Source organism: Chrysemys picta, chromosome 11 (genome assembly GCF_011386835.1).
Source record: "Chrysemys picta bellii isolate R12L10 chromosome 11, ASM1138683v2, whole genome shotgun sequence".
Lineage (NCBI taxonomy): Eukaryota > Metazoa > Chordata > Testudines > Emydidae > Chrysemys > Chrysemys picta.
Window position 1 is genome coordinate 8355943 of NC_088801.1, and position 237636 is coordinate 8593578.

Sequence of the window (237636 nt, forward strand, 5' to 3'; positions counted from 1 at the left end):
TGTACATGTAATTGGACTAAAAAACATTCTGTGCAATTTCAGGGTGAAGAAATTCATTATGATCTGGGAAAGAAGACACTATAGAAACTAGTTACAAACTGCAATTGAATATTCCTTTATCAGTATACAGAGGATAACTAGTGCCCAGAATTTGAGGCCGAGAGTAGCTGCAAAAGTGCAGAATTCAGGAACTGGAAGTTCCTAAACAGAATATGTCTATAAAGGGAACTAAGGAAACGCTCAGAAAGCTAGAAATTAGTACAGAATAGACTCCGTTGTGTCCTGCTTTGGTTACAGGACTTTGAGCTAATCTTTTCACGAAGCGTGTGTTAAGCTGGGGCGTTTGATAGGCGCACATGACATGGTTCATTGCAAGACTACATAGCTTGATCTGAAACTTTGTAACCTTATCTGATGACTTGTAATTTCAATTATTAAAATTAAAGTTTAAGATACAGAATTGCTAATGGATTTTTGTTTTTAGTAACAAAGTCCATTCATAAGTTACAGAACATGAACTTTGAAATCTCTGCTGACAGGGGCTATGAAGGTGCCTATTACCTCAGTTGTCCTTTCTCATAGCCAAAACTTTAAAAAGTCAATCTCCCAACTTCACAAATAATACACCTTTGCTCCCAGAAGAACATCACAGAGAGCAAGTGAATTCTCCAGGTGCTGAAATCCTCCCAGTTCCATGTGGGGCAAGTATCCCAGAGGGAAGTGGGTTTATGTAAAGGAAGGGTGCCAGTCCCTGATATAGCGGTGAAGATACTATATATAGAATGTTATATAATATACTAAAAGATAGCTGCTTAATACTTGGCAAAGAGCCAGTCAGGGAGGGTAACTTTTTGATTGGATGGTGGTGATGAATGTTAGGGAATTGGTTATGGTTCAACAAATTCTTAAAATTAACCCCCGTCCCCCTGAAACAAAACCAAAACACTTCCAAAAATTATTTGAAATCATAGAGTAAGATTGCATAAAACTCAATGTAACTGCATGACACTTGCACTCTTATCCCATGTGCTTTTACTGTTTTTGTTATATTCATCAGTTCTGTTTTGTTTAGGTGCCAATCCTGCAAACACTTCTACACAGAGTTAATTTCATGCACAAGTGCTCTTATTGAACTAAATGAGATTACTCATATACTTAAAGTTAAGCGCGTATGTGCTTGCAGAATCAAGTTCTTAAATTTTTCCATTGTGGAGGCCAGTCTGTCGTGGTCCGTCCCTCCTGCTACCATTCTGGCATCAGATTCAACCCTCACCTTTGCCTCGCGGGGGGTGAGCTTACTCTCTTGAGTTAGGGCGAGGAGTTTGGCTATTTGGGAGGGCCTTGTAGTAGAGCTGCTACTCCTCTGGATGGAGGAGAGCCAGTTTGATGTTGTTCAGGCACCTGATAAGGATGCCCTAGGAAGGCTTCCGTTGGAACTTTACAGGATATGTGCCAATGGGTGTAAGCCCTGAGGCCGACCCACTGGAGGGATTAGATCTCCTGGTTGGCCTGGGAACACTGGGGAGTCCCCCAGGAGGAGCTGGAACCTGTTGAGAAGGAAAAGGAGGTCTGGTCCTCCCTACTCTCCATGCTGTTGCTGTAACCCTCACCAGGAAACTCTTTGGGACAGAGATGGTGTCTGTCCCAAAGGGGGTTATACAGTATTTGGGGGGGGGGGGGGGAGGAGGCAGTAATGCAGTGCCTTGAATAACAGGTCTCCAGTCTTTTGTGGGGTCTTGGGGTATTGTGGTAATGTAAATAATAAAGTACAATAACACATTCTAATCAGTTACAAAGTACTCTACATTGTGTCCAAAATGCAAGAGTTCTTCTAGTCACACAAATGTAAGGTTATGAAGATGGAATTAATTTGTGTAAATTATTGTCAGGCTTTATTTACTGGTTTTAGAGTGGCAGCCGTGTTAGTCTGTATCAGCAAAAACAACGAGGAGTCCTTGTAGCACCTTAGAGACTAACACGTTTATTTGGGCATAAGCTTTCCCGCAGGCTAAAACCCACTTCATCAGATGCCTGGAGTGGAAAATACAGTAAGCAGTATATATATCACAGCACATGAAAAGATGGGAGTTGCCTTACCAAGTGGGGAGTCAGTGCTAACAAGGCCAAGTCGATGAAGGTGGAAGTGGCCTATTCTCAACAAGTACAGTACCCTCTCAAAAACATGTGCTAAATGTAGAACCGAAGTTCGCTGTAACTGTATCTGCCACTAGGTGGCGCCCAGCTCCCTGACACAGACACAACCCCCGCCTTGCAGGAAGTTCTCAACGTGCTCCATTGAAGCGTCAAAGCGCTGAAGCAAGAGGCGAGGTCTTATTCTGACTGACAGCTCAGGGAGCCAGTTCTTGTCAACGTCACAGTCGGACTGGGCTGGGTTGAGCGTTGACTCAGCCAATCAAAATTGTTGGATTGTTCCCGCCCCGGCCTAGTTTTGCCGGCCCCTTTCGCCCTGCCCCACCAATCCCTGAGCAGACAACGGGGAGTAGGCGGGATGCGTACGAGCAGGCCGGCGGCTCCCGCTTGCTCCACTTTCAGTTCTCGCGAGATCTCGTCCCCCCCCTTCGCTGGGTGACTGCGCAGCCGCCATGTTGGTTGCTATGCTGCCTGTGTGAGGAGGAGGGAGGGAGGCCCTGAGGGAAAGAGGCTGCGGTTCCCCCCTTCTCCAGGCAGCGCTCCACTCACGTCGGCAGAGAGCCTGCTGCCTCCGCCCTCTCCTCCGGTTCACCCCCCCCGGAGGAGACCCCCCCTCACTGAGTGTACGGGGGGGTCCTGTGCCCCTTCCCGTGGGGTCCCCTGTGCTAGTGCCGCCCCCCAGCGGTTGTAGGCGGGGGGCAGAGGAGTGTCCGAAAGGGGGGGGAGGGTTCGCCGCCTTCTCTCCGGCCCAGTCGCCGCAGTACGATGTGGTCCCCGCCGCTGCGGCTGGGAGCGGGGCGGCTGCTGCTGCTGCCCGTGCGGCGGCTGCTGCGGGGGAACTGAAGGCAGCGAGCGCGCCTGTGCGCGCGAGGGGGGTCGCGGGGCGGCAGCGGCGAGCCGAGCCCGCGGGCCTCTCCTCAGCGCCCCGCTCGCCTTATCGGGAAGGACGCGGCTGTTATGTGAAGGTGAGAGAAGCGCGGGGCGCGCAGGGCGCCGAGACCAGAGGCTGTGGCCGTGTGCGCGGCGGGTCGCGCTGGCGGCGGCGCTAGTGCGGGGTGTAGAAGGGGCCAGGCGTTTGCCTTCTCCAGCCCACCCTCTGCAGCCCCCTGTAACATCCCATATACGGAGCTGTTAATGGAAAGCAGCTCTCCTGAGAGCCCCCGCCAGGGTGGGTGGTTCCGCGCCCCCCCACCCTCCCGCACCTGCCCAAAAGATTTCGGAAGAAGGCTGGAAAAAAAAGCCCCCAAACACCCCATGGGTTCAAAAACACCGTTCAGAAGAAAGGGGGGTGGTGAGGATGGCTGGGGCGTATGTTTTCTAGGGATCCAGCAGTATAGGAAACTCCTCACATTTCTGAAACAAGGCATTCTTATATGGGGAATGGATTTAATATGGAAGTATAAGATTGTCATGATTCCTAGGTGCATGGGTGAGAGCCCGTGGGTTTCTTTGGACAGGGAACATAGGTTTGAGGGCAGTCTTTTCATTCTTACAGTACGTTTTTTTAGTGTCTCCTTCAACCAGAAAGCTTGTATAATCGCCTACATCTTATATACAAGGGGGGCTTTTACTGTACCTGGTGATGGGTAACTCATGAACTCATTGCACTACCATCTGGAAAAGGAAGAAGGCTGTTTTTTTTTTTTTTTTTTTTTCAAAACAAGGCTTTTGTTAAAACTAGCTAGCTGCCGGTTTACATGAAATATTCTAGTTGCTTAAGCAAATGTAAATATATATGTGATCAAATGTTGTGCCACTGTTCCTACAGTATGAATAATAGATGATTTAAAGAGCCTAAAACAAAATGCACATATCAAAATGCTTGTATCCCTGATGATTTTTAGTGCATGTAAAAAATTCTGTAGAGGACGCTTTTAAGGTAGACATTGATGGCTAAGCCACAGTAGCACATGCATTTTGTCAGTTTGGATATTTCTCGTGCTTAAACTAAGCTCTGGTATGAATGGTAGTGAGGGTTTATTGCATGTGTGTTTTTTGACTACTGTATTGATATTGGTAAAGAAATGCTTTGTAATGCAAGGAGTGCCCACATACAGCCAGATGTCTGTGAGCTCATTACACCTTAAATGTGTTGTAATGATACATGAATGTAAATTTAAATTAAATTTTATAAAACAATTTTCTTGTAAGATATTTGCATTGTGCCAAAGCTTTTCCAGTTTGCTGCCTAAACATTTTGTGAGTACCTTATTTTTGACAATATTTCTTGCTTCATTGACCTCAAAAGTTATTTTTTCCACTCCCTGTTTTTTTTTTTCATAGCATAAATCTCAAATTTGTTATGTTTCACCGTCAAACTGATAGGTCAGTCCTTGGAGAGGGTACACACACATAAATATACACACACAATCTCTGGAATGTTTGTGGTTTATAATCTCAGAAATGCAACTTTGTTTACAAGAAGATGTGATTTTGAAGATCAATTTTAAACATTTAACTTGAACTTTTAGAAAGGCATAACAAAATAGGACAGAATGTGTAAAAATATCTCTTTACTATCTTTAATTTTCCAGTTTCCTAGTATTTTTTTTCAGGATTTTTTTCTTGTCTTTTGTCATCTATTTAGCCTTCTTAAAGCTGTTGCAGAAATTGAAACCTCCGTGAAGCTTCTTCAAAAGCATAAATGTGCTGGTGTTTTGCTTTCTCGTGTCTCATTCCATATGTGCTTAGATTCTGGTTTGTTTGTGATTTAGGTTCATAATGAATTTAGATACCAGAATAAATCTTATTTCTTTTACCAGTTAGCTAGCTCCACAAAATATATTCATTGCTTTAAAGTTGTGTTTACAGTCAGCTTAAATGAGGAATTAGAAGGGTAAGACAGTATTGATTGAACGCCCTTGCTAAAAATACTTTCAGGGTTGGGTGTACTTAAAATGTTGCCACACGAAAGTTAATATGAACTGCCTTCTGTAACAAGTTTATAGTTTATTATTGTTAGAGGCTATATTTGTAAAACAAAAATAAATGAAAACAAAACCCTAGCATGTTAAAAGTACTGTAATGTGTTAATTGCTGTTTTCAGTGAATGAGCTCTCTAATATGGGATAGAGGCATTATTTATTAACTGTTAAAATGTCACTTTAATTAGCATGGTGGTGTTAAATATATGGCAATTGTACGCCTCCCCAAGTACTGTATGTTTGTTCTGATTCTACAATGACCTCTGTGCAGGCGAGGGCTCCACCTACGTAAAAGTAACATTGCAGCATTTAGGGCAGGGGCGGGCAAACTTTTTGGCCTGAGGGCCACATTGGGTTTCCAAAATTATATGGAGGGCTGATTAAGCAAGGCTGTGCCTCCCCAAAGAGACAGGCATGGCCTGGCCCCTGCCCCCTATCCGACTCCCCTCGCCTCTCGCCCTCTGACAGCCCCCCCCGCCCCCCGGGACTCCTGCCCCATCCAACCTTCCCATTCCCTGTCCCCTGATGGCCCCCCCAGGACCCCTGTCCCATCCACCCCTCCCTGTCCCCTGACTGCCTCCAACCCCCCCGCCCTCCATCCAACCCCTCCTCTCATTCCTGACTGCCCCTCCCTGCCCCATCCAGCCACCCCTTCTCCCTGACCGCCCCCGGAACCCCTGCCCGCTCCCTGCCGCCCCATCCAACCCTCCCTCCTTCCTGACTACCCCCCCAGACCCCTGCCCCATTCAACCCCCCTGTTCCTCGCCCTCTGACCCCCCCCCCCAACTCCCCTGCCCTCTATCCAACCTTCCCTTCCCTCTTACCGCTGCCTGGAGCGCTGGTGACGCTACAGCCATGCCGCCCAGAGCACCAGGACAAGCATCCGCGCCGCCCGGCTCGAGCCAGCCACCATGCACCTCACAGCACCGGGTCAGGCTGTGGCTCTGCAGCTGCACTGCCTGGCAAGAGCTCGCAGCCCTGCCGCCCAGAGCATTGCACAGTGGAGAGGCCGGGGGCTAGCCTCCCGGGCCGGGCAGGAGGGTTCCGCGGGCCGGATTTGGCCCGCGGACTGTAGTTTGCCCACCTCTGATTTAGGGCCTTAATGTTCATTCTAGAAATACTGGGTCATTATTTATTGTGAGCACTTGCTACAAGTGAATGATCATGGTTAACACCTGTGCCTGCTTAGAGTCTCATTGACTTCCATGCCTGTGTGTCTGGAGTTGTAGGGCTGGGGCTAAAAACAAAAGCTTGAGGTGTGTTAAAGATTAAGTGCACTGATTATTTACTTTTTGAAAAACTATATTTTAGCCACTGATGATTTTTGTTGCTTAAATCAGTCATTCTCTACCAGGGGTATGCAGAGGTGTTCCAGGGTGCACATCAACTCATCTAGATATTATTTGCCTAGTTTTACAACTGGCTTAATAAAAAGCACTAGCGAAGTCAGTACAAACTGACAAAAGATTTCATACAGACAATGACTTTATACTGCTCTATATACTATACACTGAAATGTAAGTACACTATTTATATTCCAGTTGATTTATTTTATAATGACAGTAAAAACTGTTTTATCTGGCATGTTGGGAGAATGGGGGCTGCCGATAAGTGAAAAATGCCTGTTAACTAAGAGGAAGGGAGTTTGGGTGTGGGAGGAGGTGCAGGGCTGGGGGATTGGGGTGTAGGAGGGGGTGCAGGGCGTGGGCTCTGGGAGGGAGTTTGGGTGCGGGAGTGGGCTCGGAGCAGAGGGTTGGGGCACAGGAGTGGGCTCAGGGTGCTGAATCCGGGGGGCACTCACCTCAGGCGGCTCCCCGCAAGCGGCAACCTGTCCCGGCTGCTCCTAGGCAGAGGTGCGGCAGGAGGCTCTGCACGCTGCCTCGAGCGCTGGCTCTGCAGCTGGGGGAGTGGCGCCTGTGAGCAGAGGTAGCATGCAGAGCTGCCTGCCGTGCTCTGCCTAGGAGCAGCCGGGACAGGTCGCCGCTTGCGTGGAGCCGCCTGAGGTGAACTGCCCCTGGATCCGGCACTCCACACCCTCTCCCATACCCCTACCCCGAGCCCCCTCCCGCACCCAAACTCCCTCCTAGAGGCCGCGCGCTGCACCCCATCCCATGTGCCGCACCCCGTCCCACGCCCCAGCTACCTGCCGGCCCACGCCAACTGGACTATAAACCAGACTTCCAATGAATATCAGAAATGCCGGTTTATAGAGCTTTCTGGTTGGTGAAGTGCCGGATAAAACAGCTTTTACTGTATGTGGTAAAAATGAGAAAGTAAGCAATTTTTCAGTAGTAGTGTGCTGTGATTCTTTTGTATTCTTGTGTCTGATTTTGCAAGTCGTTTTTAAGTGAGGTGAAACCTGAGGGTATGCAAGACAAATCAGACTCCTGAAAGGGGTACAGTAGTTTGGAAAGGTTGAGAACCACTGGCTTAAATTACAGCTGTGCCCAAAAGTCCTAATCAAGGTTTGGACAGCCTATTGTTAGATTCTGACAGTGTTGGTGGGTTGTCTTGGAAATGTGTTAATTAAAATATCAGAGAACCAATATCTATTTAGAGTATGAACACAGTTTTACTGAATAATTCTGTAGTTCGGAGAGTCTGTGTTTAAGTTCCCTGCACGGCTGCGCAGCAGACTGTTTAGTGCTGCATAGGCGCTCAGGTAACCCGCCGGGGGAGGGGCACCCTTCCCCCAGCCCCCATCTGCCACAGCTGGGGCGCCCCTCTCCTGGCCTGAACTCTGCTGCAGCCGGGGCGCCTGGGGTGGCAAGGCCAGAGCGGCCCGGACCTAGCCACGGCCGGATCGGACCCAGGCATGGCTGAAGCAGCTCTCCCCTGGCCCGGACCTCTTGAGGCTGGGGAAGGGGTGCCTATCCTGCAGCTCCAGCCTCAGAGCTGCCCTGACAGGGAGAGGAGCCTCTCCCCCACAGCCCAGGTGGTGCTGTGGAGAGAGAGAGAGTTAGGGGGAGTCCTCTCTCCCAGTCATACGCCTGGAGCCCCCTCCTGCACTCCAAACCCCAGAGCCCGCACCCCCAGCCAGAGCCTTACACCCCTGCACCCCAACCCTCGGCCCAGCCCTGAGCCCCCTCCCACACTCCGAATTCCTCCTCCCCACCCCCATGAATTTTATGTGCATCAATATGAAGATGATGTGTCACACATCACCTCCATATTGGTGCATATAACAAAATTCATTCCTCACATGAGTGGGAAAAATTAGAGGGAACACTGGTCTGCGTATCATTCATATGCTTAATTAATTAAAAAAGTAAATTCGTATATAAGCATTTTTTCAAAAAGTAAGTCAGTACAATAAGCTAAATATATTGGACTGGCGGACTTTCAAAACAAAAATCAAAGTTACGCTTGTACTTTTGAAACTGTTCATGCCACCACCCCATTAGGCAGGTGGTGTTTTGTATGATGGCACTTTCTTCTAGAAGGCTTTTTGCTTGAAGTCCTGTGATATGAACAGAGCAGGTGAGAAGTAAAGTAGGATGGTATTTTAAACCAATGGGTGTGGTAGACCAAGACTAATGGAGAGCTTAAATTACTTTTGATAGCTGGTATGGGTAAAGATACTAAGTGAATGTTTTGTTTAGTTTGAGTTAAAACCTGATAAAAAATAAGTAGTGGTCAAAAGCACCCTTTTTCTTCGGTTATAAAGGCCACTATTAGAGTACTGCTTAATACTGATAAGTAAAATAAGCTGTTATTTTGGTTTATTTTGTCTGTAATTCAGAAAGCTTCTAGCAATTGGCTTCTGAGGTGCACTGTATCTCTATTCTCTCCCCATCCCACCCCCTGTCTAAATTTGATGCAAGATCACATGTATCCCATGCCTTCACATCCTGCATCCATCTCATTTCCACCCGTACCAATTATAAAAATTGTTGAACAAGAGAATCTTTCACCATATGCTCATGACTGCTTTCTTCATATACCACTTTCACTCTCATGCTATCACTGTTCAGAAAGCGATGAAAGGCTCCATCCAGTACTCGTGAGTTTTTTCACTCTGCTTCTATTTGCAATGTTGTGAAAGTGGTATGTACGGGACTAGTACAATGCAATTGTCTGCAGTGGTGGAGGGAAACTGAAGGTGGAGAGAAGAGGTTGTTAAGATTATTGGGGTGAACAGGTGGGAGAAGACAAAACCAAAGAAGGAGATGGTCTAGTGGTCTAGCGCAGTATTTCCCAAATGGTGGGTCTTGACCTATCAGTGGGTCACAGGGAGATTCTAGATGGATTGCCACATCCAGGGCTGGATTAACCCATCACTGGGCCCTGGCCTGGGCAAACATGCACTATTCCTGGCCACTGTGGGTGGAGTTTTGGGGCAGAGGGAGGACTGGAGAGCAAGCCCACCCGGCAGCAGCCATTCTTGTTCTACAGGATTAAGCCTGGCTCCCTGCTCTGGTGATGGAACCAGGGGTACAGCATCACTTAAATTTGGCCTGGCCACCCCCAATTGATGCTGCGACCCCATGCTCTAGGTTGCAATGCCACTCAAATTTGGTTCAATTGTCAGAGAGGGAGCTTCCCATAATACCTGGAGTGGGAAGCCAGTTCCACAGAACAGGAGCTGCCACTGCGGGGTCATTTTCCAACCCCTTCCTCTCAGGCCTTCCCTCTGCATTGTGCGTGGATTAGGGTTGCAGGGCTGGGGCAGAGAGAACATATCATAACATAACAGAGAGAATGGTGGGTCATTTAAAAAAAAAAAGACAAAGTGGTGTGGGTGGGTTGACTTAATAAAAAAGTTTGGCAACCACTGGTTTAGCAGTAGTATATCTGGTTCCTTTCTCTCGGAGCCAGCTGTGGATGGAATACTCCTTTGGGAATGAGGGCGATGTCTCCTCCCCCACCCCCAGTGACCTCCACCTTGCCCAGACTAAAGTAGTAGCACAGTAATAGTTTTAACCTAGCTTTAAAAAAAAAAAAATTAAAAAAAAGTTTTGACACTTAGCTGAAATCCCAGCATGTATCATTCTGAGATGACATATTGAGAGGACATCTTCAGCAAACCATACAGTGCCAGTAAGAATTCAGAGCCTAGTCTTCCTCCCTTCTTCTTTTAGAGGGGGAAAAAAAAGGCAGCCATGTATGTATTATGTGCCACTTAGAGCCTAATTAATGGAATTATTGAGCATTTTTTTGAGTTTAGCATAAGTTTTTAATTTTACATGAATTGCAAAGATAACACAATTCTGACAGATTCTGTGGTCATATCCTATGTTGGTATATGTTAAGGGCTATTATAAAGGTGACGTTATAAATTGTTCTCCATGAATTGGATTAATCTGCAGCAAGGGAGATCTAGGTAAGGTATTAGGGGGAAAACTTTCTAACTATAAGGATAGTTAAGCACTGGAATAGATTTCCAAGGGAGGTTGTGAAATCCTCGTCTTTAGAGGCTTTTAAGAACAGGTTAGATAAACATCTGTCAAAAATGATCTAGGTAGACTTGGTCCTGCCTCAGGTCAGGGGGCTGGATTAGATGACCTCTCAAGGTCCCTTCCAGCCCTACATTTCTATAATTCTATCGTGGTCAGGAGAATGAGTCATACAGATTTAGGTTAAGAAAAAAAGAGGCTTGTTTAGGGATCTGTACTATAGTACAATAAAATCTTCTGTAATGACTTTTCACAGTGTCCCTTCTAGGTTTTTGCAAAAAACGGTAAGCCATTCAAATCGCTGCTAAGGGCAGGTCTACACTTAAAACGCTGCAGCGGCTCAGCTGTGCCACTCCAGCACTTCAATGAAGATGCTGCTATACCGACAGGAGAGTTTCTCCCATCGGGGTAGTTAATCTACCTCTGCAAGAGGCAGTAGTTGTGTCGATGGGGGAAGCCCTCCCATTGATGTAGCACGCTGTATACCCGGGCTTAGGTCGGAATAACTGTGTTCAGTGGTGTGGCTTTTTCACGCCCCATAGCGGTATAGTTATACAGACATAAGTTTATAGTGAAGACCTGGCCTAAAGCACATAAGAAAAGTTGTATAAAACAAGGTTCTTACTTCTATTGAAACTCGGATTAGATCCTCATCTGCATTCTAGTGGAAGAACTAGGGAGGTGAAACACTTGGACTCTTGTCCAAGGAAACTCTTTGTATTGTTCTGCAGTAACTCCGTTGATCAATTTTAAGAGCAGTATTTAATGGGAAATACAAGTGTACTCGGCTACAAATGGGCTGTGTGGTGTATGGCTTTAAAGATGGCAAGGTGTGTACCCATTCAACAATAAAATAAACTAACAACCTTTAATGATAAGTGTATGTGATCTGTAATGGAGAATGTTCTCTCAGAAATATTTTCACTTCTTGGGGAAAGTACAGTGAAGTGGAGCTGCAATTTGGGAGTTATCAGACCACATCTGAGGTTTGGGGGAGGGAAATCATAGTGCACTCCCCAGAGTGAATTTTGTGTTCCCCTCTCATTTTAGCCACTCCTTACCATTTTCAAGAAAGGCTACCTGGCAACATACTGATTGAATTATAGTGCTCGATCAAATACCAAGATTTTCAGATGAAACCAAGTTTATTATGGCTAAAGAATAGAGATGCCATTTTAAACACTTGGATTCCTTTAATTAGAATCTGTTCTAGACTAGAAAGACAGAAAAAATCTATTCCAGCCCTCTACCAATGCAGGATTTTTCTAAAAGTATTTTAGTCTGTGTTTTTTTTTTCATTTTAAATACCTCAAGTTGTAGATCTTTTAGTACAGTACTTTCTTTGGAAGATTTTTCCACAGTCTTAAAAGATCTCTTGGTCAGCTTGGTGATAGTCTTGTTAATTTACTATTCTGTTTGTTAATGAGAACATAAGAATGGCCATACTGGGTCTGACCAATGGTCCATCTAGCTCAGTGTCCTGTCTTCCAACAGTGGCCAATGCCATGTTCTTCAGAGGGAGTGAACAGTACACGTAATCATCAAGAGATCCTTCCCCTGTTGCCCATTCGCAGCTTTTGGCAAATAGAGACTGGGAACACTTCAGAGCATGGTTGTGCATCCCAGCCCATCCAGGCTAATAGCTGTTGATGGACCAATCCTCCATGAATTTATCTATCTCTTTTTTGAACCCTGTTATAGTCTTGGCCTTCAGAACATCCTCTGGCAAAGGGTTCCACAGATTGACTGTGCGTTGTGTGAAGAAATACTTTCTTTTGTCTGTTTTAAACGTGTTGCCTATTAATTTCGTTTGGTGACCTTTAGTTCTTGTGTTATGAGAAAATAAATAAATAACACCTCCTTATTTACTTTCTCCACACCAGTCATGACTTTATAGACCTCTATCATATCCCCCTTTAGTCGTCTCTTTTCCAAGCTGAAAAGTTCCAGTCTTATTAATCTCTCCTCATTATAGAAGCTGTTCCGTACCCCGAATCACTTTTGTTGCCCTTTTCTGTACCTTTTCCAATTCCAATATATCTTTTTAGAGATGGGGTGACTTGTTCTGCATGGAGTGTTCAAGATGTGGGTGTACCATGGATTTATATGGCGGCAATATATTTTCTGTTTTCTTATCCCTTTCCTAATGATTTCTGACATTCTATTCACTTTTTTGACTGCTGCTGCACATTGAGTGGATGATTTCAGAGAACTATCCACAATGACTCCAAGATCTTTCTTGAGTGGTAATAGCTAATTTAGACCCCATCATTTTATATGTATAGTTGGGATTATGTTTTCTAGCGTGCTTTACTTTGCATTTATCAACATTGAATTGCATCTTCCAATTTGTTGCCCAGTCACCCAGTTTGTGAGATCCTTTTGTAACTCTTTGGAGTCTGTTTGGGACTTAACTATCTTGAGTAATTTTATATCATCTGTAAATTTTGCCACCTCACTGTTTACCCCCTTTTCCAGATCATTTATGAATATGTTGAACAATATTGGTCCCAGTACAGACCCCTGGAGGACACCAGTATTTATCTGTCTCCATTCTGAAAACTGACCATTTATTCCTACCCTTTGTTTCCTATCTTTTAACCAGTTACTGATCCATGAGAGGACTTTTCCCTTTGGTGACTTTTAAGAGCCTTTGGTGAGGGATCTTGTCAAAGGCTTTCTGAAAATCTAAATACACTACATCCCCTGGATCCCCTCTTGTCCACATGCTTGTTGACCCCCTCAAAGAATTCTAGTAAATTGGTGAGGCATAATTTCCTTTTACAAAAACCATGTTGACTCTTCACCCCAAGAAATCATGTTCATCTGTGTATCTGATCATTCTGTTCTTTACTATAATTTCAAATAATTTGCCTGGTATTGAAGTTAGGCTTACCAGCTTGTAATTGCCGGGATCACCTCAAGAGCCTTTTAAAAAAATTGGCATCACATTAGCTATCCTCCAGTCAGCTGGTACAGAAGCTGATTTAAATGATTGGTTACGTACCACAATTAGTAGTTCTGCATTTTCACATTTGAGTTCCTTCAGAACTCTTGGGTGAATACCATCTGGTCCTTGTGACTTAAAATATTCTTTCCTTCCTAAATTTTCTGTTTTTAAATTTCATAATTCCTAGGTACATAAATGTACTACCGAAGATGCCCTTCTTCCTTAGTGTTTATACACTTCAAATATATGTGTGTATAAAGTTGCCATATTTCCCTGGTTTGGTCCCACTTTAGCCAAACTAAACATATTTATTTTTAATGTTTCATGTTAAATCTGTCATTCCAGCTCTACAAGTACACCATCAACTTTAAATGTATTCAGTTTCAAAAAGGGAGTTTTAGGGACTTATTCATACACATGAATCCCCTTGCCAGTTATTGTGGTTGTATAGTCTTTTTTCCTATTCTCTTCCCCCCCACCCCCAAAAAAGTTTCTTCTCTCTTGCTGTCTGCATAAATGGAAAATAACTATACAGGAGAAATACTGAAATTGACTATACACAAAGTGTATCCAAAGAGCAAAGTGAACAAAGAAGAAAAACATTTTTTCTGTGGTAGTAATCTTAAAGGATTCATGGAACTGTCTCACAGAAATAAGATTTTAAAAAGCAAACTGAATAAGATTCAGCAGGAGTTGAAACCAGGGCTTTTTGGTCCACAGCAGAGAACTCTACACTTGAGCTAAAGAAGTAGCTGGAAGCAATAGTAAGTTATTTTTTACATGGACTAGCCACCTCAGTGATGTTACAGTACATGTTGCCAGTGATTTATACAACTTTTTGCTTGACAGCAGAAGAAAGTTAAGAATCAGGATTCCTGGGTTTTAATACTGGAAGTCAAGTGTGGTCTAGTGGTTGCAGACAGCACATAGATTTGACACATTCACTCTGAAAGACGGTGTGGCTGACTAGGCGAGATTTGACTGCACCATGTTAGAAACCTGTGTTCTATCCTTAGCTCTCCAAGAAGTGACCTAGTTCAAAGTCTGTTATCACATCTGTAAAATGGTGGTAACGGTGCTTACCTGTCTCTTAAGGTGCGGGAATGAGGCTTTTTTTCAATAATAGTGCACAGAATTAACACCAGTTAGTGAAAGAGCTGAGACAAGAGCTAATGTTCTTTTGAGTCTCAACCCAGTGCTCCTTTTACTAGATGAAAGGCTATTCTGCTACCGCTACGCTTGTTGTTGTCCTGAAGCATGCCAAAGCTCCATGGGGCTGAGAGCTTCCTTGTTGTAAGTGAAATGTTCAGTGATTTTTAGCAGCGACTCTCACAGGCTCTACTGAGGATGTACAGATGGCATTTTTCAGTGTCTTATAGTATAGCCAAATATGGGTGGATTTCCTGCTCCAAAACATTGAAGCATCAAATCCTTTCAAAGAAACATTTTGGGGGTGGGAGGAGAAATAAGATTGGTAAAGCTATCTATTCTTCCCTAATCCGGTTCTCAGAAATGCCTGAACCATTTTTGCTGAAACTTTCCAAGAAAATTCAGCATTGTACAGAAAACAAGCATGGAAAATTCAAGTTCAAATGGTTAAAGTTTGGCAAAGTTGTAGGCAACTGAAAAGGAACATGACCTGCTGCTTACAAGCAGGGATGAATTGGTAGGGGAAGTAGAAGTGGGTGGCAATGTGAGCAGCAGTGACCATGAGATGGTTGAGTTTAAGATCCTCACAAAAGGAAGCAAGGAGAGTAGCAAAATACGACCCTGGACTTCAGAAAAGCAGACTTTGACTCCTTTAGGGATCTGATGGGCAGGATCCCCTGGGAGGCTAATATGAGGGGGAAAGGAATCCAGGAAAGCTGGCTGTATTTTACAGAAGCCTTATTGAGGGCACAGGAACAAACCATCCCAATGTGCAGAAAGAATAGCAAATATGGCAGGCGACCAGCTTGGCTTAACAATGAAATCTTCGGTGAGCTTAAACACAAAAAGGAAGCTTACCCGAAGTGGAAACTTGGACTGATGGAGGAGGAGTATAAAAATATTGCTCGAGCATGCAGAGGTGTAATCAGGAAGGCCAAAACACAACTGGAGTTGCAGCTAGCAAGGGATATGAAGGGTGACAAGAAGGGTTTCCTACAGGTATCTTAGCAACAAGAAGAAGGTCAGGGAAAGTGTGGGCCCTTTACTGAATGGGGGAGGCAACCTAGTGACAGATGATGTGGAAAAAGCTGAAATACTCAATGCTTTTTTTGCCTCGGTCTTCACAGGCAAGGTCAGCTCCCACACTGCTGTCCTGGGCAACACAATATGGGAAGGAGGTGAGCAGCCCTCAGTGGTGAACAGGTTAAGGACTATTTAGAAAAGCTGGACATGCACAAGTCCATGGGTCCAGATCTAATGCATCCGAGAGTGCTGATGTGATTGCAGAGCCATTGGCCATTATCTTTGAAAACTCATGGTGATTGGGGGGAGGTACCGGATGATTGGAAAAAGGCAAATATAGTGCCCTTCTTTAAAAAAGGGAAGGAGGTGAACCTGGGGAACTACAGACCGGTCAGCCTCACCTCAGTCCCTGGAAAAATCATGGAGCAGGTCCTCAAGGAATCCATTTTGAAGCACTTGGAGGAGAGGAAGGTGATCAGGAACAGTCAACATGGATTCACCAAGGGCAAGTCACGCCTGACCAACCTGATTGCCTTCAATGATGCGATAACTGGCTCTGTGGATATGGGGAAAGCAGTGGACGTGATACATCTTGACTTCAGCAAAGCTTTTGATATGGTCTCCCACAGCATTCTTGCCAGCAAGTTAAAAAAGTATTGATTGGATGAATGGACTATAAGGTGGATAGAAAGCTGGCTAGATTGTCTGACTCAACGGGTAGCCATCAACAGCTCGATGTCTAATTGGCAGCCGGTATCAAGCGGAGTGCCCCAGGGGTTAGTCCTGGGGCTGGTTTTGTTCAACATCTTCATTAATGATCTGGATGGTGGGATGGATTGCACCCTCAGCAAGTTCACAGATGACACTAAGCTGGGGGGAGAGGTAGATACACTGGAGGGTAGGGATAGGGTCCACAGTGACCTAGACAATTGGAGGATTGGGCCAAAAGAAATCCGATGAGGTTCAACAAGGACAAGTGCAGAGTCCTGCACTTAGGATGGAAGAATCCCATGCTCCACTACAGGCTGGGGACCGACTGGCTAATCAGCAATTCTGCAGAAAAGGACCAGGGGATTGCAGTGGACAAGAAGCTGGATATGAGTCAACAGTGTGCCCTTGTTGCCAAGAAGGCTAACGGCATATTGGGCTGCATTAATAGCATTGCTAGCAGATCGAGGCCTCTGTTCGGCACTGGTGAGGCCACCCCTGGAGTATTGTGTCCAGTTTTGGGCCCGCCACTACAGAAAAGATGTGGACAAATTGGAGAGAATCCAGCAGAGGGCAATGAAAATGATCAGGGTGCTGGGGCACATGACTTGCGACAAGAGGCTGAGGGACCTGGGCTTGTTTAGTTTGCAGAAGAGAAGAGTGATCGGGGATTTAATAGCAGCCTTCAATTACCTGAAGGGGGGTTCCAAAGAGGATGTTCTCAGTGGTGGCGGATGACAGAACAAGAAGCAATGGTCTCAAGTTGCAGTGGGGGAGGTCTAGGTTGGATATTAGGAAACACTATTTCACTAGGAGGGTGGTGAAACACTGGAATGGGTTACCTAGGAAGGTGGTGGAATCTCCATCCTTAGAGGTTTTTAAGGCCCAGCTTGACAAAGCCCTGCCTGGGATGATTTAGTTGGTGTTGGTCCTGCTTTGAGCAGGGGATTGGACTAGCTGACCTCCTGAGGTCTCTTCCAATCCTAATCTTCTATGAATTTATAATGGAAGGTGGAAGGCACCCTTAATTGCAAACATTGTTACCAGCTCCACCTATGCTGGACAGACTGCAGTTGTTCCCAAGTCTCTCCCTCCCACTGAATGTCTATATTTGGGATTAATCCTCAGATGTTGTTGGTAATTTTCCAGATTGAATCTTTTTTTATTTCATGGCTATATTTCCAATGTCACTTTGTATTTCTCTGTCCTCAGTGATGTTCTCAGCACCTCCTTCATGTTGTATTTGCATATGATACTGCTGTTTACTTCCTCTTTCAGATCATTAATAGAGATATTACAGAAGACCAGTACTATCAGTCAGTGTGGCATCCTAACAGACGCATATCTACAATCATTGTTCCATGTGATATATTCATTTACTGTCCCATTCACACAGGCATTAAGTTATATAATCCAGTGGTTCTCAACCAAGGGTCTGGGGCCCCCGGGGAGCCGTAGGCAGGTTTCAGGATGTCCGCCAAGCATGGCCAGCATTAGTCTGGCTTTCTGCCCAGGGCCCTAGCGAAAGTCCTGCCATGCAGGACTGCAAGGAATATTGCAGGGCCCCGAGACCTACCACCCGGGGCTGAAGCCTCAGCAACGTAGCTTTGTGGTGCCTCTGTGGCATGGGGCCCTGGGCAATTGTCCTGCTTGCTATCCCTTAATGCCAGCCATGGCTTTTTTATGCAGAAAACCAGTTGGCCATAGAGTTTTTATAGCATATTGGGGTTGGGGTGGGGAGGGGCGTGAGGGCTCAGAAAGAAAAAGGTTGAGAACCCCAGATATAATTCACCTTTTGAACTTGCCACACTGAACCAGGAAAATGTAACCTCATTGTTAGACAACTGAACTGTACTTGGAGCTTCCCTTGGAAAGCACTCACCATCAATTAGTGCAGAATGCAGGGGTTTCTCTCACATAGGTGAGCTGCCATGTGATTGACACCTGTGGTCTGTACTGATTACGTATATGCTTCAGAGAGCAATTCAGTGTTGTTGAGCCTATAAGGTCGTAATTGGTATGGGGCCTAGCTATGTGTGAGATCAACTGTTGCCCAAATCATCCATTTTAGACATTAAAATTGTAGGTTTTTGTATTGGCACGTAACAAGGTACTGCTCCTGCAGGCTCTAATGCTGTCTCAACACAACTTTGAGAAGGGCATAACCCCTTAAGGCTGAGTTTTGCATGGATAGTCTCCAGATGAAGCACATGAAGGAAAAGGGCATGTGATTGAGGAAAATGTTAGTTATTGGGGATTTAAAGCAGAATTATTGGTTCAGTCTAGGAGAAACTCGGGACTGGGAAAGACCTGGAATGAGGTTCTCCACAGAAATTGGCAGAAGGATAGTTGCCTGGGGAGCAGTGTAGCAGCCAAGGATCCAGAGTTGGAGACTGGCAGAGCTCTCTCTGCCTAAGTAGCCTGGAGCATGAGCCCAGAAGCAAGATTAGTGAGAATCTCTGATAAAAGGATGATTATAAATTCCAGGCAAAAGGCCAGAAAAGACCTGGGAAGCCCAGATCCAAGGATGAAGGGGGAATTGTTTTTGTTTAACCATACCAATAAACTAGACCCCATAAGGAGGGAGACTAGTTGAAACAGTTATGTGGCATCTTATGTGGCACAAACTCAGGCATGATGGGACATAACTGTTACAGGCAACCATCTCCATAGTATTTGAGTACTTGTTGGGTCACTTATTCTTGTGTTCTTGAATTAGATTTCCTGGGGCTGAGAAAAGGGATTTTTCAGTATGTGGCTCATGATCTTGGGGATATTGCCTCCTGTGGTCCACGGCCACCAGACACAGAAGTTGGTCAGTTTTAGGGCATGGTATAAGACATTAATTTGGCTATGCTTTTGATAGATTTATGGATGACATTAATAGATAGGGCAAGTGTTTGAGTAATTCTTAGTATGTAAGAGGATCTGTTGTTGGGCCTTTAAGTTTGAAGATTTATTTTGATTGTCATTTTATAAACAATTGTTTTTAATAAAGTAAGCTGTGGAGAATCTGAGCCATTGACTTATGCTCATGTGTGAGCGTTTTCTCCAAATGAGAGTTTTTGGAATACTGGATATTTTTTTTCCTATTCTTTGGCACCAAGGAAGACTGAATAGAGCACTAACTGTGCCAAGAGTCGGAAAATAAGGAAGTTACAGTTCAACACAATTTTTTCCTTCAACCACTAACCATCTGTTCTTACTTCCATGTCATCATAATTAGAAATATACCATAAAATCAAACACACAGTGCACCAAAGTTATAAGAAAATAGAAAAATAAATAAATCTTTGTTACTCTTGTACCCATCACCATCATATTTAGGCTCATGAATTCCATGAACCTCAAGAGTATGGGAATGAAATGATTAACTTAATGACTTCATCTTTCCGTGGAACTGAGTTCCCTCAACAAAGCCATTGAAGTAGAAGGCATCTCATCCTGTTTTGATGCCATTTATTGTTTCTTTGTCTGCGACAAACTTGGCACCAAGGCAACTACTAAGAAGTCATGAATTGAAAATTCAGCCTCTGCTAATGGCATAGTGGGAGGCCAAAGCATCTTTCACTAAGAAAATCTCAGTGCACCTTGTCCTTCCTGGTGCTAGGCTCTTCATTTACACCTGTAGTGCTGTCAGGGTTCTCCCCCCCCACACACTCTGAACTCTGGGCTACGGATGTGGGGACTGCATGAAAGACCCCCTACGCTTATATTCTACCAGCTTAGGTTAAAACTTCCCCAAGGCACAAATTCCTTTCCTTGTCCTTGGATGGTATTGCTGCCACCACCACCAAGTGATTTACACAAAAATTCAGGGAAGGGTCACTTGGAATCCCTATTCCCCCAAAATATCCCCCCAAGCCCCTTAACCCTCTTTCCTGGGGAGGCTTGAGAATAATATACCAACCAGTTGCCATGGTAGTGTGAGCACAGACCAGACCTTTTGTCTTCGGGACACTGAAATCAATCAGGTTCTTAAAAGAAGAACTTTATTCATAAAAAAGTCAGGATGGAAGGTAACTTTACAGGATAATAAAAAGATTTAAAACACAGAGGATTCCCCTCTGGGCTCAGCTGGACAGTTACAGGAAAATTCACAAGCCAAACAAAAGATAACCTAACACATTTCCTTGCCCTACTCTACAATTTCTGTGGTTTTAGATGGATTATTCTATTCCAGGTATATTTTCAGGAGATATTGGACCTGTTTGGCTTCTCCCTCTGTCCGGAGAGGGAACAACAAAAGAGAACAACAAACAAATCCTTCCCCCCCCCCAGATTTGAAAGTATCTTCTTTCCTCATTGGTCCTTCTGGTCAGGTGCCAACTAGGTTATTTGAACTGGGTAACCCCTCACAGATAAGGCAATCCAGTACCTCTGCCAAGGAGGGATTTTATGCTACTGCAGACGTGCATGCTACTGCATACATATCCTTCCCCCTATATTTATCCTTTTCCCCACCAGTGTTGAACATGGGGTGAAATTTTGAGATGCCTCAGGTTGCAGTGGCAACAGTATGTTAACGTTCGACTGTAATGCAGATGTTACCATAATTTAGCTGTCTGAATGCCTGAATAAATTAAGTACCTGGATAAAAAGCAGCTGGCTCAAGTTCAATCTGTATAAGACAGAAATCATGACTGGATAAAGGAAGTACTTTGAGGAACTGGCAGAAACTCTGACTTCATCTTCCTTTGAAAGCCACTGCTCTCTGATTTTTAAGTTAATATGCAGTTTCTAAATTGTCTGGACACATTACTGTCCCTAGACACCAGAATAGCAGCAATGATCAGAAAGTTACTATTTAGAATGATGCCCTTTCCTGCTTGATGTACACGCAGACATGGTGATCTGTGTCTTTGTCCTTCATCCCGGTTGGGCTATTAGAATATGTTCTACCTGTAACTCTTTGTTAAAGCTACACAGAAACCAGCTAATTTAACATGTACTAGTTCACTGGTCAGGTAATGCATGTTACTGAGTGTACCTTATGCTGGTACATTGTACGCTGTCTTCCCATCCACTTGTAGATCTGTTTAAAAAAAAATTGTGCTGATTTTTCAAGGCCTTAATGGGCCGAAACTTAATTATATCAAAAACCATCTCATTTCTTGTAACTCGCCTAAACCGCTGAGATCAGCAGAGTTGCTATTGTTGAGGTAGCCCAACTTGAGATGAAGGCACTGTACGCTGAGTTGGCAAGCCAGATAGTCTGTGATGATTGGCCATTTATTTCTATGGCCCTTAGCTCTCTACTGTTTCACTCCCTATCTTCAAAGGTGAAAATGAGCCTTTCTGTATTTGAGTTTTATGTAGCACCCTATAATTTTGCAATAAGGCAGAATTGCTAGTGATTTTCCACTGAAGATAAAAAATCTTAAAGTGAAATTAATGAAGGGATGAATGTAGTCCTATTGGGTGATATGTTTTTCTTAATTGTGTTTGTGGAGACTAAATAGAATGTTTGTGGATGTGTTATAAACTTGTAAGTAAATGCAAAAATAGCTCATTAACTCTACTGTATTAGCCTTTGATTTTATAGTATATTTCTATTTAGATGTAGGAGCAAGAGAAGATGATTAGTGCCTGAAGGCAAGAATTTTTATTTAGCTTATTTTTCAGATTTGTCTTAATATTAGGGTTATTGATTAATTGCAGTTAACTCACATGATTAATTAAAAAAAATAACTGTGATTTATAAAATTAATCACGATTAATCGCAGTTTTAATTGTACTGTTAGACAATAGAATGCCAATTGAAATTTATTAAATATTTTTGATATTTTTCTACATTTTCAAATGCATTGATTTCAATTGCAACACAGAATACAAAGTGTTCAGTGCTCACTTTATATTATTTTTATTACAAATATTTGCACTGTAAAAATGATAAACAAGAAATAGTATTTTTCAATTCACCTCATACAAGTACTGTAGTATAGTCTCTTTATCGTGCAACTTACAAATGTAGATTTTTTTTGTTACATGACTGCACTCAAAAACAAAACAATGTAAAACTTTAGAGCCTAGAAATCCACTCAGTCCTACTTCTTGTTCAGACAATTGTTAAGACAAACAAGTTTGTTTACATTTATGGGAGATACTGCTGACTGCTTCTTATTTACTATGACACCCGAAGGTGAGAACAGGCGTTCGCATGGCACTTTTGTAGCCGGAGTTGCAAGGTTTTTGCATGCCAGATATGCTACACATTCATATGCCCCTTCATGCTTCGGCCACCATTACAGAGAACATGCTTCCATGCTGATGACGCTCGTTTAAAAAAAAGTGCGTTAATTAAATTTGTGACTGAACTTCTTGGGGGAGAATTGTATGTCTCCTGCGCTTTTACCTGCATTCTGCTATATATTTCATGTTATTGCAGTCTTGGATGATGACTCAACACATGTTGTTCATTTTAAGAACACTTTCAATGCAGATTTGACAAAAGACAAAGAAGGTGAAGGTACCCATGTGAGATTGCTAAAAATAGCCACAGCACTCGATCCAAGGTTTAAGACTCTGAAGTGCCTTCCGGAATCTGAGGGGAACAAGGTGTGGAACATTCTTTCAGAAGTCTTAAAAGAGCAACACTCTGATGTGGAAACTACAGAACCCGAACCACCAAAAAAGAAAATCCATCTTCTGCTGATGGCATCTGACTCAGATGATGAAAGTGAATGTGCATTGGTCTGCATTGCTTTGGATTGTTATTGAGCAGAACCCCTCATTAACATGGACGCATGTCCTTTGGAATGGTGGTTGAAGCATGAAGGGACATATGAATCTTTAGCGCATCTGGCAAGTAAATATCTTGCAATGCCGGCTACAACAGTGCCTTGTGAACACCTGTTCTCACTTTCAGATGACATTGTAAACAAGAAGCGGGCAGCATTATCTCCTGCAAATGTAAACAAACTTGTTTATCTGAGTGACTAACTGAACAAGAAGTAGGACTGAGTGGACTTTTAGTCTCCAAAGTTTTACTTTTTTATTTTTGAATACAGGGTTTTTTTGTACATAATTCTACGTTTGTAAGTTCAACTTTCATGATAAAGAGATTGTATTACAGTACTTGTATGAGATGAACTGCTGGCTTTCCCCACCCTAAGTTCATTCTTACCACCAGTGATGGTACTGGAATGTCTCCTTGCTTCAGCAAGCGCTTACTTACCCTGTGGTTTTCTCTTAGTGTTGTAAATAGTTAAATAAGTAGTTCTTTTGTTTCTTAACAGTTAGTGTGTTAGTGTTGTAGATTAGCTAGTCCCCTCTGGGATTTAGCCCAGGGACAGGCCACCGAAATTGGACTTGGCAGCATCGGTGCAAAGTTCACCTCTGGCACCAGTCTCCCGGTGCTGATTTGAGTTCCAAGGAAGCTCTTGCAGTGAGGGCGTTCCCCGACCTCCCGTGAGGCAAAGGGAAAGTCTGGGGAGGAGAATAGACCCTTGCGGGATAGTAAGGCTACGTCTATACTTGCAGATGTAGAGTGCCGGGAGTTAAACCAGCCCTCAGAGACAGCAGCAGGGAAAGTGCTGATGTGTGTTCACACTGGGCTCCTTGTGATTGTGGAGCACGTCCACATTAGCAGCTCTTGCAACACCACAGAAAGCAGTGCATTGTGATAGCTATCCCAGTGTACAAGTGGCTGCAGCGTGCTTTGGAAAGGGTTTGCAATGCCTAATGGGGCAGGCACAGCATCACACGATACAGGTTTCCCAGTCCCATTGTTCCATGGGCATCCTACGAGATTGCCAGCTGCTTGTCAAATGAGGGGGTGGGGAGTGTGACAAGAAGTGTGTTGTGTGTATGTGGGGGGAGAGACGTGTTTTGGGGGGCAGAGTGTGTTAGCATGTTATCTTGTAAGTTCAGACAGCGGCAGGAGGAAGGGGGAAACCCGACATCAGTCCCTACCCCCTGCCTCTCTCTCACTCTCATGCATGCGAGCGCGCACAGACACCTGCCTCTGCTGCAGAGGCATTCCACAGTAATGGTTTGCTTTGTGTCCTGGAGCAGATAAGCATGCATGCTGTCAGAAACGGAGCTTTGAAAGGGGATATCCACATTCCTGCAGTCGAGTTCAAAACACTGACCAGAGTGGCCACTTGACTTCAGGGGATTATGGGACGTTTCCAGAGGACAATCGCAACACAGTAATGCAACACGTCATCCACCCTGACACCCCGGCGCTTCAGCCGGGGCGCAGAAAACTCTATGCTTCTCGTGGAGATGGATTACCAGGGGTGCCCCAGCCTCGGGGTCTGGGTGCTCTTAAGTGCCTTGCCAGTGTGGACACCTCACGAGTTAGGGAGCCCGGGGCTGATTTATGCGCTCTAACTTGCAAGTGTAGACAAAGCCTTAGTCTCCGGAGGCCAGCCAGGCACTTGCATCGCCAGCTAGGGCAACCAGCCTTCCTAGGGACCCACCGTCCACCCCAGGTAGTGGCAGAGGTCCCCAGCACCTGGAAGTCCTGTCCACGCCGGAGGCCTTCCAGGCTGCAAAAGACATTGTCTTTGCTGGTGTCCCCAATGCCCTGCCAAGACATGGTTGTCTCCTGGGGGAAGCCCAGCCCCACCACAAAAAGGGCAAGGGCTATAAGCGCCATCAAGGCCAATAATCGGATTCTGCCTCTGTCGGGCTCTTCCCGTTACCCTCAGGGTAATAAGCGGGCGTTTTGAGGGTGCGCCCCGAGGGCAACGTCCTAGTCTACAGACAAGATCCTACCCTCCTTCTGTTTTCCAACCACCTTTCTCCTTTCCTCCCCACTTGGACTGCAATAACGACAGACGGCTGGGTCTTCAGCACTGTGGCAGTGGGGTACACCCTACAGTTTATTTCTACCCTTCCTCCCATCTCCCTTCCCCGTCCCTCTTCAGGGACCCTTCTCACGAGCGGCTTCTTGCCCAAGAAGTGCAAGCTCTCTTGCAAGTCGGGGCCATAGAGGAAGTCCCCGTACATCAGAAAGGGAAAGGGTTTTATTCCCGATATTTTCTCATATCAAAGACCAAGGGCAGTCTATGTCCTATTTTCGACCTGCCTTGAAGTTTCACATGGTCTCCCTGGCCTCCATCATTCCTTCCCTGGATCCTGGTATGCCGCTTTCGATTTGAAGGATGCCTACTTTCATATATAAATATTCCACAGATACAGACCTTTTCTGTGTTTCAGTGGGGACCGCCCACTTCAGTTTGTGCATGTCAGTGGCGGCAGCTTATGTCAGATGTCCAGATTTACCCGTACCTTGACGACTGGCTGATCAAGGGCTGCTCCAGAATACAGGTCCAGCACAGTGTCACCGTGCTACAAGCTATGTGCCACGTTCTGGACCTGTTGATAAATGAACAAAAATCAGTGTTAATCCCGGTCCAAAGGATAGAGTTTATCGGAGTGGTACTTGACTTTACCCGAGCCAGGGGATTTCTGTCGCAGGACAATGTCAGATCTCATTGCCAGCGTCTCCACACACCCACTCACCAAGGCCTAGGTTTGCCTCAGGCTACTGGGTCACATGGCAGTGTGCACTTACGTCGTCTGCCATGCAAGGCTCAGACTGCAGCCCCTTTAACTGCCTAGCGACACTCTATTCCCCGTTCAGGGATCACCTGCACAAGGTCATCATGATCCCGCCGAAAGTGCTTATCTCTCTGCAGAGGTGGACTGACCCAAAGTGAGTGCTGGAAAGAGTACCGTTGGAGAGTCCACGACCCACAGTCTCCCTGATATCTGATGCCTCAGACCTCGGTTGGGGAGCACATCTTGGTATGCTGCGGACTTGGGACATGGTCTCCAGAGGAACTTGCACTGCATAAAAACGTCAGAGAGCTCAGGACCATCCGCCTGGCATGTCCGGTCTTTCTGACACACTTCTCCAGTCGAGTAGTACAGGCGTTGATGGACAATATGGCCTCAATGTTCTGTGTCAACAGGCAAGGGGGAGCGTACTTGTGGCTCAAATGTCCTTGGCGGCCTTCCTAGCAAACGTCCCTATCCAGGGCATCTGCAGGGCCGCGATGTGGTTTTCAGGTTTCAGAGTGGTAGCCGTGTTAGCCTGTATCAGCAAAAACAACAAGGAGTCATTGTGGCACCTTAGAGACTAACAAATTTATTTGGGCATAAGCTTTCATGGGCTAGAACCTACGTCATTAAAATATGGTTTTCAATACACACGTTCACGACGCATGACACCATCACCCAGCAAGCCAGAGATGACGCTGGATTTGGCAGAGCTGTGTTGTAGTCAACACATACATGAACTCCTATCCGCCTCCGATGGCACTGCTTGGGAGTCACCTACAATGGAATGGATATGAGCAAGCACTCGAAGAAAAGACAGCTACCTTTTTCATAACTGGTGTTCTTTGAGGTGTGTTGATCATGTCCATTCCATGACCCGCCCTCCTTCCCCACTGTTGGCGTTTCCGACAAGAAGAAACCTAGGGTGGGGGGCAGCCGTCAGCATCCCTTATACCGTGGCATACGCATGCCACTTCAGAGGGCGCCAGAGCCAGTCCCGTATGGATACTACTGAGGGGAAAACTTCCGGCACCGGTGCATGTGGCAAGCACACATGCCTACAATGGAATAGATCTGAGCACTACATCTCAAAGAATATCGTAATGGGTCTGGGGAAAATTCTTAATTTAATCTATTGTAGCAGTAGAATAACTGCATCTTTTGTGAAGTAATACTGTAACTGTCAGCACTGTAAATGTCTATTGCTTGTCTAAATTGTAGCAAAGTTGCAGGTTTTAATGGGGAGACAATTTCTTTTTCAGTGTAATATCTTGCAAGTACAATTTTCAGTCAGTCTTATGGAGCACTTTCATATCTGTAAGTCTTCCTATAATATGAAGATTGTACTTGGGTTTCCAACACACCGAAGTGCATTATTTATACCTTCTTTGTAATTTTCAAAATCCATGGATTTTGTGAAAAGCCTCTCAGAGAAGTTGCATGGTTTTAATAAGCCTCATATATCTTCTACTCTAATTATAAAAAAGACTGTATGTAATTATAGGTTGGGAAAAAAGCCGTGCTTATGCTGGTAACTAACAGTGAATATTTTAATTGCTTACAACTGTCTTGAGAGTTTGTAATCTTTTATTTAATTAATCTTTAGAATGAAATTCTCCTGTAGGAATTTGCTGCTATGGAGTGCATACATATTGTCCAATGTTAATTTTAGCATTGCTGGCTCTTCTGTCCATCTTTTTTTCTGTCTCTCCCTCCTTCCATGCCCCCTGTGGTAGATAAGTTGCTAAAGTGGAGTCCTGTTCTGAGGATATGTTTACACAGCAAAGAAAAACCTATGACTGGCCTGTGGGCCTATTTCATTGCTGTGTAGACTTCCTCTAACGCCCCGTGAGGTGGGAGAGTTCCAGAGCTTGGGCTCCAGCCTGAGATTGGAAGTCTACACAGTAATGAAACAGTCCTGCAGCCAAGTCGGCTGGCATGGGCCAGTCATGGGTTTTTCGTTGCTGTGTAGACATACCCAGCGAATGTGGCCTTGCACTCCATATGCTTTATGTAAAGATGCATATGAGCGTGAATATGATGTAACTGGAATATGCTTTATACAAAGGGTCTCTTGTAAGGTATCATAACAAAGGTTATAACCTACTGAATATATTCCTCCTATTTGTGCGCATGTATCATTCTTGTATCTGAAGCTAGAAATATGAAGTATAACTCTGAGGTCCTATTGTAATTATGCAAAGTGTGGGCCATTAATGGTGGTTTAGAATCTTGATGGCTTCCATTGACTAGGGCAATTGGTTGTAAATGGTTTATTTACATGCAAGTCTTCCTGTGTATGTGTGGGCCAACCCAGGAAGAATGGAGACTAGGGGTCTTACACTGACATGTAACCATCTCACCTGATAATGAAATGCATGTTAAATTTGGTACTTTTCCATTTAGAAGGAGGGGTGGGGACCCAGAGAGACAAAAGGTTCCTGCCTTGTGCCAAAGCTATAAACCTGGGGGAGCAGGACCAAGGGGCTGCCAGTCATGATAAAACCCCTGCTTACCACCTGAGACGTCTGCTGGAACTCACAAGGACTGTACCATGAAGCCTATCAAAGAAGGGCTTTGCTGATACACACTTCCAAAACCCACTCCCCTCCTCACTTAAGAGCCCCTTGACATCTCACTCCCCCAAACCATCACCCTCCCTAATCTTGTATTGCCCCCTCATCATCTCCAGACTTCAAGAAACACAAGAGAAGTGTTAGACAAGCAAGAGTTGAATAACTTAGTTTCTTTTAAGCAGTACAGCAAACTGGTTCCAGTTCCTCCTTGTTGCCTGGGCTAGGCTTGGAGAGAGTAAACACTTCCTCAGCCCCTCCCCCAGCCTTCCTGTGCTTTCTATCTATATCCCTGCAGTAATGACATTTAGCTCAGTGGTCTGATTTGTCTTGTGTATCCCAAGTTTCACCACACTTAAAAACTACTTTATAAAATTGGACATAAAAGTGTCACAGCACACTAATACTAAAAAAATTGCTTACTTTCTCAATTTTTACTATATAATTATAAAATAAATCGATTGGAATATAAACTTACATTTCAGTGTGATACTTCAGCTTGTTTTTAATTTGTGAGCCTTGTCTGAAGCCTGAGCCCTAGGTATCGGGGTTGTAGCATGTAATTTAGCTTTGCAGGGCCCCCTCTGGCGTAGGAACCTTGGGCAGTTGCCCTGCTTGCCACCCCCTAATGCTGGCCCTGCACTTTATGTCCTCCTAAACCCATGCTGTGACCCTCCTGGGAGCTGCAACCCCCAGATTGACTAACACTGATCTAGATGAGTTGAGTACCCCCTGGAACATCTCTTGGGTATACATATATCTGGTTGAGAACCACTGATGTAGCTAATACCTTTCCTCTCTACCTTAGTATGGAACTTGTATCAAAAAGCGTATCTCTATAATTTTCATAATTTTCCCACTGTTCACCTCTGTCAAAATATCAAAAGGATCTTCTCAGCAAAGCCAAGAAGTAAATTTGGAGTTTCTAGGCAAACACTCATCCCCACCCAAAAAAAGGAGGGAAAAAAAAGGGAGGGGGAGGACTACTTCAGGTACATGTACAAACTACTTGTTCTCCTTTTCTCATTTTTTTTATCCAAACTTCCCAGGTTAAAAAAAGAAAACCTGGGTTAAAATTTAGTATGTGAAATTTCAAGATGAGGGTTGAAAATCAGGCTTATAGTGTTAAACTAGCTTATGGCATGGCTACTGCCACTCTATAGCTACACCTTCCTGTTCAAAGTGTATTTTATAAATGCAATTCCCAGAGGAATATTGCAGTAAATTTATACAATGGCTGAGCATAGGATAAAGCAATACAGAAGATAGATGGAATGTTGGCCTATTCTGAAGATCCACAGTTTCCTTGCTCCCTTCTCTATTTATTTTGTTTATATTTCTGTAGTGCCCCAAATGTGCTAGGTGCTGTACAGACCATCAAAAGGCATGGTAGCTGCCCCAGAGAGTTTATAGTCTGCAGAGCTGAATATTTGCAGTTCCAATTGACTTCATTTGGAGTTACGAGGGCTCAGCATCTCTGAAAATCAAATACTAAAAGTCTTATCTGAAGCCTCTCTTCAGTTGTCTGCATTTGTTGGTACTCCTTTTTCCTCCTGATCTGGGCTTAACTTTTTCAGGTTAGAGAGCGCCTTGAGTGAAAGAGTAAGGTTCATACCATGAGGATCTTCCCATTCCTGTTCCCAGCTGTTTGATCCCAGAAAGGGTTACCCTGATAGGAGGACATGTGTGGTATCTCATGTTCAAACATTCAAGATGACCTTAGTGAGTAAAGAGTTGGAAAATGAGTAATAAACAGTATTTCAATTTTTCCTTCATCAGGCATCTGCAGAAAAGGTGTTACCTGCGTATCTTCCTCTCACTAAGTTGACTGAAACAGCAGGCATGGTGCTCCTGTTTAGCCTTGCTGTAAGTGCCCTGTCAAGGCTGCTTCCCCACTATGAACTTTAGGGTACAAATGTGGGGGCCTGCATGAAAACTTCTAAGCTTAACTACCAGCTTAGATCTGGTCCGCTGCCACCACTTCCAAAATGCTAATTCCCTTCCCTGGGTAGCCTTGAGAGACTTTTCACCAATTCCCTGGTGAATACAGATCCAAACCCCTTGGATCTTAAAACAAGCAGAAATTAACCATCTCCCTCCTTTCTCCCACCAACTCCTGGTGGATCAAGATCCAACCCCCTTGGATCTAAAAACAAGGAAAAAATCAATCAGGTTCTTAAAAAGAAGGCTTTTAATTAAAGAAAAAGGTAAAAATCATCTCTGTAAAATCAGGATGGAAAATAACTTTACATGGTAATCAAACTTAAAGAGCCCAGAGGAATCCCCTCTAGCCTTAGGTTCAAAGTTACAGCAAACAGAGATAAACACTCTAGCAAAAGGTACATTTACAAGTTGAGAAAACAAAGATAAAAACTAACACGCCTTGTCTGGCTGTTTACTTACAAGTTTGAAATATGAGAGACTTGTTCAGAAAGATTTGGAGAGCCTGGATTGATGTCTGGTCCCTCTCAGTCCCAAGAGCGAACAACCCCCAAAACAAAGAGCATAAACAAAAGCCTCCCCCCCACCAAGATTTGAAAATATCTTGTCCCCTTATTGGTCCTTTGGGTCAGATGTCAGTCGGGTTACCTGAGCTTCTTAACCCTTTATAGGTAAAAGGATTTTGGAGTCTCTGGCCAGGAGGGATTTTATAGTGTTGTACATAGGAGGGCTGTTACCCTTCCCTTTATAGTTATGACATGCCCATAAATTCTATAGACTGTGCACAGGCTTGCAGGAATTCTGAATGGCCATTCCTGAGGTGGACTCTGCAGTTTCCTATAGGGATGTAAATATCTGTTTAAAAAAGTAAACCGGTTAAATGATTAAAATTACGTTGTTTAACCGGTTAACCATTAACCAAGGTAGGCCCGGCCTGGGGTCCCACCGGGATGGCCTGGGGTCCTGCTGGGGCAGGGGTCTGTCTCGTCCCAGCTGGGGCATGGGGCCGTCGGGTTTAACGGGTAAGGTTGCTTAATCGGTGAGCCTAATGCTTACCGGTTAACCCCTTTTACATCCCTAGTTTCCTCACATTCTTAAACAAGTGGGCCTCTTCTTAAATGCAGTCTCCTTCTGGGACCTTTTTGACAGAGTGGTCAAGGGATGTTGTTGTCAGAAGACTTTTGATTTGGGAGGTGTAGAAACAGCCATGGCCATTTGTGTCCTATATTTCCAAAACTGCTTTCTCACTGCCTCATGTAAATTCACACTTGGACACAGGTTTTTGTTTAAGATCACTCACGGGAACATCATCAAGTGCCTTCTTGCTGTCAGTATTATCTAAATAAATTAATTACATTAGTAGTAATTTTATTCAGATTAATCAGTTTTGTTTAAGAGAAATAGTTATTAGGTTATCAATGTAATATATGTTAAAAATTAGGGAGGAAAAATTAACAAAGTGTTTTTTATTAATAGTGTCTTATAAGGATAATACAGTACGGAAAGGTGTTCACTGTTAATGTTCTGGTTTGCAATGTATAGTAAAGCAATTTTATGTGAGACTTATTACATTGGTAGGTCATCTAAACCATGGATTCCAGAGAGCATGTATTCCTGAAAAAGGAATAATGTTGCCCAGCTGGACTGCTGGAGCGGGACAAGCCCCGGATCCTGCTCCCTGCCGGGAGCTCGAGGGCCAGATTAAAACAGGCCGGACCTAAGAGTAAAACCACTACCGCACTGTTCAAATGGCCAGGAAGAGTCAGACCTCAAAATGTACCAACACTAAAATTTGGCCATGGAATATTGACTCAGTACACCGCTTCCTCGATATAACGCAACTCGATAGAACACAAATTCAGATATAACGCAGTAAAGTGGTGCTCCGGGCGGGCGGGGCTGCACACTCTGGTGGTCAAAGCAAGTTCAATATGACACGGTTTCACCTATAACGCGGTAAGATTTTTTTGGCTCTCGAGGACAGCGTTATATCGAGGTAGAGGTGTATATTCTGACAAGTCTGCAGTAATTGGATGGAAGTTTAAACTTCTAATTAGTCAATATGCTATTTCAAAAAAGGCTATAAATTAGATACATTTCTATTTTTGACAAATGTTTGATTTGCTACTTCTGAGTTCCCTGAGCTTTAATTTGTGAGTGATTTGTTGCCTTTATTAAGAATTATTTATATTTATTACTCCTTTTTGGATTGTCAGTATTGAGTTCTGTGGACAATAGCTTATTATGTGTGAAGTTTGGAGCTAACTAGAACTTGTACATATTTCAAGAGTCAAGAGGACCACCAACGGTTTAAAAGGACACAGTCAACTTGAAATCAATTAGCTTAATAAAAATTAAATTTGAGGAACAATTTTGGGTACTACTCCTGCTCCTGAATTCCCCTTCCAATTGTTGAGTTTACAGTGACTTTCCTGCTTTTAGAATGTTCTTTCTTTTTGATGTTGCTATATACAATATACACAAAAATAGGGAAATGACTAACTTGTAGAGGGCAAATAGTTCAACTTCATATACACAAGCTGCTTTCAGATGTACAAAATAAATGTAAACAACTTTTGTTTTGTTACAGCAGTCCTAAGTGTTACACAGTAACAGTTGAGAGAGGTGAGGTTTTTTGTGTGTGTGTGTCTCAGCGCGGAACCCTTGGGTCCTTGATCAGACCCAGTTTTGAAGTTTGATTAATTTCTCCCTGTCAATGAGGAGGGGGAGCCGAGGCAGTGATACATAGTATATAAGTCAGTTGCTAGGTGAGCAGGTGTGGCTAATGGGAGTTTTGGGGACTGTAAATGTGAATCCTGTGCTTGCAAGTAAATGGACTTGGTGAGTTGTGTGTTTGGTCGGTTTGTCTGGTTGTGTTACTTTGTGGCTGGGATTTTGGATCCCTGAACAGGCTGAGTAACAGGTCTGTTTTTTTTCATGCCTCTGTGAGGAGCATCTGGCTTGAGCCCTTAGATCTTTGTTCACATCCAGTGTCTGAAGTCTGAGTGATTGATTCCTCCCTGTCAGCAATAGGGTAATGCTAAGAATCAAGGTTTATTTACTAATCAGTTGTCAAAAAAGTGCATCTAACAGGGGAGTTTGGACAAGGGGGTGTGGTTCCTTTCATTTAGATATGGCTGTATGCCACATAGCAGGTATGGATGGTGAGAAAACAGCTGCTGCTACCTGTCTTGGATGTGCTGTTTTCCTTTCTGCCAAAGGACAGAAGACACTTCTGATGCATGGAACTGTGTGCTGTTTGGAAGCACAAATTTCAACACTGTAACATCCAAGAAAATAAAGACTTCTTGGACAACCAGATTGTGAAATGATTGCCACAGGTATCACAAAGGGAAGGATTGATGATGAATGAACTGGAGATAGTAGAAACCAAAAAAGCAAACTGGCGATTTGTGACCAAGAAGGGAGAAAGATCCAGGAGGCATTCAACCTGGCTAAGGGACTTGAATCATTATACAGTGCTCAATGAGTCAACTACAGAGGAATCTGTCTCTGGAGAAACAGAACAGAAAGCTGGAGGAGGTGTGTCCAGTGGCCATCCTGCCTGTTATGAAACAAGCAGGTACTGAGAGAGAGGATGTTCAGCCATCCCAAAGAAGACAAATAGTTGTCACTGGTGACTCCATATTAAGGAAAGGAAACAGAATTTATAAAGGACACAAAGATAACAGGTTAGTGTGCTGCCTCCTGGAGCAAAAATACAAAGTTTGATAGCAAGATTGGGTGAGATTATGAAATCATCTAGCAAATTTCCACTGGCAATGATACACATTGGAACACATGGTGTGACGTCACATGCAACTTCACAAACTATAGAAGATATTTAATGGATTTTGGAAGAGAACGGAAGAGGGAAGTCCTAGTCATATTCTCAGAGATCCTTCTGGCCCCATGAATGCCTGAAGTAAAAAAGGAAGAAAATACTGGAGGCAAACAGTTGGTTGTGTAACTGGTGTGAAGCTGCAGGTTTTGTTATTGTGGAACATTGAGCCACATTCCAGTGGGAGAGGTTGGCTGTATGAAGAGTATGGCTTGCATCTCACAGGTATGTGGCTAATCTTCATATCTGAAACCTAGCTGGAGTGGACAGCTAGCAACTCAGAGGAAGAGTTCTAAGAAGGCAAAAGTAGTTCAAACTCAGCGTGAACAAATAGAACCAGTGTGGCAAAGAATATGAAGAGAAAACATTTTTCAATAACTTATATACTGATGCTAAGAATAAGAAGCAAGTGAAGTTGGAAAAACTCATTTATAAGAAATTTGATATGATTGGCATTACTGAAAACTGGTGGGATGTATCGCATGATAGGAGTGTTAAAATCTGTTTATAACTTGCTTAGGAAAGATTAAATGGGTAAAGAGGTTTAGGGAGTGACACTCTAAATTAAAAATACGATTACCTGTTTTAGAATTGCTGATAACTCAGACCCACAGGATCCTGAATATGTATAGATCAGTGTGCTAACTAACATAACTAGAAGGGGCAAAGCGGGTGTCTGTGGGTTCTGTTAGAGACTATCAAATGAAACTGGAGAACAGGATGAGTTAATCCTTATGTACATGTCTGTAATGTGTGGAAAGAAAAATTGTTTTGTATCGGGCACGTCCATATCAGAAGCTTATGCTAGAAGTCCCAGCCAGCCAGATAGTAAAACATTATTAGAGTTTCTAAAAATTATATATTAATATTTTCTAACACACATGGTATTGCACCCAACACGAGAACTCCATTTTGGACCTAATGATGACTGATAACTATGAATGTAATCACTGGAAGTTTGTGGTTGCTTACGGACCAGTGATCATGACCTGGTTACATTTAATAGGGGCAGAGAACAGTCCCAACCTGCAATCTCTCTCTCTCTCTCTCTCTCACACACACACACTCTCTCTGCTTCAAAAAGGCTAATTTCCCAAAGCTGAGGAAAATTGTGAACTACATTGATTGGGAGGAAAAAACTTAAAGAAAAATGTGAATGAAAATTGGCAGTTCAAGAATAGTTTGTTAGATGGCCAAAAAGCAATTCAATTCAAGGCAGAGGGCAGCTTTGGCTAAAAGCCCTTTCTTGTTCAGTGGCAAAGTGAAGGCAGCAATTAGAAATAAAAAAAGCAATATACACTGGACTCCCGCTAGAACGTGGGGTTTTGGATCCATGCGCGGTCCCGCATTAACGCGGGGACCACGTTACCATGGATTCCAATTAAGGTAATTACATTTGGGATCCATGCGCGGTCCCGCGCTATAATCGAATTTGCGCTGTAAAGATGCGTGTTTTAGCGAGGGGCTGTTGTATAACAAATAGGAAAGGAGGAAATAAATCATCCCTAATTTATATTGATTGCTATGACCTATAGAAAATTGATGATAAAAGCTAAAGGCATCAGGGAAAAATCCAGGACTGGCAGGGTTAAGGATGATGAGTTTAAGAGTATTCGGAACAGAAGAAATTTTAACAATGGTATAGTTCCATTACTAAATAGAGCTGATAAAATTGTTAATGGACATGAAGAAAAAGTAGAAGTATTCAATAAATATTTGTGTTCTGTACTTGGAAAGAAGAAGCAGAATGATTAAATATTTTCTAGTCCATTAGGAGGATGTTAAACAATATATACTAAGGACGTTTTTAAATCGGTTGATCCCTGATAACTTGCACCCAGAAGAACGACAAAAATTATTCAAGGGCTGGAGAAAATGCCTTACAGTGAAAATGCCTTAAAGAATTCAATCTCTTTATCAAAAAGAAGATTGAGAGGTGACTTGATTACTGTATACTTACCTTCACAGGGAGAAAATATTAGATACAAAAAGGCTCTTTAATTTACCTGAGAAAGACCTAACAAGAAGCATTGGCTGGCAGCTGAAACAAGACAAATTCAAATGGGAAATAAAGAATGGATTTTTAACAGAGGGGGTGATTAACCGTTGGAACAACCTATCCTGGGAAGAGGTGGGTTCCCCATTTCTTGATGTCTTCAAATCAAGACTTGGATGCTTTCCTGGAAGATGTGTTTTAGCCATACACAGTTATTGGACTCAGTACAGGGGTAACCAGGTGAAATATAAGGGCCCATGTTACACAGGAGGTCAGACTAGATGATCTAATGGTCTCTTCTAGCCTTAGACTCTATGAATCTATGAAGAAATTTATGGGTATGGTAGTACAATAGCCTGTAGCTTGTTAGTTTCTGAGCACTTATTAACCTTGCATATGGTGTTTGATCATTCTTTACAATACCTTTTCTTTTAGTTGGTTTCACTTCTAACCCTCATTTTTTTTTTAATTATAGAATTTAACAACACTGTCATGTTTCTTTCATTCTTCAGTGAACACTGAACTTGCTACTGAATGTAACTGAGTCCAGGTGATTAAGGGACACATCCATTTGTGTCTTTCTCTTGCTGAACATCAACACCTGAGGCATTTGCAGAGAGTGTTCTTTCACACTAAAATAAAACTATTAAACAAAAGTAAGTTTAAGAAAGAAACAGAACAAGTATGCAAGTTGAATTTTTGCATGATGCGTCATTTGTGTTCAGCTCTGGATTATTCTTGGTTATCCACGTCTGCTAATGAAAATTCAGAAATTTTAATTTCAAAACTCAAAAATGTGACTCAGATGGTTCCACTCAATATGGCAGTTTTAGTAAAGGGGATACTAATTCATATTTTGACAGTTAAAAGAATTGAAAATCTACCTGATCTTCTTTAAATCCAGTTTACTGTTTGTATTAGGGCAAGAAAACCTGATCACCGACTACATATTTGGCGATAAGTAGCAGAACAGTCTGAAATGAAGAGCTATGCATAGTATACGAAATGTAGTTTTCTGCATGTTTTGAATTTCGTTCACTTTGGTATGGCATACTGTTTTTTTTTATTTTGATGGTAATATGTGTTTTCCCATTCTTCCAATTTAAGTCACAGATTTTAGTTTTTTTCCCCACGTTTGTATATTAGTGCTCATTACCATTGTGGCCAAGAGACTTTTCTTGATATCTTACATTTTATTTTTAAAGAGAATTTTTCAAACCATTGCCACATCTTCATTTGTGTATTTAGTTGTTTCTGTTGGAGGGTCTATGTTGGCATGTTAAAAAACATTGTGGCTTTTCTCACTATATTAATCATTCCTCATTGTTTCTGCTAATTTAATGTTGCTGAGACTTTTAAAATATTATGAGTGTATTTCAATCTATAAGAAGAAAGCATTTACATTCAGTATTACAGAATAACTCCTGTAGGTTTTAAAAATTAATTCTCTGTGTAAAACCCTGGTAATCAATGTAAGAAAAAAGTTTTTCTCTCAGTACTTGTTCACAAAATGAATGTCTTTTCAAATGTCAGTTCAATGTACAAGAGAACAAATAGATATAAAAAGGAAAGAAGTTTAAAATAATCTTGGTATGTGTGAAATATGTGTACAGTTAATTATTTTTATTCAGTTCAAATAGAAATGTTTGCAGTTTAGCAATTCATAAAATTAGCATACTTCTAAATTAGATGTGTACAAAGCCAGCAATATAAATAGATCTAGTGTAATTTAATAATAAAGAGAATAACCAATGACAGCATGTGTAGCTGTTGAGATCAGCACCCCATAGCTATTGGAAACACTCTCCCTTTGGCCTCTTATATGGCTACCAAAGAACCACACCCTGAGTAATAGTGGTATCTTTCACTGGTTGTGTACCCTATTACCTGTTAGCTTTCCTGGTGGAGATGTTTGGTTTTATTTTTAAAAAGTGGTTATTTTTTTTTTTTAAATTGGAGTTAAAAAAAAAAGTTGTTGGGGGAGGGGGAGATAATTTGTGTTCATTTTAATTTGCTTAAAATGACTTTACCAGCATTGGAGGCCTTTGTTTCCTAAGGGCTGACCTTTTAGGACTTACTTTAAATTTTCAAAGTCGTGCACGAGGATTTAGCCACTTAACTTGCTTGAATGACAGTGAAATTTTCATGGGTAAACCCTTGTGTGTATCACTTTGAGAATCTATCCTTTAGTGTCTTTACTGAAACCTTCCACTTCAGCCCTAGAAATGGCATCTGCTCGATGTAAATCCTTTGAAGTTAATGTGGCTTGGGCTTTAGCTACTCTGAACAGAACATAAACAACCATCCTGCTCTCCCTCCTCCTAATACTTCCATTCTACTACCAGCCAAATTTAAACTTGAACTTGGCTACGAGTATAATAAAAGCTTTTTCTTAATTTTGCCAGTTTCTCTCTCCAATTCAGACTGCTTTCAGTTAGTTGTATTAGCTTCAAAGGCTTCATACCACAGATGCCAGGCTAGGGCTAAAGCTGCCAATTTTGGCAAATACTCCTGGGCTTTAGGATCCTACGGCTTCTAACAGTGTTGATCTGAAAATGCTGATAGTGTTAATATCCAACCCAGGTTAGTTTTTCCCTAGCAACATAGTTTCTAAAATGTTTCCTTTTTTAAATTAATCAGAAATGAAGCTTGCATTGCTATGTGTGGCATAGTATGTTAGATGTGACTCCTTTAAATTCCCCTCAAAACATAACAAATTATAGGTTTTTCTCGTGTAGTAATAAACTAGCTATTTTTTGTCTTGGTCAAATATATATATTTATTTAAATATCTTAAATAGATTTGGAACAAACTGTTGTTTATACCTTCCCCCCCCCCGCCAGTATCGCACTTTACAACCTCTTCTAGTCAGAAGTGGAAAATAAGAGGTCAAATACATATGCTAGCCAGCTTCCTATGCTTTATTAACTTGTTCCTCTGTTCCAGCAGGTGCAGTTTGCCTGCTTCTACTCTTGAGTGTAACATTCTTATCATTAGACTTCTGGAAAAATTGTGAGTGAGTGTTACTGTAACCAGTTTCTCATTGTCCTTGAAAGACTATAGTTGTTACCTTGCTTTGTTTTGGGTACTAAACAGTTTCCTGTTTTACCCTAACTAGTTGAACATAATCATTTTCCTTTTGCCTATTGGGGTCTGAGCTCTTGTGACCATGAGGAGGGTGGGTTGTTTATTTGTCTGTTTTTGTTTTGTACTGCAATGCATAAAGAAACCCGTTTTTAGGGATAGGATGGATGAAGGGAGGTTGATGTAGTTATTCCTTGACACAGTGCAAAGGGAGGGCATGGGAAGGAAGTGGTGATTTTAGTTTTTCCTTTGATAAGCAGGATAACTAAAGGATTTCACTTTGGTTTTATTACCTGATACTCTGACTCATAGACTCCCAAGGCTAGAAGGGACCACCATGGTCATCTAGTCTGCACACTGCAAGCCACAGAACCTTGCCCGCCCACTCTTGTAATAGACACATAACCTCTGGCTGGGTTACTAAAGTCCTCAAATCATGATTTAAAGACTTCAAGTTACAGAGAATCCACCATTTACTCTAGTTTAAACCGGCAAGGGACCTATGCCCCATGCTGCAGAGGAAACCTCCCCCTCCGCCACCCCATCTCTGCCAATCTGATCTGGAGGAAAATTCCTTCCGAACCCCAAATATGGTGGTCAGTTGGACCCTGAGCATTTCGCCAAGACCCCAACATCGAGATGCCTGGCAAAGAATTGTCTGTAGTAACTCAGAGTCCTCCCCATCTTGTGTCCCATCACTGGCCATTGGGCGTATTTGCTACTACCAATGGCAGATTGGCTACATGCCATTGTAGGCAGTCTCATCATACCATTCCCTCCATTAATTTATCTAGCTCAGTCTTGAAACCAATTAGTTCTCTCTCCCCCCCCCTCCCCTCTTTGCCCCTTGGAAGCCTGTTTCAGAACTTCATTCCTCTGATGGTTAGAAACCTTTATCTAATTTCAAGCCTAAACTTGGTGAGGGCCAGTTTATATCCATTTATTCTTGTGTCAACATTGGCATTTAACTCAAATAACTCCTGGCCCTTCGTGGTGTTAATCCCTGATGTGTTTATAGAGAGCAATCATATATCCCCGCAGCCTTCATTTGGTTAGTTAGGCTAAACAAGTTAAGCTCGAGCCTCCTCTCATAAGCTAGGTTTTCCATTCCTCTGATCATCCTAGTATTCCTCCTCTGCACCTGTTCCAGTTTGACTTCATCTTTCTTAACCATGGGAGACCAGAATTACATACAGTATTCCAGATGAGGTCTCATCAGTGCCTTGTATAATGGTTATTTTTGAGGGAATTCTGCACCAAAAAAATAAAAATTCTGTGTACAATATTTTAAAATTCTGCATATCAAGTCATTTTCAATTATTTTGGTAATTTATTTCAAAATACCTGTCTGCAAGTATGTCTGTAACAATATAGACAATAAGATTCAGGAAATGTTTTTTGACAAATAGATTCCTTACTAGGCCAATTAGCGCATCTCTATGGCTCCACAGAGCAGGTGGCAATACTAATATTTCCATGTATGTCAAGCACAGAAGACTTTAAGGCAGTGGTGGGCAAACTGCGGCCTGCAGGCCGCACGCGGTCTGTCAGGGTAATCCTCTGGCGGGCCGTGAGACAGTTTGTTTACATTGACTGTCTGCAGACACGGCCACCCGCAGCTCCCAGTGGCCGCAGTTCGCCGTTCCCGGCCAGTGGGAGCTGCAGGAAGTGGCACGGGCTGCAGGGATATGCTGGTCACTGCTTCCCGCAGCTCCCATTGGCTGGGAACAGTGAACCGTGGCCACTGGGAGGTGCGGGTGGCCGTGCCTGCGGACGGGCCATGTAAACAAATTGTCTCACGGCCCACAGGTGGCCCACCCCTGCTTTAAGGGTATGTCTGCATGGTAAAGAAAAACCTGTGGGTGGCCCATGCCAGCTGATTTGGGCTCGTTGGGCTCAGGCTGTGGGGCTGTTTCATTGTTGTGCAGACTTCTGGGCTCAGATTAGAGCTGGAACCCTGGGACCCTTCCACCCAGCAGGGTCCCAGAGCCTGGGTTGCAGCCCCAGTCCAGAAGTCTGCACAGCAATGAAACAGCCCCACAGTCCCAGTACTGCGAGCTGGAATTGGCTGTCATAGCCAGCCATAAGATTTTCTTTGCTGTGTAGACCTACCCTAAAGGGCAGCACATCTTTTGGTGTGAAGTTAGGTTATGATCTGCCATAGTACTTAAATATGTGCCTAAAGTTTAGCACTTGAGTATCCCCATTGAAACTATTGCTTTGACAGTTTTGGGCCTTAGTGAGTGCCATGGCTAAGTAGTACTCAGCACGTGACTGTACAGTTGTTAGACTAGAGTTGAAATTGTTATAGACAATAGATTAGAAGGGCAGTTGTGATGGAGGCTCCAGCATGGCAGTGGGGAACGCAGGCCCCTAGCTGCACAGAGGTGGGGGATCACCCTGCAGTCCGCCCCTCTCCGCTGGAACATAGTCTTGGCAGTGAGGCTGCACCCGACCCTGACACAGCGCAAAACAAAATGTTTACATGCATCACCCATTGATACATATGGGAGTATCTAAAGAGAGAATTTGGTCCTAGTAATTTACTGAATTTGTAACTGTCTGTCAGGTCGTTTGGATAAAGAGTATCTCTTGCTGTGTTTGTATAGGGCCTATAACAATGTAACCCCAGTCTTAGTTGGCTTTCTAGGCATTACTAGAATACCCACAGTACTGCAGTATTTGGCGAAATAGTAGTGAATGATATTCAGCTGAAGCCAAATAGAGGATAGAGCAATAAAGGATAATCATTATAGGCAGAGCTGGCAGCAATGCCTGTAGTTAAGATTGACATACTTTTCATTGTAAGGTTTTTTTCTGTTGCTTATAACTTTGCCAAATGTAACTGTTAATGCTAAACTTTCCATGTTGGAAGTCTGCCTCATGTTGAATTTTTATGGGAAATTTCAGCAAAAATGCCCAGCCATTTCCAAGAACGAGGTTAGGAAAAAAGTTGCTTTGCTGATGTTAAGTTCTTACATCTGTTTCATTGAGAAGTTCTAGCATCTCTGTACTTTGACATGAAATTTGACAGGAGGGGTCACATTTGGGTCAGAGAGATGCCTCATTCTTTCACTGTGAAAAATCTATCCAAATTTGGCAGCATTCGTAAGCTTCTGGAAATTGCTATTTGCACATGCTTGGTAGAGTTATCTAAATTTTCCTAAAATTCAGAGTACATTAAGTGTGCTCCAGCCCAGGACTGCAGGTACTGAGCAGGACTCTTCCTGCGATTGCTTCTACTGGATGCTAGGGGAGGCTATACAATAGGGCACCAGAACTGAGAGCAGGACACTCTCACTGCTCCCCAGTTGATGCCCAGGCTGTGCTTAGGAAAAAAAGGAAGATACAGGTCTGTCTCATCTTACACTGGGGTTACGTTCCGCGGTCAGCGCGTAAAACGAAAACCGCGTATAGTCAAAATTACATTGAGTGTAATGGCGGGCGGAATCGTCCGCTCTACAGGAACAGTATTTAATTTTTTTTTTTTTTTTGCCGACCGCATAAAGCTGAATTCACGCATGTTAAATGCGCGTAAGAGGCGACAGACCTGTATGGAAAGAGGGCCAGGTGGGGTGGAACAGGAGCTGACTGTGTGATAAGAATAAAGGGAGACCGGCGTGAATGAGTCACAGAAGAGGGAAATGCGTGCAGGTTACTCCAGAGGAGTTACACTTTGCAGGTATGCCTCCTGACACCATGTGGGGAAGCCATCTTCAATGGGGTCAGCCTGCCTGTGGTCCCATTGGTAAGAATGGGAGGCAGCAATCAATTCTGCTAAGGTCAACATTACAGGTGTCAGTAATGCTGCCATTTCTCTGGAACTACCATCCAATTGAAAGTAATTGGAGATGTCAGCTATGTTGAAAAAGGGCAAAATTTGGAGTTTGCTTCTAATAATCTCTAGATGATAAGAAATTTTAAAAAATCTCCAAATATCGTGAGTTGGCAACTCTGTCTAGTGAACAACATGGGTTACGCTCTATATCTCAAGTTTACAAGATAATATTCAGATTTGCTTCATTTAAGAAAAGATCTTAGGTAGTGATAAAATGATACTTTAAAAATAGTAACGAATGTAATAAGGCCTCCCTTCCTTTTCCTCAGAGATCCCTTTTTTGACATTTTGATAGTACTGCTGTATTTGGTCAACAACCCAAGTTTCAGGTCTAGATATCTTTGACTTCTTTCTTGCACCATGTTTACATTTATTTCAAGATAGAAAGTGCTATAGAAGTGCAAGGTATTTATAGGGTTTCCAGTGACATGCACAATTGTTCACTAAGAACTAGATTGAAACAATGTGTTTAAAATGAATCTGATCCAAATATTTGGAGTCATTTCAGATAGCTGGATACATTTATTTTTGTGAGAGGTGAAACTTTTTCACAGTGTACTAAGGATGTTCACTTTAGTGTCCTGGATGTGGGAGGGTTGAACAGATACATCCTGTAAGTGAATAATTATAAAACACAGAATGAGAAATATGTTTAAAATTGGTGGCAAAGAGTGTGGTGTTAATGAAGTGACTCCTCAGCTACTTTTTGTATTACCTATAAACTGCACCAGCAAGGAAAAATTACCACATTGCTCAGATGTTGTGATCTGGGTTGCGGGGGGGAATCAGCCTCTGGCATTTTAAAACTGCTATGTTGCAGAGCTGTGGAGGCAAAATATTACTGTTGAATTTCTATCACGCTTTTTTCTGAGTATGTGTTTTCCTGTCATCATGCATCAGTTCAAGTTGCTGAGTATTGACATGTAATTAGAAAGAAATGTTCCTGATGCAGCTAGGGTTTCCTCTCAGTACTGCATGCTAATTTTGCATGTGGAAAAAAGACAGCGATGAAGTAGCTTTAGAACTGCTTAGCCAAAAATTGAAGATAGAGATGGGTTAAGTTGGAACTATAAAGTAAATATTACAGTAGTACTATATATGTTCTGATATACACTCTCTAGCTTTCTCTTTTGGGGTTCTGTTTTGTACTACAGAGTTTGAGAACTAACACCCACTACTACATTTTTAAACAATAAATATTAACACCTCACAAGTAATCATGTTTTTGAAAAATGTAGATGTTTTTAGAAATAAAATCAGTCGAGTTACTTTTGTTGGCTTTTTTTCCCCATTTTTTTAAATGGTTGGTGCTCTGTAGCATTTATATGAATATAGCATATTTGAAAGTTCCAACATGGTGCTATTGATTCTATATATGAAAATAAAATTGCACAATATTGTGTTTAAGTTCCTGAAAATGCCATCCAAGAAAACAGAAAAAAGCATGACATGGGAGGTTTTTATCATTTTTTTCAGATAACGAAAGTAAAATGGAAAATGAAAACTTATGTAGGAACTGAGACAGAGTGGGGATATGTCTGTGTCAAATTGTGAATTCCCATTTTGTTTATTGTAACATCTTTTTTTGTTTTGTTTTTTGTTTTTGTTTGTTTTTGGAGGGACTCCGCTTCATTGTGGATTAGTCATTTTCTAGTACAGGCTTGACACCTATCTGAATGACTGTCTGAGAAGCTGGCACAGAGCAATCTAGAGTTTGCAACTCTGATTGTGTCTGTACTTCAGGTCCATCCATAAGAACAATGAACTCAACTCAGAAGTGCAGATGGTATGGTGGGTAGGGGGGAGAGTTGGAGTGTAGAATTTCCCCAGCTCAGCACAGAACCCAAAGAGGTCAGAGACTATGTTTAAGGGGGAATGCTCTCTGCAAAGCAGGGGGCTGACCACTGCCACATGTCAGAAGACTGAGACTGGAGAGGAAGAGAAGGGAGGAAAGGGTCTGCTGTGCTTGAATGCAAACCTGACCTCAGATTCACAAGAGGGGTGAGATCACATTGTGACATTCCCCAGGGTACAACCTGGACTGCTGAACTGCAGTGTCCCCTAACTCTCTAGCATGGGATGCCTTTTACACTGCTTTACTGTCAGAACAGCCACTCCTGGCCTGCTCATGCGCAGCAACTAGCATATAAAATCACTCCCAGATGTTTACATGAATGCTTTCCCAGCCATTCATGAATAGATACAGGGTGACACTCGCATATCCCCAGTCTGAACCCCAGAAATGTGTATCTTTCATGTCCAGGGCTCTTCTAAATAGTGAAAGCTCGCAAATAATCTGTCATTCTAACAATCAGTAATGAATATGCACCAGCCTGTTGACTTGAGTAGAGATGTCCCAAACACTTCAATCAAATACACTGGTTTAGAGAAAACAACAAAACAAGTTTATTAACTAGAGAAAGATAGATTTTAAGTGATTTACAAATGTTAAGGCATAAAAGTCAGACTTGATTACAAAAGAAATTAAAAGAAAAACATGCAAGCGAATTCCTAAACGTTACTAAGGCTAATAAACTTAAAAGCAAAAAGGTTTCTCTCTCCCAAAAGCTTCAGCAGACTGTACTGGCTGGAAAAACCTCCACTCCCCCCCAGTTCAATGATGCTTCCTTTTGTCTTTCAAGCGTTCTTGCTACCATAAGTAAAGATAGAAGGAGAGGGGTCTAGAGGCATTTTTTCCCCCTTCTTATACTCTGACCCTTTGTACTGGAAAAGTCTTTGTTGGGTCATCGGATCAGCAGTTCCATAGCATAGGTGAGCTGCCAGCTGTCCTTCAGGTGAATTGTAAATTTCTGGTTTACAACTCCTCTGCTGGTGACTCTTCAATGCCAGATAATGGCCTTTTAGCACCTAGCTGGCATGACAGTGTGCCTTTGTCTTTGAGAAAATGGTCTGAGGGCATTACCCAGAACTACAGCATATTTCAGTAACAAGCATATAGTAAAATCTCATAGCTCCATATACAAAGTTGATATGCACATTTTAACAGAACAGTGATGTTGAGTAGATTGAGTTTTCAAATGATACCTCACAAGGCTTACTTTGTACAAAATATATCATAACAATATAAAAGTGGTGAACATGGGGTACAGGGTGTCACACACACCCACGAGGTTGTTTAGGTAGTCTTCCAAAGACCTGTAACTTTCTAGGGCTGTTTAGTAAAGTTCTCATGGCTAAGAAATTCCTTGTATTCTTTGTTTGCCTGTCACATTGTTCCTGACTTGGTTAATTAAGAAGCTCAGAGCACCCAGTGGGAAACTCTGAGGGATTGTTTATAAACAACTGGGGAATCAGGAAGACTCAGTTGCTGGTTCCAGGGTATAAGAGGTCTGGAATGAAGAGCCCCATGTTCCAAGGAAGGGTTGCAGGAATGACATCTGCATCCAGGAGTGTGCCTCAAAGACCCTGAGCTAGCAACAGTGATCTAGCTCTGCCCAGTCCCAGTTGGTTCAGGAGCACATAGGATCCAGCAGTTGGGTCCACTCACAGCAGACCGCTGTCCATCCTGAGGTGGGGAATGGCCCATGTTGTGCCAATATTATCCTAAATTTCTGACATGTTGGTGTTCAGCAAATGATTTAAACCTCCTTGAGAAATTAATAACCCCTAACATAGTCCTAAAGCATATTGTGATAACCTCACAGTTGGTTATCTGAAAGATTTGGTATTGCAATGACACTTGTTGTAACTCTTAAAAAGTCTGACTTCAGTGGGGCTTTGGATCTGGCCCTATATTTATTTCATCTAACCTTTTGGTAAGCATATTATTTGCATTAAATATAAGGAGAACTTTGATCAAAATATACATGCATGTTAAATAAAGGAGAGATTACAGAGTGAGTTTTGAATTACAGTTTTGAATACAGATCCTACATTTCTTCAAGTGCTTAACCATATATTTATTCCACTATAGGTGTGCACGTGCTAGAGATTGCAGATATTTTGCTAGCAGTGTCCATCTGGGCCACGCATGCACACTGACTACTTACGGCGTAGACAGTGGCGCTGGACTAAATGCCACTCCAGTTTCTTGGCCTGAGATGGAGCACTTCCGAGCCTCACTTGTTTAGCTTACCTTATAACATTTTGTAGAACATTCTGTAGATACTTTTTTTAGTCAATTGTTCTTATGTAGTATAGGGTAGTGTAAAATTGCCTTTTGGCATTTAAATTATAGTTCTATTACATAGTTTGAGGGAGTTATAACTCTCTTCTCCCCTTAGTTTTCTAGTAAAGGAGGTTTTTTGTAATGCCCCAAATCCCCTGGATTTATATTTTGAGAGTCTCTGTGAAGGAGCTTTTCCCTTCAAAAGTGATCACAACTCATAGCCTTTTTTGTTTAGGGGGGAGTCATATGTCCCTGCTAAATGCTGTGTGTGCAAGTTGTTCTGTGGAAGAACAAAAAGAATCCAGGGAACCAAGGCTACAGGTGTATTTGTTAGTCTGCTCCATATGGGCACCCTTAGACCCAAGCCCATCTGGACACACTTCACCCCCCTGTATAACAGACTGCAGGATTGAAGAGTGCTCTGTCCATTAGTTTCAGGGACTGTTCCTCGAAGGAGAGCTGTAGGAAGTCTCAGTGGGAGTTACAAGAAGGTAGTGAGAAACACTTCTCCAAAGAGATGAGGAGCACACATCCCCATGAAATCTTTGGGGAAGATGGGAGGGGGAAGAGGTCAAAATCTCCTCTTCGCTTCTAGAGAGACCCTGTGGCCCAGTATGGATACTACTGTGGCTTTGAAGGATCATGGTACCAAATTTTCAGTACGGCGGCACAAGGGCTCTATGCCTGCTCCAAATGCTGAGTCCCTTGGTATGCAGGCCTCTTCAGTACCAGTGAAGTCGGCCCCAGCTGCTTCTACTTCATTGGCATCAAGTAAATGTTTGGCACCTGCTAAACCATTGGTTCTGGGGAAGCATTTGGAACTGAGCAAACTTCATTAGCACTGGTACTGAAGGACCTGCAGGTCTCTAATAAACCTGAGTCCCCTTTATTGTCAGGAAGTATACATTTATGTATGAAGGTACTGTGCCCAATAAGCATACTTGGGCACACTAGCTTCATACATCGTCACACTGAGAGACTGACTCAGGCAACAGTTCACCCAGCCTCAGGATCCTCCAGTGAAAACTCATCAAATTTCTCTCAGAGGAGGAAGAACATCCTACAGAGGAGGACATGCAGGCACCATTAGTCATCTCCTTTTCTCTGGATGAGACAGTAATCCCTTCAGCATCATCATGCCCCATTGACTGTAGGAGCTTTCAGGACCTCATGAAAAGGGTAGCTGATGCACTGTAAATTCCTCTGGAGGAAATTCAGACGGCTCCTCACAAACTTTTAGTCATTTTACACGAGACTCGGTCAGGGTGAGTTGTTCTGTCCATTAACGAGGTCCTTTCGAGCCTGTGAAAACAGTCTGGCAGACTCCAGCTTCCATTGACCCAAATTCTAAGACAAAAGACAGGGAATATTATGTGCCATCCAAATGGATGTAATATCTGTACTCCTAGCTGGGGCTTGGCTCTGTTGTGGAGATGGCTATAAATGAATGGACTAAGCATTCCAGCGTGGTCCCATGAGAAAGGGAAGTGAAACCTTTAGACTTTCTGTCTGAAAAAATAATTCTTTTTCAAGCCAGCAGTTTAAAATAACCAGTGTGCTTAATGCCAGCATCCGTAGTGATGCATCATTGTGGCTTCAATTGCTTGGAATCCCAAGAGAGGTCCAAGCCACAGTGGAGGTTCTTCCATTTGAAGGACCAAATCGTTTCAGTTGGAAGACTAATCGCAAGGATTCAGTGCAGCTCTTTTGTCCCTCGGCACATATGGTCCTGCAACGAAGAGGAAATAGTATAAACCTCAGCCTTTCCCTAGACAAAAGACTATGCCACCTGGTTTCTACTGCTAGAGGCCTAGTGAACCCCCCCAGGAAGCAGCCATGGTTTCAGAAGAGGTGGTCTACAGCTCCTGCTTTTTCTTCACAGCCAGTCACAACTAGTAAACATTCCTTTTGAGATGCTGGTCGAGAGCTGCAAACCAATCTTTCTTCTGGATCTGCCGCTGCCTTCTTCCCTGCTATTTGGAAAACCCTTGTCCTGTTTCAGGGGTCATGGAACAACATAATGGACGAATGGGTCTTGGAGTTCATAACATCTGATTATGCAGTTCAGTTCCATACTACACCTGTTTCCTCCTCCCCACACACACACCTTCTCTGTCCCTTTTCAGGGACCCCTCTTATGAGAGGCTTCTCATCTCTTAAGTAATAAAGAGGTGCTTCCACCTTAAAGAGGGAAAGGTTTCTATTCCAGGTATTTCCTTTCACCCAGGAGGAAGAGGGAGCTGGGTTTTGACAGCTTTTACAGAGGCCCAATTTGAACCCTGGGCTTCATGTTCTTTCTTTCACTTGTCTATCAAGACCGCCCTTCTTCATTGTGACCACATCAGCTGGAAGGGTGGGAGAGAAAGATTTCATTGCGAACTGTCCCTTACACATTCTTCTACATCGACAAGGTATCCCTCAGACCTCACCCAAAGTTTATACGTAAGGTTGGTCTGAGTTTCATTTGCATCGGTATTCTTTTGCCAATATTTTTCCCGAAACCATATTCTAATCATGATGAAGCTAGATTACAGACCCTGGATATTCAAAGGGTCCTTGCCTTTTATCTTCAGAGACAGAAGCTCTTTTGGTCTTCTCCGAGACTCTTCATTTCCTTCCTCATTTCGAAGATGAGGAGTACTCCTATTTCCACCCAAAGGTTATCAAAGTGGGTGTTGGAATACATTAAGCTATGTTATGATTGACAAAGGTAGTTTCGCCAGCTAATATTAGGGTTAATTCAGCCAGGACCTGGGTGATCTTGGTAGTTTCCCTCAGGAATGTCTGCATTAGTGATATCTGTAAAGCTGGCACATGGGGTTCCAGAATACCTTCTCCAGACATTGAGTTGGTAGCAACTTCTGCAGCTGATGCCTCTTTTGGTAGGGCAGTCTTTCAGTCTGTGGTAGATATTTAGATCACTGCTTGGAAGTCACCTAGAGTGGAATACACTTATGGACAAATACTTGAAGAAGAAAGAAGGGACGGTTACTTAGCTGTAGAGTAGAGGTCCCCAAACTGTGGGGTGCACCCCCCTAGGGGGTCACAGAGGAAAGGGAGCACCACCCAGCCCTGCCCCCAGCCGTGGTCCTAGTGCATGGCTCCAGCTCCCAGCCCCATGCCTGACCCCGTCCCCAGCCTCGGTGCAGCTCCACACTTGGCCGTGGGCCCAGCTGTGGCTCTGCTCTCAGCCCTTGGCCGTGGCTCTGATCCTGGCCCGAGGACGAGGCTGGGGACTGGAGTGGACCTGCATCTGGCCACGGGCCCCCAGCCTCAGCCCCTCACTGCGGCCCCAGCCCCATGCCCAGGTGAGGCCCCAGCTTTGGCCCCCTCATGCCTTCCCGCATCTCCTCCTTCCCCCTCCCGGAGTCCCGGCCCCACTCCTGGACCTGGCTCTGGTGGGGGAAGCAGAGGGGCGCAACCCTCAAAAGTTTGGGGACCACTGCTGTAAAGTAACTGGAGTTCTTTGAGATGTCATTCAAATGTGTATTCCATGACTTGCCCCCTTTCCCCTCTGCTTCAGAGTCCCTCTGTAATATTATGGAAACCATGATAGAGAAGGAACTGGAGTGGTGATTGAGCCTGCTCTGCTCTTTATACCTTCAATAATAGGCACAAGGGTGATCGTGTATAGACCAGATAGACAATGTGAGCAAAAAATCTGTAATCTCTGGCCCGTGGGGCACATTTACATCTAGACTGGAATACTCATATGGACAAAACATCTTAAAGAACTCCAATTACTGTACAGGTAATTAACTTCCATTTCAGATTTGAAAAAAGACTGCAGCAATATTATACTTCATTATTAGGTACCAGGGTTTTATTACTAATTTTCATTTTATACAGAAATAGGAAATGTGTTTGATAAGTCTCTTTTTCAACAGAATGGCTTCCTTATGAAATTAGCTTTCTTCTAAGTCATGCGCTTTTGCTTTCTTAAAGTTATATCAGTTACAGGATTTCTTCTTTCATTTTTGTTTTTTCTAAAGACCTTGTGTGGATAGTAATGACCGCACGTTTCCGATTGCCTGCTGGCAGAACCTACAATGTACGAGCGTCTGAGCTGGCACGAGACAGACAACATACAGAGGTGGTCTGCAATATTCTTCTCCTGGATAACACTGTACAAGCTTTCAGAGTTCATGTAAGTACAGTTATATGTATTATTTAATTTAGTAACAGTTTCACTGTGTACCTGCTTTAATTTGTATATACCAAGTATTTACTTTTCTTCACTGAACTGTGTCATAAGTTTGACCTCCAAACAAGACATGAAAAGTGTTAAATAAAAAAAACAAAAACACCTTAATAAAGCGAGATACTATATTTGAACAAACATGCTTGCACATGTGTATAATTAGCCATCTTGTGTACCTCATCAGTTTTGGCATCCTCTGTAAATACAGTACAAACACTCTGTTTGAGAATTGAGTGTTAGGAGCATAGTCTTCTGCTATCTGATCCAGTTTCTCTTTAGGGCCCCTATACTGCATGATGAAGCCAATGGTAGTTTTCACATTGAGTTGAATGGAAGCAGGAACAGGCTCTAATTGTTTGTCAAGTGTTTGCATTTTAAACACGTGTATCATTTGTAATGCTATCTACATTCTTGACTATATTTAATATGTTTAGATAAGTTAATGTAATCGTATTTACTATTGAATTTATAGATTTTTCTGAATATCATCATATCTCTTTCTCCTCTGCTTTTCTCAGATTATATTCTGTTTAGTTCCCAGTATTGTTATCTTTTCTTAAAAAGACATACATAGTATATACCTTAAAGAAGGGTATGAGAGAAGAACCAGGAAACCAATGGCCAATTAGTTGATGAATGATATTGGCAAAATAATTACAAATGTAGTGATGGAGTCAGTGTATAAATATTTGGAAGGCAGTTTTCTTTTAAAAACTGGGTTGGATTGAGAATATAGAATAGATAAAATGAAATTGTGCGTTCTTGTACACGTATATATGTTTATTTACGGTATTTGGACATTCAAAAAACATTTGACAAAGACCCTTACAAAAAGCTATTCAAGAACACGAAAGTTGTCATGGAATGAAAGCTAAAGTACTGTCATGGGTTAGAAACTTGCTAAAAAAGAAAAAATATTCTCAACATGGCAAAAGGTTAATAGTGCAATCCCCATTCTTATAAGGACAGATGTTCAATTTATATTTATCAGTGATCTGAAAAAAAAGTGAACAATGTGGTGGCAAAATTTGCAGATGGCAGGATTATTATGATTAATCAAGACTAGAAAAGACTGAAGATTTCAGAGGGTTAGGTAAATGAGCAGCATGATGGCTGATTGGGAGCGGGGAATAAAGGTGAAGTGGAGTTGAGAAGGAGCTTCACTCTGGTGAATCATAGATATGTTTGAATATTTTTTCTGTTGGAATGACATTTTTAGGAAGTTGTAAGCAGAGAAATTTTAATTTTAAAAATATGAACAGCTGTTTAGTTTAGCAGTTGGGAAGTTATTTGGGATATAAGAGAGAGAATCATGTAACTGAGTGTGATTATTTCATTTAAAGTACAGAATAAAAACTGAATTTTTATCTCTTCTTTCAGAAACCAAGTAGCAATAAAGCATCTCCAGTCTTTTCGCAGCCTCTTTTATGCATAGAGATTTTTAAAAGATTAAAATAAAATATGTTTGTATTGCAGTTTAACATTATTGGGATGGCATTTCTGAACAAAATGAATGTCATTATAAACTTCTGGAAGAAAAATAAATCACCAACATCATCTCTGCCGTTACCCATCGCAAAAGGGTTGTAAAAGTTCAGTGTAATGTAGAAACAAATGAGAGCTGCCAAGATTGGAAGATAGAGGAAATATGCCCTCCAGGAGAAATTGAGTTTTCACATAACACTGTTATTTCTCTCTTTGAATGATAGGAAATAATTATTTGTAATCACTATGGTTCCAATTTTGTCATGGTAAAATTAAGTACAATTAATGGAACGTTTATGTGGCAAAAAAGGACAAAATCAGGGTATGGTCATGGTGGGACTGAAGCTGAAGCCAGAGCTCTGCTGCCTGGGGCTGACAGCCGGAGCCGAAGAAGTCACAAATATCTGTTAAAGTCATGTAATCCGTGACCTCCATGACCAAATTGTATCTTTAATAATTACTATTAGGATCAGAGTCTGTGCATAGAGCTGGCAAGTTTCTTTATGCAACTTTGCCAATAAACCAAGATCCTGATCTGTGGCCCTCTTTGTCCCTTCTATTCGGGTCATCCAGTAACCACAAAATGTCAGGGCTTGTCTACACGGGTGCCAGCAGAACAATAGAGGGGTGTGATTTGTAAAATGCACTAATGTGCATCACTCTGATTGCGCCTATAGACCTGCTGACACACACTACACCTAATTTGCGTTGATGAAGTCCGATTTCAAACAGAAGTACATGAACGTGAATAATATACCTTTTAGAGTACTCCAGCAGGGTCTACATAGGGCAGTTAGAGTGCAGCATGTTAGTGCACTTTACAGATCACACCCGTCTGGTGCGCTTTGCAGTGACCTGAAGAGAAGCCCTCAGTTATGCAGAATTGTTTAGCTTTGTGAGAAAGATCAGTGCTAGCCAGTGATTAAGAAGAGACCATCAAACTTGTCATTTTAGACATTCCTGGTTTGAACCTAATTCACTTACAGTGAAAGGGTAATGCACTTAACCTACACATTGTTGTACAGCGTTATTCCATCCCAGCCTTTGCTTTGGGCAATTAATTTTTAAAAAGGTGGGGATCAGGATTTCCTATAATCCCTGAGGGGCATATTCATTTTTTTTTTAAGTTGATGGGATTTTTGCACTGCCCCCACCCCCTTCACATCTCACAACTGCCTGCTGTCATGAGGGAGCCCAGGGGAATCCCCCTACAATTTATAGCAGGGAGGAAGGTGCAGGCCACCCCTGAGAGAAGATCATTAGTGGCTGGCTGTGGGTTGGGGTATCAAATACCACCTTGCCCCCAACTACTGGATTGGCCCAAAAATTTCTGGTTGAAGCTTTTTCTTTTTGAGTGAAGGAGAAGCAGAACTTTCTTCCCACCCCGGAAATCAATGATGGTTCTATTATACAGAGTTTTCTGGAGGAAGGGTATGCCAGCAGAGTGAAAATTGGGATTCTACACACACTGACTCTACTCACTTCTGCATTGACACTATTATCACAGTTGCAGAACTTTGAGGAAAATTCCAACTGTTTAGACTAACAGTTTGGTTCAATAATTTGTCTGTCTGATTCCCAGATCTCCATTTTATTTGTGAGCAGATTGTGCGCTTCCCCATCTAAAGTGTTTGTAGGGGCTGGTGCCCCTGCAGGCTTTAGGAAGAATGCTAGTCTGAGAAAAACTAGAGGCAAAAGGAGGGGTCTCTGTGTCCCTACGTCAGTCCCTTACCTCATGTGTGATTGGGGAACTTTGTCTGGCTTTGTGGACAAAGTGCAAGATCCCTTACTGCCCAGTCTAGGCGGGATCACCTCAGTTGTCGTCCTCCCTTGGGCTGGAAAGGAGCCCAGCAGGATTGAAGAGACCAGCTCTGCTGGACAAGTTGCAGCAGTATTGCTCCCTGGCAGGAAAAAAGGCAGGATTGAGGAAAAAACTGGCCCTGGGGCAAACAGCTCTGCCCCTTCCTCCATCTCCATGGGCGAAGTGAAGCCAGAAGGACAATGCGACAGATGGATAATCATGCTTACATCCTTATAGTCCACACCAGCAACTGCATCTGTAACTGCAGAGTTCAGTGATTTTTTCCCTGTCTGCTTCCCCATGAGTCATGATTGTAAGAACTGGATACAACACAGACTGTGCCAATGCAAACGTTTCTTCTGCATGCCTTAGTGCTCAGACGAAGATGATGGGTACACACACTGTACCTTGTTTTGGGTGCCCACAATTAAGGATCATCTTGCTTTCTACTCTGGAAGCATGTTGCTGTGAAAATCCCATCACAACAGATCTGTAGACCTTAGCATGAAGAAGAAAAATTCTGTGCCAACCTAAAATTTCTTTTTTTCAAGTAATAAGATCTGCAGATCTGGTCCACCTTGGAGACAAATAGATCATTCAGAATAGAGATGGGTATTGACATCCATAGATTTGGATTTGTTGGTGTTATGTGGAATTTACCATGCTCAGCAATAGAAGAAATTGTTATATTCTTCTTCGAGTGCTTGCTCATATCCATTCCATTAGGTGTGTGCGCGCCGCGTGCACGATCGTCGGAAGATTTTTACCCTAGCAACACCGGCGGGTCGGCTGTGGAGCCCCCTAGAGTGGCGCCTTCATGGCGCTGAATATATACCCCAGCCGACCCGGCGCCCCCTCAGTTCCTTCTTACCGCCCCTGACGGTCGTTGGAACTGTGGAGCGCTGCTTAGCTGTTCTCCACTTTCCCTAGCTTTTATTGTTGTATCATAGTTGTAGTTATAGTTATAGTCTTAGAGTTTGTTGTAAGTTAGTTAAGTAGTTGTAAAGTTGTTCTAAATAGTCCAGGGGGTTAAGGGGGTCGTCTCCCCCCTTTCTCCCCCGGCCGCGGGGCCGGGCTCATGCCCAACGCTCCCGGCTTCAAGCTGTGCGCCTCCTGCGCTAAACCTATGCCCACGAGCGACCCGCACGAATCTTGTCTGAAGTGCCTGGGAGAGTCACACCAGACAGACAAGTGTAAAATCTGTAAGGCCTTTCGTCCGAGAACGAAGAAGGAGCGGGACTTTCGGCTCAGGCAACTTCTGATGGAGGCGGCTCTTAGCCCGGACGCTCCTTCCACGAGCAAGGCCCCGGCACCTAGCACCTCGGTGCGCAGTGCCCCGGCGGCACCGGCTGCGACGACCACGCGAGTGGCGTCAGACAAGCCTCCCCGGCACCGGACCTCGTCGGCACCGCAGACACAGCAAGTGCCTCGGCGCCGGTCCTTATCCCCAGGGCATAAAAAAGCCCATAAGACGGGGACATCAGTGCCGAAGACGCCAGCTCCCCCAGTGTCGGGGGTAGAGCCGCGTCCACCGGTGGAGCAACGGAAACAGTTGCCTCCGGCACCGTCGACTCCGGCGCCGAGGCCGTTGAGTCCGGTGCAAATAGCGTCTCCCCCCAGGCCGGCGGTGATACAGTGCCTCCCGTCGACTCCAGAGACCTTCGCGGCGGCGAGAGACTTAATAGCTCTCACGGAGCCGGCACCGCCTCAGCCACCGGCACCGACTGCACCGTTGACTCGCCCGGTCCAGTCGAGGGGGAAACCTGCTTTGATGCGCCCACCATCACAGGGGCTGGAACCTCGGCACCGGTCCAGGTCCCGAAGCAGGTCCCCACGCCGCTCGCAGTCCCGGCGCCGAATATCGTCTCGGCACCGGTCGTACTCGCGGCCAAGATCTACTTCGCGGCACCGCTCTACGTCTCGGCACCGCTATGATCGTCGGCACCGATCAACGTCGAGACGTAGTTCTCGGCACCGCTACGGTCGGCGCTCGACGTCGAGGGGTCGCTCCCGGCACCGGGCATACTCCAGGTCCTCGTCGAGGTCCAGATCCGACTCCCGGCACCGACGAGGTCATCGGCACCGGTCGCGGTCCCGGCACCGATCGCCGGCACCGCGCGGAGATAGATCATCTCCGGACCGGCACCGTGCGGCACCGCAGCCCACCGGGATGGTTTCATCTCTCTCGGCACCGCCATGGCCGTCTAGATCGGTGTCTCGCTCCTCGGAGGACTTGTCGAGATCGGCATACCCCCCTCAAGGGCGCGCCGATGAACAAAATTTCGGCCACTGGCAGGAGATGGCAGAGGACCAATCTCATGGACCATCTCACTGGTCGTTTTGGACCCCGTGGGCATACCACCAAGAACAAGGGGCTCCAATACCATCGACCTCTCGCTCGGGTCACTCGGTTAGAAGGGCCCCAGAATCCACCATCTCTCGGCCTCCGCCAGGAGGCATGGAGGCTTCGGTGTCCACGCCACCCGACACCAGGGACCCAAGTGCAGGTGATGCCCCGGCCCAAGAGCAAGGGGATCAGGACCCCCCCTTGGATCCGGTACCACCGGAGGCATCCTCTTCCTCCTCTCCGGACGAGGCAGTGGCGGGCACTTCATGTACGGGTCCCCCTCCGATAGATCTTCGGGCTCACCAGGATCTCCTGCGTAGGATGGCCCGTAATATGGACCTGCAGGCGGAGGAGATAGTGGAGGTGCACGACCCGATCGTGAACATCCTTGGAGCAGATGCCCCATCGAGGGTGGCGTTACCTCTGATCCGCACGATCCAATCGAATGCGGATACGATATGGCAAACTCCTGCCTCCATTCCACCCACAGCGAGAGGGGTGGAAAGAAAATACTTTGTCCCCTCTAAGGACTATGGGTACTTGTACACCCACCCCCAACCGTGCTCACTGGTGGTGGAATCAGTGAATGCACGAGAGCGCCACGGCCAGCAGGCTGCAGCGCCTAAATCAAAAGAGGCTAAGCGGCTCGACCTGTTTGGCCGTAAGGTCTACTCAGCCGGAGGGCTACAACTGAGAGCGGCGAACCAACAGGCGTTACTGAGCCGCTACAATTTCAACTCCTGGAACTCTATGGGGAAGTTTAAGGAGTTGATTCCCCAAGAGTCCAGGGAAGAGTTTGGAGCCATGGTAGAGGAGGGCAAGAAGGTGGCTCGGACCTCCTTGCAGGCCTCCTTGGACATTGCAGACTCAGCGGCGAGGACCCTGGCTTCGGGCATCGCTATGCGCAGGATCTCCTGGCTTCAGGTTTCGGGTTTGCCTCCGGAGCTGCAGCAAACCCTACAAGATCTGCCTTTTGAGGGGCATGGATTGTTCTCGGATAAGACGGATTCCCGCCTGCAGAGCCTCAAGGACTCGAGAACAATCATGCGCTCCCTGGGGATGCATGTTGTGGGCCCCCAGCGCAGGCCATTTAGGCCGCAACCTCAGCGCTTCTACCCCCCCCCCGCCTCGTCAGAGACAAGACTCGGCCCGGAGGCGAGGGCGAGGTGGTAGAAGAAGGTGGACCGGCCCTCAACCCGGCCAGAACCAGGGGCCACCTCGACCACCTTCAGGCCCCAGGCAGAACTTTTGAAGGTGCGGTCGAGGACGGCGCCCCAGTCATCCCCCAGGATCCAGCCCCCTCCTTTCGGGATCGCCTCTCCCACTTCCACCGTGCTTGGTCCCTTATAACTTCGGACCGTTGGGTCCTCCGCACGGTGGAAAGGGGATACGCTATCCAGTTTTCTTCTATCCCCCCCTCCTCCCCCCCTTCCCCGTCCCTCTTCAGGGACCCTTCTCACGAGCAACTTCTTATACAGGAAGTTTCTACGCTCCTCGCTATGGGGGCCATAGAGGAGGTTCCAGTGGAATTAAGGGGCAGGGGATTCTACTCCCGTTATTTCCTCATCCCCAAGTCCAAAGGAGGTCTGCGACCCATCTTGGACTTGCGCGGACTCAACAAATTCGTAGTAAAGTTGAAGTTCCGCATGGTCTCTCTGGGGGCCATTATCCCTTCCCTCGATCCTGGAGACTGGTTCGCCGCCCTCGACATGAAAGACGCATACTTTCACATTGCTATTTACACGCCTCACAGACGCTTCCTGCGATTCGTGGTAAACAGGGTGCACTACCAATTTGCAGTCCTTCCCTTCGGCCTATCCTCGGCCCCACGGGTGTTCACGAAATGTATGGCTGTCGTGGCAGCGTACCTTCGTCGGCAAGGGATACAGGTGTTCCCGTACCTAGACGACTGGCTGGTACGCGGTCGCACCAAAGAACAAGTTCGCGATCACGTCCACATAATAGTGCGCACATTCAACAAGTTGGGTATCCTACTCAACAAGGACAAATCCACTCTAGAACCTACCCAGAGAATAGAATTCATCGGTGCGGTTCTAGACTCCAGACGCGCACAAGCCATCCTGCCAGACAATCGCTTTTGCACCATCACGAGCCTCATCCAAGGACTCAAGGCCTTCCCAACTACCACGGTGAGGTCATGCCTTACCCTGCTGGGTCACATGGCTTCCTGCACGTACGTAACCAGGCATGCCAGACTTCGGCTTCGCCCACTCCAGACCTGGGTGTCATCAATATACCGCCCACATCGGGACAGCCTGAATATGGTGGTCACAATCCCGAACTCGGTCCTGACCTCCCTCACATGGTGGCTAGATCACAATGTGGTTTGCGAGGGGATGCCGTTTCACGCCCCACAACCCTCTCTGCACCTGGTCACAGACGCTTCATCTCTGGGTTGGGGCGCCCATCTCAACGAGCACCATACCCAGGGCCTGTGGACTGCACCTCAGCTAGCCCTACACATCAATGTTCGGGAACTGATGGCGGTGCGCCTGGCGTGCCAGGCATTTCTCAATCTCCTACGTGGCCGCTGTGTGTTAGTTCTCACCGACAACACCACGGCCATGTTTTACATCAACAAGCAAGGAGGAGCACGTTCGTCAATTCTATGCCAAGAGGCCATTCGCCTGTGGGACTTCTGCATCGCCCACTCAATCCATCTCACGGCATCGTTCCTCCCTGGAGTCCAGAACACTTTAGCGGACCGACTCAGCAGGTCCTTTCAAACACACGAGTGGTCTATCCGTCCGGACATCATACATTCCGTCTTCCAGAAGTGGGGGTTTCCCCAGATAGACCTGTTTGCATCTCGAGACAACAGGAAGTGCCACGTGTTCTGCTCCCTGCAAGGTCGAGCCCCAGGCTCCCTCTCGGATGCGTTTCTCCTTCCCTGGAAAGACCACCTGTTTTATGCCTTCCCTCCGTTTCCTCTGGTCCACAAGGTACTGCTCAAATTGCGCAGAGACCAGGCACAGGTGATTCTGATCGCTCCAGCGTGGCCGAGACAACATTGGTACACCACGCTGCTGGAACTCTCGGTTCAGACACCGATCCCGCTTCCGTTGTATCCGGATCTCATCACGCAGAACCACGGCCGGCTGCGTCACCCCGACCTGCAATCACTCCACCTCACGGCGTGGCTGCTCCATGGTTCACCCAGGCAGAGCAACAGTGTTCACACTCTGTCCAACAGATTCTGCTGAGCAGTAGGAAGCCTTCAACACGGACCACATACTTGGCCAAGTGGAAGCGGTTCTCCTGTTGGTGCGAGCAACGAGCCACGTCCCCATTGCACGCACCTATTCCTCTTATTTTGGAATATCTCCTCTCCCTAAAACAGCAGGGGTTGGCGATATCTTCAATTAGAGTTCACCTGGCCGCTATATCGGCCTTCCATCCGGGGGAGCTCGCGTCCTCGGTATTCTCTAACCCGATGGTCGTTAGATTCCTCAAGGGCTTAGACCGGATGTACCCACAACAACGTCAGCCCGTTCCGACGTGGGACCTCAACCTGGTTCTCTCCAAGCTCACAGGTCCTCCATTCGAGCCACTGGCCACCTGTTCACTTCTGTACCTATCCTGGAAGACAGCCTTCCTCGTAGCCATCACCTCAGCAAGGCGCGTTTCTGAACTCAGGGCGCTTACATCCGAGCCCCCTTACACAGTTTTCCATAAGGATAAAGTGCAGCTTCGTCCACATCCTGCCTTTCTCCCTAAGGTGGTTTCTCCATTTCATATCAACCAGGATATATTTCTCCCGGTCTTTCACCCTAAACCACATGCTTCTCGCCAGGATCAACGTTTGCATTCTCTGGACGTACGCAGGGCCCTGGCCTTCTATATTGACCGCACAAGGCCCTTTAGAAAGACGACGCAACTCTTCGTTGCAGTGGCCGACCGAATGAAAGGCTCACCGGTCTCATCACAACGCCTATCCTCCTGGATTACGTCTTGCATCCGGACTTGCTACGACCTGGCAGGTGTCTCAGCACCCCACCTCACCGCTCACTCCACGAGGGCACAAGCTTCCTCGGCGGCTTTCCTGGCGCAAGTTCCGATCCAGGACATTTGTAGAGCTGCGGTTTGGTCGTCAGTCCACACGTTTACAGAACACTATGCACTAGTGCAGCAGTCCAGGGACGATGCTGCCTTTGGATCAGCGGTTTTGCACACAGCAATGTCTCACTCCGACCCCACCACCTAAGTTGGGCTTGGGAGTCACCTAATGGAATGGATATGAGCAAGCACTCGAAGAAGAAAAGACGGTTACTCACCGTTGTAACTGTTGTTCTTCGAGATGTGTTGCTCATATCCATTCCAAACCCGCCCTCCGTCCCCACTGTCGGAGTAGCCGGCAAGAAGGAACTGAGGGGGCGCCGGGTCGGCTGGGGTATATATTCAGCGCCATGAAGGCGCCACTCTAGGGGGCTCCACAGCCGACCCGCCGGTGTTGCTAGGGTAAAAATCTTCCGACGATCGTGCACGCGGCGCGCACACACCTAATGGAATGGATATGAGCAACACATCTCGAAGAACAACAGTTACAACGGTGAGTAACCGTCTTTTTTTTTCTCAAAGTGTATTACACAGTTTATAATTTAGAAAAATGGATTTGAATTATTCTCACTGTAGAAATTATCTCTAATGGAGGGAACTTCAAGAGGCGGGATATTCCCTGCCTGCCAGTAACTGACAAGTCTGGTTCTGCTTCCAAGCTCTAAGCAGGCTGAAGTGAAGTACCCATTGCAATAGCACTGTGGACCTTATTAATTGAAGAAAGGAAACTTTCAGGTAGTACAGATAAATTTTCATATTGTGCTACTTTGTACACCATATTTCCTCTTGATTATGTTAAGTCTTCAGCCTCATTATTGTCACTACGTGACATTGAATTACATGAACCACTTAACTGGCTCAAAGCCTAATCAATTCAAAACATTTTGATGTGGTTTTATTGTTTATTACCTTCTATGCTTAGTGACTTTTCACATTAATTTTTTTAGCAGTACAGTATTCAAAGGGATTTTCAAAAACTTGTAACATGAAAGCTTCATTATATTAACATAATAAATAATAAAATTGATAACATGCTCAGTTGTAAGCAAACGTGTCTGAAGATAGAATAGTCAGTCTGAGTTATATATGTAATAAATAAAATTCCATATAAGATAAGTGAGGATCACTAGGAATGCAAGCAAAAGTGAGTGTGGCACAGACCTGAATTGTAATTTTAATTGAGTGCAGAATTGCATCCTTTCTAGCTACTGAAGTCTGCTTATAGAATGCTGGTATGCAGCATTGGTCTCTCCAAGGGGCAGGATACAATGTGAAACAAACCCTTATTGTGAATGCTAGCATAGGTGGTTTAAATCTGCAGCTGGTGTTATGTGGAAATGCTACTTGCAGGTTCTCATTGGATATGCTTAGTGTCTATTATGAAGGCGCTGGTTTTGACACTATAGTTAAGGCTGACGCCACTTTGTACTTATAGCAGGGATTTTACCTCACAGCATATTGTCCCCAAATTTACAGCACTTACTCTCTGAGGAATTAATTAATTTTCTGGGAATTTACAAGTAAATCTGTTAGTTACTTCATACATTAAAATTAAATTGGATCACTTAAGAAATTTAGAATCTTACCTGTTCTGTCTTTTTTTTGTCCCAACACAAAGACTTCAAACTTTCCATATGGTTTAAAATTAATTAAAATATTGTGTATTGTTTGTATTTGAAGAAATTAGGTTGTAATGAAATTTTTAGTGATTGTTGCATCTAATTGTTATGACTGTATAGGCTACAGACAGGCTCATGTCAATAGCTCAGGTAAGTCTTAAATGAGGAATGCTGTTGTTACAGCAGAGGAAACTCAGCCAGTCACTACTGTTTCTCTACAGCTAATTTACATGCAGTGATTTTATTGGTTGTAATGTCTTGGTGATATGAAGAGTTCTCATTGGTAGGTTATTTGGCCTGGCTGTCACTACTCTTTAAAGATTCCATGGCTGCATACTAGTTTGGGCATCATTGTTTCCAAAGTCTTCCCATGGCATTGCTGACTTGCCTCTGCTGTGCACTGAGGCTACAGTGCTGGGGCAGTAGTGCCAGGGGAGGTGACACAGGAGTGCAGGCAGATCCTTTAAATCACTTTTTGGGACTTAACTCTCCCTGATCCTCTTCACATATTGCTGTTCTCAGTAATGTGGGACCTGAGCTTTCCCTGACCACCTTCACGTATTGCTGGTCTCAGTAATGCAGTCCTCTAAACCAATAGGTCAATTGCAAATTGAGGGCCAGATTCACCGTTTCGCCGTGATTGCTATGCACTGCTTTGGTGTACTAGTGAATCTGCCTTTAAAAGTTCAAATGGAAAAATTAATACTACATATCTCCAAATCATTTATAATCTCTCATGGTAGCATTCTCTTTGGTTGCTTGTTCAGGGTTTGCTTAGGACACTTTGAATAACTTTTAACAAACGAAGAGAATTCCCAGAAAAAAAAAAGTTAAAATGGAATTACGGTTGAGGCTAGGCATCAGTAATTCAGGGTGAAAAAAGTTACAGGGATATTGTAATCATCCCCAAACTAAGCATTATAAATCCAGCAAATACAGAGTTAAGTTTACACTTAAAAGAAATCCAAACATGATAAGAAATTCGCAAGTAAGGCATCCAAACATCCTTAACTTTGCCATGTAGTGATGCTGCAAGGGAAAAAATATAAAATAAGTTTAAAATCTGTTTAATCTGGTCTGAGACCAGAAACACGAAATGCCTGAATCATAATTGTATGGTGGATTACATGATGTTTCTACATGACAAAATTTAGGTTGTGTGGATGCCTTAACTGTACATCCCTTCTTTTAGTATGTTTGTTGTTTTCAGTGTAAACTCAACTCTGAATTTCCTTGATTTATAATGCTGGGGCTGTAATGTATTTTAACCTTAAATAACTGATGTAATTTTAAACTTATTTCCATTTAATGTATTTTTTTGGTCAGGGAACATAAAACAGACACAGGAGCAACACAACAGAAGAAAGACATGTATTACCCAGTATGATGGGTTTCTCCCGGGGTGCCACCTAGAACTGGGGTACCACTGAGCCTTTGACCCACCAGCCTGGGCTCTCTCTTACACAGTACTGCTGTGACAGGCTGCAAAGCCCTCCACCCTGCACTTACACCAGCATACATACAGGTAGGGGCACACACAGCTGCAGTTATAAGCAGGCTCTCTGACCAGCCCCTGCATAGGAAGGCTGCTCCCAGCTGCTCAGGCACATACCGCCTCTGTAGTATAAATCAAAATTATACCATCTTGCACTGCACAGGGAACTATATAGCGTAAGCTCATAAAACTTGCCGCCTCCCTCAATGTGGGGAGGAATATGCAATTGCCTTTTGCTCCAAGTTATGATTCCCACACACTGGTTTAGATAAAGCAAAAACAAGTTTATCAACTATGAAAGACAGATTTTAAGTGATAGCAAACAGCTCAAAGCAGATTACCTAGCAAATAAACAAAAAACACAAATTAAACTTAATATACTAAATAGATTGGATATGAATAGCCGGTTCTCATCCTAAGAGATGATACAGCCAGGCTGCAGATTCTTAAGGGGCAAGCTGCACTTGCTTTACAGCTTGGAATCTCCAGGTGTTTCATTTACAGGCTAAAAATCCCTTTAGCCTGGGTCCAGGACATCCTCCAGTTCAGTGTTTGTTTCTCAGGTGTTTCTAGGAATCTTCTCGGGTGGAGAGTGAAGACCCCAGATATTGTCACTCCCTGTCTTATATAGCTTTTGCATATGGCGGGGACCCTTCATTCCCAAAGGTTGGTTCCCAGACCGGTTTGTGGGAAAAATGCTGACATCCCAAGATGGAGTCTAGAGGCATGTTGTCTTGTCACATGGCCTTGCAGTCATAGCACCCATTACTCGGAGGCTGTCTGTAGCGTTCTCAGGAAGGTTCCCCAGGTGGGAGATAAGCTTCTCCTAAGGTCTATTGTTTTTTCCTAATGGCCCATTGCCCTGGATAGGTCCTTCCCCACCCACTATCTAGACTGAAAACATCTTATCTAGTGGGTGTTACCCAGATGAAACTACATTTGAAATAAATACATAGTCAATATTCATAACTTCAAAAACAAAAATGATACATGCATACAAATAGTATAATCATATTCAGCAAATCATAACCTGTTCAATGACATCTCACATGGCCAGTCTTGCATAAAATGCACAATAATTATGCCATAATCATATCATATATATATATATATATATAATAATATCACTGTGAAGAATATGGGGTGCAGTGTCACACCCAGGATGTGGGGATAGGATATATAAAATCATCAGTCACCTAATGAATGTGGTCATGGTGGACAGCTGAGACTCCACTTATTGGAATAAACAGAGTGGAGGTGGTGGTCTGCACTGGATCACTTGCTGGTGTGGAGGTGAAAAGTTGGTCAGGACTTGATGGTTCTGAAGTAAGGAAGCTGGGTTAATGTATTGTAAGTGTAAATATGTATTAAATAAACTTGTAGACTTCTGATAATTTAGCAATGACATAAATAAAAATACAGAATGCAGTTAGTCATATCTATGAATGCATAGTATCGTAGTTTTCAGATACCATTTCTTCAAGGAGAGCATAATATAGCTATCAGAGATGCATGCGAAACAGAAAATATTCTAGGAATTAATAAATCCATCACCATTTTCACTAGTGTTGCAAAACGGTGCAATAGAAGACATTAGATATAAAAATATTAATTCTACATGTCAAGAGTTTAGTAACAAAGCTAAATAATTTTTTTAAATATTATTTTAAGGCTGACAGTATGCTTTCAAGCTACCAACTGGAAATGGTCCCATATTAAAATATGGATTGATGTTTTCAATGACAATGAAATACATAAATGAGGATGTGTTGCATAGTGTGTTGTGAGTTTGTTAATTATGGAATAATACTTATCCGTTTTTATAACATTATAAATGAAATGTTGGAAGTGAGAATATGGAATCAGGCCTTTTGTGTCCTGCAGAGCTTAATGCAGTTGTTTGTGCTCTGACAATGAATCTATTACAGCAAAATTTCTGACACTGAAAGGAAAGAATCCTGGTGACTGCAATAGAGCCAATGTACACCATACCTATGAAAATAAATGCAATTTATTGCTGTGGAGTTTGACTTTTAGTGATTGCTGCTTGTGGTAATCAGTTACATGGATCACAAGCTATTTGCTATAGGCCTACCTTTTATATTTATTGATGAGATATTCTGTAAGGATGAAATGGGAAATGATTTTCTTTTTCCCATCAAAAATAAGATTTCACAGTTTTTTGAGCACCACTTGGCTGCAGGTATATTGAATGTCAGAGTTTGTGGGAGTGCCAACTAGATCTAATTATAACATTACCTACCAACCTTGCTTGTAATATGCCTAAAAGAACTTAGTCTGTCCTTATGCGGTGGTGATTTTGTTTGCCATATACATGCCTGATTTGGGCAGTTAATGCTTTTTGGATCTAAATGTAGTGATCATTAGGCTGTAAGGATAAGTTATGAAAAGAGATGTATTGCACTGTTAATTATATAGTGTGAAAGTGTGAATACTGTATTACCACATGGGAGTTGTGGAAAACAAACTAAGAACTCCTCAGAGGACATGATCTAACTGTTCAAGAATGTACTTTACAAACCATAAAATACAGAACCAATGCAGAAAAATACTGTGTGGCAACTATAGTTTGTAGTGCTCCATAGACTTGTTGGTCTTTAGAATTTATTTTACAAGATAAGTGAAGAGGGAGCGTAACATAAAATATTTGGAAGGCAAATAGTACAGGTTGGTGTGATTGAAGGAAAAAAGTTGAGAATGTGGGAATGAGTTCAAGGGAGTGGCTTAGGGCTTGTCTACACTACAGGTGTTACAGTGGCATAGTTACGGCACTGGAGAGCTGTAGTGTAGACGCTTCCTACAGCACAGAAATGGTTTTTCCATTGTTATAAGTAATCCACTTCCCCACGCGTCAGTAGCTAGGTTGACAGAAGCATTCCTTCATCAACCTAGCTGTGTCTACACAGAAGGTTAGGTCAGCATAGTTCTGGTTCTCGAGCGTGAATTTTTCACATTTCACATTTCACGCTTCTATAGTGCCTTTCAGCTGACACCTCAGAGCATTCTAATAATAAAAACAAATAGACAAATTCATAATGGAAATGAGGTGTAAATTTTTAACAGTGAGAGAAATTAACCATTGGAAAAATTTACCAAGGCTCATGGTGGATTCTCCATCACTGACTATTTTTAACTCAAAATTGGATATTTTTTTTAAAAGATATACTGTAGAATTATTTTGAGAAAGTTCTATGGCCTATGTTATACAGGAGGTCAGACTAGATGGTCACAGAGGGCCCTTCTGGCCTTGGAATCAATCTGTGAAAAACTTTGTGAGATGATTGTATACTCATTGTAGAGATGGAGGTTAAAGTTATTTAGGGACCCATGGTATGTCAGTAGTTGAGCAAGGAGGCTTTTAAACTAATTTAGTTCATATGTTTGTGCACTTTAAGTGTTGTTATTGCTCAGTATAATGGTAATCCATTTGTCAGCAGAGTCAGTGCAGAAGGAAGGCATGAGTTGTAGAAAGGGAAAATCGGGAACAAATTTGCAAGGGGAGAAGGAAGGAGGGAGAGAGAGGCAAAGAAATATGTGTGAGGAATGGTAAGTGAAATGTTGAGTTTACGGTACAGTTAGAGCATCAATTAGGGGAGAAAAATAGATTTGATCATTCTTACCAAGTTCTTTGGGACAAGACTGTATTATATCTTTTGCATTTGTTGTTTAGCACCTAGAACATCAAGGCCCCAGTCCTGGTGGTGTCGTGTGTGGTTTTGAAATGAGAATATTAAATAACCCATCCAATGGGTACACCTCTGCCCAGGAAGCAGTAGTAGTCAGAACTATTAAGTATTTTGATGTCATTCCACATAATATTTTTTAAATAGATGTATGTATTTACACATGTATGTGGGCTTATACACACACACACACACACACACACACACACACACACAAGTGGCACAGTGTAACTGAATGCATGATTTTATTTTAACTTACCTAGTTAAACTGGTACAAAAGGCTGTGTGGACACTTCAGTTTATCTTAAACCAGTTAAGAATCTGTGTAAGTTAAACCAATGTAAGCACCCTTGTGCCAAAATAAGTGTCTACATTGGTTGCACCTGTTTACATTGGTTTAAAAATGATTTAAATCAAACTAGTTCAACTTTCTCGTTCACTCAAGTCCCTGTATATGTTAGGTTTAGCAGTTTTAGGCTTAAAGAAAAGCAAGCTCAGCCTTCAAAGAGAAGAAGGGCATGTGTTTTTCCCTTGACCAGGGAAAGATGCCCTCACTCTACCTCTCCAGTATCTTTCAGATGGGGAACACTTCTACTTAAGAGCCTGATCTCACTATGGCATGGGTAAAAAGTGAGATATGTACAAAGGGGACATTTAACCCCTGGATGAAGGCAAAATTAAGGAGGAGGAGATAATCCAGAGAATGGATGATTGTAATTTTCAAAAAACTGAGTTTCAGAATTACTAGAGTATTTCTTTTTAGAGAGAATATCTATGGGAGGCATGCCAATACAATTCAGAAATCTGTGCAAAGTTGTTAAGTCATCATATTGTATTCAGAGTTAACATTCATTTCACTTGCACATATCTTTAAACATCCTGTTCACAGGACTTCTCTATAAAGACAATGTTAACTCCACCCCAATATGTAGCTTATTTTGTGTCTTTTCTGAGAAACCTAGTTATGGCAAAATATACAACTGTTTTAAGAGGCACCTGGCTTGATTTCAGTATTTGTTCTTTAAGATGATCTTTTAGACTTTACCACTTGAAACCTCCAACTTACACTACTTTCAATAACCCTCCACTGTATTAACATACGTTTGTTTTTGGTAGTCCATCACTGATGATGATGCCAATATTGTCGCAGTTCTCATCTATGGCTACGCATATGACTCCGAAGTCCGAACAGAGTCGGCCGCACTGAGGGCATGGGAAGTCTGTATTTATGATATTTGATGATGCAGTTCTGCGGCGCCTTTCACGTGCAGCCTGGAGATGAATTTGTTGATCCTGCTCAAACCTGTTACATGCTGATCTTGTCAGAGACCACCAGTGAGTCCTATTCTGAGCCATTTGCTCAAGTTCTTTGGGATTAATGCCAGCCTTCTGGAGACTGCTCTTCAGGTTATCTTTGAAGTGCTTATATGGACAACGCTTCTTTCTTTTCCCCTTTCTCAGCTCTCCACAGAAGATCTGTTTTGGGAGATTGTGGTTTTGCATTCTGATGACATGTCTGGACCACCTAAGTTGTGCTCTCAGTAACATTTCCTCAGTACTTGTTGTGTTTGCTCTTTCAAGGATGTAATATTGGTCACTCTGTCTTGCCAGTGAATGCTCATTATTGAGTGGAGGGAGCACATGTGAAATTGATCAAACTATTTAATGTGAAAGCTATAAAGAGTCCACATCTCAGATCGATACAGGAGAGATGTTAGAACCACTGCATTATAGATCTTCAATTTGGTGGAGAGACAAATGTGTTGGTTTTGTTCAGAGTTGGCCAAGGGCCTGGCTGGCTTTACTAATTCTGGAGGAAATTTCCTATCAAGGGAACCGTCACTTGAGATGGTACTGCCCAAATACTTGAACTGATCCACATTTTTCAGCTGTCTTGGATGAAGATGGCTGGCACTGGGGCATTGGAATGAGGTCCTAGTTGGAACAAGACCTCTGTTTTCCCGAGACTGATACTTCAGAAAATCTATCAACGATGATTTGAAGGTGGTCATATCTATGAGCCATCAAGGAGCAGTCATCTGCAAAAAGCTCCTCGACGAGAAGTCTCTCTGGCGTCTTGGTCTTAGCATTGAGTCTTTGAAGATCAAAGAGGGAACCTTCGAGTCAGTGGCGAATGCAAGTCCATTGTGGCATAGGTGAGGACACAGGCAAAGAACAAGTTGAACAGCACTGGAGCAAGTATGCAGCTTTGCTTCACTCCATTTGAGATTTCAAACACGTCAGAAAAGTCACTACGGGCGAGCACTTGCACTGTCATGTGATCATGGAACGGATGGATGATTTGTATAAACCTTCTTGGACAGCCCAGTTTATGCAGAATAGGCCATAGATCCTCTCTGTTGACCATATCTAAAGCTTTGGTCAAATTGATGAAAACTGGATACTGGTCCATGTTCTGCTCCAGACATTTTTCCTGGACCTGCCTTATGACAAAGATCATGTCCATAGTACTACGACCTGTTCTGAAACACACTGCATTTCTGGCAGTTTCTCCTCAGATATGTTTTCAATGAGTCTGTTCAATAGAATGCAAGCTAGTATTTTCCCTGCTGTACAGAGAAGAACAATGCCTCTGTAGTTTCTACAGTCAGCTTTGCTGCCTTTGTTTTTGAACAGTGATACAATAATAGCATCTTTGAAGGCTTGTGGCATTTCTTCTTCCACCCAAATGCTACTCAAGATGTTGCGAAACACCCTGATGGCCTTGGGGCTGGCTACTTTATACAGTTCTGCTGGAATACCATCCTTTCTGGACACTTTGCCAGAGTTCAGTTGTTTGATGACTTTCATAACTTCCTCAACTGATGAAGGGAGGTCAAGATCCTCTTTGATTAGTTTTTTCGGGTAAATGATCAAGGACATGCCGATTAACTGTGGATGGTCTATTGAGTAGACTATTGAAGTGTTCAGCCCATCTCAGTACGTTTCCCTCCTTGTTTTTGATGAGGATTGTGCTATCTGCCGACTTCAAGGGGGCTGTGCCAGATTTAGATGGTCCCGTAGACTGCTTTGAGAGTCAAAGAACATCTTTCCATTGTTTGTATATACATAATGCTGAACTTCTGCTGCTTTCCTCTCACACCACTCATCTTGCATTCTCCTGAGTTCAGACTGGGCTTTGCTCTGTAAGTACTTAAATTTATCTTTCTTTGAGATGGAAGTAAGTTCATTTTGCCATTCAACAAATGCTTTCTACTTGTCACTTAGGAGTTTGGAAATGTCCTCGTTGTTCTCATTGAACCAATCCTGATGTACCTTTTCTTTGGCCCCAGCACTGATTTAGCTGTGTCAATAATCACGCTTGAACTGTTTCCATTTTTCTGTTGGGTTGTCAGTGATTGGCAGACATGAAAAAAGCTTGTAATCAAGTGACTGATGAAACTGCACCGGATAGGTAGTATGCTTGAGCTTTGCTATGTTGAAGGCTATTCTGTTAAGTTTGGGGCACTTGCGCCGTGAAGGGACTATATGCAGGTTCAGCACTGCTCTTACCAATCTGTGGTCTGTCCAGCATTCTGCACCATTCATGGCTTTGGAAATTCTGACATCGCGGCTGTCTCGTTGGCGGGTGATAACATAGTCCATCAGGGCCATTGTTTGGACCGTGGGTGCATCCATGTTGTTTTATATTTATAATTTTGCCTGAAGATGGTGTTAGTAATGAGCAGATTATGTTCTGCATATTTACCCAAGAGGAGCAGTCTGTTGCTGTTCATCTTTCCCATTCCGTGTCGTCCTATCATATCTCTCCAGGCACTGCTGTCTCTACCAACTCTAGCGTTAAAGTCTCCCAGCAGGATGAGCTTGGGGTTGAGCTGATGATGGAGTCCGGGTCAGAGTAGAACTGCTTCTTGCTTTCTTCTGTGGTGGCCAGTGTAGGTGCATAGGCACTGATGATAGACATGCCATAAAGGATTCAGGGGAAATCGAAGTTTCATGAGCCGTTCATTCAGGCCAACAGGGAGGTCAGCGAGTTGTTTCAGGAGAGATGTTCTTATTGCAAATCCAACTCCATGGATCCTGTCTTCACCCTCTGCTTTTCCTTTCCAAAAGAGTGTAATCACCTCCTAGCTCACTGGAACCTTCTCTGGCCAGTCTAGTCTCACTCAGTGCTGCAATATCAATATCGTAGCGGGCAAGTTCTCTGGAAACAAGAGCTGTTCTTCTCACAGGCCTTTGTGCATCGCCTCCATCAATAAGGGTGCAGACATTCCATGCTGCTGGATGATTTAGTTGGTGTTGGATCCTGCTTTGAGCAGGGGTTTGGACTAGATGACCTCCTGAGATCTCTTCCAACCCTAATATTCTATGATTCTTTGCTCCTACAATGATTTTTTCTTCGTTATTGTTTTTCGATTGCTGTAGGATGATCTACCAGTCATGGTAGTCTGGCCAGATGTTATGGGGCAGGCAATGTTTAGGGCACCTTTACTAGCCCCTTTCCTTAAAAGGGGTGAGCAGTGCTACTCTTAAAAGGGCTGCTCAGTTGCTTAGGCTGCTGCCAAACTTCTCCACTGCCCCAAGAGCCACTAGTCCCAAAGCCGCCCTACGTACAGGGTTGTGATTACAACTGACTGACTTTCTTTGACCCATGAAATTCTGTTGAGCTTTTGCTGAGATAGAAATGATTAAAATTGCTATCTCCCTGGTGTTTCTCAGGAAAATTTTGGTGGGATGCCAAAAGAATAATTAATCTCAAGCATTCTAAGGACGAGCTGACGCTGCCTCTACAGCAGAAGCAGCATGCTGTATTGAGGATATATGAGAAGTACTGGAGCAGATGTAGCAGGCTGGACTCCTCCCATGCACCCTTTTGAAACCAACACACTGCTCCAGTGGCTGTCTACACCCCAAGGTCATCACATGGGTCAGGAGTTTTCCCCGTTCCCAGGTTAGAAGGGAGCGAGAAAGAGAGAGGGCAGGCCAGACCAGGCAGGGTATACCCAGTGGCACATCTGTTCTCTGGAATAACAGCCTTCTCCTGCCACCTGCTGACATAGTTACTCTTGTGGTTCAAGTGTTGAAGGTCTGTCAGCATTGCTGAGGGTTCAGAGAATAAAATACAATATTGTACTATTTCTCATTTGCAGATATATTCAAATTCAATGCAAATTGCATACATAGGGATGCAACTTGTTTCTGAAAAATTCCCTTCCATCAATGTTAGCTCAGTCTGTTTAAAATAATAATAATAATAGTTATGGCTCCCTAGTCAGAGCACTTTTAGGCATAGGTTTTGTTAGCTGAGGAAGCAAAATTTAACTGACTTTTCAGCTGCTTAATATTCTGTTCTTTAGGAAAATTAGAATGCTAGGCCTCCAAGTAAAAAGCTGTTCTAAAAATTTCTTTATTACAATGTTGGATTTTTAAAATACTTTCTAACTTCTAACAGTAAATAAAAGTTTGGGCCTAAATTGAAAGTGCTTTTAGTAACTTGTTTTCTGGCATTTATATTTTTCGGCTATTCCTGTCAGATGGTCAGCTTTACGAATCAAAGGCCTAGTCTTCACTTACCGGCTGGTCCGGCGGCACGCCATCGATGTTCTGGGATCGATTTATCGCGTCTGGTTAAGACGCGATAAATCGATCCCGGATCGATCCCGGAAGTGCTCACAGTCGGCGCCGGTACTCCAGCTCGCCGAGAGGAGTACGCGGCGTCGACGGGGGGAGACTTCCGGCCGCGTCTGGACCGCGGTAAGTCCGGACTAAGGTACTTCGAATTCAGCTACGTTATTAACGTAGCTGAATTTGCGTACCTTAGTCCGAAGTCCAGACTAAGTGGGGACCAGGCCTTACTTTCCTTACACTTTTTTCAACTCTTGTTGTGGTGATTTTGAATGGTTATGCCGTGCTAACGCCTTTTTCTAGATATCTGGCTTCCTTTTACTTAGAACCACAGTATCTAGTTCTGAAGCATGTTTAGGTCTTGATAATATTTCTTTTTCTTTTTGATTTCAGAAAATTGCTGTAGTGAAAGGGATGCTATAGTTAAGCTATTTAACTTCAGTACATATTCACTTGAGAAGTGTAGGTTTGTTGCCACTAAATAACAAGAAGTTGAGTTTGATAAAATAATCTTTTTCAAATCTGAACAAACTCATGAATGTATTCCTCTTATTCCTTTTTCTCTTCCTCTCCCTGTGTCTACATTACGATCTTCTACTGGCATAGTCAAGAAGGCAAAGAAGTGTGATCCCTGACTAACATAGCTGTGTTGGCAGAAATCTATAGAGTAGATGCAGCTATCTTCAAAACTGCGCTTTGACTGGCATAGCTTGTTTCACTCATGGAATGGGGATGGCTTTAGTATTCTGGTAAAAAGTGCAGCTTTGCTGGTGTAGCTGTGTCCATGCTAGTAACGTTGTGCTGATATAGTATACCATAGCCCTGTACCCTGTAAAGTGCTGCTAGCATAGACATAGAAGGGTAGTAAAACATTTTTTGAAGATGTTTCCTGTTTTTGAACTATTAGGGCTAGTCTGATACTGCAGGGCTTTGGAGCTGTGCTCCAGCTCCGCTCCAGCTCCAGGTAAAAACCTGCAGCTCCACTGCTCCGCGCTCCAGCTCTGGGCTCCGCTCCAAAGCCCTGCTCCACTGGCTGTGTTAAAGCGCTGCCGCGGCGGAGAGACCTCTCCTAGCGCTCTAAAAAAACAACCTCCACGAGGGGCACAGCTCTCAGCGCTGGTGCACTGTCTTCACTGGCACTTTACAGCGCTGAAACTTACTGTGCTCAGGGGAGTGTTTTTTCACACCCCCGAACGAGAAAGTTGCAGCACTGTAAAGTGTCAGTGTAGATGAGCCCTTATTCTCCCTTTATTTACTGATTGCAAGCCAAGCATTTAAATTCGCAAGTATTTGAAGAAATTATTGTAGTGTACTGTTAGGATTTGGGCATTTGGGAGTAGAGCAGTAGCCATCTTGTATTAAAGATGGAAAGGATTTTGTTTCTTAGTTTACTGTAGGTTTTTTCTCATTTCATACAGTTTCAGCATTTAAAAGGTTGTGTGGAGTTTGCTTGGTACTAGAATAATGGAAAACACAGGTACTGTTATAATCTAATCAGTCATCTCTAATGCCTCCTCCTACTAATATAGAGTTTTTCCTTGAATTTTTTTCTAACATTTTGTCCTGATTAATGTTGATTATCTCTAAGGATTTGCGGGGTACTGGTTCACAACTTTCCTTGGAAGAGTGCTTATTTAAATTTAACTCAGTACAGGATAATAACTTGTTTGCTGAGGCTTGTTGTAATGGATCACTGTGTTTGAATAACTTCATTTAGTAACCAGTATTATTTGTTTGGTAAATATAGAATGTTGCCGTTTTAAGGCTCTCTCAATGCTTTGTATATCTTCTTACGGGAAAAGTGAGGCTTTGTCAGTCATTGGCCATAATTAAAAATGTTAGTCTTTAGTCTGTACTCTATTCAATAGGTTATTTTAGAGTGAAATTTGTCTCCGACGACATCTTTAAGGATATTCACCATCAATCAAAAATTCATACAGCTGTTTAAATATCCATGCAGTGTAACTCTGAAAATATTTTTCAATAATTGTGTTGATTTAGATCTAGAGACTGATTTGCAAATGAAATATTAGATTAATTTATTAGGATTAAAGAATGATATTGGAATGTTGTGAAAAGCATTACCTGAATTCTGTCATGTCCTAAAAATACCAATTTAATGTATTGCCTTATTTTGTCACTTTTTTTAAATCATTTTGCTATTCATCAAATTGATTGGTAAATGAATAGCTTTATGGAACAATTGCATAGCTACTGTACTTTCTGTTCCTGAGGGCAACAAGAAATTCCTATGTAGCCATTTTTAATTGAGGAAAAATAACTTTTATTTGTGGCAGTGAGAGAAGTATCTCATTTAAAAATTATATTGTGTTGGGAGAAATTTTGTGGATTCTGGGATGTAAATTTTATGAACACACCTAAATAAGCTATAGATGTTGTGCATGCATGAAGCAGTCTGTCCGTTTAAAGATTGCTTTGATTTTAAACACTGTAACTTTTTCTCCTTCCAGAAAAACGATCAGGGACAAGTTTTGTTGGATATAGTGTTCAAACATCTCGATTTGACAGAGAGGGATTACTTTGGTTTACAGCTGGCTGACGATTCCACTGATAACCCAGTAAGTTGCATCTGTTTTCTAAACCGTTTTTTTTTTTTTTTTGCATGTTATTAGAGTTTAGGGATTTTGTTTCAGTATTCGGAGAATTTGATTAATTTTTTTGGAGTTCTCATCTAATTCTTATGTCCATGACAGCTGGTATATTCAATAGACTCAATTTTTTTTAACAAATCTGAAATATGGCATAAGTGTTCTTTGATATGCTTCAAAAAGGACTGTCTCTATTCTGTTGTTTAGATAAAGCTGTCTCACAGGTTATTCTTGTGGGTGCAAGTTTTCACCTGGTATCTCTCACACTGGAAAACTATTTTCCCCCAAACAATTAAATTATGGTTGTACTTATTTTCCCCTCCCATCTCCGTATTTTAAAATGTGAGAATTGGGGTCAACCTTTTTTTTTAAGATTGTTTGAGAGGCCTATTGAGGTTATGCCTAAACTAGTTTTGTGACTAACTCAAGTTAAAATGAGACCACAGACTTTATTCTAGACAAACCCTTAGTCAACATAGAAAGTTCAGGGCTTGGGTATCTTGTAAAGAAGGCAGGCCAGTTGGGGGATATAGGAGAAGATAGAATTAGAGAGCTGCAGTGATAGAGAAGAGTGGGGGTGAGATGAGGATGTGGGAAAGGAAAAGGCAGATAGTGTGGTGATGCCATGCAGGCACAGTTAAATCAGCTGGCAGCAATGAGGTGTGGAGTGAACTAATCAAATGGTCATTATGTGGTGAAATGTGTGCAAGTTAATTAAATGCAGTAATTAAATGGAGTGGTCTGAAGGCATTAAAAACAGGAAAAGTTTTAAAAAATAAAAAAGGCACTGATGGCAGTCCTCTGCTGTCTGCTCTTGTTTTGGGGCTTAGAAAAATTTGACTGTTCTCTATCTTGAACCGTGAAGCTTTAATAATCTTCTTATGCAGTTCTGCCAGGGAAGAGAGTTTCTGCTGTGTAGAATAGCCTTTTTCTCCATTGCTCAAAAGGTTTTAATGGATTTGTGGACTTTAACTACAATGATCACATACTCTGTCTAGTTTAAGGAAGGTGGGGATGGTCCCAATTTCTTTAGCGCACAAGGCCCAAAAATTCTTTAATCTGACCCTGCCTTACTATATATTTGAGCTTAAATGTGGCGCTCATTCGGGCAGTGGAAGAAGAATTTCAGTTTAGGTTACCTAGTTGTCCAAGCTTAGTGAAGACTTAAACAGGATCCTAAGGCTTCAAGCCGCTTTACCAAAAGGGTGGAGACATTTTCAATGGAATGGGATGGTAATATTCCAGCTAGTTCTTCAGAGTATTCTCTTGCTCCAACTGGGATCACTTCAGTCTTATTTGGGTTGAGTTTGAGTTAGGTATTCGTTAAGGTGATGACCTGTAGGCATTGTGACATAGATATGATGTCGATTGTTGTGCCTAGATAACAAAATGTACATCTGGACATCATCAGCATACTGATGACAGCAGAGTTTGTGGCACCTCTGAAATTCTCCAAGTGGTCTCATGTAGATATTTGAGGTGGAAGGACAGAATAGATCCATGTGGGCCTCCACAGGTGAGAAACTTTTAAGAAGAGGACTAGTTGCTATCATCACACACTGGGTCCTGGTAAAGAGGACTGATAGAAGTCATTGTAGTACTGTACCATCTTCTCCAGCTAGGTCATATAAGTGGGTCAGCTGCACTTATGGCTAACTTTGTCAAAAACCTGCAGAGAGATTGATTAGTTACAGGTTTGGAATGAAAGTGTTAATGCTTATAGTCATCAAGTGAAAACTGAAATGAGTATGTGACTTTTTTGTTAAATCACTGTTTACTGAATTGCATGATTGTCTTAGCTGGGGTACAAGGTAGTTTCCATTATTGGCTACCAGTTAAAAAAAAATGATTTTTAGATTGTTTGTATACATATAAGGTCATTTTTTGTATTCTAGTCCAAAACTGTACACATCTCTGAATCCGTTATATGCTGAGTGTGCTCCAATATCTAGCAAGGAGAGTCAGTTTATTGCTCTAAAACAATGAATAAAAGACTTTTCTGAGCATGAGTGTTTATAATCGTAGTTTACATGCCTTAACTGGCAGTGAGTTCCAACCTTAGGAACATCAAAATCAAAGTTAGAAATATACTAATTGATGGATTAATGGTAACTTTCAATTATCTCTTTTATTATTGCTGTTCTGTTATGGTTAGAATGTTTGTGCAAGAATTTTCATTGTAGTTAACTGTTTGCAATCACCTAGAAGACACTTCATGATACTGTACCATGTGGAAGGCACTATAAGCACAAAGTAACGTACAATATGTCTAAAATTTTGAGTTAATTGGGACAGTTTAAGGCAGGGATGTCAAACATAAGGCCTGCAAGCCAGTTCCAACCTTTTCTTCTGTCTAGCAACTCCCTCTATAGTTTACAAAAGTTATTCAGCCCACATCAGAGCATCTGAGAGGAAGCTGGGATTGGGAGGAATTTTATACCTGACAGGGCACAGGTACTGAACACCTCCTCCTTCCTCTCCTCCCTCTCTACAGCTGGCAGCACTGCAATATTGCACACATGAGACTCAGATGAGGCTCTTTGGCAGCCTCACACACTCTTTGCCCCTACCAGCATTGCCAAAGCTATGCAAGAGTGGAGTCCATACTCCACTCCGTACTGTCACTGAGCCATGCAGCACCAGAGCGAAGATGAGGCTTCTTTTCAGCCTCCTTCTTTCACATTTGCTGCTGTTTCCAGTGCTGCTGAGTTTACAGGATTCATGGAATCAGCTGCTTCTCTGACACCCTCAGCAGCGGTGGCTCCAGGCACCAGCGCTCCAAGCTGGTCCCTGCGAGGGCGGCAGTCAGGCAGCGTGCCTGCGGGAGGTCTGCTGGTCCCGCGAATTCGGCGGCAATTCAGCGGTGGGTACGTCGAAGCCACAGGACCGGCAGACCTCCCGCAGGCATGCCACCGAATCCGCGGGACCAGGGACCTCCCGCAGGCAAGCCGCCAAAGGCAGCCTGCCTGCCGTGTTTGGGGCGGCAAAAAAGCTAGAGCTGCCCCTGCCCCTCAGATGGAACATGAAGCAGAGGGAGAAACTCCCAAAGAGAAGGAGAAAAGGAGAGACTCTCCAAAGGGAAATGTGGGCAAGGGAGAGACTCCCCCAGAGGTATGAAATTCCTAAATATTGTGGGAGCTTGGGAAGGAGGGCTGGCATTAATATACAAAATGAAATCCTCCCGATTGCAGGAGTGGACTGATAAAGTTTGCGGATGATACGAAGGTGGGAGGCGTTGCCAATTCGGAGGAGGATAGGGAGATTCTGCAGGGAGACTTGAATGAGCTTGTGAATTGGAGTATCAGAAATAGGATGAAATTTAATAGTGAAAAGTGTAAGGTGATGGCTTTAGGGATGACTAACAACAATTTTAATTACAAGCTGGGGACGCATTGGTTAGAAGTAACGGAAGAGGAGAAGGACCTAGGGGTTCTGGTAGACCGGAGGATGACTATGAGTCGACAATGTGACGTGGCGGTGAAAAAAGCCAATGCGGTCTTGGGATGCATTAGGCGAGGTATATCTAGTAGGGATAAGGAGGTGCTGCTTCCGTTATATAAGGCACTGGTGAGCCCTCATTTGGAGTACTGTGTGCAGTTCTGGTCTCCCATGTTTAAAAAAGATGAACTCAAATTGGAACGGGTGCAGAGAAGGGCCACTAGGATGATCAGAGGAATGGAAAACCTGTCGTATGAAAGGAGACTAGAGGAGCTCGGGCTGTTCAGTCTGACAAAACGAAGGCTGAGGGGGGATATGATTGCTCTCTTTAAATATATCAGAGGGATAAATACAAGGGAGGGAGAGGAATTATTCCAGCTTAGTACTAATGTGGACACGAGAACGAATGGATATAAACTGGCAGTGGGGAAGTTTAGGCTTGAAATTAGACGAAGGTTTCTGACCGTCAGAGGGGTGAAATATTGGAACGGCCTTCCGAGGGAAACGGTGGGGGCGAGGGACCTGTCTGGTTTTAAGATTAAATTAGATAAGTTTATGGAGGGAATGGTTTAATGGTAAAACATATTAGCTGAGGAATACCGAACAATAGCAGGTAAATAGTATAATGGCTAACAAGGGTCAGGCTGGAGACTCTTGCCTACATGCTCGGGGTCTTACTGATCGCCATATTTGGGGTCGGGAAGGAATTTTCCTCCAGAGTAGATTGGCTGAGGCCCTGGAGGTTTTTCGCCTTCCTCCGCAGCATGGGGCAGGGATCGCTAGCAGGAGGATTCTCTGCCAATTGAAGTCAACAAGACACAGGATTTGGGGACTTCATCAGCAGAGTCAAGGGAAGGGTAGGGACGGTTTTGTGGCTTGCAGCATGCAGGGGGTCAGACCAGATGATCATAATGGTCCCTTCTGACCTTAAAGTCTATGAGTCTATGAAACAGCAGAGAGGGAAAAGTCTCAAAAAAGGTGGAAGATTGAGATGATTAGTCAGGGTGGAAAGCACAGAAGGATAAGTTGATGGGGAGAGGAAGAAAGGTTTCATACATACCTTTATTCTAAAGAGAGAAAATAATTGTCTTTAACTGGTCTCGGTTGGGGCCTCTAAATGCTACTTTAAAACAAATAATAAATAATTAAATGCAGTATTTAACTTAGTTAGGCACAAACTAAAATCACACAAAGTGCTAAATTTGCCTCTTGCCAGTGAACTTTTTATTCCCAGCCCATGAACTGTAACTGAACAGGTAGTTCAGCCCTTGCCACCGAGATCTTATATAATGAAAGATTCAGAGGTGTGATGTGAGCATGTTAGCTAACTCAGTCGTTCTCAACCAGGGGTCCGGGCCACCCTAGGGGCCCGTGAGCAGGTTTCAGGGGGGCCCCCAAGCAGGGCCAGCATCAGACTCACTGGGGCCAAGGGCAGAAAGCTGAAGAACCATCGCATGGTGCTGGAGTCCGGGGCGCCGAGCCCAGCCACCTCGGGCTGAAGCTGAAGCCTGAGCAGCTTAGCTTTGCGAGACTGCTTGTGGCTTGGGGCCCTGGGCAAATGCCCTGCTTGCTACCCTCTAATACTGGCCCTGGCTTTTATATGCAGAAAACCAGTTATTGTGGCACTGGAGTTTTTATAGCATGTCGGCAGGGCCTCAGAAAGAAGAAAAAGATTGAGAACACCTGTGGTAACTAATAGTATTTAAAATGTATTATAGACAAAGCACTTGACCAGTTTTGGCAACTGTTGATGGCAATTGTCTATGACTTGTTTACAGTGGATTTTAGAAATGTGCATATTAGTATGTTTTAGGTAACAGCACATCATAATCCTAATATGAAAAAGTCTAGAATGTGTTTGGCACCCTTGGTTTAAAGATCACTTGCATTAATTTTTTTCTTTTCTGGAAAGATTTTCTATATATTACCAAGGCAGCCTATAAGGACAAGACAGATCCTGGTTCTTAACTGTCCTGTGGTGCTAATTTGAACTTAGCAGAGTGTAAGTCTTCCTTTCTAAGGGTATGTCGACACTACGAAATTAGGTCGAATTTATAGAAGTCGGTTTTATAGAAATCGGTTGTATACCGCCGATTGTGTGTCCCCCCACATAAAATGCTCTAAGTGCTCTAGTCGGCGGACCGCGTCCACAGTACCGAGGCTACCGTCGACTTCCGGAGCATTGCACTATGGGTAGCTATCCCACAGTTCCCGCAGTCTCCGCCGCCCATTGGAATTCTGGGTTGAGATCCCAATGCCTGAATGATGCAAAACAGTGTCGCGGGGGGTTCTGGGTACATGTCGTCAGGCCCCTCCCCCTCCGTCAGAGCACCAGCAGACAATAGATTCGCGCCTTTTTACCTGGGTTACCTGTGTAGACAACATACCACGGCAAGCATGGAGCCCACTCAGATCAGCTCACCGTCACCATATGTCATCTGGGTGCCGGCAGACGTGGTACTGCATTGCTACACAGCAGCAGCAGCTAACTGCCTTTTGGCGGTAGACGGTGCAGCATGACTGGTAGCCGTGGGGCTGGCAGCCGCGGGGCTGCATTGCACCAGCCCCATGCCTTTTGGTAGAAGATGGTATATTATGACTGGTATCCGTCATCGTTGTACTGCAGTGGCTGCCAATCATGGGCACCTGGGCAGACCTGCAACTGTCTTGATGATGTTGGCTATCAGTCGTAGTATGCTGTTTTCTGCCAATCGCCCAGTATTGTCTGCTAAGCACCCAGAAGAGGCCGAGGGCGATCTGGGTGCTGGCAGACGTGGGGCTGCATTGCTACACAGCAGCAGCCCCTTGCCTTTTGGTAGAAGTTGGCATATTACGATTGATATCCATCGTTGTCGTACTGCAGTGGCTATCAGTCATGCTGCACCGTCGGCTGCCAGCTTAAGATGTAAAAAATAGATTTGTTCTGTATTCATTTGCTTCCCCTCCCTCCGTGAAATCAACAGCCTGCTAAACCCAGGGTTTTTAGTTTAATGTTTGGAGGGACCATTCTGTGTGACAGTTGTTTGTGTTTCTCCCTGATGCACAGCCACCTTTCTTGATTTTAATTCCCTGTACCTGTATGCCATGTCGTCACTTGGCCCTCCCTCCCTCCCTCCTTCCCCTGGTCCGTCAGATACTAGTTTCGTGCCTTTTCGAGCCCGCTCAGATCACCGCGGCAATTATGAGCACTATGAACACTACACGCATTGTCCTGGAGTACATGCAGAGCCAGGACATGCCAAAGCAAAACCCGGACCAGCCGAGGAGGCGATTGCAGCGCGGCGATGAGAGTGCTGAGGAAATTGACATGGACATAGACCTCTCACAAGGCACAGGCCCCAGCAATGTGGGAATCATGGTGTTACTGGGGCAGGTTCATGCCGTGGAACGCTGATTCTGGGCACGGGAAACAAGCACAGACTGGTGGGACCGCATCGTGCTGCAGGTGTGGGACGATTCCCAGTGGCTGCAAAACTGCTTGCAGAGGCAATAAAGTCATTGTTATTTCACATTCATGCATTCTTTATTAATTCATCACACAACTAGGGGGATAATTGCCAAGGTAGCCCGGGATGGGTGGGGAAGGAGGGAAGGAAAAGGACACACTGCATTTTAAAACTTTAACTCTTATTGAAGGCCAGCCTTCTGATGCTTGGGCAATCATGTGGGGTGGAGTGACTGGATGGCCGGAGGCCCCCCCACCGTGTTCTTGGGCTTCTGGGTGAGGAGGCTATGGAACTTGGGGAGGAGGGCTGTTGGTTACACAGGGGCTGTAGCGGCGGTCTCTGCTCCTGCTGCCTTTCCTGCAGCTCAACCATACGCTGGAGCATATCAGTTTGATGCTCCAGCAGACGGAGCATCGACTCTTGCCTTCCGTCTGCAAGCTGACGCCACCTATCATCTTCAGCCCGCAACTTGCTCTGTTCATCCCGCGATTCAGCCCGCCACCTCTCCTCTCGTTCATATTGTGCTTTTCTGATGTCTGACGTTGACTGCCTCAACGCATTCTGCTGTGCTCTATCAGCGTGGGAGGACATCTGGAGCTCCGTGAACATATCGTCCCGTGTCCTCCGTTTTCTCTTTCTAATGTTCACTAGCCTCTGTGAAGGAGAAACATTTGCAGCTGGTGGAGAAGGGAGAGGTGGTTAAAAAAGACACATTTTAGAGAGCAATGGGTACACTCTTTTGTTACAAGGTCGCATTTTTCCTCTTCTAGTGAGGGCCTGCCGGTTTCGTGTGAGAGATCACTCACGCAGTGCCAGGCAACAGATTTTGGCTTGCAGGCAGCCATGGTAAGCCACAGTCTTTTGGCTTTTTTAACCTTCTTAACATGTGGGAATGGTTTCAAACAGCAGCGCCCTCATTTCCCATATCAAGGATGAATTGGGTTGGCCATTTAAAATGGGTTTGCAACGTAAAAGGAGGGGCTGCGGTTTCGGGTTAACATGCAGCACAAACCCAACTAAATCCCCCCCCCCACACACACACACCCCCAATTCTCTGGGATGATCACTTCACCCCTCCCCCCACCGCGCGGCTAACAGCGGGGAACATTTCTGTTCAGAAGAGCAGGAACAGGCACCTCTGAATGTCCCCCCCATTTCAACCAGGTGACCGTGAATGATATCACTCTCCTGAAGATAAAAAAGAGCGATAAAGAATGGATGTTGTCTGCATGCCAGCAAACACCGGGACCATACGCTACAATGCTTTGTTATGCAATGATTCCAGACTACGTGCTACTGGCCTGGTGTGGTAAAGTGTCCTACCATGGCGGACGGGATAAGGCAGCCCTCCCCAGAAACCTTTTACAAAGGCTTTGGGAGTACATAAAGGAGAGCTTTCTGGAGATGTCCCTGGAGGATTTCCGCTCCATCCCCATACACGTTAACAGATTTTTCCAGTAGCTGTACTGGCCGCGATTGCCAGTGCAAATTAATCATTAAACACGCTTGCTTTTAAACCATGTGTAATATTTACAAAGGTACACTCACCAGAGGTCCCCTGTGTGCCCTCAGGGTCTTGGGTGAGTTCGGGGGTTACTGGTTCCAGGTCCAGGGTGCTAAACATATCCTGGCTGTTGGGGAAACCGGTTTCTCCGCTTCCTTGCTGCTGTGAGCTACCTACATTACCTCCATCCTCATCTTCCTCGTTCCCCGAACCCTCTTCCCTGTGTGTTTCTCCAGTGAGGGAGTCATAGCACACGGTTGGGGTAGTGGTGGCTGCACCCCCTAGAATGGCATGCAGCTCCGCGTAGAAGCGGCAAGTTTGCGGCTCTGCCCCGGACCTTCCGTTTGCTTCTCTGGCTTTGTGGTAGGCTTGCCATAGCTCCTTAATTTTCACGCGGCACTGCTGTGTGTCCCTGTTATGGCCTCTGTCCTTCATGGCCTTGGAGACCTTTTCTAATACTTTGCCATTTCTTTTACTGCTACAGAGTTCAGCTAGCACTGATTCATCTCCCCATATGGCGAGCAGATCCCGTACCTCCCGTTCGGTCCATGCTGGAGCTCTTTTGTGATCCTGGGACTCCATCACGGTTACCTGTGCTGATGAGCTCTGCGTGGTCACCTGTGCTCTCCACGCTGGGCAAACAGGAAATGAAATTCAAACGTTTGCGGGGCTTTTCCTGTCTACTTGGTCAGTGCATCTGAGTTGAGAGTGCTGTCCAGAGCGGTCACAATGAAGCACTGTGGGATACCTCCCGGAGGCCAATAATGTCGAATTCCGTCCACACTACCCCAATTCCGACCCACAAAGGCCGATTTTATCACTAATCCCCTCGTCGGAGGTGGTGTAAAGAAACCGGTTTAAAGGGCCCTTTAAGTCGAAAGAAAGGGCTTCGTCGTGTGAACGTGTCCAGGCTTAATTCGATTTAACGCTGCTAAAGTCGACCTAAACTCGTAGTGTAGACCAGGCCTAAGAGTGGTAATGTGCCATATAGCAGTGGTTCTCAACCAGGAGTAGACAGACATCTTCCAGGGGGTACACCATCAACACATCTAGATATTAGCTTAGTTTAACAGACTACATAAAAAGCACTAGTGAAGTCAGTACAAACTAAAATTTAATAAAATGATTTGTTTATGTTGCTCTATATACACTATATACTGAAATGTAAGTACAATATTTATATTAAAATTGATTTATAATTATATGGTAAAAATGAGAAAGTAAGCAATTTTTCAGTAATAGTACACTGTGACACTTGTATTTTTATGTCTGATTTTGTAAGCAAGTAGTTTTTAAGTGAGGTGAAACTTGTGGATATGCAAGACAAATCAGACTGAAAGGGGTATAGTAGTTCGGAAAGGTTAAGATAGCCATTGCTGTATAGAATGTTAAAAATAATAAAATTTCACTATAAACTGTTTTTATTAGTCTGGAACAAATAAACAGTGATACAGATTAAATGGGAGATTCACCCAGATTTAATCTCTAAAGAGAGGCTATGAGTGAATGCCTCCTGGTGACAAATGTTTGTGTTCCTGCGTTCTTTATTAAAATATACGTAATATATATTCTAAAAAATTGCTTACAGTAAGCAAGTGCACATTAAAGTAGCCATCTTATTCAAGTTTTTATAGAAAATACATTTTGCAAAATGTGTGTTCTACATTTTATATAAACAATTATGAAGTATTTTTTATATTTTATTAATGTGGTCTGTATTTCTTGAAAAGTTTCTCATTTCATCCCCTTAAATATTTACTGGTTTTAAGACCAGACTTTACTGCTTGTAATATTACTATTTCCTGCTTATTTTCTGTTCTGAGGTTATGAGCATGTCAAGTTTATTGTGTCCAGACTTAGATTCCATCCTTTTTTGTGACAAGATAGCATTGTTGTTCTCAACATGGATGCACAGAATGAACAATAGGAATCAGTGACCTAGAAAGCAATTCTTGAATGTTGCGCGTACAGTCAGTAATCTATCCCCTTCGCTTTCAGTGGACACTGAATGCTCTTTGTTCCTTAGGATAGAAAGAATTGGACTTCCATAGTTTCACAAAGGAAAACAACACTTTACATAGGAGGAATAATGGCTTTTGTGCCCCCCCCCCCGCCCCCGTCTTCTCTTTCATCTGTTTTACTGAATATCTATTGTGTATGTAAGAGATTAACGTCCCTCACTTGCTACAATAATGTTCCTTGACTTGTTTTATTAGAGAGGACTACCTCTATGATGCTTTTCTCCCTGGAATGTGAGACTACAGAAGGAATCTAATACTTTCAATTATGTTTACTGATTTTTCTAAACTTTCTTTTCCTCTTCTTCCTAGCAGTCTGTGGCTAAACAGTAGAACTCAATGTTTATTACCAAATAAAGCTGTTCAGCACATTTTAGATGTTTTTAATTGGGGTTTTCGTCCATGATTATGTCACTTGTAGGCTGTTCTGATAGGGATACTGTCAAGGTAATAATCATATTTAACCTCTTCATTCCAGACTCTTTCCTCAAAGAATGAGGTTGATAGGGAGAAAAATATTGGCATAACAGGGAAATAAATGTGGGTGTGGGAGAGCTAGAAGCTGTTTTTTGACTTAAATAAAAGAACAGTAAAATTCAACACAATTCTTAATTCAGACAAACTCAAGAAATTGCAACAGCTGTGGCCATCTTATTTCCCATTTTCTCCTTCCTTCCTGACTCTCGTATCCAAACTCCCTCTAGTGTTCTGATGTTATGTGTGTAATGCTAATTGAATACAATGATGTAGTAATGGGGGCAGCTGTGATTAAGAAGCAGCCCTGCAGAGCTTAGAGGGAGCCTCAGAGTTATCCAGTGAGCATGTGATTAAAAGGTTAGTTTTTTTACTTCTAAAACCTTCTGGGCTTTGAGCAGATAATTACATGCCATAACAGGGGCATGTCAGAACTAGAATGAAACAAACATCTTACCAGTATTACTTACTATATACATTTGTAGAATATTCAGTTATAATTACTTTTAGCATTTATGTTATTGGTTTACTTTTTGCACTCCCCCCCTCCCCACCTTTACCTGACTGGGAGTCTTGGGGCATACCACCAGCATGGAAACCAACCTCTACTGCCCCCTGAAAAGCGACATCTCTCTCCGCTGCAAAATCATGCAGGCTGAGGAGGCACACTGCTCAGCAAGATGAGCAAAAAAGAGAAAGAACACCCTTAGATTGAGGAACAAATAATTCCAGCAGACATTTCCACCTTTTTGCCTGATGAGGTAGCAATGGGCACTATGTCTACCTGTCCTGACTATTATAAGACTTTTCAAGAACTGCTGCGCTGAATGGTGGATACCTTTGAGATTCCAGTTGAAATTATGCAAGAAAAATCATCCAGACTACTTGACATTTTGTATATGGTAATGCCTGGAAGATTGGCCATTAGATTTATTTGGTAGGAAGAACTGCTCTTCCTCAAATTTACAAATGGGTAGTTCAAATTGTTAGGCTCTCTTAGTGAAATGTGACATCATAAACTGGGACAAAATATCTTTTTATTGAAAAATTTCCCCCAAACAGCAGAGAAAACTACCAAAGAGGTCCAAACAGCTCTTGAGAACTCCTTTAACATCAAGACAAAGAAGCTGTGCACTTCCTGAAAGAGTCATATGGTATTCTTCAGTCTTTGGGGGTTTATACAGCAGTCCCTGGAAGGAAACAACCCAGACTGTTGAGTTGTTCTAGACGGGGCTGCTCTGCTTATTACTATAGCGAACAACGATCCTCTGAACCACCTGGAAAAAGTAGAGATTTCAATGGAGGAAAGCCTCTGCATAGTCATGCTATGTTCATCTTAAAGTAGCAAATCTGACATGTTAGTCAAGAGCCACTTGGAGCATTTAGAGGATCTATTTACTTTCTCTCCCTTTCTTCCCCTTCTTTTGGCCGTTTCCTTTTTTATTTTCCGGAGACTTGGAATCACATTACTTCAGGATCTTAGAAATCATCAGAATGTGGGTGTTCCATTCAATTTCGGAACCTTCCTAACACCCAACCCTCTTCAGGGACCACTCATGAGAGATTATTAAAAATGAGCTTACATCTAAATCTTGGAGCAATAGACGTGCCTCTAGAGTTCAGAGAGAAGGGGTTTTACTCACATTTTCTAATCCTGAAGAAGGGGTATGCCGCCCAGTTCTGGATTTGAGCTGTCTCAATACCTTAATCTGCCACTTAAAATTCAAATCCCTAACCTCTCTAATCCCATCCTTAGATCCCCAAGACTGGTTCATGCTGTTAACCTACAGGACACATGCTTTCACATATCAGTCTACCCTGCACACAGAAAATACCTGCAGTTCCAAGTGGGAAATTACCACAATTAGTACAGAGTCCTGCCCTTTGGTCTTTCAGCAGCACCAAAAGTAGTCACCAAGTGCTTGGCAGTCATGATGCCTCACCTGAGAAAGCAAAGGGCATAGGTAGACTCTCGCACCACAATGATTGGCTCATTTGAGGGAGATCAGTGCAACAAATGAATGACTCCATTTCATATGATCCTACAACTTTACACTAAACTGGGTCTCAGAAGCAACAGAGAAAAGTCAACTTTAGTGCCAACCCAAAGGATAGAGTTTGTAGGAGTAGTATTAGATTCCACAACAGCAAGAGCTTATCTGCCATAAAACAGATTCAGTTCCATTGTAGGCCTCATCAACCAGCTGCAGGCTCACCCTTAAATGTCAGTAAGAGTTTGCCTCAGTTTTCTTGATCACATTGTTTCCTGTATTTACCTCACATAACATGCCAGACTACACCCACCTTACAAAAGTAGTTGAAAATGTGTATCTATCGAACAGATATCACATGAACACAGGGGTACTGATCCCCTGAGAAGTCCTCTAATAGTTAAACTGGTAGAAGGACTCTGTGCAGGTTTGCAAACATGGATACTGTTTTCTCCACCTGTCACCAGGGCACTGCTAATAGATGCTTCTGTGCTCAGCTGAAGAGCTCACCTGCACTACCTTCAAACCCAAGTCCTATGGGCTGCTGAAGAGAATCACCTTCATACAATATACTACAGCTCTGAACTGTTTGACTAGCCTGCACAGTATTTCTCTCTGTACTGAGTGGGCTGACAGACCAGGTTAATGCAGACAACACAACAGTGTCAGCAGACAGGGAGGAACACAATCATCAACTGGAAGGGATAGGGATGTTCAGGCACTTATGGCTGGTCTATCTTACATTGCTTTCCATAAGGATAAGGTTACCCTTAGGCCTAACCCTGCATTTTTACCGAAGATTGTTTCAGGCTTCCATTTAACTAGATGATTCATCTGCCATTTCCTTTCCCAAACTGAACCAGGGGGAAGCCAAACTGCATACCTTTGATGTAGTTGACAGAGTGAGACGGGTACCCAGAAATCACCTACTACAGGACAGGCCCAACAAGGAAAATAACACCACCAGTGGCCATCATGTACAGCCCCCAGCTAAAAACTCTCCAGCACATGATCAATGATCTACAACCTATCCTGGAAAATGATCCCTCACTCTCACAGAGGTTGGGAGGCAGGCTAGTCCTGGCTTACAGACAGCCCCCCAACCTGAAGCAAATACTCACCAGCAACTACACACCACATCACAGAAACACTGACCTAGGAACCAATCCCTGTAGCAAACCTCATTGCCTACTCTGTCCCCATATCTACTCTAGCGACACCATCAGAGGACCCAACCTCATCAGCCACACCATCAGAGGCTCATTCACCTGCATGTCTACTAATGTTATATATGCCATCATGTGCCAGCAATGCCCCTCTGCCATGTACATTGGCCAAACTGGACAGTCCCTACGTAAAAAAATAATGGACACAAATCAGACATCAGGAATGGTAACATACAAAAGCCAGTAGGAGAACACTTCAATCTTCCTGGACATTCGATAACAGATTTAAAAGTAGCTATTCTTGAACAAAAAAACTTCAGAAACAGACTTCAAAGAGAAACAGAACTAAAATTCATTTGCAAATTTAACACCATTAATTTGGGCTTGAATAGGCACTGGGAGTGGCTGGCTCATTACAAAAGCAGCTTTGACACCTCCTCATCTATTATTGGGAGTGGACTACGTCCACCCTGATCGAATTGGCCCTGTCAACATTGGTTCTCCACTTGTGAGGTAACTCCCTTCCCTTCATGTGTCGTCATATAATGCCTGCATCTGTAATTTTCACTCCATGCATCTGAAGAAGTGGTGTTTTACCCACGAAAGCTTATGCCCAAATAAATCTGTTAGTCTTTAAGGTGCTACCAGACTCCTTGTTAACTTTGATGTAGTTAAGGCTCTGTCCTTTTGCTGGGCAAAACAAAAACCATTCCGAAGCTCCTCTAGGCTAATTATAGCATTTGCAGATAGAACGAAGTATCAGGCAGTGTCTACCCAAAGATAATTTAAATGGGTCTCTAATTGTATTCAATCATACTATGAGTTAGCTAGATTAGATTCACTCATGCAATTTGGAACCCACTCCATCAGAGAAGAGACAACCTGTTGATTCTCTGAGAAGCTATGAGGGGATCAGTTCACATTTTATACAGTATAATTCACTGGTAGAGGCATCAGTATCAGACACGCACTTTAGCAGAGCAGTACTCCAGTCGTTATTGAAATAGACGGCAAGCACCAATCTTCCTTTCTACGAGGTCACTGCTTGTGAGTCACCAGGAGTGGAATACATTTGAACAATCACTTGAAGAAAGAACAGGTACTTTACCCTCCAGTAAATGGGATTCTTTGAGATGTGTTGTCCATGTGTATTCTATGATCTGCTCTTCGTCCCTGCTACCATGGAGTCCTGTAACACCTGGATTCTGTCTTGACAAAGGAACTGAGGGACAGTTGGGCCCACTCGGCTGTTTATGCTCCCTGCACGTAGACTGCAGATGCAACCCCAATGGATTTTGCTGATAAAAATAATCTGATCTCGTGCATGGCATGCATGCACACCAGAAATGGAATACATATGGACACACCTCTTGAAAAACCAATATTAATTTATAGTAGGGTAAGTAGTTGTTTTCTCATTTAGATCTTTCTAGGATACCATTGCACAGCTTACTTTTGAATGAAGTAAAGTTGTTTTTTGGAGTACCCTAGTTCCTTGCAGTAAGAGAAATGGAGCCTAGTTGTTTGTGTTCAGTTGCCAATGTCTCAAAGTATTTCATCAAGCAATCTTCCCAGTAAACTTGGGTTCTGGGACTACTAGTTCACAGCCATTGGAAGGGTTTTTGTGTATTTTAGAGAATTTTACATGTAGTGTTTTACAAATGTTACCTACTTTGCAGGGGTGCTGTGACAATTAGTTATCTTACAGATGGTGGAAAAAAGCCAGAAAAGTTGAGTAATTCAGAGCCAGAATTAGAATGTTGTGGTCTCTTGTTGTCAGTCCCTGCTCAGTCCAGTAGTGTTCTCACATTGTTAAATTCTAACCCTTATAACTAGGTGCTCAGCTTAGTAGCTAGCTCAGCTGCAGGCAACCACCTGTGAAGGGAGCTGGGAGTAGCTTTAGCTCCATAAGGCACATAGAGACAGATGCCAGAGGGAGTAATTGGGTATGCTTGTGATAACCTGTAATCTTTCAGAAAATTACTCACTGGGCTTTGCATGCCAAATGGCCAATTCTGCATAAGAAGCTCAAATATTAAGTAACAAGAAAATAAATGTTTCTTAGCATGATCATGTCAGACTAATTTGTGAAATACGTGTTGTTTTCTTTTGTTTGTTTGTTTTTTTAATTATAGTTTATCTCTTTTCCCCCCCCCCCCAGAGGTGGCTGGATCCAAACAAACCAATCAGGAAACAATTAAAAAGTGAGCAAATATATGTATTAGGTCTATTTCAAATATAATTTTTATTGAATAAGGATTTTAAAGTAACCTGATTAATTAGAAATGCTTTTGTTGATTCTAGGAGGATCTCCTTACAGTTTGAACTTTAGAGTCAAATTTTTTGTAAGTGACCCTAACAAGCTCCAAGAAGAATATACAAGGTAGGTTTAGGTAGTTTACCGTTGCAAAATTCTTTTAGGAAATTTAGAAGTGGAACTAACTATTATCAAAAAGCATAATTAGTTTTTTGAAGGTATTACTTATTGGAATTGTCTCTCTTAAAAACCTGATTTATTCATGTTTTTTGTAATGTGTTTAGGATTTTCCATAGATAACTAAAAGTCACATGCTGTAAGCACACAAACTACACAAAAACCTTTAAAATGAAGCCTTGAATACATGGTGTTGAAATCTGGTGTACATATGAAATAATCTCACAGAGAAAACCTTGTTCAAGTAGAAATAGGAAAAGAAAAGTAAGAAAGGGAAGAGAAGAAAAAAGGAAAACTTTTTCTTTCTCCTACTCATCAATGGGTACAAATTGAATTTTAACCCATATTTGTCTATTATGTTTGAAAACATCATATCATCTCTGAAATTATGCTAACTCATCATTCATTTTGTATATTAGTTCCTTGCTAATTTTTTTCACCCATGGATATCAATCAGTCTTCAACTTCACTTTTATTAGTATAATATGTAAACTTATGGTGCTACAGCAGCAATCTTAGCTGGTGCAAATACACTAATTTCGGTGTGCTTATTGTGTAGTAATGTGCCTAAGGTTCAGATTTTTACAGGTATTTAGGCATTTTTGCAAGCAGTGTTGCAGTACCTAACTGAGTTAGGAGCCTAAATCTCATTTTCAAAAGGGATTTAGGCAACTGTAAAAAAAACTTTTTGAAAATGAGGTTTAAGATCTTAAATCAGTCAGGTTTTACAGTGCTGAGTGCAGCAACGCCTGAATAGCTGTACTAATCTGGGCCTAAATTGTTTAAATGGAATGCTCAATTGGTACCAGATTAAAAAGTTGTGAGTGTCCTGTGTTCTTAAGAGGTGTGCCCAAAAATTTCAAACCAAGATGTGTAAATGTAGATACCTCCTCCATTTTTAGGCACCCAAGTATATGCAGTCTGATTTTTTTCAAATTGCTGAGCATCTACGACAGAAGGTGACTTCAGTGGGATTGTAGATGCTTGGTCCCTCTAAAAAACTAGGAAGGCCATTTTTTATTTAGGTTCCCAAAGAGCCTAACTTGTCCCATCTCTGTTGTTAGAACAGGCAATTTTTTTCTTTTCAAAACTTAGATAAAATATATGATGATATATTTTATGACATACACCTCTACCCCGATATAACGCTGTCCTTGGGAGCCAAAAAATCTTACCGCGTTCTAGGTGAAACCGCGTTATATTGAACTTGCTCTGATCCGCCAGAGTGTGCAGTCTTGCCCCCCCAGAGCGCTGCTTCACCGCGTTATATCCGAATTTGTGTTATATTGGGTTGTGTTATATCGGGGTAGAGGTGTATTTTGCAGAAATTGATGGCCATTTTCTTACCAGCATTGACTGTTGCTAATCAATAATTCTGTAGATGCTATCTTTCCAATCTTTTTGGCTGTGTATAACTTGGCACATAGGGCAGACAAAAACGTCCTAAAATTACTGTTAATGTTCATGGGACCAACAGACATGGGCAACAAAGGGGGCATATTTTTGGCTGCCTGTTCATCCTCCGTCCATTTAAATAAACTCTTGCTAGCAAACAATCTATTTTTAACATTTATTAAGATTGCTAACATTTATTAAGGTTGTTTTAATTTAACATAGCTCCATCTTCATTGTTCTTACTATTTAAGAAGTGAATGCATTGTGCAAGCTATTTTAGACCTACATTGCTAAAGTTGCTTTAATTTCTATTGATTTCCCATGTTGTTCAACAACGTAGAAGAGGTTTACATGCCCTAAGTGATACCTAGTTAGCTAACAACTAATTAATTTCACTGTACTTACAACACACTGAACACAGAATGAACTCTGTTTTAAGAAAGCTTCCTTGTGATGTCCTGTAAGTACAACAGAATGTCTCCATTCAAGATACTTCACAAAAAGACTCTTTGGCCATGTCTACTCTTACCAGGGATCAACGCTGCTGTGATCAATGCAGTGGGGGGGTCGATTTAGCAGGGCTAGTGAAAACCCACTAAATCGACCACAGAGCGCTCTCCGGTTGACTCTGGTACTCACCTTAATCTTCTCATTCTGGTGAAATCGATGGGAGAATATCTCCCGTCAACTAGCACAGTGTAGACACCGCAGTAAGTTGACCTAAGCTACGTCAACTCCAGCTGCGTTATTCATGTAGCTGGAGTAGCGTAACTTAGGTTGACTTAACACAGTAGTGTAGACAAGGCCTTAAATTCACACCTGTGAAATATTCCCCCCAAAATTTTGTTTTGCATCATTTTAACATTTATATAAATGGAATCACAAAATATAGGAAACAGGAAGTTAAATTTACTCGTTAAAAAGCAAAATACACTTATTAATAAAATAAAAATAAAATAAAAAATCTTGTTTTCTGTATAGTCCCCTCTCTTCTCTATACCTCGGTGTTTTAAGATGGAGATGGTTCTTTATATTAAAGACATTTTTTTTGTCTGTCATGTTAAGATTGGCTAAAGAATTACAGGTGGTATGGCCTTCAGTCTGTAGTCTTCTATCAGAGTTTTTATACTTTCAGTTTTACATGTCATCCTGAACTTACTATTATGTGTGATCAACTGAAGATCCTAGAGTACTTTTTGCGGGCATTAGGGGTGTGTTAGGCCCAATGTCCTTGATAAGTGCCAATTTTCAGAATTCCATTCTGGTCACTTTATATCCATTCTGTTTCTACTCCTGGGTACAAAATGTGGTGGTTCTTCCCCTGAATAGCTGTCACATTGCACCCCAGAGATAACTGCATTTTACTTATGGATGGGTTGGTTCCTCTGTATATGCAAGCACATTTGTAAAAATGCTCGTGGGGTTCTTCACTATTGTTAATCTACTTTAAAAGTCCATATCAGGAACCCGTACATAACTATTATGAGGCAGTTGTTGTTCACGTATCAATTTGTAAGAAAATGAAAGAATCAGTAAAAATCCTCTTAATTTTTAATGCAATAAATTAATTCTAAATGTTTAATATTTACTGTCATGACAGAATTCAATCTGTTACTTATTTTAGTACAAACAAGTATCAGAGGGGTAGCCGTGTTAGTCTGGATCTGTAAAAAGCAACAGAGAGTCCTGTGGCACCTTCGCATGCGTCTGACGAAGTGGGTATTCACCCACGAAAGCTTACGCTCCAATACATCTGTTAGTCTTAAAGGTGCCACAGGACTCTCTGTTGCTTAGTACAAACAGTGCTTCTGATAATATAAACAGCTACATAAACAATTATTTACTATTAATTTACTGTCCCAAGGCCTGAGTTGTATGAATGCTTGTGTTACAACTGTCAGAGCAGATGTGCAAGAAGAAATATACGTGATGTAATCAATACCAGGCCCCGGGATGTCCCAAAGCGGTGTTATGTACAAGAAAGCAATCAACTGTTGCCACTATACCCCCTATTATGGGAGTGGTTCTCATTTGTAGTGTGTGTGCTTTGCTACCTTTCTAATTTAGATTTAAATATTGACTTCCTTAAAATCCTCTAAACCTTAATGAGGGAATGGAGGAAACTTAGTATATATAACTTTTGGGTGAATTATGGGTACATGTTCAAACTTATCTCATCCTGCACAGAGTCTCTCTCCTTTTTCAGGGAAGCCTACATTTTCAAATGTGACTATTCATTTTGGGTGCCTTCATTTTTGAGTGCCCAACTTCAGACAATTTAGAGGGCCCTGGTTTTCAGTAGCTGAGTTTTTCAGCACTTTCTGGAAACCAGGGTCCTTTAAGTTGTCCCAGTTTGGGCACCCAAAAATGGAGGTACCCAGAAATCAGTAGTTGCATTTGAAAATGTGAACTGTAGCATATACTTGTAGCAAATAATAGACTAAAAGAAATACACTTAAATTAAGGCAATCTTTATTATATTTTTGTTATAAAATAGCTGCAATAAGTGAGTAATTTGCTGTCATCTGTTTTCTGTCACTAAATGTACTTGACTGAAAACAGTCTCCTTATTTTGAATGTTTCATCTGCTCATTTTGCTGCTTATTTCCCACCTTAAGGGTAAACAGTGGGAGGAGCAGATGAGCTATTATAAATAGGCTGTTCTCATTTAAAAGTCATTTAAAATAAAAGAAGAAAATACTGAAATATGCAGTTTATAGAACAAAAATTATGGAAGGTAGGAAAAATTGCAGAAAAACTTTAACATAATTGAATAAGATTTTGAATTCACAATTTTTCTAGATTGAGGGAGGAAGACAAACCACTCAACCCTGATATGAAATTGAAACAATAAATTGGTGTCAGATATGCTCAGGTGCTAAATTTCTGCTTCTGTATACCTGGAACAAAAATAAAACAATTTTTATATATTTGTAATACGAGCTAAGTCAGGAAATAATCTTCAAAATTGGGTACCTAAAAGTAAAAGCCTAAATGTATAGAATCATATGAGACTTATAAATGCTTTAGTACTTCTGAACAGAAGGCAACTTTTATTTAGGTGCCTGAATACAGCTTTGTGTGGCTTAATTATGGCACTAAAATTTGATAGTTTGGTTTTCTCTATTTTATTTTTCACAAGGTAGCCATTTCCTCTTTTTTCCATTGTTTCTACCTTTAGGTGAAATTTGAATATTAATTGCGATGTCTTCATGAAATGTAACGTAAAATTGGATGTTCTACAGAAGTAGATAGTTTAAATGTATGGATATATACATGACTTTAATTGCCATCTCACATTAATATCTACCTCTCAAAACTTAAGAAATAATTATATCTGGTTAAATGATTCTAACACAATAGACCCAAAAGTGACATAAAATATTTCAGCTTTATGTTAAATTTAGGAAGACAGTTCTGTCTAAAAATACAATCACATTTCTTCAACCCATTGTAGTATTTTTGTTTTTTAAGGTACCAGTATTTTTTGCAAATTAAACAAGACATTCTTACTGGAAGGTAAGCCTCTTTTATTATGCTGAACGATGTATACAATTTATGACCAGTTTGTAGAGATTAAAAGATACATTATTTAATTTTTAGCAATGAATAATTTTACATAAAGATTATGAGCTCTATAATATTTGCTGAAAAACTGATAAAATAGTTTCTTTTAGAGTACTTACAAATGGAAATACTTATAATAAAAACATCTGTGAAAAACTGTGCTTTACTTTTCATATTAATTAATTACATTAAAATTATCTGTGTATGGTAAATAAATTAATTAAATCAGAAGCTTTTCAAAATGATCATAATTCACATCAGGTGTATCCCTTTTTTTTTTTTTAATTATAGATTGCCCTGTCCTTATAATACTGCTGCTCTTTTGGCTTCCTACGCTGTTCAATGTAAGTATAATTGCTAACTAGGTCTGAGTACAGAGATTATTTCAAATTATGCCTTCCATTTTTCTGTTTTTTCAGTGATCAGCTAAGTTACCATAAGTTAATGAATAGTAATAAGCATACACAAATGGATTTGTGTGATGATATACCTAAATCTGTACAAAAACAGTGGTATTTTTTCCATCAGTGAGGAAAGGTAAACCTTTTTCTTTCATGCATTTCATGGTATTTTCACTGAAGTGGTCATGAAATTGTTTTACTAGTACGCTCCCAACTTTCCATTTCCTCTTTATACTAATGTCTAAAGATATAGTATTGCTTTTTGTAAATCTCTATATGCTCTAAAATGTAATAGGTTACTTCCTCAATAATGAAACTAAAGCTGTTTTTAGATTTACATATTTCTTACTGTGAACATCCAAAAGCGTGTGGAACAGGGAGTTCTGGTAGTATCTAGCCGAATAGTTCCAGTTTACATAACTTATAAACACAGTTGCCAATTTTAAACAAGATCGCAAAGCTGTAAAGTCTTGGATAGTGAAGTTTTAGGTCCTTTCTTTTTTTCTGTTTCTTTTATAAAACCTGGGCAATTATATGGAAAACTACCACGATATGTAGTTAAGTATTTGAAAATCAGAAAATGATGAAAATCAAGATTTTAAAGTTACCTTAATTCTGACCCTGGTGCTTTTCTACTATTTTAGATACTTATATTTGGTATTTTTTATAATACTCCTTGCCAGGCAAACGTTCCATTAAAGTGTTTGTGAAAAGTACAAAGCTAAGCCTATTTTATGACATATAAAGTATATAGCTTAGATTAGTAATGAAACTTGCAGGAATATTTGGCCCAATTATGTGTCCAGCCAAGTTAGCTTTGTACTTAAATGCCTTCTCATATGAGTTGCTCTTAAAAAAGGCTGGGCTTCTGGTTGAAATAAAATATGTAGTAAAAGAATGCTGTCAAAATTATTAAAATACATACCTTAGAAAAGGTCTTACCATATAAATCATGACAATGAAATAAGTCAAGTGAAAAGAATTTAAAAAAAGTAGAAAATGTATACAGTAACTCCGCACTTAATGTTGTAGTTATGTTCCTGAAAAATGTGACTTAAAGTGAAACGATGTTAAGCGAATCCAATTTCCCCATAAGAATTAATGTAAATAGCGGGGGGTTAGGTTCCAGGGAAACTTTTTTTTGCCAGACAAAAGGCATTATATACATTTTAAACAATTTTAAACAAGCAATTTAATACAGATATTAAACAGGCTGTCAGCCCCCCTATCAGATCCCCTACATCCCCCCTCCCCAGTGCCTCCCGCCTGCCGGTGGACCCCATGGATCAGCACCTTCCCCCTGCTCCCCCTGCCTCCTGCCCGTGGCAATCAGCTGGGGGGTGGTAAACAAACCAGCCCGGGCGCATGACAAAGGTTGCCGATCCTTGGTTTAATGTGTTTCACAAATTATCATGTAATCTGACTGTATTGTAATGAATACTTCTTTTTATTTCCGAAGGTTGAAAAAGCTACTGGGGGGAAGCTGTTCTAGACTTGATTTTAACAAATAGGGAGGAACTCATTGAGAATTTGAAAGTAGAAGGCAGCTTGGGTGAAAGTGATCATGAAATCATAGAGTTTGAAATTCTAAGGAAGGGAAGAAGGGAGTACAGCAAAATAGAGACAATGGATTTCAGGAAGGCGGATTTTGGTAAGCTCAGAGAGCTGATATGTAAGGTCCCATGGGAATCAAGACTGAGGGGAAAAACAACTGAGGAGAGTTGGCAGTTTTTCAAAGGGACACTATTAAGGGCCCAAAAGCAAGCTATTCCGCTGGTTAGGAAAGATAGAAAATGTGGCAAAAGACCACCTTGGCTTAACCACGAGATCTTGTATGATCTAAAAAATAAGAAGGAGTCATATAAAAAATGGAAACTAGGACAGATTACAAACGATGAATATAGGCAAACAACACAGGAATGCAGGGGCAAGATTAGAAAGGCAAAGGCACAAAATGAGCTCAAACTGGCTACGGGAATAAAGGGAAACAAGAAGACTTTTTATCAATACATTAGAAGCATGCCTAACCTAGTGAATGCTAATGGGAAAGGGGTAGGTTTAGCAGATAGAACAAGTTAAAAATCACTTAGAAAAGTTAGATGCCTGCAAGTCACCAGGGTCTGATGAAATGCATCCTAGAATACTCAAGGAGCTAATAGAGGAGGTATCTGAGCCTCTAGCTATTATCTTTGGAAAATCATGGGAGACGGGAGACTCAGGAAACTACAGACCAGTTAGTTTAACTTCTGTGCCAGGGAAGATAATGGAGCAAGTAATTAAGGAAATCATCTGCAAACACTTGGAAGGTGGTAAGGTGATAGGGAATAGACAGCATGAATTTGTAAAGAACAAATCGTGTCAAACCAATCTGATAGCTTTCTTTGATAGGATAACAAGCCTTGTGGATAAGGGAGAAGCTGTGGATGTGGTATACCTAGACTTTAGTAAGGCATTTGATACGGTCTCGCATGATATTCTTATCGATAAACTAGGCAAATACAATTTAGATGGGGCTACTATAAGGTGGGTGCATACTGGCTGGATAACCGTACTCACAGAGTTGTTGTTAATGGTTCCCAATCCTGCTGGAAAGACATAACAAGTGGGGTTCCGCAGGGGTCTGTTTTGGGACCGGCTCTGTTCAATATCTTCATTAACGACTTAGATATTGGCATAGAAAGTACGCTTATTAAGTACTTAACTGGGAGGGATTGCAACTGCTTTGGAGGACAGGGTCATAATTCAAAATGATCTGGACAAATTGGAGAAATGGTCTGAGGTAAACAGGATGAAGTTTAACAAAGACAAATGCAAAGTGCTCCACTTAGGAAGGAACAATCAGTTTCACACATACAGAGTGGGAAGAGACTATCTAGGAAGGAGTACGGCAGAAAGGGATCTAGGGGTTATAGTTGACTACAAACTAAATGAGTCAACAGTGTGATGCTGTTGCAAAAAAACGAAACATGATTCTGGGATGTATTAACAGGTGTGTTGTGAGCAAGACATGAGAAGTCATTCTTCCGCTCTACTCTGCGCTGGTTAGGCCTCAACTGGAGTATTGTGTCCAGTTCTGGGCACTGCATTTCAAGAAAGATGTGGAGAAATTGGAGAGGGTCCAGAGAAGAGCAACAAGAATGATTAAAGGTCTTGAGAACATGACCTATGAAGGAAGGCTGAAAGAACTGGGTTTGTTTAGTTTGGAAAAGAGAAGACTGAGAGGGGACATGATAGCAGTTTTCAGGTATCTAAAAGGGTGTCATAAGAAGGAAGGAGAAAACTTGTTCACCTTAGCCTCTAAGGATAGAACAAGAAGCAATGGGCTTAAACTGCAGCAAGGGAGGTTTAGGTTGGACATTAGGAAAAAGTTCCTAACTGTCAGAGTGGTTAAACACTGGAATAAACTGCCTAGGGAGGTTGTGGAATCTCCATCTCTGGAGATATTTAAGAGTAGGTTAGATAAATGTCTATCTGGGATGGTCTAGACAGTATTTGGTCCTGCCATGAGGGCAGGGGACTGGACTCGATGACCTCTCGAGGTCCCTTCCAGTCCTAGAATCTATGAATGTGCCCGTTGTATCCTTCATGCAAGTTAAGGGCTAAGTTCCCTGTAAGCTGCACGTCTGGGCGGCCGCCCAGCAGACTATCAAGGGCTGCGCCGTTCAGGTGTCCCTTCCCCCACTGCTGTGTGCTGTTTCTGCCCTCTGCCTTGGAGCTGCTCCTGGGAGCTTCCTGCTTGCTGTGCGAAGCGGGGCTGGGGGAGGGGAGAAGGGTGCTGATGTCAGGGTGTCCCCTGCCCCCCTCCACTCCCCTGTACCCCATCTCCACAGAGCGGGGGTGGAGGGACACGACAGGGCTCAGGGCAGATGGAGCTTGCTGGCAGCTGCTGCTGTGTCTGAACTTGCTGATCTACTTAAAAGGGCAGCATGCTTAAAGTGGGGTCAGCGTACTTAAAGAGTCAACATGCGTCTCTCTTTGTCACACACGCTGTGCGTCTCTGACACACATACACAGTCTTTCACACTAACCTTGCAACACATACTTGTGTTGTTGTTATTACTTCTTGATACTTCTTTCAAAGTGTGTTATTTTAGTTTTTTGACTGGTGTATGCATTTCATAATTTTTATTTCTCTCTTACTCTTAAATTTAATTCTTTAAGTAGTGAGTTCTAACATGTCTAACCTGTCCTGGCTGGAGTAATTATCCCTATGGTAATTTTTTTAAAAGGTATATTATATCTAGATTTTTGGTTTCTACTGGTGGCGCACATCTGCATATTACCTTGATATGGTGCACATAACAAAATTCATTCTGCACATGGATGGAAAAAATTAGAGGGAACATTGGTTCAGGGGGTCTTTGTCTAACTAGCTGGAAGAAAAGGGGTGTTGACCATCTACAGGTTCCCTTACAGCAGATGGGGACATGGGGGAAAGTTTACAGGGATGGATAGGAAGGGCATGAAGCAGTTGTGGGGCCAAGTCAGGAGAAGGACACTGCATTGCTCTTCCTGCTCACTGGAGGAGTGTGTGTGTGTGGAGTGGGGAGGAGACGGTATTTATACCCCATGTAGCCTCAGAAGGCCGCCTTCCAGGATCAGGCTAAGTTAGGTTTGCACATGCAATCCTACTGTTGACATTGCCTGATATTTGAATGCTTAAAAGTACAACCTTAATGTTCTCCATTATGTTTGTATGTGAGATTTTATGGTCCCAGAGGCTTTAGCATATGGGACACTTTATAAATATGTATACACAATAGCTATAAGTAGGGCCCTACCAAATTCACGGTCCATTATGGTCAATTTCATGGCCATAGGATTTGAAAATTGGTAAATTTCACGTTTTCAGATGTTTAAATCTGAAATTTCACTGTGTTGTAACCATGGGAGTCCGGACCCAAAGGGGGATTGTGTGGGGTGGTCGCAAATGTGTTGTAGGAAGGTAATGGGATTGCCACCCTCACTTCTGTGCAGCCTTCAGAGCTGAACTCTGAAGGCAGCAACCGCAGAGCTTCCTGCAGCCGCAGGAGGTTTCCGGAGGTGGGTCTGATCTGTCCTCCTCCCTCTCTTCCCCCCACCCTCCGAGCAGCTGTGCAGGAGATGGACAAGTCCTGTCCCTTCCCTGCCCAGCCGGAGCTAGGAGCCTCCTTTGCTGGTGCACTCCCAGCAGCACAGGGAAGATGGGACACAGCTCCACAAGTCTCCAGTTGCAGGAACCTCTGGGGCTCCTGCCCAGTCCAAGAGCATCCTGCAGCAGGGGGAGGCACCGAGATGTAGGTCTGGTCACCCCCCTCCAGAGCAGCTGTGCAGGAAATGGACAAGTCCTGTCCCTCCACTGCCCAACCAGAGCTAGGAGTCCCCTTTGCTGGGGCACTCCTAGGAACAAGGGGACATCAGATTTCATGGGGAAGGGCTTATTTCACGGTCCATGACGTGTTTTTCATGGCTGTGAAATTGGTAGGGCCCTAGCTATAAGGAAATAGAACAGGGACAGTCTTTAACTAAATGTGCTGCTTCTCCAAAACAATAAATCAGTTACAAGATCTGAAGTTGATTTTTAAAACTGGTTTTCAGTACTGTCCAACTATAGTCATGCTCTCAAAGCCTAACTTTTTAGCAATCCTACCCATTTTGTTTGTTAAAATTGGTCATAGATCTTAGATTTAATAATGCAGGAGCTGTTATCTTAATTAATGTGATAAAATTATAAAACATCATCTGAAAAATTGTGATAAATTTCTATAATTCTAATTTTCAATTGTTTGAATGAACTGATATATGAGCTGACATAAAAATAAGCAATTTTTTTGTGTTTTTGGAAATACCTCGGCAAGAATGCATTAGGTTATTTTTGCAAATCTTATATTCTAGAGGATAAAATTATAACAGGTTTTGGAAATATTGAAAAAGTGAGTCCTCATAATGAAATGAAAACATGGACACACACAAACAGTATTTGATTACAGAAATACCCTGGAGCAACAAAATTCTGTTTATTTAGAGTTAATCATTATATAGGTGGTAAGTAAGTTAAGTACATTATAACATGAACATTTCATAAACCATTTTGCCAAGCCAGCACCTTTTTGTCATTCAAGTCCTTTTTAAAAACTACTTCAGTGATACCGACTGAGCTTATAACTCATGTTAAGGAAACAAGGTGAATTCAAACTTCTGTCTTCTTTGTCTGTTCTAGATCATAAGGTGTTTGGGTCCAGAACTGTGTTAAACTTTGGGTATTATACAGTGCTGAATATGTTGTTTGCACTAAACAAGTAATAATCTTTCCCTTCAATCTCTTAGCCGAATTGGGAGACTACAACCATTCAGAAAACTTGCCAGGCTACCTCTCAGACTACTCTTTCATCCCTAGCCAGCCTCAAGACTTTGAAAAAGAAATAGCAAAATTACATCATCAGCATATGTAAGAATTTACAGAAAAAATTATTCTTATTTTATAATATCACTGTCTACAGATGCTGTGCCTTTGTAGAAATATTGCCTGAATAAACTTAATAGGTGAATTTTTACAATGCAGTATTTTTACATGTCTTTATATAAAGTATTGCTGCAGTTTGGAGAAGAGGGAAGATTCAGAATGAGTGTGCTAATCTTTAAATTACTTTGAAGAAAGGATATATATGAGACTTTTTTTCTATAGTAGTGTGTGAATTTTTATAGGAAATTTTGGTTTCTTTAAGAAAAGTCTTCAGTCATTCATAATGATCTGCCTGCATAAGGTTTCTGTGTATGTTGCCTTTACCAGCAACAGGGAATTACTGTAGAAGTGTGTGTGTGTGTGTATATATTTAGAAGTATATTAAAGAGGAGCTCTGTGAACTTCAAAAGCATGTCTCTCCAGCAACTGAAGTTGGTTCAATAAAAGATATTATCTCAACTATATTGTCTCGCTCATATCCTGGGACAAAGATGGCTACAATAACACTGCAAATAAGTATGGAAGATATCAAATTTTGCCATTTAAAATGGAACCATCACAACATAGAGAAGGAGGAAGCCAGACTGAACAGTGACATTCACTTCCTGAGCAGATTCAACAAACAAAACATAATTTCCAGAGGATTCACCAGAAAAACACTGCAGAAAAATGTCAGAAAAATGGAGGAACCATCTCCTGAACTTTACATATTCCAGAAGGGATCACTTCAAACAAAAAATCATCACATGCTCCCACACACTGGAAGAAAAAAATCAGGAAACCCCAAATAACAAACAAAAAAAATCTGATGACAGCCAACAACACCAAAACAAAAAGTGGAACCAACTATAACAACTTCACAACCAACACCACCATCTCTGGGAGAAACCAAGATACCATAACCTATCACATGGACATTAAACAACACCCCAACATCATCAACCTATCAAGACTACTTCTAATCTATACGGTAGTATCTGTACTCTCCAAGGGACTGAATTTCTGCCCCACCACAGAACCTGATACCGTACTAACGTGGAGAATGAGAAGAATTCTTTTGATGACTCTTCCTCAAGGAATTCTTTCACAACAAAGACGACAACACCCACAACTACCACACTTCCGTTGACAGTCATAAGAAAAGGTAATCATCTGACTGCACACAGACACACACACAGCAGAAGAAACCACATACTTGATCATTACATTGATTACTTTCAGAGAAAAATTGACTGGACTCTTCAACAAATATTATATCCACACAATCTCTCTACCATCTAGAGGATTGCTGTACAGTCCCTGAAATCCAGCCATCAAATAGTGAACACACCAGTAGACAAAGGAGGCGCCATCATAGTCGTTAATCATAATGACTACATCAGTGAGGGCAACAGACGACTCTCTGACACCACCTAGCATAAAAACCACAATTCACACAGGAATTTAAAGATACTATCAACTCCTTCCCCAGGCAACTCCAAGAAAAACTCTATAACCTCATCAACCCCTCCTCTCCCACCCCAGTAACCATCTACATGCTTCCCAAAATGCACAAAAAAGGGAACCCAGACAGACCCATCATATCTGGCCATGACACTTTCACGGAAGAAATATCAGGACTCATAGAAACCATCCTCGAACCATTCGCCTTGCAAAAGGCAGTTTCCTCCAAGACACTGCCAACTTCCTCCAAAAACTCCACAACATTAACGGCCTCCCTCAGAATTCCATCCATGCCACCAGAGATGTCACCTTCCTACACACCAACATCTGTCACCATGATAGCATCGCTGCCGTTACATTTAACAAACACTTTGTCCAAACCATGGGTACTAGGTGGCTCCCCAGTATGCCAGCCTCTTCATGGACCATCCCAAGGAAGTATTTCAGGGAAAATGCACCACAAAACTAGTGATATGCCTGAGATACATCAATGATATTTTCATCTTCTGGACAGATGACCTAAATTCCTTGATAGATTTCCCCCACAACTTCAACAGCCATTCTAGAACACTCCTACACCAGCATCAACTTCCTGGATACCACAATCAACTTCAACAGTGGAACCCTTCAAACAGCTCTATACAAGAAACTTACAGATCACCACTCTTACACACTCCACCAATCCAGCAACCATCACAGACATACAAAGGCATCTGTTATCTGTGGCGAGGCACTCAGATACTACAGAATTTGCTCTGAAGACAAAGTCTGGGATACACAGCTAAACACACTTAAAACCGCCTTCACTAAACAAGGGCACACCACCAGAGAAGTAGATCACATCGTGAAATAGGCCACTCAAATACTATGGGAGGATTTGCTTCAACACAGAAATAAATACCGCACTGACCGCACACCCCTAGTTGTCATTTACCATCCGACATTGGAACCCATATAGGGTATCATCAAACAATTACAACTCATATTTGTCTGCATCCTGAAAGAGATCTTTCCCGAACCCCCTATTCTGGCCTTCAATGAACCCCCCAACCTAGTTAAGCAGGCTCCCCGCAGCAGCCGCCAACAGAACAGATGCAAAAGCTGCAGACATATTTCCACGGCTGTGATGATCATTGCCCCCCCACAACACACCTTTCAAGATTCATGGGTCTTGCACGTGCCCATCACTGTGTGATGCACCTCATCCAGTATGTCATATATCCCAACAACAGCAGTGTTGGCGAAACCAGACAATTCCTATGCTCTTGAATGAACTCTCACAGTAAAATGATAAAAAACCAAAAACACCCTATCACCATGTGTAAACACTTTTCACAAAATGACCACTCCATATCGGCCCTCTCAGTGCTCATCCTCAATGGAAACATTCAAAAGGCAAGCGTGGGAAATTAAATTCATAATTCTGTTATACACTAAAAACTATGTACTTAACAGAGAGACTAGTTTTATGGCTCATTACAACAATTTTTAATGCATCTTGCTGCCTGCTAACCCTTAATCGACCTCTTCATTTTAAGTGGTATCTTATAGCATGATTTAACCCCTTGTGCTTAATAGTTTGTCCCAACTTGTAGTTAGCTCAAACATTCTAGTTACCTTCCCTGGACCAGCAAAAGAGCTCTGCAAAGCTTGAAACCTTTACCTTCCACCAACAGAAGTTGGTCCAACAAGAGATGTTACCTCATTGCCTTGTCTCTCTCTCAGAAGTAGATAAAGCAGTTTTGCAATACATCAGATTTTATCAGTTATATGCAGTTGTATGACTTTCTACTACAGAGCCAAAAGGATATGAAACAAAAAAAATCATTGGAAGTAAATATCCTAATTTGTGTAATAATATACAGTTGATAAACTGTTAAAAAGAGTCAGTTAAAAAGAGTCTATTAGTATGTTAGGAAATAGGCACTAAAATGTTTAACAGGGGTTGTACTCCTCTAACACATTTATTTATTACAGATAGGGGATACTGGTGACTTTAGCAACTACCAAAATTGCCAATTAGTGACTGTCTACACTGCTCAGTTTCAGTCAAACATATAGCAAATTAAAAAGGTTGGGGGAATAAGGAAAAACAAACAATTCGAACTTGGTGATTGTACAAATATTAAAACCTAGGGTGGACCCTGCAGAGAAGATATTATTTCAATTGAAAATGTAGTACTAATTGCAAGAGCAGTTTCTAGAGACTTCACTGCCAACTCAAAGGTTTTCAGGCCCTTTAAGGCACCTTTCACTGTGCCATTTGAAATAAACATATATATGTGCAGAGTATGTATTGCAGACTTCATTTAATGACATTTTTGTTGTGTGGAGGCAGAACAGGCAGAATTGTGAGTGTACACATGTGGAGACCAATCAACTAATTAACAAATATATGTGAGGAAAGTGCTTGAATCTCTAGCTGCCAAAGTTGTTGCATGACAATCAATGTATATGGTGGAGTCAAGGGGGAGTTAGTTTATCAGAAAAAATGAGGTTAAAGTAATGAATTTTTAAAATCTGCTTGAGCTGACTAAGGGATCTGGATATTTTACGTACTTTTGGGCTGCTTCGTATTTAACCCATCTTTGTCGTTATAGAGGCTTGTCTCCTGCAGAAGCTGAGTTCAATTATCTCAATACAGCACGTACCTTAGAACTCTATGGAGTTGAATTGCACTATGCAAGAGTAAGTTTGAATGAATTCATACAGTAATATAAACGTAGATTCATGATATTTTCAGGAACAGTTTAGTATAATTTGAGTATAACGTTCAAGGCCCTAATTCAGCAGGGTACTCAGTCATGGGCCTAACTTTCAGCAATTTGAGTAGCCCTTATCTGATTTCATGCTTAAAGTTACACAAATGATTAAGTACCTTGCTCAGTCTGAGGCTAAGTAAGGTGAACATCAGGCTGTGCCAGTTATTTGCAACTGTATTGGATAAATGTGCTTGTTGAATGTCTCTTTGGCATTTAGGGAACTTTTGGCTTCTGAAGTTTTTATTTGGCTTCAGTTAATATCCTATTTAACTGAATGGGAAGTTCTCACGTTTACTATCTCACTTAAGTTGCAAGTTCCATAAACGTTTGTATAATTTAATACTGTGAAGGTTACATCATTGCAACCAGGGCAATAATACACTTTTTAAATGGACATTGCAGATTATGGCCAATATCCAAATGTGTATCTAAAAGTTTATTATCTAAGTTCTTGTCAATATGTTAAAATGCATCATTTGTAAGTAGGTCATCCGTAGGAACAATTTCCCATCTGTCTCTTGAAGCCCCACCAACACAGATTTACATTTTACTTAAAACTATAATCTTCAAACAGCATGGATTCTTCTATTAAAAATAAGTCATGTGTTCTGATTTCTGATCTTAATTCTACATAAAGAAACGTGCTAAATAGGATTTCAAGTATTTACAACTTTTACATTACATGGATGCACCCAATCCTTGCTTATACACATGTTGGGATATAGCAGGCATTTGATAGAGTGCAGAAACATTTTTAGCAAAGTATGGTTTGAAATAGCAAAAGTCTTATTTGTACTAGGATCTCCCACCTCCAAACCTAAAACTTAGGTTGACCTAGCTACGTCACTCAGGGATGTAAACAATTTTATGCCTTGTGTGACATAGTTAGGTCGACCTAACCCTCACAATAGATGCAGCTAGGATGATGGAAGAATTCTACGTTCGACCTAGCTGCTGCTTTTCAAGGAGGTAGATTTACTATAGCAATAGAAAAACCCTTTTCATCTCTGTAGTAAGTATCTATGCTATATCCGCATAGCTGCAGCACTACACACGTGCCACTGTAGCGATTGTAGTGTAGACAATGCCCTAAGTACTGAAATTGCAACTTGCTTTCATGTAGGAGTATAAGTTGTTAGTTGAGTTTACTGTTGGATTGTTACCAAGTCAGTTTACTGAGCCTGTGATTCATAATCATCTGTGTTTGGATACATTGTGTAATATGTTTCGTTTAGGTAATTTTCACTACTACAACTACTTCCAATAAGTTACCTTATATTTCAAGGCTATTTAAGCAGATAATTCCATTAGAAGACAAGAATGGGAGTATCTGTGTAAAACTGAAAAAAGATGCATTCTTCTAGAGAATGGATTACCTCAGTTTAAATTACTAAATCAATATTAAGTGTCATACTCTAAAAAGGATAGTGGACCTATGAGACAAACTGCAGGAATGTGCACTTTCCCTTTAGAGCCTGCCATAGCAGCTAAGAATCTTGGATTTTTGTTTTTAGACATTATTTTCATAACTATTACTTATCACTGTAGCATTTGAACACTCTTTAGTTTGCCATTATTACAATTAAAAAAAATTGGAATTATGAGAGGAGGAAGAGACAAAGGCTATGATATAAACAGGGAAGGTGCTGTGTAAAGTCTTGCAAGTGGTAAGTTGGAACCCCATGTTGAATGGGGAAGGAAGTTAAGGTAGTGGTTCACAGGATTGGAGTGACATGCAAAGAAGATAATTTCAGTTGCTGTGTGTACTAGAGTGCATATAGATTAGCGTGAGGGAGACAGTTACTGTAGTCTAGGTAAGTGAAAAGGGCATGGAACAGAGATTTAGCAGTGAGAACAGAGGGTTAGGTGGAAAAGGAAAGATATAAATTGCATTTGTGAGGGGAGTACTTCCTAATAGTGAAGGGAAAAAATGGGGTAAATTTTCAGCTCAGGTTAATAGGAACTATACCATTAAATGTTCATTGCATTAAAAACTTGCCCCAATAGGTTAATTAAGATAGGATTTTTGTGTGTGTATGAGAGAGGGGATGTGGATGATCATACATAAAATATATATGGGTTTCTACAATATATATTTTAATTGTTTTGTGTTGAATCTATTGTTTTGTTCTCTTTTAAAGGATCAAAGTAACAATGAAATTATGATTGGAGTGATGTCAGGAGGAATACTAATTTATAAGAACAGGGTACGAATTAACACCTTTCTGTGGTAAGGAAAACTGTTTTCAACAAATGCTTTTGTGTTTATTATTTCAAAATATGTTCTTCAAATTAATACAAGCAGCTTCATGATGATAAAGCGATCTAAAACTATTCAATATTTGTACCTCAGGTATAGTGAGTGACTTCATATGCTGTGCACTGGATACCGCATGTGGATGTTTTTATGAATGAGGATTTTCCTTCTAAAAACTTTTTAGGCTATACTGTTAAATGTTTGTAGTGCATAACATAGTTTCACCACAGTTTTCCTGCAGGAATTTGGAAACATAGGTAGTGTTCAATAAGACTGTGTAGCCAGAGTCAGTGTCGTGGGAATTAAAAAATGTCTGTTCTCACTGAGAAATTTTATGACTATGTTGGATTCTTAGTGTAAATATTTGTACTAGAACTTAGAACTACAATCGATCAATAATAAATGATCATGACTGTTTTTTCTGTTTCTTCTTTTGTGGATAAGCTATACTGAATATTAAAAATTTAAATTATTGGCTTGGTGCAGCACTTGAGAATATTCAAGGAGGAGTGTTTGTTAGTATGTTTCTCTCCATTCATAGGTGGTATAGCCATGTTCACTTTAGGTAGAAGATAAAGTAAGAGCATTTGTTTAGGAAAATGCAATAATCATTTCCCGTAAATATATTGTATTTTTAAGATTTTCTGTCCTGTTACCTTTAACTCCAAATTTTTCGTAGGAATTGCCATATTTCAGTGGTGCTCAAAATTGTACCTACTGAGTTGCCCTGTCCCACATAGCAATATGGGAAAGGAAGGGTAGTAATGAACCCCAAGTTGAGAACGCATGTCCTATTGGATCCAGACCTTTGCCCCACCAAGCCTGGCATCTTGACTCTGTGCCACATAGCTTACGCTTCAGAGGAAAAGAAAAAAAATCCTTATAATTTCATCGAAGAAGCAAGGCTGTATGTAGAGACCTACTGGAAGTGAAGACTAGACATGAACCTAATTGAAAAACACTTGACATTGTAGTTTCTAATAAAATAAGACTGAGTGAAGTAACTACTGTCAAACTTTCATAACTTTTCAAGGCTGTTTCTATTTTTCTCATAAATAGCCCTTGCTCCATTGGTTCTGTTTGTCTGTGTAGAATCCGTTTTTAGGTTTTCTCATTGAACATATCATTATAGAAACTGAGTGGACTGTATCTGCCTTAGAACTGTGACTGGAATAAATCAGCCTTACAAAATTGTCATGAAAATGTACCAGCCCTACATTTGTCAGACACCAAATCTATTTACCCCAAGATAATGAAAAGTGAACTCATATTTTGCTTGCCCATTGATTTGTTTGTCGTTGTTAAGTTAATAAAATTTTGCAAGGCTGTACTAAGTCCTTTTTCGCTTAAGTCTGATTCTGACATCAAGCAGCCTCACAGAAGTGTCCTCTCTAGTTAAGTAACTAAGGATACCAAGTATAGATTTGTGTTTAAAGGCACAACATAACAGAATGGTAATCTGAGCATAGAAGCTAGGTCACATAATTGGTAACTGAAATTGTATTTCTCTAGGACACACAGAAGCTGACACAAGATGGGAATTGTAGCCTGATCTATCACTTCCTGGCTCTTTGAGCTCTGGTCAAGTGAAAAATTCTCTAAATTATATTGATTACATAAGAATTCCCAGTTATCACTTTGAGGGTTGATAGGTTCTTGTCCCAAGATCAGGCCCAATAGTTTTAAAATTACTATATAATTGGGTCATGTATCAGAGGGGTAGCCGTGTTAGTCTGAATCTGTAAAAAGCAACAGAGGGTCCTGTGGCACCTTTAAGACTAACAGAAGTAATGGGAGCATAAGCTTTCGTGGATAAGAACCTCACTTCTTCAGATGCAAGTAATATAATTGGGAACTCTGGTGTGCATAGTTGCAACACGCACACTATAGGGACTTTTCTATATTTACAGTAATTTATTAATACATTTAGCAAAGTCACAAACACTCCAACTCAATAAGATAAATAATAATAATACAGAAAGTACATCTAAATATCCATATTCACACCATCCATTGCAGAACAACCTGAAATACTAGCCATTATCATCTTCATCATCATCAGTGGCCATCATTTTGGCATCTTCCAAGGACTACATCTCTCTCTTTCACTGCCCACTGGTTGGGATGTAACCTTTATAATATGTTACGCTGACTCCACCATGTCTAATGTATATTCAGTAGGGGTTTCTCCCCTCTTCCTTATTTGTATTTTCTCATCCTACTAATGTTGAGGTGTTCTTTTATAGGTTAGTAGATTAATGATTTCAACATATTATATATGCATCAATTTATTGCCATGGCAATCTTGCAATTGGATGTTCTTTCCAAAACTTTTGAAAAGCTAATGTTAGCACATTTTTTGTGGCTAGCTGTGTGGACAGAATTCCCCCTGGAACTCTTATTTCCAGTTCCCCAAAACTTACGGGTTCCCGTTGGGTCATTTATCTGTGCCAAAGTTCATAGGCCTCAAGCTTTGTGCTCACTGCTGAAGCCAAAGTCTTACGGAATACAGGCCTGTAGGTTCTTTGCATTACTGCTGAATATAATAAAGGCAGAATATAACAGGTGTGGGCAAACTGTGTCTCGCAAGCCACCTGTGGCTCTTTTACAGTTAAAGTGCAGCTTGCAGAGCCCCCCATACTCCCCTCCGTTCTCCCACTATCAGACTGGGGTGGGGGGAGCTCGAGGCTTCTGCCCTGAGGCAGAGTGGTGGGGCTATGGGCTTTTGCCAGAGATGACTGGTGCCTGCTTGCGTCATGCCCCCCCCCTCCCCAGGCCTGCTCCTCCTCTTTCCCTCAGCAGCCCTTCCCTGCAGCTCCCAGGTGTTAGCTCCATGTGGAGAGACAACAGCAAACAGCTTCAGGGAGGGACCGCTGATTTAGCTCTGCAGGGAGAGGCAGCAGCAAAAGCAGCAGCTCTCCCTGCAGTTCCCAGCTGTTTGTCACTGCCTCTTCCCACGGCCGCAGCTCCCTGCTTGCTGGCTCCAGCAGCTGCCATGCAAGGAGAGAGGCCAGAAGCGCCATGTAACCAAGTGGGGCCAGCAAACCCTGGCAAAAATCTGGGGGCGGGGGCAGGCATGTGACCCCATGAGCCCCCCTCATATGTTGCCTTCTGCCAAGCAAGGTGGGGGGTCTTGAGGCTTCAAGCCCATGGGGTGCACTTGCTGGGGCTCGGGGCTTTAGCAGGAGTGGGGCTGAAACCCTGAGCCCTGGCAGGCATGCCCCAGCTCTCAGACTTCTGAAGATTGTCATATGCAGCTCAGTCAGTCAGCAAGTTTGGCCAAGCCTGGAATATAATGAAGGCAAGGCAGTGAATATAATAAAGGCAAGCTAGCCCTATGGGTTACAGAACTGTATTATACTATGATCACTTTAGTCAATGTGGTAATTCTGCTAAGAGCCACTTACGTATAAACTGTGAAGTGTTTCTGCATTGATGAAATAGTTCTTCTTTTCTGAGCTTTCGATGAAATCTATCTGTGGCTGTGGGTGCTGAGTATTCCTGAAAATTACATGATTCAGCATCTGTTTCAGGTCTGTTTCTTAAGTAACAGAAAAAACTTACATATAAGGAAATATTTCTTACCCTTAAAGATAATGCATCTAGAGATTTTTGTGATCTCAATGGTTAAAGTTCTAGCCTGGGATTCAGGAGACCTGAGTTCAGGTTCCTGCTCCACTACAATGCTCCCGTGTGACCTGGAGCAAGTCAGTTCTTCTTCAAGGAGTGTCCCTGTGGTCACTTTAGGTGAATCTGTTTCCCATGCTTGTAATCGGAGATTTTTAGTAGCAAGTCAGTTCTTCTTCAAGGAGCGTCCCTGTAGTCCCTTTAGATGAATCTGCTCCCCGACTCTTGTAGTTGGAGATTGTTAGTAGCAGTGCCTGGTTGGGTCGCACATGCATTGTCTCTGTCTCACACCACCTCTGGCAGTTACATAGTGCTGTGACCAACCTTCCCTCAGTTCCTTCTCTACTGCCCTTAGCTTGAGACGGAGCATTTAGCAGTGTCTCTGTACTCTAATTTAACTTTAGAATACTAGCTGGTTAGTAATTAGTTAATAGTTAGTCAATAATTACTTACCCATCCCTGTTTATTTTCTTAAAAAAACAAACAAACCCCCCTTTTTTTTCTTAGGAATTTAAATTTCAGTTGTTAGGACACCCCTTGATGTAGCATAGTTACCCTCCCTCATGAGAGGAACCCTCCTTTTAATATATATATTTAATATATATGGAGATATCCTATCTCCTAGAACTGGAAGGGACCCCGAAAGGTCATCAAGTCCAGCCCCCTGCCTTCACTAGCAGGACCAAGTACTGATTTTGCCCCAAGGATTGAACTCACAACCCTGGGTTTAGCAGGCCAATGCTCAAACCACTGAGCTATCCCTCCCCCCCACCCCTCCTTTGAGGGGCATGCCCACCTCCCCCCCCTTTGAGGGACATGCCCACCTCCCCCCGTTTTAAATGTTGCCTCACTTGCCGCTTCTCAATCTAAGTTTGTCATGGGCACTCTGTGTGTCTGCTGCCTCAGTGAGACACGTACCTCAAAAGTGCTCCCACTGCCACAACTTGAAAGTCCGTGCCAGAAAGGTGAGAGACCTAGAGCTAAAACTTCTCATGATGGAGAAGTCTTTATGGCCCACATCCAATCCGGGATCACAGACCCCTCCAGGGCAACAGTTTCCTACAGCGGCATCTGACAGGTTCTCCTCCACACGCTCAGGGGAAGGAGCACTCTGCCAAGAAGGCAGCAAAGAAGCGGGTTCCGAACTCCCCTCCTTGGGAATACGCCAAAAAGCGCCGACTCAGTAGTCTCCATCGGTACCAACTGCACCAAGACCTTCCACCTCTGAGGTAGCGGCACCATCCGGTACTGTGAGTACCACGCAAGCAAAAGACCCTAAGCAGGCTGGCTTGGAAAAAGGCAGTAAAGGGAGATCTACAATCCCTGCCTCGGTACCACCAGAGCCACTCAAACATGTGGCACCGAGCAGCTCGGCAATGCTACAGGCTGTGGCGCCACCTTCTGCACGACCCTTGGCACCAACAACTGCGGCAAAGTCATCGGTACCGCTGACAACACCTTCTTTGGTACTGATGCTCTCAGTACCGCAACAGTTTCTCTGCCACAAAGATCTTCTGGTCTCCTCAGCAACGGAGTCTCCACTCCTTGGTAGCGACCTCAGTGCTGCATGCTCGGTACCAAGGCAACTTACTACACTGCACAGATCAGCTCCTACTTTATCTAGTGATGAGGATGAAGGGAAAATCTACTCCTCACCTACCCACACAGTTACTAGACAAGATCCACAAGAACGTCATGATTATCACCCAGGACCTAAAACTCCAGGCTGGTACAGGCACATATAGATGCCACATATGGATGCCATTTCTACCTCAGTGTCCTTTCTGGGATGCATGGGCAGCGTACTGCCAACAATATCCTAAGCCTCCCAGTCCACTCAGGGTGAGATCGAGGCATTCTCCTTCACCCTTTGTACCTGGACCATCTGACCCTCCGGGAGAGGCAGTCAAGGAATTAAGGGAGACTTTGGACCAGGACCCTGCACCAGGTGCCAAATTTTCATCCTCTTCCCTGGATGAAACAATCATGCCCACCATGGGGGATGATTTTAAACAGTTCCAGGAACTCTGTTCGAGGATTGCAGATTCCCTGGAGATACAGATAGATCTGATACAGCATATCCAGTTTATGTGCGAATTTTAGGATTCATCAATATTGTGAGGAGATCTGCATATGTGCATAGATGATCTTGCTACACCAAAAAGTCCCTCCTTGAGTTGATGCAATCCTAATCTATTTATGTGCCCCTTCCCCCCCCCCCCAAGTCATAGTATTATCTGAGTGCCTGTGGATTGTTTTCTGCAGTATCATTTGAAGTCTCTTAATTTGTTCTAAATTCTGAGTAATTTGAATAGTTGGTCACACTCTGTATCTTGATTTTGAGGCTAGGCTTAGAGATAAGGAAGGTGTGTGTGTGTGTGTGTGTGTGTGTGTGTGTGTGTGTGTGTGTTTTGCAGGCTAAAGAAACGATTGTCTGGCTAATGGACCACTTTGTCAATGATCTAGTAAGATGTTCTCCTGTACCATCCTAAACGCTCTCTTCCTTGGCTCCTTCCTCACGAGTTCCCATTGTATTTAGTTGACTTGCAACTGATGAAGCAAAAGGCTAGATATCAGACAGTCTCTTGGTCTGAGTTCTATCAATTGCTTCATAATGAAATTTTGAAATCTTACACCATGCCTATGGTAGAAGGATGCAGAGAAGTTTCTTCACATCTACCATCAGCAAAGTCACAGTCAGCGGAACCGTTTTGTGTGGTTACTAACCTGATTAATCCAGGTTATGGTCAGTGATGGAGTGAGATTTCCCCTCATCTTTGTTCACCAGTGTCTGGATTTGCTGATCTTGTTTTCTCAGATTTTTCCTGGGCCAAAGGAGTTGGGAAGGTTATGATAGGCATCATTTTTTTTTTTATGTTGAATGTGCTTAGAGATCAAAAAATGCATACCTGGCAAAGTCTGAATACACCTTGATTATGTTTGTAATGCTTTGTGCACTTGCTAACCAGTTACTTGGCATGGACTTTATCCTAGGTTTATAAAGCTAGTTTTGCACCTCATTAACTTTATTAGCAATTTATTTTATTCTTAAGAGTAAATGGGTGATGGTCATTTTCCTTTGACCTCAGTTATATCACAAAGCTGGAGAAAGAGGTGAAGCAGAATTTGGCAAGTGTAACCAGGGAAACAGTTCCATAGCTAAAAGAACAGGAATACTTGTGGCATCTTAGAGACTAACAAATTTATTTCAGCATAAGCTTTTGTAGGCTACAGCTTACTTCTTCAGCTGCACAGAGTGGAACACACAGACAGAAGATATTTATACATACAGAGAACATGAAAAGTTCCATAGCTGGCATGCTGGTGAAGGTTCAAGGTGACTTTGACCCACTTGTCAAGATTCTGTCACCAAATTAAAGGGAGGGTTGGGATGATTTCCTGACCGTGGTGCTTTTCACTTCATTTTCGAATATTGCTCCATCATCCCTGACTGACACAGCTTATCTTTGGACGTCATTGAAAAAAAAATCTTCTCAGGAGTAAATTTTATTGCCTTTTGAATGGAGCAAATTGTGCTGGATGGCAAGTATTTTCAGAAACACCCAGAGGAGTATAGCCTGGTACCCTTTAGATCAGGGGTGGGCAAACTTTTTGGCCTGAGGGCTACATCTGGGAATAGAAATTGTATGGTGAGCCATGAATGCTCACAAAATTGGGGTTGGGGTGTAGGAGGGGGTGAGAGCTCTGGTTGGGGGTGCAGGCTCTAGGGTGGAGCCAGAAATGAGTAGTTCAGGGTGTGGGAGTGGTCTTGGGGCTAGGGTAGAGGAGTGGGATTTGGGAGGGGAGGGCTCCGGCTGGGGATGAGAAATTTGGGGTGTAGGAGGGTGCTCTGGGCTGGGACCGAGGGGTTCGGAGGGTGGAAGGGGGATCAGGGCTGGGGCAGGTGGTTGGGGCGTAGGGAGAGGCTCAGGGGTGCAGGCTCCGGGCGGCGCTTACCTCAAGCGTCTCCCGGAAGCAGCGACATGTCCCTTCTCTGGCTCCTACGTGGAGGTGTGGTCAGACGGCTCTGCATGCTGCCCCATCCGCAGGCACTGCCCCCACAGCTCCCATTGGAGTGCTGGAGGGGGCCATTGGAGCGCGTAGGAGCTGGAGTGAGGCCATGCCGCTGCTTCCGGGAGCCGTGTGGAGCGGCCCCCAACCCTGCTCTCCGGCTGAAGTGCCGGAGTGGGGCAAGCCCTAGCCCCTGCTCCCCAGCGGGAGCTCAGGGGCCTTAGTTTGCCCACCCCGCATTATATCATTGCCATCTTCTTCAAATTACAGAAGTTGAAAGTTGTCATTATACCCCATATAATTTTGATTTAACAAAATACGGTATAAACTCCAGTTAATAAGTGCACTTCATACAGGTTTGTTTACCCAGTGATCGTGGTTCTTTGCTTGGTTTTGTGGAAAAGTTCTTGTTCAAAAGGAAAACAAACACTTAGATTTCCCAGTCCCTTACTCTTTGTCTTACTTACACCTGTGATAAGGCTTTTTTGTAGACCTAGTGAGAAGGGGACTCTTATTGAAATGATGACAGGACATCAGTGGGTTACTATGGGAGCACATTGAAGAAACTTCACTTAACATAACTGTCTGCATAAACTGACTATTTTTGTATTTATTCTTATAATAGCCATTGATTTAGTTCTGAGTGAAAAGCAGGTATTTTGTAACATTTCTGTTCTGATTTTTTTTACTTCAACAAACCTGTATCTTTTCATTCAGTAGGTTTTCCAAAATGTGGGAAAGGTGTATTGTAACTGTTTATAGCATATGTATCTTCCATGAGTCCAGTTACTTTTTAAATAGGGATACAAGTCCATTAACAAATTCTTTACTAAAAGAATTTGATGGTAGGTCTAAGGCCTGTGTTTCAGGCTGACTGTCCTGGAATTTGACATAAAGGACCTGCTTCGCTAGCTTGGACAGTTAGAGATTCTCTTTACCCTGAGTTCCTTATAACTGACCATAGCATTTTGTCAAAATGAGCAAGTTGCATATAACAAGGTGGCAGCACTTGTCAAAGAATACACTTGACCTTGGGTTCCTGTGCTGTAATTGACTTTACTAGATAAAGGGACTTCTTCAGCAACAAGGAAGCCGCCTCCATTCCATAGGTCACAGGAAGTTGCTTTAACAGAACAGCAGAAAATCTCTTAAAGTAGTCTAAAGTAGTAAAACACAGCAGGATGTATTGTAATGAGGACTCAGATGTTGCCATTATTTCAGAAAGCTGCTCTGGCATGGATAGAATACAGGAATTAGTAAGTGATCTTCAATTAGTAATGTACAAGGGAGCTTTTAAAAAAAGTATATTGAAATATTCTGTTCTAAGAATATTTTACATTTTAAAAACTAGACTTAATTTTACAAAATGAATTGCAACTTATTCATGACTATTAGATATAACCTATTTTAGGTTGGAATTAGTTTCTTTTCTCTATTGCTACTGCCTGAGGCTGATTTTATCCCTGGTGTATTTCCCCATCCTGCACTGCTGTGACCAGCCTCTAACTTTCTTTTAAGTGACACATTAATCCCAGGAGTTTCACATAAATTTAGTTATTGCTTTGACGTTGTTGTAGTATGTTTCTAATAAATAAGATATGACCCCTGCAGAGATGGTGATTTCTCAGGAAGTAACAATAAAAAAAATAGAGAATTTATTAAGGATTTACAGTAATACTGAAAGATGTATATGTGGAACAATTATTTAAAAAATTACCAACATACCAATGAAATGTACATCGGGAGAGTGCCTTCGTTTACAAAACTTAAATCATACAAACTACTAATATAGCCATTATTCTTTTTAGTTATTTCCTGCCAAATGAAATTTCATATGAATTAAATTAGTTCTCTGTAAAAACATACCTTTCAATAAATGTACCATAATTGTTTTAATATGATTTTATTATACTAAAAGTGTATAAATATTCTGATTTTATTTCATTTTTCATTTAGGTTGAAGATTGTAAAAATTTCTTTTAAGTGCAAACAGTTTTTTATTCAACTTAGGAGAGACTTGGTGAGTACTCGTCTTAAAATTTGGTGGTCTGAAAAATAATAGCAATGAAATTTCCCCATAAAGAAAAGACTGTATTATCCTTTCCCTCTTGTTATGTTGATTCTGTGTCTTTACCTATAATAAAACATTCAGTTCTACCAGCTTTCTTCATAATTCAGTAATTATCCAAAGGGCAATTAGTCTATTTTAAAACACTTCTGGTTGTATTTTGTTTTGATTGAGTTGTCTTAAATATTAGAAGATTTTAAATTCTGTATATGTAGACTGGCTAAAATAATCTGCTCTTAAATCAGTAAGAAAATAAAACATGGTCTTAGTTTTAATTTTGGTTTGAGTAGAAATCAAGTTAAATTGAAGTTAAACGTAATGCTTGATATTTATTTGAAGGTTTGAGTTTGTAAGTAAACTTTTAGTTAAATGTGCGGTTTTTTTATTTATATTTGTCTGACTTTATTAACATAGACTGGCTTTGTCCTACTTAAATTTAAATGGAAAATTGATGACGATATCTTATACAATTCCAGGCAGCATAATATATAAATTGTGCTACTTTTAGAGACTTCTAACTTTTTTGAAATATGTCTGAAAAGTTATTGAAGTTTTCTATAAAGCATAAGTATTTTGCTGATTATGGTTATTTGACATCTGTAATGCAATGCCAGAGGACTGCGTGATACTGAACTCCGTGAGTAATGACCTTGTTGTCCATGCCCGAAAGAGTTTACAGTCTGAACTGATAAGACAAGTCACTGGGGAAGAGAAAAGGCATGGGAAATGGAAAGACATAGTTCTTCAAGTGATGGTCCCTATTGCAATTCACTGCACATATGCCATGCACCCAGAGCAAGAGCTTTTCCAAGTAGTATTGCTTGGTGGTTCGTGCATATGTCCTTGTATTGCCTTGTGGTTTCTTCAGTTCCTTCTCACCGCTGGATGGTCTGAATCAGAGCGTCTGCTGACCTCTTGTTCTTAGGGACACATTTTCAAAATATTTTACAAAAAGAGTTCTTATTTTTGTTTGTATTTAGGATTTTATTGTTTTTCATTGTACTTTAGTAATTCCTAGCAGTTTTTATAAATAAGGACCTTGGATGCCGCTCTGGCGGTTTTTCTCATCAAACAAATCCCTCTTTCACCGCCACTTCCCCCCAAGCTCCTGGGTCTCGGTACTGGATTATGCCAAAGACACCAGGATTCAAAGTCTGTGCTTCCTGCCCTTGCTCATTTTCCATCAGTGACAAACACCAATGCTGTTTGTACTCTTTGGGGAAAGTCCACATTGCTTCCAGGTGCAGTATCTGCTCCTCCTTCCCGTGTACACGGGAAGGCCAATCTCTCCGCTTCAAGAAACACCTCATGGAGGTAGCTGTGGTCCTGAAGCCGGTTCCTGGCCACAGAATCCCCCGTACATTGGCCTGAGCAATCCAAGAGTGGTACTGCGGAGCCTCTGTCTGGATCTGCTGCTACCAAAGCTAGAGACCTCATGTCGGGGCCTAGCCATGAGCCATGGAATCACACGCATAAGCATAGCAGTAAGTCTTCATCTAAACCCAAGAAGGACACTGCATCATCCATGAGTTCCAGCCACGGAGGAGCTACACGCTCCAAGGCGCACAAGAGTGATAAGAGGCCACACCGTTCACCAGATCCCCGATGCTGTTTCCCACCTGCCTCCGCTCTGCCAGTGTCCCGCAAATTTTCTGTCCTGAGACCACGCCCCTTTACCGGTTCTGGTCCTGTCAATAAACAGGATACCATTGACTCTGGAGAAAAATCGGAAGTGCTCCTGTCCTCACGAACTGTTAGCCTTGGAAGGAGTGTGGTCTCCACATGTTCTGGTGCACTCACCTCTGCAGAGGGCTCCATCTCTTGCATTATATCTACCTCCTGCTGGCCATACCTTTCTAATGCATCCTGTTCTGATGGCTCCATCAGCACCGCCATTCACGCAAGACTCCGAAGACCAGAATGTTTGGCTCAGTCTGCCGCCTCTGTTCTGGAAACACAACTACCTGAGGGTTCCGATGGCTCCATGGCAGTTTCCTCCTTTGCCATATCCAAGGAGCTGGTATCCGGCTCTTTGGGCACAAGTACAACAACAGCAGGATCAACTGAGCTGGCCAGGTTGGCCCAAATATTCGCCTTAGGAACAGTCTCATTCAGCTTGGGAGAACTTCCCTGTTTCACCGTCCAACCCTTCATCCGATAGATATTTGGAAATGGGGTTAGACGATGCACCGATCAGCCTGGCTCCGATAGTGCCAGTGGATCCAGAGAGATTCCCTTTGTGGTCTCCAGATGCAGCTGTGTCATCGACACCTTCCTCCCTGCTAGCTGGCTGTTGTCAGTTTCAAGAACTCCTATGGAGAAGAGCCAATGCTCTTGAGATGCCACTGGAAGAGATGCAGAGTAGTCAGTGCCAGTTACTAGACATTCTGCACGTATTGGCATTGGAAATGGTGGCCTTACCAAACAATGATGCCATTCTTCAACTGGCATGCACCATGTAGCATACCCTGGCCAGGACTGCACTGACCCCACAGGAGGCTGAGAAAAGGTACTATGCCCCCGCCACCCTTGCAAAGGATCAGAATTTTTATTTTCGCACCCTTCACATAACTCTTTGGTAGAAGCTGTGTCAGAGCAGACCAAACAACACCCACGCTCCACCCAGCAGACAGGGAGGGCAAGTTGGTTGCCAGGTTCATACTTTAGGCTGCAGTTGATTCAGCGGACACATCCTCGCGTGTATTAGTGACTGGAATTGTCATGAGGAGGAAATCCTGGTTACGCTCCTCAGGTTTCCCTAGAGAGGTGCAGAACACAGTTGAGGACCTTCCCTTTGACTAATCACACCTCTTCAACCAGAAAACTGATGATTCCTTGCACTCTCTAAAAGACTCTAGAGCCACCTTATTATCCTTGGGCTTATATACACCAGCATCAAAGAGAAAATGTTATTGTACACTACCAGCCCAATGCTATAAAACTCCTCACTTCTACTACTAACGGACATACAAACCTCATCAGAAGCGCCCTAAGGTACATAGAGCCCATCCACCTGTTCTGGTAACGCAGACGTCTGCACAACACACTCAGTCATCGCGAAAATGGTGTTTCAGAGTGCACCTAGAGAGCCATCAGCCACTTCATACACCAACACTCCTACCCTCCATACCTTCTGTGGGTGGTCTCAAACTCTTTCTACCAGCTTGGAGAGCTAGAACAATGGGTAAGTGGGTCTTGCACATGGTTCAACACTGCTACACCACAGAGTTTATGACTGCGCCTCTACATCTCCCACTCTGACCCCCCCCCCCCCCCCCCCGGCGTGGAGATCCCTCCTCATTGACAGTATTCTTACCCTAGAGGTGGACTCCCTCCTACAGAGAGGAGTAAAGGACTCAATCCCTGCAGCCTTTTGGGGCACAGGGTTCCATTCCAACTATTTCCTGATACCCAAGAAGAAAGGGGATGGAGCCAATCTTGCATCTCCAACACCTCACCTGCTCAATTCACATTCCGAAATTCTGTATGGTCATGCTTGCAACTGTCATTCCCTCACTAGAAAAAGGCATGTGGTTTATGGCTCTCAACATGCAAGATGCCTATGTCCATATCAACGTACATCAGACCCACAGAAGGCTCCTGAGGTTCAAAGCGGGGCATCAATACTTCCAATACAGGATTTTCCCATTTGGACACACCACTGCCCAACAGATTTTTACAAAGGTTTTCTCTGGGGATAGCGGCTCACCTACAACATCAGGGAATCCTTTCCTTTCCATACCTGGATGACTGACTGCTGGCAGCGCAGTCCAAAGAGGAAGCTCAAGCATTGACATCCCAGCTTATTCTCTGCTAGGAGTTAATAGCAACATAGAAAAATCAACTTTGCACCCTACTCAGTCCCTGGAATTCATAGGAGTGTGCATCATGCATCTCCGCATGAGCATATCTGCCACAGGACAGATTCCAGAGCCTACTGGACCAAATAGCCCTGATAACCTCCAGCCCTTCGGTCTCAGCCAGTACCTGCCTCTCCAACCTAGGGCACATGGTGACGTGCACATACGTTACTCCCTTTGCCCGCCTGCACCTTTTGCTGTCTACAGCTATGGCTGCAAAGAGTCTATTCTCCTATGCACCAATCCATGGACACCAATCCATCAGCCTTCCATCGGAGGTCATCCCTTTTCTTCAGTGTGTTGGACAGACCCGATACGAGTCTGCTGCTAGATGCTCTTCCTTCCATCCTTGCTGACTGTGACAGTCATAACAGGCTGGGGCACTCATATTAAAGATTACATGACAAAGCACCTGGACCATGCGAGAAGCCAGGATGCACATAAACAAACTTCGGGCAGTACACAACTTCTCAAACTTCGGGCAGTACACAAAGAATGTGTTCTTACCAGCTATACGCTATTGTCACGTCTTCGTCATCAGACAACACCATCACAGTATACTACATAAACAACGGGACATGAGGTCCCCAGTGCTGTTTATGGAAGTGATTCGCCTCTTGAGAATGGTGCATTGAACATCATATTCTTTTGTCAGCAGCCTACCTGCCTGGCATGCAGAACGTGAATTAGAGACCTCTTTGCATCTCACACCAAGATCAAATGCACCCAATATTACTCCAGCAGAGGACTCAGTGCCTGCTCACTGGGCAACACTCTGGTTGTCGATTGGTCACACCGGACAAACTACACCTTCCCCCCCCCCCCCTCCCCCCCACACGCTCCTATCCTATGTCCTCTACAAACTCTGGTGGGAGAGAGCGATGGCCATTCTGATCACTCCATTCTGGCCTCACCAATTCTGGTTCCCTCCTCTTATCTGCATGTCAAAACAACCTCCACTCCCACTCCAGACATTTCCGGAACTGCTGACACAAGACACCAGCATCTAGGCATCAGGCAACCAGATCCATGGATGCTACATCTGACAGCATGGTGTTTGGATGGACACCACTATTAGCATGAGAATGCTGATTGGCAGTGCAAGACATCCTCTCCAGTAGCCGAAAGGACTCCACGAGGCGATCCTATCAGGCCAAATGGATACGCTTCACCTGCTGGGCCCAACAGCAAGGTCTTGACCCTGAATCTGTGGGCATCCCATATCTCCTCCATGTGAATGTCTTGGGACTTGCTCTCAGCTCTGTCAGAGTGCATGCAGCCACCATTAGTGCTTTCCATCCTCCCGTGGCAGATGAGTCGATTTTTACCCATCCCTTTGCCTCCTGCACTCTCTCTGGCCTCTCCAGAAAGGTTGCTTTCCTTGTTGCCATTACCTCAGCAAGAATGGTTGGTGAGCTGGGAGCCATGATGGCAAAACCCCCCTTTTTACCATGTTCCATAAGGACAGGATCTCACTACGACTGCATCCCAAGTTTCTGCCAAAGGTAGTTTCACAATTCCACCTCAACTAACCCATACATCCACCTACCTTCTTTCCAAAACCACATGCCTCGAAGAAGGAATGGCAGCTTCATTCCCTCAATGTGTGTAGGGCCCTTTTATCTACAAAGGACAAAGCCAATCCAGAAGTCTCCCAGACTATTTGTTACAATAGTGGAGAGAATTAAAGGGCAGGCCATTTCCACCCAGAGAATCTGTAAGTGGATCTCAGGGTGCATTATGCGCTGCTATCACTTGTCAGGGCTCTCCCCACCAGATGAGATACGAGTCCATTCCACGAGAGTGCAAGCATCAGCAGCCACGTTACACGACGTGCCCCTTGTGGACATACGTAAGGTGGCCACATGGAGTTCAGATCACACCTTTTTCTCTCACTATGCTCTGGTACATGATTCTGCGACGTATACCTCATTCGGCACAGTGGTCCTCCATTCTACGGTTCAGCCATCGTCCTCGCACCCTCTGCCTCTCAAGGTACTGCTTGTCAATCACCCTCTGTGGAATACAATAGGGACCGTCATTTAAGAAGAGGAGGAGGTTTGGTTACTTGTAACGAGGTTCTTCAAGATGTGTGGTCTCGATCTGTATTTCAGTCCCACCCTCTTTCCTCTCTGCTGTGGCTATGTAGGTCTGCAGTGGAGAAGGAAATGGAGACATGGCCGGGCTGCCCTGCTCTTTATTGCCTTGGGTGAAACCGCAAGGCAATACAAGGGCTTGTGTACGGACCGCCGAGCAATACTCTGAAAAGCTCTGGCTCTGGGTGCATGGAACATGCACATAACCCTTTGTGGAATACAGATAGGGACCACACATCTCGAAGAACCTCCAGTTAGATCCAGATAAGTAACCTCGTATTAATACCAAGAATAAGGTAATACAATTAACACATCAGGTTAGATCTGTCTTGATATGGTTCTTGTTTATTCTTTAAAGGAAATCAGTGGACCACTGAATGCGGAATAACTAAGTAGATTGAGAAGGTGGGGAGGTGTATGTAATGTACATTATTAAGGAAGATATTCCAAGTATAGGAGATGACATAGGAGGTGCTTATTAGAGAAGGAAAATAGGGCTATAGGGATAGAGAGGGAATAGGTGTACTGTAAGATCTTACCATGAGTTGTTGGTGACCAGTGATATAGCTGTGCCCAGGAACAGAGCTGTGCAGAATTTTAAAAGTGAAGCTGAAGAATTCGAAATTGGTGCAGAAGGAGCAGTCAGGCTAGAAGAAGAGACTTATAAAGAGGATGATATGGTCAGACTCGCAAACAAGGTTTGACAGCTGCATTTTGGAGCATGGTGAGTATCACTAAGGCCAAGTATTAGTCCAGGAAGGAGATTATTAAGGCAAAGGCAAATGTTTTGGTGGTAGACATAGACAAGAAGGGATGGATTTTGGATGTTGTGTGAAGGAAGAAATAGCAGGAATTAGCAACAGCCTGAATTGAGGCATAAAAGCGCAATTAAGGATGATAAGATTGCGAGTTTGGGGAATATCTCAGTAGTGTGATATAGCATGTATGTTAAATAATATTTATGGAAAAGAAGGCAGTTTTTAAACAGTATGCTGACCTATAATACCCCAAAGGTCAGATTTTGGCTCCAGGTGTGTGTGTAGTTTGCAGAAGTGAAGTAGCCAAATCTGAGATTAGAATTTGGCTTTAAACCTTCTTAACAACTAGGATAGCAATATCTAAATTAATTTAAGCAAACAACTTGGAGGTTTGTAATTGGTCTGATTATCTCTGATGTCTGAATTCTACCATTCACAAGTGAAATGAGATCAGATTCTATGGGGATGCATTTTTCATAGAGTTGTATGGAGTCTTACCTAATACAGCACATACTGACCTTCTTGTGACTTTACAAAAAACCATATGGCTAAAACCCCATGCAATGCTTTAAGAATTATTACATGTAAATACATCTGAAAATAGTTTTAAAAAAAATCTGCCAAAAGGTATGGAGTCACCTTTGTGTATGAATAATAGAAGTGTTTTTCTGGTTTCAAAATGTTGCATAAACCAAGAAAAATAGATATATACTCCTATATTGAAAACTCTCATAAAAGCAAATTCTGTTTATCTGAAACACTTTATTATCCACATTTTTTGGAAGTCCCTTGACTTGTTCAGATAATCCAGGTTTACCTGCAATGCTGAACAGTTTGAGGTTCTGATGTAATTATCAGTCACACAAGCCTCTGTCTCACTGTACCTGTTGTGACCTCAAAGTTATTTGAAATGTATGTAATAACACAATAGATGCTTACCATTTTCACTGGAGAACCCATACCCTTTAAATGAGCTCTGAAGAATTAAGTCGAAGACTAAGGTTTTTCATCTACCTGTGAAGTGAGTTAGTGATCACAGGTAAAATTTCTGAAAGTGACTTAGGCACTTGAAAGCCCAAGTCCGATTGATTTGTAAATGTTAAGTCTCTTTTAAATGGGAATTAGGTTTGTTAGTCACTTTGATGCTTTTGAAAATATTACCCCACATGATTATGCCAGCCTTTTGGACTGTGTAATTTGTTTTCATGAAATATTTTAAGAGAAGAAATTTAAATATTTCAGTTTTGAAGGGTAAGAATTTAAAGAACCCCTTTGTAGTCCATTTTATTTTATTTGCATTTTTCACACACTGTTGAAGTTTTGACTTTTGGTAAACAGTGTTGAAAAACTCTATTATTTAGATACTAATTATTATGTATTTGAAATGCCTCCTGCTCAACTGATCCATTACTGTGTACATTTTTCTTTAAATAATTACATAATGTGATTGTAAAAGGTTGTTAGTTTGAAAGCACTGCTGGGGGAGACCCTTCTTGTTCATAGAAGAGAAACTGCACGTGTAGCAGCTGTACATACATCCCGTATTTGCCCTACCACTTAAGAAGCTAAAGGTCTGGCCCGAAACAATTAAATATAGAAAATGTTCTAAATTTGGGACACAATGAATTATTACTTCTCTAGAAAATAGTTGAGAAATACTAGTATGCCAAGGCTTCAGGAAAAGGACCTTGCAAACCCTTAACGTTCTCTTATTGTGATTTTTTTTTTTTGAGTGAATGTTTTTGATGAGTGTTTACTGGATCCCAGCAGGATAATCAGATTGGCACAAATATAAGTTCCTTATCTTTTTTATATTTTCCAACCTTTCATATACAAGGTATCTTGCTACTTATATGTACTAAATGTACTAAATGTACTAAATGCTAAAGAATTTCTTCAATTCTCACACAAGTCACCTCATCTATATCAACAAATTATCCTCATCCTTTTACGCTCTGCTTATCAGATGCACACAAACAGCAAGGACTTCATTTTCATTCCTTGGAGATCTCAGACATGAATAGCCAAATAAATGGCAAACTCATATTTAACTCTTTTAAATGTCATCTACTTAAAACTGATATTTAGTCAAACCTAGAAATTGTGTTGACTACCCAAACTACCAAAAATCTTATTCAAGCTATTCTTCTTCTTCGAGTGATTGTTCACGTCCATTACACATTAGGTGTGCGCGTGTTGTGTGCATGGACGTCGGAAACTTTTTCCCTCAGCGGCTCTCGTCGGGCCGGCAGGGCCCCCCTCCCCCCCAGAGCGGCGCCCCGCTCTAGCATATATATTCACCTGCTGACCCGACCCTCCCTCAGTTCCTTCTTACCGTCCGGCGTTGGAACAACTTTTATCTCTCACCTGAGAGTGTCCCTTAGCGTTAATAGTTATCAGGTTTAATGTCAGTAGTTAGCAGTTTGTTAGAAGATAGTTAAGCTCCTTAGTTTTAGGTGTTTGGTTACATTCCGACACTGGCCCTGGGCGGCGGGGCATCCCGCACGCCCAAGGCTTCAAGGCTTGTGCCACGTGCCGCAAGCCTATGCCGATTAGCGATCCCCACGACTTGTGTCTCCGTTGCCTGGGGGAATCGCACCAGAAAGAGCACTGCAAGATCTGTAAGGCTTTCAAGCCCAGAACTAAGAAAGAGAGAGAGTCTTTTGGCTTAAACAGCTACTCATGGAGGCTGCATTACAGCCCTCCACTTTGACTCATCCGACTGCGGCACCGTCAGCCTTGGTGCGGAGTGTCCCGGCATCGGTCCGTGATCCTGCACCAGTGGGGCACCCTAAGCCTACGGCACTGAAACAACAGGACCGCCCCCGGCCCCGGTCGTCTTTGCCGACCAAATCGAAGGGCCAACCCAAGGCCTGAGGGTACTCCCCACATAAAAAGGTAGCGCCCATGAAGGACTTCAGTGCGCTAAAGGGCATTGCTACCCCAGGACAGATCCTAGTGCCAGTGGCTCCGGCGCCGAAAGGCCCGTCGAGCCCCGGGATAAGCTCCTTGAGTGAGGAGGAAGGGCTGGAGGAGCTTCTGGAACAGCCCTCCACGCCGGACACGTTTGAGGCAGCAAGGGACCTCATCGAATTGTCCGCGGAGAGCCCCCTCCAGGCCAAAGACAAGCATCCGGGGCCGATACCGAGACTGCCATCCAGAGGCAAACCGGTGCGCCCATCAAGGTCACCATCTCGGCACCATTCACGGCCCCGGTCCCGGTCGAGCTCCACCTCGGTGGACTCCGGCTACCCTCGGCGCAGAGAGCCTCACAGGAGACTTGCCCTAGCAAACGCCCGGCACCGGTCCAGCTTTCCCCGGCTCCTTATCCGAACAGGCACTGGGACGTTTCAGTCACGCGATCCCTGAGGCCGACCACTAGCAGTCGTTCCCGGTCCTGAGGGCACCGGTACCGTTCCCGGTCGACAAGGCGCCACTCCCAATCACGGTCCTGGTCAAGAAAGCGCCGCTCTCCGGTCCCGGACCGGCACCGTTCCACGGCACCACCGTGGCCCTCGAGGTCGCCGTCTGTGGTTTCTGAGGCAGACTTGGGCCATTCCAGCAGATATAGCCACAGGGCACCAGCCAGCAGGGAACTCCAAGCCCCTTGGCACCCACAGTGGGGCCCTCCAGGACAGTGGCCATTCTGGACTCCATGGGCCTACCACCATCACCAAGGTCCCCCCTCCAGGGCCTCGAGATCCGGCCTCTCGGGACACTGGTCCTGCTCCCCGCAGGGGCGTCCCTCCTCTCACAAGGAGGCCACGGTCTCCAGACCACCAGAGCAGGAGAGAGCCGACACGGCACCGAGCCCGGTACCGTCTCAGGCCCACTCAGCTGGACAGACTCCAGAGGAGCTCCCATCCAGTGAGGAGCTGCAGGAAGGGCTAGAGGAGGAAGCACAGAAGGCTTTAACTTCTTCCTCCTCGCTAGATGAAGCCGTGGTGGGCCCAGCAGTATCAGGCCCTCCCCCGGTTGACCATCAGGCACACCAGGAACTACTCCACTGAGTAGCCCTCAATTTGGGTTTACAGACGGAGGAGACGGTAGAGCAGGAGGATCCTATGATGGACATCCTAAGCCCTGAAGGCCCCTCCAGAATGACGGTACAGTCTAATTATAAGACAGTATGGCAAACACCGGCCTCCAGTGCACCAACTGCAAAGGGCGTAGAGAGGAAGTACTTTGCCCCCTCCAAAGGATTCGACTTCCTCTTTTGTCACCCGACACCCTGTTCGCTGGTCGTATCCGCAGTCAACGAACGAGAACGACATGGCCAACAAGCCCTGGCCCCCAAGGCCAAGGAGGCAAAGCGCTTGGACTTGTTTGGTAGAAAGGTCTACTTGTCTGGGGGCCTCCAATTGAGGATCGCTAATCAGCAAGCGATCCTGAACAGGCACAATTTCAATTCTTGGGCATCAGTCTCCAAGTTTAAGGACTCCCTGCCCCAGGGCTCGCAACCCGAGTTCGCAGCCATCGTGGACGAAGGGAAGGCGGTGGCCAAAACCTCTTTGCAGGCCTCCCTTGACTCTGCGGACGCAGCTGCCAGGACAATCACGTCGGGGTGGTGATGAGGCGCTCGACGTGGTTACAGGCTTCAGGCCTTCCACCAGAGATGCAAAACACCTTACAAGACCTCCCATTCGAAGGGTCAGGCTTGTTCTCAGACCAAACGGATGCCAGGCTGCATAGCCTCAAAGACTCCCGAGCGACCCTCAAGTCGTTGGGAATGCACACCCCAGCGACACAGAGGAAGCCCTTTAAGCCCCAACCGCCGCAGCAGAGGCAGCATCCCTCACCCCAGGCAGGAACCATACTGCAGAAGGGGCAGAGACAACAGGCGTAGGTGAAACAACACGCCTAACCAATACCAATGCAGGGCAAGCCGCAGCCTGGCAACAAACAAGGATTTTGAAGTTGCGATCGAGGACAGCGTACCGACCCTCACACTGGATCCTCCCCTATGTTTCAGGGACCGTTTGTCCCATTTCTACCATGCTTGGTCTCGTATAACATTGGACCGTTGGGTCCTTCGCACGGTGGAGGTGGGATACACACTTCAGTTCTCCTCGCCCCCTCCCTCCCACCCCCCATCCCCATCCCTCTTCAGGGACACCTCTCACGAGCAACTCCTTATGCAGGAGGTACAGGCCCTCCTCAGGGCAGGGGCGGTGGAAGAGGTCCCTCCAGACCTAAGAGGGAAAGGGTTCTACTCCAGATGTTTCCTTATCCCCAAAGCAAAAGGGGGTCTCCACCCATTTTGGACCTTCGCAAACTAAACAAATTCTTAGTGAAGGCCTGCTTTCGCATGGTCTCCCTTGGCGCTATTATCCCATCCTTGGATCCGGGGGATTGGTACGCTGCCCTCGATATGAAAGATGCGTACTTTCACATCGCCATCCACCCTGCACACCGGTGGTTCCTGCGTTTCACCATCAATCAGCACCATTTCCAATTTACGGTCTTGCACTTCGGCTTGGCAACGGCCCCTCGAGTGTTCACAAAATGCATGTCCGTGGTGGCAGCCTTTCTTCGAAAAAGAAAGATGTGGGTATACCCATACTTGGACGACTGGCTCCTTGCGGGCAGGTCAGAGGACGAGGTTCGCTCCCACATGACACTGGCGTTACGTGTGTTCCACAAGCTCGGTCTCTTGGTAAATGTGCCCAAGTCCTCGCTGATCCCCACACACAGACTGGACTTCATAGGGGCAGTCCTAGACTCGGTGGAGGCACGAGCAAGTCTTCCAGTTCCCAGGTTCCTGGCCATTCAAAGAGCCGTAACCTCCATTCAACAATTTCCCACAACCACAGTCAGGTGCTGTATGCAACTCCTGGGGCACATGGCAGCTTGCACGCAGGTAGTCAAACATGCCTGCCTGAGACTCAGACCGTTAAAGCTGTGGCTAGCCCAAACGTATCGCCCCAGCAGAGACCTCTTGGACCTTGTAGTGACAATCCCAGCTTGGGTCTCGAACTCCCTCCGCTGGTGGCTCGATCAACAGCAAGTTTGCCAAGGGGCCCCCTTCACTACACCACAGCCCACCCTGACGCTAGTAACAGATGCATCAGACCTGGGCTGGGGGGCACACTTAGGGGACCTACGAACGCAGGGCTTATGGTCCAGGGAGGAAAAGTTGCTCCACATCAATGTGAAGGAGTTAAGGGCGGTTCACCTCACCTGCCAGACCTTTCACGCTACCATAGAAGGCCACAGCGTGTCAGTTCTGATGGACAACACTACCGCCATGCCCTACATAAACAAGCAGGGCAGGGCCCGCTCCTCTCCCCTCTGTCACGAGGCGCTCCTCCTATGGGACTTCTGTATAGCCCACTCAGTCCAATTGGTGGCAACATATCTTGCGGGGTTTCAAAACAGGTTAGCAGACCGCCTCAGCAGGTCGTATCACATGCACGAATGGACGTTAAGAAAGGACGTCCTGCATTCAGTCTTCCGGAGGTGGGGTTTTCCCCAAGTGGATCTCTTCGCCACCAAGGGTAACAGCCAATGCCCTCAGTTTTGCCCTACCCCTGCACCGAGACCTCATCACGCAGGACCGGGGTCGCCTACTCCATCCGAACATACCGTTGCTACATGTCATGGCGTGGAATCTCTGTGGCTAAACGCTGCGGAGAATAGGTGCTCCCACCAGGTTCAACAAATTCTCCTTGGTAATAGGAAGTCCTCCACAAGAGCGACTTACCTTGCCAAATGGAAGAGATTCTCCCACTGGTGCGAGCCTAATCACATACAGCCTCTGCAGGCCTCCATCCCATCAATACTGGACTACTTGCTGCACCTCAAACATCAAGGGCTCGCCCCCTCCTCAATTAAAGTGCATTTGGCTGCCATATCGGCGTTCCACCCGGCAGAGTTGGGGCATTCGGTGTTTTCCAACCCCACAGTAGTCCCATTTCTCAAGGGGCTGGAAAGGGTGTTCCCCTACTCACGCCTGCCAGTCCCTACATGGAACCTTAACCTGGTCCTAACTAAGCTCATGGGACCACCCCTTGAACCCCTAGCCTCTTGTTCTCTCATGGAAGGTAGCGTTTCTAGTGGCCATTACATCGGCTAGGAGGGTGTTGGAGTTGAGAGCCCTCTTTTTGGAACCTCCATATACAGCTTTTTATAAGGACAAGGTGCAGCTGAGACTGCACCCCAAATTCCTCCCTAAAGTGGTCTCGCAATTTCATATGGGGCAGAACATCTGTTTACCGGTGTTCTTCCCCAAACGGACCCGAGCCACTGCAGCCTGCATACCCTCGATGTCCGTAGGGCCCTGGCGTTCTATCTGGAACGGACCAGGCCATTTCGCAAATCGACACAGCTGTTCATTGCCATTGCAGAGAGAATGAAAGGCCGCCCTATCTCGGCACAACGGTTATCATAATGAATCGTGCTTTGCATCCGCACATGCTATGAGCTGGCCAAAGTACCAGCCCCGGTGATCAGGGCTCACTCAACTAGGGCCCAAGCATCCTCGACGGCTTTCCTGGCACAGGTTCCACTCCAGGGGATCTGTAAAGTGGCCACCTGGTCGTCGGTGCACACATTCACAGCCCATTACACAATCCATCATCAGACCAGAGAGGACGCGGCGGTGGGCAGGGCTGTGCTTCAATCAATTGTTGCTTGACTCCTACCCTCCTCCTATGGTAAGCTTGTGAGTCACCTAATGTGTAATGGACGTGAACAATCACTCGAAGAAGAAAAAACTGTTACCTACCTTTTCGTAACTCTTGTTCTTCGAGATGTGTTGTTCACGTCCATTACACTTTCCACCCTCCTTCCCCTCTGTCAGAGTCACCGTCAAGAAGGAACCGAGGGAGGGTTGGGTCGGCAGGTGTGTATATATACGCTAGAGCAGGGCGCTGCTCTGGCGGGGGTGGTGGGACCCGTGCCAGCCCGATGGGAGCCGCTGAGGGAAAAAGTTTCCGACGTCCGTGCACGCAACGCACGCACACATAATGTGTAATGGACGTTTTTTTCTGTAATAAATCAGGACTTAGTCTCTGAGTGGACACTTATTTATTTGGATTTTTAAAAATTTGTCAACCAGTATTCTGGGTGCCTGAAAAAACAACAAAAATGCAAATAATACTGTGTTTGGCATATTTCTCAGTTATGTTTAAATGTACAAATAACACAGGAGTTGTTACATGCGTCTGACGAAGTGGGTATTCACCCACGAAAGCTTATGCTTCAATACATCTGTTAGTCTTAAAGGTGCCACAGGACCCTCTGTTGCTTTTTACAGATCCAGACTAACACGGCTACCCCTCTGATACAGCTGTAATTGAGGCTAAATTTGAAGTGCTTTATGACATTAAATTAGTCTTGAAAGTGAAAAAAACTGTTCTACAGACTTTTTAAAAATAATTCTACATACATATTTTTAAAATACTTTTAAATATTAAAGGTTTTAATGACAGCAGTCCTCAAAAAGACTAGTACATCATCCGTTAATTACTTGAGAGAGGTTTATTCTCTAATTTGGCAGTGCCGTGAGGTGTCAGCATAAGTAAAGAATAGTTCACCTGCTTTTAACACATTATGGGTTTTAGGTCTACATGGTGCTGGCAAAGCCCACTAAAGGAGTGTTGTTTGTAAAATGTTCTAATGTGCTGTGCTCTGACTGCCCCATGTAGACCCTTCTGACACACTCTAAAAGTTATCTAGTTCTCTTTTACAAAGGGCAGGGCTACACTAGAAGCGCTACAGCTGCAGCGGTGTGTCTGGTGAAGTTGCTCTATGGCGTCAGGAGAGTGCTCTCCCATCAGTATAATTACTGCGCTCTGAGAGAGGTGGAAGCTATGTTGGCGGCAGAGCGTCTCCCGCTGACATAACGGTTGTGTAGACTGCGCGTAAGTTTCTATAATTTGGTCGCTTGGGGGGTGTCTTTTTCACACCTGTGAGCGACGTAAATTAGATCAACTTAAGCAGTAGTGTAGACCTGCCTATAATCCTATGGTACCTTTTAGAATGCCCCAGCAGGATCTACACAGGGTAGTAGAGCGCAACATGTTAGTGTACCGTATAAATCACTCCCCTCTGGAGTGCTTTCCATGCTATGTAGACAAGCCCTTTATCTTTGTTTAAATAATTAATTGTAACCAAGTTGTGATGACTGAGCAGGTAATGTATTTTCTCTGTTAAAACTCCAGTCGTTACAAATTCTACTTCAGATATTTTGAGATGGTGTCAAAGTATACTTTGACTTGTGCATAGGATGTTCATGGATGAAATTGGTTGTCATGACCCCTACAAAGTCTGTCCACTTATGCAGTTAGTTCATACTATGGAATGGTTTCTTTCCTCTAGCTTCTTTTGAAAATGTTTACACTTGCAGCCCTGCGGCCCAATTGTGCAAGCTCTCCACATGCGGGACTTCAGTTAGTACTACATACTGTTAGGCCCCTTGCTGGTTCTGTCCCATACACTAATTTCCCTCTGCATGATGAAACTTTTCCAATATTCCAAGAAGGATAAAGGAGGGATGAGTCTCAGTTGCTTGGAAGGAGAACTAGCCAGCAAGCAAGTGTCTTTGAAGGAGGATGCTGCAACTAGTAAACAAAGGCAGGTGAAATGTACTAAACCCAACCTTCTGCTTGAGAGAGAGACAAGTTAGCATTGGTTATATCTTGTTAACTACCATGGCTAGTAACAAACTCCCTCAATTGCCAGCTTTTCCAGCACCTACTACCCTTGCTCTGCTCTTTCTACTAGTAAGCACAATAAAGGTATTAATTACACAGAGTTAAATATTTCAGCTGTCCTTGAGTTTATCAACAATGGCTGTACGGGTCTTCCCATCCTTTAACTCTCCTGTGTGCATGCTTGCCAGCTTACTTCCTCTCCTCCTCTAAACCATTAGGGCTAAGGCTTACTCTCTTCCTCACTCTTGTTGGAGTCTTGGAACAGGGAGGCAAGTTTTGGGGATTTCTTTCCTCTGTCACAGCACCTGAGCATAATAGCTGGGAGATGGTCTATTAGCAGCAACATCCTCTCCCCATCTGAGAATTCCTCCAGGCTCACTAGACACGTGGGGAGACCCTGTTGCTGAACTGAAGCGGGATCATTAAAGAGAAAAAGTGGATATAACATTTAACTAGTAAAATTAACTTAAAACACACACACTGTTGCAGTTAGGGTTACCATACGTCCGGTTTTTCCCGGACATGTCCTGCTTTTCGGCAATCAAACCCCCGTCCGGGGGGAATTGCCGAAAAGCCAAACATGTCCGGGAAAATGCCAGCCAGGCACTTCCCCTCCCGCGGCTGCTCTACTCCGCTCCTCCCCTCTCAGACTACCGGCTTCGGGCAGCCCCCCCTGCCTCTGGACCCCGAGTCGCGGGCCAGGCACTTCCCTTCCCGGGCTCCAGCTGAGCTGCTCCGCTCCTCCCCTGTCAGACTTTAAGAGCTGAGCTGCCCGAGCCAGCGCTACCGGCTTCGGGCAGCCCCCCCGCCTCCGGACCCCGAGCCGCCGGCCAGGCACTTCCCTTCCCGGGCTCCAGCTGAGCTGCTCCGGCGGCTCGGGGTCTGGAGGCAAGGGGGGCTGCCCGAAGCCGGTAGCGCTGGCTCGGGCAGCTCGGCTCTTAAAGTCTGAGAGGGGAGGAGCGGAGCACCTCCGCGGCTCTGCTCCTCCCCTGACACTTCGGCTCTGTTTAAGAGCTGGGCATGGGGGCTGCCCGAAGCCGGTAGCGCTCGGGCAGCCCGGCTCTTAAACAGAGCCGGCTGCCCGAGCGCTACCGGCTTCGGGTAGCCTCCATGCCTCCGGACCCTGCACCGCCGGAGCCCGGGAGCGGAAGTGCCCGGCTGGGGGCGCAGGGTCCGGAGGCATGGGGGCTGCCCGAAGCCCAAGCGCTACCGGCTTCATGGTTTGCCGGGCAGCCTCCAGACCCTGCGCCCCCGGCTGGGCGCTTCTCCTCCCGGGCTCCAGCTGCGCTGGGGAAGCACTGGCAGGAGGCGCAGGATCTTGGGGCTGCCCGGCAAACCGTGAAGCCGGTAGCGCTCGGGCAGCCCTTTCCCCTGGCTGGGAGTGGGAGGGAGGAGGGGGCGGAGTTAGGGCAGGGAAGGGGCGGAGTTGGGGCAGGGATGGGGATGGGGAAATGGGTGGGGCCAGGGCCCGTGGAGGGTCCTCTTTTTTTATTTAATAGATATGGTAACCCTAGTTGGAGTTATTCATAGAAGGGCTTTAAAATGTGTGTAAACTTGGGAGTGGTTAGATTGGCACTTCAAACATATTCTGAAATAGAATGCTTTGTACTGTTTTGGAAAATATAAGTGTTATCAATGAACAATAATAATCTTAAATACATTTCCTAAACATAGTAGAGAAGCATTATAATTTTTCTAAAATGAAATTATACTTTTCTTTTTTAGCATGAATCTAGAGAAATGTTACTGGGATTCAATATGGTGAATTACCGAGCATGTAAGAATTTGTGGAAAGCTTGTGTTGAGCATCACACATTCTTCCGATTGGACAGACCTCTGCCACCTCAGAAGAACTTTTTTGCACATTATTTTACTTTGGGTTCAAAGTTCCGGTACTGGTAAGTAATTGTTGGCTGCGATAAAGGCTGATATTGTGGGGTGTGAAGTTAGGAAAAGAAGTAATGGCTTGATCTGCAGAAAGGGAGATTTAGGTTACATGTTAGGAAAAGCTTTCTAATTATAAGGGTAGTTAAGCTCTGGAGTAGGCTTCCAAAGGAGGCTATGGAATCCCCATCATTTAAAGTTTTTAAAAACAGGTTAGACAAACACCTGTCAGGGATGATCTAGGTTTACTTGGTTATGCCACAGCACAGGGGGCTGAACTGGGTGATATCTCAAGGTCCCTTTCAGCCCTACATTTCTACATTTCAGGCTAGGCCTGTTACTCAGTGAGGGGGGAAAACAATAAATGAAAATGTGGAAATGACAGAAGTGTTTTATGACTTTTTTGTTTCAGTTTTCACCAAAAAAGTTAGTAGCGATTCAATGTTAAACATAGTCAATACCAGTGAAAATAAGGTAGGATCAGAGGCTAAAACAGGGAAAGAACAAGTTAAAAATTACTTAGACAAGTTAGATGTCTTCAAGTCACCAGGGCCTGATGAATAATCCTAGAATACTCAAGGAGCTGACTGAAGAGATATTTGAGCCATTAACCATCATCTTTGAAAAGTCATGGAAGACTGGAGAGATTCCTGAGGACTGAAAAAGGGCAAATATAGTGCCCATCTATAAAAAAGGAAATAAGGACAAACTGGGGAATTACAGACCAGTCAGCTTAATTTAAGTACCTGGAAAGATAATGGAGCAAGTAATTAAGCAATCAATTTCAAACACCTAGAAGAAGATAAGGTGAAAAGTAACAGTCAGCATGGATTTGTCAAGAACAAATTCTGTCAAATCAACCTAATAGCTTTCTTTGACAGGGAAACAAGCCTTGTGAATAGCGGGAAGAGGTAGATGTGGTAGATCTTGACTTTAGTAAGGCTTTTGATACTGTCTTGCATGACCTTCTGAACGAATTAGGAAAATACAACCTAGATGGAGCTACTATAAGGTGGGTGCATACCTGGTTGGAAAACCATTCCCAGAGAGTAATCATCAATGGTTCACAGTCAAGCAGGAAGGGCATATCGAGTGGGGTCTCACAGGGATCAGTTCTGGATCTGGTTCTGTTCAATATCTTCAGTGATTTAAATAATGGTATAGAGAGTACACTTATAAAGTTTGCGGATGATACCAAGTTGGAAGGGTTGCAAGTGCTTTGGGGAGGAGAGCATTAACATTCAAAATGATCTGGACAAACTGGAGAAATGGTCTGAAGTAAATAGGATGAAATTCAATAAGGACAAATGCAAAGTCAGTTGCATACATACAAAATGAGAAATGACTGCCTGGGAGGGAGTACTGCAGAAAGGGATCTAGGGATCAGAGTGGATTACAAGCTAAGTACAAGTCAACAGTGGAACACTGTTGCAAGAAAAAAAAAGCAAACATAATTCTGGGATGTATAAGGAGGAATAAGTCACTCTTCCACTCTACTCCGCGCAGATTAGACCTCAGCTGGAGTATTGTGTCCAGTTCTGGGTGCCACATTTCAGGAAAGATGTGGACAAATTCGAGAAGCTGCAGAGAAGAGCAACAAAAAAAATTAAAGGTCTAGAAAACATGACCTGTGAGGGAAGACTGAAAAAATTGGGTTTATTTAATCTGGAGAAGAGAAGTCTGAGAGGGGACAACAGTTTTCAAGTACATAAAAGGTTGTTACAAGGAGGAGGGAGAAAAACATTTCTGTTTCACTTCTGAGGATAGGACAAGAAGCAATGGACTTAAATTGCAACAGAGGTGGTTTCGGTTGGACATTAGGAAAAACTTCCTAACTGTCAGGGACTGGTTAAGCACTGGAATAAATTGCCTAAGGAGGTTGTGCAATTCCCATAATTGGAGACTTTTAAGAGCAGGTTAGACAAACACCTGTCAGGAATGGTCTAGATAATATTTAGTCCTGCCATGAGTGCAGAGGACTGGACTAGATGACCTCTCAAGGTCCTTCCAGTTCTACGATTCTATGATTCTACGTAGGAGAAGATGGCAGGAGAGGGAGGGAATACAACACAATTAATAAAAATAGGCTATTATTGGTAGGCTCTATTAAATTTGTCATAATTGAAGTAACTTTTGGCTCCCACAACTGATATTTTTCTCAGATTCACTTCTCACATATGCATAGTTCTGGTAGATAGTTTAAGACTTTTTAGATTACATCTGTATTTAGTATTTTCACCATCAAAAGGAAATGAAACAGGGAAATAGTGATGTTTATTGAGCTTGGATGGTGTTGTATATCATGTTCTAGCATCCTAGAAGATAACTAATTAATAATTGACATTGCTTATTAGATAATGTAAGTTTTTGTGGCAGTGACATGAAATTGATATTCACCTCATCTATGGTTGTTTTTCTTAGATATTTGTCTAAAATGTTTTGGAAATTTTATAATTGCAATATCAACAACTAGGATGAGACTGACATTTAAATTAGATTGTACATCTTTGTTGGCTACTAAAAGGGAAAACTCTTATCTGGTGAGTTGTTCTCAGAATATCTTCTGTCACATCTTCAAAATCATTGGCCTGGTCCCTCTGAAAGCTGACAGAACTGCTCTTCGGTACCCTGACAAGTGTGTATCCCGAAATCCTGTCTACATTAGATTAGCGGTTCTTTACTGGGTGTCCGTGGCCCCCAGGGGGTCCGCAAGCCCTTTCAACAGGGCCGCGGGGCCCCGCGGCTGAAGCCCCGATCCCCGGTGCCCCCCACGGAGCTGAAGCCCGGAGCCCTGGTGCTCCCTGTGGGGCAGAAGCCCTGAGCACATGGGCAGAACTGGGGACCTGGAGGGCATTGCCTTCCCCCCCAACTGTAGTGCAAGAGCACGGCAGTCCCAGGGGCAACTCTACACCTTTTGCCCCCGCCCTCTGGCCAGGTCAGAGGTGGGAAGCTGAAGCCGGAGCCAGGCACTGTGGGGCAGCTGCGGCTCTTGCTGTTGCCATGGCGGAGGCAGCGGCAGCATTCCTTCTTCTTCTGCTGGTGCCCCAGGTTGAAGCTGCTCCTCAGCTCCCTGCCCCCTTGGCTCCTGCAGAGGCAGCCAGTAGTAGCCCCCTGGGTGGGGAGACCTGGCTCTGTGGCTGGCAGACTCCTCTGGGAACAGGGACCACAGGGGAGTCCTCCCAGCACACAGCCCCTAATACTACTCTCTCTGCACCCTAAGCTATGCCCTCCCTGCACCCTGAGGTACCCACCTGCCCACACACAGCCCCAGCTATCCCATCCCTGCAAGTTGAGCTACCCCCATCTGCACACAGCCCCTAGCGACTCCCTACTTCCACCGTGAGCTACCTCCTGCCCTCACACAGCCCCTAGCAACCCCCTCCCTGAACTCTAAGCTGTTTTCAAACTTTTTGAGCTAAGCTTCCCACCTTTGAGTTATAATTTTTGATTGTGTGCTCCTCCCCAGCCCAGATAGGCTTTGTGGCCTGCTGAGGTGAGTCAGGGGGTGGAGGTGGCACTCCCTCCCTGGACCCCGCCATGTGGAGGTGGATCTAGCCCTGCTATCTCCCCCTCCATGGAAGTCAAACTATGCCTATGCCCAAGGCCCTGCCCTGGGGCGTCCCTGCCCCACTGGGCCCTGGAGTTTTTATAGCATGTCGAGGGGGCCTCAGAGAGAAAAAGGTTGAGAACCCCTGCACTAGATAACTGATAAATTACTGGGAACTACTGTTAGCATTGAGTCATTTTGAACTTGCAGTTGAAAATAGCTTAGTTGCTAGTATAGTCAGAGCTTGAGTGTAACTGTTTCAGTTGTGTATCTGTCAGACTTGCATCTACTTTATTACTTGTTACAATGTTGGCGAGAAAATGTTTCATTCCTAAAAAATGGTGAAAAATTACCTTTTAACATACAGGCTTGTTTCTGAAATTAATCCCAGTAAGTGTTTATATTTTTATGTTCTTCTTTGAGTGCTGTCCCTGTGGGAACTCCACATTAGGTCTTTGTGCGCTCCTGTGCTCATAATTGGAGACTTTTGGTAGCAGTGTCCAGTTACGTCACACAGGCGTGGTCCCTGTCTCGTGCCGCCTCAGGCGGTTAACTAGCGCTGTGCGACCAACCTTCTCCCCCACCCCCAGTTCCTTCTCTACCATCCTTGGCTATGAGTTGGAGCACTTAGAAGCGCCTCACTACTTAGTTCTTTAGCTCATTTACTACTGTTATTAGTTTAGATCAGGGGTAGGCAACCTATGGCACACGTGCCGAAGGCGGCACGCGAGCTGATTTTCAGTGGCACTCACACTGCCCAGGTCCTGGCCACCGGTCCGGGGAGCTCTGCATTTTAATTTAATTTGAAATCAAGCTTCTTAAACATTTTAAAAACCTTATATATTTTACATACAACAATAGTTTAGTTATATATTATAGACTTATAGAAAGAGACCTTCTAAAAACGTTAAAATGTATTACTGGCACGGGGAACCCTAAATTAGAGTGATTAAATGAAGATTCAGCGCACTACTTCTGAAAGGTTGCCGACCCCTGGTTTAGATAGTTGATTTGTTTTTCTTTGTACTTGGTCGCCTCTTTTAAAAAAAAAAAAAAAAAAAAAGTCTTACAGTTCAAAGTTAGTTTTCATTTAGCCCTTTAGGATAGTCAGCCTCCATGAGGGCAACGCCTTCCCTGACAGGAATGCCCAGTTTCCTGGGCTTTAAAAGTTGCCTCACTTGCAGACTCTCGATACCTGTTTCGGATGGACATGCTCAGTGTGTGCGCCACCTAGGCAAAACACACATTACACAGAAGTGTCCTCATTGCCTTAACTTAACTACCTGAACAAGAAAGGCTAGAGACTTGCAACTCAAACTCCTTCTCATGGAGAAGTCTCTCAGACTGATGTGTCAGCCTGAAGCCCAGACCCGCCGCCCTCCCCGCCCCCACCCCTGGACAAGCCTCGCCAACCATGCTTCTGACCAGGGTCCCTCCTCTGCTCAGACTTTTGATCAACCTGCTAAAAATGTGTCTAAAAAGTGGGTAACTACGCCCCCAACTACATCCCCAATGCAGGAATTGGCCAAGAAGTGCCGTTCCGCAATTGGGCAAACTGCACTGGCACCGACCGTACCTTCAGTGCCTGGAGCTGAGAGTGTGGGACCATCCGGCACTGCCAGTAATGCTAGAGCTAAGGACTCTAAAAGAGCCAGCTCGGACACAGGCGCTAAGTGGAAATCGAAACCGTATGCCTTGGCACCGACTCAGCCAAAGCCACGATCAACACACAGCGGCGTGGCACCAGTGCAGACCGTGGCTCAATCCTCAAACCCCAATGCATGCTCGGTGCACACGTTGGCATAGCTACAGTGCCGACATATGCGCCACAGCTCCCAGCACGACCACTCACACAGCCCCCGGTGCAGATCATGCAGACACTTTTCAACTTTTACTCCATCCCCTTTCTTTTCAAACCCCCTCCCCACCTTCCCTCCCCACCTTCCCTCCCTATCCCTCTTCAGGGACCCCTCTCATGAGCCTCTACTGTGTGAGGAGGTAAAAAATATAGGTAAGTAAATAACCTGAGTAAGGTGAAACTGAGATAGGGTGTGGTCTTAATGCCACCTTTTCCTTGAAGAATTGAGTATATGGAGGATCTGCCATTAAGGCCTGCAACTTGCTGACTCTTCTTGCAGATGTTCTAGCCACAAGGAAGGCTATCTTCACTGAGAGGAGAGCCTATGAACATGTTGCTTTCAGTTTGAATGGTGCCTCCAGTGCCTTAAGATCCCGCAGTGGTATTGCTTCCTTTACCAGTGGAAAAAGACGGATAATACCCTTTAAAAAATCTCACCATTGAAGGGTTTAACAATATCGACTTACCTTGAATGGGAGGATGAAAAACTGAGACCAAGTGAATATTAAGGAAGCTCAGAGTGAGGTCTAAAGATTTCAAATGCATTAGATAATCCAAAATGTCTTGAATCTGTGCTAACATGGGCTGAATTTGCTTGGACATTGCCCAAATCGAAAACCATTTCCATTAAAAGTATAGGTGGACCTTTTGGCTAGTTTTCTACTACTAAGCAGAATATCTCAAACTGCTTCCGAGCATAGCCCTTTATCTTCATCTAGCAATGCGGCATCCATGCAATGAGGTGCAGACTGCTCAACGCCGGATGAACAGCCTAGCCGTAAGAATGGCCATACTGAGTCAGACCAAAGGTCCATCTAGCCCAGTATCCTGTCTTCCAACAGTGGCCTATGCCAGGTGCCCCAGAGGGAATGAACAGAACAGGTAATCATCAAGTGTTGACCATTCCGAGCTTATGGCAAGCAAAGGCTAGGGACACTATCCTTGCCCAGCCCAGCTAATAGCCACTGATGGACCTATCCTCCATTAATTTATCTAGTTCTTTTTTGAACCCTGTATAGTCTTGGCCTTCACAACATCCTCTTGCAAGGAGTCCCACAGGTTGATTGTGCTTTGTGTGGAAAAAAAAACTTGCTTTTTGTTTATTTTAAACCTGCTGCCTATTAATTTCATTTGGTGACCCCTAGTTCCTATGTCATGAGGCTGCGAGTCTCTCATGGAGGTCACGGAAGTTGTGGATTCCGTGACTTTCCAGGACCTCCATGACTTCTGCAGCTGGCAGGTGTGACTGATCCCATGGCCACCCAAACAGCTCGGGCAGCCCAGAGCCAGCTGCGCCACCCCGCCCAGCAGCGGCAGCGGTCCGAGCTGTCTCTCCCCCCCCCCTGCCAGCAGCAGCGGTGGCAATCCTGGGTCGCCTCTCACTAGCAGCAGCGGTCCTGGGCCACTCCTTGCCAGCAGCAATAGCAGCGGTCCCAGATCTTCCTCCCCCCCCCCCCCCAAGCACCAGTGGGTGCCCCAGAGGCCCCTCTCCAGCACCAGCGGGTGCCCTGGCGCCCCACACCAGCTGGCACCCTGGAGGTCCCCCCCCAGCACCAGTGGGCACCCCAGAGCACCCAAGATTTAGTCAGGGGGTATATAGTACAAATCATGGACAAGTCACAGGGCCATGAATTTTTGTTTATTGCCCGTGACCTGTCCATGACTTTTACTAAAAATGCCCTTAGTTATGAGAGGTAGTAAATAATATTTCCTTATTTACTTTCTCCACCCCAGTCAGATTTTATAGACCTCTATCATATTCCCCATTAGTCGTCTCTTTTCTAAAATGAAAAGTCCCAGTCTTATTAATCTCTCCTCATACGGCAGCCGTTCCACATCCCTAATCATTTTTGTTGCCCTTTTCTGAACCTTTCCAATTCCAATACATCTTTTCTGAGATGAGGTGACCACATCTGCACGCAGTATTTAAGATGTGGGAGTACCATGGATTTATCTAGAGGCAATATGATATTTGCGGTCTTCTTATCTAACCCTTTCCTAATGATTCCCAACATTCTGTTCGCTTTTTTGACTGCCGCTGCATTGAGTGAATGTTTTCAGAGCACTATCTACAATGACTCCAAGATCTCTTTCTTGAGTGGTAACAGCTAATTTAGATCCCATCATTTTATATGTATAGTTGGAATTATGTTTTCCAATGTGCATTACTTAGCATTTATCGACATTGAATTTCATCTACCATTTTGTTGCCCAATCATGCAATTTTGTGAGATCCTTTTGTAACTCTTTGGAGTCTGCTTGGGACTTAGCTATCTTGAGTAGTTTCGTATTATCTGCAAATTTTGCCATCTCACCGTTTATCCCTTTTTCCAGATCATTTATGAATATGTTGAATAGGACTGGTCCCAGTACAGACCCCTTGGGGACGCCGCTATTTACCTCTCTCCATTCTGAAAAATGACCATTTATTCCTATCTTTTTACCAGTTACTGATCCATGAGAGGACCTTCCCTCTTATCCCATGGCTGCTTACTTTGCTTAAGAGCCTTTGGTGAGGAACCTTGTCAAAGGCTTTCTGAAAATCTAAGTACTCTATAGCCACTGGATTTCCTCTTGTCCATATGCTTGTTGACCCCCTCAAAGAATTCTAGTAGATTGGTGAGGCATGATTTCCCTTTACAAAAAACTATGTTGACTCTTCCCCCAAAAGTATGTTCATCTATGTGTCTGACAATTTTGTTTTTTTACTATAGTTTCAACCAGTTTGCCCAATACTGAAGTCAGACTTACTGACCTGTAATTGCCAGGATCACCTCTGGAGCCCTTTTTAAAAATTGGTGTCATGTTAGCTATCCTCCAGTCATTTGGTACAGAAGCTGATTTAAATGATAGGTTACAAACTACAGTTAGTGGTTCTGCAATTTCACATTTGAGTTCCTTCAGAGCTCTTGGGTGAATAACATCTGGTCCTGATGATTTATTACTGGTTAGTTTATCAATTTGTTCCAAAACCTCCTCTAATGACACCTCAATCTGGGACTGTTCCTCAGATTTGTCACCTAAAAAGAATGGCTCAGTTTTGGGAATCTCCCTCACATCCTCAACCGTGAAGGACGATGCAGAGAAGTCATTTAGTTTCTCCGTAATGGCCTTATCGTCTTTGAGTGCTTCTTTAGTATCTTGATCCTCCAGTGGCCCCACTGGTTGTTTATTAGCCTTTCTGCTTATGGTGTACTTTCCAAAAGTAATAGCAAAAAAATGTTTGTCTTTGGCTAGCTGTTCTTCTTTGGGTGATTGCTCATGTGTATTCCACAATAGGTGTGCATGCTCGTCACGTGCACCGGTGCCGGAAGTTTTTCCCCTAGCAGTACCGGTAGGGGGGAGCGCCCCCCACGACCCCTGGAGTGGCGCCTACCTGGCGCGGTATAAGGGGAGCTGTGCGCTCCCCCCACCCTCAGTTCCTCCTTGCCACCAGTGAAGGTGCGTTGGAACTGCTCTGCTCCAGTTTTGCTGTAGCTCGTCCCCAGAACTGTTCATTCATTTAGTACCTGTAGTTAGTTTAGTCAGTCAGTGAGCCCAGGCCGGGGCACGCCCCGAGCCCCGGGATTTAAGTCATGCGGTTCTTGTCGGCGTTCTATGCCAAGAAGTGACCCGCACACAGACTGTTTGCGCTGCTTGGCAGAAACCCATATCGGCGAGAGGTGCAAGATTTGCAAATCATTTAAGCCTCGGACCAAAAGAGAAAGGGACATTAGGCTCCGAGCCATTCTGATGGAGTCGGCGCTGACCTCGACCCTGGTACGCCGCTCCGAGCCGGTACTGGGCACCGCGGTGTTGGTACGCGGTGATCCACCTATGCCATCGACTAGTTGGCACCGCACCCCATCCATGGGGCACACCAGGAGGGCCAAGAAGACTCCCTGTTCGCAGCAGCACCGAGGGAAATCTGGGACAGAGGCTAGGCCCATGTTGGGCAGTCCTCAATCCCCACTGGGACCTAGGCCCCTGACTCACGTAGAGCGGAGTAGGTTGGTCCCTTTGGAACAGGCCTCTCTGGATGTCCGGATGCCGTCCACCCCTGAAGCCCTCCAGGCGGCCCGGGACGTCTTGTCCATGCTGGTGCCTGGAGCACCGCCAATGTTGGCCCCATGCTCCAGAGACAAGCCTATGCTGGGATCTCCGCAGTCGCCCCCGGCTTGGTACTCATCTTGGTCAAGGGAACGTTCCCGATGCCAATCACCGCCCTTCATCCGCTCGGGGCAGAGTCCACATGGATTGCCCTCGACGCCGACCAGACTCTCGGGCTGGGTTCTGTCCTGCCCGGACTCGCAGCACCGGTCCTCCTCAGAGAGTAGACATTGACAGGACCGCAGTGGACGTCGTCATCAGTCCCTGTCTCGGAGAGGGTACCACAGTAAGTCACGGCACGGTCGTCGACGCCATTCCCGCTTGGGCTCCTGCTCCAAGTCTCCACCAAAGCACCAGAGCCCCGGGCGTTGATCGCCGGCGCCTCGCTGTCGTGGGTCCGCCCGTTGAGGCCGTTTGCGGAGCAGCTATTACCATCGGTATCGGTCCCGGTCCCGTGACCATCGAGATCGCAGTCCTGTGACCTTCGCAGATCCCAGCACCACTGCTCCTCCTGGTCAAGAGACAGCAGCGGATCCTACGCCAGCCCAGTCTCCGTTCGTAGCCCTCCTTCGACGGGCCAGACCAGTCAACCAGGCCCTGCCGGTGCCACAGCAGGTGTAGTGGCACCAAGCGTCATGGCTGGCCCAGTGGTACCAGTGGGCACCGTGGCTTCCAGCGCAGCCCTCGGTGGCCGGAGCTTCGGAAGCACCATCGGCCTCCCTCTCCAGACCCCTGAGAAATTAGTCGGTGGGACGCTCGTCCTCGGTACCATGCCCGGAGTCCAACCAGGTCGTGGATCCTCCGGTGCCAGCCGACACCCAAAGCACCGCACCGGCCTCTTCACCCTGCCTGGAGGAGGCGATTGTGGCCCCACCTTCCTCCATCCCACAGGAGGACTTCAGGGCCCACCAAGAGCTCTTAAAGAGGGCAGCAAGTCTCCACCTCCAGGCAGAGGAGATGGAGGAGCCCTCAGACTCCCCGTTGAGCGTGTTGTCCCCACTGGCACTGGGTAGGGTGGCCTTGCCGCTCCATGAAGGGGTGGCTAAAATTTCAAATGCCCTGTGGCAAACACCGACCTCATTGGCCCCTATATCGAAAAAGGCAGAACGCAAGTACTTTGTACCCACTAAAGGGCATGAGTATCTATATACCCACCTGGCGCCCAACTCCCTGGTGGTTGAGTCGGTCAACCATTAGGAACGACAGGGTCAGCCAGCCCCGACCCCAAAGAACAAACACTCTCGGAGACTGGACTCTTTCGGAAGAAAAATTTATTCGTTTTCGTGCTTCCAGTTACGATCGGCAAACCATCAGGCCCTCGTGGGTCGGTATGAATTTAATCTGTGGGGCTCCCTGCCTAACTTTGAGGTCTCCCTCCAGGAGCATAAGAAGGAGTTCAGGGCGCTGGTGGAGGAAGGGGCAACGGCAGCTCGGGCTTCCCTGCGGGCTGCCTTGGATGCTGTGGACACGGCCGCACGTTTAGCGGCCTCCATGGTGTGCATGAGACGGGCGTCATGGCTCCTGCTCTCCGGGCTCTCCAGCGAGGTGCAATCTTCCATGCAGGATCTCCCGTTTGATGGGAAGGCTCTGTTCGCAGAGGAAACAGATACAAGGCTGCATGGAATGAAAGACTCTCGCACGACCTTCCAGACCTTAAGTATCAGGGGGTAGCTGTGTTAGTCTGTATCTACCAAAACATTTAGATTTATTTGGGCATAAGCTTTTGTGGGTAAAAACCTCACTACTACTACTTTCACTCTATGCATCTGAAGAAGTGAGGTTTTTACCCACGAAAGCTTATGCCCAAATAAATCTGTTAGTCTTTAAGGTGCCACCAGACTCCTTGTTGTTTTTCCAGACCTTGGGTCTCTATGTTCTGGCTCCAGCAAAACCTAAGTTCAAGCCGCAGCAGATGCCGCCCCCGGCCGCCCTCCAGAAGTACGAGGCCGCCCATAAGAAGCAACGGGACTATAAGAGATGCCCTCACAAGCAGTCTCCACCTGCCCTCCAGCCTGGATCCTCCAAGGGCAAGCAGGCGGGGAAAAGGCGATTTTGATGGGACACTCAGGGGCAACCCACCAGTCCTCATCAGGGATCCAACCCCAATAAAGCTTCCCTTCTCCAACTGGTTCTGTGCTTTCCTTCCAGAATGGTCTCAGCTCACTTCAGACCGAAGGGTCCCCAACGCCATCTCCCGGGGTTACACCCTCCAGTTAACCTCCTCCCCGCCCAACCACTCTCTGCCCCCGTCTCTCCTGCGGGACCCCTCGCACGAAACTCTGCTTGAGCAGGAGGTGGGGCGGCTCCTAGGACTACGAGTGATAGAAGCGGTGCCCGAGGAGTTCATGGGCAAGGGGTACTTACTCCTGTTATTTCCTTATCCCGAAGGCCAAAGGGGGTCTCAGGCCCATAGTGGATCTACGGGGTCTGAACCAGTACATGGTGAAGCTCAAGTTCCACTGGGGTCTCAAAGGACATGTGACCGTGTCACAGGATACTGGAATCCATCTAAAATCTGGTACCTTTCCATTTAGAAGGAGGGGTGGGGACCCAGAGAGACAAAAGATTCCTGCCTTGTTCAAAAGCTATAAAAGGGGGGTGGAACAGAACAAAGGGGGCTGCAGTCATGAGAACACCCCTGCTTTCCACCTAAGTAATGTCTGCTGTAACTAACAAGCATTGTACCAGGGGAAAGGGTTGGGCCCAGACTAGGTTATTGGAAGCTTATTTGAACATCTCTGAGGGTGAGATTTACTTGTATATCTCTAGCCCGAAATAACACGAATTCGGATATAACGCGGTAAAGCAGTGCTCTGGGGAGGGGGGGGGGGGGGGCTGCGCACTCCGGTGGATCAAAGCAAGTTCAGTATAACGCGGTTTCACCTATAACACGGTAAGATTTTTTGGCTCCCGAGGACAGCGTTATATCGGGGTAGAGGTGTACTTGAAACCACTTAAATCCTACTTTTTTTATACTTAATAAAATCACGTTTTTGTTTATTAGTAAACCCAGAGTAAGTGATTAATACCTGGGGGAGCAAACAGCTGTGCAAATCTCTCTATCAGTGTTATAGAGGGTGGACAATTTATGAGTTTACCCTGTATAAGCTTTATACAGAGTAAAACGGATTTATTTGGGGTTTGTATCCCATTGGGGTCTGGGTACTGGAGATAGGTGACCTGCTGAGCAGTTTTTGGTTAAAGTCTGCAGCTTTGTAGGCGTGGACCAGACCTAGGTCTGTGTTGCATCAGGCTAGCGTGTCTGGCTCAACAAGGCAGTGTTCTGGAGTCCGAAGCTGGCAGGGAAAACGGGCTCAGAGGTAATTCCAGCACGTCAGGTGACAGTTCCGAGGGGGTCTCTGTGATCGAACCAGTCACAAGGGCATCCCACTGGAAGAAACCACCTAACTGCTAACTAATGGTACTAACTATAATTATATACAAAGAAAGTCACAAAGAGCTATGAAGACAAATGTAAGGAAAGATCATGCTAAGAGCTCCAACTCTAGCCGAAGATGGTGAGAAGGAGGTTGGGACGGTGCAGCCCTTATATAGCCATGGGAGGGGCTATACAGGGAGGGGCATTGAAGTCTGCACGAGGAGGAGGTGCTTTGAGCACAGAGACAGAGATTCCAGACAGAGCTCAGAGTCCACCTATAAGAACAGATAATATAAAGTGTCTGGAAATAAAACCATCACTCTCTGCATGGTGTCATGGACTGGTAAGGATATGGAGCAGCTTATGACACAGATACAAACTTCTCCAACACTGACCCCAGCTCAAGTGACACATTCTTGGTTTTGATGTGCCCCTAGGAGAACTGGGATCGTCATTGATGTCAAAGCACCTACTAGTACAGATTCCATTACAGAGAACGTCATATGCAGCTGAGCTGCCCCTAGAGAAGATATATTCCTACTCTCTGTCCTTGGAGCATATGTTCTCTCATTCTTCAGCAGAGAATCCTCTCCTCTGAGGTCAGTGATGAACACCACAGAAAACTATACTAGTTTTCCCTGCAGGGCTCAGACGCTGTGAGCTCATCAGGAAAGACACTGGCCGGGCCAAAAATACACAAGTCAGCCATATTACATTATGGCACCACAGCCCTATTGAAGATACTGTAGTACACCATGCTCAACGACGAGGTCACTTCCCTCATCACTTGTCTCTGGCCAGATTACCTACGCCAGAAGATCAAGAAAAAGGGATCAGAAACAATAGCAACCTATATCACCTCTACAGGTACTCATCTTCATTGCCTGATGAAGCAGTACTGGTAACAGATGACTTAAAAGCATTCAAGAATCTTGTTAGGATTGCTGAATTCTTCGAGTGCTGGCACCTGTGTATATTCCACTGTGTGTACACATGCACTCCTTTTGAGACCAGAGAATTCTTGCAAGCACCGTTCTCCTCATGCTCCGCATGGGGAGTATAAGGGGCATGGTGGACTGACTGCCTCTCTAGCTCCTTCTTACAGCTGCATGGCCTGAGTTGGCACCATGGATGGACACCTCCCAGTGTCCAGAGCTTCTCCTTTCTCTTCAAGCTGAGGCAGTTTTGGCTGTCAGACTTGTTGCAGATAGCCCCTTGTGCACCTCCCAACCTGCCCTGACATAATATCTCAGAATAAAAGTCAGATGTTGCACCTGATGCCTTGAATTTTGACTGCTGAGCACTACTGATAGAGTGTTCCCTCAAGACTAACTTCTCAAATGGAAAATATATTCTATATGAGCCATCCAAAATGATACAGGCCCAGGGGAGGCCCTGAGACTCATCGACTTTAAGGACAGAAGAGACCATCATGATTAAGGTTTAAGATTTTTTCACTGTTATTTTTAATAAAAGTCACAGACGCAGGCAATAAACAAAAATTCATGGAACCCTGTGACATTTCTGTGACTTTTACTAAATATAAGGGCAGGAGGTTTGACAGGGGAAAGACTGAAGCTCAAGCAGAGGGGAAGAGAGTCTGAGCCTTGCTTCTGGGGTGTGTGGGGGGCGGGGAGGAGTCCAGGACCCACCACTGTGGTGGGTGATAGCTCTGGGGCCCCTGCCGCAGCCCCAGTGGCTTGGAGCTCAGGGGTCCCTGCTGCCCGTGGTAGCTGACAGCACTGGGGGTCCCGTGTCTGTCTCTCCCCTCCCCTCACCCCCCTGGCAGCTCGCATATCCTGGGTCTTGTAGACCATGCTCTCTCTTTTATTGTTGTTTGGTTTTTTTTAAGATAAGGAATGATCATTGTTATTCTGGGAAAATAGCTTAACATAGATACCTATTCCCCCAACCACTTTGGCCTCAGAGTTCTGTGTAATTATTTTGTTAAATTGTTTTAAGGAATAGAGGCAGGGAAGTTACTGTCCATCGGGTAACTGAGGCAGATGTACTCCTCTAATGATGAGGCAGTGCAATAGTTAAGACCTTCAAGCTATGCAGAAATTTGACCCATATTCATAATAGGAATATGATCCACAAGTTGATGATCTATTGTCACTAGATACCTTTTACAAAAATGCTACAATGACAAGTAACTAACTTCCTGTTCTTTTATAGGCATAGGCTTTTAAAAGGCCTGTTTAGTGGCATTTACAAGTGTCAAAGTAAACCCTTATCTGACTCATGAAGCAATGTTTTTCTGTTTTGTTTTGGAATTTTTTTTAAATTAGCAAGATGTCCTCTTTTGGTCATTAATAGAACTAATTTTTCTACCTGAATTTCTCTGTTTATTAGTAGTTAGCTGCAGTTCTTCCTGTTCTAGGATGGTGAGTAGGGCCATATTATCTATTTTGCTAACTACAGAATTACCTGCCCCAGAATCCTGCCGTGTGTGCACCTGAAGTTCAAGAGTGAACTCAAAACTGGCTCCTTAAAGGAAGTAGGGAGCAATACAGAGAGCATGCTCTTTGTTTTAGTAGTGTTTGTGGCAGGGAGGATTTACAGTATTAAGTGCCTCCAAAGGGTGAAAGTATGTGATGTAGGTCGCTTGCTCTGACTGCATTAAAATGGAAAAAGAGATAGAGCTTTATTTTGTAGATGGAATAAATATTACTAAATCTCTCTGTGTTACAAAACAGATTTTAAGGTGAAAGAAGAGACTTGGGTTTGAATACGTAAATCCAAATTCCACCCTTAGTAAAACCCACTGAAGTCAGTGGGATGGTTTGGACATAACTGAGAGCGTAATTTAGCATTTAAGCTGAGGAGGTACAGCTTGCCTATATTTATTAAGTAGAGAAGTTTCTTTTACATTTCCAATGTTGTAATTTTCTTTCAGTGGGAGGACAGAGGTCCAGTCTGTGCAGTATGGTAAAGAAAAAGCAAACAAAGACAGGGTATTTGCCAGGTAAGCTATTTACATTTGTTTGTATGGAATTTAATTATGTGGTAATTAATACTTCTTTCAACTTAGACTTTTTAGTAGGTTACTTGGTGGTAATTTTGACACATGCTAGAGCACTTCAATAAGCTTCCTCCGAATACCAGTATATTTGGATGGAGATGTTATGATAAACTACTTTTCTCTGTTTTTTTTTTTTTTTTTTTTTTTTTTTTTTAAATAATGGACATGCAAGCTTTATCTCTTGTGAGCTGATCTTTTGGTGGAGTTTAACCCATACCAAGGAGTTATAATTTGAATACTGGAACGTATCTTTTTATCTGAGGGGGGCAGAAGCGGTAGGGAATCACATAACCGAAAAAAGGATACTCCGGTTTCTTCCTTTTTATGTGTTTGCAAAAAAAAGATTGCAAACTCTTCAGGGTGGGAACTGTCTTCCAATCTGTACAGTACCTAGCACAGTGGGGGGCCACAGTACAAATAATAATAAAATTTTCTACAAGAAGAATTTTCTTACCTTCATTCTGTTGAAAGCTTATGAGTTTATGGGTATGTTCATTCAGTGATAATATTCTAAAATTGTAATTCCCTTTAAAATATTTGCCCGAAATGCCCAGTTTTTTATAAATGTGTGCTTCACTATAACCTCTACTACTGTAATTTTGCTATGAATTCTCCTGAGAATGCCTTCAGAAGTGATTCATTATATCATAATTGGCTGACTGTAGAAACTGTTCTGCAGTATTGTAATTCTAATTATTATTTTTCTGCTGGATTCCATAGTGTCCACAATATGCTAGGCACTTTACAAACAAAAGGAGCATTGCTCCTGCCCTGAAGAGTTTACAATCTGAGACAAAGGGTAGGGAAATGGAAAACAATGTATGTGTAAAATAGCTAAACTGGTGATTGTCCATCTCTTGGAAATAAAATGTTTTAATGAGACAATACGAAGATTTGTAGGTCTCCTGTTCTGATTTACCCACATTCTGCCATGTATTTCATGTCATAGCAGTCTCGGATGATGACCCAGCACATGTTTGTTTTATGAATACATTCACAGCAGATTTGACAAAACACAAAGAAGGTACCAATGTGAGATTTCTAAGGCTATGTCGACCTATGCTATGCAACTCCAGCTACGTGAATAACGTAGTTGGAGTCGACATACCTTAGGTCGAGTTACTGCAGGATCTACACTGCGTCGACTTACCTTACTCTTCTCATTGGGGGTAGAGTACAGGGGTCAACTGGAGAGCAATCTGCAGTCGATTTGATGGGTCTTTACTAGGCTACAACAGTGCCATACAGAAGCCTGTTCTCACTTTCAGGTGACATTGTAAACAAGACGTGGGAAACATTATCTCCTGCAAATTGTAACCAAACTTGTTTTAGCGACTGGCTGAAGTAGGACTGAGTGGACTTGTAGGTTCTAAAGTTTTACATTGTTTTGTTTTTGAATGCAGTTATATTTTGTATATAATCCTACATTTGTAAGTTCAACTTTCATTATAAAGAGATTGCAGTATAGTACTTATATTAGGTTGTAATAAAAAAAATAAAACGAGCACTGTATTCTGTGTTGTAATTGAAATCAATATATTTGAAAATGTAGAAAACATCCAATAAGATTTAAATAAATGGTATTCTATTAGTGTTTAAGAGTGCAATTAATTGCGCAATTAATTTTTTTAATCGCTTGACAGCCCTATAAATTAGCCTTCGAGCTAGCCAATATTATGGCTCAAAGTGCTGTCACATGGAAGTCAAAGCTTGAAAACTTTCCAAAGAACTACAGTACAGGGTAACAATTTTGTTGCAGATAGTTTAAAACAAAACTAAGATTAAAGCCAGTTTATTATTATTTTTCTCTCTAATCCAGAGAAAAAGTATTTCTTTTGGATGGCCGTCAAAATCGGAACAGCTACTTTTGGCTTAATATCCAAAGGTGTTTTCCCATTTATGCTCAGTAGGTGTGAGAGAACATCCTGGGATCTTTCACGTTCTATTGACTAGAAATGGACTACCAAGGAGAGATGGATTTTTTCAACACTTCCATATAAAACGTCTTTATATCATCATCCCAGGTGTCAAAATAAAAACACATACCCCAATCTCTTTTCGTTACCCGAGTGCTGTAAAGGTAAAATCTCTGAAACTGCACCAAAAGGCTCCAATCCTACAATGTTTTTAATCGCACGATTAATCGTGATTAATGTTTTTAATCGCTTGGTAGCCCTGTTATTAACATTTTGTTTTTATTTTGAAGAACACTATAGTAGTGATTGGGAAAAGCTGTGAATAAGAGCTTGTCTGCAATTATTGCTTTTCAGAAAGTTCTGACTTAATTAAAAACTACACTCTTGTCAGACCTCAGCAGCTAAGTATGGTTGGGCAAAGCCAGTACTTGGCTCTAGGAATACATAGATGTCTCAGGAAATGATGTTCGTTATTAAGTAGGTGGCACTCTTCTCTTTGAGTCAATGCTGAACAGGGTGGATTTGATTTAAATCACTAGTCAGGGAGACTCGATTTAATCATGGATTTCTACATAAAAATGCATTCTTGTTGGTTGTTATAAACTTAATACAGATTCTTCTCAACTCAGAGATAGATGTAGGTTTCCTTTTTAGAAGAACAGGAGTACTTGTGGCACCTTAGAAACTAACAAATTTATTAGAGCATAAGCTTTCGTGGACTACAGCCCACTTCTTCGGATGCATATAGAATGGAACATATATTGAGGAGATATATATACACACATACAGAGAGCATAAACAGGTGGGAGTTGTCTTACCAACTCTGAGAGGCCAATTAATTAAGAGAAAAAAAAACTTTTGAGGTGATAATCAAGATAGCCCAGTACAGACAGTTTGATAAGAAGTACCTTTTTAGAAGGTACACACTATACAGTTTTAATGTGATTTATTTTGAAAACTTTTCAGATTAGTTTTACAGCTATATCAGAAAATGAATGATTGGTTATTTCATTTACCAAAGGTAATTGAAGCTAATATTTATGAAGTCATTGGGAGGTGAACTATCTCCAATTCAACAGGTTAATAATTAATATTTTGAGGATTTTCTTGCCATGCTGTATTAGGAGGAGAACATCACCAGACAGACATTTAAATTGTTTTGTTTAACTAAAACAACGTTATGTATTCTGGATTTTTTTCTTGAACAGCAAACATATAATATTTTAACAAAAAAAGCATATGAATTTTTGAATTTAGTTAAACATACAAGTTTTTTAAAATCAGGTTTGTTTTTGTTAAGATTGTTTTTAACTAAAATAGTTAAATGAAATATTTAAAAAAAAAAAAAATTAAATTGACTATGTCAACCAGGTCAACATGAGAAACTTAAAATATTGGCTTCTGCAGCTAACTCAGTCATCTTCATCTTCATTTTCCCGTTTGTTCATAATCTGAAAAACAAGCTTTCCTGCTTTTTCAGGTCCCAAACAATTTCTCAATTTGGAATGAATTATTCCAAAGAAAGAAAATATTCTTTCTACACTGTCAGAAGAAGCTACTGCTGTTAAAAGTGAGATTATCACTTCAACAGTCTCTGAATCCAAGTGCTTAAGTGACTTTCTTTAAAAGATCATCAGCAAACATATTTCTTCAATGGTTCACCCTTAGCGCTGAAGTTTATTATAGTTGGCATTATGGAGGGATGATTGCTGGATGTCCATGTCATAGCCAACTCCTCTTCTTCTGCAGTTAAGGTTTGACCCTGGTACCGAGTATTGAGAATATTCGCAAGAAAATGAGCTAGAGATAGCACTTGTCCCATTCGTTTTTTTTAATGCTTGTAATTTAACTCTGACATTGCATAGTTCTCTTTTTAAGATCTCACTCAGTTCATTCCAAATTTCAACAGCATCAGCAATAAAACAGCTATTTCCCTGCATTTTATTCAAGGCTACAGAAATAGGCTTCAGGGTACTCAGCATGTGTTCAATACAGTAACTCCTCACTTAACATTGTAGTCATGTTCCTGAAAAATGCAACTTTAAGTGAAACAGTGTTAAACAAATCTAATTTTCCCATAAAATTTAATGTAAAGTCGGGGGATTAGGTTCCAAGGAAAATTTTTTGGGGCAGACAAAAGGCATTATATACTGTACAGTACTGTACTGTGGTGGGGCGGTGCCCCTGGCTTACCCCTGGGGCTCAGGGCTGGGGGTGCAGAGTCTGGGAGGGAATTAGGGTGTGGGAGGGCGCTCAGGGTGTGAGCACGGGCAGGAGGACTCAGGAGGAGTAGGGGCAGCCGTGCAGCCAGCGGCCGGAGAGAAGTGGCGCTTTCCCCTTCAAAGCGCCGCTTCTCTCCGGCCAGCTTTGAGGGGGAAAGGGCTGTTCCTTTCCGGCTGTGCGGCTACCCCTGCTCCTCCTGAGTTCTCCGGCCCGGGCTCGCAGGGCCACATTCCAAAAGGGGCTCTAGAGCTGCAGGCCGGGGGAGGGGACAGCTTCCCCGCTCGCTCCCTCCCTCCCAGAAAGTCCAAAGCACTGCCAAACAACTGTTTGGCGGTGGGGGAAGTACTGGGAGGGAGAGAGGAAGGGAGGGGGAGGAGGCGGAGAAGAGGAACTTGTGCAATGCTCCCTTGTAAAGTCAGCCAAACGACGTTATAAGGGAGCATTGCACAACTTTAAACAAGTATGTTCCCTAATGGAGCAGCGATATAACTTCGAAACAATGTTAAGTGGGAGTACGGTAAGTGAGGAGTTACTGTATTTCTCTTAAGCCCAATGTTGAGAACTTTGGCTGTGACAGTGCCATTTATTTTTTTCATGATTTTGTTCACAAATTGTCATCAGATTAGGCCAGTTCTTGATATAGTGCTCAAAACAATCCATTACGGAGTTCCATCGCACATCTTGTGGGAGAGTTAGCATGGTTCCTCCCACTTTTTTCAGATCAGCTGCTGCAAAGTGATTGTAACGAAAGTATTTTGCAATTTCAACTACGTTAGCCTTTATTTCTGGAACACTGAAGTCTATGACTAGGAGGTGCATCAAATGAGCACTGCAAACGTATGTTGCAGTGGGGGAGGTTTCAGTTGGATATTAGGAAAAACTTTTTCACTAGGAGGGTGGTGAAGCACTGGAATGGGTTACCTAGGAAGGTGGTGGAATCTCCTTCCTTAGAGGTTTTTAAGGTCAGGCTGGACAAAGCCCTGGCTGGGATGATTTAGTTGGGAATTGGTCCTGCTTTGAGCAGGGGGTTGGACTAGATGACCTCTTCAGGACCCTTCCAACCCTGATATTCTATGATCTAGCCAGCTTTCTATCCACCTTATAGTTAGTCCACTCATCCAGCCCATACTTCTTTAAGTTGCCGGCAAGAATACTGTGGGAGACCATATCAAAAGCTTTGCTAAAGTCAAGGAATAACATGTCCACTGCTTTCCCGTCATCCACAGAGCCAGTTATCTCATCATAGAAGGCAATTAGGTTAGTCGGGCATGACTTGCCCTTGGTGAATCCATGCTGACTGTTCCTGATCACTTTCCTCTCCTCTAAGTGCATCAGAATTGATTCCTTGAGGACCTGCTCCAGGGACTGAGATTTTTTTTAATTAATTTAATTAATTTTTTTAATCAGAGATGAGGCTGACTGGCCTGCAGTTCCCCGGATCCTCCTTCCCTTTTTTTTATTTTAAAGATGGACACTACAGTAGCCTTTTTCCAGTCATCCGGGACCTCCCCCGATCGCCATGAGTTTTCAAAGATAATGGCCAATGGCTCTGCAATCACATCTGCTAACTCCTTTAGCACCCTCGGATGCAGCGCATCCGGCCCCATGGACTTGTGCTTGTTCAGCTTTTCTAAATAGTCCTGAACCACTTCTTTCACCACAGAGGGCTGGTCACCTCCTCCCCATGTTATTAGCTTGGGACTCTCTTCACTCTCTTTTAAATAATATCTTCTCATCTTGGATACATTTGCAGCATTGTCTGTGACCAAGCTGCGTACTAGACATTTGAATTTTTTTTCACAGTTTGTTACAGCTTTTACTGCTACTTCTTGTAAGTATTCTGCTGTGTGTGCATTTCCTGATGTATCAATTGTTTCTGTAAGGAAGACATTCCTTTCTTCTCTTGTCACACGAGCACATACAACAGGATCATTGTGGACATTGCTCCACCCATCAAGACTCAGGTTCACAATTTTACCCACTAGAACTTTTGCACACTGTTCAATTTCTCTTTCATACACTTTATCCAGCAATTTGCCTGCGACATCTGCTCTGTTGGGTGGACTGTATCCTGGTCTTAATGACTGAAACATGTTAATGAAGTGTGGGTTCTCAATCATACAGAAAGGAGAGTTTGTTGCATAAACAAACAGGGCAATTTTTTCATCAGTTACTGTATATACTCGATCATAAGCTGGTTCGTTTATAAGCCGACCCCCCCCCCCAAGATGGATAAGTAAAAATGGAAAATTTTTATGACCTGTTCATAAGCCGATCCTATGCTTCAAGGGTCAGCAAACTTTGGCTCCCGGGGCATCAGGATAAGCTGCTGGTGGGCCGAGATGGTTTGTTTACCTCCACAGGGACAGAGGTAAACCTAAGTAAACAAAGTGTCCCAGCGCGCCAGCTGCTTACCCTGACAGGCCGGACAGGAACTGGTGGGGAAATTTTTTGGGGGGGAGAAGCTACGGGTCCGGGGTGTAACCCCTGTGACCACCCCCCACATGACACCACCCCTAGCCCGGGACGCCCACACTCTCCCTATCCCATCCCTTCCCACCTTATCTGGGGGGGAGCCAGGGGAGGATGTCTCTGGCCTGGCTGGAGCTGCTCAGGCAGGCTGGGCAGTGCGGCTGCAGCCTCCTCCGGCAGGCTGGGCGGCACGGCCACAGCCTACTCTGGGGGGCGGGATGAGCAGCACGGCTGCAGCCTGCCAGCCCCGGAGCTGCAGCTGCTTCGGAGGCTGAGGGGAGAGCAGCGTTGGCCGGAAGCGGAGAGACTCTGGCCCTGCCTCTTCCCTTCTGGCTCTGCTCGCTGTGCTGCCTCTGTTGGGGGGAGGGGCTGTGTCCCACCTCTCCCTCTCTATACCTGTTCATAAGCCGACCCTCTTCTCTGGTGCTTCCCTTTTTTACCAAAAAAATTCGGCTTATGAACGAGTATATACAGTACCATACCTCTTTTTGTAATATGCTGGTTCTTATCACAGACTTATGTATGACTGTTTCTGGATGATGGAGATTTTTTTTCTTTTTGCTACAGGTGATATACCAGGGGTCGGCACCTTTCAGAAGTGGTGTGCCGAGTCTTCATTTATCCACTCTAGTTTAAGGTTTCGCATGCCAGTAATACATTTTAATGTTTTTAGAAGGTCTCTTTCTATAAGTCTATAATATATAACTAAACTATTGTTGTATGTAAAGTAAATAAGGTTTTTAAAATGTTTAAGAACCGGGCAGTGTGAGTGCCACTGAAAATCAGCTCGTGTGCCGCCTTTGGCACGTGTGGCATAGGTTGCCTACCCCTGTGATATACTGTTGCTATGTGATATACATGATGTGACTGAAACACTATCATTGGCAGATAACTCTGAAACTATAGAAAATTATGGTGATCTTGAAGGTGGATAGTCTTCAAAATCCTGTTTGTTGAGGATGGATTCTCCTAAACAAAATAAGTCAATGCAGTTATTTAATTATTATTACCATACTGCTCATTTATTATTACTCATTGCATTCACTGACACTTAGTACTACTTTAAAGGTGAAATTGTAAAAGGAAGATCTGTTATTTCAGCTATTTATTTTTTATCACAACTGGATCTAAAATGATAGAACGATAGAGTAATAACTATATTTTTTGCACAAACATGAGAATTCAGGAATAGTCCAGAAGGAAGACAGGCAGTCTTTAAGAAAGAAGTATGAATTAAAAAAGTTTACCAATCTGGAGATCCTGCATGTTCAGACATGTTCCTTTCATCATCTTCAACGCAGCTTCCTCCTGAGAAGGAACACTTCTCATGATGTTGTTTCATTCAGGCAACCAGGCCTTGCATTTCTTTGTTGCACTGTTTTCATTTTGCACGCGTGCCTGTCTTACCCACAGGTAGAGGAACTTCATTAAAATATTCCCAAACTGGGTCTCTTTTACGGCCTGCTGCCATTATAAGTTTTCCCTTCTAGTGAGAGAATGGTATGGTAGATCTCAAATCAATGAAGGCTACACTCAGAAAGACCTCAAGACTTCTGGAATATGCTAGTCAAACAGTTTCACTTTTGTTTCTACTTCTTGTCTCTCCCTTCTCACATTTATCTCCAGACTTCTTTTCCTTATCCAGATCTATTCCACCCCCAGCAATCTCCTATTCATGGAACTTTTTGAAACTTTGCACTTTTAGAGAGGGGTAAGGGATTGACTCTGTGTACACAAATTTACGGAGGGACAGTAGGGTTGAGGTCTGTTATTTCTCACCTCTATATATTTATTTAGTTATTTAAAAACATTTTTGCTGTTAACAAGCATGTTACCTCTGGAGACACAAATCCACAGGTTGGGAACTGCAAAACTAAGCATCTCCGATGGTATCTTCTAGACTGAGCATTGAGTCTCATTGAAAGACTAACCTAAATAATATATACAGAAGCCCCTGGAACCCCATAAGATTGGGTCCCTAACCCATGAATTGTTGGAACTCATTTACAAAACTTTTCTTAAACATTACATGAATATATTGTCTCATACTATAGAATTAGAATTTATAATCTATTCCATGATGAGATATCTTTGAGCTATAATGTATCTTAATTAAAACTATCTTCAGATAGGTTTTTTCCTCAAAAAAGCATTTTATCAAAAAAATCCAATTTAAATTAAAAAAAATCCAATTTTGTTTTTATTTTTTTTTTAAATCATTGACTTTTATCCGCCCTGGTGCTGAACTAATGCCCCATGGTGCAGTGGGCACTGTGGCTTGGGAACCTATCTTCTTGATAAGATGTAAAGCCAAGATTATGGTTACTCCAACATTCTGCTGAGTATCTATTCATAAGAGTAGATGTGTTTAATTCAGGTGTCCTGGCCAAATTCCAAATTTTGTTTGGTTAACTTAAAATTCCTCCTGCAGTTTCAGTTGAATGCAGCATTCTTCCTCACATCTATTCTAAGCCGTTTCATGGTGTTGCTGTTAACTGATAAACATCTGATGCCTGTATCCCAGAGTCAGCTGCTTTTGTATGGTGAATGAAGCATTCTATGTATGGTTTGCATATTCATTTGTAAGGTGCAGTGGGATTCCTCAGAATGAAAAGCAATATGAAATATAAGATGTTTGTAAAATATACTACATATGTACAAGGGGCTGAAGTACAATTCCTCTTACCTATTGTGCATTTAAATTCCAAACTATAATACTGAGTTCACATTAGTCCCTTCAGATTAATATAGAGGCTAATTCTTGCTCTCTGACTTTCCCTGGTATTATGTGGATTTTGTTCCTGGAACCTGCCCCTCTGAATTTTCTGCCTCACTAGACGTAATTGTTGTTTTGTTTTGTTTTGTATAGATCTGTTTTTTTAAATGGTGGCATTTAGCATTTCTGTCGATATTACAGTTGGTTCTCGTTAAGCAGGTTTGTGTTGTAGATATTCACGTTGTGTGTTATGAAACCAAGAACATTGGGAAGGATTGCTATCGGATGATGCAATAGGCTTTTTGCAATGGAATATACAGTGTTTAATATCTAAAGTATTAAACAATCAATTTGTAAGCACCTAGAGGATATGGGTAATAAGTAATAGCCAACATGGATTTACCAAGAACACATCATGCCAAACAACCTAATTTCCTTCTTTAACAGGATTACTGGCGTAGTGGATGGGGCGGGGGGGGGGGGGGGGAAGCAGTAGACGTGATGTTATCTTGATTTTAGTAAGGGTTTTGATACAGTACCATATGACATTCTCATAAGCAAACCAGGAAAATGTGATTTTGATGAAATTACTGTAAGGTGGGTGCATAACTGGTTGAAAAACTGTACTCAGAGTAGCTATCAATAGATTGCTGTCGAACTGTGAGGATGTATCTAGTGTAGTCCCATAGGGGTCAGTCTTGGGTCTAGTACTATTCAGTATTTTCACTAATGACTTGGGTAATGGAGTGTAGAATCCACTTATAAAATTTGCAGATGACACCACACTGGAGGAGTAGTTACTAGCACCTTGAAGGACCGGATTAGAATTCAAAAAGACTTTCACAAATTGGAGAGTTGGTCTGAAATCAACAAAATGAAATGCAGTAACGAAAAGTGCAAAGTACTACACTTAGGAAGGAAAAATCAAATGCACAACTACAAAATGGGGAATAACTGGCTAGGTGTTAGTACTGCAGAAAAGGATCTCAGGGTTATAGTGCATCAAAATATTGAGGATGAGTGAACAATGTGATATAGTTGTGAAAAAGGCTAATCTGTTGTGAATTTGAGGAGTGTCATATGTAAAACTCGGGAGGCTTATGATTAAATAATCTGTCTAGGATTTTACGTTGTGCCTATCACTATGGTATCTGAGCACACCGTTGTGTGTCTGGGCAGGCATCTCCAATTCTGCTGAAGAATTTAGGTTCCCTTATACTAATGATTGTTCTTCTTCGGGTGCTGGTCCCTATGTGGAGTCCAAACGTGGGTGCGCCATGCGCTGGAGCTGGAACTGTTCATAGTGTGTGTTGACCTGCACATGCGTTGTGTGTTGGCCACATGGCGTGTCCATGGCTTTAAGAGGCTGCGTGTGTCACCGCAGCTCCAGTTCCCTCTTACCATTGCATAGTCAGAGTAGGAACCCCTGTTCTTTGGTGCTCCTAGCTTGCCTAGTAGTACTGCATTTTCCCGCTTTTTGCCTTGTATATAGTTGGTTTCTTTAATAGTCGTAGTTAGTTGTTCATTTTAGATAGTTAAGTGTTCCTCGTTGGAATTCTCCCCTTTGTGGGACTCTCTCTTCCGGCCTGGGGATTATGCGCAGGCAAGCTGGCTTTAAGTACTGTGGTTTGTGCCCTCTCTCTCTGTAAGCAATGAGCACCAACGCTGCCTTTATTGTTTGGGCAAAGCCCACATTGCCGCTCGCTGCTCCATCTGCCACTCCTTTCCGTCCCAGACTCAGGAAGCTCGGGAGCTTCGTCTCCGTATGTTCCTCATGGAAGAAGCAATGCAGCCGCATGCCCCTTCATATCCGGCACCGGTAAATCTTTCAGAATGACAGCTGGCACCAGCAGTGGGCACTTTACCCTGCTCTTCCCACGCAGCATCAGCAGCACCGCCACCTCCACCCAAATCCCATTGTGTGGGATGCACACTCATGGGCATAAGGTCAGAACCCCGATGAGGACAGCTGCTAAATGCAGTGTTACCTCCTCGAGCCGCACCAGCTTGGGTGAGAAGTCGCACGTCAACTGTGAGGTTCCCACTCTGCAGAAGCCTCGTTTGGAGTATAAGTCGAAGCATTGTGCTCCGCCGGCACCGCCCCTCAGCTATGGTGACAGTACTGACACCATCACCTCCAGTGCCATCCACACCATCGGAACTGTCTGGTCTGTCCCACCTGGTCCTGCACACTCCAGAACGCTTGTTCCCCCCTGACACCAACAGCCAAACTGCTGCTGTCCTTCTCTGGCTCTCCTCAGCATTCTGCACAGCCAGTAGTCCTTGGCTCTCTTCTCCAACCACGGAACTTCTCCTCATGGACTGCCCCCCATTTGTCCACCCCACACTGACGTCTCCGCTGATACCGGCCCCACCACTACCAGATCCATCTTTATAGTCAGACTGGTCCTCTGAACAGGACACAGCCTTCTCGCCGTCTCATTCCTACTGCCCGGATCTCCGCTGCCAACCCTATCTGCCTCACTATGGCCCAGCAGCCAACTCATGGCTCGCCTACCAGCAGGGACCGTCCATGCTGGGCGACCCCTATGCTTGCCATACTGGTTTGCCTGGGACCCGAGCTGCCTCTGTACCATTGGTACCAACAGCTCCCTCTGTCCCAACTGGGGCTTCTTTGTCTCCTGATGATGCCATCATCTCACTTGCACTCTCACCTCTGGATGACCATGCCCAATACCAGGACCTTTTCTGCCATGTGGCGATAGCCCTTAACCTCCCTGTGAAAATGTCCAGGATCATCATGATCAGTTCCTAGACATTCTGTTGCCTGTTGGGCCCTCCCGAACCGCCTTGCCCATACACTATGCCATTCTCCAACTGGCACAAGCAGTTTGGCACACCCCAGCTCCTGCGCCCCCACTAGAAAATGGGTGAGCGTAGGTACTTCATGCCAGCTAAGGGTACAGCCTTGTTCTCCCACCCTCGTCCAAATTCCTTGGTAGTCCAGGCGGCCACAGAACATGCTTCCCAGCAACATCTCCATTCCCCACACATCCCCAGACTGGGCAGCAAAAAAGCTGAACCTTATTGGCCGTAAGGTCTGTTCCTCCTTGGGCCTTCAGTTCTGCATTGCCAGTTAACAGACCATTCTGGCAAAATAGGACTTCCTGATCTACCCAAAACTTGCGGACTTTCAAGCCTTCCTGCCCCCAATAAACAGCAGGACTTTCAGTGCCTTCTGGACAAAGGCAAGTTAGTCGTCAAGATGGCCCGTCAGGAGCAGTCTATGCTACCAATACCATGTCCCACTCCCTGGCTTCCAGACTCGTTTTCCAACATGACTCCTGGTTACAATCCAGCGGGTTCCCAAAGGAGGTCCAAACCACACTTGAGGACCTCCCTTTCGACAATCAAAAATTATTCAGCAATAAAACTGATGAGTCCCACCCTCTGATTGCTGGACTTCTGTACCCCTGCCCCTACCCATAGACAGCACCAGTTGTTCTTCCCACCCCATCCCCACCCCATATACCAACCCTATCCACAGCACCAACCTGAGCCCTCTCGCCGCCGTCCATGCTCACAACATTCTAGACATTCCACTGCCTCTATCTTGGTCACTTCTTCTCTACTGCAACGGACCCCCAGGCAGAACTTTTGACTCCTATGAGAAGGAGAACCTTCCTCTGCTCCTCAGACTCCACTGCCGGTTACCTTCGGGGGTCATCTTGCCATGTTCACACACCATTGGCGTAAGATCACCACTGCTAGCTGGTTACTGGACATCATCCCAGCACGGGTACCTGATTGAATTTCTCTCCGTCCCTCCTCGTTGCCCTTTACTAGTTCGCTCAGGGAATCCCTCCCAACTCACTTTTCTCTAGCAGGAAGCAGATGCCCGCCTTCAGAAAGGCGCTGTGGAGTGCGTCCCATGAAGCTACCCTGGCCATGGCTTCTACTCCCTCTATTTCCTCATACCGAAGGAAGGGGGTGATCTCCGCCTCATCTTGGACCTCCGATTCCTGAACAAATTTATGCCGAACTTCGGTTTTCGCATGGTCACGCTCCCCGTTATCCTCCCGGGCCTTCCCCATGGCGCCTGGTTCACAGCTCTCAATATGAAGGATGCCTGCTTTCATATAAACATCCATTCAGCTCATCGCAAGTTCTTATGCTTCATGGTGAGCACCTCCGATTATCAGTTTCACATCAGATTGCCACTGCCCCCCCGCATCTTCGCAAAGGTCTTCGCAGTTGTGGCAGCTCACATGTGTCGACTGGGGCACTCCCTCTTTCCTTGTCTCAATGACTAGCTTCTCATTGCACCCTCTCAGACTGGTCTTCATGCTATCCGGACCCTCTGTGCCCTCCTGGACTACCTGGGTGTTTGCATCAACGAAGCCAAATCTGTGCTGGTCCCCATGCGCATCTTCACCTTTATTGGATTGCACCTGGACTTTGTCGCAGCCCTTGCCTTTTTCCCTCCGGACCCGCTTTGCTGCCCTTACCACTCTCATCGCATGCCTATGCCGTTGGCCACACACACATGTCCGCCTCTGCCTCTCTATTCTAGGCCATATGGCTGCCTGAACTGCAGTCACGCCATTCGCTCGCTTACACGTGTGCTGCCTCCAACTGTGGCTCTGCTTGGTCTACAACCCAGAGACAGACATTCTCCCCACCTGGTACTCATATCCCCTCCGTCCTCGCCTCCCTGACCTGGTGGTGCACCCCATCCACGGTCCTCGCAGGTATTCATTCGCTCGTCCCATGCCTCAGACTACTCTCACCACCGATGCTTCACTAGTGTGCTGGGGAGCCCACTTAGATGGTCGCATGGCCCAGGGCCTCTGGTCACACCGTGAGGCGAGGATGCACATCAACATTCTCGAACCATATGCCATCCGCTTAGCTTGCCAGGCCTTCTGCCACTTCTCCGCCACCACCATGTCCAAGTGTTGTCGGACAATGTGGCAGCAGTCGTATATGTCAACAAGCAGGGTAGAGCCTGATCCCTCTTCCTCTGTGCCGAGGCCATTCTCCTTTGGAACTGGTGCTTCCAGGACAACATCACACTCCACGCGGTACACCTTCTGGGCATGAGACAGGGCTGGATTACCCAATAGGCAGACTAAGCACGTGCTTAGGGCACGAGCAAAGCAGGGGGCACCAAAAAAAATTGAGATTTTTTTGGAAAAAAATTGATATTTGATATTTCAAAAAAAGCATCGAAGTAATCATCATGGGAAAAATCAGAACTCTGTTAAACTTCCTTACACTCCACTACACACTCTTCCCCCATTTTTCTGTTCTCTTTTTATTATTTATTCCCACCTAAACCAGGGGGGTGTCCTACTAACGTAGATCGAAATAATGCGAGGAAATCAGAGACTGTAACTGATCATCCTACTCCTGGTGGTAAAACAGACATTGTTCTAGAAGGTGTGGATGTGTCAGATACTGAACCTGCTCATGCTGTAAATAATAGGAGAAAAGATCCTGGTATGTGGGTTGATTTCAGTACCGATGATGTAGCTTACTGGATAGATCATGGACCAAATGACAGTCAACGCCACACTGGGCCATTTGAGAAATCACGGACTTTTACCAATGGCAAACAAACAAGATATTGTCCACAAAAAATATTTTTCGGCATGAAAGCGAATCGTAAGAAATACACTCGAGAATGGCTATTGTATTCACCATCAACAGGGTCTGTGTACTGTTTTGTTTGCACACTTTTTGCATATAAACCTTCAACATCCCGGTTTGCTGCAGATGGATTTAGTGACTGGCGGAATACTGTTTTAATTGAACAATATGAAAATAGCACTACTCACAGAGATTCAATGTTGACATATTTAAATCGAAGACAGGGCTTTGGATTGACACAAAAATTGGAAGAACAAATTAAAGAGGAGCGTGCATACTGGCAACATGTCTTGCAGCATGTTATAGCTGTTATTCAAACATTAGCTGAACGTGGTCTGCCTTTCCGGGGATCAAATGACACATTTGGATCATTGCAGAATGGAAATTGTTGGAGCTTGTGGCTCAGTTTGACCCATTTTTAGCCGGCCATATCTCAAAATATGGGAATGCTGGCAAAGGTAACCCATCATACTTATCCAAGACAATTATGTGCTGAACTCATTGGTAAAATGAGTGACAAAGTTCGTTCAGCTATTGTGGATGAAATAAGTACTGCTGGGTATTTCAGTTTATCTGTCGACTCTACACCTGATCTTTCACATACTGATCAATTGAGTATTGTACTAAGATATGCGTCTCCCACAGATGGAAAACCAGTTGAACGATTTATAACATTCCTCAATTTGAAAAGCCACACTGGTGAAGAAATGGCAAATCAAGTACTGCATTATCTGTGCCAAGTTTGCAAAATAGATTTCTCAAAGTGCAGAGGTCAATCTTATGACGACGCTGCCAACATTGCAGAAGAAGCTTTTAGAACAGAACAAATATGCCATATTCATACCATGTGCTGCACACTCTCTGTCTTGTTGGCCGCAGTGCTGTTGATTGTTGTCCGGTGGCAGTAAGGTTTTCCTCAACAGTTCAGTTACTTTATACATTTTTCTCTGCCTCAACACACCGATGGGCAATGATTGTGTGTTGAAATCTCTTTCTAATACTCGCTGGGAGGCACATGCAGTGGCAACAAGTGCAATTCTGGAGTCCTTCTCAAAGATTGTGGATGCATTAGAAAGTATAGCTGAAGACCAATCACAAAAGGGATAAACTATATGAGAGGCAGAAAGCATTGCAAACGAGATGCAAGAACTAGAGTTTGTATTCATGTTGACCATGTGGAATGAAATTTTACAACACTTTTACCACACAAGTCAAGCTCTCCAAGAAAAAGAATTGGATTTGAAAACATGTGCAGACCTCTGTCAATCATTAGCAGACCACTTACACATTTTGAGGAATGATTTCGAAAGATTTGAAGACATATCAAAAGATATCTTGCCTGATACTAACTACAAAGAAGCCCAGTCCCGCAAGCGAATCAGGAAAAAACAAGCAAATGATAGCAGTGCAACAAAAACATCATTGAATCCTAGAGACAAATTTCATGTATCTACTTACTATGCTACAGTTGATACACTTGAAGCTCATATGAAGAGGAGAGGTGACGTGTACAAAGAAGTATCAAGTAGATTTTCTTTTCTAAATGATATGGACTTATCTGATGAACAATATTCACAAGGTTCCCAAAAGCTAGTTGACTTATACCCTGTTGACTTGAACATGAATCTCTGTGGAGAAGTACGGCAGTTCCACTGTTATATGCGCGCAAAGTTTAATGAAACAGGAAAAATGGAATTCAGTCACATTGATCTTTATGACACAAGATTGAAAGATGGAATACAATGTGTATTTCCAAATGTAGAGATCGCACTACGTATTTTTCTAACATTGATGATTACTAGCTGCTCCGCAGAACGCTCTTTTTCTCAGCTGAAAAGAATAAAAAACCTTCAGAGAACAACAATGTGTCAGGACAGACTTGATTCACTTTCCCTATTGTGTATGGAAGCGGATATGCTTCGTTGAGTCAGCTTCGATGAACATATCCAGAATTTTGCAATCAGAAAATCTAGAAAGAAACTATTTTAATTTCAGCATACATGTAAGTTTTGTGTCATTACAAAAAAATAAAAAATTATTTTACGGTATAGTATTGTTTTTATTTTGAATTACATATGGGCGGGGGGGACACCATAATCTTTTCAGTTCTTAGGGCCTCTAAAGGTCTTAATCTGGCACTGGCATGAGCAACTCCCTTGTGGACCAACTCAGTCACTCCTTACATGCAAACCAGAAATGAGAATTCCACAGTCTTGTTCTCTGCTCCATCTTCCATGAGTGGGGCACTCCTCGATGGGACCTCTTCTCCACATTGACCAACCACAAACTCCCCCTCTTCTGCTCCTGGGGAGCCCTTGGTCCCGGTTCGCAGGGAGATGCCCTTCTCATTCCCTTGACCAGTGGAGCTCTATTATGCCTTCCCATTCTCCTGCTTCCCCTGATCCTAAGCAAAATCCACCAGGATTGAGGGACTGTTCTCCTTGTGGCCCCTGCTTGGCCCCGCTAGTATTGTTTTCCAGACCTCCTTCATCTCTTCACTAATCCCCCAATTCCCCTACCCTTGCTCCCCAATCTCCTCACTCAAGCCCACAGCCACCACTGGCTGCCGTGATGGCAGACCCACCTTTCACCATGACAAGGTCTCCCTATGTCTTCACCCCAAATTCCTTCCCAAAGTGGTCTCCTCATTTCACCTCAACCAGCGTGTGCACTTACCCACCTTCTACCTTAAGCCACATGCCTCTAGAAGGAGTGCATGCTACACTCCCTTGATGTACACCAAGCACTGGCCTTTTACCTCCAATGCGCCCGAGGCTTCCGCACCACCCCTTGTCTCTTCATTGCCATCGTGGCCACGCTCTTTCCTGCTGGGTCTCCCACAGCATCACTGACTGCTATGCACTCTCTGGTGTTCTACCCCCCCACTCCATTGGTCACAGCCCACTCGACACAGGCTCATGCAGCACGTCGGCTTTCCTTGCGGGCATCCCGTGTCAGGATATTTGTAGAGCGGCCACTTGGTCCTCCATTCACACCTTTACTGATCATTGTGTCTAACCCCTACAACAGCAGATGTGGCAGTTGGCCATGCTGTCCTTTGAACTGTTATTGCTGGAGAGCCTCCATGCTGAATACTGCTGGTTGCTATCCCTTGTTTGGAATCCATATAGGGACCAGCATTCGAAGTCGAGAAGGTTACTTACTGTAACTAGGTTCTTCAAGATGTGTGGTCCTTATCTGGATTTCAGTCCTGCCCTTCATCCCCTCTACTCCGGGCTCTCCTATTGCCTGGCAAGAGGGAATTGGAGTGGCATCAACCCCGGCAGCCTCTTTAAAGCCTCAGACATGCCACGTAGCCGATGCACGTGTGGGTCAACGGACACTACTATGAATGTCTCTGGCAATGGCATGCATGTGCACCCATGTTTGGAATCCAGATTGGAACCACATATCTTGAAGAACTTCCGGTTACAGTAAGTAACCTTCTCTTGCTTAACATGAGCAGTAATTCTGCTTAAAGGGGGTGCAGTCAGGTGCTGTAGTGCTGCTTAAATCTTGTGTGTGTTTGGGCTGATTCTCTATTTGAAGCTCTAGCAGCTTACAGCCTCTCCTCAGGTGTTATGAATTTCATGTTCCTGGCTATTAATTCATAATTTTCCTACATGCCGTGGTTCCATGCTGGGTTTCTCCACAATTGCCCCTGTGTTTGGCTGGGCAGGTAAAAAGGTCAGTCCTTATCCCTGTTCAGATAGTGCCTCTTCCCAACTCCATGGATCTGTTTAGTAACATCTCTGATTCTGCAGACTGACTGGGCGGCAGGATTAAATCTTAAGGGTAGTGAACTGTGTTAAATGGTGTAGTGGTCCCTCACTCTCAAGTGGGGATGGAGGCCATTCCACCTTGCTGTATCAGGCAACAGCACTTGGGCTCAGGTCTTGCTGGCGTCGCTGATTTGTAAGAAGTCTATAGCTCTGTAACTCCCTAGCAGAGGCGAACAAGCAGTAACAGTCTGATGCTCTCGCCCCCTTCGGTGGGGCAGAGCAGTCTTTAGACGGCAGTCCCGGCAACTTCTCCCCAGGGTCGGCAGCAGACTGGAGAGGTCTGTCTCCTTCCTTGGCTTCTGCCCAACTGAGCTTCAGGGCCCTCTCTTTATACTTCCTGTCCCGCCCTGGTACTTCTGGCAAGGGGGAGGGGCAGGTCTGGCTCCGCCCACCAGGGGGAGGGTAGTGGTCCTTCTTTCTCAAGTCCAAAGGGAGGCCACTCCGCCTCACTACAAATGGCTATTCCTTTTAATGGAGATGAAAACTCATCCACTGAGACATCCAGATTCAGGATTCTACTGAACTTTCAAAGGCCATACAAGCATTTACAATGGTTTGGTGATTTACCTCCTCCCAGCATTAGAAGTTATTTTGAATAATGTCAGTAATTAAAGTGATGCAGATGAATTAAATCAATAGCTAAAATATTTCAGATTATACCTAAAAGTTATCCAGGAGAGATTGTGTAAAGTTAGACATAGAGGTATTGAAAATTAGCACTCAGGTCAGAAACCAAAAAGCCACAGCATCGAAAAGCTCATGCTGCAGTGTGGTAACTCTTTCTTCGAAATTTCCCCAAAGAACAGGAAACGGAGACAGCAAGCATAAGTGGGTGGGACTCTGAGGTTAGAACTGTTATTAAAATAAAATATTTGAATCTAAACTTTGCTGATAAACACTTCAGTTGTCTATGATGGTAGCAGAGAGTAGTATTCCAAGAGATCAGAACTTGAGTACAGTAAATAAGGTGAGTTTTTTTTTCTTGAGTGATATTGTTTTTAGATTTAAAAAAAAAACATGAGCTTTCTTATCTTAGAAAAAGTTGTATTAATCTGTTGCAGCCTATAAAGTGTTGAGGACGGTTTTCAAAGTTTAGTATCTACAAATTAGGTGGTTTAGAGCAATATTGTTTTGAAAAGAAAAGAATTGCACTGTCTCCTTTTTAAAATGAATGGTTTAAGCACACTAATGAATGTGAAAATGAGTTCTTGTAACTGTGTGGTAAATGTTCAAATTCTTAGCTGCAATGAAACCTCAAATTCTTCTAATCCAAAATTTGATATAATGTCTTTGTTTTTAGTTTGTAAATTCTCCCTCTGTTTTTGTAATTACCATCTATTCGTTTCCTATAGCTTTTTTCAGAGCATCATAATTAAGTTCATTTTTTATTTTGGAAAAAATAGTATTTTCTCTTAATGTTAACTTTTATGCCAAGCTCATTTTTGAAGACTTTTTACTGCACTAGCTTGAAAGCAAGGTGTGTTGGTGTTAATTATATCTGGACCAAATTTTAATACCTTATTTAGTTCTATAGAAAGCACCTCAGCAAATCCTGTTAATACCAGTTAGTATGTCATCCAAATTGTTTTACTAACTTAAATAACAGAAATGTTAAATAATATCAATTGTAGCTATTATATTATGCAGGGAAAGTTAGATTCTCTTATAGTAAACACAGGAAATACAGCATGATGAATTCATATTGAAAGTTCTTCTATTTTCCTCATGAAATCTTTATCTTACTTCAGGAGCGGATTTACCCTGAAACATACCATGCCGTGGCACGGGGCCCCCAATGACAGGGGGGGCCCAAAACATAGGTGTGGGAACTAGCAGTGCGGGGGGTGCTGCAGCATCCCCACATTTTATGCGGGGCTCCACTGCCGCCCAGGGTCCCGGCTGGCGCCCAGGGCTCTGCAGGGTCCGCTGCCACCCGGGCTTCTGGCTGGCACCCAGGGCTCTGTGGGCTCTGCTGCCGCCCAGGGTCCTGGCTGGTGCCCGGGGCCCTGCGGGCTCTGCTGCCGCCCAGGTTCTGGGCTGCTGCCCCATGCCACTTACGTTAAAACATATTGTTAGCTCAACAGCCCGGGCTCCTGGGGAGACAGGGAGGTGCCCAAGCCCGGCAACAGGGGCTGCAGCGCGGCGGCTAAGAGGGATCGCAACTGCCTGCTTTGCAAGGACCCAGCGGCCAGGGGAGGCGAGCAGAGATCAGCGTGCGGAGGCAGTGGGGCGCTCAGGTGGCCGCTGATGGAGTCGTGCCCCTCCCCCCCCACCTTCAGATATGTGTTCAGTCCATGTGGGTTTCTGTCTGCTTCTCTGGGCCGGCCAGAGTGAGGCTGCCGGGGCACCCGAAGCTGTCCTCAGCCATGAAGATCTTGATGTCTTCTGTTTCCTTTTCCAGCCCCATGGCAGCTCCACTCATGGGCTGCCGCCCCAAGTCCCGGCTGCTGCCCTCCGCTCCCAGGCTCTGTGGGCTCCACTGCCGCCCCGCTGGCCGGCCCGGAGTAGCGGGCAGAACACCAGCTGGGCAGAACACCAACAGCGGGCTGGAGCCCCGGGTCCTTTAAATCGCTGCCGAAGCCCCGGATGGCGCAGCCCAAGCAATGCTGAAGGTCTGGCTGGTGGAGGCTAGCCCCGAGCCCAGCTCCTTCCGGGGGCCCGGAGCCAGCAATTCTGTCGGCAGTCCTGCCTTCACTCCTAGTTCCCACGCCTATGGTTCCGGCTGCCACCCTGCGGCCCACACCCAGGTCTGGACCTGCGCCTGGGGTGGACAGGGGTCTGGCTTTATTTTTCTTGGCTGTGTCCCCAGGGGGCCCCCGAAAATGAAGCTACGCACAGGGCCCCACTAACTCTAAATCCGCCACTGTCTTATTTTATCTTTCTACCTCCCATGGTCTTTGGATTTTTATGAGAGAACTTCCAAAATGTTGTTGTGTAATCTGTGTAATTTTTCAATTATCTGATACAATTTCAAATCAGTTGTTTACTTCATTCTTCTAGATCCCCAAGTAAACCCTTGGCACGGAAATTGATGAGTGGGATGGACTGGGAGGTAGTGAGTAGGAATTCATTGTCTGATGACAGGTTAGAAACACAGAGCCTACCATCACGATCTCCACCTGGAACCCCAAATCAGTAAGTAGAATGGTGTATCCTCTCTGCAGTCATCATTGCCTGTTCACCTCTTATTTGTCAGTTATCCCTGTGCTTTAACAAAACATTAGTTCATTACCAAAATAAAGCTGTTTGTTTCACAAGGGAATTTCTACAAACTAGCTCTTAACATTCCTTTATGTGGAATTCAATGTTCTAAATTTTATTTTTGATGACATTCTTTGGTATATAATAATTCTAGATGCATCTCAAAAGCATCCAACCTATAAAAAAGTGTAACGTTTGGCATACCATACCATTTGGCATACCATAATAGTTTGAGGCGTTTCCCCAGGCGTTTCCTTGCATGACAGCTAACAGCTGGATTATAATTGCAATATATCTAATATATCTGACAGTGCTAACAGAGCATGTGAGGTGATAAATATGGCTTGAAGAGATGACATTAATAAAACGTCAGCTGTATAATTATTTTATTCAGGAATCATTTTAGAATTTAACTTTTTGGTTCTGTAATACAGTACCTCTTGTTAACATGTGCTCCAGGTATAGGCAGTAAAAAATGCTAGTGGGTTAATTTCCCTGTTTTTCTGCATTTCTTTTCTTACCTGCAAAATTTACTTTTAAACATCAGGAAGCTTTCTTGTTTTCTGTTTATGATGAATGAAAAGCATTCTTGATTTTTTTTACAAAATAGGACAGCAGTTCTTTTAGTCTGCTGAAAGTGATGCTGAATGAGAACAGTTCAGTATTGCATAAATGGTGATTTCTCATTGAATGTGTCTCGTCTTTAGAAGTTATTCCAGAGTGTTATGCTAATATCGGAAACATTTTACATTTAAAGTATTGATTGGTTTAATAATAATGCTTAGATTCTATAAAGCACTTTTCGCCCATAAATCTCATGGCATTTAAAATGAAGGTAAGTGTCAAAAGACCCATTTTTCAGATGGCACAACTGGGGCAGGAAGTTGAAGTGTGACTATCATGGGGTCACACAGTAAGGTTGGTGACTGTGTTAGGAATAGAATCCAGGGCTGAAATCCTGGCCCTGTTTAAGTTAATTAGAGTTCTGCCATTGACCTCAATAGAGCCAGGATTTCACTTCCGGTCCTTTTGACTGCCAGCCTATCCACTGGGTCATACTATTATAAGCAGAACTCCTTTCTTTAAAGTATTCCAGGCATGTTTCATGACCTTCAGGATTTATGGCAAGAGAGGGTTTTTTATTCAATTTACGAAGTGATAAATAAGCCATTCTTCATAATATCTTTGATTTGGTTATTGTTTCAGTATTTTTTGAAATAATAAAAAGGTTTTGAGAATTTGAAATAATGGAATTGAAAGAAAAATTAATTGAATGAGTGAAAATGAATTAATGGAATTACAATTCACTGTTAAATTCTTCAGTAAAATTATATATATGAATATATGCTTACATCTAGAAGGAAAATAAATATATTTTTTTAAATGGTACACTTATAGTTTTAGGACAATGCAGATTAAAAGCATCAATCTTGGAGAATTTTCTAACTGCTTAATTATTCTTTTCTCATTTAGTCGCAATTCTGCATTTACTCAAGAGGGAGCCCGTTTACGGCCATCTTCAGTTGGACATTTAGTGGACCACATAGTTCACACCTCACCAAGTGAAGTTTTTGCAAATCACAGATCTCCATCCTCCACCCAAGCTAATAGCATCATTCTGGAATCGTCACCGTGAGTTCATCCATTAATATATTATTACTATAGCACATTGAGGCCCTGATAGAGAGAGTCCCTTCCTCGGAGAGTTTATTTAGTTCCCTTTAATCTTTATCAGTAAAGCCCAGGTCCAAAAAACAGTAATTTATAAATAACTATTTTTAGAGGGCATTAATATAGATCTGATAAAAAGATAGTTGCCAGAGTAAGTGTCCTGAATTCAGGTGTTACAATGGTGTAGGATTTTACTTATGTCATAATTTTATTCAGTGCCTATAGATAGGTTTGGTGGAGTTATGTGAATATCATTCTCTGTGTGTATACAAGATATTGTTTTGCAAGAAGGAAAGAATGCATGATTTTGTGGTCTGATGTAAAGGCTTTAGTGGCATGGGTTTGGAAATGTTGCATTATTTTCAGGGGTCAAAAACTGTATTCTCTGTGTCACATATTTAAAAGAATTTTTTTAAATACTATAAAGCATTTTATTTATTTTTTTAAAAATATTGGTACAATTTTCGCTATACATACTTAAATCTCAACTTTACTATGAGACCAATTATACAGAGCTCAAGTGAAGAAGGAAACTAATATATTACACACCAGAAAAATGAAAGTAATTTATCGATAGATAAGTGTCACAGGAACCTTCCTTTTTCACTGGTATAAGGCACATGTTTCTAGTTTTTCATGGTCACAAATTACCTGTCACTGAGCAAACTAGTTATCATTCATGCTGGGGCCCAGACAAAGGCCATTTTTGTGGGGAATTCTGTATTTGTGGGAAAATAGGAAAAATTTACAAGTTTATTTTAAAACGAAGAAGTGGTTGTTTGAAGTTGTTCATAGGTTTCAAATGTTAGAAATTTTGATAGAACTGGATTGATGGGCAGAGTGCAAATAAAATGGTAAAAGGTGTGTAATAAATGCTATTTCTCTCATATCGCCACCAAATCTATTTCTATGTAGATAAATTGAACACTGGATGTGGTATAAAATAATTGTCATAATAATTTTGGGATGGGTCAGTAAACAAGAAAATTGTGCAGATTATCTCCAAGGAAAACCCGTAAAACATTTATTCCGCACCATCATGTATTTTATATGTGCCTTAGGTGTCATAGAAAATCTGCTTTAGGATTTTTTTAAATTTTTAGACAGTGTTTAAGAAGTTGTATGTGAACTTTCTGTTGTATCTCTCTGCCTGTAACTTACTAGCAGACCAACTGTTCAGGGCTGTTTTGGAGAGAGAAATTAAAAGTAATAAATATAAAACACCTCTTATAATGACCTAATAAAGCATTTATAAGACACAAAATTCTCCCAACTTTAATAGCTGATGTATCTTGCCTTTACAATGTTAGAATAAGTGTTGGCAATCTCCTTTTCCTCATAATATAAAACTCCCATTTTTAATCCTTTCAGAATCTGACTTCAAAGGTATCTGACTTCAAACAGAGACATTTTTATGTCTGTTGTTGCTGTGTGATATTCGTATTATGGTAGTGGCATATTAGGGTTCCGTTGTGGTAGATGCTGTACAGAGGGAGATGTGCTTCCTGCTCCAAAGAGTTTAAAATGTAAGATGAAGAGCAGCATACAAAAAGTGGGAGAGAGTGCCACAATGTAATATAAACAACTTTTTATATAAATATAAATATTTGCTCTATATTTTTGGCTTGGTGGTAATGTGATTATCAGCTTTCTCAAACTACCCCTTACTCTATTTATTAAATAGCTGATTTCTCGTAAGGGTCACCACAGAAGTGAGCCTTGAAAAGCCTTCTAGGAAAGGGTAGTGGCTTTGCAAATCAGTTCAGGCATGGATGTTCCTTGCATAAAATGTGGCAGGGAAGAAAGTGTAAAGGTGTGTGTGAGAGAAGCAGAAAAGCTATGATTAGACAAAGACTGAATTTTGTCTGAATTGGATGTGCAAAATTGGGACGTAGTCAAATATATAATATACCTACAACACAGTGACTTAAGTGTCTAAGGCTATGTCTACACTAGCGAGCTTACAGCGGCACAGCTGTACCATTGCTCATGTAGCTGCTTTATGCCGACGGGAGAGAGCTCTCCCATCGACATAATAAAACCACCTCCACGAGCTCTCCTGCTGACATAGCAATGTGCACACTACAAATTATGCCGGCAAAACTTACGTTGCTCAGGAGGGTGTTTTTTCCATACCCCCAACCCGAGTGACATAAGTTTTGCCGACACAAGTTGTAGTGTAGACCTGGCATAAGTCCCATTTAAAAACATGTAGTTTGTCACATGAGTGACATATGTCACTTAAAAATAGAACGTAGGCTCCTGAGTCATTTATGTGCTTTTGAAAATTTTACCTCCTTGTTTCTTTGAAGTGTCAAAATGTTACTGACTCAGGATTTGATAATGATCAAAGAATAGACCATCATAAAAAAAAATCTGTGGACAGAAAGTTAACTTTAAACTACTTAGCACCAATTTAAAGTCCAGGTAACCCGTGGCAGAGCACTGTTATGCGTTAAATATATATAATATAAATGAGCTTTTTGTGTTTAAAATAAAAAGCTCTTTGGACTGTAAACTGTGAGAGTTTAAAGTTAGGGAACTAAGAGAGCTATACCTCTCAGGACCCTTGTAGCATTAAGCCTGTTTATATCTGCAGTATTCTAGAGGAGATGCCTTGCATTACGTACAGATTCAGTTCATTTTAATTTGAAGAGTACACTTTTCACTGCCAGAAAAGTTTAGTCTTTATTGTGCTGTTTTAAGCAAATAAAACTAGTGGGTTTGCTGAATTGTTCTGATTACTTTTATGGTGGAATAACAAAGATATTGAGATCACTGAACTCATTTAGGTTGACTCTTTTACCAGGACTGAAAGGTCTGTAAATAAGATGCATCTCAGTGCACATATGTGCTGAAAAGTTTTTAAATAAAATTAAATCTAGTTACAAAGCTAGAGACAAAAGTATATCCTGATTTCTGCAGTATTTAGGGTCAATGAAACTTTGACCTAGCTTATTTTATTGCAGACACAACTGGGCTATCAGCACAAATTACAGGTGTTTCCTGTAATCTGGGTAATAAACTTTCAAATCCTGCATTTAACATTCTGGCAACTTTACCTTTTGACGTGTGATCCTCAACAGCAAATAGAGGAAAGTATCTATTGTAGAAAGGTGTAGAAATGTGTCCATACTGCAGCACTCTGAATAACTGACATTTATTGAGACCATAGCAAATATTAAATATTGCTGTTTGTTCTCATATTCTTCTTGCTATTTCACAGTACGTTGTGATGTTTCTGATTGTAATTTCCTGAGATAATTAAAATACCTCCTACGTTAATTTTTAAAAGAACATAAGAACTGCCATACTGTGTCAGACCAAAGGTCCACCTAGCCCAGGATCCTATCTTCCAACAGTGGCCTATTCCAGGTGCCCCAGAGGGAATGAACAGAACGGGTAATCATCAAGTGATCCATCCCGTCGCCCATTCCCAGCTTCTGGCAAACAGAGGCTAGGGACATCATCCCTGCCCATCTTGGCTAATAGCCATGGATGGACCTATCCTCCATGAATTTATCTAGTTCTTTCTTGAACCCTGTTACAGTCTTGGCCTTCACAACATCCTCTGGTAAGGAGTTCCACAGGTTGTGTGCGTGTTGTGTGGAAAAAATACTTCCTTTTGTTTGTTTTAAACCTGCTGCCTATTAATTTCATTTGGTGACCCCTAGTTCTTGTGTTATTTACTCGTTCTCATAACACTTCCTTATTTACTTTCTCCACACCAGTCATGATTTTATAGATTTCAATCATATGCCCCCTTAGTCGTCTCTTTTCCAAGCTGAAAAGTCAGTGTCTTATTAATCTCTCCTCATACCGCAGCCATTCCATACCCCTAATCATTTTTGTTGCCCTTTTCCAATTCCAATATATCTTTTTTGAGATGGGGCGACCAGGGATTTATATGGAGGCAATATGATATTTGCTGTATTATTATCTATCTCTTTCTCAATGATTCCCAACTTTCTGTTTGATTTTTTTTGACTGTCGCTGCACATTGAGTGGATGTTTTCAGAGAACTATCCACAATGACTCCAAGATCTCTTTCTTGAGTGGTAACAGCTAATTTAGACCCCGTCATTTTATATGTATAGTTGGGATTATGTTTTCCAATGTGCATTACTTTGCATTTATCAACATTGAATTTCATCTGCCATTTTGTTGCCCAGTCACCCTGTTTTGAGAGATCCTTTTGTAGCTCTTTGCAGTCTGCCTGGGACTTAGCTATCTTGAGTAATTTTGTATCATCTGCAAATTTTGCCACTTCACTGTTTACCCCTTTTTCCAGATCATTTATGAATATGTTAAATAGGACTGGGCCCAGCACAGACCCCAGGGGGACACCACTATTTACCTTTCTCCATTCTTAAAACTAACCATTTATTTCTACCCTTGTTCTTTTAACCAGTTACCAATCCATGAGAGAACCTTCCCTCTTATCCCATGACTGCTTACTTTGCTTAAGTGCCTTTGGTAAGGGACCTTGTCAAAGGCTTTTTGAAAATCTAAATACACTATATCCACTGGATCCCCTTGGTCCACATGCTTGTTGACCCCTTCAGAGAATTCTAATAGATTGGTGAGGCATGATTTCCCTTTACAAAAAACATGTTGACTATTCCCCGTCAAATTTTGTTCTTTATTATCGTTTCAACCAGTTTGCCCGGTACTGAAGTCAGGGTTATCGGCCTGTAATTGCCGGGGTCACCTCTGGAGCCCTTTTTAAAAATTGCTGTCATATTAGCTATCCTCCAGTCATGTGGTACAGAAGTTGATTTAAATGATAGGTTAGAGACTACAGTTAGTAGTCTTGCAATTTCACATTTGAGTTCCTTCAGAACTCTTGGGTGAATACCATCTGGTCCTGGTGACACTCCGACACTTACTACTGTTTAGTAATACATGACCGGTGTTTATTTTAATAAATTCATGCTACATATATGAAACTATTTATGTTGGTATATTAAAAGGCAGACCGAATATTTATATCAAATACATGCAGTTGGTCAGTGTGGGAGTTTTTGTTTTGTTTTATTATTATGCAAATTGCTGAATGTGGTAACACAGAGAGCTGCTTTGACTGCAAAATAGGCTGCTTTCGCTGTCATTGTCTAAGCATTCATAAGGAAATTCAGAGCTGACTGAGCAGAGATAAAGCAATGAAGTTTTTGCCCCAGGCTTGATTGTTAGTTCTCACAATTCATTATGCTAATATATTACAGCTCTTTGCACTGTTACTACTAAAGTGCTCATTTAAGTATCTTTTTTTCAAATGTTTGCTATTTATATTTTCTATAGGAAATACTCAGTTTTCATTAACTCATATATGAAGACTGGTAGCCAAAAAGATCACCTTTTTGCTTTGTTGTTGGAATTATTTGTGTTTTTTAAACTTCTTAATATTTGCTAACTTTCAGAAGTTAACATTTAGAGGAAAACATATCTTCTTGTCCAGCACTTAAAAAAGATGAGTAAACTATGCCAGCCAGACTTTTCACTGAATAAATATGCAGACAATTAAAAAGCTCTAAGTACTAATAATGGGCCAGTGCCTAAATAATTTATAACTGCCTTGAAAGTTAATTAGAAAATGTTAGTACTCAGTTTTTCTCTCTCTACAAAAACTGGTGAAAGACTGTTTCCATTGCTGCTGAAGGAAAAATAAAACACACGTTGCCCATTCTGATAAGACACCAGAAGTTATCAAGTTCTTTGTGGAAATTACTATTAGGAAATATGCTTATTCAGTATGCTTTTATTTCCTACTGTTATGAATCTCAGCTTCTACAGTCATTACAGTTTGAAGAAATAGTATGAGGGTTTTTTCAACCATTCTGCTGGTACAAAAATTTTAATTTGATAAAATTTGGAAGTTAAGCATAAATATCTGTCAAATTGGTAGATATAAGATCCATTTAAATGTGGAAATAAGAAGTCTGCCAAGATGGGTGTCAATATGACTTAGGTTTGAGGTTTCTAATATTTTGTTTATACTTTTTTAAAGGAGTCTTATTTGTTATATTTAAGGCCTTTCATTTTCTTTTTTGTTGATTTGTTTTTGTTGTTTTTCTTATTTAATTTCCCAGGAATTTATTGGGTTTTATTTAAAAATTTTAAAAATGGGAGAAAATCAGTAAAAAACTAGAACTCGTGGGGCGTGAAGGGATATTCACCATGTGGCAGTTGAGGAAGACTTCCCCTCCCTGCTGTGGTTAAGCAGTCTGGTCTGCTGGGACCCAGCTCCCTGTCCGTCTCATTCTTTCTCCCCTCCCCCCAATGCAAAGGAAGTGAACAATGCTGAAGGGCTGGGGTCAGAAGGGCAGCAAAAGACTGCACCCTGTGACTATTGGTTCCCGTGCAAGACAGCCGCCTCCCAACCTCAGCTATTCAACGTAGCCCCATTTGCTTCCCCTGCACAGGCTCTGTCTGGCAGAGGAAGTAGATGGGGCTCTATGCCCTAGGGCCAACTGCTGCAGTTAACAGTTCTTGGCTTCCCCAGGACTGAGAGTCACCTTGTTGCTCCCTGCCTCTGGTGTGAGAGAGTTCCTTAACACCACCAGCCTTTCAGCCACTCAAGCACTTTTCTCTGACAAGGGTGTGGGAACCTTCCCCGCCCCCTCTTCCTCTGAGTCCCCATCCCCCAAGGCCCCTCCCCAAAGGGCCCACCTCTGTCCCCTCTTCCCTCAAAGGCCAAGCTGGACCAGGGCCAGGGAGCCCAGGGGGAGCGACAAAATCATTCCCCTGCCTGTGTCCCCACCCCCTAGATCCCCCGCTCAGGGCAGATGGAGGGTCTGCAGCACCCAACATCTGCCCACACAGCTCTTACCATGGTTAGGCTGCGGCTCTAAGGCTCCCCAACCTGGCCAGAGCCAGGTTGGGGAGAGCCACACGGGCAGCTGTGGTGAGCCGGTGTGGAGTCGTGGACCCTCCACCTTCCCTGGACCAGGCGGCACTCGGGCTGGGGGCTGCTCTCGGCTCCCCCCGCACCGTGGGCAGGTGGAGGGTCTGCATGGCTCCCACAACTGACCAGGCTCCCTGCTGGCCTGGCCGAGGGGGGTAGTGGGGTACTCGGGGAAGTGGAGAGGAAGGGGGTCCACCCCAGCAAATAGTGGACAGGACAAGTCCATCCAGACAGCGCGAATTTTCCCAGCAGCCCCCAACATCTAGGAGCTATGGTTCACAGAAAACAGACGAAGACCCCTTGCGTAAGGCTTCAAAAACCAGAACTGAGAGTCCCCAGAGTGAGCCCCGAGCTAGCCAAAAAAGATCACCGGCGCGTTCGGTACTGAGACAGTCCAAACACGGTACCCATAGCTCACAAGAGCACCATGAGCTATGGTACTGAAGCAGCAGGTATCATTGATGGACCTAAAGACCAGATGGGCAAAGGCACCAAAGCAATGGTACTGACAGAAAAAGGTAAGGACAAGACCGCACCACTGCTAAGAAGATGCTGCCAGTATTAGTAGTACCATCAGCATCATCATTAGCAAGCCATTCAGCCTCTGAGCACTCGGTACGGCCAAGATCCCTGATCCCCTCCATGCTGACCCACTGACAATCATAGGCACCAGTTCAGTCAGTACCTCAGGAATTCACACACTCTAGAGAACTCTCAGTATTTGATGTACCGGAGACTCCCTGGCTCGGTACCGAGGCTGGGATGGAGCAAGTCTAGACCATTGAACCTGGTATTACACCACTGGCTAAACAGGGCAGGGTGACAACTCCCTTCTGTTTGAATGGGCCATCACCAAGATATATTATCCCCTGGTGACTAAGGGCATGTTTGCAAAAAAACGGGACCCTTTGCCATGAGGTCTGTGTCACAGGGAGCTAGACGGTCAAGGAGCCTGGTCCAGGCAGCCATGACCATCTGCACAGAACGCCATCTGCTTCCACTGATGGACACAGCCCCCTCTGGACCACAGCCCTTCAGCGCAGCCTCATCCAGGCCTATTCTGAAGGACCAGGGTCAGAAGGGGGCTCTGTCCATGAATGGGCCAGTATTCAAAGGGTGCAGTCTTTTACTCCCTGCAGCCCTGTCCCTGCAGCAGTTAGGCTTATCTGCCAGCACTTGGCTCCCTGCCTGTCTCAGTCCCCACCTTCACAGAGGGAGCGAATGGGGACATGCTGAAGGGCCGGGGTCAGGAGAGGAAAGGAAGGCTGCAACCCGTGAGTACTGACTCCCCCACCCCCACCAGCCTTTAGACACAGCCCATCCGCTTGCCTTTGAAAAATTTCTGGGTCCTGAAAAATCAGTAAAACTCCAAAACTGGCTTTTTCAAAAACCTGGGAATTTGGGGGGGAAATTAGTCAATACCTAATACAAAGGGCCTTAATTATATTTCATCAAAACTTCAGGGGGAAAGCTATATAATCTTCTAAGTGAAATACTCCTTTTCTCATTCCACTGTCATGTGCAAAGACTTTTTTTTGTGGCTTAAATAATTTATCAGAAAATACATAATATTTTCCTTTATTTAATGTTACTGGGATAACAACCACCATATTTTTCCTTTTTACCTAATGACTAGAGCCTTGTGAACTGTGTTTTGCTTTAATTACAATGAAATAAATTATACAGTATTGAGTTTCACGTGTGGCTGTCTAAGATACTTTAGATCTTGCAGCAAATTGAGTTGAAGTATTATGATGTTTCATAATTAACTGTTAGCAAAATAAGGCTCATATATGATCAGACCAATTGAGTGCGAATACTCACAAGGGTAAAGTTATTTATGTGCCTAAATGTTTTTAGGATTAGGCCCTAGCTTTATTGTAGTGCTCCATCTGAGTCGTAATAAGTAGGTAGGTGCTTAATAAAAATGGGTTTTAATGCAGTTGGTGGATTGTTAGTATTTAGGGACTGATTTTCAAAGTCAAAGGGAGTTAAGCACCTGACTGCTCCTTTGTGCCTCTGAAAAGCTTCCACTTCATTTATAAGTATAAAGCCGTAAAATGAAAGATGGGTCCTGCATTTGTCATGAGAAAATTATGTACTTAAATTCTTATGCCATAAAAAGTGGTCAAGGGGGTATCCACCATAATAGATAAATACACAGCATAAACTGGTATGCTGTTGTTAAAGCTACAGCACCACAGTCTCAGACCTAACAAGTGTGCACGTTAGTCTAGAAATGTGAACTTTTGAGGGCGCTACCCTAATTTTGGGCAGTATTGTTAAAGATCAGTCTGGTAAATCGATGGTAAAAATGCCATTTAAAAAAAAAATGACTCTACATATTCTCTCTTGGGCTAAATTTTGTATGCAAGGTAATATTTAAAAATGTGCTGCTGAATAATATGCACTCAATTGCAAATTAGACAGTGGGGAATTGTGAATTGCATGCACAATCATATGTTTAGAACTTGCTAATCAAATGTGGTTTTAAGAAGCTAATGTACAAAGTGTGTGAAGTTTTTTCATGCTGGATTGGATTTTAAATCATCTTGCTGTTAAAAGTACAAAAAATGAGTATTGTCAGATTCTTAATTGTGCTAATTTGTTCAAAACTGAATTTAGCTTTATTTTTAAGGTTTAATTTACAGGCAGTCTAAGATGTAAATTAATTGCTTTTCTGTCTGGGAAAAATATAAAATGATATATATTTGTTTTAGAAATAGATTACTAGGTATGTATGAGATTTATAAAGCAATCTCCAACATATTGATTAAGTGGATTAAAAGAGTAGGTAAACTGTTTAAAACAATACACTGAACAAGAATACTCTAGCTTAATCAATCTTTGAATGTTCGTGATTCTTTTTTAAATATACTGTACACAACATATGTATTTGCATATATGCTGTAGAAATCATATCCACAAAATCAAACCCTTCAGATAACAAAAATGTCAGATTTTTTGTAACTCTCAAACTCTGGGGTTCTTTTAGCCACTTGTTCAGTTTGCTAAGAATTTTCAGATAAAATTGTCTCCCTCCACCATTTTATTTTTGTATCAGATCCCAAGAGACTCCTATAGATGGGCAACCTCCTGCACTACCACCCAAACAATCTAAAAAGAACAGTTGGAACCAAATTCATTATTCACACTCCCAGCAAGAACTGGATAACCATATTAATGAAACGTTTGATGTTCCCGCATCACCTGAAAAATCCACAGTAAGCTCATGGGTCATGTTTGTTCATCTTGTTTTTCCTCTGGAGGATGGTCCTGTTTTTGTAGAAATAACTGCTGAGCCCTTAAATCTGAATGTCATGGGAGAGGGAAAAAACTGGGTTTAACTCTCAAAGTACAAGTTAAGTTTGCAGGGCTTGCAGTTACACTAACCATAGTTAGCCTAACTTGCACTGTTTCTTATCCCCAACCTTCCTCTCTTCAACACTATAAGTATTTTCTGGAATCAAGGGCTTTCTACTATGTAGTCATGTCAATGATAGGGTAGCTGGTTTGTGAGGAGGATGTTTCTTTTGAAAGTTCAAGTTCATCAAACTGGATCCTCCAGGTGAACTTACACTTCCTTTCTGGTCCCTACAACCACACACTGCAGAGTTCTTTTGCAAGTTTAACTTTTTAGGGTTCAAATAATCCAATGTGGTGAGAAGCAGGTGGGTTTTTAAAAGTTGAATACCAGTCCCTTTAACTTGAAGTATCACTGTTTAATATTTAACACTTTATGTCCTCCTCTAAGTGCTGTGCAAAACAATGACTAATCCATCTCACATACCAGTGAGGTAGGATAAGTATGAGGGGCTAGTTCAAGCAAATTCAAAGCAATTGAAATAGCACCTTGTTGAAAGGCACAAGATTCAGGTCTGTAGTTCCACAGATGGCTGTGCCATGCCACCAGCGTCAGTGCTGTTCTGAAAGAGCTGAATGAGGCATAGGAAATATGTATAATTGCATTTGTATGTGGGAGGAGGTATGAGGAGCAGTGGATGGGAATTTCCTGATAGGAGTTTGTGGGGTGGAGGGAGAGGGTTTGTGATGTTGCCTCAATCAAATAAATGGTGTGGGAGGGTGGCGGGGGGATTATAATCACCGAGCTCTGTCTGTATAGGGTACTTCGTATTCCTCTCCACACAGCCCTGGAGCATGTGTAGTAAACCTCATATTAGTATTTCAAACTGTTCCTGGAGAGGTGAGTTGTAGGGCCAGGAGCTCCCTGCTAAACTTGCCCCCATATTAAACCCAAGTTGTAACCAGTGCAAACTAAGACACACAGGTATTGTGACCTGCCCAAGCTATATAACAATACATTTTTACTTCAGTCACAGCAAATTTGTAACATATCCACTTGATACTGCAGTAACTGTTATATTTAAATGACTTGTAATTTTATTAGTCAATTTATTATTTGGGTAGTTCCCTATTTTGCCAGCTTGCTTCCAGGAGAACACATTTGCAGATTAGTTGTGCATAGCAACTCTGAGTGCATGAGCCCCCTCATCAAACTAGGGTGAGAGAAACAATTTGCATGGTTATTGCTGCTTTTTCAGGGCCCAATAGCAATTATTGGACATTTGATGAGGACATTTGGAACAGCTGTGGTATTATAGTAATCTTTCTTTAAAGCCTACATTAGCTGAAAACAAATTACATGTAATGTTATATACTTCCTTTTTGTTTAGCCCAATGGTGGTGTTCCCCATGACAATCTTGTTTTGATCAGAATGAAACCAGACGAAAATGGAAGATTTGGCTTCAATGTAAAGGTAACGAAAAATAGATGTCTATTCATATTTTTAAAGATTGTTCAGTGACACTCACAATTTGTGACTTTTTGAATTTTTTTTAAAGGGAGGATATGACCAGAAGATGCCGGTAATAGTGTCCAGGGTAGCTCCAGGAACACCAGTAAGTTGTCAGAAAAACTTGGAAGTGGTGGTGTTTAATTAGATGTGTGCAGTGTTGTTCTAGCCATGTAGGTCCCAGGATATTAGAGAGACAAGATGGGTGAGGTAATACCTTTTATTGGACCAACTTCGATTGGTGAGAGAGAGAAGCTCTTCTCTCTTTCACCAGCAGAAAATGGTCCAATAAAAGATACTACCTCACCCACCTTGTTTCTCTAATTAGATGTGTGTGATCATAATTATTGTAAGTCCTTTCCTTTGTGTTTTCTTTTTCCTTGAGGGAAAATGTTCTGGCCACACCTTGCTAGGAATAAAATTGCTCTAACATATTACTTTTAGGGTAGTAATCCCCATACCTTGTTGACAGCTTGTTCCTTAACTACCTTACATAATAAATGAAAGTAGTGGCCAATTAAATGTTGGAACTAAATACATTTAAAACATAATGTTAAAAATACTTTTTTGCTAATTAAAGGAGGACAGTGGAATGAAAATAAACTACAGACAGAATATAGTCTCCCCAATATCCCTTACATGCTCTTCTACAAATTCCTACATTAAATAAAAGTAAACTGCTTACATTGCTATCTCTGAGTTTGTTTTCTTTCTTTCTTTCTTTCTTTCTTTCTTTCTTTCTTTCTTTCTTTCTTTCTTTCTTTCTTTCTTTCTTTCTTTCTTTCTTTCTTTCTTTCTTTCAAGTTAAAGTTCATAGTTTAGTGTGGTGCATGCTTTAATAATAAAAATGAATATTTTCTCAATACAATAAAGTTTCATCACTGCAAGTGGTTACAATAATATATAATAGCTGTTTCTTGACTCTTGATATATAATGCCCCACTCACCCTAAAAACATTGTTATTTAGCATAAATTTTTAATTTAAACATTCATGGGATTTTGTCACAAATTGTGTTGAGACAAACTTTTATTCTGTTAAAAATTGCAAATCCCTTTTGTTTTTACTGACACATGCAGTTGTGAGTAATGTCAAGATTTAGATTAAACCAGACATAATGAATCATTCATCAGGTCTGATTCTGTGGTGGTGTTTCTGGTGTTCAGTGAGCACCATTAATGTCTTCAAACTAGGCACAATATTGTGGCAGTTGATTGCCAGAAATAATGGCCTGGTATTCAGCCTTTGTGATGCCAGCTCTGTGTTGTGCACCTGTCAGAAATTAATAGAATAAGAGACACATTTGCTTACATTAAAACAACAAAGTAGCTTTGATCTAAATAAAATCATTAAAATGTATATGTTGACATCCTTATATTAAATTGTTCTTATCCCAGTTAATTATTTTTTTCCTAATTTATTTTCTATGTAACAAATTGGTTTGTTTCTGTTGCAGTTAATTTTGGATGAATGGATTAAACATCTAGCAATGCTGTGGTGGTGATAAATGGGGAATGCACTGCCCTTTCCTCTCTGCAATCATGGTTAAATTGTAACATAAATAGTATTTTCACTTGCTTGTTCTTTTTGCCCAGATTAACTGGATTTGGTGCATTTCCTTTGCGCCCCCCCCCCCCCCCCATCTTCTTTTTGTTGCCTTGAATGTGATATTAGAAGCTTTCTGCTCTTAGATTTGTGAAATTGAATTGGTCAAGATTTTGCCATGCTGCTGCCCTCCTTCCTGAGATTTTTGAGCTTGTCCTGCATCCCCAGTGTTAATGTAGAATATAATTCAAACACTGGAGAGCTTATCCATTCAACTTCAGCATACATACAAGGAGCAGGGAGTAACAGCATCAGAAAGGCATGTTGAAATGACAGACGACTCCTGGTTGTGAATTGAAGTATTCCTATGAATGGCATTGTCTGCTGTGTTATGTAATGCTTTATATATCATTTGATCCAATGTGGCAACTATATAAATGAGTCTGGCAGAATCCACATTCCTGACCACAGTTATGCTGTTTCTTATGTTGCCATTTTAAAGTAACAAAATACAAAAGCTTTGTTTTTAGAGTGCTCTGTGTTTGTAAAACTAAATTTGTTTCATGTTGCAGGCTGACCTCTGTGTCCCTCGTTTGAATGAAGGGGACCAGGTTGTATTGATAAATGGCAGGGATATAGCGGAACATACTCATGATCAAGTTGTCATGTTTATTAGAGAGAGCTGTGAGAGGCATTTGGGGGAACTTGTGCTCCTAGTACGACCCAATGGTGAGTGATTTATATGTAACACAACAAATCTTCCCTCTCCTTTCTAGCCTTCACGTTGTGTCCTGGGTTAAGGATGCTAATACTCTTTACAAAAAGGTGCTCCCCGTTAGAAAAAGTACGTAAGATTACAACAAGAAGGCAGCATTTCAATCATATACAAATACAGAGAAATACCTTGTACTGCAAGCATTCATACCTGTAATAGTAAGTGTTTAAAACAAAATTTAAATACCCAAAATAGGGATATGAAAAATAATTGGGTGTCCTTAGCAAGAGGGCTCGACATAAATTTTATTCCTGAATCACATTAGGTACAAATTGGCCAGATGACTGCACAAATTGATTGTAGTGCAGAGGATAGTCCATCCCCCAAATGCAATTTTGGGTGTCATTGGAAATTGTCACATAGATATGATAGTATTCAAGGACTTAAAATATATCTTCAAAGCATTATTTGAATTATTGGTAACATTTTTAATGGAGGCAGCTTAATAAAAGAAAATGCTTAAAAAAACAAGCTTATACAGTATGTTCATGGCATTTATATTGGAATGTTGTCAACAGTCAGCTGCTGTGTGTTTAATTCTGCTCCACTACCCAATCACAATAAAGAGCCATGTAGCAGAAAAATATACTGAGAAATAATTGGAATAGTTGAAATCACTCCACTAGATTACCTCAACCAATTGACACATGATTCTGGCTTCTTTTATTTAATCGTTTTACTTCCCATTCTATGTATTTAAGCCATTTCATTGTTTCTGTATATTTTCTTCCTCTGTCATAGTCATATAAAATTAAATTCTGCTAAATTGGTTTACAGATTTACCAAGTTAATACCCCTTTGTGTGTTGTTTATAGTTGTGGTTGAAATAAAAAGCCTTAAAATGCAGAATTAAAAAGTAGCCATAATTTCCTCAGTCACATTTTTACAGTGTTCTACTTTATGGGCAAACTTTTCAAAAGAGCATATGCTTGTGTGCTAGCTATAATATATACTTCACTGTGTATATTTGAATACATATTTGTTTACAGGCAGTACTTTTACACAGAGTGTTCACAGAATTATAGTAGGGCCTATGAATGTCATTCTAGCCAGTGGTCTGTCAGTTTTAGCCTAATTAATTCCCGGCAAAGTGAAACGCAAAACAAAAAAGATAAACAGGTTCTACAGTGACTTGAGGGATGTGATGTGGAAATTGGGGAGGCCAAAGAGGAGAAAGTTACAGTAAAGAAGGCAAGATATGACACAGGTTAGGGAGCAGGGTTTTAGCAGTATTGATTATGTGAAAATCCATTTCTTACTCGACAGTAAACTAAATAACAATGTAGTTTTAGGGTGGAGCAGTTTGAACACTGAATTTTTTGTTGATATGGATTAAAGTCTGACTCTTAATGGTACTCTACCACAGATTTTCCTGTAGAAGCAATACTGAATTGCCATTTTTCTTATTTAAAAGATGAGCATTCACTGTTACAGCCAAAGAACATACTAGGTTAGAGCCTCCCTCAACCTTCCTACCTTTATTTATTGTAGCTGTCTACGATGTGGTGGAAGAGAAGCTGGAGAGTGAGCCTGACTTCCAGTACATCCCTGAGAAATCCCCCCTGGATGGTGTCCATCAGGACGATAATGCTCTGCGGGAATCTATGATTCAACTAGCAGAGGGGCTTATCACTGGAACTATTCTGGCTCAGTTTGATGTAAGTAATGTACCACCTGTAATTGTATGCATGTACCAATCTCTTTCTGGGTAATAATTAGATTCAACAGAACAAATGTGAATGATATTGGACTGAGTTTAGAATCTGTCAGCAAGGCAATTGACTCATCTGCTGTAAAGAAAGAACAGCCAAACATCAAATAACTTCTGTGTTGAAACACTACAGGTGCAAAATAGTCACCATAGAAAAAACGTTAACTATCTAGTACAATCTAAATGTTTTTAATACACTGTAAAGCTGTTTATAACTGGAACTCCAAGTTTTTGTAATTATAATGATCTTATGCTTATATAACATCTTTCATATCCAAGAATACCTGAAGGGTTTAGGAAGCTTTACCCAAGTCCCAGTCCCAGTGTTCATTTTACCCACCTCTGGATGAAAACCTAAATTAAAACAGGAAGTGAAGAATACCATAAACAATTTAAACTGCAGGGAAGATTTTAGATGAAATTTAAGTATTAGGACAAAGTACTGGGAAATACAACCCTAGTTTTAGGAAAATGCAATAGAATTTTTTTATACGTAGTTGATTTTTATTATTTATTTTGAAGAGAGTAGTGCAGTAGTTAATACTATGCTTGTACATTGGCTCATTGCTGACTCTCAGAGAAGAATACCATCTTCTGAATCAACACAACCACTTCTTCAACCCCCAGGTGTTCTTTGGTGGTATCCTATCAAAATACAGACACAGCACACCCCAGCTTAGTTTCTAAAATTAGGTAATATGGCTGGAGGGCTAGATAATCTATTACTTTACTAAAATAACTAGACAAATAGAGATACCCCTTTTAATGTCAATATGGTATATATTTTATAGACCTGATCCTGTTCTAGGGACTGTGTTTAAATTGGATTGGAATCTCTTTAGGACAGGTTTGTGCTCAATAAATTATATAGAGCACTTTTCATAGCTGTTGAAATTTTTTACTACTTGGTATCTATAGTAATTCCCTGGAAGCTTGAAATCTGTTTCCTTGCCAAACTCTCTTTTCTTCATCATATGCTTATATAATGATTAGTTATCATGGGGTTGCTCATTTGGCTATCATATAGATTACTGATACTTGTTTTTAAAAAATAAGCATTCATTTTGTACTAAATGATACAAAAAATGCATGCATTTTGCAAACAGTTCTAAAAAGGAAAAAAGGTAAACCAGATTTTTGGCTTACCAATCTTGTGTTCCTTTAAACTGAAAATTAAGACTAAAGCAATGCCTTATTAAGCCTATTGAATTAAAACTAAGATTACTGAAAAGTGGTTGACTTAGGTCACTCATCTTATGTAGAACTATTAAAACTAATGCTTTGAGGACATAATTTTCCATTTCAAATCATATTTATGTTTTGCCTGATATACAGTAATGGTTTGATCTTTTTTTTTAATTTCACGCAGGAACTTAAATAAAATAGCTTTTGAGTCCATTGTGATCATATCCAAGCTCACTTTTCAGCTCTTTTGCTTCTTGTTCAGTCATAAATAGAGGCAGAATTAGAACTACTATTCTTGTTCTACTGAGGCTAAACTTACCCCTGGAGTAAATGGGTGTCACTCCGTTGACTTTGGAGGAATTGTACCTGCCTAACCTCAACAGTGAATGAGGGCATGGTACAGTGAAATAATAAAATATATTAAAATAATTATACTAATGGATGAATGGATGTGGTTCATGCACTTCAGTGTTGGCAGAATATTAGGTGTAAATAAACTATGGTTCAAAAATAACTCAACAGGAGTTCCTTACACAATATTACAGCTTATCAACTTGTGCCTCTTAAATAGACTATATGTGAAGCATTAAAGTGATGTGGAGGAAAAAACTCCTTAATATTTTAAAGTAATGATCATTATAATGTGAGCAGTCATAAAAATAGATTATCTTGCTATCAATTTTTGTTGTAGTTATATCTCAGATGTGACACTGGAAATGAGGAATATAACCAAGTAAGGATTAAAAAGCAGGAGCCAAATGAATTGTTAAAATAAAAATTCTGTTTCCATGCTTATGTTTTGATTGAAATACATTAACTAAAGAGAAATACAGAACATATCTTCCAAAGTTTCTCTTACAATGATTTGTATTTTGATGCAAACTCAATAAAATAGACATTAATAAACATAAATACATAAAAAGAAAAATTAAGAAAAAAGAATAGAGGTAGCATTATGCATACTTCATCAAAACAAGCAGTTATGTCACATTGCCTAGCTTAAATTGTAAGATCATCAGGGCAGGGGCTGTTTATTCTCCCTATAATGTGCCATCCAAATCTATGATGAGATGTACACTTGTTGTTAATCATCCAAACAGAATTTGTATTAACGTGTTTTTCATTTTACCCTGAGTCTTCAGGAGGTATATATTGTTTTCCGTGTAATACACTATGCACTGTGGGGCTCTTCGCTATATTTCTTTGAATTGAGAAGTGTGCTGGTTCAGTTAGGGGCAGCAACTCGCGGCCTCCTCACATACGAGCCTATGTACCAGAATGCAGCAGAACACCTGCAGAGGGAATGCTTGCACACGCACACTCCATTTACTGGGAGACTAAGATTCATTGCAGCACTGTGTAGGAGTGCAGGAGGATGATGGTGGCAGGCTCGGGGCGTAGCAGTAGCATATTCAGTAAGGTCTACTCACAGTATGTATCTGCTAGCCCAAAACTCTGTGTTAAGATGCAGTGGACTGTGTGCTGTTCCCACAGTACCCAGTAGTATTGGCCATTGTCCAGATGCATGCCTGCTACAACAGCTTACGAATCAGTTTCTCAGCCTATGCCTTTTGAGCGAATTTAGTGAGCACATAGTCCGGCTGCTTGAATGATCTTGTAAAAGAACAAAATTAATATTGCATCGTACTTGTGAATAGAAAATGTTTTCATGTTTGTTTTATATGCTTTTAAAATGTTTGTAGTAAATTTAAAGCTAGCAAGTCCTATGTTGTGTCTGTTACTATCTGACCATCTTTATTCTCTTTTAGCAACTGTATAGGAAGAAGCCTGGAATGACAATGTCTTGTGCCAAATTACCTCAAAATATTTCCAAAAATAGATACAGAGACATTTCGCCTTGTAAGTGTGTATGTGTATGTATATGGTTTTAAGTTAAAATACTGTATTTATTTGTACTTGGTAGAGAAATAACACATGTTCTTTAAATATTTTTTCAGATGATGCTACACGGGTCATTTTGAAGAGTAATGATGACTACATCAATGCAAATTATATAAATGTGAGTTGAATTTTGTCATGTCATTCATACTGTAAGTACATTGTGGCAGCATTCTGCAGAAGAACAATTGATTTATAATTTGCTACTGCAGCTTTTCAGCAGAAAATGTAAAAATAAGATAATTCACTCTTTTTGAAAATGTTTCTCAAATCTAACATAGATTAGAGTAGATGGGAAGTATTTTCATCAGTTGGCTTACATATTAGTAGGTTTGTTTTATCTAAAAGACAGTGGTTGATAATTTTCTACTAACTCTCAATCAAATTGAGAGATTTTATGTGCAGCAACAAGAGCCTGAATTTTATTTCAGATGGGGTCATTGTTGGGAGAAAGTAGCCATCTAGATTTAAAACTGGCACAAAGTAACCCAATGCACATTGTTGTTGCAGTGTTCAAGACTAGCAAAATTTAGCCTGGTAGGTCTTTGTCTTGTAGCCAGTAATAACAAAGTACAGCTAACTTTTCACTTCAGGAATACAAAGGAAAGATATTTGATTCCAGGATTAGTATTTAAATTATCAAATATTGTAAGCAGTGGATGTAATGTGTATACGTCTACAAAAATTATTTTGGCACTGAACTGTCACGTTTTTTCGTATGCCTTCATTGTGACCTGTGGTCGTGACTGCTCAGGTATTTGACAACTAAAGTCTGTCAGTTAATTCAATGAAATATATTTGGATTTCTTAACAGTTTTAAATAAGATTTTTTCTCAGTCTTGATGGGTTTCTTTTGTTTTGTGAGCTCTTTTATCTGTGGTCTGGTGATAAACATTTTAAGAGTATTGATATTATTGATTCATTTTTCCTATATTTTTTATAAATGTAATTTAAATTATCTAGCAAAGTCTAAATTTGTGGTGCATAAATTAAAGTTGCCAAGAGAAGTAATGTTGTTTAACAACTAAAATAATTATTAATTTGTTTTCTTTTAGATGGAAATCTCTTCTTCCAGCATAATAAACCAGTACATTGCTTGTCAGGGTCCATTACCAAACACTTGTCCTGATTTTTGGCAGATGACTTGGGAACAAGGTTCATCTATGGTTGTAATGTTGACCACTCAAGTTGAAAGGGGCAGAGTAAGTCAAAGTTCTACTTGAAATCTAATCACATATTATTTTAAAAATCCCTTTTTGAATCGGCCATAAACGACTAGGGTATAACAGGGCCGTTACGAATTTCTTTTTTATGGCAGTGCTCACAGGTATTGATACAGTTAAGGCTCTCCTGTGTTTCAGTTTTAAACCCTTTCTTTCAGGATTATGCAACTAGTTTTAGCATTTAGTGTAGTATTGAAACATGTACAAGTCTTGATTCTCATGTTTCATAAATGAATTTTTAAAGACTTAATCTGATTAAAGTTTCTGGACAGGGATGATTTAATCCTGTAAGGAGGCCTGGACCAGTGTTGTATTGTTTGCTTTGCAATGTCATAAATTTGCCTTGCGATGTCACGACATCACAACCATCGCCAATTATACTATGGAGCTCTTTGGAGAATTGGCTCCAGATCCATGGATCAGCCTTAAATCCACCATTATCCATTTATCTTTGAAAAGTCGTGGAAGATGGGAGAGATTCCAGAAGACTGGAAAAGGGCAAATATAGTGGCAATCTATAAAAAGGGAAATAAGAACAACCTGAAGAATTACAGACTAGTCAGCTTAACTTCTGTACCCGGAAAGATAATGGAGCAAATAATTAATCAATTTGCAAACATCTAGAAGATAATAAGGTGATAAGTCACAGTCAGAATGGATTTGTCAAGAACATATCATGTGAAACCTACCTGATAGCTTTCTTTGACAAGGTAACAAGCCTTGTGGATGGCGGGGGGAAGCAGTAGACATGGTATGTCTTGACTATAGTAAAGCTTTTGATATGTCTTGCATGACCTTCTCATAAACAAATTAGGAAAATACAACCTAGATGGAGCTATTATAAGATGGGTGCATCACTGGTTAGAAAACCGTTCCCAGAGAGTGGTTATCAGTGGTTCACAATCATGCTGGAAGGGTGTAACGAGTGGGGTCCCGCAGGGATCAGTTCTGGGTCCGGTTCTGTTCAGTATCTTCATCAGTGATTTAGGTAATGGCATAGAGAGTACAGTTATAAAATTTGTGGATGATACCAAGCTGTGAAGGATTGCAAGTGCTTTGGAGGTTAGGATAAAATTCAAAATCACCTGGACAAACTGGAAAAATGATCTGAAGTAAATAGGATGAAATGCAAAGAGCTCCATTTAGGAAGGAACAATCAGTTGCACACATTCAAAATGGGAAATGACTGGCTCGGAAGGAGTACTGCAGAAAGGGTTCTGGGTTTCATAGTGGACCACAAGCTAAATATGAGTCAACAGTGTAACACTGTTGCAAAAAAAAGGAAACATCATTCTGGGATGTATTAGCAGGAGTGTTGTAAGCAAGACACGAGAAGTAAATCTTCCGCTATACTCTGTGCTGATTAGGCCTCAACTGGAGTATTGTGTCCAGTTCTGGGCACCACATTTCAGGAAAGATGTGGACAAATTGGAGAAAGTCCAGAGAAGAGTGATTAAAGGTCTAGAAAACATGACCTATGAGGGAAGATTGAAAAAATTGGGTTTGTTTAGTCTGGAAAAGAGAAGACTGAGAGGGGACATAACAGTTTTCAAGTACATAAAAGATTGCTACAAGGAGGAGGAAGAATAATTGTTCTTAACCTCTGAGGACAGGACAAGAAGTAATGCATTTAAATTGCAGCAAGGGAGGTATAGGTTGGACATTAGGAAAAACTTCCTAGCTGTCAAGGTGGTTAAGCACTGGAAAAATTGCCTAGGAAGACTGTGGAATCTCCATCATTGGAGATTTTTAAGAGCAGGTTAGACAAACACCTGTCAAGGATGGTCTATATAATACTTATTCTGCCATGAGTACAGGGGACTGGACTAGATGACCTCTCGAGGTCCCTTCCAGTTCTATGATTCTATTACTTTCAAGCTGTACCTCCACGCAATGGAGTACTGCCTCTGGGTATTTGCTTAATCAAATGAAAGATTATTAGTGTTTGCAAATTGACTACTGTACATGCAATCTTTTATTTAAAAAGATTTGTTTTTGACTAGTCAGTCATGTTAGTTCTTAACCCCATTTTTATATATGCTTCTTTTAATACAAAAAGATGTTATGTTACATGTTATTAGCTGCATATGTACAAATTATAAATAAGAAAGTAATTATAAATAATTATGTGTATGTTGCCATAATGGCATCACCTAATTTCAGCTACACCTGAGACTCTGGTTGATATTGTCTCCTTAATAATTTTGCCCATTGTGTTGCCTCTGTCCACTGAAGTACCATTCAAATATTAGCACATACCTGGTGTATTTCATAAAACAGCTTGCATACTGTTTGTAACATTCAGTAGCAATTGGAGAACTTGAAACACATAAGCATAACTGACTGATTGCAATAGCCTGAAATTTCATCATAATTCTGAGTTTTATTTGTTGGGTTTTACAGTAGATGTCTATCATCCTGGCCAGCAAATCTGGTCTGTGTTAAGAATAGTCACATTAATTCAGACTTCAGTTCAGCTGTGTGTGTGCATTCTTCTTGTTAAAATAAGCGTGTATTTGCTATGCTGTCAGACCTGTTAAATACCATAAAAATAATTGTAGGTGTGTTTTTTTTTAATGTTTTTAAACTATTTTTCAGTGACTCAGTTTTACTATATGATGCTGTGTGCTCCCAAATGAACACAATTAGAGGGAATTTCAGGTCAAGTGCCCTTTTAATTTACTTTAATTTTCGTTGCAGATCTAATAACAGACCCACAATAGCAGTTCTCTAAGGTTTTTTAATACTGATATTTATAGAATTCTTTGAGAGCTGCTAAATATTGAAATAAAAGGACTTCACACTGCTCTAATGCTGATCAAGGGTCTAATGAGGTCACTATCCCACTGCATGCCAGAGTGTCTCAGGGAGCAGGATATGGCTGCTTTTACAGACCCTGCCAGGTGGCTTAGAAAGATAAGAAGTATGCATGAACTGAAATGACCTCTATTTATATTTGGGCATTTAAGCAGTTTGTCATAAAGTTGGTCTTCTTTAAAGTTCTCATTTAACTGTAAAGATTTTGGTAAACCCACCACCTAACGCACCTTGAAGCAATCTTAGTTATTGCTTACTGGCCACTTCCTCCTTTCACATTATAGCAACATGTTTTCTTTTTCATGTAAATCTGCCATAAGGAAGGATTATTTTAGGATTTTAGAAGTTAGGAGTGGATCTAAGGAGGGACCTATCACTGTGGTGTCAAAAGGGAATATTTAAAAAGAAGTAATATCAAAAGTTAAAGGCATCACTATTCAGTTACACTAAACTCAAGAGTTGGGGCCTGTGTGAAGGAAACAAAGTTGAGAAGAGAAGTAGGACTTCTACATGATGTTACCTGACTTTATGTATGAAATTCAAGTAGTTAAGAGCCTGCAGGCAGTGTAGTTCTATAATAATCACACAGCTAGATCAGAGGAAAAGTCGGGTACCTTCAAGGTGAATGGCAACTGCACATCCTACAATGTTAATTTAAACCATATTTTGCCCTCAACTATTCATATGGAACTTTCATGGAGTTGCATGCATTTGCAGAGTCAACATTTGATCCTTTGATTATGTCATATGAACAAAAAACAGTTGAAAATAGTTAATTGTATTCATCTGCTTAGGACTAATATCAATTACACTAGTTTGAAATTTTTTATTTCAGTTATGCAGTTAATAGCTCATTTTCCATTATAAACCCCTACAGTATGTTCGGTAAGTAAGTCAGCAGTAATTACAAAATGCTCAAAAGGGAACTTTGCTGAATCTAGAAAGGAGGAAGAATAACGGTTTATGAATCTTAAGACTGTCGTCTTTGAAAACCTCTTGACCTTAGGTTAAGTGCCATCAGTACTGGCCAGAGCCTACAGGAAGCTCATCATATGGAAATTTCCAGATTACCTGCCATTCAGAGGAAGGAAATCCTGCTTATGTCTTCAGAGAGATGACACTGACTAACCTTGAGGTAAAACTATAATATAGTTATTAGTCAAATTCTGTGGAATCCTCAAAGTAGAATTACCTAACTGCAGACATTCTTTCCAGTTTTGTAGCATGTCCACATGTAGATTATTGAGTATATCCAATTAATTGATAATTTTAAAATCCCATAGAAAATGAGTCTCAATTTGAAAGATCTTATTTTGTGTGAATTATTTTCTGTTTTATGAATACATACCTTTTGTTCACAAAAAAGATTTAGTGGTACCTTTACAGGGAATTGAACAGAGATTTAATCTTATTCCCGTTATGGGTATAGTGCACTATATTAGTCACATGGGATGAGTGTTAATTATCTAAGAGCTGTTTGGTCCAAGATAATCCTAAAGCTAAAGCCATGACAATAATTAATTAAGAAATTATTAGAGATTTATTTTAATATATTCCCTCAATCTTTTCAAAACATCATTAGATTAGGATAGAAATTAGAAACTTTTCATTGTTGCTATCTAGAAACACATTTTGTGTCTCTGAAGACAGTTTTCGGTAAACATTTCTTAATAGGGTAACAAACCACATTAGGAGGATAGTATTCCTAAAATAATGTCTTTAAGCTTTTTATATTTTTAAATGAAGGCCTGGATTTCTGATATATGGTGACAAAATTTGTGGGGACAATTCTAAATTTTGGGAATATGCAGGCTCCATCTCAAAGAACTCTGGTTACAGGTAAGTATCCTTCGTGTATTAACTTGAGGAAAAAGGATTTGCAGATAGAACTGATTCCTAGTAACTTAGCAAACAAGAGAGGATCGATATTTTCAAAGACAGTGGCTCTGTTTGAGGTGAAACAGTTAGTTTTTCCAAACTTAATCCAAAAATATACTTTTTGTAATTTTGATAGTTACCACAGAATGGCACAAAAGTTAGAATACCATTTTTTGCCTCTTAAGTAGGATAAGAGCTCTGCACTGGTTGCTTTTGCATTTCCAGGTGCAATTCAGAGCGCAGATGATCATCTTTAAAACATCGAATGATGTGACTCCCCAACTAACTGAAACCTTCTGATATTGTACACTTTTGCAGTAGTTAAGATCAGTTGGGAAGTTCTCACTGTTGGTTACTGCAGCTGAATTATCCAAAACAGTCAATTTATCTGTAAAATTTCTCATAGAATAGGCCTATTCTCCAAATGTTCTATTGTATCTCAGATATTGTACAGTATATTTTATATATAAGTGAATAATAAGTCACAGAATGGCATCAGAAAGAATGAGATTCTCCTGAGAGAAATTACATCATAGTTAATGGAGACTGCTAGTCAAATGGCTGTTATGGTGTAATTTCACAAAAAGGGGACAGTTGTATTTTTCTCTTTCAATTTTGAGAATTCCATGGGCAAGGGGTTACATGAATTTGAAGATGTAATATAGGAGTATCTTCCAAAATTTTAGGGTTTATGAGGCCTAGTCAGTGATCCTCCAAAAAACAGGAGAAATCTGGCAATTTTTTTAGTATTACTTTGGTCTAGCAGGCATGTGGATGTGGTTGGGTGGGGAAGGCCGTCAGGGTAGAAAATAAAGTTGTGCTGAGGCTGATAGACGGTGGAAGAAATCTTGGTTACTGTATATTTTATAGTACCTTTTATGTAGTAAGTGCTTAACTAGCTATTTATGTTTATTATAAATTAAATGTAACTCTATAATCCTGACTGAGCACTTAATTAGCGCATCAAGAGGTACCTAGTATTTCAGAAGGCTCTACTACACAGCTGCTTCTCCTGTTCCACTGCCTGGTCAGTCTCTCTACATTTCAGCACTCTAGCACACACCCCAGTGTACACCACATATAGCTGCAGATGTTTATGGCCATGGCACTCAGGATCTCCTCACCTGCTGGTCCCTCTCTTTCCATTTCCCTCACCCATCTGCTTGCGTAGCCCCTTTCCTTCCCTGTTTGCCTTTCCCAACCCCCCCCCCCCGCTACTTAAGTTTTCTGTCTTGCAGACAGAGCTGCCACCACACACCTCTGGCCCCACTTTCTGAAGTCTCCCCAGGTCATGTTTATTTTCCACACTCTTTAATCCCCCAATTCCTTGATTTTCTTAAATTAGAAATTATTATTATTTTAGGCTACCTGTTGTGTGTTCAGTTATGGTTAGAAAAGAGAGCACAAAAATAATACCTTCTTATTCAACAGGTTTGATCGCTGGGTGTATTCAGTTAGATATGCTTCTTTTATAGACAAGGGCAAGTTTTTGACTATCTTTTACTCGTATTATTCCTGCAGTGCCAGCACAGCTGAGAATGTGAGAGCTGGATTCTCTTCTGGCATACATCAAAATAATTGTTCACTAAGTTTCTGTTGCAAAATATTTTATTAGGAGTATGGAACAGCTTCTGTATGAGGAGAGAAGAAGACTGGAACTTTTCAGCTTGGAAGAGAGATGACTAAGGGGGGATATGATTGAAGTCTATAAAATTATGACTGGTGTGGAGAAAGTAAATAAGGAAGTGTTATTTATTCCTCATAACACAAGAACTGGGGGTCACCAAATGAAATTAATAGGCAGCAGGTTTAAAACAAACAAAAGGCAGTATTTTTTCACACAATGCACAGTCAGTCGGTGGAACTCTTTGCCAGAGGATGTTGTGAAGGCCAAGACTATAACAGGGTTCAAAAAAGAACTAGATAAATTCATGGAGGATAGGTCCATCCATGGCTATTAGCCAGGATGGGGAGGGATGGTGTCCCTAGCCTCTGTTTGCCAGAAGCTGGGAATGGACGACAGGGGATGGATCACTTGATGATTACCTGTTCTGTTCATTCCCTCTGCGGCACCTGGCATTGGCCGCTGTTGGAAGACAGGACACTGAGCTAGATGGATCTTTGGTCTGACCCAGTATAGCCACTTTTATGTTCTTATGTATTGCTAATGATGTGTGAGGCAGAAAAAGCATAGCTTGATTTTAAGATATCTGACTGTGTTTGGTATTGGGCATTAGATGGAAAAAATATTTTCACTTTAAAGCTGAGACAATGTGATCTGTCATTTAGGTGCAGCAAACATGGAACTCATAGTACTGTTTTTAGAAAATTGCTTTTCAGAGTATACCTACACTTTAAAATAGTGATCTTCTCTTTCTTATGCATTATCAGTCATATTTCCTTGCTTCTTTGTTGAATTGGTATATGGTATTTCTGTCCAAATTGCACATTGTTGCTTATTTTACAGTGCACTTTGGTAGTGAATTTTAGAAATGTATTCGAGCCCATTTCTAATGCATTATGTTTATATTATGGTAGTGCCTAGGAACAGTAGTCAGGATCAAGGTCCGATTGTCTAGGCACTATATATAACAAAGCAAGACTGTTTCTGCCCCAGAGAGCTCCACCGACAGACAGAGTGGATGGAAAAGATTAGGTAACAGTAAAACACACTTTAGCAGAAAAGCGAAAGTAATAGCTTACCTGTTCTAGAGATGTACTCTTTAAATGGCTTATAAAGACATATTTGTGCCTTTTATTATTGTGTATAAGGAAAAATAGGATTCTAAAATATGTGTTGGCAAATAATTAATATTCATAAAGTGCTTTGAGATATCCAGATGAGAAGTAATTATCTGAGTATAGTTGATTATCGCTGTTTTTTATTATGAAGTCTGAATTACATTTGAACAAATTTTGTATTCCTGATTAGAAAAATGATACCCGTCAGCTCACCCAGATCCAGTATGTAGCATGGCCTGATCATGGGGTTCCTGATGATTCCAGTGACTTCCTAGATTTTGTGTGTCTTGTACGAAAAAAGAGGGCTGGCAGAGAAGAACCTGTTGTTGTTCATTGCAGGTATTCGTTTTTTCTAACTGAAATGCCTCTTCTCATCAAGTGCTTTCTTCTCTATTTTATTTAGTCTTTTATTGTTCTCCATTTCTGATTAAATTCAGTTGTAAATTTCATTGCATTCCTGTTAAAGGAAAGAGACAAAGGGATTTAAAATTTGAATTGAACAGTTATTCATAATTCTCCATACCTTTTGATATTAGCATCACATTTGAGTGAGCAGTTTTCAGAATCAAAACATATGTCATGTTTCATATAGGTAAAATGCCTGTGGATAGTAATGATCATGGTAATTCTAGAGGGAGAAGAAACCACTTCCCATTTAGGAAACTGCTATACATACAGTGCCTGTGAACTGCAAAATTCAAAAAGAACTGGATAAATCTTATATCCATAAGGGCAAGATCTCGATCTCTCTCTCTAGCATGTACAGTAGTGACATAAATCACTTTTTCACCAAAGTCTGTCTTCTCTCCAGTACTGAATATTTGTGTATCCATATTTATCAGATTCAAATATTTCTTAACATTTGAGTACTTTGACATGAATGAAAACTGTGTTCATGTTTTCTTTAATAGTCTATGTAAATCTGAAATACACCTTAATGTGCTGTTCTTATTAAATAGTTTTTAGTGACAGTTAACATTTTGTCATTCACATTTAGAATCCATTTAACACAGAACTTAATTAATGTAAGTAGAAGACGGGAATAATACTTAATGCCAAATTTTGTCTTCAAATCAACATGCACATCACCCACTGACTTCTTTGAGAGTTGCAGGAATGCATACGTGAATAGACTTTGGCCCTTTCATCTTCAAAATGCTGTACAAACAGTAACCCTTACAATCTAATCTGTCAAGTAGTATACCCATTTTATAGATGGGAAAACAGAGACAGAAGCTAAAGGAACACCGTGAACTTAATTTTTTTATCTACTGTTTTTACAAGTAAGTCCTAAGATTATTATAACTGGAAAAGATTAGAGCAAAAATTGTTGGCTTTTTTCCCGGTATGTTTACTTAGTGCCTTTGACAGCCTCTTGTGTATTGTCAATTTCTCCTGGTTTTGTTTGGGTCTTTCACACAGGAATGGGAGGGAAATACATTTTCTTCTGCCCAGGGCAAAGCTTGGACACTGTGGCAGTGCAGAATGCCCAACACCTCTCTTTTTCAACAGAATCTTAACTTTAAAGGTTTAGTTATTTAATTATTTTAAAGTATGTTTCTAGCTAAAGTATGTGGTTGCAAAGAAAACCTCAAAAACATGAACCAGGAATTACTGATGCAAAGACTGAGGCCATGTCTACACTTACAAGCTTACAGCCCCAGAGCTGTACTGATACAGCTGTGCTGCTGCAAGAGCGCTTGTGTAGCTGTGTTATGCCAAGGGGAGAGAGCTCTCCTGTTGGCGTAATAAAATTAGCTCGATGAGCAGCGGTAGCTCTTCCGCCGACATAGCGCTGTGCACATGAGCACTTGTGCTGGCAAAACGTATGTCAATCGGGGGGTGTGTGTTTTTTTTCACACCTTTGAGCAACAAAAGTTTTGCCAACATAAGTGCTAGTGTAGACATGGCCTTTAGTTTGCAGAGAGCCCAGAATAGCAGCTCTGGGAGGTGTGAAGTGCCTCATTCATTTCAGGGAGGTGTTAATTCAGCTGCCTAGTGGTGATAACTTTAATGGCAGCACTGATAGCTATTTCATGCTTCATGTAAGAAAAGAGAGGGAGGATCACAGACCTTGCACAATGTACTGTGTGAGATGTCTCATGAGGGTAACTCAGGTGGGTGGCATTTTAGAGATGCTATCACATTTCTTCCTCAGTCAAGAAGGACCCACACCCAAGAAGCCTGTGAATGTCCATGGGCATATTCAAGCCCCACCCAGAGGACGCAAGCTCAAGAATTCTAGGAATGTCATGTGATGCACATATTTTGAATATCTGCCAAGTCTACTGTGGTGATTTCTCATTTTGGCGGCTCATGTGGCTGGAACTTACTTTCTTGGAAGAGCATGGAAGAATACCACCACCCTTTTTTCTCTCCAGTTTGATCCCAGGAAAATAGAAAAAACTGCAGATCCATTAGAGAGGATCTTCCTGTCCTTGCAATAATAGACAAAAGTGATTGTAAAGCCACAAAAATTGGCCGGAAGACTGTAAAGCTATTGTATATGAAACTACATTGAGTTATATTTTTTTAAACTGGTGTCCAACTTGCTTGGAATACAGTACTTATGCCACAGAACTATTAATGTGTGGCCTAGACAGACCAAAAAGAGTTAATATCAGCCATTTAAAAATCTTGTATATCTGAACACAAATTGATGCTAAGGGAGAACTATAGAGAGAGAAATTGTCAACATTTATGTTCTTTACAAATCAGTGACTTCCCAGTAAATAACTGTTGCGTCCTCGAGTAGTGTCCCTATGGGTGCTCCACTGTAGGTGCTCATGCATCCCTGCACTGCTGATCAGAGAATTTTGGTAGCAGTGTCCATTTGGCCTGCACACGTGTTGTCCCCTCCTCGTGATCTGACACAAGGCTAACCAGCCTTGCACGGGAGAACCCTTCTCAGTTCCTTCTCAACCACCCCTGGCTAGAGACAGAGTTATTAGCTGTCCATTCATCGGATTGTTAACCCTATTCTAACTTAATCTAACTTAATCTTTTTTTGGTGACTTTAGAGTTTCATTTGTTTTTTTCTTTAAAAACAAAAACAAAAAAACCCCAACTTCATTTACTACGTCCCCTTTTTCTGGGAACTACCCCTGTGTGGGGTGTAGGCCTGGTTCACCGGGGTTTAAGAGGTGCCTCTCCTGTAAACAGGCTATCCATGTAATGGACGGACATTCCTCGTGTCCATTGCCTCAGGGAAAGCCATATTCCCCAGAAGTATGGTTTTTGTCAACAGTTGAAGCTGCGGTCTCGAAAGGACAGAGAGCTGAGACTAAAACACCTTCTAATGGAGGCAGCTCTCCAGTCACCTGCAGACCTGCATCAAGATTCACCCAGAAGACAGGAAACTTCACCTGACTAGGCTGCCCTTTGAACCCATTGCCACTCGTTTGCTCACATACCTGTCTATGAAGACAGCATTCCTGGTGGCAATCACTTTGGTGAGGAGAATTGGGGAGATAGCAGCACTGATGGCACACTCCCCTAATACAGTTCTTTCGGAACAAGGTTATTCTCCGACCACACCCGAAGTTCATCCCCAAGGTGACCTTATCTTTTCACATAAACCAACTGATTCACCTCCTAACCTTTTACCCTAAGCCTTACTGTGATAACAGGGAGGCTATGCTGCACACACTAGACATTAGGCGAGTCCTAGCCTTTTACCTGGACAGGATGAAGACCTTTAGGAAATCTCCTCAGCTCATCCTTTCCATTGCAGAAAGAGCTAAAGGTGCAGCAATATTGGCCCAGAGACTCTCCAAATGGGTCTTGAACTGTATCAAACACTGCTATAGGTTCACAACGTAGTACTTCCATCTGGAACCACAGGCACTCCATAAGGTTGGTTTCCTCCTCTGTCACATTCCTCAAGAATGTCCCTATCTCGAAAATCTGCAGGGAAGCAGTCTGGGCATCTCTGCATACCTTTGCAGAACACTATGCGATTACTGGGGGGCTCTGCTTCCAGCACTATCTTTGGCTCCGCAGTATTATCATTCATGGCAGACTCGACTCTGAAGCCCCAGCCTCCTCCCATTATGGATACTGCTTGGGAGTCACTTACAGTGGAGCATCCATAGGGACACTACTTGAAGAGGAGGAGGAAGTTAGTTACCTTGTGCTGTAACTGGTTCTTTGAGACATGTGTCGCTATGGGTGCTCCATGACCCACCCTCCTTCTCTCTACTTCAGAGTTCTTGCCAGAGACTCTGTGGTAGAGAAAGAACTGATGGGGGCTCACCCGTGCAACTGTGGTTAGCTCATGGCAGAATATGAAGAGGGGACAGTGCATGTGCAGGCCAAACAGACACTGCTACCAGAGTTCTCCGATCAGCAGCGCAGGGACGCAAGAACACCTAGAGTGGAGCATCCATAGGGGGACACATCTCGAAAAACCATCATTACTGCACAAGGTGAGTAACGTCCTCTTTCTCTGCTTTGTTATCAAACAGCATTAACATATGGGGAATTGAAAGTGAGTGCTAACCTGAATTATAAGGACTAATCATTCTGTCTTAGGGTTGGATACATTTTTTCTAATTTTCTAAAATAATTTTATTCTTTCTAATGAAGGATACAGTAAATCTTGATACAGTGCATATATATTTTGATATTTGGAGCATTATGCATAGAAATCCTGAGTTATATCCCTTGCTTCTTTTTGTTGAGCAGTTTTTCATACAACATTGTATTTGCCCCTAATGATAAAGTTCTATTCAAACCACTACATTATATAGTAACCTTTGATGCCACCTTCTGGACAGAATTATAAAGGAACATATTAAAGTTTTGTAGAATATTTTAATTCTTAATTGTATTTAAAAATAAAACCGATCAAGATAAGTTACAGTTTCTTTATTAATGTTTGCTTTTAAACAAACTGAATCTTGTAAGTACACATTTTCACTTTAGCCTGAAACACCTTCAAATTGTATCATTTAAGGTACATATAATGACGCAAATACAGGTTTCTGATCATATTGACAGATGGAAAACACTGGTTTCCCTACAGTACCAAGTGTGTATTTTATTGTAATTTCTCTTAATATGAAACATTCTAATTGAAAACAACATGTTTACCATGCTCAAGAGTAAATTGCCTCAGTTTTAGGTGTTCTCTGAGGTTTCCTAACTCTGGAAGAGTGTGTACATACACATAAAGAAATTAAAAGTAAGTCTTTTTTGCTTTTAATTTTGAATAAATATCCTTGCTGTAAGACTTCTCACTATTTTGCCACTTGGGAACCTTCATGTTGTAGTTTAACCTTTTACTAAAATGTGTTGAGATTGTTTTTTTTTTTTTTTTTTTTTATGTAGACACATCCTTAGAGTCTTTTTGGTGTACAGAAGCAGGATACTGCTAATGCTTACCTTCTGAAGCATAGATTCCTAATTGGAGACTATTTTATTTAAAGTTTAAACATTTTGTCACCAACTTTTGGTTAGCACATTTCCTATTTATTTATTTTTTTTACAAGCCAAGGCTTTAGGCCAGCTTCTCCACTCCTTTAAGAGCAAAGTTCAGTGCAGGAATGGAGTGGAGGGATCAAGGGTGTTATGCCATCCAACTTCCCTGGGGGCCAATTCTAACAACTATAGGGGCATTTTATGCCATCTGAGCAACATAAAGTGGAACACAGAATCTGGCTCTTCATCTTCAGTGCATAGTTCTTCAGCACTATGCATTCATTTCTGATGCCCTGCTATGTGACCATGTCATTAAATAAGTCCTTAGTGGTAGTCTAAATAAAATAATACACACAGTGTAGTCACGGATTTTTAGACATCTGCTCTGACCAGCCAAAATATGTCCTCCACAGCTGCTGGCCTCCAAAGAGACTGCTGTCTATCCAGCAGTGGCAGCTTCTCTCTATTCCAAGTTATTTGTCCATAGAAACAGCAGCATGGTGTTAATTTCAGCATCATTCAGTTACCCAAGCTTGCCGACTTCACAGGCTTAGTCATAGAATGCACCTGTTCAATTACACATACAGCAGTCAAGCTAATTGGGGTTGGTGTTGCCCTAATGTGGAAGATGGGACAGGAGTCATTCAGTAAAAAGCTTCTAACGGGGTATTGTGAACTGAAGCACCCCCTCACTGCCTGATGATTCTGAAATGAACCATTTGCTGCGGTGAAGAAAGAGGAGGCTCGTTAGGCTGAAGGTCCTTTAAAAAAAAATAATTTGAAGGGAACTGGAGTGGCGCCTGCATGGCACGGTATAAGGGGCGCCGCCGGCTCCCCCCACGCTCAGTTCCTTCTTGCCCCCAGTGACGGTGCACGGAACATTTGCTGCTCTTACTAGTATTGCTTAGGCTTCGTTCGAACGAACTAGAGTTCTTGTAAAGTTAGTGTACATAGTTAGTACTTGAGTTAGTTAGCCCTTAGCAGTAGTTAGTTTTGTTAGGCCTGTCAGGAACTTAGCCGGGGGCTGGGGAATGTCCCCAGGCTTTAAGCCCTGCGATCACTGCAAATGGCCTGGGCCTGTGAGCGATCTGCATAGTAGCTGTCTCAGGTGCCTCAGTGAAGGGCATATAAGTGATAAGTGTCGTATCTGCAAGTCCTTTAAACCTAGGACTAAGAAAGATTAGACTCAAAGCACTCCTGATGGAGTCGGCGCTCACTCTGGCCCCGGAGCAGAGGTCCAACTCAGCACACAGCACCGTGGCATCGGTGCATAGTGCCCTGCTGGAGCTATCGACGAGCCGATACCGATCCCTGTCCATGACCCCAGCCAAGAAGTCGAAGAAGGTTGGTAGGGGATGGTCTCCTACTCCACACAAGGGGAAGGACAGGGCTGGGGGTGAGCTAAGACCCGCGCCGGGCAGCTCATCTCCCCCGTCGAGATGTTGGGCCTCAGCGAATGTCAAGTGATGCAGCCCACCCCGTTCCTTGCCTGAAGGCCTGGACACAGAGGTGGACCTTCGTCAGCTTCAGGTGCCATCGATGCCTGAAGTGCTCCAGGCTGCGCAGGCGATCCTGATGCTCCGGTGCCGCCCAGACCTCACGGCCTTGGGACCTTTCCATCTGCCCTTGCCCCAGTGGCACCTCTCCCCATCGCGGGGGACGTCATGCTTCGGAGTTAGGGAGGCAGATGCATCGGAGCCCTCTACGGTCACTGGACCCTGGGCACCGGCAGCGGGATTTGAGGCAGACCTTGCTGGTTACCTGGTGCAGACCCATGGAGGCACGTGCTCCCCGGCAGGAACATCAGGACCGGCCCTTCACGTTGCGGAACACAGTTACAGATCATGGGAACTATCAGAAGACTGGAGTCACAGGCCCCTCCAACAATCCCCCAGATAGGTGTCCCATATTAGGGGAGATCCGCGATACCTCCAGGTCCCACTCCTCATCCCGGTACTGGTCTCGAAGCGCTAGGTATGGGTCAAAAGCAATAGAGGGTCCTGTGGCACCTTTAAGACTAACAGAAGTATTGGAGCATAAGCTTTCGTGGGTGAATGCCCACTTCATCAGATTCACCCACGAAAGCTTATGCTCCAATACTTCTGTTAGTCTTAAAGGTGCCACAGGACCCTCTGTTGCTTTTTACAGATTCAGACTAACACGGCTCTCCCTCTGTTACTAGGTATGGGTCGCCAGTCTTCTGTCCCCGAGGTCCCCGCAGAGGCACACGTCCCGCTCGGACTAGTCCTCCTCTAGGCTTGACCGTGATTATCGCCAGGCACAGAGTTGCCGCTCCAGTGGATCTTGGTCACCGGGTAGCAATCACTCCAGATATGGCTCCAGTATGGAGCAAGGCTCCACATCAGTGGGGCAGCCTCCCGGGCTCTCGGTGCCGTGTGCACCATCAGTACCAAAACTTGCTCAGTGGCTGGCCCTGCGGTACCGGCCTCTTCATCATCATGACCGGACAAGGCCATCACGGAGCCCCCTCACCCGGTTCCTCAGATGATGCTAAGGCACACCAGGAGCTGCTGAAGAGGGTTGCGTCCAACCTTGGCCTGCAGGTCGAGGAGTTGGAGGAGCAAGTGGACTCTTTGTTCGACATCCTCTCCTCCACAGCCCCTGCTAGGGTGCCTCTTCCCTTCACAAAGAGCTATTGAAGATATCCAGTACTTTGTGGCAACTCCCCTCCTCTCTGTCCCCCATTTCCAAACGGGCAGAGCGTAAGCACAAATACCTTTACTCCTATCCTGCCTCAAATTCCCTGGTGGTCGAGGGGCAACCCAGAGCTACCCCCAAAAATAAAGACTCCAGGAGACTGGACTTGTTCAGATGGAAAATTTATTCCTTGTCTAGCTTGCAGCTGAGGGTGGCCAACCATCAGGCCCTCCTTGGCCGCTATGACTTTAATATGTGGCAAGCCACGGCCGAGTTCGAGAATGCCCTCCTAGAAAGTTCCCGTAAAGAATTCCGTGCGACCCTCGACGAGGGCACGGCTGCTAACAGGGTGGCCCTTCAAGCGGTGGCAGACTCCGGCACCTGCATCCTGGTGTCCGCCATTTCCATACGGCGAGCATCCTGGTTGCTCCTCTTTGGGTTGTTCTCCGAGGGTCAGCAGTCGATTCAGGACCTCCCCTTCGATGGCTAGGCCCTGTTTGCGAAGCAGACAGACAACAAATTACATAGGCTGAAGGACTCCCGAACCACCCTAAAACCCCTGGGGCTCTATGTTCTGGGCCCGGCACATAAGCGTTTCAAACCGCAACTACTCCAGGGGCAAGGAAACCAGCCCCAGTAGGACCCATTGCACAAAAAGCCCAACGACTATAGACAGCGCGCGAGCCACCTGTCCCCACCCTCTGCCCAGTCGGGCTCGAACCACTCCAAGCAAGGAGCTAAAAAGTCGTTTTGGGGGTATGCCTGAGTGCGACCTACCAATCTATTCCCTGGATCCAATTTTCCCAGTTTTTTGCAACCGCCTTTCCTTTTTCCTCCCGGTGTGGTCAGCAATAACTTCGGACTGCTGGGTCCTCCGTATGATGGCACACGGTTACACTCTCCAATTTATTTCCACCATCTCCCTCCCCGTCGCTCTTCAGGGACTCTTCTCATGAGAGTCTTCTCGAGCAGGAGGTTCAGGCTTTCTTACAGCTGGGGGCAGTGGAGGAAGTCCCGCCTCCTTATCGGAACAAGGGTTTCTATTCCTGGTATTTTCTGATCCCAAAGGCCAAGGGTGGTCTGCGTCCCATCCTGGACCTGCGAAACCTCAACAGATACGTAAAGAACTAAAGTTTCGCATGGTCTGCTGGCCTCCATTATCCCCTCCTTGGATACGGGAGACTGGTATGCTGCCCTCGATCTGAAAGATGCATATTTTCACGTAGCGATCTTCCCAGGACACAGATGCTTTCTCCGTTTTACGGTGGGTTCGGCCCACTAACAGTTTGCAGTCCTTCCGTTTGGCCTGGCTACAGCCCCAAGGTGTTTACCAAGTGCATGACGGTAGTTGCGGCCTACCTCAGGCTTCGGCGTATCCAGATTTACCCGTACCTCAACGACTGGCTGGTCAAAGGCAGTTCCAAGGCTCAGGTCCAACACGACGTCGCTGTACTACAAACCATGTGCCGCTCCTTGGGACTACTGGTCAACCACAAAAAGTCCATGTTCGTTCCAGTTCAAAGGATAGAATTCATCGGGGCCATGCTCAACTCAACCCGGGCAAGAGCGTTCCTGCCATTAGACAAGTTTCAGGCCCTGACAGACCTCTTCGCGGAAGTGTCCGCATTTCTCCTGACAACGGCTAAGATATTCCTGTGCCTGCTAGGCCACATGGCAGCTTGCACAAATGTGGTCGGCAATGCCAGGTGGCCTGCACTGCCATGCCAGGGGGTCCGCATATGGCCCCCTGCAGCAATGGCTGGCGTCGACCTATTCCCAATCCAGGGACCACCTGGAGAAGACCGTCACCATTCCCCCGGCAATTCTCCCCTCGCTGCAGTGGGGGACTGATCGCAAGAAGGTCCTGGAAGGAGTCCTGTTTGACAGTACCGCCCCATCTGTTGAGCTAGTGTCGGGCACTTCGGACCTCGGTTTGGGGGGCGCACCTTGAACATCTCTGGAACCAGGGGATGTGGACCCGGAGGAGGCAGTGTTATACATAAATGTCAAGGAACTCAGAGTGGTCCGGCTGGCCTGCAGGGTCTTCCTGCCACACGTATAGGGCAAAGTGGTGAGAGTCCTGATAGACAATATGGCCTCAATGTTCTACATCAGCAGGCAAGTAGGAGCGCGCTCATTGGCTCTCTGCCAAGAGGCTCTCCGTCTCTGGGACTTCTGCATCAGCCACAGCATCCATCTGGAAGCTGGTCACCTCCCAGGCATCAGGAATTGCCCTAGCAGATCACCTCAGCAGGGACTTCTCTTCTCACCACGAGTGGTCACTCCATCCGGAGGTGGCCTGCATGATCCTCCAGAGGTGGGGAACTCCCCAAGTAGATCTGTTTGCCATCAGGCGAAACAGAAAGTGCCATCCGTTTTGTTCCCAGCAGGGCCTGATGCCTTCCTCCTGTCGTGGCCGAGGGTCTGATGTACGCGTACCCTCTGGTCAGCTGGGTCCTAGTAAAGATCAAGAGGGACAAGGCACAGGTTATCGTGATTGCCCTGTGTGGCCTCGCCAGTGTTGGTTCTGCACACTCATAAACATGGTGGTGGCCCCTCCCTTGCCCCTTCCCTACCATCTGGACCTGCTGTCACAGGATCACGGTCAGCTCCTACACCCCAGTCTTGAGTCTCTACACCTCTTGGGGTGGATACTCCGTGGTTGAAGCTGGAGGCGCGTACCTGCTTGGAGGAGGTCCAGAAGGTCCTCCTGGGAAGTAGGAAGCCATCCACGAGACTAACTTACCTGGCCAAGTGGACGAGGTTTTCCCGCTGGGTGTCGGAGCGCGGCATTTCTCCCTCACGTTCTTCAGTGCAGTCCATCTTGGACTACTTACTGCAGCTCAGGAATCAGGGTCTGGTGCATTCTTCCATCAGAGTGCACCTTGCATCCACCAGCCGATCCAAGGTCAGACAGTCTTTTCCCATGACATGACTGTCAGGTTCCTGAGAGGCTTTACCCACAGGTACGGGCCCGTGTCCTGCAGTGGGACCTTAACATGGTCCTCTCCAAGCTCACTGGCCTGCCTTTCGAGCCGCTGGGCTCCTACTCCCTTTCCTACTTGTCCTGGAAGGTCACTTTCCTGGTGGCAGTGACGTCGGCGAGACGAGTCTCAGAGATTAAGGCCTTGACCTCAGAACCGCCTTACACAGTGTTTTATAAGGACACGGTCCAGCTGTGGCCCCACCCATCCTTCCTGCCGAAGGTGGTATCTTCCTTCCACATGAGCTAGGACATATTCCTGCCAGTGATCTGTCCTAAGCCACACAAGACCTCTGAGGAGAGGCGTTTACACGCGCTGGACGTCTGGAGGGCCTTGGCTTTTTACTTGGAGTGTACCAAGCCTTTCTGTAAATCGACACAGTTCTTTATCTCTATAATGGATAGGATGAAGGGACTTCCGGTTTCTTCACAGAGGATTTCTAACTGGATCACCTCTTGCATAAAGACCTGTTATGAGCTAGCAAAGGTCCCGCCGCCGCCGATTGTCAGGACCTATTCGACTAGAGCACAGGAGTCTTTGGCGGCCTTCCTGACGCACCTCCCGATCCAGGACATCTGTAGAGCAGTGACATGGTCCTCAGTCCACATGTTCACGTCTCATTATGCCATCACTCAGCAGGCCAGAGATGATGCTGGGTTCAGCAGAGCTGTATTACAATCTGCACAGCTGTGAACTCCTTCCCGCCTCCACGGGAACTGCTTGGAGTCATCTAACATGGAATGGGCATGGGCAAGCACTCAAAAAAGAAAAGACAGTTACCTGTTCCGTAACTAGTGTTCTTCAAGATGTGTTGCTCATGTCCAGTCCACAACCCGTCCTCCTTCCCCACTGTCAGAGTTTCCGGCAAGAAGGAACTGAGGGTGGGGGGAGCCGGTGGCTCCCTTTATACCGCACCATGCGGGCACTACTCCAGAGGGTGCTAGAGCCGCTCCCCTACAGATACTGCTGAGGGAAAAACTTCCAGCACCGGTGCATGTGGTGAGCATATGCACCTAATGTGGAATGGACATGAGCAGCACATCTCGAAGAGCACCAGTTACGGAACAGGTAACTTGTCTTTTTTTGTTCACAACAAGATGATATTGAATGCTATGCAGTGCAGGGCTCTTCAGCTCCCGTGGTGAGCTGAATAGCTCTCCAGCAGTTGGGAGTTTGGAAACCCCTAAAAATAGATTGCTTGGTTATACTGCAGCAAAATATCTTGAAATTCTTCAGGTTTCATATTCTAGGAGGACAAGGAAATGTGCAGAGATAGAAAAATGCAAACTTACTCAGAAGGGTAAGACATCCATCCAATGCTTTGAAAATTTCCCACTGAGTTTTTATATCCAGTAAGGACAGAAAGCTTCCAACGTTATGCACAAATACTGCTCTTATAGTAGAATGTCATCAGTAACCCTCAGTTGTAATAATCATCGATTTCTCTTGGGTATATTTAGATATTGAAGATTTTAATGTTAAAATGTTTTTTACATTTTAGGAGTATATCATTTTAAAAAAAAAGAGAGTTTGAAGGTTGTTAATGATATGATACATTTTTCTTTTCCAGTGCTGGGATTGGACGGACAGGGGTTCTTATCACTATGGAAACAGCGATGTGTCTTATTGAGTGCAATCAGCCTGTTTATCCATTAGATATTGTGAGAACAATGAGAGATCAAAGGGCCATGATGATCCAAACACCTGTAAGTATCATACTTCCTACATTGTAGAAAAGTAATCTCATATTACTCAGTGGTTTCACTCTCACTGAAGACAGTAAGAGGTGCTGGATATTTTGAAAGAGGGTGGTTTAACTGAGAGTGACTATGGTCTTGGTACATTGAGAACAATAAGATATCTCAGGGATTTTAAAGAGTGATTCTTTGTGAGTTTCTCTGCAGCAGCTTCTGCTGACAGACATTTTTAATAATGAAAATAAATGGCAAAAGTCACTATTAATTCTAAATATTTCTTTTCAAAAGCTATCCTTTTTGCACCAGATCTGCTCAATGAATGGAGAGAGTAGGAAGGTGAAACTAGAGATGTGGAAAGGGAGGGTGACAGGAAGGAACAAGGCACTGGAGTATGTGTGAAGGGCAATGGAAAGACTTCCAAGAAGGAGAAGGAATTTGGAGGAGATGAATTAGGGGGAAGCTGGGTGATACAATCCAGCTGTGTAATTCTGCTCTGGCAATACAAAAAGCAACTTTTAACTCTGCCCTGTAGTGACACAATAGAGAGGAACACACAGAAGAAATCTATTGTGTCTTTAAAAATCAGTTTAATCTAATCTGGGATTATAAAATACTTCATAGGATCACGAGAGGACACCTGTCATAAGGTTTTTTTGGGTGCCTTAACTGTGTGTTTCCACATGTTTTTCTTAGCATGTTTGGAGTTTTCCTAGGTTTATAATGCTTGGTTTGGGGATAATTACAATATCCCTGTAATGTGCTTTAGCCTAAATTACTGATTTGTATTCTCTACCTTAATTCTATTTTAAGGTAATTTTTGTTTGGGAATAGATTTAGAATCTGTTTAAGAACTTTCATTTGTCTTGGAGTCAGACATAAGTTCCATCTGACAGCAGTTCATAGTTGAGCTTAATAGACATAAGGCAAAATTTCAGTGAAATGCTTCTCTTTAACTATTACATCACCAGTGTAACAGACTAAACCAGATTCAGTGTTTTACTCAGGGACTGCCTAAACTCTGCATGTTATCACGTCTCTTTAGACTACTTCCTCCTGCCTTTCCACTTCTGGATTGATACATGCACTTTCCACAAGGTGGCATTATGTTCATGCTTTCCATGTCGTAAGTGAAAAGAACTGAGAAGAGTCAATTTTCTAGAGAAATCTTCAAACAGAAAAATATTTATACTAATATATGTAAATATATCTACACTAATACACATGTAATGATGCAATAAATAATTAAAATTCTAAATTCATGTGACGTTTTTGTTTAAGATCTATCAACTGTTCATTAACCAGGGCTATATCAAACTGATTTAAGCCATTGGAAAGGTAGAAATATTACCTTTCCAGTGGTATATATTGTTATACAGCGATCATTTATATCTGTGGAACTTTGCAAGATAGTGGCAGTATGTTATGGTCCGCTCTAAGGAATTGTTTTGCTTTTTTTTGTTTAGTTGAGACATGGTTTTAGTAACTCATATCTCAAGAACTGCTAGAGTTGAAAATAGAATGCTTTAGAAATTAAGAAGCCAGGATTCAAGCTTTTGATGACATAAAGCACTGGTTTCTCATTCTAGAAGTTTGTGAGATATGAGCAACTAATATGTCAAAATTAATGGAACGGGGAAAAGGCAAGATAGTTTTGGTACAATATTTCTTAAACTGTTAGAGGTAGAAAAACCTAAGACTAGTTAATCCATGGGGTTGGAGTGAGTCCCTACTCCTCGATAAAGGTACAGTTACCAAACTGCTGCTTTTGATGAGGCATAATTCTGCCCTTTCAAGATAGGATGGGTGACCTAAGAGACCTTTTCTATCTCTAACTTATATGATTAAGTTATGTTTCTTTTTCAATTAACTTAATCAACTTTCTTTTCAGAGTCAATACAGATTTGTTTGTGAAGCTATTTTGAAGGTCTATGAAGAAGGATTTGTTAAACCTTTAAAGACATCGCTGCATAAATAAGAGCAAAAGGGCTAGGATCCATATTGAAGTATCCTGTCCTCTGTAATAAACTGGCAGCATTCATTGTGCCATAACTCTGATTGCAGGAAATGGTGTCGGAGAACAATGAAGAATTGACAAAGGACTTTGAAAACTTCAGCACTGTTGCACTTTATGTTGAAACAAAAATCAATCTCTAAAACTCTATTACTTACATGTGTTTGAAGACTTTATTATTTTCATGCTTTGCTCCGAACAAACCATAAATTGAATGAACTGAGTGTGTTCAGGATAACTTATGATATCTCATTGTAGTGCCATATACTCCCCTTCTGGTCGAATTGCTACAAACAAGGCTTGGAATTATTTCACTCTGGTATACAACTTTTAAAAACAAAACAAAAATCTACACTAAGCCATGGTCTCTTCCAGTGCTAGATTTATTTACGGTGTACGGATCCTCACTTTTTGTTTTTAAAAACATCAGCAATATTGCCAATATTAGATAGACACTGCCTACTGATGCAGCACACTTTGCTCTTCACCCCTATTAGAGACCAGCTGGTTATTAGAGGAAAGCTGGAATCTGTGTTAACCCAGCAGTAGCTGCATAATGTCCACTTACCAGCATCTTGTAAAATATAAACAACATTTCTTTGAACTGATGGCACAACCTATTTCTGTGTCATAACACTGGTGTATTCCAAATCATGTGACTTAACATTACGTAATGGGAACTAGTGCATGCATTGCGTCTTAACCCCTTAAGTGCCTTGAGACTTACCGAGTATGTCTAATGAAAAGGCACTCATATGACCCTATGGGGAAGGTATTATCTTGTCATATTTATTTTATTGGGTTTATATTTTAATACCTGGCCCTTGGTGCTTTGAATATGGTACTGCAAGGGGTCACAGAATACCATTCCCTTTTTCCTTATACAAATACCTGCATGCTACTGTGGGTAGCAAATCACACCTACTTAATGTGTGAGCATTGTTTGCTGCTGTGAAATTATATGGAAAACCTGACACATTCCTTCCAATTGGTAACTTATTAGCAGCTGATAATGAAAAGCCAGTAGGTTGTTAGAACTCGTTTTACCCTACCATTGCGAAAATCTGTCTGATTTAATTAGATTATAACTTTTTAATACCACTGATATTTAAGATTAAACTTACCATCAAGTGTGATTAATTCCTTTCCATTATCTGCTAACCAATTATTTTTCTAAGTCTTCATCCGTTGATTTCAAGCCATGTTCGTACTGGACTTTTTAATTATTATTATTATTATTATTATTAAAGTAAGGAATAAAACACTGTCAAATTGTCCCAAAACTTTATTTTACTCTTAATGACCCCAGTCATTTTTTGTTATCCTTGTATAAAATTAAATTGTTCCATTTTGTGTGCGTTGTTTCTTATTTAAGTCATTAGCATATTTGTAATGAGCAGTTTGTCTGTCTGTTTGATACAGTATCTGAGCTCATTGTAAGCATATGTATATTTTGTCCCTTTTCAATATTTTTTCCAGTTTGGGAGAAGCCAACTGATAAGCAAAGTATCGAGTTTGAAATACAGCAAGTAGGGGTTCAGTCACGTTTTTGACTACCTTCAGAAACCTAACTTTACATGCCAATATTTAAAAGGTTTGTTATTTTATTGATTTCCTGAAAATTATTATCTGTTCAGTTTTGTTAATAAGCTATATAAAGTGTAGAATTAAAAGATATAAAGTTCTAGACTGAGAAAGTTTAAATATTGTAAAATTCTTCTATATAATATACTCTCTTCTATGGGCATTTAGAAGAGATTACAGTTATAAATTAAGAAAACAGTGAAAGTGAATTCAGGTCAGTTGAAGTCCTGGTTTATGAATTTGTAAACATCAAGAACCATGATGCCAAATAGAAGAGATATAGAGTTTTAAATATTTTTTAGAAATAAGAACAACATAATTAATAGTAGATGGGCTGTAGCCCTTATTTACAAAGAAATTCTGCTATGTATATTTCTAGAGTTGACATTCAATTCAATATTATCCCTCCGTGAACAGGTTAATCTTATTTAAAAGTTCAGTGTGAGCTGACTGCTTCTGCCAGGTAACTGACAACGTGGCTTGCTTCCTCGAGAAATTGATAGGGAAAGGTAGTAAATTTACCCAAATTTAAATTGAGGATTTATTAATCAGAATGGGCTGCCAAGAACCATCTCACTTCAGTTTATATTCTCCAGTCTGTAGGATCAACCTCTATACCTGCCATACTTGGTGTAATCCTGCTAGGTGTTCAGTACCTCAGGAGGCACTCAGCATCTTGTAGGATTGGAGCCTTTTGGTGCAGTTTCAGAGACTTTACCATTACATCACTCAGGTAACGAAAAGAGATTAGGGGTATGTGTTTTTATTTTGACACCTGGGATGATGATATAAAGACGTTTTATATGGAAGTGTTGAAAAAATCCATCTCTCCTTGGTAGTCCATTTCTAGTCAATAGAACGTGAAAGATCCCAGGATGTTCTCTCACACCTACTGAGCATAAATGGGAAAACACCTTTGGATATTAAGCCAAAAGTAGCTGTTCCGATTTTGACGGCCATCCAAAAGAAATACTTTTTCTCTGGATTAGAGAGAAAAATAATAATAAACTGGCTTTAATCTTAGTTTTGTTTTAAACTATCTGCAACAAAATTGTTACCCTGTACTGTAGTACTTTGGAAAGTTTTCAAGCTTTGACTTCCATGTGACAGCACTTTGAGCCATAATATTGGCTAGCTCGAAGGCTAATTTATAGGGCTGTCAAGCGATTAAAAAAATTAATTGCGTAATTAATTGCACTCTTAAACACTAATAGAACACCATTTATTTAAATCTTATTGGATGTTTTCTACATTTTCAAATATATTGATTTCAATTACAACACAGAATACAAAGTGTATTCGTGCTCGTTTTATATTTTTTTATTACAACCTAATATAAGTACTATACTGCAATCTCTTTATAATGAAAGTTGAACTTACAAATGTAGAATTATGTACAAAATATAACTGCATTCAAAAACAAAACAATGTAAAACTTTAGAACCTACAAGTCCACTCAGTCCTACTTCAGCCAGTCACTCAGACAAACAAGTTTGGTTACAATTTGCAGGAGATAATGCTTCCCATGTCTTGTTTACAATGTCACCTGAAAGTGAGAACAGGCTTCCGTATGGCACTGTTGTAGCTGGCATCGCAAGATATTTACGTGCCAGATGTGCTAAAGATTCATATGTCCCTTCATGCTTCAGTCAGAAGACATGTCCATGTTGACGGGTTCTACTCGATAACAATCCAAAGAAGAGTGGACTGATGCATGTTCATTTTCATCATCTGATTCAGATGCCACCAGCAGAAGGTTGATTTTCTTTTTTGGTGATTCGGGTTCTATAGTTTCTGCGTCTGAGTGTTGCTCTTTTAAGACAGCTGAAAGCATTCTCCACACCTCGTCCCTCTCAGATTTTGGAAGGCACTTCAGATTCTTAAATCTTGGGTTGAGTGCTGTATCTATCCTTAGAAGTTTCACATTGGTACCTTCTTTGTGTGTGGTCAAATCTGCAGTGCAAATGTTCTTAAAACGAGCATGTGCTGAGTCATCATCCGAGACTGCTATGACATGAAATACATGGCAGAATGTAGGTAAAACAGAACAGGAGACATACAATTCTCCCCCAAGCAGTTCAGTCACTAATTTAATTAACACATTTTTTTGTAACAAGTATCATCAGCATGGAACCATGTCCTCTGGAATGGTGGCCGAAGCATGAAGTGTCATATGAATGTTTAGCATATCTGGCATGTAAATACCTTTCAACTCCGGCTACAAAAGTGCCATGCGAACGTCTGTTCTCACTTTCAGGTGACATTGTAAATAAGAAGCAGTCAGCAGTGTCTCTTGTAAACAAACTTGTTTGTCTTAGCAATTGGCTGAACAAGAAGTAGGACTGAGTGGACTTCTAGGTTCTAGAGTTTTACATTGTTTTATTTTTGAGTGCAGTTATGTAACAAAATTACATTTGTAAGTTACACTTTCACAATAAAGAGATTGCACTACAGTACTTGTATGAGGGGAATTAAAAATAGTATTTATTTTGTTTATCATTTTTACAGTGCAAATATTTGTAATAAAATAATATAAACTGAGCAGTGTACACTTTGTATTCTGTGTTGTAATAGAAATCAATATATTTGAAAAATGTAGAAAAACATCCAAAAATATTTGCCAATTGAAATGTATTATTCTATTGTTTAACAGTGCAATTAATCATATTTAATTTTTTAGTTAATCGCGTGAGTTAACTGCAATTAATCGACAGCCCTACTAATTTAACTAAGCACTTAATGTCTAAAAAATTAAATTTTAAAATATACATCTATTATATTAAGATATTTTATGTTCATAGCCAAGTTGTAAGTGAAAATAATGGCATTGCCCTTTTTCATACTCTTACTGAGGGAAGGAAGAATAGAGAATTTATAGCAACATTGTATACTACTGGTATTTTACATATTTAAATGTTCTTATGTAAGGTTGCCAAAGCAGTTTGAGTTTGCAAAATCCATTTATACCACAATTGAGTGGAGTATATTATTGACTGTTTTTTTGTATTGATTTCAGAAAGAGACAAGAACATAAGAGTTCTTAGAAGTCTTCATCTCCATTGACTTAAATTGATTTAGTGTACTAACCAGCTGCAGTGGGGAAGAAAATCTAAAGTATCAGTATATTAGCTGAAATTAGGGACATGAGTTTATAGACAAGTGTTAGGTTTTTTTAAGCTTCTCTAAAGGCATATATATGGTGATAGTTAAGACTTTGTTGAGCAGCATTGAAAAGCATCAAAGCCTTATTTGCACCATAAAGCATTAGCTCAAAAAAATAATGTTTCAACCTGTTGTGGTATAAATGGCCTTAAAAATATTTTTATATGGCTGAAAAAAGTCAAAACTGCTAAATATTTTACTTTGGGTTATGAAGATCTGTATCATTAGCCTCAAAAGAAAAAAAAAAAACTCTGTGTTTCATGCTGTACAAAACATGAATGTATCTTTCAGACATAATGACCTATGCGTGTTTAGTGTTATGACTGTGGGATTTTATGGATAATTATTTTCATACCATTTGTTTAAAATAAAAGTTGGGATGGGAGGGGAAGAAAAGGAAAAAAATGTAAAAAAAATTGTAACACTTCCATGATACTGATGCGGTTTTTTTTAAATCAAGTGGCTTTTGTTGTAAATAACAGCAATATTATGACAGTTTGTGCCAATGTATAATGTTACAGATTTCTGTTAGTTTGTTTCTTTTTGGCTTTATGATTGAAAACTGCAACTGCCATTTATTATTTTAAGTATCTTTGCTGAAAGGTTTTATTTTAAATGCAGAAATTTGGGGCTCTTGAACTTTTTGAGCATTTGGAGGGAAGGAGCATGATTTTTTGTTTTTGCTAAATATGAAGTAATATACAGGTAACTTTTTATGAAGCATACACAGATGTCAGCCAATCACTCTGAGAAGTAACTTTAGGTAAGCCAGCTAAACATGTTTTATCAGCACTCAGTTATATTGCATTTGGAGGTATTTGGTGTTCAAATAATACAATATTCTTAAGCAATAAAACTTACTATTTTTATGCTCTTTATTCCAAAATATTCTACCCCAGTCACTAGTAACAAAAGTCTTGATTATTCAACCAACTACAGTTAGCACTAGGACATGTTTCTTCCCAGTTTCCACAAATTATAGTTTGAAATTACTGTAATTTACATGTAATTTACATGTCTCCTTCTGCAACAGCATTTCTTTAGGATAGCCTCTTAGTCATTCTGCCATCCTCTATCATCAAAACATTCAAAAAGCAGTTGAAGAGTCCAAGAGAAGGTCTGCTATGGAACCATGCAACTGGCATCTTCCCATGGAAAGTTAGCAGATAACTTTGCAGAACCCAAAGGAAGGCCAAAATGCAGCTAAACTACTGCAGTTCCAACATGCAGGGAGACAGAAAATAGAGATGGTCATGCATGAAGATGTTGCAGCCCCCTGCATGCGGTGGAGCAGAATTGCATGGTATTCCAGCTATTACCGTATGTATGAGGCGTGGGAGGTGCTCAGTGGTGAAGGGCAGTTTCAAGGGCGTGGACTGTAGGTCAGCAAACTGTATAGATCCAACATCCACAAACCTCCAGGTAGGGAGTAGGAAATCCAGCCCATGAGTTGTAGGAGAGCTGACAGACCTGCTCTGCAGGTGCCCCATGCCTTGGTTCTGGGGAGGATTCTGGTCTCATTCAAATTTGGCTTACTCAAAACTTTGTATAATTGACAGGAATTTTATTCCCTAAAGTCACCGGTGACCAAACGTTTATAATCTCACATGCATCACAAATTCCAGGTCTCTGGTTTGCTATGCATTATACTGCATCAGAACAGTGATGTCGGCTTATCTGTGGCTTGCTAATTTCAGTACCCAACTTTCCTTTTAAACACTTAAAACCATTCTTTTAAAATAGAAAATCTTTTTAAACAGTATAGGAGTGTTTTTATTTTTTCCCCATTGCACATGCTGTAGATCGGGGTAGGCAACCTATGGCACACTGATTTTCAGTGGCACTCACACTGCCTGGGTCCAGGGGGCTCTGCATTTTAATTTAACTTTAAATTAAGCTTCTTAAACATTTTAAAAACCTTATTTACTTTACATACAACAATAGTTTAGTTATATATTATAGACTTATAGAAAGAGACCTTCTAAAAACGTTACTGGCACGCAAGACTTTAAATCAGAGTGAATACATGAAGACTCAGCACAGCACTTCTGAAAGATTGCTGACCCCGCTGTAGATCATTGCTGGGGTCCAATGCCAAAATTCAATAAGCATATCCACTGTGTAAAGGAGCATCTCATTTCATTTGTTGAAATTGCAAAGATAAATATATTAATGGTAATAGGGAAGGTGCTAGGAGAGGAAAGTGATTTATTTGCTTTAATAAACGTATTTTATCCTATCTATTGTCGCACTATAGTTACAAACCAAAACTGAAATTGTTGGGTTATCAGCCTGCAGAGGAGAGGTGTCTAGTTAGTAAAACATGTCAAATTCACCCCTATGCAGAGCTGGCACAGATGTATGCACCACTTCAGAGGACTTTTCCAACATAAGGGTTTAATGGGTGCATAGGCCTTAAGCTGACCCTTTGCAGGTTGGTGAATTTCACTCATTGTGATTTGAGTTGAGAGAAATTGGAGAGGAATGAATCATTACGTTCTTTTAAAAACATTACTCGTGGATATGTTGATGTTTCATCACCTTAAAATCAAATGTTCTGGTTATTTGCTTTTTTGGGCTAGATGTTGAAAGAACACAAAATAACCAAAATGCATCATTCTTGTATTCCTCAGCATTAGTTCTTGCTTCACAGACCTTGGCTGACAACTTTTGTTTGTTGCATTATTTCATATTTAGCAAGTTTTAAGATTTTAAGGTCCTTTTTTTTCTAAGTTTCTTGAATTTCAAATAGCACTTTATCTCATGCTTTTACTACTGACTTAACTATTGGACAAAATAAATTGTTATGGGCTTGGCGAGAGATGCTTAACTGATTTCTGTACAGAGTTGATTTGGATCGCACCCTGGTACAAATGCTTTACAGTTTTCTAACCGGTTTTGGCTTACTTCATGTGTCCTTGACACTATCAAATAATAAGTCTTGAAAATTTTTAATCTCCGTTTTACTGTGTTATAATAATTTAAAGTCTGGTACTAAAAACAAGGTGCAAACATAAACTGCAGGGTACTCTTGAATTCATCTCTGTGTTCTCTCTCAGCTAGCTACAAATAAGCTATGTTTACTGTAAGTATTTCTGCTTAGCATTATTTTAACATTAGGTAAATAACCTGAAAATCAGGTAATTCTTTTTTGTACTTGTGTTATAACTTATTTTGAGTTTTGATAACTAAAGATAAGTAGATAATGCACAATAGTACGTTTTTTAAAAGTTGTAACCCTTTTACTCCTAGGCAGAGTGTTGAAACATGAGTGAAGGGATTAACACAGTTTACATTAAGCTGTTTTGTTCTCTGTTTATTAATTAGAATATATCCAAAACTAGCCCAGTGCAATGATCTCAGTATATTAGGGCTCCGCAGTAACAATCCATAACATCATCTTAATAAATAAGAGAAACTAGACTTTAATTTCCTATTATGTAGATGTAACTTTATTTCAGGTAGTTCATTTATCAGTGATCTAGTTTTAACTAGTGAATTTGGCAAAGCTACTCTTGTGTGTTTTTCTGTAACAGGTGCTATACTATATGTGAAAATACTAAGGGGGAAAATCTTGTCTGCATCATATTCACAATCATTGGTGGCAGTATTTATTGGCAAGTCACTTATGGGTAATACGTTTGCATTTTCTGCTGCAGCTTTGCATATGTCTGATTTCAATTGGGTTTCATACTGCTCAGTGATTGACTATGAATGTGTAAGTAGATCATCCCCCAAGGTTGAATAGCTCCATTGTTGTTTAGCCCAATTCTATTAAAATCTTTCTGTTAATGTTAAAATATGCTCTTCCCATAAGTAGATTTTTGCCTATGAATTTGTACAATTGCTCATCAGATAAACCTATTCAGAAAACACATCGTCTAGGTTGCTCAGTTGAAAAATAAACTTGAATTTGGTCAACACTGGACAATGTGAAAAGAAATTCAGCTTTTGTCACTGCAGCTACTGTATACTTTAAAGAGCCTTATGTGTCCTCATTCTGGTAAAGGAAAGTTCTTACCATTAATATGATACACTAACATTCTACAGAATACCAGCAGCTCCCAAGATAAATATGCTAGTTAACATTTAAGAAGTCTTGTTTTAGTCTTAAGAACAATTTCATTCTATTATGTGAAATAAATGCTGTTATACATATTTTGTGGATATATTTAATTTCAATTGGCAAATGGTTGTCTAGGTACAAACTTGAAAAATATATAGTTTAATTGTTTAATTGCAAAATAAAGATGTGCTTTAGTAATTTAAAATTTAATTTTTGGGAGATTTTTTATCTGCTGTACACATGGTTTTGTCATGCCATTCCTGCATAAACTCTGTGGTTTTAACACTATACAGTATTACTATAACTACAGTTCTGCTTTACTGTAGGTGAGGGGTTTTTTATGTGTGAACTGAATGCTAGTAAAAGATGCTAAATTAACGAATGAAGTTTTCTGTCTATAGAACAAGTAGGATATTAGCAGTGGAGGCACAAGTTTCTTCCATGCTTTCCTGATAGTGTACCTCAGCTTTACACTAGAGAGAACCACACCTCTGCCATTATCAATCCTTTATATACAGTTATATAAAGGATTGTGTTTTTCAGAATAAAACAGTCAGTGCTCCATCGAGCTTATAGCCTGATAGACAAAATTTGGGTGGGTGTAGAGATTATTGATGGGAAGAATGGCAGTTCCTGATAGAAGTTTGTGATGAAGTGGACAAAAAGTTGGAGAATGTTCCAGGCAAAATGGTCGATACGAATGAAGGTGCAAAGCCAAGAGCAAGTGAAAAAGATGAAAGGATCTATAACAGGAAAGGACTGGGAGGAGTCTACTGAGCAGGAGACTGGACTAGGGAAAAATGAGAACAGCACTGTAGCACGGTGAGATGGATGTAGGGAAGTTGAAGTTGGATCTGATGTAGTAAAAGAAACACTGCTGAAGGCATTCAATGAAGTGGGGAGTGGCAAGAGATAATTTTAAAAAGCAATATTTTGTTTAAACTGGAATAGGGAGAGATGAGTGAGAAGGCTGGATAGGAAGAAGTAATCGCAGTTGAACTCATGGACAAAGGGTTTGAGCATTGAATATAGTGAGGAAAGCAGATTTTAATTATATGTGAGAGTAATAAGTGTCATGAGTTAGCAAGAGGCTGGATATGGGAGAGGAGAGAATTTAGATGTCACTGATGTTACAAGACTGGAAGATGAGAACGGTAGCATTGTCAGTGGTGATGAAGAATGGACATTATGAGAGGGATTAGGTGGAAAGGCATTCAGTCTTGGGAGCAACTGAATGGGGCCTGGTGGTAGGAGGTCATTGTCCATAATGCTTCGATCTTTGTCTTCTGTGAGATATGGCATACCAGTGAGTGCAAATACAGTGGCAGTTGTGTGGCGTGTACATCTGTCCACTAGGAAGTGAGCTGAAAGCATTGTGTTTTTGCAAAGATCATGTATCAACTGCTCTGCACTTATGATCTGGGAACTGCAAAGAAAAGTGAAGTTGATTAGTTTCTAAATGTATTCGGTTTCCCCTTTTTCTCCAGTAGCAAGTTTTCAAAATGTGCATGTATTTCCTGATAGTGTACTGTGAGCAGGCAGACATCCCTTTCACTCAGTACAGAAAGCATAAACTAAATTAGCATCCAGAACGCATCCCCTTTCTGGGATTTGCCTTCATTGCTTAAATAACAAGATATAAACCTCAATCTAAGCTTCCTCCTGTGTTTGCTTTGTTCCTAGGGTTTCCACCTGAAGGACCCTTCTGTCCTAGCCTCTAGCTCCCTGTCTCCAGAGAGACATGCCCCCAAAACCTATCCTAGTTGGTATCAACAAGACACTGTGTCTCATCAGAAATTACTTTGCAACTTTATACACTTTTCTAGCAACTGACATGAAGACAACTCAACAGAAGAGCTTTGTTTTGGGTGATGTTCCTGTGTATATTCCATTGTGGGTGCATATGTGTTCCATGCACCTAAGACCAGAAGATTCTTGCTAGCAGTGTCCGTTGGCCTGTGCCTGCACCCCTCTCTTCCTCGTGCTCCAGATTAAAGGCATACTGGGCAGTGTAGACCAACCACCTCTCCATTTCTTTTTTACCACCTATGGTCTGAGATGGAACTTCCTCAGTGTCCACAGCGCTGGCATAGCTTCTTCTGTCTCTAACTGTAATTATGTATAAACAGTTTTTAGATCGTTTTTTATAGTTAAGTATAGTTTTGAGGAGTAAGGGCCAGGGGGTAGGGAGCCTTCCCGTACCTCCGTATGAGGTGATCAGTATGTCTAAGATCCCAGGATTCAAGAACTGCATCTTCTGCTCTCTGGCCTTCCTGGTCGACGACAACCACCTCTACTCACATCCCATTGAAGTGTGGCACTTGCAATCCTTCTCTAGATCAAAATCTCCTGAACCTGCGCCATCAATGGGCACTCCCAGATCCCCTCTGTTCCCCCACAGCAATTTCCATTGCAAGAGGAGCAAGAAACAAGGTTTCTCCTCAGATGATTATTTCATCATCCTCTCTGAATGAAATGATTATGTCCCTTCCTTCTACTGTTAGATTATGTCAAACAATTTCAGAAGTTGATGAAAAGGGCAGCAGACAGTCTTCAAATACTGTTAGAAGAAGTCCAAGAGACTCTGCATGAGTTCTTGATTGTTCTTCATGCACCATCTTCCGCACAGGTGGCCCTTTCTATAAGTGAGGTGGTGTTAGAACCTGCCAAGACAATTTGGCAGACTCCTGCCACTGATCCCCCTCCCCCAACAGCTAAGAGAGCAGATTAAAAAGTATGTTCTGGCTAAGGACTCAGAATTTTTATTTTCTCATCCAGCCCCTAACTCCTTGGTCATGGATTCAGTAAACGAATGCAACAGGCAATACCATTCCAAGGTTACACAGTTTGATAAGGACTTTTGGTCCCTTAATCTCTTTGGACATAAAAGTTACTTGCCTGCCACCCTGCAATTCAGAATTGCTGATCACAGGGTGATTCTTGCAAAAGGACAACTGCATTAACTGTTCAAATTTTCATTTATTTAACATCTCCCTCAAAAGCATAGGGAGCAATTTTAGGCCCTCGTTGCAGAGGGACAGCTTCTAGTGAGGACAGCTTTACAAGCTTCTCTCAATGTAGCTGACACTCCATCTCCACAGCTGTGGTCATGCATTAAGTCTCATGGTTGCAGGACTCTGGTGAAATCCAAATCACCACAGAGAACCTCCCCTTTGGTGGTCTTAAATTATTCAACAAGTCCACAGATGAGTCCCTGCATTCTCAGAAGGATTTCAGGGTGACCATTCACTAGGCGTAGATAGGCCTGCAAACAAGAGAAGGTTTAGTCAGTCTCAGCCAGCTCATGAATCCTGATCAGCTGTTTCCCAGGTACCAGAGGTGTTGGAGTCACTTAAAAAGAAATCCATAATGCAGAGGGCAAACTATTGCAACCATTGCACCTGGATTTGACACAGCAGACATCATCTACAAAGCATTCATGTTGATGCCTTAGTTGAGGGCCTCAATCACCCCAATGACCTGAATCTGATGCTGCCCCATCCTCCCTCTCACCTTTTGGGGATCATCTCTTCCATTTCTGCAACATGTAGGAGCAGATTACCTCTGACAGATGGTTTTTGAGGTTATAACATTGGGCTATTCCATCCATTTTCACTCCATACTCCTGCATCCCTTTTCAGGGATCCATCTCACAAACCTCTCCAGAGATGAGAGGTTTTCTCTGTCATCCACATAGGAGCTGTGGAATCAGTCCCCAGTGAGTACAGAGGAAAGGGATTTTATTCCAAGTACTTTCTGGTTCCCCCAAAACAAGGGTGGATGGAGGCCAATACTAGATTTCAGGATGCTGAATACCTTTGTCAGGGTGCAGAGGTTCAAGATAGTAACACTGTAGCTATCATTCCATCCCTGGATCCAGAGGACTACTTGACCTTCAGGACACATGCTTTGATTTCACAATATAGCCGTCACAAGAGATTCCTATGCTTTGTTATAAGTCAGGACCACTTGTCAGTATCGAATCCTCCCTTTCGGACTCTCTACTGCCCTCAGAGTATTTACTTATTTACTTCTCAAGCATGTGGCAATGTGTACCTTTGTCACACTATACACCCACTATACCACTACTTTGTTCCCAAAACTGGCTCAGGGAGAGTTTATGCCCCCAACAGAGACACTCTGAACAAGTTGCTCTCCATCCCCAGCCATGTACCCGTCTCCCTCAACGGTGAAATAATCTAGACAAGTTATGCTTAGGAGTTCCCTTCAACCCCTCCCTCCCACTGTCACAATAGTTTTGGATGCATCCCTCCTAAAGTGGGGAGCCCATTTACAGTACTACAGTTATCCAGGGCAGATGGTCTGCCCAGGATTCTACCCTTCATATCAACATTCTGGAGTGCTAAGTGGTAAGATAAGTTTGCCAGCACTTCCTTTCCATGATAGGTCAGGCCGTCTGTATAATGAATGACAATAGGGCCTGCTATGTACTACATAAATCGACAAGGGAGAATGAGATCCCATTTCCTCAGCTCAAAGACAGTCAGGTGATATATGGAACTGGGGAGAAGCCCACCACAGCAGACTACCCCTGAATCAACAAGAGGTGATGCAATTTTAGACTAGGTTTTGGTAAGTAGTAAGGACATCACAGAATAGATAGTTGTAGGAAATTACCTTGGATTGAGTGATTAAATTAAGTGGAAGGATAATCAAAGCCAGGTCATCAACTATGGTTTTGTATTTCAATAGGGCAGGTTTGGGGAAATTAAGGGAATTGGTTAAAGAAGTCAGCTGTACTGAAGAGCACAAGGACTTAAATGTGGAAGATGCTTGGAATTTCTTTAAACGACTATACCAAAAACTATCTGAAGTTTGCATCCCAAGCAAGAGGAAAAACTTGTAGAGAGAGGCTCCAGGTCCAGCTGAGTGAATAATATAGGAAATGGAAAAAGGGATTGTTCATAGAGAAAGCTACCTTGTGGAGGTTAGAAAATATAGGAATAAAGTGAGAATTGCTAAAAGTCAAGCTGAATTAGCTCTTGCCAAGGAAATTAAAATAAATAGGAGGGTTTTTTAAAGAGAGATAAAGAGAAAATAAGGAAGGATGAGATTGGGCCACTGTGCAGTGTGGATGGGAAGGAAATGAAAGATAATCTAGGTATGGCCCAAAAACTAAATGAATACTTTGCCTCGGTGTTCACTAAGGATGATCATATGGAACATGTGCATGAAAGCAAAAGGGGTGATGGAAATAAATGCCTAGACATGGAAATTGCCGCATCTGTGGTGCAAGAAAAACTTAGAGCTTAATGCACTCTAATCAGGGGAACTGGATAATTTCCCAGGGTCTAATCTTAAGAGTTTCTGCTACAGTCTGGGGACTCATCAGTTGGAAGTGACAGAGGAGAGAGACTTGGGTGTGTGGGTTGATCACAAGATGACTATGCCACCAATGTGATTCGGCTGAGTAAAAGACAAATGTGATTCTAGGATGTATCCGGTGATGCATTTCCCTTAGGGATAAAGAAGTATTATTGCCACTGTATAAGGCACTGGTAAAACCTAATTTGGAATACTATGTTCAATTCAGATCACCCACGTTTAAAAAAAGATTAATTTAAACTGGAAAAGGTGTGAAGAAGAGCTACTAGGATGATCGGGGAATGGAGGGCCTTAGGAGACTGAAAGAACTAGGTTTGTTTAGTAGCCAAAAAAAAAAAAAAAGGCTGAGAAGGGGTATGATTGCTGTCTATAAATACATCAGGAAGGATGCTGAGCTATTTCAGCTGAAGGACAATGTTGGCGCAAGAACAAATGGATATAAACTGGCCATGAACAAATTCAGGTTGGAAATTAGAAGAAGGCTGTATGACTGGGTTGTTTGTGATGGTAGCAGGCGGGGCTCAGCCGCCCTGGGGCCCACTTCTGGTTTATGTCTTACAGTACTAAAAGCTTATGCTTCGGGGTTTCAGCTGGCCACTGGCAGGAGTCAGGAAACTATTTTCCCTCCTGCCAAGGTATTGTGGCTTTGTTTTTGTTTTTAATGTCCTTCCTTTGAAGCATGGGGGATAGCCACCGCAGGACATGGGACATTAGATGGGATGGGCTGTGACATGGCACCAAATATTCTCCCTCTCAGGTGCTTGGCTGGCTGGTTCTTGTTTACGTGCTCAGGATCTAAATGATCGTCATAATGTGGGGTCAGATTGGCAGTGAACTTGTATTTTTTTTGGCCTTCCTCAGCAGTATGTGGTTATTAGTCACTTGCCAAGGTATATCTGGATATATATTGTTTAATCATTTCCCTACCATTGCAGGGGCCTCAGGCACTGGTGCACCTTGGTCCCGCCTATTCTCTGTGGCACATAAAAATCTAGTTTCCTTGGGGGCTGAAATTCTTTGGTTCAATTTCAGTTGGGGTTAGCGGGTGAGTACTGTGTGGTGATCGTGGCCTGTGATCTCCAGGAGGTCAGACTAGATGATCTGGTGACCCCTTCTGCTTTGAACTCTGTGAATCTGAACAGTTTATTTGCCTGGTCTTCAAAACACCATAGCTGACGCCCTCCACAGACAATTCACTCAGGATCATGAGTTGGGATCTCAGCACATCCACACACACATAGATATTCCTTACTTGGGGTTTTCTGTACATAAACCTTTTGGCCAACACTGCCAAGAGAACAGGAGTACTTGTGGCACCTTAGAGACTAACAAATTTATTAGAGCATAAGCTTTCGTGGACTACAGCCCACTTCTTCGGATGCATAAGTGGGCTGTAGTCCACAAAAGCTTATGCTCTAATAAATTTGTTAGTCTCTAAGGTGCCACAAGTACTCCTGTTCTTTTTGCGGATACAGACTAACACGGCTTCTACTCTGAAAACTGCCAAGAGAAATGTGCAAAATTCTGGTTAAGGGATGCCTCAGGTGCCATTCCCTTGGGGATGCCTTTTTTCCTTTCCTGGATAAAGTGTTTGCTGTATGCCTTCTCTTCAATGCTGCTAATCCTCAACAAAACCAGATGGGACAAAACTACAATAATCTTGATTGCGCCAACCTCGCCGAGACAGGTGTGATTTCCATATCTGCCTTGCCTTTCCTTCTGGCAGGCCAGCAGATTCCCAGCCTCCTTCTTCAGGACACGGGAAACGTTTGTTATCTCAGCCTGAATACTCTCCGGCTCAAGGCGTGGTACCTAAATGGCTCTCGGGTTAGAATTCTCCTGTTCTTCTTTGCGTATATGTCCCTATGAGTGCTCCACTGAAGGATGTGCAGTGCCTGTGAACTTTCGATGAAGGCTGTAAAGCAGTGTTCATTGGTCCATGCCTATGCAGAGCAGCAATTTGTGCTCCCATATGAGGGCATATAGGGAGGCGTGGGCATGCTGCCACTCGGTTCCTTCTTAACTACCTGATGCTTGAGATGGAGCATTTGGAGTCTGCTGTTCTACAGTTTTCTGCCTTTTCTTGCTTACTGTGAATTTTTTTCTCGTTTTATGGAGTGATGTGTTAAAGGGACATTTGTTCATTGGACCTTCCCACCACAAGGTGGGAAACTGAGGCACGGGGCACTGTGGGGTCTTGATTTTGCTTATGGCTACATGCTTTTGAACGTGGTTTTGGTCTTTTCCCAAACTAATGCTTGGTTCCTTTTCCCTTTTATTAAAAGTTATCTTTTGTTATACACAGACAGAGGCCTGGTCCAAACTGAAAGTCACAGACAGGTCACAGGCAATAAATGAAAAATCACGCAAGTCCATGGTATGATGGGGATGACTGAAGTCCATGTGGGGGCGGGGGCGGAGGGAGGGAGAGAAGAGAGGAGGAAATTCAGCACCCACTGTTGAGGAAGCTCAGAGCTCTGGGGTCCTCGCACCGCTTGCGGCGGCTCTGGGGTCCTCCCATGGCGGCTTGGGGCTCTGGGGTCCCCCCGCCACCCACAGTGGCTCGGAGCTCTAGGTTCCCCCCATCCCCCGTTGCCCATGGTGGCTGACAGCTCTGAGTGCCCCCCGAAATCTGCTGAAGCGGAAAATGTTACTGAGGTCACTGAAAGTCACAGAATCTGTGACTTCCATGACCGCCGTGACATAATCTTATCCTTAAACGTGGGTCACTGTAAGTCTTTCCTAAAATGGTCAGCCAGTGTTTAAAGTCGTTTGAACTGTAGGGGGTGCTGTCATGAGAGCAGCAGAGGAGGAGGGAGAACTGCTTACCTAGATAGGGGGAGGAGGGAAGATGTGCCCCACCCATCCCCCTATCAGTGTTGCTA

The 237636-nt window shown here is 42.8% G+C and overlaps 1 protein-coding gene and 1 long non-coding RNA gene across 14 annotated transcripts; both read left to right on the top strand.

Moving 5' to 3' along the window:
- Window positions 1-2565: 2565 nt before the first annotated feature.
- PTPN4 (protein tyrosine phosphatase non-receptor type 4) lies at window positions 2566-229610 on the top strand. Of its 13 annotated transcripts, XM_065560477.1 has the most exons (30): window positions 2566-3116; window positions 36138-36300; window positions 36641-36821; window positions 51209-51363; window positions 76003-76110; window positions 77522-77656; window positions 92339-92381; window positions 92461-92560; window positions 97481-97525; window positions 97865-97917; window positions 104281-104401; window positions 108460-108547; window positions 110763-110851; window positions 120473-120536; window positions 138680-138852; window positions 154611-154679; window positions 176459-176593; window positions 178133-178291; window positions 188299-188458; window positions 189929-190012; window positions 190098-190154; window positions 192165-192321; window positions 193859-194025; window positions 197033-197123; window positions 197222-197283; window positions 198218-198364; window positions 202209-202337; window positions 206013-206161; window positions 218456-218591; window positions 219625-219837. In XM_065560477.1, exons 4-30 carry the CDS (start codon window positions 51226-51228, stop codon window positions 219721-219723), a joined length of 2958 nt encoding a protein of 985 aa, XP_065416549.1. In that variant the 5' UTR covers window positions 2566-3116; window positions 36138-36300; window positions 36641-36821; window positions 51209-51225; the 3' UTR covers window positions 219724-219837. The 13 variants fall into 13 exon arrangements, with proteins under 13 accessions (XP_065416549.1, XP_065416559.1, XP_065416554.1 ...); XM_065560479.1 differs by lacking the exons at window positions 2566-3116; window positions 36138-36300 and adding an exon at window positions 39112-39177 and having other exon boundaries at window positions 36397-36821; XM_065560478.1 differs by lacking the exons at window positions 2566-3116; window positions 36138-36300; window positions 36641-36821 and adding exons at window positions 37137-37208; window positions 39112-39177.
- Window positions 84771-86930, top strand: LOC135974109 (uncharacterized). Its single transcript, XR_010591252.1, has 2 exons — window positions 84771-84891; window positions 85013-86930. It is a non-coding gene; the product is annotated as an uncharacterized LOC135974109 (long non-coding RNA).
- Window positions 229611-237636: the final 8026 nt, after the last annotated feature.

Coding starts and splice junctions, on each gene's coding strand:
- PTPN4 (XM_065560477.1), top strand. CDS start 51,226: ATGACCGCACGTTTCCGATTGCCTGCTGGCAGAACCTACAATGTACGA. Junction 76,111..77,521: donor ACGATTCCACTGATAACCCA/GTAAGTTGCATC, acceptor TGTTGTGCCTAG/ATAACAAAATGTACATCTGG. Junction 154,680..176,458: donor AAAGACAGGGTATTTGCCAG/GTAAGCTATTTA, acceptor TCATTCTTCTAG/ATCCCCAAGTAAACCCTTGG.